This window comes from Manis pentadactyla, chromosome 14, assembly GCF_030020395.1.
Source record: "Manis pentadactyla isolate mManPen7 chromosome 14, mManPen7.hap1, whole genome shotgun sequence".
NCBI lineage: Eukaryota > Metazoa > Chordata > Mammalia > Pholidota > Manidae > Manis > Manis pentadactyla.
The window spans coordinates 25,161,416-25,444,106 of NC_080032.1; the positions used below are offsets into that span (position 1 = coordinate 25,161,416).

Genomic DNA, 282,691 nt, shown 5'->3' on the forward strand with positions numbered 1-282,691 from the left:
GAACAGAGATCATTAGATCATGGAGTTGGGTAAGGACTGGATGGGCTGCACCGATTCAGGTCTGGAAGAACCAACCAGCCTACCAGTGAGCAAATGTGGGCATTTGTGGCAGACCTCTGAGGTTCTGCATGGTTGTTACACAGCATAACTGAGGCAATAGACAATCAATCCAAAATCCCACAGAGGAGATAGGAAGCACCACAATATCCCCACAAGGTTGTGTGACAAGCCCATCAAACACTCAACACAAAGGGGCCTCCAAAGGGCCCCTATCAGACCCACAGCAAGCCACCTCCTCCCATTGGGGGCCATGATCCCCACCAGGCCAGTGAGCTCTGAGAACGAGCTGCTCCCCAAAGCCCTGAGGGTCTTGAAGCTGCAGAGATGACAGTTTCTGCAGTGCAGACGGCAAATCCCAGTGAGCAATTTCCTTTGATAAAGTTGTTAAGGAAATTACGTGTAGTACTGAAATTATATAACTGTTATTATGGCTTGTTTAAAAATTATTTGGATTTAATTCATCAATTAGATTAAATTATATAGTTTGAGTGCTGGCAAAGGCCCAGGCCGGAGCTCGCAGAATTTGACTAGCCCACGCGCCCGGCCCACAAGCCTTGAAGCCTTGAAGCCAGCACAGATTGTTTCTGTTTAATGAGGTTGTTACGGGTTGTTGCGCACGCTGAAATCACAGCCGTCTGTGAGTGGTGCCCGCTCCATGGGGCATTCCCAGGGCACTCTGGGTGCTGCACCCATCCCATTTCCCCACCTCCTGGGGCCTCTGCAGCAGACACCCACAATGGGGCCAGCTTTCTGCCTCAATACTCATGATGGGGAAACATACATGGGTGGCCTGGAGAGGACCGGATCCCTCAGAGGCACTGTGCCAGCCTGGACAGCTTCAGAGAGTCTCAGACATAGGACCCACATTGCAGGTCCCAGGGACCACCACCTGAAGCATTGTGGGTGTGTGTGGTGGGCTAATGGGTGTGCGGACTGTGTGAGCAGGGAGCAGGGGAGGCCGAGAGCCCACCTGCCTCTGTGCCAGATGCCACTTGGGCTATATCAAATCCATTGAGTGGTGGATGGGAATTGCTGCAGAAATGTTTTCTCTGTTAGGCCAAAAGAGCACTGATTTCTCCTAAAAACTGATTCATGGAGTTATAACAACAGTGTAGGATGCAGGTGTCCTCCAATGCCTGGGATGGTCCTGCCACCCCCACACCCTCTGTACTCTTCTCCGGCTCGCCCTTCTCTGATAACTCTCCATCCAACTGAGGTTTTGATTAAAGCCAACTGCCAGCTCACCTTGCCTTTTAGAAGCACACGGCCAGCATGGCTCCCCCCTTTCTGTATCTGTCCCAGAAAAACCGCTGGGAAGGGGGCATCGGGCTGTCCAGACATAAGCCCCACCCTCAGAACTAAGTCCCCAACCACTAATGGGGCCTTTGTTAGGGTCCCGCTTGACCCTGGGCTCCTTGAAAGGAGGGCTGGTCTGGGGGTCCTATCTTCCTCTGCCTCCAACCTCCACCCTCCACACAGGTGGTGTATGTCCTTGCCCACTGGCTTCTCCTCAGAAGCCTCACGTGGCTCATCTCCCCTTTGGACCCTGGAAATGGAAAGCAAGTATTTATGGGGTTTCCCCCAAGTGCTCAGAGTCTGAGCCGGAGACAAGACCCAGAAATGCAAACACCCCCAGACTCTACTGCACCCGATGATGGTGCTGGAGCCCCAGGTACTGCTCTTTTGTACTGATGGCCCCAAGGGACAATGGATAGAGGGACTGTGAGGGGCTCCGAGGGGAACAGGGCACCCATGGGGGCGATGACATCTGAGCCGGGGCTGAGGGGCCAGGAGGGGTGAGTGGTGTAAAGACTAGGTAAGGCACTCTGCAGATGAAGGACCCCGGAGACAAGACTCTGAAATGATTGGGAGCAGCTGGCAGAAGCAGTGTGCCCGCCCTTCCACTCTCCGTTCCAAACACTCGCTTGGCAAACGTTTTCTGTGCTGGGCAGAGGGATGAGTAAGGCTGATCTCTGCCCTGGAGGAGCTCAGGGCTGCACCCTTCATTCACTCAGCACACACTGGGGCCTGTGGGCTGGTGCTGGGAGACACCAGAGTATGAAATGACACCTACCCCAGCCCACCTGCCGGCCCGGCCCTCGGGTGGCTGACCATTCCCCTGGAGAGGAGAGGCTGGAGCTGGGCCGTGACAGCGCCTACCCATCCACCCGGAAGGTGTTCCAGAGCACCTGCTTCATGGGGAGCGTGTGAATGTGGTTTAGGAGTAGCTTGCTCCTGACACTAAATAAAACAAAAGAGTGCAGCAGGGATGTCTTGCCTGGGCACACTCGTGTGTACAGACTGTCATACATCTTTCTGGGTGGGGGCTTGCTCGGTGGCCCATCTTTGGGGAGTGCAGCCAGTAGCCAGAATGGGAGAGACAGCGGACGGTTTGCAGGTGGGGGCTGGCCTGCGTCCCACCCCATTCCCACTTCTCCTCTCAGTTCCCAAATGTCACTAACAGCGCAAGCCTTTCTGCCGCAGCTTGAAAAGATCTGTTTGTGATTCCTGGGGCAACCATTTCTTAGAACGAAGAGAACACTTGCTGGGACCTGCAGTTGAGTTTTATGTTAGTAAGGGAGGTGTTGGTGAGCAGCAGAGACCCAGCCCAGACAAGCTTAACCAACATGGGACTTGTATTGATTTATGTAACCAGGGCTTGTGTGCTGGATTTGGGATTGCAGGCATAGCTGTATCCAGAGGCAGAAATGGCCTCATCACAACCCACCTGTGTGTGTATGTTTGTGCACTATGATCATTATTCTCAGTAGTCATGCTCTATAAAGTCACTGCAAATACTGAACCATTGCTCCTGTGGAAAAACAGGATTAGGATTCTGTGAACTTCTGGTCACCTTTCATCAATTGATCAACCTTGTTTCATCTGTGTTTCTGTTCAAAGACACATTATTTAACCTTTGCAGGCATTTCCTATCCATCTAATCTTGTCTTGCCACAGATTGGACATAAATTGTATAATTTCTTCAGGCATTGATTGATCCAGGGGCCCAATCCCTGCTTCAGGGTATTAGCTCTTCCCGTTCCAAAGTTCTGGCTGCATCATCCACCCCTGAATTATTTCCCTGCAGGAGCCATTGCCTGCTCCAGGGTCACAGCCCCAAACCCCTCTGTCCCTGTCGCTCAAGTAGAAGTCATGGTTACTTCTGACCAGCTCCAACAGCCTGGTCAGAGTCTGCCTGTGGGTCATTCACAGTCACCAACCAGCGCAATGCAGCCTGGGCCCAGGGGCAGAACCGTGCCAAGCCCCTGGACTGAGGCTGAATGAGGATGGTTCCCCACAAAACAGACCAGAAGAAGGGGGTGGTGGGGTGGACAGCAAAATGACACCTGCTGGGGGCGGTTAACTGAGCGACTAGCCCCTCCACCCCACCCCACCCCCACCACGTGTGTGCATGTGCAATGGAATGTTACTCCATCTTAAAGGAGGGAAATCCTGTCGCCTGCAACAGCAGGGATGAACCTGCCGGGCATGATGCCCGGTAACATAAGCCAGACTCAGGAAGAGGGGGAAATTGAAAAAAGTCAAACCCATAGAAGCAGAGTAGAGTGGGGGTTGCCAGGGTCTGGGGGAGGGGGAAATGGGGGATGTTGGTCCGAGGTGACAGACTCCCAGTGATGAGAGAATAAGCAGCTCTGGGGCCCTGATGCACAGTGTAGATATGTCTCATGAGAGATCGTAATTGCACCACCACCCCCCGCTCCGAATGGCAGCCATGAGAGGTGGTGGGTGTGTAGCCACCCTTGTTGTGGGGATTGGCTCATGGTGTACGCATGTATCACATCACCACATTGCATGTCTTAAAGACCTATACCTCTTATTTGTCAACTTCTCCAATAAACCTGAAAAACCCGACCTTATCTTGTGGTTCTGTGGCTACCTCCTCCAGCTGTAGCCATGTCGTGGACGCCTCCCACGCCAGGTTAGAGTACAGAGCTGGCCCCAGGACAGCGGGCCCTCCCTGCATACCTGCCCCTCCTCTGACACCACATATCCCAGAGCATCGTGCAGTGCCAGCCATTCCCCCCAGCTCGGGATCTTACAGGCTGGACATTCGGCCTCGCAGGGCTGGTGCTGTGTGGGCCCACCATCGGCTTGTTCACCTGCGTCCATCCTCTTCTGGGAGCCTTGGCGATGATGCCCCATGACGGGCTGCCTGGACAGGAGGAGGGCTGGTCCCAGCCTCACAGTGGCTGCATGCTGGTTCTGCCGCAGAGCCATCCTGCCCTGCTGAGGTGTCATGCTGTGTCTGCTCCCCAAGGTCCCATGGAGACTGAGCGGCAGGTGCACTGGGAGCCACAGGTCCCTGGGAACTGTGCGGGGGTCATACTGGGGTACTGGCAAGCTCTCAGGGGCCCAAATGGGGGTGGGCTCGCAGCTCACATGGATGGAATGACAACCATGCTGAAGACCGTTTTCCTCTGATGGAAGGGGAAAGTCCAGTAGTGGCCTTTTCCAGCCAAAGTGCCCTCTGTGAGCTCTGAGCTGACCCTCCTCACAGCACAGAGGGAAACCAAAGTCCTCTCTGGACTGATGGTGGTTTTGTGTTCCTAATGTGCTGCTTCTCCTTCAAAGGTGTCTGGTTCTCTTTGGTGATGCCCAGACCCACGTCACATCACTTCTGATCTGGCAGCGCAGGCACCCCAAGCAAGGTGCTCTTCATCTTGTCCTCCCAGGCCTGGGACGCTGGACAGAGGTTCTCCGCATCTCACCCTGGCAATCAGACAGGGGCCCCTGGCCACGTGCCCTCCAGGGGAGGTGCAGGTGGCAGCCCCAGCCATGCACAGCTGAGGTCCCGCCCTGAAGATGACCTCCACCAAGGCAGAGCATGTGGCGGGTGCAGGGGCCTGGGTACCACAGCCCTCCTTCCATCCAGCCTCTCTGAACTTCTGTTTCCTTGTTGTCGCTTGGGGGTGAGCATAGCATTACTGGTGTCTGGAGATTCCTGGGTGAACTCAAGTGTGGGACAGGAGTACAGAGCAGGTGTTCAGGAAACAGCACAGTTTCCAGATTACGTGGCCCTGAGGGGTGCTGTGGAGTTGCAGGAGGGCACAGATGCCCTGAGGCCATGTGGGGAACAGACCTATCCTACAGGCAGCAGGGAGCCATGGCAGCATGAGAGGGAGAGCACCCTCATCAGAGCTGTGCTCAGACGGCATCCTATGCCACCTGACCACAGAACGGCTGGCGTCCAGAGGAAGCTGGATGAGGCCCTGCCCAGGGACAGGCAAGAAGGAACACCAGAGTGGGGAGAAAACAATCAAAGGAGCAGACAGCTGAACAGGGGGCCGGACAGGGCTTTGGCTGCAGGACCTGGGGGCGTTTGCCAACTGCCTCTCATTCTGCTGGAGTTTCTGCTTCTGAGACTTGGGTCCACAGGCCTCCCTCCAGAGGGCTACTTCAGGGAAACTAAGCTAAGCTGACTTGGGATGTTGAGATGGCATTGGGAGCAGGTGGGATGCGACTGCATGGGGCATGTAGTAGGGAACAAAGGGCCAGGATAGGTTGTGGCGCTGATGTGTACAGGTGTGGGGAGGACCAGTCCCCAGCAGAGCTGAGGAGACACAGTCGAAGAGGCCACAGGGAAGCCAAGGACGTGGTGTCACCCAGCTGGGAAGGGAGAGTGCCACAGTGTCTGTGCTGTGGGGCTGTGCCGGCTGGCGGGCTGACTGCTTACCTGGCACAACCATTCCACACACCTCTCCAGCCCTGTGCTCTGTGGTGATGCACTGTGGGCTTGAGGAGCCATGGTGGGAGCATGCATACCATGGAAATCAGCGAGCCCCATGGTCAGCATCCGACCCCCAGAGGGCTGGCAGTTCACCCTCCACCTGCACAACTCAAGGGTCACAGAGCCCAAGTGCCCTCACAGAAGCCCTTCTGGCCCAAAGTCTGGTGCATCTGGCAGGGTGAGTGGGGGTGGGGGTGAGCCAGGAAATGACCATGGCTGTCCTGGGAGACTGAGCTACAGGGGAGAGGGGCAGAGGACAAGGCAAGGGAGGCCCTGGTACTCCACAGAAGGCCAGAGTCCAGACCGCATGGACCTCAGCACTGCACGCTGTTGTGTATGGTGGTTTGGCCATGCTTTGAACACCCTGACAGGTTAGCAATGCACCAGCTCAAGCATCTGTGATGAAGGGACAGATAGCATCATGGGGTGGTAGGAAACAGGAGAGATTAGTCTTCCATGTGCAAAGAGGAAGAATACATTCTGGGTAGGTCACTGGCAGCAGAGGAGGCTCAGAGTGGAGCTTACAAGCTGACTCTAGAGCCTGCCAACCCAGGTTGAATCCCAGCTTCATCACCTATAGCTGTGTGGCTTCAGGCAAGTTAATAAACCTCTCTGTGCCTCTAGGTCTTCGTCAGTAAGATGCGTATACTGATTCCTCCCTGACAGATGGTTGCTATGAGGATGGAGTGAATGCATTTGTAAAGTACCTCAAGCAGTACATGGCAAATGCTCTTCAAGAATTTGGTAAACACGTTGAAAGTAAAAAGTGAAACCCTCCTAGAGGAGGTTTTTGTTCTAACTAACAGACCAGTGAGAAGCAGGCATTGAACCTGCTGACAGTCACTACCGGACTCAAGATGATGAGGTGCATATTAATTATGGAGCTGGGTCAGCTCAGGACCCAAGGGATAGATGCTGTTTAGGCAGTGAGGAAACTCAAAATTTATAACCGTTTTAGAATGTTTTGGGAAGAAAATGACACCCAGAGTCTTCCATTATGACTAACCACCCCCAGACTCTCCCCATCTTGTGCCCCCCCTCTCCTTGTCCTGGCAGGACCCCCTCCCCTCCGGACTCAGTGAAACTGCCTTTTCTGCTGGCGGGGCAGGTGCGGCTCGGCCTGCAGGCTGCAATGTCCCTGCTCTTCTTCAGGGAGGACGTCTGCCTGAGGACTGCCGTGCGCACTGGCAGGGTTAATGGCTGTGGACCCACCAACTGTCACATGGGGCATCCAAGGGTGGGATCCGCAGCTAATGAACCTACTCCTCAACATTTCTGCTGACTCTTCTGAGCCACTTAACATCAGATCGGTGGCCTAAGTTGGAGTCAGGGGAAGACAAATGGGACTCAGCACTCTGGGGTGTCCTCAGCCCCCACTTTGTCTCCAGAGTTGAGCTCGGCTGCTGATGGGTTTCTGGAGGTCAGTTTCTCAGCTAGAACTCCAGCTGAGACCCTCCAGGAGGAGAAAGGCAGCCACCATTCAGGAGCTCACCTTTCCATTCTCGGAGACCTTGGCTCAGGAAAGTGAAGCAGATGCTTGCAATTCTACCTCATCAACAAATCTGGTCTAACCCAAAATTCACCAGTCACTTGTTGCTCTAGTCTTTTCTTCTATAAAATAGTTGCATTAAACTCTGATTTAACAATATCATGCATTGCTCCCCTGGGGAGACTGGCATTTGAGAATCTGGGTGTATTTGGAATAAACTCTGGTTTCTGGAAGGCTGCTCTGTGGCCATGAGTACTGCTCGCCCTGCACCTCCAGTGATTTCCCCTCCTACCCCATGTTTGTGCTGGGGTGTCTGCATGGCAGTTCCCAGCCAGTAAGTCACAAGTGAAATCAAGTGCCACATCTGGGCTGGGCAGTCTGCGGCAGCATGAGGCTGCCCTCTGGGGCTCTTCTCTTCCCACAATAGCACCAGCAAACCCCTTGGCTGCTCCTGAAGACTGGGTCCCAAAGTGGCGGTCGGCAGAGTGCACTGTTGGCTGGGGTGTGCGGCAGTGTGAGAAATGGCCCTGCAATGTTTGAGCCATGGAGACTGGGGACTCATTTGCTATTGCAACATAACTCAGCTTATCCTGACTTACGTTTAGATGGCATGGCATACCATTGACCCAGGCTGGACCAGGAACAAGAAAGTCATTCTTTCCACAAAATAGGAAAGAACCAGTTTGTGACTCTTGAATTTCAGTTTGTGATACGAGGCAAGAGGAAATTGTGGCCCAACTAGAGCAGATTCTGCTCCGTCTGAGAGCTGTCTCAAGGCTAAACTATGAAAGAGTTTGACTTCCCTGCATGAAAGAACCCTGCATTTCCCTTGGCCTTTACTGCTCCATATCCCCTTGACCTATACCTCAGGCACCTGCCTGCCTCAAGATTTGACCACACAACCTCCCCAGAACCAGTGGATGCCTTCCCACATGACATCTGCCATACCAGTGAGGGGATTTCTTAGCCAACACAGTGACACTCTGGACCTCCGCACACACATGGCTTCCAGGGGCTGGCCTCTGAGGAAACCCCTGGGAAGCCTGGGCTTGTCAGAGGGAAGAAGGGTGCATGTGTGGACTGCACATGTAATTTCTTCAGCACTGGTGCCCCAGATGGGCTTGCTTCCCTTCTGTGGCCATTGCCTAGTGTCCGTATTATCACATCACACCTCACAACCCACAGGTGAGCATTCAGTATTTTTAAAGATCAAAATGAATACTGGTTTGCTGACTATTAGATACAGTCTCTCCCGGTAGAATACACCCAAATTTTCAATATGCTTGTATTTTGAATGAAATTTAGCCAAATATTGATGCCTACTTTGGATATATCATTTCCTACTAAATTTTAGCATGCACCAAAATGTATTTACATGAACAAAATAATGTTTTTTTGTGCAAAACTACTTTAACATCACTTTCAATAAACATATAATGAAAAATGCTTGATTTTTTTTCTTGAGTGACAGTGGCTAATAAATTTAATTCTGGAACCAAATTGTCTGGGCTTGGATCCCAGATCCATGCTTTGCATTGATGTGACCTTGACAGAGCCATTCACCCTTTTGCTGCCTCAGTTTCCTCATACATAAAACAGATAATAACAGTTTGTGCCAGAATGCCATTGCTATTAGTCTTAATCAGTTAACAGCCATAAAGGTCTTAGAATAGTGCCTGGCACGATCTTACCACTGCACAAAAGTTAGCTTTTTGTACTATTATTCTAAAAGCTTTCCTTATAAAACTGGGAAACATTTACAATCTGGCATTTTATAAACAGAAAAATATAGTATTTCCTAAGAAGAGACATGGGAGTGGCTATTTATCAAACTTGCTGCAACCTAAGACTCTCCTGGAGTGATGATTAAAAACAGGACTCCCAGGCTGCTCTCAGAACAAGCGATTTATATGACGAACAGCCTGTAGACAGCTGGTCTCAAGCCCAGTGGTTGGGTGCTTCCTGATGGGGGTCCTCTGAATTTCTTGAAACAAATATTCTGAGAAAGAAAAGAAAGTCTTAGTGAGGAAGAGGAGAAATGGGTCTTTTAGCTCATTCCAGAATCTACCAAGGGGCACGAAACTTCCCAGCTAGGTAGCCTGGCACATCTGAAGTCAAGAAATGCAGATTGGAGGAGAGAGTGCTGGGCTGGGAGCCAGAAGACCCTAATGTCCTCCCCTCCCCACACAGTGACACACACACAGTGGTGCACACATGGATACACATACTGACACACGTGTGCACATGCGGGTGCCCACACAGCCAAGAACTCCCTGAAGCCAAGGTCCTTGTCTTCTCACCTCTGTATATTGAAGGCTCAGCACAAAGTCAGCTCTTAATAAATGTTCCACCATTTACTCACTCAACACATTCACTGAGCACCAGGTGCTGTTTCAGACGCTGGGATACACCGTGAAGCAGGCAGGCAGGCAGAACCCTCCTCGTGGGCTCCCACAGTCTCACCTGATAGACTTGGGATTTGCTGAGTCTTTCTCTCCCTGGACCCCACTGTCTCATCTATAAGGTGCTGGTTTGGGGTTAGATTAAGGGATGGGGGTGGGGATGGGCAGTTGGGTGTGCTCTCCTCTGAGGTCTGAGGACCACGACCTAGGGAACCCAATGCCTGGGAGTCTACACCTTTCCCCTCTCCTGGGGGGTGTCTGGCTTTAGACTGGTGGCACCCCTGGCTCCCATTGAATCTCAAGCCTGCCCACCTGTCCTTGAACTCAGTTCTTCCCAGTCCTCAGCCCCTGGGAAGGGAAGCAGGGGGCCGGGAGTTGATTCCGTTCGGCTAGAAACATGGGGTGGCCACCAAGGTGGGTCTGGCCCCTCTGCAGGCCTCCTCCCAACAAAGCCTTGACCAGGCGCTCCCCCAGACCCCGATTCCTCGGGTCAACTTCGAATTCTTTCTGAGTCTGGGAGGGGGCGTGGGGAGGGAGAGCCAGCGCGCTCCGCCCCCGCCACGCCTGCCGGATGCCCTTGGTCGGGGTCGGGAGCTCGTGGTCCTGCCCCATCCGCAGGCCGCCAGGCTGGGCAATGGGAGCGCCCCCCTCCCCGAGCCAGGGGGCTGCAGGCGGGGTGGGGGCGGTCCCGGCGGCTGGCGGCGCGGAGGCCCGCGTGCATGCTGATGAGCTGGGCGCCGCGTCACTCCGCACCGGCGCCGTGGCTGCGGGGCGGGCAGAGCCGCGCGGACGCCCGAGCGCCCGCCGGCCAGCTCCCGCCGAGCTTCCGCCCCAGGCCCGCACGCCACCGTGGGACCCGACCGCGCCCCTTTGCGGAGGATGCGGGCTGCGCCCTGCGCCCCAGGGCAGCCCGTGCGCGCGGGAACCGCGGGCGGCTGAACGCGCGCCGGGGGTGCTGAAGGGACAGCTCCCTGGCCCGGCAGCCGAGCGCGCAGCCACCCCGCAGCGCCCGCCCCCGCCAGCCCGCAGACCCCAGCCGGCAGCGCCCACCCACCACCAGGCAGCGCCCTCACTACCCCCTCTCCGCTCCCGCCCGCAGACCCCCGCCGGCAGCGCCCTCACCACCACCCCGACCCTGCCCCCGCCCGCCCGCACACCCCAGCTGGCAGCACCCCACATACCCTTCCTGTCCGCCCCACCCCACAGACCCCGCCTGCAGACCCGCCCGCAGTCCCCGCCCCAGCCCAACCCGGCCCGTCCCAGCCCGCAGCCTACAGCCCGCAGCCCTCCCCCTGCAGCCCCCGTCCGCTGACTGTAGCCGGCAGCCCCCGCAGCCCCCTAGCACCCAGCCCGCGTGCCACAGCCGGGCTGGCTCATGGTGCCCCAAGCTGCCGGCCGCGCTGAGGCTTCTGCGGCCGCTGGGCCGACGGGAATGCCCCGCGGGTGAGGCAGTCCCCAGCTTCCAGCCGCGTTCATGGCGGTGGCCAGGAAGATCAAAACTTTGCTGACGGTCAACATCCTGGTGTTCGTGGGCATCATCCTGTTCTCCGTGTACTGCCGCCTGCAGGACCGCTCGGAGGGGCTGGTGCAGATAGTGCGCAGCGCCGAGCGCAGGGCACGCAGCCGGCACACCAAGGGGGGTGTGCTGGTGGAACGCGAAGCCATCCTACAGCGCCTGGACCACCTGGAGGAGGTGGTCTACAACCAGCTGAATGGTGAGCAGGCCAGCCGGGGCAGGACCGAGGGCCCTGGGAGGAGGATTGTCCCCAGTGATGGGGACACTGCTCTGTGTCCTGGGCATGGGAACCCACGCTGACTCCAGGGGCCTGAAGGCCGACAGGGGCTGGGCTGCAGCTCCCTCTGCTACTTGGGAGGGAGTGGGCAGCAGGCAGGAAGAGATAGCTACCTTTAGAAGAGGGTGCTGGCCTGGATGATCAGTTTTTATTCACTCACCCAAGGGACACTTGAGACCCCACCCCCACCCCATCCCACATGGTACCCCCAGCTTCCTCCTGGAGATGCCTTGAGAGAATTTCTGAAGAGATGCTAGGACCTGCTCTGAGAGTGGGCAGTGTTGAGGTCCAAGACTGAGAGCACGTGCTTTTCCAGGGTGTCAGGGATTAGCCTGGAGCCCCCGTCCGACTGTACCCTAAAGATGTGGAGCCAGGAAGGAGGGTGGTGCTGCCCTTCAGAGGTTCTGACATGGTGTTCTTTTCTGCCCCCCTGCGCCTGCTGGGTCTCTCCAGCCTCCTGCCCTGGGGATGCTTGGGGCTTGCTTCATAAAGTCATGTGGGACAGCATGAGGCCAAAAGCTGGTGACCCTGGGCAAACAGAGGGCTCTACCAGGGGTACAGCAGGTGTTAATTACCTAGATGGATGCTGGGCTGTGGGGGAATCCTTGGAAACTTCTACAGAAAAAACCCAGCGCCTGGTGATGGGTGCCCTGTTTCACCCCAAGCAGGTGTGGGTCACTCCCAAGAGTCAGCGTTGGTGTCAGGGCATATGGCCTCAGCTGGCAGAGACAAGTACTTTTCCGCTTGGGATTTAGATGAACAGAATAAATGACTGCTTCTCCCCCGCCTGCGTGCACCGCCTTTCAAGGAGGCGGGGGATGTGCTTGTTTCATTAGCGGGTCTCCCTTCTGCTCTGTGCTGCTCTGTTTCTGCATCAGCAGCCCAGCAAACCTCAGAAAGCACCAGGCACAGGCTCCGAGGGGAGGTGTCTGGGTTGGGGTTCCCTCAGCATGCCGCCTACCCTATGCAGGGTTGGTGGGGGTGTGGGGTCTTCTCGGGTTTCCCTCCAGAGGCCCACCTGCCTGTGAGCAGCAGCTCTAAACTTGGAGGCTTGGTGACCCTGGGATGAGGGAGCTGTCTGTGCCCGTTGCCCTCTGGTAGAGAGCAGAGTGGCCTCCCACATGCTCTGGCCACCCCTAGAACTCCTGGCTCTCCTCTGGAGGGGTTTCTGGTGAGCGCTGTGGCTTTCCTGGTCTCTCCTGAAGCCAGGAGGGGAGAAAAGTTTAGTTCAACTGCCACTTGGCCATTCTGCAGTGTGATTCATGGAAAGGCGGTGCACCCCGGGAACAGCACACGGCTTTATGGACGCGTGTTTGCCAGGGTGTTATGGCCTGTTTTATGGGGAGAACCGGAGAATCATATAAACACATTGGCAGCAGTTGGGTTGTGTGACATCATGACGGCTAGCCCAGCACCATGCATCGCCCCGGCTTCACCCTTCAAGGAGAGAAGCGGCCAGCTTCCAGATGGCAGGACAAGCCGGGGCCTTCCATGGACCTTCCTGATGCTGAGCAGAGGCAGTGAAGTGTTCTGGGAACCTCGACCACCGCATGCCCACCCAGCCTCTCCCTTTCCCCTCCCCAATTTCCCTCTTCTTAATTTTCTTTATCTCCCTCTTCCTCCAAACAACCCCCTCACTCCGTCTCTCTCCTCCTATCTCTGTGCCTCTCTGTCTCTCTTCTCTTTGTCTCTCCCTCTGTCTTTCTCTCCTTCCGTTTCTGTCTCCCACTCTCCCTCCCTCTGTCTCTGCCTCTCTCTCCCCATCTCTCTGTCTCTCTCTGTGTTCTCTCTCCCTCTCATCTCCCCCTGCCCCACCCTCTTCTGTTGGGCTCTTGAATCCTTCCCTTGGGCCATGTGCCCAGCATGGTGTCACACCCAGAAGTCAATCAATATTTGTTCCTGGAAGTGATGAGATCCCCAATCTAACATTCATCCCAGGTTGGTCTCTAAGGAGGGACAATACAAGAACAAGGTTGACATTTATTTGCAAGAAACCATTTGAAAACGGTGCTGTGCTGCCCAAATTGGTGTTGATTCCCTGTGTTAAAGGTTCTTTGTGTCAAAGAGCAGCAAAGAGTGCTTTCTGGAGGAGGAGGCCCATCCTTGCAGTTACTGCCTGCTCTGGTTTAGATCCAAGAAATGTGAAATTGATTCTTAGGAGTTTCCCTCCTGATACTAATTCAGCTGAGTGTAGAAAGGAGAGGGAGAAATCCAAAACAAGATCGATTTATCACTTATATTTCCTTATTTCCTCTACCTTGACTGGTTCCTGGAGATACCTCTCCGGGCTTGAAGGTGCTGGTGGGAAGGAGAGGGTGTCCCAGGGAGGAGGGCCCAGAAGCAGGACATTCTCCCCAAACCCTTCCTTTAACTGGTCCAGTGACCATTATTTGGGATATCTTACTGACCTCAGCAAAGACCTATCAAGTGGGGTGTATAGATTCAAATTCACAGGGCCCGGGAGGGACTATCTCTAAGGAAAAGCAGTGTGGCCACATCCTATATGTGCATGAGAGTTTGTATCTAATTTCAGTGCTCAAGGCAAGAGAAACTGTTTATAGTGAGGTATCACCCTTCCGAGTGTCGTAAATTGTACATAAAGCATCCATGATTCTGTGTGTGTAACCGAAAATGGTGCGTCTGAGAGCCTATAAGCTTCATCTGAAGGGACATGGAAAGAATGTCCCACTCAATTGGCTGGGTGTTCAAGCCTTACTGAAGAAAATGGCAAATCTGGGGGTGGGAAGGAAAGGGGCAGGGAGCTGAGCTCCTGGGCTTGCAGGGCTTCTGTGTCAGTACTGACCCAAAGTAAGCCTGAGCCTCTTCTCTTGACCTCGCAGCAGTAAACAGGTGGAGGCAACCGCTCTGGTGGCCTCACACACAGGAGGGGCTGGGCCACCTCAATTCAGAGAAAATCTGGCCACCGATGGGCCGCCCCATGACTTCGTGCCACTGGATATGTTCTTATGCCCCCTTAAGAGCCGTGAGTCTGCAGTGGGGCTGGGAGTGGGGATGGTGAGGTTCCAGTTTGCATTGGCTTCTTGCTTTTGAGGGAGTTAATTCCTAAAATTCAGAGCACACACATTAGTTCCCTCTAACTTGACCTACCCAGACAAAGTTGGTCCTGCACCTGGAACCATCCAAGGTCAAAGCTGTGCATCGGTCATACAGATGGAAAAGCTGAAAGCCTGTGAGACAGCATGGGTGCCTGCATTGTTTGCAAGTTAGTGGCAGCAGCTGCTGAGAGTGGCATGTGCCTCCGCGTGGCCCAGGCTTCTGTGTCACAGTAACGGAAGGCCCAGTGGGGGGCCCTGTCCCTCTCCCTCCTCCAGGGAGGGTTACCTGCCGACTGTGCCCTCTCTCAAACTTCAGAAATTCGTGTACGTCTGGCACCATTTGTACTGTTTTGTGCACACCTGTCCTGTTAGTTAAGGGTGGGGAATTGTGTCTGTTTTGTTCACGGCTCTAATGCCTAGGGTCTGGGGCGGACCCCACGTATAGTTAGTGCTCCGCAAATATTTGTTGAATCGGCAAGGGGTTGGATCTTTCAACAATGCACTGTTTTTGCTTGAAATAAATTAATTTCACGAGACAGCTGCAGATCACTACAGTACCCACAGGTAGGCTATTTAATCCCAGCAGGACCCTTGTCACCAGAGGCTCTGAGCCCTAGGCCTGCCCCCCAGCCGTTAACAGGGGGCTTCCCAGGTGGTAGCATGCGCAAGTGTGTCAGCATCAAACCCAGACTTTCTCTTAGATGAAATCTGGAGGCGGAGCTGGACTTTAGGGGGAGGTGTCTCATGCGGCAATGCCATGCTTTGGCTTGTCAGTTTTGGCCAGAACTCCTGTCCAGCTCTCTGGTCCTACCGGGATTCTTCTGCCATGGTGTTTGCATCACAGACAGGCAGATATCAGAGCTGAGAAGCTGATGCTGGGGACCGTGTACAAAGATCTCCCATCCCCATGCACAGCAGCCCTGCCTGGGGCTTCACATTTGCACGGGAACATAAGCCACATGAGGATGTGAGCATGTCCCATGCCCTCAGTGCACAGTAGACGCCCATCAACTCTGTTTGAATCATAAAGGGCTGAGTAAAACACACCTCCAGAAGCGTGTCATGGAGGGGGCTCGGGGGCTGGGAGGATCTGGCTGTTCCTGAGGGAATCTCCTTGTCTCCACAGGGTGCCTGCCAGGCCCACCCATTCCAGAGAAGGTGCAGGCTTCTCAGGAGGGGTCCCCACGCACCTGTTGTGAGGGCTTTGTGATGGGAAAGCCTGGGACACCCCACTTGTCAGGGATGGGGCTTCCTCCAGAAAGCATCCCCTTTTCACTGAGTGTTTTAATTCCAGAATTGGCTTCCCTCTGGTTCTGGGGACTTTTCCAGCTTGAGATGATTGATCGTCTCTGCTCCCCCAACCTGACTTGGCTGTATGAGTCACACCATCCTGAATTGCTGACCCCAGTCGTCAGAGTTGCTGAGGCCAGGAGAATAGCCCCAGTTACTGGTGACTGAAACACGGATCCTGGCAGGTCTTGCCTCAAAATGGCATTGGCATTAATGGATTGGCCATTTCCCCTGGGTCAGTGACTGGCTGGCCTCTCGCCCCACATGTTCCACAACTCTCCCCACTGATGTTGGTTTACTACAAAAACTCCCACCTGGAGCCCAACCCTGCACGGGCTTCAGGCGGTTCAGCAGGAGCTGCCTTCTCCACCATGTCCACCTGTGTGCACAGCACACAGAGCAGCCTGCCATTACGTCTCACTCACTCTTAGAAGATTAAGAGCCTTTGACTTTGGTTTTTGTTCTCTTCTTCACTTGCATTCTTCTGCCTGCTGGGCTGGCTCTGATCCCATCCAGCCACTGAGGAGTCAGAACAGCTGAGGCCACTCCCTGGACACAGAGGTCAGCTCTGGGCAGGCCTGGCCCTTAGCATTTGGGGCATGACACACAAGGACACTTCACCCTGCGACAAGCACCTCTCATGTTACTGCCTGTGGGCAGCGTGGACTTCACCAGGGTTGGCTCCATCCAGAGGTGTATGTCTGCAAACCTGCAGCCTGCACCTGTAGGAATAATTCATGTGGGCATTGGTCCCCGACTTGGGAGTGTGGTGCTAAGTGATTGCATTTACAATTCAGTTCAGCAATCTGCATATTTCAGAGGCTCGGCATATTTTCTGAAAGGACAGTTTATCCTTCATCATCTGGAAACTGTACATTCCATACCCAGCATCCCACTGAAGACATTCCAGGATGGCGTCCAAGTCCTAGGACCAGCTCAGTCAGCTTCTCGTTCTGCTCTCGAAAAGCAGATACCCTTCAAGGGAGCTGGCACTGAAAGGGGTGGCAAGCTGGGCCTTAGGACGCCACTGTGGCCAGGTCTCCCTTACCGGGATCCATCCAGGGTCACAAAGGCTAATATGGTATACCCAGCACTGAGCATTGTGCTGGCTGGTGGCCACAGAAGCTGATAACCCCTGGAGGTTCACAGAAGGGGACTTGTTTCCAGGTTGTTTTAAAGGCACTTGAGAGCTGCATTATCCTGGGGGTGGGGGCCCGGGGAGCTTGGCCCCCACCGTGGCTCTGACAGCAGCAGAGCAAAGGGCCTTTGTTTCCTAGCCTGTTCTTGGGCAGGCGGCCCTCACATCTGTTGCTGACCTACAAACCCTGAGTGCACCTCCTGGGGATGTCCTGATGTCTGCTTCACTCCAGGGCAGCAGAGAACACAGGGAGCAGGGTGACAGGCCTGCAGGGGATGAGGGGCTGCCTCTCCTGCACACAATCATCCGCCTGCCCCACGGCGATGTTACGGGCCCTTCCTGCTTGGAATTAGCTTTTGTGGGTCTGACCGCCACAATGTGGGGGTCTCCTCTCCTCAAATGAAGGCAAACGTCATTTTCTGTGGACTTGCTCATCCCCCACGTGCTTTGTGACCACCTGCTGTGTTTCCAATGCTGCCAGGATGCCTAAGTGAATGAGATGCAGCTGGGCTGGCACCCCAGCAAGGAAGACAGGTGATGAACAAGAACCATAAATGGGGCAATTTCAGATGGAGACAAACGCCATGAAAATAGTGCAGAGAGAGGATGGGAGCGTGACACCATCGCTGGTGTGCTGAGTGGAGCAGCATTCCCAAACAGGTCCACCCAGAAGTCTTTGCAGAAGTACTTGGTTAAGCTGAGGTCGTGCTAGAGTGGGTGGGCCCTAAAATCGGTGACTTATAAGGACAATGGTGTCCTTATAAGAGGAGCAAGGGCACAAACACAGAAAAGAGACAGAGGAGGCAGAGGCCGGGACCGTGCCTACCACCCAAGGACCCCAAGGATGCCGGCAACACCAGGAGCTGCAGAGGCAGTAGGGACCTTCCCTGGGGCCTTAGGTTTCCCAGATTTCATGTGACAGTTGGGGCACTGCCGGCTGCCTGTGTTTCTCCGGGTTCTCACCTGGGCTCCCTGCCCCGCCCTTCTTTGCTGTCGCCATGCAAACATTGCTGCTGCTCAGAGAACGTTCTCAGGGTGAGAGGCTGCTGTCCTCCTCCCCACACCCTGATCCCCTGCCCAGCCTTCATGGTTCTGAGCAGACCCCAGGACAAGCTCACTCAATGGCTGTGGGGGTAGAGCCCAGTCTGTCTGTGAATTGTAAATGCAATCACTGTCAAAAGGTTAGAACCTTTGCTGGGGCTATTTCATGCACACCTGTAACAAGGATCAAGGCAAATGCACCCCAGTGAGGGCGGGAACACAGCCATCCAAGAGGGAGGCCGTCGCTCCACCCCGTTTCACCTATGGAGACCAGGGGCAAGTGAGGTCAGACCACCGTGCAGGGGGGGCTTGAACCCAGAGCCCCTGCCCTGTGCCACCTGCCTGGACATAGGCTGAGAAGACATTGCTTAGTCCTTTGGTGGCCAGGGCATGGTGTGTCCAGCTTCTCACAGCAAAAGGAACTTTTTACTTTGAACAGAATAATTTCATCAGATCAGTGGTGTGTGCAGCCCCCGTTTGAAACCCAGCAAGCCTTGACTTCATTTCCGAGGACAGAAACAACAGAGAGCAGCTGGGCTAAGCAAGGGACCATCTCCTCACTGAGAAGGTTGTGGGACACGCCTGCTTACATCCCTGAGCCTGAGCACTTAGTGGTGGACACTGGAACAAACAGCCTTCCTTAACTGGTAGGAGCGGAGCGTCTTGGTGGGCTGCAGAGCCCGACCCCTGGGGCTGAGCTGGGTGCAGCCCCGCCCTGTGGCTGCGCTCATGTCCCTCCGTGTCCTGGCTGTGTCTGGAAGATGGGGTGAGGCAGTACTTACCTCCTGGCATCACCATGAGAACCAGGTGAGGGAACATGAAAGGCCCTGGGAGGCACGCCTAGTGTGTTGTTTCGCTCAGGATGGAGCCTGGCTCCCAGCAGGAGGGTTCCACATGGCAGCCCCTGAGGAGCCTGCCATTCACTCCTCGGCACTGCCTGTTGCTCAGCTCCCAGGAAATGTGGGCTGAAGTTCGGGAGACTGGAGCTGGTGCTGAGCCGGTTAAGGCTTGGGCTTTGGATGGGGTGAGTGTATTTGGCATGAAAGAAGGACTTGAATCTGGGGGCCCTGGAGTGGAAGACAGTGTGCCCCCCAAATTCCTGGGGTGCTTTGGGAGGTGGGGCCTCTGCAAGGTGATCAGGTTTGGATGGATCATGAGGGCGGCCCCCACACTGTGAAGAAGACAGGCCTCTGCTCCCATGAGGACAGACCATGTGGGCACATGGGGAGAAAGCGGCATCTGCAGGAGGGATCTCTGGCAGACTGGTGCCCTGACCTGCGCATCCAGCCTCCGGGACTGTGAGGACCAGATGCTGTGGTGTTCACTCGGCAGCTGAGACGGGACATGGCCCCATGTGCACTTTGCAATCAAGGTCAGCATGAAGTCCTGAGCTTGCCCACCATTCCTGGCCCGACGGTCACTCTGTGGCAGCCCCCGCGGCTCCAGTCTGTCTCCTTTGGTGGGGAGCCCACCAGTGTCCCTCCTCCCTCCCTCGGAAGTACTCACTGAGCACTGGCTGTGAACCAGGTCCTGGAGCTTTGGCAGTGAGCAGGGCCCGCAGCTCCTGCCCTCGGCTCAGCAGGCAAGCTAAGGGGGGCTGTGTCCTCTGTACTCACCCAGTGGGGGCTCCCAGACTCCCAGCTCTCTGGGGACTGGCCCTGCATCCCCACTTCAGTCCCCAGAGTGCAGGCTCTGGATCTCCTGACTATGACCCCCAGTGCTGGACTGGGCCCAGCACTTCCTGGGAGATTGTGCATTGGGTCTGAGCAGGGGACCAAGCCCGCTGGAACCAGGGCACATCCACCTTCAGAGGCTGGGCTTGGGCGGGGAGGGCTGGGGACCTGACCCCTTGGGGCCCCTGGGGCAGTGTCACTCAGAGCCAGGTGGTTGCTGAAGTGACAGGACACCGAAACGTCCCCACACCCACTTCCCAGCAGTAACTAGGCCCAAATCTGGGGCAGGTTGGCACTGTTACTGCACAGAGCCGGTGGTGTGACATCCCACATGCCTCACGAGCTTTACAAAGTGAAAGAAAGCCAGGAAATCCATTTTGCCAGATACCTCTACAGCCAGCCTTTATCTCCCATGCTTCGGCCCCATGAATATTCCTATTAGTTGAACACAAGTATTATGTATGGAGACTTATCAAGCACTATATGAGTCTCAGTGAGGATATATTTTACAGGTATTGCTGTGTCCTGCAAAATATTCATGAGTTCATATTTCAGAAGGGCAGTCAGTTGCTATTGACAATATGTTGTTAGTTCAGGCCCCCAGGGAAACCTAAAAGACCTGTCTGTAATGCAGTTAGCTGTCGTGTTTGGGCAGAGTGGTTGAAGCTGGGAGAAAGAGCGACATCGTCTACAAAGGCAAACCATGGTGTCGGCACTCTATCTCCACTCGGTAATCATCAGACTTATATATTAATAGCCAGGCACGTTAAATTGGCGTAAACCTTTATAGGGTGAAGAGAGAGGAGCTGGAGCTCGCAGGATGTTCTGCCATTTCCTCCCCACCCTGCCTCCACCCCACATGCTCTGCCAAGGTCACCCAGGAGGCCCTGCCTGGAACCTGGCAGATGATAGGTGATTTCTCCACTGCAAGCTGTGCAGTCCCAACTGCTAGGCAATGTTAGCAGGGGGTGACCGGTGACCATGCTCGGCGTGAGCGCCCACCACTCATGGCAGCACCGCGTCTGTCTGTCTCAGTCCCTGCTCGCGTCCCTCGGGCATGTGCCACACACTGGTCATCATCAGGAGCAATTTTTCCAGGCTGCACAGGATTGCAGCTGCCCCTCCAGGCTCCTGGGGGCTCCCTCCCACCTCATTCAAGGCTGGAGGGGCCCCCAGGCCACGTGCCCCATGTGCCACATGGGGTCCATTTGGCCCTCTGACCTCTTCTCACTTGAAATGTCGACTTTGCCACAGTGCTCAGATCAGAACCACTCTCCCACCCACCCCACCACCTGGCAGAAAGTGGATTGTAGATACCCTTGCCTCCCAGGTCCCCGTTTTCCTTCACACTTGTCTTAGTTGCTTCTTCCCGTCCTGTCAGATACTGCTTTTTAGCAATCGGTGGTGTTCTTGTTGAGTTAAACTGAACAATCTTAGTGGTTTTCAGGGTGTCCACAGGGGCAGCCCACCCACCTTGCAGAAGACGACAGTCTCCACATTTCCCAAAGGTGCCTTCGATCCTCCTGTTCCTCTTGGATTATCTTGTGACCAACAGCCTCTCCATTTGGGCTGTTTCCTCTCCGGGAATGTTGGCTCAAGTCACTGTGACAGATGGAAATCCATGACTCAAAGAGAAGCTGGGATCTTGAAAGCCACACTTCCTTCCAAGTTGAAAAATTGCAGCCGCCCACATATCCCAGGTATTCGGTGCCGGAAGGTGTGGGCTGGACAAGTGTGAAATGACTCTTCTGGGGAGAGAAGTTTGGAGACCCCTGGGGAGCTGGCAGCTACTTCTGCTCCCTGGAGGCTGTGCCAGCCACGTTGAGGTCTGGGAGGCACCACTGGGAAGCTTGCTGCAGTTACTCTGCATCCCAGCGGCTCACTCCCTTGCTCCTCAGCGTGAATTCAGCCCTTGACAAAGCCCCGACTAAGTGGCCAAACTGCAGAGTGATCTGTTTTTCTCTCATGGGACATTAACTCCAGAGGGCGAGTGGACTTGAAGAGCCCAGCTTCCTTTGAATTCTAGCTCCTTCCTTCCTCTGGTTTGGCATTTGACCTCATGGCTGCTGCAGTCCCAGGCATTGAGTCCCAGTACCAGGCAGGAGAAAGGGGGAAGGACTCTATTCCACTTACATCTTATGGACCAGATCTCATTCTTGGCCACCTAGCTGTTAGGTCAGCCCAGGCAGGCGAGTGTTTTAGCTGAACTCATTTCTATTCCGACAGATTGTTGTTCTACTAATAAAGAGGACGGAGAGGATAGAGGCTGGCCAAGTGGCCATGGTGCCTGCCACTCTTTGCTACTATGACAAGTGACCATTTAAACAGTGGGAATTTAAGACCTGCCCTAATCCAGGATGATCTCATCTCAAAGTCCTCACCTTAGCTCATCTGCAAAGACCTTATTTTCAATAAGGCTGTATTCACAAGTTCCAGCTGGACATAGGGTCACTCTCCAGCCCCCAGCCCCTCTCCATCCATCTAAGCCAGGGGCGCACCTCTGCACCTCCAGGGCCATCCCAGGTAAGTGGGTGCCACTCGGCTCCAGCCAGCTGCTGCCCTGTGGTGACGCAGCCCCATGCAGTCGGATTGCTGGCTCCTTCCAAAGGAGCTGGAAGTTCAGGCTCTCATGTGGGTCTATGGGTGGATTTGTACGAGCACCACATGGCACAAACACCTGTGGCCAGCAGGCAGGGAGGGCCCTGAGGCTTGGTCTAAGCCCCCAACTCCCTCCTAGTTCCTCTGCAATATCCAGACTGACCATATGAGCAGCTGCTGAGGGCCAGTGCTCCGTGAGTCCAGAGGCAGCTACGGCCCTTCCTCCCGCCCTGAAAGCGGGCATTTTGAGCCACCCCAGGTCCTGCCCAGGGTCCTTCCCAGTTGGGAGCAGAAGGGTCTGCTTCTTCCAGCCTTCTGGCCCCCAGGTTTGGGGAAGCTGCCTGCAAGGTCACAGTGCAGCTGTCGCCAGCCCTGGGATGAGGCAGTGTGGCTTAGTGGTTACACATGTAGCTCAGAAAGGCTGTAGCCAACCTCGGCTGTGGCCAGCACAAGCATGCAAGCCTGTTTCCTCACCTGCAGAATGGGATGCCATGGTGTCAACGGCAGGGCCACTGGCCCCACAGTCTCTACCTCCCTGTGGTCAGTGTTGGGGGGCAGTGTTGGCCCACCAGGGGGTGCAGGCACAGGCTGTCCAGGGTGTCAGGGCCTGGACTGGGAAGCACAGGGGGAAGCCTCTGGGAACACACACTCCCATTTGCATTTAGTGCTCAGCTCCTTGAATTAAACCGCCGCACACTTGGGATCCTCCTGCCCCCTCCAGTCTCTGGCGGCTGTGCCTTGATGTCCCCATCACCCTGGCTCTGCTTCCAGGTCTCATGCCTCCCTTCTGTCTGTGTGAAATTCCCCCAAAAAGGGCACCTGTGTTGGCGTGGAAGGCCCTCCTGGACGGGGACATCTCAGGGTACTTACCCCCATCCCGCTTCTTACCAAGTCAGGTGAAGGGGTGAGTCCACAGGCTCCAGACAGAACCTGATACCTTCGCCTTCAGTCATATGCCCATCATGGCTGTCTATCAGATGTAAACCCCACCTGCAAACTTAATGCTATTTTTTCCAAAGTACAGATGAGTCGCTGATATTTAGAGTTGGGTCTGTGTGGCTGCCTCTCCTGCAAGTCCAAGTGGTGTGGTGTCCTGACCACGTCTGGAGCAGTGGCCCTGAAGGTGGAGTGTGAGGTCCCACCACGCGCCACTCCCTGCTGCCCCAGATGCAGATGCTGAGGGACAGTCCTGTAAGCTTCCCATGGCATTTTCCTCAGGGTTCAGCTGGCAACAGTGTCTGGGAGTTGGTCTGGAGGTCCTGCTCCTGACCTACCCAAGAAAAGTCCTCCCAGTCACCTCCTGCAATTAGAAAAGTGCATCCCCTCAGCTCACCGGAGGAGTGTTCCATAAAAGCAGAATTGCTGTGGCACCTGTGGCCTTTCAAAACAGCGCAAGATCTCCAGTGCATTTGGGAGGGCAGGGGCCCCACTTAGCACCCCCCCAACAGGAAACTGCTGCTCTGGAATGTCAAATTGCTGCCTCTGGGGCCAGATGTGTTTCATCACAGGTGCAATCTGGGGCTCTGAGCTACAGCATCAGAGCAGAGAACACTCTGGAAGAAGGGGTGCTCCAGCTGGCACTCCATCAGCAGGGAATGGGGGGCTTTGGATTTGGGAAGGCTCCGTGAGCTGGGCCTGCATCCTCGAGCCTTCTTTCCACCCTGATCTTGACAACTTGCTCCCCACAGCCCAGAACTCACCTCCGCTCCCTCTACCTGGCCTCCCAGATATCTGGACACCTGGAGGAGCTTCATCCCCCAGGACTCTGTCATGGCCAAGCTCAGCTCGTGACCACCTGCCTATGGGACCAGGATGGGCACACCTGAGTGGGTTACCCACCTGGGCTGGGCCAGGCACACCTGAGCAGGTGGCCTCCTTTTTGACCCTGATAACCCTTAAACCCCTTGTCTTTGGTGATCAAAATATCAGAGGAGGGTGCTCTCTCCTGGTGATCAGTTAATCCAGTTGGGGCACATTGGCCAGGCACTGTGTCCGGGGGATGAAGTACCGGTTAGAGGAGGCAGGTCACGTGGGTGACAGCGACCAAGTGTGGGAGGGGGCTGGTTTCTGAAAGAACAGAGAGAGTCTGTTGAGTGGAAGATGGAGGCATGGAGGGAGGGAGAGGCAGAGAAAAAGGGAAACAGGTTGGGGAGAGATGGGGAGAGAAGGAGGGAGGGAACTGAGTCATCACTGTCCACTGCCACCAGGCTGTGACTCAGCACAGGCCCCTGGGTCCCACTCTCATGCCCCCCAAGCTCCCTGCTCCATGGCTACTGTGCCCCCACTACAGTGAGCCCCATTTCCTACAGGCTCAAACCTAACTCCCCTGGAAGCTCCAGGAAGCTGAAACTGACCCTCACCATCCCTGTGTGTGGAGTCAACTGCCCTGCGGCTGTTCCCATGACCCCTGGGCATGCATCGCTGACCCTGCACGAGTACACGCCTGTATGTGGACGTGACTGTACCCTGCCCCAGAGGACAGGCAGGCCCTGTGCCCCCTCCCCTGGGTACCTGCCCAGCACTTGGCATAGCTCCTGGCATTTAGGGGATGCTGCACACACAGGTGAAGAAGGAACAGATGCTCCAGCCACAAGGTAGAATTTCATGTTTGCAGCCACAAAAAGTTATATTTATGCAGAAGTTTTAGTGACACAGGAAAATGCTGACGACGTAGAGATACGAGAGCACAGACCTGTATATCGTCATACACATCTGCTGAACTAGTTGAGCCATCACATATAATCTTATACAGATAATATGGAATAGCAAAATACCGATACTGGTTTTCCCCAGGGAGTGAGACCCTGGCTGAGCTTGTGTGTGTGTATCTTCAGAATTCTCCACAGTAAGCATTTATGAACTTCTCAGTCAGAAGAAATGCACTTTCTAATTTAAAAAGCAAAAGCATGTATTGCTGCAATAATATAAAACAAATCTAAACCTTTTGGACAGGAAGTTAACACTGAGAGTCATAAAAATATCTATATTTGACCCCAGTTTTAATTTTTGAAATAAGGGAACAATCTTAAATATGTAAGATGAATAAATAAATGTCTAAGGATATTGGACCTGTTAAGCAAGCGTTCATACATCCACTTGGGAGAACACTACATGTTAGTCTAAAGTGATCATTGACTGTAATTATGGAGTCTCATCTGTATTGTGGTCCCACCTGCCATGAGGACCACCTTCCTATGGAAAGTGTCCAGCTCCCGGCCTCCTGAAGGGGGGATGGCCCAGAGCGGTTGAGAGGCAGTGGCGAAGACCAGCTGCCAGCACTAGTACCATAGTACCTGTGCACAGATGCTGGTTCTGGGCTGAGAGACCGTGGGACCTTGAGCGTGTTGACTGACCTTGGTAGGCCTCAGTTTCCTCATCGGAAGCATCGAGTGAATTACAGTGCCCACCCCAGGGTGGGGAACACATGGTGCACAAGTCTAAACTGCTCATGCTACATCAGGGTTGGTACCTGTTCGCTCCCAACAGCCACAAAGGAAGTCAGCTTCAGTTGTAGAGCAAATCAAAATCGGCATAATCTGGGAAATTCACAGTGTCTGGAGAACAATTGATATTGCCTTGATATTTGAAAATTCTTAAGTAGTATGCTTGAGTCACTGATGGGGTCCCTCCCTGGTCTTCATGGGTCACCTGATGCTTGGCTGACAGCCAATAATATTTACGTGAGCCATGTGGTAAATGTGGACTCATTTCTCATTTTGGGATCAGCCTACAGACAAACCCTGGGGAAGCTTGAGGGCAGTTACAGAGTGAAATGCAGACGTTATAGATGACCTTTGAGGGCGTGAAAGCCAAGGCCCAGCTTAGCAGGAGGTGCAGAGGGAAGCATGCTAATTCCTTTCCTTCTTTTTTTGGCAATTCAACATTAAAATTTTTTTTTAGTTTGGCAAGAACATGCAACATGAGATGTACCGCCTTAACAAATCTCCCCCACCCCATGAATGCACAATGCAGCATTGTTCACGCGGTTGTACGGCAGGCCCCTAAGCTGGTTCATGTATGTTTAGATACCTGTAAAACTGAAAAATGGCACGTAAGTGGGTAGCAACTCCTGGGAGGGTGCTAATTTTCCTCTAACCTGGTGGGATCCAATAGCTACTGGCTAACAATACTTCCAAAATAGAGCCACAAGTGTTCCTTATATGGTCACAAAAGTAACCACCGGATTAACTAAAAATAACAGCAGAGAAAACCAGGGCGAGGGAGGCGCAGGGTGGGGATGTGGCTGCCGAGAAACAGACCGGCTCCCTGTCTTTCAAGCCAAGAAGCCAAGGGAACTTGTCTCCAGCTGACAATGCAAGAACCAGACGCATGTGTGTGGTGGACAGAAGGAGGGACTAAAACCAGAGAATGTGTGCTGGAGAGAAAGGCTTGCTCCCTCTCGTTGTCCAGCTTTCTTGATTGGATTTCCCACGTGTGTGGATTTTACCTTTGCAAGCTAACAAGTGACATACGAGCCCAGGAGTTTCCAGGGCTGGCTGCCATACCGATGCCCCTCTCCGGTGGCCCACCCGGCTGGGGCAGAGCCCCCAGGGGCAGGAGGCTGCTGGCTCGCCAGGTGGGAAGCACATCTGCCTGTGGGAGACGGCTGTTTACAGACCTGTCAAAGTGGAGAACCCACGTGCAGAGCATTTAAAGAGCATGATTACGTAGATGTTCTGCAACATTAAAATAAGAACTGGAGGTGATTGCACGTAATGTAATTTTTCAATTTCAACTCCAGTATGTAGCCTTTGATCCCACCTAAATACCAACACTATTGGCCCATTTAAGATGGAATATTCCAGAAAATTTGGCAGTCCTGAGCCTAAGGGCCGAGACTCTAGTGAGCAGACTGCCCATGGGATGGGTGGGTGGGGGCAGAGATGGGCTCCCTGGGCACTAGCTGGGCCTGTTAAAAGGTAGATGCAGGCCTGTTGACCTGGGAATCATTATTTGAGCAGAAAACCTGTTTGAATGGCCAGTTGGGGCTGGTAGTACCCCCGGAGCCGGAGAGACTTCTGGTGAGCTAGGCAGCCAAAGCTGGGGCCTGGCCGTGTGTGACTGCCTGTCCATTTCCCAACCTGGAGGCACCTTCAGGCTTAGCCTTTGGCTTCCTAAGCACCTTGGTCCGGTGGCCTTCCTCTCTGGTTAATTAAACAAACTTAAGGGGCAATGGGCATTGCAGGAGGGGGCCCTCCTCCCTGCAAAGGGCTGCTAGTCATCGACATTACACATGCCCCAGACTATGCTCTTCCCTGGACTGGGGAGACTCCCTGATGCTCCCCGGTGCAGCTGGGACTGAGTCCATCTACTCTTTCTGGCTCACACCCCTGTGCCCTGGCCAATTCCAGATGCCCCTGATCACTGTTCCAGAGAGGCCAAGTGGTGTTGTCTTTGCCCCGCCAGCCCTGCTCTGGTTGCTGGTCCCTAAGAGCCGAGTTCCTCTACTGGCACAAGTGACCAGATGGAGGACCACGCCAGCAGAGCACTCCCCTGGCCTCGCCTTCCCAGGCACTGCTTGTATACAGGCCCTGGTGGCCCAGAAGTCCCACCCCCACACCAGGCCACCTGCCAGTTGGTCTGTGCCCCAGCCAGTGTGAAGAGCGCCCTCGGTGCACTTCTTCTTGTGTCCTTGGAAGCGTTTCATTCCATGTGGTGCTTCTGAGGTCTCTGCAGGTTACTGCATGTGTCAGCAGCTCCTTTTTGTCCCCGAAGTGTCCCATCATGTGGATGTGCAGTTAGCTTAAACTATAAAGATGACAAGATTAAAGGTTGGCAAGCACGTGGGCAACTCCTTGCATTGTTGAAATTTACTTTATTCTTAATTTTTAAAAATTAATAGGCCTTACTGTTCAGAGCAGTTTAAGCTTACAGAAAAACATAGTGGACAGTACAGACAGCTCCCAGATAGCCTGCCTCAGTTTCCCCCTTATTAACACATGCATTAGTGCATTTGTGATAGGGAAAAATTGATGAGGACAGCAGTCTAGTCCAGGTGGCTCCCCTCTGTCTCCCCCTCCTCAACACAAACAACAAAAACACTCCCTTGATTTCCCCCTCTGCCGAGCACCCGCTCCCTAGGTTCACTCCCTAAACTCCCTCCCCCTTGCCTGCTCGCTTGCTGTGCACATAGGAATGTTATAGATACAGAGGCAGAAAGATATATATTGCTCCCTTTGCCTTTGTTCAGGGCTCAGACTTTTGGGAGATGACTCCCCTCTGAGCCCACCGGTGTGAAAGCCTCAACACTCCAAGACCTCCGAGTGCCACTTGGTTCTTCCGTAAGTGATCCAGTCCAGGCTTTCCAGTATTTTCTGTAACATTTGTACTCCAATGTGCCGATATTGTTATGTGATTACAAACTACAGTCTGTGGTTTGCAAAAGGGTCACCCTTGGTGTCCACTCTGTGGGTTTAGATGAATGCACCCACTATTACAGTATCCCAGAGTCTTCTTGTGGCCCTGAAAACCCTCTGTGCTCACCTGTTCATCCCCCCCAGACCCCCAGCCCCTGGCAACCACAGGCCTGTGTTTCTGTAGTTTTGTCTTGTCCGGTGTCCTCAGCTGGAACCACTCAGGGTGTAAAGCATTTGCTGAGTTTGCACCTGCAAGTAAGAGTGGTTTAGGGGAGGCTGAGAGGGTCCTGGGACCACCTGACCCCTCTTCTCTCATTTCCACCAGGTTTGGCCAAGCCCATGGGCCTGGTGGAGGGGCCGGGGGGCCTGGGCCAGGGTGGCTTGGCGGCCAGCCTGCGTGATGACAGCCAGGAGGTGGAGGGCAAGTACGAGGAATATGGGTACAATGCGCAGCTCAGCGACCGCATCTCCCTGGACAGGACCATCCCTGACTACAGACCCAAAAAGTGAGTACACTGCTCCCGCTTCAGCCCATGTACAAGCCCAGTGCCCGGCAAGCCACATGACGTTCACAAACTGCAGCACAGGCAGAGGGAATGGCTGTGCTGGAACGTGTGGGGCCCTGAACATCCATGGTCTCCTCTTGGGTTTCTCTGCTTGCCGCTGCCGGCGTCCTCTCAGGGGCCTGGGGCTGCGCAGTCCCTTTCGATACAGATATTTGGAGGTGAGAAAAAGTTGCCACTGCTCACGGCACACAGATGACAGAATGATGGAATTGTGAAGCCACGGTGTGTGCCCCGCAGGTCTGTCCCATTTGCTTTTGGTTCAGGGATGGGTGAAGCTGTTTAAACGAGCATCGCTATGTCTATAACGTGTTTGCCGTTTGTCTGTGGGCCTGTAACCCCTGTCTGCACCACCCACACCACTGGAGTTGATGGATGCCCTGCAGGCTGTGGCCTCACCCTGTGGTTACTCAGGACCTAGGCTGTGAGTCTTGTGTCCTGTGTGAAAGCTCATCAGGTACCTTGGCAGATGTGACATTTGAACAAAATACAGAATAAACTGGATGTCATTACTTTAACAAAGTTCAGCCAAGTGCAGCATGTGCACCCTGGAAATGAATGGTGAGTTTAGCCACGCTCATTTCCAAAGCTCCGTCTGCAGAGCCCAGCCTGGAGCAGGGAACCTCAACAGGAAAGACACTGTCAGCAGTGCTAGCCTGGTGTAAGCCAGAGTTCAGGCTGTGCTGGGCTCAGCTGGGCTGTGCTGAGCTGTGCTGTGCTGTGCTGTACTATACTAGGTTGGGCTGTACTGAGCTGAGCTAGGCTGGCCTGGGCTGTGCCAGGCTGGACTGTGCTGTGCTGTGCTGTGCTGTGCTGGGCTGTACTGAGCTGAGCTGGGCTGTGCTAGGCCAGGCTGGGCTGTGCTGGGCCAGGATGTACTGAGCTGAGCTAGGCTGTGCTGTGCTGTGCTGTGTTCGGCAGCCACTGTTCATAGTTGCTGTGCTGGGTGGGTGACAGGTGGGGCCTGGGCCTCTGGAGCAAACTTCAAGGAAAGGTGAATGGATGCCCATTTTTAGCTTCTGTCTGGTTTGCCCCCTCCACATCCCCCAGCCTCTGTGGACCCTGAGACAAGGACTCTGGGGAAGTGATCCCAGAAGCCCTGGAGAGGGTGGGAGGGCCAACAGGTAAGGCAGGAAGCATGTGAAAGTGCATCATCTGTGTGGCTACAGGGTTGCAGAAGCTCAGCTTGCTTGAGGGCTGCTTTGGGGCATATTGCTGCCCTGCCCCCTGGCAAGCTGAGATGGGATGAGGTGCCTTGAATCAAGTCTTCAGAGTGGGCACTTGCTGGAGTGCCCATCACAGCAGCGATGGTGCATCTGCCCCCACTCTACCATATGGGCTCCGTACCCACCTCTTTGGGAACTGATGCCAGTTGCCACACATGCCCTAGATGATGTGGAGCCAGTTGGTGAGAGGCTGCTGCCTGGCTTCCTGCTTCCCTTGTGACTTGGTCCCAGAGAAACTCCCCTTCTGCCCAGTCACAGAGTGCAGAGGACTGGTTATAGACTCCATACACATGTAACATGTGGTTTTATTTTCATTGCATTTATTTTCTTGGTCACCATTGATTTAGCATGAGTAAGGGCAGCTTCCATTTGCATAATGAAATAAGGATTCCTTTTTGAATAAAAAATGCATTTAGGTGTAAAACAGACAATTGAAGCAGCACCCTGAGTAAATGGTAAGGCAGGTGGTGGCTATGCGACAACACTCACAGGCACAGGGAATGACTCGGGTTTGGGGAGCACCCAGTCTGTGCTCTAAGGGTGCACATGCATGGGTGTATGTGTGTGTGTGTGTGCAAGTGTGCACATGCATGTGCATGGTTTTGCACATGGGTGCATGTCCATGCGTGACTGTGTGAGCACACACATGTGGGTGCATTGTATAATGTGGGTGTTGCATGTGCACATGTGTGTGTACATGTATGTGCACACGTATTGTGTGTGCGTGTGAATATGTATACATGTGGGCACGTGTGGGTATGTGTATGTGTGAGAGTGTGCTCACATGTACAAGTGAGTGTGTGTTTGTGAGCATGCATGTGTGGGTATGTGCATGAGTGCATGTGGATGAACCTGTGTGGGGGTGTGTGCACACGTGTGCATGTGTGTGCCTGACTGTTTCAGAGTGCTCCCTGGTGTTGAGCTTGTTCTTAGCTCTGAGCTTCTGGGTTTGTGTTGTTTGGGGAGCCAAGACTGTATGGAGGCTCAGTAATTCATGAAAGGGCCCCTGGGGTCAGCTCAGCTGTTACACTCATGGTTTATTGTTAGGGAAGGACAGGCTGGCATCACAGAGGGCAGGGGCCAGGAGAGACCAGATGACAGAGTCTAGGGGCCAGCCTGCTGCTCCAGGAAGAGGAGGTTCTCCACTCTGGGCAAGTTCAGTACGAATTCCATGAGATGCAATAACGACAAGGGGATGTTAGGAATAAAAAGGGACTCAGACCCAGCTTTATTCTCACGGCAGTAGCTTGAGCACTAGATCCCCGTCTGCCGTCTCGGTTTCTGACTCCGGCTCCAGGCTCCGTTCCCCAGGCACTGCCTTCGCTGGTGGCTCCACCTCCACTTCCTTCTGCTCCCTGCACCGGGCTCCTTGCCTTCCCTCTCTGCTTCCTAGCACAGGGCTCCGTGGCTTCCCTCTGCCAGTCTCCACTCCGTCCTGCTTCCCAGCACGGGGCTTGGGCGCTTCTGCCTCCTGTTTCCCTCTGCCCTACCCCCCAGCCAATACTTAAGTTTGCTTGAAGCAGCTTTATCAGCTGGTAAACAGCTCACTGCCAACGGGCATGGAAGCAGGCTAAGTACGTATACAGTGGGTGATACTAGAATCAGGGGAGATGAGAATCCTGGGTTTTCCCTACATGGCCCTCCCAGGGTGCCATACAGATGGCACTAATTCTCTCGGTGAGGACACGTGATGGCAGCAAGGAAGTATTGCCAACCAGGGGCTCCCCAAGCCTTGGTGCTCAGGCTTGCACTGGCTGACTTAGCCTCCAGCCTCCAGAGGTCAAACTGATACCACATGGCAAGAGGCCCTACTGTAAATCCACTGCAGTGTGGACTACCGGGTGTGGCCCACGGACATGACAGGCTCATGGGGCAGGATGTCTCTGCCCCAAGGGCTCAGAGGTTACCTCCCAGGAGCTGGCAGTGTGGACAAGTTGAGTCTGCTGTGTTAACCCCTTGGTGTACACACACAGTAGTCGACTTGGCAGAGGTGGCACGCTGCATCTTTGTCCGTGGTACTTGTGGCCATGAGGGATGAATGCCAGCCTTGAGTGCCCAAGCCACCAGAGCCCAGAGGTTGGGCCACTCGCCAAGCAGCCCCATTGCCCTGGATGGGTGGGGCTCTCCAGCTGTCCTGCCACATCCCCAGATCAGAGCAGTGGCCTTTACAGAGCGGATGAGAGTGTATGTGCCACACACCTGTTGGTAGCCTCCCCAAGAACCAGTTTTTGTTTTCTGGGCATGAGTCCCCTTCCCATGTGGGAGCCCATGGGAACTTCCGTCCCAGCTGTGGTTGGGTCACACAACCCAGGACTAAGCCAGTCACCAGCCACAGTGGTTGGCTCAGGGCGTCACTTGGTCCAGTCCAGTCCAATCTGCGTGACTCTTGGAATTACCTGAGGCCACTGGGGAGAAATATCAGGCTTTTCTCTCCAAAGGAAAGCTTCAGGGATGGGAACCTGAGGAGCTGCACCATCTCATCATCATGAGGGGAAGGCCCGGAGCAGGGGAGGAGCCTGGTTCCACAATGTTAGTGGGAGCACCCAGATCTAGCTGTTCCTGAAGCTGGAAACAAGTTATAAATAGACTAAGTCCTCTAGGCTCTACAGTGACAGCACACACACACACCTTTTAAAAATATTTTGCTCAAGCAAATTTGGATTGGATTCTCTGCTTCTTAAAGATGAAAGTGCTCTGCCTGTTCTGTCTGGTGTGTGGCTGCCCATCCTCAGGACCATTTTACTCTGGAATTTTGCAGGAGTCCTCCCTGAAGGGACCTCAGCTGGCCAAAACAAAACTGAAGGGAGCAACCAGCACACATACAAAAGACATCAGGGCAAACTTTGAAAGACTTGATATTCACAACGCCGTACTGATAGAAGCTTGATTTACAGAAACTGCCCCTCTGAACTTGAGGGTATGGGTTGTGCTTATTTATGTGAATTTTTATTTATGTCGCTTTGATGCCAGCAACGTGCACAAACATGTAGACCATAAGCTAGGACTCAGAAAGAGGCTCCCCAGAAGATGGGGGCAGGGCTGGGTCTTCCTGGAGGCCAGCCCCCATCCAGGAGCCCACCCAGGGTCACCTTATCAGAACAAAAGCCAGGCACTGCCAAAGCCTTCAGGAGGTAAACACTCTGCCCATGCCCCCCATCACTCAGAAGATTCCAAGGTTTTAGGAGTTCAGCGCTCCCTCTTCCTGCCTGGGGCAGAGACTTCTCTGTATTCCCCATTGTTTCATAGGCCAGATGGTCCAGATGGTAAACATTTTAGTCTGTAGGGCCTGTCAAGAGCAGCCATTCAATACGTGCATGAATGGGTGTGGGTGTGGCCAGACAAAACCTCATTTACAAAACCAGGAGACTGCAGTATTGGGCCATGGTTTATGACCCCTGTTCTACACTATGCATGCCCCAGAGCATGCCTCCTTCACAGGACCAGTGTGGCAGATTGTGTTTTCCAAAGATGGATAAAAATCCCCATGAAGAGGTGGAGACCATGTCCCTCCCCTTGAAACTGGGTGGGATTCTGTGGCTGGTCATCCAGTGGCAGAGGGAGGAGGTGAGCGTGGGCTCCCAGGGCCCCGCCCCACGCTGGCCCACAGCCCCCAAGGAAGCAGGCCCATGTGCTGAAGCCGCAGAGTTGTGAGGAGGCATCCACAAGGACAGGCTGAGCCCCCCGGAGGACAAGGCAGGCAGTGCCAGCTGCTGCAGCCCTGTCTGAGCCCACAGGACAGTCCCTGACCTGGACCACCAGCCGAGGCCTTCCGGGACCCATGGCAGGAAACAAAGGATGGCTGCGTTGCTCAGATGAAGGCCAGCTTTGGTGGCTGGCACCATGGGGAGGATGCCTTGGGCTGGGCATGGCCGTGTCGGCATGGTTTGGGAAGTCAGTAGGGGGTTTCCATTCCACAAACAGCAGCTCCACCTTTTCACATGTTGGGGACCATGCCTGACACTTAGTAGGACTTCAGCAAATGTTAATGGATGATTAAATGAATAAACACATAAATGCTAGCTCAGTCTGTGCCCATTTGAAACTTTCAGGTTTGATTCCTTTATTGGCCTTCATCTCATGAAGCTGTCCCACCCAGTCATAAACTGCCTTGGGGACTGGCTTAGACACACGGGATGTAGGAGTGTGTGCGTGTGCATGTGTATGTGTGTTCACATGTGTGCGTGCACATTCCATCCACTCTCAAACCTAAGTTCTCACTAACTTTCTCCCATTAGATACATTATTGATTTCCCTTTGTCTAGAGGGGGATAGCTTTTCTAATTAAGCAGCAGCTTTAATTATGCCACAAAGCACATAACATAGATCTTGATTATTAAGACTGGCCCATGGGATAATCAAAGGAAGCCTGGCAAATCCAAATTAAACAGTATTGTTAAAACGAGCGGCCTTATCCTAGACCTGGGCTGCATTCCAGTGCAGTTAACGAACCCCTGCTATGCGTTCCTGAAGTCTTCGTGCATATTAATTGTCTGGGCTGCGAACAGCTTGGTGGACAAATCTCCTAAGTGCAGATTCAGTGAATGGCGGGTGCGAGGAGCTGGAATTAGGTACCCAGCGCCCAGTTCTGGGTCCTCCGATGTTCAGGGTCTGCAAGTGGAGGCTGTGTTGTCAGACAAGGAGGTGGCAGGAGTGTGGTGTAACCTGGAGATGCCCTGAGTGGTGTGTGACTGGCTCCAGAGGAAAGGCACCTGCTTTCTTTCCTTCAGAGAACAGAACCGCAGCTGTCAGAGCCACAGCCTGACCAGGTAGTCTTCCTGGCTAGACGACAGTGTCCCCTCTTCCTGCCAGCCCCCAACCCATCTCCAGGGGAGGAGAAGCCTGTGGGGAGGGCATCCCTCCTGCAGCAGTCCAGGGCTGCCTGCCCCATGCTCCCTCTCAGCTACAGAGGTGCTGGGAAGAGGGAAGAGCCCTCTGGGTGTAGGGCTGTTCTGTCAGCCAGTGGAGATAAAATACCTGGGGCTTCGTTTGTCCTTCCTCCTACCAGCGTCCACCCTAAGGGCTCACTGGGGCCACCGAAGCTGAGAGCCACAGGACCATGTCCGTGCTGACCTGCACCCTCGCCCAGTGACCCCAGGGACCCTCTGAAGAAGAGCCTGGAGGGCTGGAGGTCACGTGCACTAAAGATCGAGCACCATGTGTGTGCCTGTACATGTGTGTACACAACTATGTGTTCAGGGATTTGTGTGTGTGAATTGGCTCATGTGTGCACATATGTGTGTGTGCAAGTACATATATGTTTCTGGGAGGTCTTACAGCCACTGCCTGGATAGACAGATGGACCCAAGCTTGGAAAGAGGACCCAGAAGCAGGAGGCCCCAGCGTATCTCATTCTGTGTGTCGCCTTCCTGTGTTCCCAAGCAGTCCCTCCTACGCTGGGACCCTCTGCCTCTGTGCATCCAGAATCCTGTCTCAGGTTTCTCTGAGCCCCCTGCCAGCAGGAAGGGCCTGTCATTAAGGATTCTGACCTCGCACAGATGTTCCCGTGAGGGCAGGAGCATGTCACACGGCAGGCAAATGCCATTACCAGGAAGGCACCCACAGGGCATTGGAGGCCGAACAGGCCCCTGGTGATGCATTTTCAAGAGCCTCCTGGCAGCTCTTCCCAGAAACATCCATCTTGGCTCCCAAGGGCAGCTTTCTGGGTGTGTGCTAAGCCCAAACCCGTCTCCATCGGCAGGAGACAGAAGGGTGTCCTGCTGCCGTGAGGCGAAGCTCAGTTGCCCTGGGAGGGTGCTGCCACTTTGTTCCTTCTCCATCCTGCATTTATTTCTCCTGTAGCACAAAGGGAATCCCCGTAAATTTCCATTAGTGTCGCTAATTTCGCTGCCGTGGCCCTGTTTCCCGTGAGGCCAGCTGGGACACTGCCTGCTGTGTGTTCTAACCAAGACCTCGGAAGTGGCTTTCAAGAGCCCCATAAGGACTCCCGCTCCTCGGTGGGTTTATAAATCCTCCTGGAGACATGTTTGTGGTTGAGGACGTCCTGCTCCTCTGGCTCTGGGTCAGGATGTGAAGACCAAGGGAGATTTTGCTGCACAAAAGCCCAGGCCACACAACCAGCTGTGACCTGGCTAGCCCGTCTGCCCAGCTACAGGAAGCGCCACTGCATGCCCAGTGCTGCACACTGGGTGTCCACGGGAGAGATGCGCTCAGTCAGACTATTGCTGCTTGGCCAATCACTCTTCAGTTGGCTGTTAAACCACGTTTTAGGGGACTCAGAGGCTGGAATTCAGACGAGATCACAGGATGGCCTCTGAGCAGTCAGTCCTTCTGGGCCTCAGCTAGAGAGTGCAATGGTGGGGGGCGCTCAACAGCTAGAACCACGGGGTTCATCATGCACATGGGTGCCAGTTGCTGGCTGTCCACCAGAGCACCCACGCATGGCCTCTTCATTGGGCCTGGGCTGCCTCACAGCATGGCGGCCTGGGAGGGGTCATTTGCTTCTATGGCACCTTAGGGCTCCAAAAACAAAGCTCTCAGAACTACCTTTATAAAATAGATTGGCTTAAATTACACAGGGAGCTGGCCTAATCCAGCACAATGTATTTCTAGCCTGTTGGTGGGCAGAGCTGGGAAGACCAGGCCTATTTTGTCAGTTAGAAACCCAGACCTTTGGATCTTGTGGGCGGCACTGTGTCGCCCCTGCATCTACCCAGCATTTCAGGCCATGACCTTAGATGGAGACTGCGTTTAGGACAGCAGCCTCCCCCACATCTCGGACAGGGCTGTGCATTGGCACAGAGGGAGATACTGGTGAGGGTTTCAGGAGGCAGGGACTGAGCGGTGGGCCCATCCACTCATTAACGAGTGTTTATTAAGCACCTACTGTGTGCAGGCACGGCTTTGGGTTCTTGGGGTACAGCAGAGAAGGGCCTGCTCTTGGGGGCCTGCGTTCTGTTGGGAAGATATCAACCCTAAGGAGCACACCACTACGTGAAGATGCAGGGCCGCGAGCCACAGCAGAGGGCAGGATGGGGCGACCCAGGCTGGCCGCACAGTGTGACTGCGGCATGGCCCCCTCCCAGGCCTCCTGGGCCCCAGGGCCTCCAGAGTGTCCCCTTCCATGTTTCCATGTGTAGTCACTCTCAGGATGTATCCTTCCTCACGTTTTTTTTTTTCTTCTGTTTTACACATTTTGCAAGTTCATGAAAATTATTACACTAACTTCAGACTCGTTAGCAAATACATGTTATTTAACTATCATTTAAAAACAAGGCCTTGCTCCCCTTGGGCCCTCAGTTCTCAGCTACTCCAGTCCCTAACTGGGGGTCCCCTGGCCAACATTAGCCCCCAGCTGGTAGGAGCACCCACCATCCTGGGCTGCCGGCCACTGTCCATGTGGGCTTCACTTCAGGGAACAGCTCCTCAGGTGCAGCCGCCTGGCCACAGGACCCCAGGCACCCGTGGGGCTCACCCTGACGTGACCACCTTCCTTCACCTCTGGCCCACACTTCCATTCCAAAGGCTTTGCGGAAAAAGGCTCCCTGTGGTGCCAAGGGGAATTTTCACACCTGGCAACGCAAGCCCTTGCCTGCTGACCAGAATCTGCGGGCCAGAGGCAGAGTGTGGAGTGCGAGGGGTTCCACCAGGGTATGCAGAGTGTCCCCCCAGTGCTGGCTCCATTCTGCACCGCACCCACTCTTCCCTTGGTAGGAGGTTTGGAACACCGAGCTGGTTCCTTCGAAGCCTGGGCTCCCCCTGTCCCAGCTGACTGCATCCCCTGCAGGTGCCGACTGGCGGTCCCTGCCGACGGGCTGCCGCAGATCGCTGTGGTGTTCATCTTCGCCAATGAAGCCCTGTCTGTCATCCTGCGGTCGGTGCACAGCGTGGTCAACCACACGCCCTCCCGGCTCCTCAAGGAGATCGTCCTGGTAGACGACAACAGCGATAATGGTGAGTGGGGCCACCCGGCTGGCTGGCTGGGCGCGGGAGTCGGACAGGGCGGGCCAGGCCACGCCCCCTTGGAGGCTCCAGGAGGCTCCTCCGTCCTCTGCCAGCTTCTGCCTGTGGCCGCATGGCCCTGCCTCTGCTGTCATCACATGGCCCCTCCTCTCCTGGTAAGGACACTTGTCGCTGCATTTGGGGCCACTCTATGAGTCCAAGAGGATTTCATCTCAAGATCCTTAAATGGTAATCATTTCCAAATAAGGTCCCATTCTGAGGTTCTGGGTAGACAAATTTTGGGGGTAACCATTCCACCCCTTCAGCTGTCATCTGGAAAGGCCCGGCAGTGTCATTGTCCTCCATGCTGATCACCAAGACTCAGGGCTTCAAGGGGCATTTGCTGCTGGAGCTGGGCTGGTGCTCACAGCCGGGACCCCCAGGTCCCATGGGCCTCCCAGCATGGCCTGTGTCAGCCTCGGGCCCACGGGGGCGTGTCCTACACCACCAGGCACAGAGGGCTCAAACCCCAGCAAGGGTCTGGGGCTGCAGAAGCAGAACAAGAGGGGTCCGAGCCCCACTGTGGGCCTTGAAATCGGGGTCCCAGTGGGCTGAGCTGCACCCGCCCGACCACTGCTCCAGGATCTCTGGAATCACTTCCCGGAAGGGGAGGTGGCGGAATCAGGGAGACACCTTCCAAGGCTCCCAGGAAGGCCCGCGGTGCTGTGTTATAGGGAGAGCTTCAGGCCCAGTGTCTGGCCTGGGCATCAACGCTGTGAACAGCCCTGAGCTGACTGGGTGGTGGGGTCCGCGTCTGCTGGGAAAGGCAGCACAGCATACAGGAGGCTGCTCCCGGGAAGACAGCTGGCCTCCCAGGAAGGACTGGGCTCTCAGCAACAGGGCATTTACAAGTGGCCACTGGGCCTGAGGCACGTCAAGGGTCAGCAAACACCCAGAGGCGTGTTTGGGGTTCCAGTCCTCCTTGGGCCCCCCCTGCCCACCCCAACCCAGCCTCCCCATCCCAGAACAGGGCAAGCTGCCCGCTCCTTTCCCACACCATTATTGTCCGCACTGCTCCCAGCTGCCCTTTCTTCACACCCAGCTCAGGGCCCAAAGTCGCCTCCCAGACAGGTGCCCTGTCCAGCTGCCGGGAGGAGCCTGCTCCCCTCAGGCCCACGCCTCATGTCTTTTTCATACCAGCTCTAATCTGTACTATTAGACTTCGTTTTTGCCTGCACATCTGGCCACTGGGAGCTTCCTCAGGCTGACTCCTGCCTTTTATATATACCTTCATCAATTTTTAATAGCTTATTGAGCTGAAATTCTCATAGCATGAAATTAACTTTTAAAAAATGTAACTGTTCCGTTCAGGGGCATCGGGGGGTCCATGCTGTGGTGCAGCCTCCCCACCTCTGCCTTGGGGACTTGCTCATCCTCCCGTCTAAACTCCATCCCCACAAATCTCTAACCCGTCCCGCTCCCCCAGCCCCTGGCCCCCACCGTCCTGCTCCCTGTCTGTGAGTTTGATGACCTAGGGACCTCATGTAGGTAGTCATACAGGGTCTGCCCTTTGGGACTGGCTGATTTCACTGAGCCCCATGCCCTCCCGGTCCACCCACATAGCAGGTGTCGGGATTTCCTCCTCTTAAGGCTGAGTAATGTTTTACCCTGATGATGGCCACGTTTGCTTATCCACTCATCCTCCCATGGACTGTACTCCTGTTTAGGGCTCAGTAATTGAGTCCCATTTTCCCCTCATAACACTTGCCTCTGTCTGGACCGGCCCTGAATGCTCTCCTGTTTGCCGTCTCCCGCGGCAATGCCAGCTTCACGGTGCAGCAGCTGGGGCCCTGTCTCCCTGTGGTCTCCCAGCATCTTGGACCACCAGCCGCACTGGGTCCTCTTAAACGTGTGTGAAGTATGGATCCGGGGCACAGTGCCCCAGCCTATCCACACCGACCTTGGGTCTCCGGGACCTCAGGCCTCTCCTGAGATGTTGGCGGGCTGTGCTGAGATGCTCGCTTTCCTCCTTTGCAGTGGAACTCAAGTTCAACTTGGACCAGTACGTCAACAAGAGGTACCCAGGCCTCGTGAAGATTGTCCGCAACAGCCGGCGAGAAGGCCTGATCCGGGCGCGGCTGCAGGGTTGGAAGGTCGCCACCGCCCCTGTTGTTGGCTTCTTTGATGCCCATGTGGAATTCAGCACAGGCTGGTAAGGGCTGGCACCAGGTGGGCACAATAAGCAGGGATGGTCTCCTGTATGGGAGGCTGTTGGGGAGATCACAGCTCATGTAGGAATGGATTTAGGGAATCTGTGGCAGGACCCTGGCACAGAGGAGTAGCCTGGCAAGGCCAATGGGCAACTAAGCCCAGCCCTGCGGACTCTCTGTTCAGCTCCATGAACCCAGAAAGCATCTGTGAGGAATAAAATGAGGATGTTCCTGTGAACTCAGACCAGGGAAATGCCCACAGGGTCCCAAACAGGTACTAGACACCTGTGCCACTGGGCACACACCGGAAGAAACTTCTCATCCTCATGGAAAATTCTAGATCAAAGAGCCCACAGGTTCCATGTTAGCCCTTCCACACAGGGGACATGTCTGGTGGGGAGGCAGGGATGCCTATGGTGACTCAGAAACAGGTATGCAGATGACCCAGAGGTGGGACCCCCTAAAACAGGAAGGCTGGGCTCTGTCCTGGGCTTGCCCTTGCCTGCAGGTCCTCAAAACCCAGGCTAGCAGCATCAGTGGTCCCTGAGGCTGGCAGAGCTGCAGGTCTGTGCTACCCAGGGTCTCTAGAGTGGGACCCTGGGGTCTGTCCCCCACTGGGGTCCCTCAGGCCTGGACCACTTGGAGTCCTCTCCCAGCTCTAAGGAGCCCAGCGATTCCTTGAGAACCGAGTCACTTGTCCACAAGCAAGGGGGAGGCAGAAGGTCCCCACAGGTGCTGGACTCAGGGGAGGTTCTAGCGCTCTGTCCAGACCCTGCTCACCCAGGGCTGTGAGCACATGCTAGAGGATGTGTAGACAGAAGGCAGGATGTGCCTCCAAGTGTTCTGGAAAATGCTGTCCTTAATTTCCTCTCGGGCTGCAGGGAGGCACCCCCCGCCCTGAGCCCTGCTCACTAGAGGGCGGCAACCACAGAAGGCTCAGTGTACAGGAATCGTGCATGACGGTCAGACGCCCCATGAGGCGTGTGCAGGGAGAATGCGCTGTGTGGGGGACGGGCAGTGAGCCCCGCACCTCCATTTCCTCTTCTGCAGGGTGGCAGGGTTGGAGGCATGTGTCGGGGACTGCTGCCAGGGTTGGCCATGTGATGTTTGGGAAGCCCTCGATGGTGCCAGCCACACAGGTGTCAGAGAAGAACTTAACCCAGACTGCAAACCAGCACCCAGGGGATCACCTGTGTTGGAGGTGGTCTGGGAGTGATGGTCACTCTGGACAAACAAGTGTGGGCAGGGGAGGGCCGCTCAGGGTACCAGGGTCCTGCCTGCCTTGTCCAGCTTCTGGGGTCCAGGTGTTCCTTTTCCTAAGGCCCTGTCCCTGCTGTCTCTGCCTCTGAGGTCATGTGACCTCTCATCTGGGTCTTTAACTCCCTCTGCCTTTCTCTTAAAAGGACACCAGTCCTTGGACTTAGGGCCCCCCAAATCTGGGAGGATTTCCTCTTGACCTCTTTAACTTAATTATACTACGAACACTTTATTCCCAAATTAGGTCATACTCACAGGTTCTGCATGGACATCCTTTTGGGAGGGCCACCATCCAACCCTCTGCCAGCTTCTGTGGCCCCAGGTGACCTCAGCTTGTGACTATGTCCCTTCCGTCTCTGCCTCCATCCTCACACAACCTCTTCTCTTCTTTTATTAGGGTCTTTATCATTGGATTTAGGGCCCACTTGGTAGTCCAGGGTGACCCTCTCAAGGTCCTTAAATTAAATCCGCGAGGATGAGTCCACAGTGAACAGGGGGCTGCCTGCAGTACCTGTCAACTGAGCCACAGGGAAAAGGGCCCAGAGTGGCCAGTTCATCCCAACTCTTCCTTTCCCATGACATCTATCGCCTGCTATTATTAATTACATGTTATTGTCTGTCCCTACCAGGGTCACTCCATACAGGTATGCAAGTTGTGCACTGCACAACCATACTGGTAGCTGTTACATTCCACTGATATATCTTAAGCTCCTTGAGGCATTTGGAGGCTATTTGGGAGACCCATGAGTCTGTCACATTAAAATGCAATTTTAAACCGTGTAACTTTAATTTTCTCAACTGCCAGTTTTCCATTTGCAAATAGCCCTCCCCTCCCAAAATCGCCTCTACAAAGATCCTGCCTCATTAGCACATATGGCATTTGCAGAGAGCTTTTTATCTCCAAGGCACTTTGCTAACACTAATTAATTAATCCTCCTAGAGAAGCTGAAAGAGGTAAATACCAGCCTTTCATTCAGAAGGATGCAAAAGAAGACAGGCCACTCATAGCTCACCAGGTGGGGTCAGAAGACTTGCCTCCGACCCTACTTTGGGCCTTTCTGTCCCTCACTGCAGCTGTGTGGTCACTGCCTCAGCAGGCGGCTCATGACCGTAGCTGAACTCCAGTTCAAGGCCAGGCCTCTGGGCATCTCTTATCCTTGCAGTGGACAAGGTTGTCTCCAAGGGTGAAGTGGCACCTGCTTCCCTGGGGGCTCTTTGCACAGAGAAACTGCAACTCGTGCTGCAGACCGGGGAGGTCACAGGAGGAGCCCATGTCCTTGGTCCTCTCCCCTCTGGCTTCATCGCCAGCCCCATTTCTCCCCCTAGGCCCCTAGCCTGCTCCCCAGGTGCACCAGTGCATCCCAGGGCCTCAGCGTTGCTGTTACTTCTGCATGGAATGCCCACTTCCCCCACCCCCTCACTCTCTCCAACACCTTCAGGTCAGCACTAGTGCATCCTACACTGGACGCCGTGTATAAAACTGCAACTCCGAACCCTCTCCAGGTCCATAAGGTCTCCCTAACCTTGCTTTCTTTTCACTCCACAATAGCTATCACCTTCTAAAGTATTTTACTATTTACTTACAGGTTATTGTCTGGTCCCTCTGCAAGCCCAGTCAGGCAGGACCACTGCGTACTGTTGTGTAGGTGGCACACTGCACAACAGTTCCTGATAGTCTTTCCTGGTCCCTCCAATACATCATAAGCTCCCTGAGGCATGGGTTTTTCTCTTTTTCAGTTCATTAATGTACTCCAGTTTGTGCCATGGGGCATGGCACATAACTGGTCCTCAATGCTTATAAATGAATGTGCCGCCCACAGGTGTAGGAAAGGAAGGTCAGAAAGAGGGGCTCAGTGGAGGGAGAAGCTGAGCTATGAAGCAGGCCCACTGACACTCAGCCCACAGGAAACCCTGGAGCAAGGACAGCCCTTCAGAAATGTCAGGGGCTGGGCCAAAATCATTTCTGTAACCCTAGTGTCAATCTGGAAGGGCAAGCCCTGGTGAGCAGGGGCAGCAGGGCAGGTCTGCACCCCAGACTGCCTGGGGCATGCAGCTGGGAGGTGCTCAGACCCAGCACTCAGCAGGCAGGTGGTCGAGGGGCTATCAAACCCAGGTGCGGCCGCGTAGCCCAGGCTCCTGCCTGTGGGTGAGCTGCCCCCTCCTCGGGGCACAGGGTAGGGACCCAGAGTCCAGGCCTTCCTCATGGCCATGTGCTTCCCCACAGGGCCGAGCCTGCCCTCACGCGGATCCAGCAGGACCGCCGGCGCATTGTCCTGCCGGCCATTGACAACATCAAGTACGACACGTTCGAGGTGCAGCAATACGCCAGCGCAGCCCATGGCTACAACTGGGGCCTCTGGTGCATGTACATCATCCCGCCCCAGGACTGGCTGGACCGCGGAGACGAGGCGGCGCCCATCAGGTGAGCCAGCTGCCGTGAGGGGCTAGGGGCCGGGGGCCTGGACAACCTTCCCCTGGGAGAACTGTGGCAGGAGGCAGCAGGGAGGCGTTGGTCCAGGTGTGCAGGGGATCTGGTCGTGGGGAGACTGGGGAGCTGGCTCCGGTCTGTGACCTGAGGTGTGGCCAGGTCAGGTGTAGAGAGAAGGAGGGAGAGGGAAGGAGACAGACAGACACAGAGAAGGGTACGGGCAGCTGGGCCCAAGTTGCTGCTGGTCAGTCAGGGCAGCACACGGTCCCCTCCACTGCCGTCAGCCTTCCTCACCCGGCAGGGCCGGCAGCGGGAGGGCATTGAACATCACCTTGCCGCATGCTGGAGGATCTGTGCCCTTGACAGGAGGACAGGCCTGATCACCTTGAGGAAGGGTCCTCTGCATGGCCAAAATTTGTCCTCTTAGCCTTCTTGCCAGCCTCTGTGAAGGTCCACTGGACCGGTGGTGACTGACCAGGAATTAACAGAATCTGTGCTTTGGAAAAGGAAATTTCCCCAAAAGGGAGCTTTGGGGGCTGTTGGACATTGGCTGTGCCTGAATTCCTGGAGATCAGTGGCCCTGCCCTGAAGTCCTAGGAGGGCATGGAGTCCCTCAGGTTCCTCCCCCAGGTCTGGAATAACTGGGGCAGCAAGTAGGAGACACTCACCAAAGGAAAGATGTGGAGGCGTGGCCAGGGGAGAGCTCGTCAGCTGACCCGGGGGCAGAGCTGGTCAAGTGCCCCTGGGGGACACGGAGGCTTCTGGGCTCCCAGTAGCACGGAGTGCAGGCCAGCACTGGCAGTTCAGGTCCCCCACTGCCCTGCAGTTCTTTGCTGCAGCAGTTGTTGCACCCTTACCCAGGGGATGCCTCCAGGCTCCCCATGCCCGGGAAAGGGCTCTCCACAACCCCCAACAATGGCAGACATTCAGAGTGAGCCCTGTACCCAGTTCCCGGCATATGCTCTCTTGAAAACTCACTGTGCAGATCACAAGACCACCCCCAGCTGGGGAAATCACCTCCCCTAGACCTGTGTGGGCCCACAGCCCTGGAGGGAAGAGCGCTGACCTTCTCTTGAAGGACACGACTCGTACATCCCCATCTGAAGCCCATGCTGGAAGTTATTCAGCACTGGGAGAGACTGACGTCTGAAGATTTACCTTGAGAAATTTTTAGCCATTCATGATACTTGAAGCTCAAGGAAGAGAGAATGGAAGGCATCATTAAGGCTTGCACTCCAGGGAAGGTATTTCGGTGTTGGTGGGACAGAAAAGCACCCCCCCTGCGCCGGGGAGGCGGGGAGCAGGGGGTGCCCTGGGAAGGGCTACTGGCCCACGGGTCCACGCTGCCCTATGCTGAGGGTGTGAGATATTTTCAGGGTTGTGAACAAGGTCCCCTGAGACCCACACACAAGAGGCTTCCTGTTTCTGCCTGCATAGTGCTCCAAGCTCCTTAGTGGCAGGACCCCTCCCCACTGCACAAGGCCCCAGGGTCCTCCGGGGAGCAGCTGCAATGCCATGTGGCGCCCAGCAGCCTCTCCCTGCCCCCATGGAGCCTTGGCCAGGCTTGTACTCTGTCCCCAGGAGGAGTCAGATCCCAACCCAAGTGTCTGGTGGACTGTGGAGGGCCTGCGGGCGTTGGCAGCTTCTTACTGGGGCAAGAGGAGCCCCAAGGAGCAGCTTCCAGGAAGGGAGACCCCCACCTGGCACCCCACTCCTCCCTGTAGGACAAACCCTGTGGGACCAAGGCTTGGGTCACACCGGCTCACACACATACTCAGGAGTGCAGTGCCTCTGCTTTCTGACTTTTCCACTTAACACTTGAGAAGGTTTCTGGGTGCTGGGTGGTGTGATGACAGAGGGGCTTGGTGGCTAGGTGACATCCCATCAAAGGGATACTCAGAATGATCTCTCCGTTTACATGAATGGCCGCTAAGCTGATCCAGCTTTGTGCCACTCTAAGTCACACAGCAACGCCCAGCTGTGTGCGAGGAGCTTTCGAATCCGCCTCCCAGGATAAATGCCAGGGGTGGGATTAGGGAATGAAATAATCAGCAAATGGTCCCCAGGCTGCAGACTCTGCCAGCAGCTTGTGTTCATTGACAGTGTTCATCTGTACAGCAGGCCTCAGAAGGGGGTGCGGCCTGCTTCTCATATTCCCGGAGGAGAAACTGAGCACAGAGCAGCTGAGCGACTCTCTGAGGCCCCACAGCCTGGGCACAGGGCCAGGGTGGGCTCTCAAACCGACGCCCGTCACCACTGCACTAAACCCTCCCTCGAAGCGCAGTGGAATGATTTTGGTTCTCAATTCGTAGCTTCAAACTTTTCCAAGCAGTTGAACCAATTCACACCAGTTTTTCCACAAACTCCACCGCCGTGTGCTGCCCTCCATGTCTAGCATGGAATACATGCAAAATGGCTCCTCCTACCGCCAGTGCAACACACCCTCCCTGGGCTCACTAGTTGAGCACGTGAGTGTTTGGTAAGATGCCAAAAGCAAGTTGACTCACCCTGACCTTGTCAGCGCTGGAGGCTGAAGGACACATTCGGCATCTGCGTTTTATCAGCCCCCAGTTAGGGGGACTAGGGAGTGTGTGCTGTGTATCTGTGTGCCTTTGTGCAAGTGCTGCATGTATGTCTATGTGTATCTGTGTGTGTCTGCTGAGGGGGTATATCTGTGTTTATGTAGGGGGTACATATGTGTGTTTGTGTGTGTGTATTTGTGGGACCACGTGTGTGTGTATCTTTGTGTGTGTGTGTATCTTTGTGTGTCTGTGTGTGTATGATGCTGTGTGTGTACTTATGGGTGCGTGTGCCTATGTGTCACCTCAACCAGGCATGGGCCTTGGTGAGGGTCCTTTGCCATGTACCCCCATCTCTAGCAGGTGTAGAGCAGCCCAGAGGTGTGGATGCCCCCAGAACTGAGGACCCCCAGCTGAGGCTGTTTTCTGAAATCATAGCAAGGATTTCCCACACAAATACATCCAGTGCCAGCTGATTCTGCTCCTGCGGCCTTACAAGTTTAAGTTTATTTTGGGACTCTGAACAATAACAAAAGAATCATTACCAGCTATCATAGACTTGGCAGAGAATCTGGCACTTGAATTCATCAGAGATGACTGTGGGATTCTTCCCTGTTGTTGTTTAAAATGAGAGAAGTACGTGCTATACGCTGGTGAGCTGTACTTAACCACATGCTCGTTATTAAAAGTCAAATGCGGCATTAAAACTTCGTTACCATTAGATTTGTGACTGAAATCTAATGATAGAACAAATTGGATCTTTGCACAAATAAAGGGATAATCTATGTTTAATGCCTGTGTTATTCTTGGACATTTACTTCTGACTTCCTAGTCACCGGGAGCAGAAATACTTCTTTTAAATAAATTTTTAAAAGAGCAGAAATACTTCTTTGTGATGGAAAGCAATTTTTCACTGTAGTTTTCATTGCAGAGGGATTTAACACCTGTAGGAGCAGAGGGCGGGCATGAGGCAGACACAGAGGAGGGAGCAGCCTCAGCCTTCACCTTCGAGGGGCCACAAGAGCCTTCGGGACGAGGGGAAGTCTTGGCTGGCTGCTCCTGGGGCTCAGGGGAAACTAAGCCTAAGCCCTCAGCCTACAAGGGGATTGTCTTTGCTTTGACGCAAAATCTTTCATCAAAAGCTGAGAAGGTCCTGTTTTCTTACAACATATAGACTGTGCCCACTTCTTGCTGGAGAGACATTCTCCTTTCCTGTTTTCTGTCTCTTTTTATCCTTACCACCTAGCAGACACTCACTATATCCTTAAATCCATGTTGATGAGTGGATGTGCAATCCTGCCCACTTTTCCCCACTGTTCTGCCTCATTATGGCCTGCTCTGTCGTGCTCCAGGAGATCACTTCCCCGGGGACACACACCATTGGCAGAATTTTGTGCATACTAAAAAATATATAACTAGCACGTCGATGCATGATTTCACAGACACAATTGCTCCTGACACTTCTTAAATATGTAGATGTACATAGAATGATTACAGAAATAATAGTAGAGTTGGCTATCTGTGGCATATAGCTACACAGGCTGTGCACTATACAGCTTCAAGGTATGTCATTCAGAGTCTGATATCAATGAGGGAACTGCAGAGTTGAGCAGTGCACAACCCACACAACTGCCCATGGCAACCCCAACTACTGATACACAGATAGGACAAAATAATGGAGGAGGTAGGCAGGTGACTCAAGCTTGGGAAGTTAGGTTCACAGCAACGAAACAACTTGTCGGATACACTGAGTTTAACTCCCTACTCTGAGTTGCCTGAATTGAACACTGGTTTTTGTCACCAACTGATGTTCTTCAGAGAGTGTTTGGACTTGGTCTATGATGGGTGTTTGGTGGAACCCCAGGCTCTGAGGGATGCAAAGACAAGTGTTTTTCCTGGAGGCTGGAGAAGCAGCTGTCCTGAGCCCTGGACACAGTCACCAAGCAGAGATGAGAAACCCAGGGATGAGGGGTGAGGATGAGGAAGGACAGGTGGTGGACCCATATGGGCTCCCCTGCTGCTGGCCCAGTCTGTGCACTGTACCGTGGCAGGGGCTCAGGGTCAGAAGTGACAACCTGCTCACGTCACTGTCTGCTTCCTATCAGGACTCCAGCCATGATCGGCTGCTCATTCGTGGTGGACCGGGAGTATTTCGGGGACATTGGCCTGCTGGATCCAGGCATGGAGGTGTATGGTGGAGAGAACATTGAACTGGGCATGAGGGTGAGTGACGCTGGGCTGGGGACACCTAGACCTCCCAGGGAGCCCTACAGTGGAGGTCTATACACCTAGATCTCCCAGGGGGTACCCCACAGTGGGGGTCTGCAGTGGGAGTGTCTGCAGTGGAGAGTTGAGAGTGGGGAGTGGGTACCAACACAATGGGCTCTAGGCATGGAGGAGGGTATGGATGTCACTGTACATGGGCGTAGATGTGGAAAGACATCAGTACGGGTGCAGACATACATGCAGGAGATCTCTTCACATATAGTCACATGATGTACATAAAGCTTATAGATGAGTGTGCGCTTGTAGATGTATTTTTCATTTTTATGGTGGACCAGATTTAACTGCCAGAAACAGAAAAATTCTAGCAACGTAAAGTGAATTGTAAATAGTGAGGGAAGAAAGAAAAAATAAAAGGGAGGCAGACAGAGGCTGACACCAAACCCCCTGGGGTCTGCTGGGGTGCTGGGGGGTGTGTGGGGGGAACACCCAGCCTGAACTGCAGGCCGAGCAGCAGGCTAGTCTCATGTCCAAGATGGGGCCTCAGAAGGCTGAGGCCCATGCTCTGGGCCAGCAGCAGAAGGCGAGGGCCCTGAGGCCAGCACCTTGTCTGCGCCTGCCACCAGCCTACGTGCAGCTCAATCCCCCAGTGCAGAGCAGGGGCTCCCGCAAACCCATCAGCCCATGAACTAGAGAGTGGTGCATGGGGACGGAGCAGTGGGCTGGGCAGGGTAAGACTGGGCATGCCCGTGGCCAGCGAGCTGGGGGAGGGGCCTTCCCACCTCGGTTCTCAGGGAGCGGCTGTCCCAGGTCAGAGCGAGGCTGACAGACAGCACACTCCGCAAAAGCCTGCCACTGGCCAGGGGCCTCTGTCTCCCATGTTCTGGACCTGCAGGCTGCACACATGCTCAGGGCCTCTGGGCAAAGGCCCCTGGCTCCGGGCAACCTGCTCAATAATCTCTGGCTGCCCCCCCGGCCCACTGGCTCCCCTGGCCCTGCCACCCTGATCAGCCCTGAGCCTGTCCGCACCTGGAGTTTCTGCTACAGGGCATGTTGTCCCTGGAGGACCAGCCAAACCAAAGGCCTCCACCCACCTGACACAGTGAGGGGTAAAAGCCAACGGGGCTTAGGCCTGAAGCTCAGGACGGAGGCTGGGCCGGAAATCAGGCCTGAGAGGGGCCAACCAGGAAACTGAGTCCAAGCCAGGACTCATGGCACTCCCTGGGAAAGTGGAGGGGAGTCCACCCTCCTGCCCCCCAAGTCTTTGTCTCTCTGTCTCTGTCCTCCCGAGCCCACAGCTCAAGGCCATGTCAGACCCACACCCAGAGTGCTCCCACCCCAGGATGTGATCACCATCTGCCCCCAACAAGTGGCCCTGAGCTCTCTCGCCCTCTTGTGGCCTCTGGCAGAAGTGTCCCGGGGGCTCCAGGCCTTTGGACGCCCCTTTGGAGAGGACCTGGGCTGCGGGCGATAGCATACCATGCCGTCCACAGTGGCACCACGCCTCTCTGTGCTGGTGGTACAGTCACCTTCTTTTTGGTGGCAGGTGATGGTTTTGGAGGCAGGATGGGAGGTTGCCTCCCAAATTCCCGCGTTCAGTGTCTGAGGCAAGTGGGTGTGCTGTGTGCAGGTAGAAAGGCGCTCCTGCCCCGTTTCCAGTTCCCTCTGGTTTCTTCCACAGGGTGTGTGTCAGGTGGGCTTCTCAGAAAGAAATGAGCTACGGTCTGGAATCTGAAAATGAAGGTGGAAGGAAGGGCAGAGGTGAGGGGGGCAGGAGAGCCACAGACCGGTGGCATGGCAGCTGTCCCGAAAGATACTATGACGGTTTCACTGGTATTTCAGGAACCCCTCACCTGCCACAGGAGCCTGGGGAAGTGGTCTGGACAGTGGGGTGAGCTAAGGGGCACCCCCAGGGGAGCACAAGCAGGTACACACAGTTCTGTCGACACCAGGGCTACACTCATCTGAAAGCCTGGCTAGGTGGGGCACCCCCCATGGCCCCCAGGTGGCTGGTGGTGGCTGCTGACTGTCCTAAGGGTTCAGTGGGGCTTTCGACAAGAGCTGTGACCCCCACCTGCCAGCTGTGACTTGGGCACGCCCATAGCCTCCCCTGCCTCTGTTTATAAATCCAGATAGTGTGGTTTCATGAGGATTAAACCAACCAACACTTGTGGGGCCTTAAGCCCAGTATCTGGCACAGGAGGGGCCCTCTGAAACCCATTACTGCTACTCATGTCTTAGGTGGACATAGAGGGGAGCCCCACGGCTTTTGACCGGGAACTGGCCCTCTGCAGTGCCCAGGGGCCCCAGTGAGGCTGGACTGGCTGGGCGGATGTGGAGGCTGGGTTTCCCTTGGCCTCTGACCTAGTCACCTCCACTGGACACCCGTGCAAGTGTCCGCAGTGAGGGTTCTGCATTATGCGCGTGGCCATGTGCGCTTCCCGGACTGCTCCCACACACGTGAGCCTCACAGCCATGCTGTTGTTGATCTGTCATTAACACAGGTGGTCCACTGGCCCCTCTGATCGATTCAGGTAATTAGAGGAGTAATTCTGTGGTATCGGGGCCAATTTACATTTCTGTGATTGTAGTAATGCCAGCCGCTCATACCCTAGTGAGGAAAGTCCTAGAGCCAATTAGGGGAAAATGAATCTGTCACATCCATTAGGTTAATATAGGTCAAGACAAGATCAAGCAGCACGTGTCCTGGTTAGGACAGCCACCTGCAGCACGCAAGCAGGAAATCACTGGCTTCTCTGTCTATTCCTAAACTTTCACACTTGCTGCTCCAGGTGTCACAGGGAACCCTCAGCACTGAGAGAAGTCACTGAGCCCTCAAACCCGGGCCCTTTGAGGGGCTGTACTGACCTTAGAACATCTGGGTCCCAGGGTAGTGGGCTTTTCCTCATCCTCCCAAGAGTGGGTTTATACAAGCTCCTGTCTATACAAGCAGAGAAGTGGTATGTGGAGGGAGCAAGGGAAGAGTGCCCACGGTCCACACTTGGGAAAGAGGTCAGGCACCAGAGGAGTGCACAGTGTCCCCCAGGCTGGTCCTAGGCCTTCCTTAGTGAGCAGAAGGCAGACAGGGAGGGTGGGGAGCAGACTGCAGCCCTGGGGCGGCTCCTTTTAGGAAGGGCTTGCTCTAGTCACAGTGGGTCTGGCTGCCTGATAAGGTGAGAACACGTCCTTCCCAGCATCCCTCCCTGCTCCACCTGTACAGGTGAGCCAGTCCTGGGGGAGAAGCAAGTGCCCCTCAGGGAGGGAGTCTCTTTCCTCTTGAATGTCTTTGTGCCATCTTTGACTGCACGGGGTTCAGAAGACCCCTTGGCCCTGCCTTTGGAGCCCTCCCTGGCTGGCCTCTCTCTCAGCCTGTTTCCCCACCTGTCATGGAGGAGCGATAGGAATTGGCTCCAGAGCTGTGTGCAGAGTCAGTGCACTGGAAGCTCTTAGCACCTGAAATGTGACTAGTGCTCAGTGGACCTCCCCACTGCCACAGAGACAGCTCGTAAGAGCACTTCACTTTGCTTTATAAAAATAACTTTATTAGAAAAACGCTGGGGCCAGTCTGCCAGAACCAAATAAAAGCCACTGTGATTGTCCGCCAGGCTGAGATATGTATCCTTTCAGAGCAGGTTTGCAAACATCCAAACGTGATAGTGTGTGTGCACATACATGTAACACATACATGCATGGAATGTGTACTGTGTGTTATGTTTGCACATGTCTACATTTCCTAGCTGCATGATCCCAGAATCCTTTCTGTAGCCTGCTGCGCGAGTCACAAGGTGATAGCAGATGGATGGTGTGCCGATTCTTCCCAGCAGCAGCCATGCTGGTACAGAGCTGGCTCCACAGCGGGCTTCATGCCGTGCCTCAAGCCCCTTCCCATGTTGGCTACTTTGTGCAGCACTGAAGTCAGTGTACTTGTGTTGGAAACGAAATTGCTGGATCCAATGGATCACATTTATTTACACCTTTGGTACAACTTTTCAAATCCTCCTCCTTGCCCCCCCAACACTTGGTGTGTGTGTGTCTGTGTGTCCGTGTGAGTGTGTCTATGTGTATGTCTCTCTGTATGTCCATGTGTCTATGTGTTTCTATGTCTGAGTGTCTCTGTGTCTGTGTGAGAGTGTCTGTGTGTGTCTCTGTGTCTCTTTCTGTGTGTGCATGTCTGTGTCTCTGTGTGTGTCTCTGTGAGCGTGTGTCTGTTCTCACTACTGTGCGTCAGGGAGGCAGTTTCCCTGGCCTTGTAATACACAGGGTCTGATTATAACTTCTACTTTTTGCAAACATGACAGAGACAAAGGAAATGTCTTTATTGGCTTAACTTGCATTTCTTCAGTCACTAAAATGCCTGCTCACTTTTCACACATTTGTTGACCATGTGTTTTCCTTCCTCTGTCAATTTTTTCTCACAGCATTCCTCCTTTCCTAGTTGATTTTAGAGTCCCTTAGACACTGGGGAAATCAACCCTTTGCTGTGTGTTGCAGGTGTTTCCCTGCTCACCACTTTACAATATAGACTTTTATATGTAAAAGTATTTTAATGTAAGTTATCTATCTTATTTTTTTAATGGCCTGGCACTCGCCATCATTCTTAAGGAGACCTATTTGAAAGACTCTTTGACCATATCTCCTTCTGACACTTGTATAGTTATTTTTCCCAATTAAAAGGTTTAATCCATCTGGAATATATTTTTATATAAGTAAGGTTGTGGTCCTTTTTATTGCTTTAAAATGCTGGACTAACATTCTCACTCATTCATTTATATTCTATCGTTTACACAGATGGGAAGGAAGTCCTCCTTTACCATACCCTCGGTGCCATTAGACATACTTGTATTTATTTGGAACCTTGTGCTTTTAGCCATCACATCCTGCTTGATAGAATATGCTAATGTCCAGCAATTGAGTGTTTGTCCATTATTATTTTGGTGTTTTCTTGGCTGTTCTCTTGTTCTTCTTTCACATGAGCTTAGAAACATTTTATCAGATCTGTTCCATCCTTGCATAGGTTAGGTTTACAGAGTCTTAGGTAGCAGCACACAGCTGGAGATGGCTGGGAAGATGGTTGTGGGCCCCACATGCTCTGTGTGCAGTGGACTCTCCCTTGGTCCATATACATTGCCAACCCAGGGTGCAACTCTCTACAATCTGGGAGATGCTTACATTCCCAGTGGTAGGTCTCACCTGATCCAGAGATCCCACAGGGTCCCTCCTGGCCTCCTCAGTTCCCTCTGTTGTCTCCACCTTCTCCTCATTCTACCACATGTCCTGGGTAACTTCCTCAACTCTGTACTCCAATGAATAAGTTCTCTCTTCAACCATGTCAGATGGCTGCATGGGCACTTGCTTGGCTTTGATCTTTATTTAGTGACTACATTTCATGTTTGGAAGGCCTGTATCAACACGTTTGTGTCTGGTTGTTCTTTTCACAACAGTCTGTTTTGACTCTTGGCCTCCCATTTGTTTTTGATGAATGCTTTTCCCATATTCTTTCATCTCTGAAAATCTTAGTTTACATCCCATCCTTTTCAGTCAGTTTTTCTCCTTCCTGGGGTTTAAATTCACCCACTGGAGGGGCTGGCACCTCACCTGGAGCCGGGTCTCCTCGTGTGCCTAGTGAATTTCTGAGAGAGCTCATCTGTCATAGGGTCCATGTCCGCATTCACTTGTCCTTGAGCGAAGCTTCAGGTCCCCTGGTCCCCACACCCCCAGACCCATGGCTCGGGCTTAGGGTTTTTCCCCTGAGAACCACGCTTCCAAGGCTCCAGGTCCTCCTCTCATGACCTCTGGCTGCAGCCCCAGGGAGCAACCTGAGATTCTATGCACAGTGGGGCCCCAGGCTTCATGCATGGGTCCTGATCACTCATCTAGTCCCCAAGCCCATGAAGAGTTATAGCTTTGGCTCCACTCATGCTGGCTGGTTTCTGCTCCTTCTCAGTGATAGGGAATTTCATCTTGCTTTTCATTATATACTTTTAACACTTAAAATAATTTTATCTGTCATTTCTATATGTTTGGAGCAGACAGCAGATTCCCACACTGCTAATATTGACTGGATATCTCCTCCTTCAGTCATATTATCCAGCTATGGTGAGCCTGGTGCCACGAGGATCATGACCTGAAATAGCCTCACCTCCTTCTGAGGACAGAAAACACCCTTAAGCAGTGTTCCTGGGATGGGCTTCTGTGTCTCTGGTTCAGCAGGTCTAGAGCAGGGCCTGGGAATCTGAATTTCTAAGGACTTGCAGGCAATGCTACTGGTCTAGGGACCCCACTGTGAGATCCATTCATTTAGAAGGAAGAAAAGTATTATCTCTTTTCATTTGTTTGATATGTTCAAAGTGTTCAGTGAAACCCATGGGAGGAATTTGGGATGAAAGCCCAGCTCGGAAGTTTCTGGGTGTCTGGCACTGGGAACGGGAACATGGAAGCAGGTGTCTTCACAGCATGCATGTGTGTGTGTGTGTGTGTGTGTGTGTGTGTGTGTATCTCTGAGAACCCAGGAAGAGTTGTTTCCTTGTCAAAAATCTAAGAACTGAGCCCAGCTAGCTCTGGGAGATGGGGCTTGCCTCTCCAAAGCCAAGTCCAGTCAAATCCTGCCCCCGGAGGTGGATGGCTCCTGCAGAGCTGGAGTCTATGACACAAGAGGGGTCTCCGGCCTGTAACTGCACCACAGGAACTGTTATTTCAGTTCAGAATCTGGGCCTGGGCTGGAGACGAGCATTGAGCAGATTGTAAATCTTTTTAAAAAACTGGGTTCAGATGTGAACTCTCTAAAAATGATGCACACAGTTTTCTCCCGAGGGAGTATGACACTCTGGCTTTTTGTTAGAGAGGGAAATTCTATACCGCCAAAAAGGAAGGTGGTGGGCGGTACCTTCAGGGACAGGGTGCGTGGGCTCCTGCAGCTCCAGCCTGGACTCTGGTACATGCATCCATCTGCTTGGAAGCCTGGGACTGGAGTGCCAGGCTTGCTTCAGCTCCATTTGATTTCCTCATCTTACTAATACAGCTTTGCACAGAGCCTGGTGGGTCATGTTGGTTGTACAAGTGGATGATGGAAGGTAGGTGGGTGGGTTTATTGATAGCTGGATGAAAGGTCATTATCAGTTACTGGATCCATGGATTATCACAAAGCCAAAAATGGGTGAATGTTGCCCATAACTTGAGAGGTGAAGCCATCCTCAGAATTTTCAAGTTGAAAACCAGTTTTTATTAAGTTCAGTGGATGCCAGCCACAGGAGGGAAGCACATAGCTCCTTACCCCCAAAGCTGTGGGTCAAGAATGAACCCAGTTATCCCGAAATCATCCTCACCGACAGGCACAGGCTACCATCCTGAGACCCAGAAAGACGTGGTCTCATTTGCTGCCAGGGCACCAGAGCCGTCTTAATTCAGAGCAACACTCAGTAAAGATGTTCCCATTGGCCACAGCACTGTGGCTCTGTCCAGCCTTGCAGCGAGCTTCCCACTCACCAAAGAGAAAAGTGCACCTTGCCCACAGACCTGCCTCAGAGCCCCTTCCCAGAGCTGTGACAGGGGCTTGCCGATATCAGGGGGGAGGTGCCCAGGGATGCCAGGGAGGTGCTGAGGGGGATGCAGGAGTGGGTTCTGCAGGCCTGGGAACCCCTCCACCGCCATGTGCTATCTTCTTGCCCCAGAAAATGCCCTCTGCTCGGGGCACCAGGCTAGGCTCCTGTCCCGCCAGTGTCCAACTATCACCATTAGATGTGTCTCTCACTGAGACAGTTGAGTGGGGGGATGGGTGAGTGTTCCACCCAGAGACACAGCCAGTAAAGCCTTGCATGCTGTCCTGCACACCCTCCCTGTTAACCCACAAACGAATGTGGGAGAGGGAGCCCAGAGCCACCCGTGGAGGTGCAGGCCTGAAAGGCTGTGCCCCAGGGGCCCTGCCTATAAAGAGCCAGACGTTAGCCACTATGCTTGCCCCAGAGCCACGGCTGTCCTGCCAGATGGGCACAGGCCTTGGGCTCAGACACCAAACAGCCAGCTGGGCCCTAATGGTGGGCATGGGACCATGCCAGCCTCGCTCAACACCTCAGAATGCCCTGCATAAGTGGGCTTACCTCCCTGAGCTCACATCAGAGGTAGCAGGGACCACCAGGCCTTAATCTAGGCACAGAATGCACTCGGGGATGCAGCCCGCCCAGCATGAGGAGCTGTTTTTGTTACCAAAAGCCTCTGCTGTGTCACCTGCAAATCACACCAGGAAGAGGTGAGGATGGTGGCAGGTCACTGATGAAACCTAATTCCTTCTGTTCACCCAAAGTGGCTGAAAGGCACAGCCCCACCTGGTTCAGCCCTGCCCATCCCACAGCATCTGTACAGCATTTCTCCCCAAGGGCTGGACCCAAGGACAAGCCTGGGAATGCGAAGGCTCACCGAGGCCGCAGGGGGAAGCTGACCACCTCTTGACTCACAGCATCATCTGATTTTGCTGAGTGGCCAGAATCTTCCTCCAGCTCAGCCACAGTATGAGCACAGGGCCGGGCCTCCAGGAAGTGATCTGAGGCTCCCAGGTGAGCTGTTCTCTGTCTCTGGGACTTGGCGACCCTCCAGGGTCAGGATTCCCCAGAGCAAAGCATCAGGACACAAAATAAGTGACAAGGCTCTTATGCAGTCCCATGACCCTCCTCAGCCCTGACCTTCTGGTCCTTCGGAGGCTGCAGATGCCTCCCCGACCCTGGTCCAGATGATCCCAGGACCGGCCATCTGAAGGAGCTGTGTGGACACTTGCATGTGAGCACTCCAGAGTCACCCCCTTTCCAATGCCCCTGGGGGCCACCCTCCATCCTGAGTAACCCTGGTGGGTGGTGTGCCCCAGCCCTGGCGCACCCAGGCAGTGTCTGTGTGACTTGGGCCTGCCCACACCAGTGTGCTCCAGTTTCCCCGTAAGTTAAGTGAGTACAGACATTTGGGGAGGGCTCAGATCGCCCCCCATGTCCCCACATGTGTGTGCATGTGTGCGCCTGCCAACACAGACCTGGCCGCCCTTGGTGGTGACTTGCAAGCCTTCAGGCCTCGTGGGAAGACCCAGCTGGAAATTTGGCAGCAGACAGCAGAGGCCTCTGTGGCCAGCGTTAGCCAGACAGGACCCAGGGCTGCAGGCCGCTCCCTCCCGCTGCCCAGAGAGGCCCTGGACAGCAGGGTTCTCACCTAGAGTGCACGCTCGGGTCCCAAGGAGCACTGGGAACTCCTGCCCCTGGCCCACCAGCGGTTTGTGATGTAGCAGGCTGGGGCAAACCTGGGCCAAAGTGTTTTGAGCCCCTCCGGATTCTGGCAAAGAGCAGTTTGGGAGCTCTGAGAGCACGTGGACGCAACCCTGCAGAGAGTCCATTGTGTCCTCCAGCTGGGCACTTTAGGTGACAGCTTTGGTGACGTGAAGGTGCCTAGGGCTGGGGAGAAGCCCATGGCTGGGCAGGACCAGCACCACACTCCTGGCTGCAGGGAGGGTGCACACAACTAAATGAACTCAGGGTCCAGAAAAGAGTGTCATTAACCATGACGTAGGACACATCCTCCTCCCGCCTCTGGTGGATGAAAGATGAGCCTTGCTCCCAAGACCAGCCTCCCTCTCATCTAAAAACCTGCTGGCTTTCTAATAGCAGGGCCATTCCAGAGAAACATCACTTTGAGCATTCAGTGGTGTGAGGAAAGTCTGGAATGTGAGCCAGAGAAACAGCAACTTTCTTCCGAATGAACATCCTGATGGTGCCCATGATGGGCATAACCAGGCCAGAGCCAATCAGACCTGCTTTGCAGTGAATAAGCCATTTGCTGACAGTGTTACTTTGGGTCTTATCCGTGAGGCCAGGCAGCCGCTGCTGCTCTGGAATGTGCTTTTCAGTAGCCAGCTCGGATGTCTGAGGAGTTGAGGTCTGTTGGGGCCGAGAGGTGGGGGTCTCCCCTGTTCCCCGAGGAACTTCCCTCTGAGCAGCTGCATGCAGACCTCACACCTGGCCCTCCCACTCCCTGTGTTTGCTGTTTCTGTTTGGGTGGCAATTAAGTAAGTTGATTGATAATTAGTGGTTGAGACATAGGGTGGGTGTGACAGGCACATTTAGATCCTGTGAATCTGCTCCACAACACCTCAGCAGCTCTGGGTGAAGAAGCAATTTCAGAGGCTTCATGCCATAGTTGGGCTCTTGCCCCACCACAAACCAGCTGTGCCGCCTTGGATATGTTTCTTAACCTCTCTGTGCCTCAGTTCTTATTTTCATCTGTAATTAGGATGAATTTAATCCCCCACTCACCCCAACACAGGATTGTTGGGGTTTCTCTCCAACCCACTGTCACCTTACTAGTTAGGAATATAACAACAGAAAACCCCAGTAACCTAGGATTGCCGATAAAGATGAAGCACAGAGCTGATATGGCAGCTGCACAACAACCATAAGAACTCAGGCTCTTTCTAATTTGCTGTCTGCCATCCTTTTTGTGTAGCCCTTGAACCTCATGTTTGTGGCCTCCTGGTCACAAAATAGCTGCCACCCCTCCAGCCCTCACACCCATATTCCTAGCAGAAAGAAGGGGAAATGGGCAAAGGGCCCTGCCAGCTTGGTCTGTCCCTCTTTTTATCAGAATAAGCCCCAGCTTCCCCAAAAGCCCCATTCTGAGACTTCTGCTTATATCTCATTGTCCAGAACTGTGTCTCATTACTGCATCTAGCTGCAGGAGGGGTCGGAAAATCAGGGGTTTGTGACTTAAATCAGTGAATCAACATGGCCTGGACCCTTAGGAATGTCTCCAATGACCTTGCTTCACTTTTCCCCCCCACGATCTGTTCTCCACACAGAATGCAATGATGCCCCACACTCCCCTGGTAGAGTGCTATCCTTGAGCCTCATCTCAGCAATGCTCACACCTGGCTAGTTCCCACTCACCTCATGTGCACTGAGAGGTCACTGCCTCAGGGCAGTCCCCCACTGCACCCCGACTCCCTCCTGCCTCCCTGCCTCCCTCCCAGCCCAGGGCCCAGACATGTCCTGATAAAAGAAAGGCAGAGAGAGATCTGGGACACAAACCCAGCAGAGCCACTGGTGGCAACAGGAGGGACATGGCCTTGTGACAAGGATGCCTGGGCCCCCAGAGGCTAGACGAGGTAGGAAGGACCCTCCCTAGAGCCTCTGAAGGGAGCACAGCCCTATGACCCCTGACTCTTTACTTCTGACCCCAGAGCTGGGAGAAATTAAGTGTCTGTTGTTTTAAGCCACCAGCTTGTGTCAATGTTACCCAGGACCCGGGACAACCCTAGTGAGTGTGCACTGCCGCAGGCACCAAGTTCCATACCAATCCTGAGGCCGGGCCCCCTCCTCAAACCCCAATCTATCCACGTGCACCCAAAAGGTGGGTTCTGGGAATTAAGGAGGAGCCAAAGCAGCAAGGCCATTGTCGCACCACTGCTGGCATGGAGCAGGCATTAGCCAAGCCATAGGCCGTACGCTGGGCGTGAGCAAGGGCTTTCGGCATGAAGACCAGCCGAGGCCAAGAGGGGTCCATAGAGTGAAATCCAGGCCCCGAGATGGCCAGGCACTCTTACACTTGTCAGCAAGGCTGTAGCCTAAACACTGGGCCTGCTGAGGTCAGGTGAAGGTTTATCCTTGGATAAGCCCTAAATGTGTGCCGCAGCCTGGATGGTGAAGAAGCCACACAAGGAAGATCTAAATGTCTGATAACTGGGCAAAGGTGAAGTGAGTTAGGGCCTGTCCCCTCTGCAATCAGAAATGACAACTTTCGAGGATAAAGCATCAGTTCATGAACTGATGCTACGTCTCCACTTCAAAAGGTGAGTTTCAAGAAGACAGTGTCTTGTGGGGTAGGCTGGGCCAGGCTGGGGTGCTAGTCTGGGCTCTCCACGGGTTATGAGGAGAGGCTCTTTCAGAGGCTAAGAAGCTCCCCAGGGCAGATGGTGTTAGCCCTGCCTGGCTCTGAAGGCAGGAGGCCAATGTTCTGGCAAAGGACAGTCAGGCAGAGACCTCTGGGAACTAGATGGGGCCCATGCCGGTGGGGAGGGTGGTGTGCTTTCCTAGCCCCATTCAAAGGCTAAGCTTTCCCAGGAAAACCCAGAACAGTGCTGAACCAAACACGTGGCATCCGTGCCCCAGGCAGATGGACACATGAAGGTACCACCACCGATAGGATGGCATGGGATGAGGACAAGGGCAAGGACAGGGTGGGATGACAGAGCCCACACCCACCTGGGCTTGGCACCGTGCAGGGACAGTGGAGTGCAGGCACCCACACATGGACACCCTCGCTGCTGCATCTCCATCACGGGCCAGGCTCAGATGGGCTCTGGGGAGTTCTGTCTGCGGAGGAAGCTGCTGCCCACGTGTTCTGGCAACTGCAGCTGTCAGCTGGGTGCTTGGTGCAGAGTTTGTGTCTCACATGTGCTTGGGATGGAAGCACCTGGGGTGGCTGGGGGAGTGTTGGCGTGGCCGCAAGCTGTTTTAAATTAGATGACACGTTTGTTCCTCTGGCTGGGCCACTGCTGGATGGGGTGAGCCCCTCTTGGGCCAGGCCCCCTGTGTGGAACAAGCACTGGGTGGGGTGGGGTGGGGTGAGGCCTCGGTATGGGAAAATCATGAAATGGAATTTGGCAGGAAATCCACAAGGGGAGGCAGCCCTGGGTGAAGCACACAGGTGGCCAGGCCTCCAGTGCCCAGGGAAGGTGTGTCCTGTCAGTGAGCAGAGGGTGAGGGGTGCAAGATGATTTCCCGGAAGCCCTCGTCCCTCCGCGAGGCTGTCAGGAGCCAGGTCACGCAGAGACCCCGCACACCCCCTGCAGGTGTGGCAGTGTGGCGGCAGCATGGAGGTGCTGCCCTGCTCCCGCGTGGCCCACATCGAGCGCACCAGGAAGCCCTACAACAATGACATCGATTACTATGCCAAGCGCAATGCCCTCCGGGCTGCTGAGGTCTGGATGGATGGCTTCAAGTCCCATGTGTACATGGCCTGGAACATCCCCATGACCGTAAGAGGGGCCAGGGCGGGGAGGGGGCAGGGAGGGAGTCAACACTGGGCCAGTGTGGACGCCCACGCTGGGGACAGCCTCAGGCTGCCCTTCTGCAGTGCTGTCCGTGATGCTGGCCCAGCCTGTGAGGTCCCACCTGATGGTCTGGTAGATGCTTTTCCTAGATAGAGTAGCTGCCAATGGCTGGAAGTGAGGGTCTCCTGCCAGCCCCCTCACTACACATTGTGCTGACCACCATCCGCGGACCCGCCGGTCCACACAGAGAAACATGTGCACACATGTATTAGCAAGGCACACAGCCCAGCCATGTGCCCACTCCCTGAGCATTTAACACATTGTTTTAAACATGTAACATGCTGTTATACCACATCACTATGATCTAGTTCCCAACAAAGAGAAACCCCTGCCCCAGAAGCAGCCCCCACTTCCCTCTCCCCAGCCCCCCACAACCACTGATCTGCTTTCTGCCTGGATTTGCCTATTGTGGGCTTTTCCTGTAGATGGGATCCCTCCCTCACTGGGCGCCGTGTGTTCAGGTCCATTCACGCTGTAGCACGTGTAGGGCTTCCTCCTCTTCATGGCTGAGTGATGCTCCATCGTGCGGACAGACGACGGGGTGTTGTACCCCTTCATTTCTCCACAAACACTTCCTATTTGGTTTTGGTCCCTGCAGTTTTGACCCACATCAAGTTGGGGGCTGCTGTTTGTTTTTTAAAGTTGTGGTCAACTAATTGCCATAAATGGCCCATATTCTGGCTTTCCTTGAAAACAGGCGATCTGGCTGCCCCAGCCACCAGGAGCATAATGAAGGCAGGTACTAAGGAGAGGCCAGCCCTAGGGTGGGGCGATGTCCAGGCTGCTGGTTCTCCCCAGCCCCTGGCTCCAGAGCCAGCCCTTACTCCGTGGAGCTTCCCCAGCTGCGGGAGGTTCAGGTATCCAGGCCCTGGGGTGCACTGGTCCTGGAAACAGCTTTTCTTGACATCGACCCGCAGGAAGAGCTAGACCTTACACGTATGAATGAGCAGGTATTTATGCCAACAAACAGAGCTTCGTATACATAGCAGAAAAGCAGCAGAAACCCTTACTTTTATGCTGAGCAATATGTCATGACATTTAAAAATTCTCCCAGCCTCCCACCCAGCCTCTGAACCCTCCAGAAGCGCACACCCAGCCCCAGACAAGCTGCTGAGGCCCCGGGCTAGTATGTCTGCTTGCAGGACTTCCTGGGCCACTGAGGCCTAACCTCCTCGCCCAGGGTGCCTCCCCGAGGACAGACAGACAGACCACAAAGAACAGCCCTTGTTTGTGAGATGAGAACACAGCACCTCGTAAAGCTTTGCTCTCCATAAAGTGAACGGATCTGGACAATGTGCAACCTGGCAGTGGCCCATTAATACTTGAGAAGGATCTTAGCCTGGGGGCCGTGGGCAACACGTGGGGTTTACTGACCCCGAGCCCCACAGTGGCCTGCAAAGGCCTTGGTTCTTTCTCCAAGGCCCTCCAGGGCCCTTCATCCCCCAACTCTCCCATCCCGTATACAGGCTATAGGGGCTTCTGTTGCCATGACCCACTCCCTGCAGAAGAGGAAACCAAGGCACAGGGGTGGGAACATTTCCAGGGCCCTTCACACCAGGCTCGCCTGTCTTAGCTGACGTGTCTTAGCTGATCCGGGAGCCCTGGGTCTGGGGAAGGGGATTCCTCAAACCCACTCACATCTCCAAAGGGCCTGGGGCCTGTCACAGGTGCCAGGGCTCCCAAACCACCCTCAGGGTCCATGTCCAGCTAGAAGAACTCTGAACTCAGAACGGCTGTCATACTCAGGGTCAGGGTTCTTCCAGTGAAGGAGTGCACTGACCCAGGCAGCCCTGCAGCCTGAGCCTCATCCCCCAGCGGTGCCGTGCACAAAGCCAACCAGGGGTGCTCAGCCAAGCCTGGGTCCAGTTTGCACAGGGGTCACCCATGTCCACTCAGCTGACCTCCCACATGAGCCCTGCAGAAGTCACCTCGGCCACAATGGCCCACATTTGCATAGTCTGTCTGGCCTGGCCCAGATCCCACCCTTATCGGGCGGGATGGTTGAGGGCAGTCTTCCCTCTGGAGTGGGTGGGGTGGGGCTGGTCTCTAGCAGGACTGACTGCAAAGCAGGCAGGCTGGAGAGGCGGCCCCAGACCTCGCAGGGTGGTCACCCCCAGATAGGCTCAGAGCCAAGGGGCGGGTCTGCTCCACGGGCAGACCTGGGTCCGGGGACCTGGTATGCTCAAGCGCCCCTCCTGCCTGACTTCCCACCTTGCAGAACCCGGGCGTGGACTTCGGGGATGTGTCTGAGCGGATGGCCCTGCGCCAAAAGCTGAAATGCCGCAGTTTCAAGTGGTACCTGGAGAACGTGTACCCGGAGATGAGGACATACAACAACACGCTCACGTATGGAGAGGTACCACCTCCACCCACACTGCCCCTGCCCTGCCACCCCCACACCATACTCACACATGTGGTCATGGGCCTCGGGCAGCATAGTACACAGGCGCTGTCACGTACCATGGCACACACCAGTGTCAGCCCACACAAACACCCTTGTATCCCTGCACATGAGGGGACACACAAGTGGATAGAGATGTATACATGCACACATATGTTCATGTGCATGTATGTGAATCCATGTGAGCTTCTCAAAACATTACACACATATGTGTATGTGCACCCAGGCACCAGGTACACATTTGCACAGCTTTGCTCATGTGAACACAGCCACACATGCATCCACACCCATGTGCCAACCCGTCAGCAGCACCTGCCTATAACAGAGGCACAAGTACTTTCTGTCAGTTCAGGACATCCTGTGAACATGCACCTGCATGACCTCAGAGGGCTGAGTACTGATGCAGTCACACATGCGTGGCTACATTCCCGTGCGAAAGAGAGGGACAAACACACAGCACACACACAGCACTCCTTAACTCCTGGCCCCACCTGGGCTCTGCCCTGCTGAAGTCTTCAGCTGCTCGGGGAACCAGGCACCCACGACAGACAGTATGCATGAACCATGGCCTGGGGGCGTGGAGTGGCGTCACTGTGTCCTCCAGCCCCTTCTGGGCCTCTGCCCTGCCCATCATCAGAGTCCTGGGCTTGAGGCTCTAGCATTCCTGAGACAGCCACAGAGCAGGCCCCTCAGCCTCCAGAGTGGGCCCCAGGGCTGGGTAAAGTGCCCTCAAGCCTCACCTTAGCCTTTGGGACCCCCGCCCCCAACAGGGTTTCTCCTTTGGTTTCTGGTCACAGGTGAGAAACAGCAAAGCCAGTGGCTACTGCTTGGATCAGGGTGCAGAGGACGATGACCGGGCCATCCTCTACCCCTGCCATGGGATGTCCTCCCAGGTAGGAGCAGTGCCTGCCACTGTTGCACGGCCACAGCAGGGAGGTGGCACTGGAGGGGCAGGTGTGCAGCAGCCCTGCAGGCATCCTGATGCCACTGCTGCTGTAGCCAGGCCCTCATGGGTGGCATGGACCCCCCAGGAGACCCCCAGTCCGGGTGAACCAAGAGCAGGCCCTGGGCGCCAAAGAGCCTGGGCGAACAACCTCCCTGCCACCCGATGGGGCAGCGGTGCACTTGCTCCTTGGTGCTGTGGGAGTGTTGCTAGTCCCTGTTGGGAGCACACCCCATGCGACCTTCCATCATGTTCCAGTGCAGCACTCTTGACAGGCTCTAAGTCCCGGGTCCTGGTGCCTTAGAGGGACTTAGACAGGCAGGAGCAGGTGGTGTTGGGGCAGGCATGTGTTCATGGCCCCAAGATATGCTGGTGCCTGTGCTCCAGAACCCCCTGCAGCAAGACGGTGCGTGCTTCTTTTTAAAGGGGGCTGGCATTAAGCTCCAATGTGCTTTCCCCAAATGACCCTTGTCCCCCTCAAAGTGCTGTTGGAGTCTGAGCCACACTCAAGGGTGTCCCCCTGGAAGGAATCTGAGGTGACCTGTGCAGGTCCTAGATGCTCCTGCAAAGTCAGCATGCTCCCCAGATAAGGGGAGAGAACATAGACCCCCCAGCAGGAGGGCATCAGAGTCACAGTGGGGAGGTGTGTCACAGCGCACATCCCTGTGAGGTTGTGCTGGAATATACAGCCTCCTGTTATGAGAAACAGCACGTTCGGGCAGTGTGGGCTCATGCATGTGAGTGTGTCCATGAGTGTGCATGCAAGTGTATGCATGTGAGCTCATGTGCACATGTGTGCCTTGCTTGTGTGTATATGTGTGCATGCATGCATGTGACCATGAGGATAAAGAGAGGGAGGTGGGGGGAGGAGACACCTTCATGTTAGCAGCACCTGCCGGCTTATTGTTATTATTACTAAGCATGCCTGCTGGCATTTTAAATGTGTTCTGTGGAGTGCCCATAGGGCCCTCGGGGCATGTGAGGAAGGCACTGTGGTGATCTGACACTCACGAGGCATATGTGAATTTGGGCCATATTCCCTGTGAAGCCAACGTTCGCTGCAGCTTGAGGGCACACTCAGATGGGCCTGGATTCTCTGGGCTCAGACACTGGGCCCCTCGGGGAGGGGCAGGGCGAAGTTCTGGCCAGGTGTGTATGGCGCCGTGCTAGGAGGGGCAGGAAGGAGCCGGCCGGGGCAGTCCCCAGCAGGCTCGCATACCAGGTGCCCCTGCACCCCTGGGCTGAGCACGGCTCCTCCGGCCTGGCCTCCCCGGGACAGCCCCCCTGGCCCAGCCCCAGGCTCACAGGCCCTCTCCCCAGCTGGTGCGGTATAGTGCCGAGGGCTTGCTGCAGCTGGGACCCCTGGGCTCCACCGCCTTCCTGCCTGACTCCAAGTGCCTGGTGGACGATGGCAGGGGCCGCACACCTGCCCTGAAGAAGTGCGAGGACGTGGCACGGCCTGCACAGCGGCTATGGGACTTCACCCAGGTCAGCTGGGGTCTCCTGGCAGCCCGCAGGGTGGGAGTTGGGGCAGGAGGGGACAGCTTCAGGGCACAGGGGCCTGGGTCAGCTGCTCCCATGAGAGCTGGTTCCCAGTTAGGTGACTTGTCCAGGGCCTACTGGGGAGGGGCTCAGGTGGGAGGGGCAAAGTGTGTTGAGAAGCCTGGTCGTGGCCCTCTGGCTGCTGGCCTGCTGGCCTGCTGGGTGCGTACCACAAGCCTCAGGGATGAACATTTGGGTTCTGGTGAGTCAAAGGCAGCCTCCAGCCTGGGCTTCCTGCCCTCCTGACTGCTCCCTGAGGTCCGGAGCCTGGCAGCTGCCCACAGCCCCCTCCGCCCCTCACTGGAGTGTTGCCTGAGCAGGAACATCACACACGTTACCTAATCACATCTGCAGAGACCCTATTTCCAAAGAAGAGCACATTGCCGGGTCCTGGGGGTTAGGACGCAAGCATATCCAACCCGTTTTCCAGAACACTCTTGGCCCATGGCGCTCTGACTAAAGCTCTCCGGCAGCCTGCTGTCACAAGCAAGGTTACGCCCCACTCCTCCCCTCACCCACCCGCCCTTCCCCACCATCCCTCCCACGGAGCAGACCCTGTGGAGGGAGACGCACCACAGTAGGGAGGCCCCACTCTCCATGGTGGGGCCTGGGGGTGTCCAGCTACAGGAGAGGCTGCTGCAATGAGCTGTCCTGCCAGATCACAGGATAAGGGTCCGTTTGGAGGACAGCATGCAATTCTGGGTCCTCAGGCTCCAGCCCTTCATGTTTGGGAAGCCACAGGGCCTGTGGAGGTGACCAAGAGGCAAACTGGATGTACCAGGAATCAGGACAGCCCCACTGTCCTGGTCACTCAGTATTAAGGAATGTAGTTTCAGGGGAAGAGCATTCCCGGTCCAGGGAGGGAGGACGGACAGCCCTGAGTCTCAGGTGGCATGCAGTGACCACAGGAGCTCGCCATCACCCAAACTCCAGGAGGGGATCCCTGGGCACCCATGCTGACTCAGTTTCCCTCCCCACAGGGTGGCCCCATTATAAGCCGAGACACGGGCAGGTGCCTGGAGGTGGAGATGTCCAAGGATGCCAACTTTGGACTGCGGCTGGTGGTGCAGAGGTGCTCGGGACAGAAGTGGACTATCAGAAACTGGGTCAAGCACACACGGCCCTGACCCCAGCCCTGCCCTGTGCCCTCCTCAGAAGTGAGCTGCCAATCTGCTGGGTCCCTGCCCTGCTCCGCACCTTTTCCAGCTGGGACTTTGCCATGGCTGTGGCCCTCTTCCAGGACAGCAGGGCCTCCCTGTGCACTGGAGGCAGATGCCTGGGCATGGGCACCCACCAGGAGCGCAGTTCTGCCTGAGTGCATCAGCTGACAGCCAACTCCAGCTCCTAACCACGTGCCTTTTCTGCGGTATTCCTGTCCAGGCCGCTGGGACGGCCAGCCCTCTGCATGTGCTGAAGCCCTCTGTGCACCCCCACGCAGAAATACCCACTGTGAACTCAGAGACGCTGAGCTCATGACCTCTGCAGGCAGAGCCATGGCCTCCCTGGGCCCAGCTGCTGCTGCTTAATGGTTGTCTAAGCCAGAACTCAGACGAGCAGAGCTGCCTCCATGGCGGGAGGCCCTGGCCACAGTACTAAGGACAGCAGAGCAGTGCTGAGATGAGGGTGGTGTGGCTGCTTCAACCCAGCACAGAGGTGGAGAAGTCCACAGCTCAGACCTGATGTCCACTAGGGTCCGAGCCAGCCTGCTGCCTGGGGCAGGGGTGCCTGGTCCAGTGTCTCACCTGGGGCCAGGTGCCTCTTCTGGAGTTGCTCTGCTATCCTCAAGGCAGGGGTCAGCAAACCATGACCCGCAGCCCCCTGCCTGTTTTTATAAATAAAGCTTTATTGACACAGGCCACACCATCTGTTTATGTGTTGTCCATGGTGGTGGCTTCTGCACTCCAGGGCTGGAGGTGAGAAGCAACCCCTACCCACCCCCCAGGGTGTGCTGGGGCCTGCAGGGAAAACTGCAGGAGCCCAGAGAGAAACTGGGCACCAGGTTCTGCCTGTCCTCCCATCAGGCCCAGTGCCAGGCAACATGTGAGGCCAGCTGCCACTCCTGCCTTAGTGTCCCATGTGTGGGGCCCTCGGGCTGGTCTGGCCCACCCAGAAAGGGGAAGGGATGGCAGATGGGCTGCTAAGCTTCTGCAAACCAAACTGCCTGGCTCCTCCGTGCAGGGGTCCCCCAGGTGCAGACAGTGTGGGCGCCATCTTGACTTCCAAGCGTCTACCCATCCTACAGGGGAACCAGGATTCTTGACAACAGGGCTTCGGGCTGGGGGCTCACAGGTACTACCTCTGCTCACTGTGCTGCACCAACCCACCCTTCCTGAGGATGGGGAGTCTGCAGCCCTTCCAGGAAGCACACCCAGCCACTGCTCCCAGCAGCGTCTTTCTAGAGAGGAAAGGTCATTTCTGGCAGTGCCCAGGACCTCATCTCCTGTGGGGAGTCCCCCAAAGATCAGGAGGCCCCTGTTGTCCTCTGCTCCCTCAGCCCCTGGGGAAGGCAATGTTTTCACCTTGGGGAGAAGTTCCACCAGGTCCTCCCGGGGGTCCCCAATCCTTCCTGGCCCTATCCCTTGCCCTCTGCTCTGAAGCATCCTGGGTTCCCCATTGTCAGCAGAGAATTCCATCAGCTCCAACCCAAGTCCCAAAAAGGCCCTCTCTCTATTCCAGATCTTCCCTCATTTCAAGACGATAGTGGAGGCAAGAAGCTGGGGTGAGGGAGGCCTGCGAAGTCCGTCACTAGCCAAAGACTGGAGCCGGGTCCATGAGAGTCCAGAAGCTTCCCCAGGGAAGTTATGGTGCAGCAGCCACCTGCCACGGTTTAAAATAGGGGACATCAGAGTCTCAAACCCAGGAAACGCACCCATGTTCCAATCCATTAGGCAAATTGACAGTTGCCCCCACACAGGATCCAGGGAAAGCCTGGCACCTGGAAAACAGCTTCTCGATGTCATACATCCTCCCATTAGGAAGGTGGTACATTTGACAGCCTGCTCTGTCAGGGTCCCAGATGTGAGGGGTGGGCACAGCTGGGTCTAGGGGCAGTGGGTGGGGAAGGGACAGGGCAACCCAAGGTGGAGGTGCCATCTACACCCTCCCAGCATGAAGCTGTCGGTCAGTCGGTGGTCACCCAGGTGGGCAACTCGGCCCCTCGAGCAGTAGTCCCCAGCACATCTGTCTTTTCTGGAGGACCACCCAGACCCCTGTGGGACAGCTCCACCCAAAGACTCCCACCCCACACCCCACTGTCACCTCTGCTGCTGTTGCTTGTGGCCACAGGGAGGCCTGTGGGGGCCACTCCCAGCAAGGTTTGTGTCGACATGTGGCTGTGGCTGGTGGACACCCTGGTGGTAGACTCCTGCCCCCGTGGCAGGTGTGCCCCATGTGGGGGCCAAGCTCACAGGTGCTTCTGATTCCGATGATGTGCAGTTGCCCCCACCCCCTGCTTGGCCACAGTCCTAGGCTCAGAAGAGCCTCTACCATCTGTGGCCCATACTCTACCCCCTGAACTCTGACCCCTGGTTCACACTTACTTTGCCTCAAGGCACAATGTGTTTTCTTCATTTGTTTTTTAACCACTGGTCTGAGGTTGAGGCCACCCTGATTGCACCAGAGGGAATGGGATACAGGGAACAGGCCCCACAGGTTATGGAAGGGCCAAGACACTGGCAGGGTGATGAAGCAATCCAGGGACTCACCTCCCATCAGCTGGTCACAGGACAAGGCAGGGCTGTGGGAGCCTGGGGGCCAGGTCACTTGGGACTCAGATGACAGAGGGGGTTCTGGGAGCAGATGGTGTCCCCAAAATGCCCCTACAACTGAGATGGCGTAATGGGAGAGAAGCCCCCTCCAATTTTCCACCACTGTGGCTGAGCCAGCTGGATTTATAGGACAAGAAATCCTGGGGTACATGGCCCATTGTGTGGCCCCGGCAAGGGTGGGCAGGCTCCTCCCTGGGGCCAGCGCTATGTGGGGTCTGAGGAGCAGCACGGATGAAATCGGGCATGGTTCTGTCCCCACCTTGTGCCCACAAGCTGGACCACACCAGCTCACAAGAGCCAATTTTTAAATTTTCAGGAATTTTGTGAACCAGTTGGGAAACACAGCTATTACTAAAATTAAAGGGCACAAACCCATAATTAAACAAATTACATTAAAAACAAAGAAATACTCAAAACTCACTGCTTTCTAATGATTTACTCCATTTTATCCTAACCCATGCTTTGCACTTATCTTCATGTAGTGCTTCTGCACATGGGAACAACCATGCACCACTGTGCAGCTCCTCCACGCCACATCTGAGATGGCAGGTCAGTAGCTTGAAATTGTCCACGGTGGAGATGTTTGTAAGTGGAAATGGGCAGCGAGCAATGCAGGCATGTGGAGCCTTGCTGGACACTGACCAGTCCCCGGTCCACATTCTCCCAGGGATCCCCCAACAGTGGGTGTTCCCAGTGCAGGAACATGACAAACATCCACACGGTTCTTTTCAGATCAAAGAAGGTCTACTGCCATGCAATGTCCTGTCTCCACCTGCCTCCTGACAGTGCCAGTGACCTTTCTCATGATGGGGGACAGGGAAAAACATTTAAAATGCAAAATTTTAATTCCACAAAGTCTTGAAATCGCCCAAAGCAGTACTGGGAGCCCACTGCACAGATTGGGAGGCAGAAATTTGGAGCAGTGGGGCAAGTGGGCACGGACCATGCTCTGCACAAGCAGGTCTGGGGACTTGCTCAACTCAGCCTGACCCTGCCAAGCTGCCTAGTATTGTTTTTCTTTTTAAACAATAGTCATGTCTTAAAAAGCAGAGATACAAGCAAATAGGATTTAGTAAAGCCTAACAGCAGGTCCCTACTTTTGTTAATTCAATTATGAGGCACCTCTGCAGTGAATTTAGAGATATCCATGTTGTTTGTTTAAAACAGTTCATTTGTAACCAGACCTGACAGCCCGGCCTCTGGGGAAGGCTGCTAATAAGCAGAAGGTCCTGGTGAAAAGTGGGAAGCTCGCAGGGTCTTTCCTCTGCTCTTGATAGAGATGATGGGATCAGAATTTAATCTTGCCTGACAACAGTGTTGGGGCTCCGATAGCCCTCCCTTAGAGCTCACACCGTCTGAGCCGGTGGACCCTGTGGGAGCAGCAGGCAGTGGGATCTGGCTCAGGGAGCAGGGTCCCCCCAGAGAGGGTCAGGGTCTGACTGGGGCTGGCCAGGGGCCCACAGGCAGGGGGATGGAAGGCTTCAAGAGCCAGGGACAAGCTCTCATGCAGCCCAAAGGAGGGGCTGCCTCCGAGAGGAACCACATGAAGGGCCAAACCTTCCCTGTTCTGGGGACCACGGGCCCCTGAGGCCCCTGGCCCAACCACAGGCACAGAGAGGGGTGGGTGTGCAGGCTCGGCATCCCCTGGGCATCTGTGGGGTCAGGGCTGGGCCTGGGCCCATAAGGGTGCTGGGAGGGGTGAGAGGCCCCATGACAGGTGACCGGGGCTGTGACATGGGTTCCAAGGCCCCACCTGAGTGAGTGCTTGCCCACCTGGACAAGAAGCTTGGCCCCCTCACACCACAGTCCCTCCACCCTGCAGCCTCCTTCCCTAGCGTCTGAGGGGACATGCCTCTCTGGCTGTTCATGCATTTATTCTGAGTACACCAGCCATGAGTGGGTTGAGGGGAAGGCTATAGGGCTGTGGGAGCCCCCAGCCTTGTGGCAGGGCCCCCAGCTCTTGAGTTGGGGGAAGGGTGTGAAAGCTCCTTCACAGGGTCTTGGAGTGCATCTCAACAAGGCTGACCTAGAGCTTTGTTTAGACCTGAAGCTTGGAGCTCAGCTGCTCTGCCCGTGTACCCCATGCACAGCTGGGGGCAGGGGTGGGCCCCAGGGTCAGCTGGTAGGTACTGAGTTAGCACTTACTGCATACTGGCCTTGGGGGAATCTGGCCAGTCTGTGGACCCCCACATTTTAAACCCAAGGGGCTGCCATTGGCTGGAGTCATAGAAGTTTTCCTACTGGGTGTTAGGGTGCAGGATGCAATTGAGGGACCTGCCCTGGAGCTCGGGGACCTCAGAACAGAGATAAGAAGACAGTGGCCAAAGGGAGGGCTGGAGGCAGGGCCAGGGGATGTGAGCCCAGCACCCTGAAAGGCTGGGCTCACACGGAGGGGTCGTGGGCAATGCTGCTTCCCCAAATTGATAAGAACTGCCTCCCCCAGACAGCCCAGTTAACTAAACTAACAACTTTGACAGTTAATTGCTGGGAGAAAAATGATGAGAAGCCTGGTTTGTTACTTCTTGCTCTCTTAAGCACCCGAAAGTCATTTTTAAATCAAGCTAAGTGGCTTCTCAGCACTAATGCACAGCTGCCTGGCCAGCCCTCGGTGGTGGCAGAGTGAGGGCGGACAGGTCCACACCCTGCAAACGTCGGTCATGGCAGTGCGGCATGCTGACGCGATCTGCAGCACTGGGTCATGAATCTCAACCTGGGTTTGTTTCTACCCAAAAGTCACCGTGGAGTGGCTCCCAGTTTACCCCTGCTGACCCCAGAGCCCATCCCCAGGGTGTCCACTGTGCAGTTCTGAAGCCTCAGCAGCCAGATCCGATGCCGCTACATGGTCTGGGGACACCCCCCACCCTGGAGAGCCCCTGCCTAGATGGAAGCTGGAAATAGGGTGCAAGTTCAAGGGATGAAGCCACATCTCTTAGATGCCGAGTCAGGATGGAGACCACACATGTGGGAGGTGGTGGGTGGCTACAGCACATGCTTTGAGCTTCTGTTGTGTGGTTCTTACCACGCTCAGCTCTGCAGGTATTGACATTCAGTCTTCAAGCCTTTGAGGAAGATCTAGCTTAAGGCGATAGGTGCTAGACAAACAGACAAGCAGACGATGGGTATCAGAAAAGGTTGGTTATAGGACCTGGTTCCTAAGACCCACCATCAGTAAGCTGTGGACCCAGGAGAGCCATGGGCGTAATTTCACCTGAGTCCAAAGGCCTGGGGACCAGGGTGCCGATGTCAGGGCGGGAGAGGGTGTGCTTCCCAGCTTGAGCCAAAACAGCGAATTCCTCCTTCCTCCTCCTGTTTCTTCCCCTCAGGCCCTGGGTGGGTCAGACGATGCCACTGGCCCTGGGGGGCCCTCTGCTCTCCTCAGTCCACTTAGTGGATGCTGATCCCTTTCGGAAACATCCTGCAGACACACCGAGATGGGATGATCTGCAGCATCTGGGCCTCACTCCCGCGACAGTGAACAGCCAGGGTGAGGCCTGCCCCTGCTGGGCTCAGGACCACATCGAGTCCCCATGAAAAGGGACAGAAAGGACAGAAGACAGTAACCCCCAGCCAAAAGATGCTCCCCTTGAACCTCACAGGCCCTGGCTAGAGATGGGAGGGGCCTGGCACCACCCAGTCAAGGCACGACAGCCAAGGGCCACTCCCGAGGACGTGGGGTCCTGGGGGTGGGACACGCTCTGAGGCCTCCCTCCGGTTCTGGGGGCTTACAGCCTGCTGGGCAACAGCACCTCCCAGGGCGAATGCCCATGGTTTTCCCAAGCCCACAGCCTGCCTGGTCCTCTGAGACCCTCCCACTTTCCTGGTGCTTTCTGGGGGGTATGTCCTCCTGCAGGGGACACACTCACCACAGCCCTCCACACAACACACTTAGAACAGGCATGTTTGAGGCAGGCAGGGCTTGGCTTCTGAGGTTTTCCTGCCCAAACAGGGTAATCTGGACTTAGCTCTGGGAAGCCAGACTCATTTGAGGAGAGTTGGGCGGAACTGTGCCCAGAGGGCCCCGGGGTCTGGGATGACACAGACGTCAGGGCACCTGGGGGCCCCTGCGCAGGCCCTGGGGGTCAGCAGCATTGCTCTGCTGGGCGGGTGGAGTGCAGTCAGGAAGCTGGTGGAGGGGCCTGTTCTTGCCAGTCCAATTATTTCTAAATGAAAAAAAACAAACATTTTTCAAATGCACATTTTATTATATGCAAACTATACTTCAATGAGGAAAACATGTTTAAAAAGTGCAGAAAGTATAATTCTGCTCAATAAATAAAAATATGTGTCTGTATGTACATGAAAAAAGGTATCCAAACAAACACGCCCAGGGCCACAGTGATTATGCATCAGCTCCAAGTTTAAGGAGAGATTTCTCATGGCTTAGTTTTTTCTATAAAAAGAAATAATATTCCATCATTTTTCTGAAACTTAATTGTAGCTAGAGTTGGTATCTATAGTAATTATGTTAATATTTTTATTGTTAATATAAATCATTTAAATACATTAATAATGCATTGATATATAGTTATTGTAATAAAAAACTAATAATGGGAATATTTTAAATATATAGTTTTAACTCATCATTACATACAAATATTAACAGCTATATGTTATTCAAAATTATAAAATATAATTTCTATAGTTGTTCTGTATTAAGACAATATTGTATAACAAGAAATTATTGTTTTTTAAATCAGTAGAGTGGGGGCCTGGGAGTCTCTACTAGGCTGAAGAGACCCAAAAGGTCACCTCTGGGCCGGTCAGCAGCTGGACAGTCTGCTGTGCATCACCCAGCCTGCCTGGCAGGGAGGGGTCCAGGGCAGCCCTTCCTGGGTCTCTGACACAGCATGGCTCGCCTGGTCCCATGAAAGCCCAGGCCTGCAGCGTGAGTGGCAGCACCCTCTGGGTGAGCCACAACCTCCTCCACAGGGGAAAATGGGCAGCAGGACCCCCCAGGTCCATGACCCCACTTTGCTCCCAAAGGCTGACCGACCCTTCATGACAAGAGGAGAGCGGTCGTCCCAGCAAACAGGGGCCTTTGTGCCCCAACCCTCATGCCAGACAGTTGCTCCTCCAGCCCCTCCTGACACCCTCTAATTTAATTCCCTGTCCATCATCAGAAAATGAAGTGTAATTGTTTTTGGGAAATGTCCTTTCTTACAGGAAGAGTAAGTTGTATGCCAGCCCAACGTCAGCCATTAGGCAATGTGATGCCTCCTAACAATCCCCATGGAAGCTCCGGTGCCCATCCAGGCGCCGACCACAGACGTGAGGGATGCCCAGCAGTCCTGGGAGCCCAGGTTGCTGGCAGCAGGCAGCAGACCCCTGGGCCAGCCGGCCCGAGTCCCCAGCATGAAGGCCGGGTGATTTGAGATGGTGTGCCCACGTGGCCAGCCACACCACCCTCCCACACTTCCTCCATAAGAACCAGTCTCTTCAAAGCCCAGAAGGCCCAGGATGTGGAAACAGCCTTGGTCTGGGCAGATGCTGGGAATGAAGGGTAGGGCCCCTGTCCTCTATCCTTGACACAGAGCATGGCCATTGTGCTGGCCAAGCACGAAGAGCATTATTTACACACCAAGGACACAAGATGCTGGTCACACCAGAGGCTGGGAGAGGCAGAGGGGCAGGAAGGTGCCGTACAGCCCCAGAGGGAGCGCAGCCCTGCCTCCAGACCCGTGAGAGGGAAAATGTCCCTTGTTCTGAGATGTCATGCTTGTGGTCATTTGTTACAGCGGCCCCAGGACACTGATATGTACTATTTCACCTCTGGGGGTCATGAGGCTACCCTGTAGTTGCTCAGTATTCAGCACTGACCCAAATTCCCCTCCCAGTTCAGACAAATTTCACCCATGTCTTATTTTTGAGCATTTGGGGCCGGGGAGCCTGCTCCATGAGCAGCCAGGACTTTTCCTCCAAAACAACACGTTTGCCCCGAGATGAATTTTGATCATATTTTGTTTCCTAACATTTACATGAATGGCAGCACTCATGTTTTTGTTTTACATGCTCATTTCTTTCTGCATCTAAGCCATCACCCTGTTTGAAGAAATCAAAAAGGAAGCGTATGTCTACCTAGAGAGCCAAGCATTTGAATCAAACTGAGGAGACAGAACAGGGACAGCAAGAAGTTCTCTTTGTACAAAACTCTATCTTCTTAGTCATTTCCTTGTGGCTGAGAAGTCCAGTCCTTTCTGTGGGAGAGCAGAGGCATCACTACTGAGGTGAGCACCTGGGAGAGGGGCCAGCTGAGGACCCCCTTCAGCAGTGATTAGGAAATGCTGCAGACACATCTCAGAGGCTCCAGGAGACCAGAACCACGTGTCTGCCATCCCCTTAGCCTGTCCTGTTGGGCTCAAGACAGCTGCTGTGGCTCCAGCCATGTCCTCCTGGGCTGGCAGCCTCTCCAGTGGCATACTGGCACCTAGCTGCACCTACGTTCTCTGCCTCAGCCCAAGTGCCCTGCCCCTGGACCCAAGACAGCACTCCATAGACCGATGGAAATACGGATGGATGGCAGGGCCTCTACCAGGTGCTAGCTCTCAGCGTCTCCTCCCCGCCCCCAGCCCACCTTCTGCCCTCACTCACCCCAGGTTTTCCCTACAGGGCCGGCTCCTGCTGTTCCATGATTCTTCCCCCCATCCCCCATAGGCAGCCCCTCCTCGTGGTATTAGGTCCCCAGGCTTCCCCACCTGTGCCACCTCTCCACGGGCAGCACCTTCTCAGCATGACCTCCTCAGGTGTTTCTCCATCTCTCCTGCTTCTGTCTTCATGGAATGTCAGCCCCATTCGGGCAGGACCGGCACCCCCTGGCCCAGAGCAGACACTCCACAAATATATTAGTGCAATCACAGAACATAAGGACTGTCTCCAGGACCCCAGGCAACGTCCCCACCTCTGACCCAGCCTCTCTCCTCTCCGTTCAGGAAATTCTTTCAGGAGTCTTGGTCAGAGAGCCCAGGACTGCGCTGGTCCTGCAAAGAACCAACTCTGCCCAGAGACTTTCCACCTTTCAGTACTGAAAGCACCTGCCTAGTTAGCAGTGGGACAGCAATGGTGCCAACTCCCTCCTCTTGGGAGGGGAGGGGCTGGAGCCAACTGGCCAGCTCCAATGGGACTGGCAGGACCCTCCCATCTGCCCCCAGCGAGAGGCAGCCTCACCTAGGAGGGGCATGCAGGGTGGGTGAAGCCCAGCTCCACCACCTGCTGTCCCGCTAGCAGGTATTTGCTTATCAGTCCATTATGTCTGTGAAGTTGGTTGCATTTTTCATAATTTTGCCATAGGCTATATGGGTGTACTTTGTGGGCTGATGGGGGTGGGGGTGTGGGGGTGTGGGTGCAAAGAATTTACCCAGAGCAGAGAAACCCAAGAAAATAAATGTGTAATTAAGTATTTCTATAACCATCAAAGAGGCTCATTAATGGCCCTTTCGATAGTGCAGGAAGAGTTCAAATCCTTACAAAAAATTGGACCCCTAGTGCCATCAACTGAGCACAGACATGGCCACAGCACCTGGCTGGGATCCCGCCTCTGATTAGATCTTGTTCCGGGCGTTAACCAGGACTGAAGCAACAAATTTAATTGGAAATCAATTCCGGAGCAGTGGGATCAACTTCAGCTTTCTGTCCTCTTCCAGTGCCAAACTGGTCTGCCTGTTCTCCAGCCCCTCCCCACCAGGGTAAGGGTCCAAGCCTAAGAGACTCGGAGGCCCCTCTGCCGCTGCTCCTCTTTTGGCAGGAGACATGGGGGACAGGCAGGGACCCCCTCTCAGGAAGCCCATGGCCCCTCCCCAAGCCCCATCTGCAAGCCCAGGTTCCACTCAGTGAGGCTGCCACCCCCTGGATGCCCAGGGACACTAGGGACTCACATGTCAGAGGAGCCCTGCGGCAGACCAGCCTCCCTGCAGAAGTGCTGGTCGGGGTGCCATGACAGCCTGGACCCCTGACTGTGGGGAGTCTTGGCTCCATCTCAGTGCCCACCTCCCAGAGAGCTGATGGCAACTCCTCCTGAGAAACTGGGGTTCCCTGGGACAGTCACAGGGACCCTGTAGGTAGGAGCCCACCCACCTCACACAGGCCAAGGCTCAGAGCCCATGAGCAGTGAACAAAAAGCCTGGGCCACAGCCCACACCCTCCCCAACCCAGGCCAACAAGTCCACACCAGAGACACCCAGTGTACAGTCCTTGCCCGTCAGATGCTGGACCAGATGGCCTGCTCAGCCACCGGCCCCTGTGGGTCAGTTCTGCACAGCACCCCCATTTATTTAGTGAATTGTTGGCATTTAAAGCCAGGCAAGTCTTCAAATGTGTGTGGTGGGGAGCCCAGGAGCAACAGCAGTGTGACTGCAGTGGAGGTGCATGGATAGTGGATGAGTATGTCACATGCCAGCGATGCCTGCTCCACGTGGCCCGCCCAGACTACCTCCACCCAGGCAGCAGCACCTTGCACCAAGCAGGGGCACCCTGCTATCAACACCGTTAGAGCCCCAAACGGCCCTGCCCGAGGCAACTTAGTAAGTTCCAGGGAAAAGGAAATTTAAAGGCATCTGCCAGGAGGTGAATCTGCCAGCAAAGCCAGTTAGGGGTCCCCTTGCTGCTTGGGTATCAGAGAGAGGAGGGACAGAGGGAGGCCACCAAGCCGGGCCCCCCTGTCCTGCATCCAAGAGCCAGCTTGGTTAGAGCCAGGACACATGAGAGTTGATGCTGAGGTCCAGAAGGGATAGCAGCAAATGAGAGATGATTTCCTGCTCTTCTATGGCCCAGAGGGGAGGGTATCTGCGGAAGGGATTTCGAGCTACTTCAGAGGCTGAGACCTGGGGGCAGAACCCCTTGGGGTCCTTCACAGGCAGGGCCAGACCCGTGCAGCAGGGAGAGGTGGGGAGGGAAGCTGGGGAGGGTGGAAATTAGCCCCAAAGGCCTCCTAGCTTCCATTTCCAGCCACCAAGAGCAATTACCACCACTGCCTGGGAAGACGGCCACACCATTATTGAATTTTAAATGAAGCCCAAATTGACTGTGGAAGCTGGGGCAAGTATTTCATAACAGGGTCATTTTTCCTTGGAGGGCAGTTGCTACATCTAATAAACACAAACAGCTCAGGAAGCAGTTGGAAGTGCAGGGATGTCCTCCTGCCTGGATCCTGTCCCAAGGCACAAGCCGGGCCCAGCTCTCTGCCCCCTGGACAGACCCCTGGACTCCTCACGCACATGTGGCCCTGAGGCTTCCTAGCTCGGTGCCTCCCTAGTGGCTCTCCCCAGGGCTGCCCAAGCTTCCTGGTGACCAGGGGGAGGGACTGAGGGACACACAGTCACTTCTGCCATGCGTAATAGTGACCCAGCCCAGCCCTGGGCAGGGTGGGGTTGGGAGCTATGTTGAGGTGCTGGAGGCAGGGCTCCCGGGGGCCATTTGGAGGCTGGCCACACCCAGGAAATGGCTGTTATGTTAGACACTGCTAAGGTAATTAGCCAAGTAGGAGGGGAGACAGTAGATGAATATGGCACAAATTTAAAAAAGAAATAGCCTTGCTCAGCTGGTTGTTGTTCCAAGATCCAGACATGGCTTTTAACAGAACAGAACATCTATATTAATGGTGGAAAACAATTATTTTCTTATGCTCATCAAACTGTGGGTCAAGATCAGACACGACATGACATGGGGCTTCTACTAGGAAGTGGCCACGTGTCCGGAGAGTATCATCGAGATGCTTGTGCACACAGGTCCCTGGGAGGTGGCCCCTTACCCCTCACTGACAGCAGCCTTGTCCGAGGAGGGGCTCTGCAGACACAGAGACAGAACTGCCCTGCAACCAGACACCTTATCTCTTAATTGCTGTTCTCCTGACTGGTTTCCATTCTCTTCTGCACGGGACCTGAAGGATGCAGGATGGGCAGCCCTCTCCCCAGCGCCAGACCTGATCCACATGGCTCATGCCAGCCCAGTGGAGATGACTGTTCCCAGGCTGCATGACAGATCGGGGGTCAACACTGAGCAGGGGCCCCGCAGAGCCACCCTGCCCTGGCCAGGTCTGAGTGCATGGTGCTGGGGTTTTGGGGGTGCCCTGGACATCCACGTGGTCAATGCCCAGATTCAGGCACAGAAAGGAGCAGTGACTGTGTTGTCCTGAAGCCAGCCAGCTTGTTGCCACCTGCCCTGCCATCCACTTCCGAATGGAAGCCTGTATAAGCCACCTCTGGAGCAAAGGTAGTGGCAGATGTGATTAACGGTCGAGATGGGGGACTGTCCTGGATGATCCGTGGGCCCAGTGTCACCACAGGGGTCCTTACAGGAGGGAGGAACAGGGCAGTCAGATGTGGAGGACAGAGGTAGTGGCTGAAGTGACACCCCCACCCCAGCAAATCTACACGTGCCAACTTCCCCTCCCACGTGAATTAAAGCCCCACTGGTTTCCCACTGGTTCTCTGGGCCGAGTGGCCAGGGACCAGGCAGCCTGTCCAGTCCTATCCCTCCCACTTCAGTTGGGGCCCTCACTAGGGAGGCCCACCAGCTCCCTCCACACCTCCCTCACCTGGGGGCACAGGCTGACTCAGGGGCCTGTCTGGGAGGCCTGGGGGTGTGCAGCATGGGCGGGCTGGACAGCTCTCCGACCCAGGACCTGTGGACTCCTAGGAAGCTCATTGGCTAGGAGCCATTTTGAAATTGTAGCCCCAGCCTGATAATGCTTTTCTGATGTCTGGTCTGAGAAGTCAGTGGAAATGTACCTCAACCAGGTTTTCTATGGGGCTCAGATTGACAAATAAAGGCTGTCGGCCAGGGTCCCCCTTCCCCAGGGCTGGACGGTTGTCCAGGAGGGATGTGTGTGCGCCAGGGGTAAGTGGATTTTGACATGGGGAGCTGTCCACATAGTGAGCGGGAACTGAGGAGCCACATGGGGAGGGGGCCACTAAGAGACTGGCAACAGCACAAAGCTACCACCCCACAAGCAGATGGACAAAGGGGCAGAGGGAGGGGACAGGCTGGCCTGAGGGAGCTGCCCATCCAGCAGGGTTGCCTGTGAGGAGCCTGGAGTCCGGGCACTGAGTCAGCTCTGGGGACACATCCATGCACGAGGGGACGCTCCCCATAAACACACCCGTGATCTGGGACACTTCACACCACTGAGCCCTCACATACACCTCCCACCCGGGGCCTGCCATGCAGTTGATGAGTCTGTAGCACTGAAGACATTACCAAGCCTTAGCTTGAGTTAGTTTTTAAGCCATTTTTTTTACTTAAGATATACAATCAGTACCTTTTCAGTGAAAGTATACTGTGCGGTATTTGCAATACCACTAGCTTGAAAAAATTCAGGTGAAACCCACATAAAATTTCACCATTTTACAACACAATTCAGCAGCATTTGGTACACTGTAATGTGTGAACACTGCCTACGTCCAGTTCAGATCTTTCTGTCACCCCTGCATACCAGGGCCCCAGGCCACTGGAGAGGCTCCTTGGAGACCAAAATGGCCGACTGGCCCCTACTCATGGCACTGCTGTGAGATCTCTGCTTCCCCGGTGCCACAGCATGGCGGACTGGAGGCTGCGGGGCAGCTAGGGTCTCCCCCTTCTTGGCTGGAGGCCCCCCACTCCCGACATCTCCAACAGTCCCTACAAACCCACATAAGCTAGCATCACTCCTGCGACCCCTCTGCCCTGAAAGGACTTTAAAAGGAAATGGGGGCACTCCTCGCAGGCCAGCAGCTGCCCACACCTGCTCTGCGCAGGGGCACAGGAGGGGTAGACGACCTGGCCTCTAGCTGTAACTCCCTCTGATAGGGTGCACACCTCCCCCTGGGACTCAGCACCCTAATGCCCATGTGTACAGAGATGGAGGGTGGTTCCAGGGACAAAAGTGTCTTCTGCAGGCAGGCCTGGCAGGGATGAGTGTCTTATGCCTCTGCCTTGTGCTTCCACTGAGACAGAGCAGGACAGACAGCCTTCCAGTCACTCCTGGGACAGTCTAAATGCAGGAGGAAGGTCCCCGGATTGCCTCAGGGGAGGGTGTGGCCCTGCCCATCTGGGAGGCCGGGGGAGGGGGCCTGGGAATCCAGGGTGATGGGGGGCCTGCTGAGGCCACTGCGCTGCACACCTGTGGCCCTGTGGGGCTGGGGTCTTTCCTGCAGTCCTGCACCTTGACCCCTCACTCCAGGCTGCAGAAAAGAAGGCCCTGGGCAGCAAGGGAGGCCAGGTACACAGTGGGCATGGGCAGGTGGGGAGACGCCTCCAAACATGGCCAGCCCCACAGACCCCAGCCTGCGGGCACAGGCCCCACCCACCACATAAAGAGTTGCTCCCCTACATTAGCTGTTTATTTTGGGGGAAGGCAGTGCACAGATCAGCTGAGTGTGAAGTGCTGGGCGCAGAGGTCGTCCCACCGGCCCAGTAGGCCCTGGGCTGGGATGAACTCCAGTGGTACTGACTCCGGCCCCTTCTTCTTCAGGTCCTGCTCAAAGACCTGCAGGGGACAGGCGGCCAAATGGACAGGAGGCACTCTCATACTGTGGGGCCTGTGTCTGCCTGGCGCCTGGTGTCCCCACACCTCACCTCGAACGCAGTGAGCCCCAAGAGCGGTGCAATGCTGACCTCGGATGTGGACAGCGCCTGACTGATGACGCCAGCGGCCCTGGACACCTCTGGGTGGTAGTGCTGCTGCAGGGTCTGCAGGGGATGCGGGACGTCACCACCTTCTGCACAGGGACGGTGAGGTGGTGCGGTAGGTCCTGTGCAGCAGAGTGCCCCACCATCTTGACAGCCCGTGTTGGGGCTAGAGCTTAAGTCCAGGAAGAGGCGTCTCCCCTGCCACCCCCTCCGGGCAACCAGGGTGACAGGTGAGAAGGGTGGGGTGGGGGGTGGGCTGCAGGTTGGGGCATGAGAGAGAGGTGCCTGGGTGGGACCCGGGGGAGGTGTACCCACCTGCAGCTCCCACAAGGAGCTCTCCAGGGCTCGGCTCATGGCAGGGTCCTCTTCTTCAGGGTCATAGGGGTCGGCATCCAGCTCTGCCAACAAGACCCAGACCCTGGCTGCCACCTGCCCTGCACACCAGCCCCTCAGCCAGGCCTCACTGGGACCCCATGCGGCATTCACCTGGGCCCTGAGGGCGGTGCACAAGGATGTGGCAGGCCGGGTGTCTGCGCAGCAGGTTGCAGATGAAGGGCAAGACCATAAGCAGGGCCTCGGGAGGGGCCGTCAGGGCCAAGCGGGACAGGCGCTTGGCAAAGGCAGCCACCAGATAGGCAGGCAGGTGACTGGGCAGGGCAGTGGGTGTGAGACCCCATCCCTCTCCACACCAGCCCCCAGCCCCTCTTCCTGGCCCAAGGTTGCAGCACCGTGGGGCAGCTCAGGGTTGGGGGACAGGTGGCCTGCTGCCCCTGCCCTCCCTGGGCACTCACGAGGAGGACAGGAAGAGATCGGCCAGATGGAAGAAGCGGGCCCGATACTTGACATGAAAGATGGATGGGTCCAGGAGGCCATAGAGCTTCCGGTAGAAGTCAGGGTACTCCCTGGTGGGGGGTGGTTAGGGGGAAGGAGGGAGGGTAGGCACATGAGTGGGAACAGAACCATGGCGGGTGGAGAATAGGCCAGGGCCCCAGGGAGCCAGAGATGTCAAGGGCTCAGATCCCCCTGCCCACACTACTGGGAGACCGGAGAGCCCCAAAACCTGCTGAGCTCTGGGCAGAGCATGGACCGGGGCCTGGGGCAGGGAAGGGACACAGGAGGGAAAGGCATGCCTGGAAGGCACTCACAGGTTGTGCTCGTGAATCAGGATAAAGAGTCCATTCAAGGCCAAAAGACTGACAGCGCCCCCTGCAGACAAACATTGGCGGTGAAGCCCAGTACCACCTGCACCCCAACTGGGTATGAGCAGGGCAGAGATATGGGAGCCCCACACAGGCCACCCCATTTCGACCTAGCCACAAGAGGGAAAGAAGCTCCAGTACACACTCCTGGCCACAGCGCCACCAGCTACACAGCTCCAGGATCCCAAAAGCAGGACTCACCCCCCACCTGCTGGGCGTTCCCCACTTACCCATGTTGTAGGCATGGGTGAGGAAGTCGATCATGAGGCTTGGCTGGGCCAGGTGTGGCAGGATGGAGTCATGCATGATCACGAGCACCTTCTTGCAGAGGCTGAGCGGCAGCTGGGCAGAAGCAGTGGGTCAGGGTGCAGCCTGTCCCCTGCCACTGGAGAACAGCATGGGCTGGGGGCCCAGATGCGGGGTACCCACTACCCCCACCCACCCCTACCTTGTATTTGAGGAAGCTGAGCCACATCAGCTGGAAGGCCTTCTTGTGCTCCTGCAGGGTTGGGGGTGATGAGGCTACATGTACCTTCCCCCATCCCAGACCCCAGCCTCCTGCTGCACCTGGAACCCAAGGACTCCCAGTGAGACCAGAAGAAACATCCAGTCTCAATCAATGCCACAGAAGAACAGACAAAACCCTGAGGGGATGACTCAGCAACAAGCGGCCTTCTGAGGGGTCTGCGTAGGCCACCTCTGACCTCTGGGAGTGGGCACCTGCAGGCCTCCTCCCCCCGGGGCCTCATGAGTGACTCCTGTAGCTGTCTAATCCAGGCAGGAGGTAGCTGGCCTCTCCTCATGTCCCACACACTGCCTATGTCTGGGGCAGGCAGTGCCCCAGGATCGGGCTTTTCCGCAAGAAGCCACCTGCTGCCCTGGAGCATCTCACCTTCAGGTGAGCCACCTTCCACTTGTCCAACAGCTCTGCAAAGGAGGCCAAAGGTCACTTGAAGCATAGAAGGGAGGCAGCAGCCCATCTGGCTGAAAGGCTGTGGGCTTTGGGTGCCCTTGCCCACCAGGCCACTCGCCCAGGACGCTTACCAGCACGCTTCACATAGAAGTTGAGTGCTTCACTCTCCTGGTGGGGCAGACTCACAGCGGACAGCAGCGTGAAGGCATTGTTCCAGAATGTGAGAGGTACCTGCTGGAGGCCTGGCCTGAGCCCCTTGATGCCTGCCACCCACCCTTTCCCCCAGAGATGGGGCTCCCCCAGAGATGGGGCCTGGCCAGCTGACCTCAGGGTGTCCATTGGCGACCTGAACCACAACGTCTGTGGCCGCTTGCATCGTGTGGTAGCAGATGTCATCGTGTTCCAGATACTCCCGAAACTGGGAGAGGAGCAGCGAGTGGTCCTCCTCTGGAGAGAGCACGCCTTCCACCACAGACTGAGTGCAGGGCAGGGTGGTGAGGACCTCATCCATGCCCAGGACAGACCAGCCCTGGGACAGAGCTCACAGCAGAGTCCAGGCAGGCTATGAGAGTTCCCACTGAGCCCCATAACCAAGAGACTGCCCAGAAGAAGCATCAGACCCAAAGGCCCCCTCTGCAAGGCCCCTCCCAGCTCTGGCCAGTGTGGTCCTCTGCGCCCCCCACCTTGAAGAGCTGGCGGGGGAACAGATAGTTGCCTTCCCACTTGGGTTTCTCCAGAGGATGTGCTCCTTCCAGCTGCACGAACTTCATGAGTGTCCCGAGAGCCAGCTCCTGGAAAAAGTAGTTGAAAAGGTGGGGATCCCGAACCACACATAATCCCCCACTGCAGACAGGCCCACAGAGCTCCCACAGCATTTAGGCCTGGATGCTGATGAGATAACACTCCTGTGAGAATCAAAACACAGAGCGAAGCCATTTCTTAGAAGATTGGCTGAGAAAAGGAAGTAAGAATCCTGACCTAGACAGTGAGCATGGAAACAGGTGCCCACGGTCACAGCCCTGGCCTCTGCTGTGTGGTGAGCCTGGGAGAGCAGGAAAGGGGCAAAGACAAGGCACAGCCACTGACCCCAGGGCTTACCTGAACCTGAAAGGAGGGGTGAGCAAGGAGCTCTCCCAGGCGGTTGCAACAGCTGTGGTAACGGTGCCTCATCCACACCTTGTACTTCCTTGTGGCCCTCTGGGACCCTGCAGGCAAGGCAGGGTAGTCAGCCCACACAAACACCACACATTTTTTGGGCCCAGCCATCCCCCATCGCCCTCCACTATGCCAACCAGAGAAGTGAGTAAAAATGTGTCACCATGGCTCCAGACCTGGGGCTGGACCAGCGCATTCCCCTGACCAGAGAGAGCATTGCTTCCCCAGGGGCTGAGTCTCTGTCCCCTCACTTTACCCTAAGACCTAGACATATCAAGGACAAGGACACACAGCCACAGCTCCGTGTGATTTTGATGGTCAACATTAAACAGCCTCAAATCCCACAAGTGGTACAAAGTACAAAAGGAAAGCTCACGCTCTGCCCAACCTTCATTTACACTTAGCCATGGGGGTGTCTGTCCTACCCACCTCACCAAGCACAATCATCCGTTCCCACAGGGGGCTGGGTGTGATGGAGTTTTGGGGAGCTCATTCCATGTTGACAAGGTCTGCCTCCAACCTTGTGAGATGACGGCCTGGGCCCAAGAGCAGCCTGAGGCCCTCCAGGACACTCACCAGCCATGACCATCTTCTCAGAGGGCAGCTGGCCCACGAACAGCTCTCCCCGCTCCAGCAAGGCCCCAAAAAGGCGGCTGCATGCGCGCACTGCTTCCTGGATCTCCCCCTGGTCCTCAGACTGCGGGGAAAAACCAGTCTCATGGTGCACCGCTGGAAACTCATGACCCCTTTCCCCACCAGGACTCCAGCCCAAACGCACCACACCCTTGACCCGGGAGTGATCCTCCCACTCGGCCTCTGCCACACCTCCCACCGGACCCACCCATCTGGGAACCCTGCAAAATGGGAGAAGACCCCCGGTAGAATGCCGTATGCCGTTCTGCAACTGTCTCCCTGCATCCCAGCCCCGGCCCTACACTGCCCGAGCCTAACGAGATACCATTCCGGCCTCCAACCCCGGGACCCCGGCCGCGACCCCCGCCGCACCCCGCGTCCCCCCCCACCTGCAGCACCGCCAGGATGTCGAACACCGCGTTGGCCTCGCCGCGGTTCGCCAGCACTGCCTCCAGCAGGCGGCCCAGCGCCCGACGCGCGACCCCGGGGCCGAAGTCTCCCTCCATGCTGCTGCCGCCACCCCACGAGGAAGAGCCCGGACTTCCGCGCCGCCATCCGGCGCGCCCCTGGCTGCACCTATGGGCGCGCACCATGACGTAACCGCCCGGCGCCTAGTGACGTCACCGCAGCGCGCCTCTTTGTCATCGCAGCGGGCCGGGCGGAGAGGCGAGGGTCCGGGCGGCATGGCGCTCTTCCACGTAGCGCGGTACGCGGGCCCCGAGGCTGGAGGGGCGGAGGCCGAGGCGGACGGCAGGGCCCGCGCACTACTGGAGCGGCTGCAGTGCCAGGCCAGAGAACGTCAGAGGCAGAGGCAGTCGCAGCAGCCGGATCCCGCGGAGGCCACGCAGATCGCGGAGGCGGCGGGGAGGCGGCGGCGGCGGAGGCCGCGCAGGCCGCGAAGGCACGAGAGCGGGGAGGCGCCGGTGCGCAAGCGGCGGAGAGCGGACGGCGAGGACGCGGGTGCAGGTGGGGCCGGGCGGGGCGAGGGAGTGGCTCCGGGGCTCGGGACAGCGTGCGGCTGACGCGCCGCCCGGCCCCGCTTCTGCCCCCAGAGGACAGCGAGGAGGCGCCGGAGAAGAGCAACGTGGGTACCCGGGCCTCGGGGCCGCGGGAAGACCCAGGCGGACGCTCCCCCGAAGTGGTCTCCGGGCCCCCAGCCCACGCTCTGCTGCTCGGCGGCTTCAGGAGAAGTAAGGTGCCAAAGGTGAGCGGCCGGGGTCGGGCTGGCCGGCTGCTTGAGGAAGCCTTCCTCCTGCGCTTCAGGGCGGCTTTGGCGTGGGACGTCGCCTCTGGGCGTTAGGTGAAGACTGAGTGAGCGCCTTCACGGGCTAACAGGCCTCACCTCAGCTGACTGGCCTCTAGTGGTTTCCTTAGTAGTTTGCTGCAAACCTTAATATTTCCACCTTCAGTTTTAAGTTTTCCCTTGTCAACAAAAGAAAGGTAAAGCTGTAAAAGTTATTTGCATCTATTTGGGGTCTTAGGGATTACAGTCCGAGAGATATTGTGTTCCGAATTGCTTTAGGGTTTTTAAAAGTAAATGGCAGGAAGTTAGTTTACTTAAGTTGTTTTGAAGATTTTGTGATGGGAGGGGGCAGAGAGTTTGTATGTTATCCAGTTCTTGTTTGGTTGCTATGGCCAGAATCAGGCAAGCCTTTAAATCCATAGCAGATTGGTGGTCTTGAGAATGCGGTTGGCATTCCTCTGAGACAGGAGACTGCTAACAGTGCAGACCCATTTCCTTAATGGCCTCACGGATCCATTGTAACTTTCTTCTTGCCATGTTGATTTGTTTGTCCCTTTTTACACCTTCTGTAAATCAGCATATTAAGCTGGCTCCCGTGCTGCTATCAGAGATCTCTTTAAATGGCTTCACTTGCTTAGGGTTGTTAACCTTAAAGCTAAAACTGTCAGTTACTTTACCCCCAAAAATGGGTTTTCCTGGGAATAGCAGAGAATTGCAATTCAGGGCCTGCAAACTACTGGCAAACTGTAGGTGAGCCCAACAGAGGGGAGAAACATTACTTTTATGGTGAAAGGGGAAGTCCACTGGAGAATAGCACAAGTTCAGGGTGATGGTGGTTTCTCCTTGGCTAAGTTGCAAGGGTGGTCAAGTTTCTTGTAGGAGAGCAATGTGCATCCTTCCCTGTTGCAGCCTGCACTTGATTCTTTCCTGTGGAGGCATCTTCTGTTGGGTCTGTAACTGACCCTTTTTCCTGTGATTGCAGTGGGCACCCCTTCTGGCCTCTCTACTCCACTTAATTTTTATAGGGTGTGCCCATAGGAGCTTCCGCTGTGCACTCACTGATTTAGTGATCAAAATGGGAGATTCCACTAGGTTCCTGGGCTGGTGTTTATCTGAACAGGGCGGATTTTCAGTAAACAGACCTGTGAGCTACAGGGCTCCCAGATGACAGCTGCTGTGCTGGGAGCCATGAGCTTGCAGGGTGCCCAGAATGCCACTGTGGCAGGGCACATGTGAGGTCCATGAGGAAGGATTGGAAGACAGGCAACAGCCTGGTAAGGTGGAGGGCGGGGCAGGTGTGTGCCAGGCAGAGGGCAGGGTTGGGGCAAAGGCTCTGAGGCAGCAATGAGCTTGGTATGTAAGAACAGAGAGGTTTGTGTGGCTGGGCACAGCCAGTGATAGAAAATGAGGGCAGGCAGGTGAGTGCTAAGTTCTGGAAGGCAGGGTAGATGTGCTCAGAGTGTGTGTGTTGCACCAGGTGTGAGGAAACTGCAGGTGGTTTTGCTCAGGAGGGTGGCACCTTATCACAAGTGTGTATTTTATAACTCTTTTAAAGGCTGCATGGGAAGTGGGTTGTGGGGGCCTGCGGAGAAGCTGGGAGCCTGAATGGGAGGCTTGTCAGGCCTTCTGCCTGCGGCCTCCCCCAGGTGTCTTGAGTCTGTAGTTTCCCAGATACTGGCTTCCCCAGCAAGGTGGGCCTTGGAGTTCACCTGGCCTCTCTCTCACCTTGGATAGGCCCAGCCTTTCCTGCCATCATGGCTGGCTGAACCAAGCTGTGTTGGGAAGAATGTCACTGAAGACCTGGTGCCTGTTGAGGACATCCCTGAGGTCCACCCAGACCTGCAGAGGAAGCTACGGGCACATGGCATCTCATCCTACTTTCCAGGTGCCACAGCCCTGGGCAGGGGGCAGGGGGTTCCTTCTAGAGCTCACTTGAAGGCCCCAGCTCAGCAGTAGCCATGTGAGCAGCCCCACCCATGTCCAGCTTCAAGAGCGGGCTGGGTTGTGGCATCACGCCTGGGCCTGATGCTCCTGGAGGCTCTGGTGCTATCCTTGAGCAGTGCAGCCCAGCCTGGAGGTCACAGGAAGAGGCTGCATCCGTGATCTCGGGTACCCTGCGTGCACGTGACTTGCTCCTTATCCTGTTCCTCCAGTTCAGGCAGCAGTGATTCCCGCTGTCCTGGAGAGCTTGACCAACGGGTTTTTGGTGGGCAGAGGTGGCTATCAGCCCAGAGACCTCTGTGTCTCTGCCCCAACGGGCAGCGGGAAGACGCTGGCCTTCGTCATCCCTGTGGTACAGGTATGCACAAGGAACCCACCCTCTGAGTGGGCTCGGCAGGCAGGGAGCTGGCCCTGCTGACAAAGGTGGCTCTCCTCCAGGCCCTGCTGCATCGAGCTGTGTGCCAGGTCCGCGCCCTAGTTGTGTTGCCCACCAAGGAGCTGGCCCAGCAGGTATGTGGACTCAGAGTCCTGTGGCAGTGGTGTGGGGCTCAGGCCAGGCTGGTGATGGCTGCTTCTCCACCAGGTGAGCAAAGTGTTCAACATCTACACAGACGCCACTCCCCTGCGGGTCGCCTTGGTCACTGGACAGAAGCCACTGTCCAAGGAGCAGGAGAGCCTGGTCCAGAAGACGTAGGTCCTCTGCTGGGCTGTGGGCTCTTCAGGGAGGCAGACCCAGCTTGGGGAGCAGGGTCACTGCTATCGGCAGCTTCCCTGAGTTGGGGGGTTAGCCTGAGTGCCCTGCGTATTCACTCTCCTCCACAGAGTAGACGGCTTCCGCTGCCTGGCTGACATTGTGGTGGCCACCCCTGGTCGCCTGGTGGACCACACCGACCAGACTCCAGGATTCAGCCTCCAGCATCTCCGTTTCCTGGTATGTCACCTGGAGGGAGTCTTGGGCTCGAAGCTGACGTGACCTCAGCTGCCAGCCCCTGGGCCTCCTGCTTCCCTCAGGTCATCGACGAGGCCGACAGGATGATAGACAGCATGCACCAGTCTTGGCTGCCGCGGGTGGTGGCAGCAGCCTTCCCAAGTGAGGCTGTCAACGATCCCTTTGCTCTGCTCCAGAGAAGGCAGCCCCAAGCCGTGACTGCTGCCAGGTACCTGCATTGAGCACTGCTCTGCCTCAGTGGGGTCTCCCTGAGCTCACGCTCCTGTCCACAGTACTCATCTTGGAGACCCACTTTGCCCTGCCCCAGTCTGGTCTGGCCAGCATTGAGCCTGGACAGGGCTCAGGCAGGTAGGCAGGCTGGGCCATAGCTGCTTTCCCAGCACCTGCCCCTCTTTCAGCACCAGCTGTCCCCAGATGCCACTGCAGAAGCTGCTCTTCTCAGCCACCCTGACCCAGAACCCGGAAAAGCTGCAGCGGCTGGGCCTCTACCAGCCTCAGCTCTTCTCCACAGAGCTGGCGTGTAGGGGCTCCAGAGACATGAACACAAGTGTGGATGCAGACTTAGGTGGGAAGTACACCTTCCCCACAGGGCTCACGGTGAGTGGGATGCACAGGGATGGGAGAGGACCTCACCCAGGTGCTCAGGACCCAGCCAACCCCGTGCCGTCCCCCATAGCACCACTACGTGCGCTGCAGCCTCCGCTTCAAGCCACTGGCCATCCTGCATTTGATCCTCAAGATGAATTTCTCCAGGGTTCTCTGCTTCACCAACTCCCGTGAGACCTCGCACAGGTGAGGCCCATGGGCGGGCAGGTTTGGAGGCAGAGGCAGGAGGCTGGTTTGGGTCTGGCCAGCCCTGCTCTGGCTCTGCATTTTCCTGCCCAGGCTCTTCCTGCTAGTCCAGGCTTTTGGGGGTGTGTCTGTGGCTGAATTCTCCTCTCGCTACGGGCCTGGCCAGAGGAAGATGATCCTGAAGCAGTTTGAGCAGGGGAAGATTCAGCTGTGAGTACTTGGATGGGAGATGGTCCTGCTGGGGTTGCCCACCCCAAGGGTCAGCCTGCACCCCAGAAGCCTGCTCCCTATAGGAAGTCTTATCTCCTAACCCCATGGTGGCACCCCCGCAGGACCAGGGGCATGGGTCTCAGCTCCTGGCCTGGGGCAGGGTCCACATCCCCCCATCATGCACCTCCAGCCTCATCAGCACAGACGCTACAGCTCGAGGCATCGACGTGCAGGCTGTGCAGCTTGTGGTCAACTATGATGCCCCCCAGTACCTGCGGACCTATGTGCATCGGTGAGGGCTGGCCCTTGGTCTTGGGTGGGGGTCCTCAGAGAGAAACTGCTGTCCCCAGGCCCCTGGAGGGCTGGGGGCCGCACTGGAGGTGGCCTGCTTGTTTTCAGGGTAGGAAGGACAGCCCGTGCTGGAAAAACCGGACAGGCCTTCACACTGCTCCTCAAAGTGCAGGTCAGTCCTTGGGTGTCAGTGGGACTGGGGGCTCTACTGGGCACCCTCCAGGGAGAATGGGACCCCTCCTGCCTGTGTGCTTCCCTGCAGGAGAGGAGATTCCTCCAGATGCTGGCTGACGCTGGGGCACCTGAGCTGCAGCGGCATGACAGTCCAAGTGAGCTCCTGCAGCCGCTGGTCCCTCGGTATGAGGAAGCCCTGTCCCAGCTAGAGAGGGCTATCAAGGTAGGGCACAGCACTCCCCCTCTGCCACCCCATGGGGAGCCAGACCCGGGGTTTGCCCTTGTGCTAACTGGCTGGGGAAGGGGCTGGGCCAGGCCGCAGACTATGGAGGGGGGAACACCATGTGTGCTTCCTCTTCTCCTCCAGGAAGAGCGAAAGCAGAAGGCAACCTAGGCTGGGGGCTCTGGGGACAGCGGGAACTGAGCCTGCGGTGGAGCAGCAGTTCCCTCTTGCTGGAGTTAACTACCTTCTCTCTGGAAAATCCTTGAACACCTACTGCTGGATGTGTGAGCAAACAGTGGGACCTCTCGGGTGTCCAAGAAGGTGGCGGTGGGAGGGCCTTCCTCCCCAACCATACCCCGCCCCTTGCACCAGGCCCCTGGACGTGAAGCCCTTTCATCGCTGCCCCAGGCCCATGACCATCAAGGACACACAAGGTCAGCCTCTCATGGGGTGACCTTTCTGGAAATAGGACTTTAGTAGAACTGTTAAAATTACTTCAGAACTGACAGGGTGCCCTCTCATGTTCTTGGCTCAGAGCAGGGGTTTAACTTTGAGCCAATTTTAGGACTTTAGCTCTCCTGACATCAGTGTGCTCACAGTCCTGCATTGGAAAGGCTGCCCTGAATCCCTCTCAGGGTGAAGTGGCTGCGCTGGGCACAGGGGCTGGGAATGGTCCCCCAACATCTGTGCCATGTGTTTGAAAGTACACACCCCTCAGGGCATTGCCACAAAGCCACCACCCTCAAAACTGCCTCCTTTAGCCGTTCTGCAGTCCCCGAGGGCCACCCCCCCCATGGGCATTTTCACCCAGTCACCTCAGACCCAGTGGTCTGGCAGCTCTTTAATGGATCCCAGATCATGCTTTCCTGCAAGAGAAATGTGTTCAGAACTTGACCACAGGCTCTGTTTTAAAAATATTAATCTTCAGGATTGAGAAATTATTGGTACGAAAATAATCAAACATGAAGACAACATGTTATAAATTCCAGCAGGCAATGACTAAGTGTAACACTAAGGAGATGGACAGGGCATGCCTTGGCCCCAGCATTCTCATTCTTTAGGTAAAGATCAAAACACCAAGAAGATCCATTCCCGTAAGTAGCTGGAGGAGTTCTGTTGTAGAAATGTAGCTCAAGACTTGGTGCCCTTCTGAGCTACATGCAAACCCCACCTACCATTGTCAAGAACTGGTTGGATGCACCCAGCGGGCTACATGGTGGGCCTTCCTCCAGATCTTGGTGGAACACAAGGCCCGACGTGAAGCAGCTTGACAGCTAGCCCTTGAGTCACATTCTCTGCCTGGGACCAGGCTGAGCATGTCGGTGGTCTGCCCCTCATTGCCACCGAGCACTGTGGCCATGTGCTGGGGGGCCATTTTCTCCTCCATTTGCCACTTGAAGAATGTTTGCCTGCACTATTGTGTGCACCTGTGGTTTTATCTGTTCTGTGTAAATGGCAAAAAGTGAGATGTTAACAGAAACTGCCAAACTTTCCAGGGCTCTGTCACTTTGCATTCCCATCAACAAAGGACAGGTTTCTGTGTCTTTTAGGCATTGGGATGGATGGGTAGCAGCATCTCACAGTGGGTTTAGTTTGCATTTACCTAATGACAGTGATGAGTATCTTTGCATGTGCTTACTTGCCATGTATAGAGCTCTTTGTCCAAGTGTCTAAATCTTTCCCACGTTTAAAGATGGTTACTGTCTTATATATGTCTCTGCCCCTGACTCCTGACACAGAGTGCCCAAACCCTTGGAACCTCCTGAGTGACAGGGTGCCAAGAGCATCTTTTGTTCCAAGGAGAACAGACGATTCCGGGTGGGCTCCTGGATGGAGGTGATAACAGTAAAGGCTAAACTGTAATCAGAAGATGGAACCCCAGCCCAAATCCTATTCTCTGGGGAGCAGAGAGCAGGTGGGGATTGAGTTAATCATGCCCATGTAATGAAGCTTCCACAAAAACCCAAAAAAGAGAGGTTCAGGAGAGCTGGTTGGTGAGCCCAAGGCAATGCGGGAGAGTCGTGGACTCAGGGCTGGAAGCCTGGCACCCTTTCCCCACACCTTGCCCTACATGTCTCTTCCAGAGTCTCCCATCTTCCCATTCCTGAGTTGTATCCTATATCTTAAACCAGTAATCCACTGAGTAAACTTTTTCCCGAGTTCTGAGTCATCCTAGCAAAAGATGCAACCCAGGGACAGCTGTGGAATCCTCCCATTTACAGCTGGTTGGTCAGAGGGCAGGTGATAGCTTAGGACTTGGAATTGGAGTTTGAAGTAGGGGCCGTCAAGAGAGCTGAGCCCCTCACCTGTGGGGTCTGCACTAACACTGCAGTTGGTGTTGGGAATTAGTTTCAGCAGACAACCAATCTGTGGTGGCCAAGACCAGAGAATCACCTGTTGTAGAAGACTAAAGGGTGGTAAAAGATTTGTTAAACTAAAAACGGGCTTCCTAAATGCTTCCATAGGTAACGATCAATTACAACTGGCACTCCCCTTGGCTAGGGGCTTAGAAAGGCACCTGACCTGTTCCATTGTTGCAGAATGTGAGTATGCCAAGTGAGAACTAGGCAAGATGGTGGTGCAGGCCCAGCTTCAGATCCCAGCTAGATGATTCTGCATTGTGGGGCCATCCTGTGCATAGTAGGGTAGTCAGCACCAGCCCACGCTACTATCCACTGGATGCTGGGAGCAGCCCACCCCCAGTTGACAAAAGTGTCTCCAGACATTGCGTACTGTCCCCAGCGCCGAGACCTGGATCTCTGCAGGTCCCTGCGCTCCCCAGGGATTGGGGGCTAGGCCCAGACAGCCCTCCCACTTCCTCCAGGTGGAACCCCCCACCCCGGGATCTGTGTGTGCTACCAAGAGTGCACCTGCCACTTGAAGTAACTGTTGAGTGTCCCTCCCTCGTCAGCCCTGCACTGAGTGGTGCCAGCCAAGGGAATAGCACTACCGGTGACTAGAGGCTGCTCTTGTCTTAGGCTGTGTGCACATACATCCACTGCATATTTTCCTACGACACCACGACAGTGCAATAGGTCCATTAGAATGACAGTTACTAAAAAGATAGGAAATAATTGGTGAGGATGTGGGGAAACTGGGACTCATGCACAGCTGGTGGGAGTCTAAGATGGTGTGGCAGCCATGGGAGAGACTGGTGGCGCTCAAAAATTTAAACAAGGGATCCATATGGCCCAGTGACGTACCTCCTGGGTCTGCACCCAAAAGAACTGAAAGCAGGGACTTGAAAAGACGTGTACACCTGTTGTCAGAAGCAGGATTCACAGCAGCCGAAAGGTGGAAGCAGCCATCTGTCAATGGAGGATAGACCACTGGCCCTCACCTCGGGGTGGCTGTGTCCCCAGGGACAGCAGGCAATGTCTGGAGACATTTTTGTCAATGGGGTGGGCTGCTCCCAGCATCCAGGAGGAAGTAGCCTGGGCTGGTGCTGACTACCCTACTATGCACAGGATGGCCTCACGATGCAGAATCATCTGGCTGGGATCTGAAGCTGGGCCTGCACCACCATCTTGCCTAGTTCTGCTGCAGGACCCGCCCTTCCTGCCCAAACTGCACCCAGCACACATGAGCACAGCAGTACCTTGGAAAGGCCTTAACAGTCTGATTAGAACCATCATTCTCAACTTTGTTGATACTTGGGAGAATCTGGTGAAGGGTCAGACTATCTTGGCCCACATTTCCATCTTAAACCTACTAAGAAATCAAGACTGGAAGCAAATGCCCTCAAGCTGATAAAGAGCACCTACAGCTAACCTACACTAACTCTGGTATCGGATGGATGCTTTCCTTCTAAAATCAGGAGCAAGGCAAGGGTGTCCTCTGACAATGGAAACTAGCCAGTGCAACCAGCCAAGAGAAATAAAAAGCATACAGATCATAAAGGAAGAACTAAAACCCTTCAGACAAAGTAATCATAGGAAAATCCTAGAGGGTCCACAAAAAAAGACTACTAGAACTAAGAAATGAGCTTAGCACGATAGAAGCGCAATGTATAAAATTTGTATTTCTATAAAAAAATTTTAAAACTAATAGCATTAAAAAACATTATTCAAGGATAAATCTGAAAAGAGATGTTTAAGATATGTACACTAAAGCAACAAAATATTGCTAAAATTTTAAAAGATGTAGAAGAGTTAATGGGCCAGAAAACTCAATATCGTTGATATATCAGTTCTCCCAAAGTTGACCTAAAATTTTATTTAAAATTTTTTTTCCTTTTTAAATTGAAGTATAGTTGATATACAATATTCTATTGGTTTCAAGTGTACAACATTGATTAAATGCTCACCCCAACTAGCGTAGTTACTATCTGTCAATATAGATAGTACAGTACTGATTTTATTTTCTATGCTGTACTTTCATCCCCATAACTAAGTCATACTGAGATTTTGTGCCTCTCTCCCCGACCTAAAAATTTAATGCAGTGTAAATAAAAACCCCAAAAAGCTTGTACAGAAATTGAGAGAAGCTGATTCTAAAATCCATATAGAAATGCAAAAGGACCTAGGGATAGTCTCAAAAAAATAATGCTGAAACACCTGGACATCCATATGCAAAAAACCAACTTTGATCCACCTATTATATGACAGGAACACAAATTTTAAATGGATCATAGACATATATGTAAAACCTAAAACTAAAAAACCCCTAGATTTGTGAAAATTGTAGTTAATCTCTGTGAATTTTTCTCAAATCCTAAGTAGAGTTATACCTTAAAAAATAATAAATAAATAAATAGAATAAAATAAAATAACCCCTAGAAGGATAGAAAATCTTTGTGATCTTTATGACTTTGCATTAGGCAAAGATTTCTTAGCTACTAACACAAAAATCATGATTCATAGAGAAAATTTATAAATGGGACTTCATCAAAGTTAAGGCTTCTGCTCTTAAAAAGACACTATTAAGCTAATGAAAATATAAGCCACAGACTAGGAGAAAATATTTTCAAATCACACTATCTGATGTAGGACTTCTACCCAAAAGAAATCTCAAACTCAATTTGAAGAAAAAATCTTAAATGTGCAAAATATTTGAATAGACACTTCACCAAAAAGTATGGATTGGAAAGAGCACATGAAAAAGAAATTGGAACCCTCACACATTGCTGGTAAGTATGTAATAAAACTGTACCCAGTTTGAGAAACAGTTTGGCAGTTTCTTTAAAATTTAAACATACACATGATTGTGCCATTCCACTCCTAGGTTTTTACCCAAGAAAAAAAGCCTATGGCCATATGGACTTGTATGCAATGTTCACAATGATAAATTTACAAATATTTTGTATATATGGATATAATTTTTTTTTAACTAGTAGAGCCCAGCTCTATTCACTAATAGAGATAATACACTGTCCTCCAAGGAGAGGTAGGTGAAAAATATGAGTGTAATCAGAAAACTAACTTTATCATTAATTTTAAAGCTAAAAACCACTAGATGGCAAAATGATAGTTTATGAAATTAGCCATTCCTAAAAAAATATAATGCATATCAATGGAAACTACTTACACATATTTTTAAAAACTAGCTCCCAAAACTCAAGAGCAAATATATTAACATACGGAAACTAATTCCATTAAATTAGTAAAAGGAGTGCTATTACCACTTGTATTCAGCTCAACAGAGGTTTTAAAATGAACTAAATAGGGGAAATGAAGTTATTTTTATTTGTATACCATGATTGTATGCCTAGAAAACCTAAGAGACCAAAAATTAAAATAATTCGGTAAAGTGCTTGGAATCAAGATAAAAACACAAAACTCAGCTTTTTTTCTATATCAGCAATAACAATTGACACGGAAGTGGAAAAGGTATTGCATTCACAATGGCCACAGAAAGCATTAAAATACCAATCAATACCTTTAGCAAGAAAAGTAGAGCATAACCTGAAGAAAACTACAGTCTTATTTTTAGGACATAGAAGGACATGAATAAATGAAATAAGAGACATGTTCCTAAATGAGAAGATTTAATATAAAATACCACACCTTTGAAAATGAGCACACACCAGTAATGCGATTCCAACAGAATTACAATGTGTCTGGCTTTTGTTTTGCTTTAGAAATAGGCAAAAATCACTTTAACACTCATAGGAAGAATGCCTAGGGGTTCTTTACTTAAACAGTATTCATACTCCAGGCTCCAGTGATAGATCACTGTTGTCCCAGCACAGAAACAGACAATCCAAAAATATACAGCTAGTGGCATTTACTTTGAACAAAATAATGCTTTATTTAAGGAATTATGCTATCTACAGAAAAGAAAAAAACTAGTTCCCTATCCCACAACACTTCAGACAGCATGCAGAGCTAAATGTTACCTTACTCAGAAGGAAGAGGGAGAGAGAGACTATTACAATAACATTTGGGAAAAATTTCTATAATCCTGAGATAGCTAAAACATTCTTAATAAACACGGCAGAAAAACTAGATGCCACACAGGGAATAGGTAACTCTAGAAAGATGTGCTAAAGTAAAAAGGACAAAAAATGCTCGGGGAAAACATGAACACTTTATCTATGGCTGCAAAAGGTAAAAAATCCCTAATATAGGAAGAGGGCCTACAGGTTAGTAAAACACAACTTAGTAGGGAAATGGGGGACCCACAGGCGGCTCAGAGAAGCTGCCAGGCTCAGCAGACAGAAAGCCGGGTGCCCTGCCGGCTTTTCAGCCGCCTCACTGCAAATGCAGATGCGCAATGAAGAGTGCTGCCCTGAACGACTCAGGATTGTGAGCTGCTGACTTCCCCCGTACCTACTGCATGTCCTTTGACCCATTGTCCCAATTTAGTTCAATGGGGTTGGAGCCTATGGAAATGGCACCAGGGCCGGCGTGAGATTGCTAATCTCAGCAACGCCAGCGGGGCGAAACCCAGGGGAATGACCGAAGACATGCGGTATATCCTCAGGCCTGCTCAGCCGGCGGACTTGCATGGGCGTGGAGACGCAGCCAGTGAAAATGGGTTAGGCGTGGGCGGTGGTCACAGGGCTCAGGGCACAAAACAGCCGGGAATTCCGACTTTCCTGTGGCGTTTGGATTTCTACGAGAAGGTATTTTGTAATATTTAAAAACTAAGTTTACCTCATTCTAAGATACAAAGTCAGTTTTCCAAAGTATCTTGAGTCTCAAAGGAGTCCAAACGAGCCAGAAGCGCAGACGGAATCCCCCGAGGCGGTTGGAGAGCAACACTTGGGAAGGCTGCCCGGAGCGGGATTGGAACGCGCATCTTTGCACTGTCCCCCTCACGGTGGCGCCACAATCTAATGGGGGACCAAGACTCGCTTCAAGCCTTTGCTCTCAACCGAAACGGATGGGGCCCCATGGCTACTTGGGCGGCTTACAAACGTCCCTCAAAACAGGACCCTCCCAGCACCGCACCGGGGCCGCTCGCTCCATGACGATGAAAGCTACTGGTCGCTCATGTTCGGCGTCTAACATTGCCAGTCACCTCAGCTGGAGCCCACAGGCCCAGAAACATAGGTCACGCCACAGTTACCGGCCGCGTCTCAGCAAGCGCGTGTGCGACACCCTGCTCATCATCTTCGAGGAGGAGCAGCACCGGCTGGCGGAGGGCCGCCCGGCCCCGACCCCGGGCCCGGCCCCAGAGAGGCTCACCTCGGACGCCGGCCACTTCGCCAGGATCGCCAGGTCGTCCGCAGGCGGTGTAGCCTCGGGTGTGCGGCGTGGCCACCCTCTCCGGGTGCAAGGGGCGTTCGCGCAGCTCGGCGCCCCCGGCTGGCGGAGGCGCGCCGAGTCCCTGAGAGCACGGTGGGGGCAGGTCACCATCGACTGCAGGGCCTACGGGGTCCCTGCGGTGAGAGGAGGCGGCCCCGGGCGGGGTCACCATTTGAGGAAGTGCGGTCATCGCTGCGAAAGGGTAGGCTCGACCCCTCCAACCAAGCGAGCCTACAAACTGCCCGGCCCAGTGCGCAGGCGCATTCAATCGGAGCTGTGGGGCAGGGCAGCGCCTGCGCACTGAGCTTCCTGCCGCCCGCCCACCTGCTGCGCGAGGGCAGAGCTGCCGGGCTTTGTGTTATGGTTCGCAAACTGACGCCCCATCCGGCAGGCAAGTAGGGCAGCCGGCGCAATGCTGGGAGGAGAGCAGGCGTACGCCTATCTCCGCAGCCCCAATCACGTGCCCCCCGTCGGCGCCCGGATCCGCCCCTCTATCTACTTAGGGCATCCCGACCCCTCCTCAGGCTTCCGGCGTGGCAGTCTTTCCTGCCGAGCTAAGAGCACAGCTTCAAGACTGGACAGGAAGCTCCTGCGCATTATGCACCCAGCAAGTACACCAGTTACTGTCCACCCCACTCCCATTAGCTTTGATCCCACTGAATCGGGATAACAGAACCGAAGTGCAGCCGGGGAAATAAAACAACCACCGTCTAGTACAAAGTCCTGATGGAGAGCAAGACCATTACGGACAATGGGAATGAAAGGCCCACACTGCCGACGGGGCTGGTCCAAGGAAAAAACAAACAAACAACTGCAACAGGATTGGAACGAAGCCGTGCACGGCAAGTTGAGAATACGAACGCCATCCGGAGAGGACGGTCCTCTGGGACCTAGTGAGTCAAGGCAGCCGCTCGGGATCAGGCAAAGAAGCTGGAACCTGCCCCCATAAACAACAAAGATTCCTGGTGCGGGTGCAGGGTGAACAGGCTATTTTTAGGGCCTTTTTAAGAAAAAAAGTAATTCATGCGCCCGGCAAACTGTTTTAACCAATTAACGGTGCGGAGTAAGCACCCTTCATCCCTAAGCACCCCCAAACCGCCTCCCTCCCAGGAGACAGCTGCTGCCAACCCATTTCCAGGATATTCTATGCACATCAAGCATACACGGAGTTCCATTTTGGTAGCCCACCAGACAACCACTCTCCGCTTTCTTAGCACACCTTGGAGACCTTTCTAGTCCAGACCAGTTAGCACTTTCTAGTAGTGCTAACAGTCTATTCCAGGGCAATGGGACCTCTGGAAGAGGGGTTTGGAGTATGGATGATGCAGGCTGAGGACAGAGCAGGAAAGAGCTGCTGCCCAGAAACTGTGGCAAAGCCCCTGCTCCCCCGAAGGGCCTGGAGAGTGGGGAGGGCACTGGCAGGGCTGAAACAGGAGCTGAACACCTACCTGACAGGAGGTTACAGTCAAGGCAGACCTGAGTGAGACCTCCCAAGCTGGTCTAGGTTGTGCGGCCTGTAGGAGGGCCTACAGGGCACTTTATGTTAACGTAAACTTGGATGCCCCCATGCACTGGAGCTGGTGACTACTGGACTCGGGCACAGAGGTGCTACCCACTGTGGCCAGAAGGCAGAATCGCCTCTTTCGAATGGCCTCAGCCCTACTAGAATGCACACATAGCCTCTTGGCCAGGTAAGCCCACCCTCTCAGCCTATTTTCTTATGTACCATTGGCAAAAGGTGATCAGAGTCCCAGGATAGACTCATGGATCTGAAAACACACAATCTTATCCTCTGAGAAAAATCAGGACAAGAGAATCAACAATTGAGGGCAGGTGCCTGAGAGTGGATGCTTTCTGAATGTCACACCTGCCTCAGGAATGTGTGCAGAGGGGGAAACCGAGGCACTGAGGGCAATGTTGCTGGCCTGTATGTAGGTAGGTGGATTAGCACCCCATCCTCCAGCACCCGGTAGCCCTCAGCAGAAGGGCCTGAGCAAGGGCCCCAGATGCACGTGAGACTGAGCTCCTCGCTTGCCAGAGGGACGTGAAATGGGAGGCTGTGCCCCAATTCCTGTGGTCAAAGAGAAGAAGCCAAAACTAACCACAGATTTCTTGGGGCACTTTGAATAAAGTGCAGTTTTTATGAAAAGTAGGCATTTTTTGTAAACATAAGTTTTTCTTAAAAGTAGTCTAAAGGTGAAAGACCTATACCCTGAAAACTATAAGACACTCTTAAGAGAAATTAAAGAGGACACTAACAAATGGAAACTCATCCCATGCTCTTGGCTAGGAATAATTAATATCATCAAAATGGCCATCCTGCCCAAAGCAATATACAGATTTGATGCAATCCCTATGAAATTACCAACAGCATTCTTCAATGAACTGGAACAAATAGTCCAAAAATTTATATGGAAACACCAAAGACCCCGAATAGCCAAAGCAATCCTGAGAAGGAAGAATAAAGTGGGGGGGGGGGGAATCTCGCTCCCCAACTTCAAGCTCTACTACAAAGCCACAGTGATCAAGACAATTTAGCACCGGCACAAGAACAGCGCCACAGACCAGTGGAACAGAATAGAGACTCCAGACATTAGCCCAAACATATATGGTCAATTAATATACGATAAAGGAGCCATGGACATACAATGGGGAAATGACAGTCTCTTCAACAGATGGTGCTGGCAAAACTGGACAGTTACATGTAAGAGAATGAAACTGGATCACTGTCTAACCCCATACACAAAAGTAAATTCGAAATGGATCAAAGACCTGAATGTAAGTCATGAAACCATAAAACTCTTAGAAAAAAACATAGGCAAAAATCTCTTGGACATAAACATTAGCGACTTCTTCATGAACATATCTCCCCAGGCAAGGAAAACAAAAGTAAAACTGAACAAGTGGGACTACATCAATCTAAAAAGCTTCTATACAGCAAAGGACACCATCAATAGAACAAAAAGGTATCCAGCAGTATGGGAGAATATATTCATAAATGACAGATCTGATAAAGGCTTGACATCCAAAATATATAAAGAGCTCATGCACCTCAACAAACAAAAAGCAAATAATCCAATTAAAAAATGGACAGAGGAGCTGAATAGACAGTTCTCCAAAGAAGAAATTCAGATGGCCAACAGACACATGAAAAGATGCTCCACATCACTAGTTATCAGAGAAATTCAAATTAAAACCACAATCAGATATCACCTCACACCAGTAAGGATGGCTACCATCCAAAAGATAAACAACAAATGTTGGCAAGGTTGTGGAGAAAGGGGAGCCCTCCTACACTGCTGGTGGGAAAGTAAATTAGTTCAACCATTGTGGAAAGCAGTATGGAGGTTTCTCAAAATGCTTAAAATAGAAATACCATTTGACCCAGGAATTCCACTTTTAGGAATTTACCCTAAGAATGCAGTAGCCCAGTTTGAAAAAGACAGATGCACCCCTATGTTTACAGCAGCACTATTTACAATAGCCAAGAAATGGAAGCAACCTAAGTGTCCATCAGTAGATGAATGGATAAAGATGTGGTACATATACACAGCGGAATATTATCCAGCCATAAGAAAACAAATCCTACCATTCGCAACAACATGGATGGAGCTAGAGGGTGTTATGCTCAATGAAATAAGCCAGGTGGAGAAAGACAAATACCAAATGATTTCACTCATATGTGGAGTATAAGAACAAAGAAAAACTGAAGGAACAAAACAGCAGCAGAATCACAAAACCCAAGAATGGACTAACAGTTACCAAAGGGAAAGGGACTGGGGAGGATGGGAGGGAAGGGAGGCATAAGGGCGGGGAAGAAGAAAGGGAATATTACGATTAGCATGTATAATGTGGGGGGGCATGGGGAGGGCTGTGCAACACAGAGAAGACGAGTAGTGATTCTACAACATCTTACTACACTGATGGACAGTGACTGTAATGGGGTTTGTGGGGGGGACCTGGTGAAGGGGGAACCCTAGTAAACAATGTTCTTCATGTAATTGTAGATTAATGATAACAACAACAACAACAACAACAAGTAGCCTAAAGGTGAGAGAGAAGATACAGGAAAGCAGCTGCAGACCGCCTGGTTACTGGGGGTTGGGTGGAGTGCCTGAGCAGGGTTCCACTCCTGAACTACCCCACACCCGGCCCCAGACAGGGTGCCTGCAGGAGCAGGTCTCACAGGGCCTGGGCAGCAGCAGTGGCATCTACATGAACTAGGTCTTCCCGTGTGTCTGGCTTTGAAACATAACAGCCAGATGAGTGTGATCTCTGCAGAGGTGATTTTCACCAAAAACCTTGTGCATGCAGCATTCCTTCTAGCTCCTTCTACAGTTTTGGGGAGGGGCCAGAGAAAGTATCTGCCTTCAAACTGCTTCTATTTCTTTTTTTTTTTTCTTCACACAGTTAGCATCTTAATTTAACCTGAATACTAGTTTTCCATGAAAGACAAAATGAGAAAGCATATAAAAAGGTCATTTTATTATACCTTTTTTTAGTGGGATATCAGCGCCCCTTAAAACCCTACTATTAAAGTACAAATGATTATGTTTACAAAGTATTTACAATTCAGTCTTTTTCCTTTATATTTTAAAACACAACAGCTATCTGGTTATAATGTTAACAAAAAATCATAAAAATTGCAAAAAGGAAGCCTAGTCCTCATCAGGCACCAAATCTGAACCAGTGCTCAGATCCAACCTCCTGTTTCCCATGGGATGCTTTCAAAACAGCCTGGCCTTAATTAGAACAAATGCCTCTTAAGTAAAGAATAACTGGGTAACTGCTTTCCCTGGTGGCAGATTCAAGTTTGACAGTGTTTTGGCTGCTGTGTTTACATTTTGTGTTCTGAAGATTTCTTTCAATCCTGACATACTGTATTGGTAGGAACCCTGGTTCACAAGGTAATGCAGAATTCTGCTAACAGAACAAGCTGAGAAGGCCTGGATAATTTCCTACACTCACACTTCATTTTTAAATATGCAAAGTTTAACCTTTAAACAGAAGGCCAATAAAACTATATACTGGAAGGAGAGTTTTTACTTAAATGACTCTACTGAAGATTACTAGGTCAGTGGTGACATCTAGATGTTACTAAATTGAGTGATACAAGTGAAACTAGTTTCTTTCCATATTTTGCATTAGGGGATCGCTGAAAAAACACACTTTGGAGGCAAGAGACTCTCACTCACAGAAGACAGGGCAGGAGTTCCACACTGCAAGTGTGCAGACTGCCAGTGCTGCTCTCTCAGTAGCTCTTGAGAGAGGTTGCTAAGTTCTCTTCTAGTGTTCTAGACTAACAGAGGACTTCCACGCAGGCAGCTATGTCTAGAATGTTCTAAAATAAGTGCACTCAGCATCTGATCATCTAAAAGGAATCCACCAATACCCACAAAGGACAAGAGGAAACAAGAAGGTTGCATAAATTAAATAAGCTGAAAAGAGAGGGTTCCTATATATTTTATAGGAACTGTTCTCCACAGTTGAGGATAAACACAGTGGAACTTTCCTTGGGACCCAGATTCAAAGCTGGGGCAGAGAGCCTTCCTGCCCACCACACTCTCGTGACAGCCCATGCTAAGCTAGAAACAGACAAGTTGGGTTGTAAGGAAATGTAGTATTCTGTTTTGATATGTTCAATTAACTAGTTAAATCCCTTCCATGTTTTTAACACTTGATATTCACTTTTTTCCAGATTTTTTTGCCAAGAGTTCAAAATTGAGCAGCCCAGCTGGCTTCACTCCATACCACATGTCACTGTCCACATAAACCAATGGCAGAAAACACCAGGGGACAGAAGATGTTCTTCCATGTCATTTAAAGAGACAGAATGGGGAGGGAGCAGCTTAAATAAACTTACAGTTAAGATCTCGCAGTATGCCGTAACTGGTCCTTGGCACACACAGGCCCAATACAACCAATTTCCTGGACCAGGTCTTGTAAAAGAGGCCCAGACCCATGGCAGAGAGGGCATCCCCAGACATGCGCCTTTAACCTAGGTAACACTTCCAGGAAAGCAGATATTGGCCAATCAAGTGCACTGCAAATATTTCCATTATCTTGACATAGTAAGAAAATAAACACAGGAGCAAACATGGGGCCTCTTCTGTGCCCCTCAACAGCAGGTCTCCCCCAAGCAGCATGGATGGTTCTCTGTGCAGAACCGTGAGCAAGTGCATCTGTTCATGTATGACACCCTGGCACAGAAAGCTGATCCTACAAGTCAATAATGGAGAGTTTCCTACCCCATTTCTATGGGTAACACTTGTACATTCTTGAGTAAGCCACTGTGTAGGAGGGGGTTTCACATCTGCAGACTGTTCCTGGGCTGAGCAGGAAGGCAAGGAGGGCGAGGAGTGGCATCCCTGCTCTTATGCTTGCCAGCTCCTCAGGAGTCACATCTGTGACATAACAATGCTTGCACGGAACTCGGCCCCAAACCAGTCCGAGACAGGAGTCGTTTGATGGAGCTGCTTCAGTGCACAAAGTCCAAACACGAGCTTTATCCAAAAGCTGGAAAAATCCGTGGGTGTGCTGGGATGGAGAGCAGTCCCATAGGTTCTGTTTACATGGCAACAAGTCACATTGGGAAGAGGGTCTGGAGAGGCCTCAGTGGTGCTGTTTGGAATGAAAATTCAGTGACATTGTTTTCCTTTGACACGAGCTGGGGACAGGTCATGCATGTGCTTTGATGGGTGTCAGTACTAAATATTTCCTTTAAAAGTTCAAACAAGTCATATTTTAGGAGGGAAGGAAGAAACTACCTTGGCATTCTCTGATCTGAAATGATCTAACCTTAGTCTTTCTCCTGAGAACCACAATGTGCTTTCAGGTAGGTATAAAGAACCCAGCAGAAGCAGACGCTGTTAAAGACCTCTGCAAAGCCTATTTTAAGACTCACTGCACATCCCAAATGGCTATTGTGTGCACAAAATGCTGCACACTAACAGGGAAATTCTAAATGGCTTTCAAGGCTCAGCACTATTGGTCTACAGGAGAAACTACAAGGTGAATCTGCTGGTCACTTCACCATGTGATACAGAAAATGGGGCATCACTGAGGACCTGCTCCCACATGTAGGACACACTGTAATAAAATGGTTAGACTCCTTTGTGTCTATCATAGTTCTTCAGGTGCTGGACATGTCAATGACACTGTCCCAGGGTAGAATAAACAAAATCTACCTGATTGGCGAGATGGAGGAATGCCACCTGCTTTCCCGACTAGGGGCACGGAGGTTTGGTGGGTGTCTTTAACCTGACAGCAGGGACCCTCATTTGTAACTTGGGCTGCTGGCTTGGGCTGTCGGAGCTGGCTGGCACCTGTGCTGGGTTGGCAACACCAGGGTTCTGCAGCTGGGCAGCCGTTGTCACAACCTGCTGCTGCATTAGCTTCTGCTGGACCACCTGTGCAGTCGCAGTCACTGCTGGGATCATCTGGACCTGCTGCCCGGCTGCTGTTGCCTGCGTGAGGGTCACAGTCTGTGGGGAAGCCTGAACCGCAATAGCAGAAAATACACGTTGCCAAGAAAACGCACACCAAGTGACGTGGCAAATTAACATTCCTTGCTGGGAAAGGGGCTTTAGAAAGTTAGCATGAATACTGTTGTCAAATGTGAAAACTATGTGGCATGTCAAAATACAACCTCTGGTTTCTAACCAAACAAAAGCACACTATTGTTTTTAGGCTAAAACTGGGTATCTCTGGGAAATAGGCATCCAGGGCTGACGAGAGGGAATAGATAGTGGTGTTCAGCTTTTAATATGGTTTGGTTTTCTGGAAATCTACATCCCAGTGTGATTTTGAATAAAATACAGTTTTTTTAAAGCACTGCTTTTATATGTTACATTCTGTAGCAGCAAACAAAGTGGTAAGAGCCTGGTGGTTAGGCTCTATTAGGAGAGTAAGTCATTGCTGTCCCTACAGAACCTCTACTGCTAGGTCTCAATGTCACTACACCTGGATTTTGTTTTCTTTCTGGGCTTCCCTAAAGCTAAGGTATGGTGGCTTCAGCTCATAAGACACACCTAAGAGTACTGGCTGAAGGAGGGATTCCAGAAATGACCTCCTTCAGAACATCTGATGCTGAATTTGAACACATCTGTTCAGTTTTTCCTGCTAGTCTAAGGATATCAAGTGTTTTCCCCAGAGGTATTTTTTTTGCTCTACAGTGAAAATCAAAAGTGATTTTTTAATACTACTTCCACAGGATTAAAACCAAGAACTCTCTTAACCTGGGAAACTTGAGGTTTGCTAAAAAAGCCCTCATGGGGACTTCCAGAAGGCACATCAGGTCCTACCTGTTGTGAAGCGGAGGCAACCTGCTGGAGGCTGGCCACAGGTGTTTGCTGTTGGACAACTTGAGGGAGTTTAGCAACCTTTAACAAAACAAAGAAGACTCCAAGTATAGGTTCAAAACACTGTGCACAGATTCCCCAACTTTTCTTCTAGGTTCTTAATGCAAAAACACCAGTAGTCAGATGAACAAGGGAGCAAATCTTGGTGTGCACACCCGCAGCTCTGAGCAGCTACTTCCCCTCCCAGCAAATCGCCCCACCTCTTCTGCAATCATGTCATCTGGAGCTGATTTTTGGCCTCATGTTTAAAATGTTCTTTTATTAAGAATTGCCCCAAGTTTATATAAGAGAATTAAATTAAGAATGGAATGGAGTATTTCAGCATCTCCTGAGTTCTCAAGTGAGACCCTTCCACTCTGGGCAGGTAGCCCCGCTGAGAAGTGATCTGGTCCAACACCACAGTTCAGCTCATCTGGAGATGCACAACATTTCAAAGTGATTATTTTACCATTTTTTCTTAATCATGATTGAGATCTTCCTCTTATAAAACAAAACTTTGCACCCTATGGTTGCCTTTTGTAAACATTTCATCACATGCATGTCTTCCTGTGTAGATGTAGTAAGTCAATTTGCCCTCTTGTGCCTGCATGGGACTGTTGGGGCCTGGCTCAGAAGCGGCACAGCCTCCTGAGTGGGCAGCTATGGGGGGCTGTGACGCCCTGGTGCAGGTCTCTAACTTGTAGAACAGGGATGAAAACAAGTCTGGATCAAGGTGATTTTGGAGAAAATGTGAAATTGTATGATGTATTTGTAAATGACAAACCTCCGAGGACACATCAGTCCTCATCACCAAGAATAAATCAGAAACCATCTACTGGGGTATGTTAGCTTAACAAAACAGTTGCAAACAGGATCACTGAGATAAAAGCCCTTACAGAGCCTGTGCAGAGTGATGGGTACATAGGCCTGGTCGCAGCTCCGCCTGTGCACCTGGATCAGGATTTAGGTCAGCACAAACCCAAAATACTGGGATGAAAACTAGGATAGTATAGCAATAACCTCGCAGAAATTAAGGGACTCCCAGTTCCAGAACCTGACCAAGGTAGGAGCCCCAAGGGCGCTTGCTGCATGGGGAGAACTCTCACAGGTTCTCCACATTCGCCCAGGGAGTGGCAGTGTGAGAACAGGTCCAAACCCACTACCAGCAAGGAGCTCAGAGAGGCTGCACGCCACCACCCACAGAGTCAGGGAGGAAGTCACCGCCTTAGGCCTCAGTGCTAGAGGGTGGGGAAGAGACACCATTCAGAGATCAAACTGATGTTCCCTTGGAGACACCAAACCCTCAGGCCACAGGCTGATGCGGTGGCACCCACGAAAGCCCAGCAGGATCAAGAAGACTCCTCCACCCACCCAGGCCTCAAAGCGTTCCCAAGAACAACTTCCAGGAAAACTGGCTCACAAGAAAACAATTACTACAGAGACAAAGAAATACAGTTCCTGAAGCAAGAGCAGCAGAAACAAGTAAAATCAGATGCACCATGACTTCAAATAGAAGAATTATCAGACACACACTCTGTGCAGCCTGCAACCACAAAGACCAAGGAGATATGAGATTAAAGCACAGAACTTTCAGGCATAAAAAATACATAATAACCAAAATGAAAATTCCAGGACCAGATTAACAGCAGGTGGAACTCAACCAAGGGAAAAATGAGTGAGACGGGGATTGGGTGGGGAAACATAATTCAGAAGGCAGCAGAGAGAGACAATGAGGCAGAAAACACAGGACTGCAGGGTCAGGGAGGGCAGGAGGATGGGGTAGAGGTGATGTTCAAAGAGTAACAGTTGATAATTTCCTAAACTAGTAAGAGATCAGTGCCCAGATTCCAGGTCAACAAATCCCAAAGCACCACAGTGATACTGCGGAACTCCAGAGACAGAGAAGAGCTCTTAAGAGGAAATAGGAAGACACACTAGATGGACGTCAGCTTCTCATCAACAACAAAAAAGCCAGGGCCAGGGAATACTGCTAATGTACTGAGAAAATAAATGTTAATCTACAATTCCAAACCAAGCAGAGGTCTTTCAGGAGCAAGAGTGAAACACGTGCATTGTGAGACAAACAGAAAACAACAGTGGTCAGTCAGGTAAGGCTGAAGGTCAGGGAAACAGAATTGCTCTTCTGGAGTTGGAGGCTCAAGTGGGCACAGGTGAGGTCTGAAGTACCTGTGAGGTCATGACTCTGGGGAACTGTCCAAAGGTACTAGGATAAAGCCTCTGGAATGGGGACAGCTATGTGCTGCAGCCATGAACCTGACAGATGCAAGGCCTTGGGACTGAGGGGTTCCCAGGGGTGAGAGTGCAGACAGGTAGTTTTTAACATGACAGAACACTGCAACAAAAGGAAAAAACACATCCAGCAAACTCGATAAAGATGGGAAGTTTCTTACTCTAATGAAGGATGGTTTAAAAAGTCAGACTCTGAGCCTAGTAAACATAATATTCTTCATGTAAGTGTAGATTAAAGATAACAAAAAAAAAAAAAAAGAAAAGGGGGATTACTCCATGATAGGATAAAACTAACTGTAAATCAATGATTAATGCATGCTTTAAATATCCTTAACTTTGATCACTTAAAGGGTGTCAGATGATCGGCTATGGAGGTACACTTTTCTGATAATATTCTTTTATCTTAAAAAAAAAAAAAAAAAAAGCAGTTCCTGTGTGGTGACCTCCAATGAGTTCTACACAATGGTATAAAGGGCAGATCAAAGTGTGGGCAAAGGGTCTGTTTGTATTTATACAGATGATCAAAGCCTAATTTGGCTACCCAGAAAATGAACTAAGATACGATATGAAGAAGAACTTCCAACATCAGCACTCTCTGGAAGAGTCATACCAGAAGATGATCGTCAAAAAACCTCAACAAAGATCCAGGCGATGCTGCAGTTGTAGCTGCATTCATCCCACTGATTCCTGGACTTGCCATTGGAATGAAGAAGGAGATATCTAAGCTGGCCTGTGCATACAGTAAAACAACAAATTTGACTGGATCTACACTGTTGGAACTCAACCAAGAAGTAGGAGAAGTGCAAGTTGTAGCGCTCCAAAATCTTACAACTACAGACTATCTACTGTTAAAAGAACATATGGGATGTGAACAGTTCCCAGGAATGGGCTGTTTTAATTTGTCTGATTTCTCTCAGACTGTTCAAGTACAGTTGGACAATATTCATCATATCATAGACAAATTTTCACAAATGCATAGGGTGCCTAACTGGTTTTATTGGCCTCACTAGAGATGGCTAGTAATTATAGATCTGCTTTGGTTGTGTAACTGTATTCCTATTATGTTAATGTGTGTGTGCAATTTAATTAGTAGTTTAAAACCTATACATGCTTATATTACTCTACAAGAAGGTATCTCAAAGAAATAATCAATCTCCCCATGTTTTCTTCTGTCTGCTACCTCTATAGCTTTTCTTCTTCCTTCCTAATTACAACCCTTAAATAGAATTCGTGCCTCATATCGAATTTACCGAGTATCATAATTCCTCCAAGTGCTAAAGATACCTCAAGACAAATGCTGGGCATAGAAGCCACAGGGCATAAATCTGCATAGAAGTAAAAAGCTAACCTTTTCAAACAATATGGCTTGTCTCTCACTTACCAACTTTACATTTCCCTTTATGGCCCCGGAAGATGACTGGTTAGCCAGAGACGGGTAAGATTCCTCAAGGGAGGAACAACCTAAGACAGGCACAGTCGCAGGGGGGCCATCAGGTGAGAAATTGGGGATCAACAGAGGTGAGGCTTAGAACCTCACCCTCCCTGTTTTGAGAGAAATCTTCTGCATCCGTGGATGTTTTATTGCCCTTGTCTAGCTTGGATTAACACATAGTCTACAGGCACACACCTGATCATCTACATTTGCTCTCTTACAACACTAAACTAAGTTTTTTACCTTTATCTTACATCTACCTACCACTTCAGCATTTTATTAAAAATAATAATAATAATAATAAAGGGAGAAATATGGGATCCACATATAAATCAAGTATAAAAATCAAACGAATATTCATATTTGACCTGATTGTTTATGGTTCATAATGTGTGATCAAAACTGAAAGTTTCTGTGATGACTGCCCTTGCACTGTTCACCATGTAAGAACTTACTCACTATGTAAGAATTTGTTCACCATGTAAGAACTTGTTCATTATACTTTAGAAGATTGGAGACTGTTGAGAATTAGGCTTGGGGTTGATTAATGATTGTGCATTGAGTCCCCTATACAGAATTTTATTGTTGTTAACAACCATTTGATCAATAAATATAAGATATGCCCTCTCAAAAAAAAAAAATTTCTTTTATGGAAGTAACACATTTACATTATTTAAAAAATCATGTGATATTGCCAGATCTAAAATGAAAACTCAATCCCTTATCCAAATAATACTTTTCAAAAGCAAAAAAAAAAAAAAAAGTCAGACTCTGCAGAAGGGTCACATCAGCAGGTCTGCACACCTCTGTCACGGTGCACTAAGGCCTGAGCAGCAGAGCAAGGCAGGTAGAAGAAAGGGAGAGCAGGGCCGGGGGGCCGCCGCACCACCATTCCTGCCCGAGGAACAGGAACTGATCCAGACTGTAGACTCAGAACTCAAGGCACAAAGGGTATGGAACACACAGACCAAAGTGGGAACTTTTAAAACATGCTGTTCAGAAGAGCATCAGGAAACCCTAATTATTCAGGGATACAAACAACAATACCTATATGGAAAAATCAGAACTCGATTAAAGGGCATCAAAGGAGTTAAACAACAAAAGATGTGTCATGTTGGTGAATCTGAAGTCAAGAATGTAGGCTGTCAGTTTTCCTCCAAACTGACCTGAGTCAATGCAGTCTGCTCTGCTCCAATTTCAGTACCTACGCTGCAAGCAAGCACCACCCTGTGCAATTTTAGTAAAAACACTACAGTTTTGACTGTGGTGTATGAACCTAATAAGCTGACTCAAAATTAACATGAAGTGTGCAAGCAGCCCAGAGCAGCAGCTCCCCATGGAAGAGTTGGAGGGACTGCCTCCCAGATGCTAAGTCCCTCACGTAACCAAGCAATGAAGCTGAGCGAGGGCCCAGACAGAGTGCTGGGAAAAAGTCCCCGCAGAGCTACACAAAGCCTGCACCGAGGTGCACTAGGGTCAGAGGCAAAGAATGGACACCTAGTAAGTGCTGCTGAAAACAAACAGGCACTGCGGGAGAAAAATTGAACTCCTAGTTTAATATCATCTGGAAAAACCAATTCTAGGAAAGTTAAAGACCTAAATGTGAAAAATTATTAACTGTTAGGCGATGATAGGAGGAAAATAACATCATGAACTTTGGGAAAGACTTCTTAAGCAAGATGCTTAAAACACAGCTTTATTCAGAAATTAAAAGACTGATAATAAATTCCATACATTAAAATTAAGGACTTCTGTTTGTCCAAAGACTCCATAAAGTGAGAAAAGACAAGCCAGAGAAGACAGTGAGCATGGTGGCCAGCACCGTGCTGACACCAAGCCTGAAGGAGGGTCCTCCACAGGAGGGGGGAGATGGAGCCAGTCAGTGACTTATGGAAGACACAATGCGAAGGCCAAGTGCAGGACGAAGCTGAGTGACATACGCGGGAACCACTGCAGAAGAAGCTCAAGGGCAGCCATGCTGATGCTCAGACACTGACCCTGTCCATCACGTTTACCTCCTGTGGGTGGCACGGCCAGGGGCAGCAGAGTGGCGAAGCGTGTGGCTTCATGAAGTAGAAAGATGGCAGCTGACTCCTGGAGGAGCCCCAAACACTGTCGAGGGCGCCACCACAGTGAGACCTCAGCACAGCCTCAGGCCACACCGTGGCAATCCACTGTGGCAAAGCTAGCAAGTAATTTCAGGGGACCGGCCTCTGAGGAGCAGTGGTTGATGGGGGCCGCCTGGTTTTGTGCTCTGAATGCTGCACACTCCCCATGTGCCATCCCGACTGTGCGCTCCTCTGCAATCCAGCCCCGGGCTCACCCATGCTCACCTGGATCTGGGTTTGCACCTGCTGAGTCCCTGCCAGCTTCTGGGCCTGAGAGATGGGTGTGGTAAGGAACTGGGTTTTCAGGGCTGGCTGGGTAGCATAGGTGACCTTCTGTGCTTGGCCCTGAGCTGCAATTTGCTGTGCAGTGATCTGAAGGAAGAGAGATGCCTGAGGTGAGAGCCAGGTGGGGCCACCCCTTTGGCCCCACCTGCCCCGAACACCCAAAGCGTGGCCCTGAGCTATTCCATTTCTGCAGCTGCCCTTCCTGCCCATGCCTGGCCAAGGGGCAGCAAACCTGTAGGCAGTCTTTGCACATTTATCTAATTTCTAGTCTTCTCTGCCAGGAGAATCTAAATAGTGCTCAGGAAACTACGCATATATGTGGACCATTTGGTTTACAAAGCTGTCGCTACATACAAGTGTTTTTTAACATCTTGTAAGTTCCCTTTCAAATTACACTGATGTGCAGACCAGCACCTTAGGTGAAGCCCTTCTATCTCCCTTCCAGATGTAAGCTGAGCCGACATGATTATTCCAGCCCCACCTGCAGCATCTTCAGCCCTGTCACCAGGCCTCTCCATGTCCAGCCATGGCCAGCTCTGCCAGCTGCCCTGCACCCCGCTCCCACTCCTTGCAGAGCAAGCCCAGGGGGCTGCTGGGAAGGACTGATTGGAGAGGCGACTCTGCGTGGTGTTTCCTTCCCAAAACTGTTGACCACAGGAGAAGGTACTTTGCAGAGGTGGTGCAATGACCGCTCTTTACTCAGAAGAGACACACTCTTCCTCCGGCCATGGCTCTACTTCGTGAAGAGGACATCTAAAGGGCACGTGTCCAGTGTGGGCATGCTGATGCTGTCAGGACAGCTCTTTCCCAGAGGCCATTCTGCTTTCCTGCTGATGTCCCAGACACCTTGGTCCTTGCCTGCCCTGTCCATCTTCCTACTCAGTGCTGCCCCCAGCCTCGTGCCCTCTGGGTGCCCACTGCCTCTCCCAAGTTTGCTGAGTACACCCTACTTGCCCTGCCGTCCCCAGAGACCACAACGGTGTCAGCGATCTGTGCCACTGCAGCCCCACCAGAGCTCAGCATGGCTCCTGTGGGGGGGAGCAGTGACACTCAGCAAGAGCTGTCCCAATGCAGATGATCAGCATGGAATCTCGGATTCTGACTGTTTAGCTTGCTGACTCCAGTCTAGTCGCTTCATTTCTCTGAGCCTCAATTTCCTCACAGTAACCTGCAGCTGTGTTCTGAGCACCAGAGCCAGATGCCCACAGAGCTCTCAGCTCACAGGGAAAGAACACGGTGCATCACCTCACATCTCAGTGCCAGCTGCCCACTAGCAGACCGTGTGTTCTAGTGCCAGTTCAGAAAACAGTATGAATACTATAGCAACTCAAGTACCAAAATGTTATTGTCGGTACATTGGGCTTTCCACTATCAGAAGTAAACAAAGTACCTCGTCCTCCTCCTGCTCATCAACACAGTGCTTGTGTGCCTATGCCCCAGCATGGCCACTGAGGACATGGCTTTGGGGCCTGAATCAGTTCAGAGCTGCCTCCCAGACTTCCCTGAGGCAGTGAGAGGCTGACAGCACCTCCTCACCTCAGGCCCGTTCTTCCTTACTCTCCCCTCCTCCCACCCTCCAATCACACAGCGCAGCAGCATAATCCAGACCTGGCTCCTCACCTGAATACAAGCTTGGCTGTGGCCCCACTCTGGGTCTGCCTGTTTTATATACCAGGAGCCCAGTTATGCCACAGACTGTAAGCTACACCTGCTTCTCTGAATCCTTCTGGCCCCTACCCAGCTGTGCAATTCCCAGCCCGCATCCTCCCCACCTTGTAACCCACCCTCCTTCTAGGACCCTGGAGAAACTCCAACCCTCTCTGTGTAGCCCAACCACACGACCATGGGGTCTCCTGTGCGTGCTGCCAGGCAGTGAGGCAGAACCTATTCAGGACCCCCTCGTCCTCCTTGCTCCCTGTGCCTACTGGCAGGGCCCAACTCAGTGTAAAGACAAGATGACACAAAGATGCCACACAGGAACCCAGTACCTTCTGCTGGACAGCTGCCGGACTTGGGGCGGCCTGGGGCTGGATGGCTTTCTGCTGCTGGACGGCTTGCTGCTTGAGCTTTAGCAGCTGCTGAACATGCACAGGCTGGGCCACAACAGTCTGTCCTGCAAACACCAATCAAGTCTTTTACTTACAAGTGCTAAGTAGGGACAAGGGTCTCAGGGCTCACATGAGATTCCCTACACTTCCCTCAGTCGCTGAGTTGTTCAGACTCATTTCTGTACAGAAAATTATACACTGAAACTGATGAGACAACTAAAACCATCGTGCACACACACTTAAACTGCTTCTAGTTTCACAATGCCATTTGGATAAAGGTATGGGTTGTTCAGAATGTTAATGGTTACACCTAGAGCTAAACTTCTACTCAGGAAGCTCTGAGACACTTCTACTAAAATATACCACAGCACGACCCAAACAGGAGTCTGTCACAGTGACCAGCAGCCCAGCAGCCACTTCTAGAAAAGACTTGACAGCCCCACTGAGGCTCTAAGCAGAACAGTGATGAAGGGTGACAGGTACCTGTGGCTTTCTGTGGCTGCCCAATGGCCACACTGATCCCAGCAACGTTCATGGGCAGGGTCGTGACGCCCGGCGAGGAGACCACGGCTGCAGGCACAGACACCACTGGAGGCTTCGCCAAGGCCACCTGAGCTGGCTGGGGTGCCTGAGCCTGCATCTGCCCTTGAGCCTGCAGCTGTGAAGTGGGAACCCGGGTCTAAACAGGGAAAACAATGGGAGAGTCCAGAGAAATTCAGGATACTCTGTATCTTTGCAAACATTTCTCCACAAGAGGTCAAGCGGTGAGAAATTTACAAAGATTCACAAAGGTGAACAATGCCAGTCAACTAAAGGAAAAGTCACTGTAAGCTGACTTATGCTTCTTAACCCTTCATTGGCAGATGCAGGGAATGGGGTTGGCAAGACCTACAAGCTAATTAACCATGCTGACGTTCAGATGTTGATCCTATCTCCCTCCGTCTCCGGTACCTTAGACTCACTCACAGTGCTGTGTTTCCTACAGAATACCATTTCCTATTCCTTAGGCTACAAACTAAAGATTGGTGCACTGCCCCTTTCACCAAGACTGCTGCCACTGAAGCCCACCTATGGATGCCACTGCCTACCACTTGGTCATCACACTGCCACCAAGCACTTTTTTCCTTAAGTTACATCTTAAATAGATCCTTTTGTATATGTACAAAAACTCAGACTACCCAAGAAAATGTAAAAATCACTCATAACCCTAAAACTGCCCACATATGAATGTGAAAACCAGTATGTAGACTACCAGAACTTGTTCTTATCTATGTGGCTTGCTGGGAAAGTATGGAAAATGGATGAATTGCAGGTATTTCATGTTTGTCTTCCTTTTACAATCCTTTTCCAAAGTCACTTACTACTCCATTGTGTGTATGCTCTACAAGGTTTGTATATGGACTTCTTAGTTATGGACACCAGAGTTTCCTCTAACATTGTTGAAACAAACAAATTTGTCTATTCACCACTTCGTACTTGTTCTATTACTTCTTTGCAGTGTAAAAGGAACAGGATCATTGGGTAAAATGGTATGTGTGTTTTTTAACTCCATTAATAGAATCCCCTGCAGAGAGGGCGGTTCCTGTCTGACAGTCCTGTGTGAGGAACACGCCTTCCCATGCCCTGTCCACCATGGGATGACCATTCTTTTCATTCGAATTTTTATTTTTTTGTGAACACAGGTGAAATCTAACTTGCTTTCACAGTTTTTATTCACTTCTACCCCCTCTTGCAGACTGAAAATGGAGGTGAAGCACACACGAAGCAGAGCCTGAGCACCCAGACCCCCATATCCGAGTTTGAGTTGTAGATAGCTATGTGTAGGGTTTGGACAAGTTACTTAAGCTTTGTGCCTCAGTTCCTCCACCTGGAAGATGGACTTAACATCATGACACCCACTCCTGCCTTGGCTGCAGTCCATGAGCACTGAGCAGGTGACAGGTGTGAAGCCTGTGGCAGCTCCTGGCCCGGAGCAGGACCTCAAATGCTGGCTGTCAGCAGTGCCTGAAGTGGGCTCCCAAGCTTAGTGCTGGTTTGCCTGATGTGACAGTGTCTGACCCACAGGACACTCAGTCAACCCTTGTTGGTTGTAACTGATCTTCCCAGACACTATTTTCACCCTGATTATTCCTTTCCTCAGGAAATGCCCACAAAGCACTGTGACACCTAAGCTTTGCCCACTTCTGCCCATCCTCCTTCACCGGAACCTCTTTTCCAATCACGTGGTCTCATCCTTGCAGCTCTGCCCCAGCAGCACCAGGCCACCGCCTGCAGGCCATGTCTCACCCTCCTCCCCCGTCAACCCCAACATGAATCCTGCCTTCCATCCATGGTCCACTCCACTTCCCATCTCCCCCAACCGCCCACTGCAGGCTTTGTGACACGTGAGTTCTGGGAAGTACAATGATTTAAATGTTCCCCATGTGCTGTGTTTCATCCTCTCCAAGGAGAGGTAAGTTCCTAAGGGGAAGAGTATGTCTTCTACTTTATGTGTAAGGCCACCATAATACCTAACGTCCTGAGCAAGCAATCACAGTTCAATTAAAATGGAAAAGGACGCTGCTTTGGAAAAACTATCAACTGGAACTTACGAGCCGAGCCACCTGGAGGTTGGCCACGGTGGTGCCCGTGAGCAGGGCTCCGGGCCTCGGGGCCGTGACCGTGGTGAGCTGGGGGCTCTGCTGCGGCGCGGGCGGCGGGGGCTGCACCTGCACTTGTGCCGTCGGCGGCGGGGGCCCCGGTGGGGTCTGCGGCGGGGGGGTCTGCTGGGGCAGCTGCAGTTTCTGCTTTTGCATTTTGATTAGGTGCTCCTAAAACCCAGATAAAGGATCTTTTCATCAGTATTAACTGTATTCCACTTTTTATATATCTTGGTTTTAAGTTACTGTTGCACTAGCCATTAAATACCAAAGTAAGCAGTTGCTAATAAGCCGTATGGAAACCATCGTCCAGGGCCTTTTCATTTTAGAAATGTTTCTTCATTAAGAATTAGCATATTGTCGATGAAAAACTAGAAATAGTGAGCCTGATGAGATTAGTAAATTCATTCCAAGATTTTTAGGTTCTTATCACTCACAAACAAGTCCATTTAAATCTGTAGTACCATCAAAATTTTTTCAAGTCCTAAAATCATGGTCCCTCTTGAAATCTTAAAATTTGGGCATCAGCTCTCAATTTTCTATTCTGTCTGTCTCCAAATGAAGATTTAAATAATAAAAGAAGTCAAAACATCAAGATATCAAGATAGTTCAAAAATATTTTAAGGACCAAATATATTTTTAGAAAGTTTATACCGAGTGGTTTGTGACTCTCAGATCTCTTTCAACATGCTGAAAATAAAAACAACTTTGAGACTGATTCAGAGAAGGGAAGAGTAGAGAATAAATGAATCAGGCAGATAATCAATCAGGGATTGGGATCATGGTAATACTCGGAGGAACCTGAGGGAGGGGAAGGGAGGGAAGTAGGGTGGAGGAGGGCAGAGCTGGGCCTGGTCCCCAGGGGGTGCTGCTCCCCCTCCCCTTAGGGAGTACATGGGCTTCTGGGCTGCTGAAAGAGGGTAGGCTGGGGCATTTGAAGCCCGAATGTCAGAGAGAGCAGAGCATAAGCTGAGGACAGGACAGGGGTCCCTGTGGCTTCTCAGTGCCGACAACTCACTGACTCTGTAAGTTAGCAGTTACCTAACGGAGTACTGCTGAACAGAATTTTCTGCCATGATAGGCATGTTCTAGATCTGGGCAGTCCAGTACGGTGGCCCTGAAACCTCAGAATGTGGCTGAGCGCTTTCTTTGGCATGCTGTTTCTCTGGTGCTTGTTCTGGTGCCTCACGGGTGGAGCCCCAGCTCAGTGCTAGCTCACCCTCCAGCACACCCTCTCAGCCCTCCTGTAACCAAGAAGGGGCAAACCCGACAGCTGGTGGTAATCCTAAAATCCTGCCTTGTTTTTATTACACATCCTTCTAGTCTCTCTATGGAAGCATTAATACCTTCCCACCCACAGCAGGAATATACTATCTCCTTTGAAAATCAATGATTTACATAGAAAACAGCACAGATGGGAAAAATCAGGAACACCATATTCAGTGACTGGCTCTGAGAAACGCTACCACAAATGCCCTATTCCTAAAGAAGCCAAGTTCCTCACTGCCTCCTCTCTGAAACAGGATTCCTTCACACCAGCATTTTCTCTGGTTGGGAAGAGGACTGAGGCCTCCTAGTCCTCTCTGGAGCCTGAACTGTGTGCACAGTGCTAGAGTGTGGGTGGAAAGGCGCATCTGGAGAGGGAGGCAAGGCCCCTGGAGCGCTATGGAGCTGGCCATGGCCTCATGGGAGTAGCACTGGATGATGAGTGTTATAGACACACAAACACACTTCCACAAAGAGGACACCATGGCAGGCTTGCCAATACATTTCAAGTGGCGTGACACAACAAGACCCATCCCAGACAGCGTGTGTATGCTTTTCCAGAAGATGCTCACCGGGGTTAGCTTGCCCACAGCTTTGATCTGTGTGGGGGCCTGGGCCTGGGGCTGGGCCTGTGGCACCTGGGAGGGCGGTGGCGGGGGTGGCGGCTGCCGGAGGAGCTGGAAGTGTGCCGGTGTAATGGTCTTCCCAGGCAGCTGCACACCTGTAGCTGGGGAAGCCACACATTAGATGGCAGTCCATGCTCCCCCTTCCTCCCACAGCATGGAGCTCCAGCCCTGGCTAGCATTAGCAGCAGGGTGGGTCACACAGGAAACCGAGCCTGCCTTTACCTTGGGACACTTGAGTCACCAAAGACCGGGTCGGAGTCTGTACTGGGGTTAGGCTGGTAGTGACCACAGCTGAGGCTGTAACAGAGGTGACTGCTCTAACACCCTGAGTTGGTGGCAGGGTCACCAGGTCGGACGTGGCTGTGGCTGGGGATCCCACTGCTCGTGGCTGGGTATGGACCCCCTGGGCAGGAGCAGGGCCTCCGGAGGTCTGGAATGGCAGAAGGAGACCATGAGGTTACCCTGCACTCTTCTTCCAGGCTCTTCACAGCCATCGATGGAAAGAAAAGGGCACCAAACCCAAAGCCAGGAAATGCAGTGTGGCTCAGAGGCCAGGCCCAAGACACAGTGCTGAAGAAGCTTCACTGTAAACTCAAACCATGTGCCTTGGGTGCTGGCATGCACTGGCTGACTACAGAAAGAAGAGTACAGCTTCAGATGCCACACCCCTTCCAAAATGCTGCCTGTGCCTCTGTCCCGACTCATGGGGCCTTTGGGTCCCAAGGATCATTTCAACACTTCTGACCATCCTCTGGACAGGAGGCCCTATTGCACACATACATTACAGGTCACTGGTCACTGCTGCCTGTGGTGCCGACCCCCCAGCACTGTTCCCACTGAAGCCCCTCATATCCTTAGTGACAGGCAAAGGCTCTCTCTACTTATGGACCCAATCCTGCTCCATGGACTTTTATCAACACCACACTGTCTGGATTACTAGAGCAACACCTTTGTAGGAAGACACTGTCCCTAACACTAGAGGGACATCATCTCACCTGCCAAAGCACTGCTGACTCTGGAGCCACTTGTCATTCAGGGCACACGTTTCCTCTGGATGAACTAAACTAAGCTAGAGACGGGGTGGTAAATGTAAATTCCCCAGTCCCAGCTACTTATTTTTGTCTTTTGTGGCAAAACACCAAAGGCAAGGAGGTGGCTGGCTCCAGGCTGTGTCTCGGTGAGCATCCCACTCCTCTTGGCTATGTGCTTGGGGGTCTCACAGCTCCACATTGTCACCTCCACCCACGTTTGGCATCTGCTTGCTCCCCACGCTAGCGTTTGGACTCCACATAAGCTGAACACCCCCACCCCATGCCTTGCCTGGTCCTCCTGTGGAAACACATTCTCCCTTCCTGAGATGCCCCCGCCCCTGCAATGCCCCCAGGAACAGCCCTCTCTGCATCCCCATGCCCCAACCAGGCCAGTCTGCTACCATGACAGGCAGGCACCCCATCAGCCAACCTGCCACCCTCATACCCACGGCCTCCTCTCTGGAATGCTATGAGAGTTTCAACATGTGCCCTGGAGCATCATGAAGGCAGGGTCCCCCGAATGTCAGAATGTCCACTTATAACATTGAAACCAGACCAGTACTCTCTGAACTAATGGTATTGCTTTTAAAAAAGCAAACAACTTCCACAGAGTCTCAGGTCACACGTGTTGTCAACGTGCCCAGGAGCAGGGACAACTCACAGCCAAGGCTCCAGGTGCCACGGGTGAAGACAGGCGTTTGTTAATTGACTGGAAGGTGGCAGCAGGAACGCCCGCAATGGTGTTCACAATCACATTTCCGCTCACCGTGCCTGTAGGGAGAAAAGGTGTGAGGCAAGAGGCAGGAGGGATCCGTCTGCACCATAGCACCATAGCACCCCTGGCTGCTTACCCGCTGGCATGCTCGTCCCGGGGACTGAGGTTTTGATGGCTCCTGTCTGCTGGAGAGAGCACCGTCTGAGTCTCAGCTGAGCCCCCATAAGCCCTCCACAGCCTGTTTCATCAGAATCAGATCCCAACTCCTAACCAGGGTCACCTAGTCCCATGCCAACTCCAGCCCTTGCCTACCCTACTCCCATACCACTGTGTCCATCCCTCTGTCCCCAGGCTCCATCTCACTGGCCCTCCTGACCTCATGTGTACCAAGCCTGGGGCCTCTGCAGTCTGTTTCCTTTCTTTTCTGACCAAATCCCGTCACTCAGCCCACAGTCTAGGGACCAGCTCACACAGCATCCCTCCGTGGCCACCTGTCACTGTTCTCCTGGAGTCTTGCCTGGCTGGGCTGCCTGCCCCAGTGGAACATGACTCGATGGGAGCCAGAGGCAGGCCTCACACCAAATAGGTGCTTAGTGAGCACATTTTCTGATCGGATAATAAAGCTGCCCCAGCACACATAAAAATTCTGCTACAGCAAATATTACAAGGGGAGAAACGTCTACACAACAAAAACATCCCCATGCCTGGCTGACAGTGCAAAGAACTGGGGCTTCCCTCACAGGCAGGTGCTGGCCCACTGTGTGTTGTGCCTGTGTCACACAAGCCTGCACCCCAGGACACACGCAGGGTCAGAAGGAAAGTTTGCATGCTGGCACAAACTGCCTGCTCTATGTTTACAGGGAGGAAAGGAGAGACTCCTTATAGCTACGTTTCACAGACTCCTAACCCCAAGCTCTCCTGTCACTCTGTCAAGAGCTGCCTCAACCTCCCACATGGCCCCGGGCCAGAGCCGAGAAGAGACCCCCCAAAGGAGGGACTGCTCGTGAGCTGGCATCCTGTGGGACCTCAGCAGGGGTTCCCTTGACCTCAGGCACCACACTGGAGGGTGCCTCCTCACCAGTACAGCCGAGCCGCCCACCGTTGTGATTGCAGGAGGCACCTTCGGTGGGGGCTGTGGGGGCTGCACAGGCTGCGGCTGGGCCTGCGGCTGGACAGCGGTCGGCCCTGCAGGTTGCTGGCTCCCTGCCTGGGGCTGGGGCAGAGGTGGAGGTGGCTGCTGGGGCGGCGGTGGCTGCGGCTGCGGCGGGGGTGGCGGGGGCTGGGCCACGGGTGGCTGCTGCGCCTTCTGCTGATCAGCCAGCGCCTATAGAGTTGCAGAGAAAAGGAGCCATGTGGAGGAGCCTGGCCCTGCAGCCCGTGCCTGGCTGGCACCCTTTCCAGTCACACCCAGCCGCCCCTCTGTTGGGCGGCAGCTCGACAGTCCATACCTTTTTCTCTTTGGCAATTCGCTCCGCACGGAGGGACGCAACCTGGATCGGAGGCAGTGGTTTGTCGTAGTTGATTCCACTGAAAGACACAACCCTAAGAATCAAAAACAAACTAGCCAGTTCTAAAGTGCGTAATACTCTAGGAGCCCAAAGCCCTCGCTCAAGAGGCCAAGCACAGTGAGGCATTGCCATCAAGCCCCGAGGGCGGGTGTTGAGCAGATCAGCTGGGAGAGAGAAAGGCTGCCACAGTCTGCCAGAGACCATGGCTCCCACCCCCCTGCAGAGGTTTCAGATGGCAGCTGGCCCAGCAGCAGCTCTCAGTACGGAGCCCAGGAGATGGCTGCCTCAAAACACAGAAGGAAAGAGCCCTTCAGTGCCACACACCTCTTGTGAACCACCCAGCCTGCCAAACTGCCCACCTGCTCCAGGCTGGCCTACCCTTGGCCAAGCTTCAGTCTTGTCCAAGGTGCCGTGCCCAGGCCCTGCCCCATCTGCTAGACGCGACGCCATGTCCACGAGACCTGGGCATATGCATGCCCAGCCCCCTGTGGGTGACCCTCACAGACCAGTGCCACAAGAGCCACACAGTCTATATACCCTCATGGAACCCCCCCACTCCCGCAGAGACTGTCACTACCACCTCGATTCCTCTTGTCATGGCACCGACTGTGCTTAGGGAACACCTTCTCACCTGCATCAGCCCACTCGGTACCCCTGCCTCACTGTAAAGGCGACTACCCTGAATCATATGGTGAAGCTGCACCCACACAAGACCCAGTCAGCCTGCTCCAGGCAGCCCAAGCACCTCCACTGATGCAGGGAAAGCCGCCCACGCACTGCGTGCCCCTCAGCAGGCCATCGCCCCAGGACCAAGGCCTGGCTCTGCTCCTTACGCCTGCCCACCCATCCTTGGTAGTGGTGGCCTGGGAAGCCCCCAACCCCACCCTGCTGCTTCACCATCCCTCCTTGCTCTGCCTACCAGCACCTGGAGATGACCCCCCAAAACCCCTTACCTGAACTAAAGGCACAAGAACAGAACTTGTACCTTCAGTTCGGTTCAGATCCTAAGCCCCAAGACTCCCCAAGGTTGCACTCGCCTCATGGCCTCTCAGCGTCCTCCTGTTGGATGCGCACCACCCACCTTCCGTCTGCCCTCAGCCACCTCCCCACTGGCAGACCCCACCTTGGTGGCACCATCCCTGGCTGATGCCAAGAAACACCATTCATACAGAAATAAGCTGACCCCACTGGGCCTCAGAGACACACACTGAAGCCCCTTCAGCTCATGAGGCCTGAGCCACAGCCCCAGGTACCTCTCTGCCAGCACAGAGGCGTGCTTTGGATTCTTCTGGAAGGGATTCATGCCGAGCCTGCATAGAGAGGGCAGCAATTATGACAAGTCACAGAAACCACCTTCCCGCCACCAACTTGGGCATAACCAACAGGGCACAAGAACTCGGGAGGCGCACAGAGGTTTGATAGGGGGACTCCTCTTCCCAGCTGTCATCTTCATCAGGTCAAAGTGGCTTGTGTACAGCTGGGTGTGTGTAGCACTTTCATCCTGTGCGTACATCTGGCCCGTGCGCAGAGGACGGTTATTTTTACTCTGAAACAACATTGGCGGAGACATGTCAGAGTCAGGCAGGACCCTAAGAACGGGAGTCCCTGATTCAGAGGCCTGACCTTAACCCCGTTTAAACACAAAAGTTCCTTCTGAGACCACATACATGCTGCAGCAGTGACACCAGTGGCCACCATCTGCCAACCGCTGACACCACTCCTGGATCTATGCTAGGCCTTTCTGCACACTGCCTTGTTAAACTCATGATTAAGATGGGGAGAACACCCCCCCACACACATTGCTGAGGAAAGACAAAAGTTGGGCAAAGTACCCAAGGACACACAGCAAGTGATGGCAAGCCCATGAAAACCAAGTGGTACCGTTCTCCTTGTGGCCTCTGCCCAGAGCTGCCCAGAAAGGGGACAGACGCTTGGTGGAATCTGGCCTGCTCTTGGGTGCTTTGCACTATTTGTGCCTGGTGAGCTTGCCTTCCTAAATCCCACAGCTAAGCCAAGTGCCTGCATGCTCCCAAGACCTCTCAGCAACCTAAAGAACTTCACACCACTCCTCATGCCATGGAGAAAATTCTAGTCTTGCAATGCAGCATGCGCAAGGCCAGAGGGCTACTGCTTGCCTCAGAGCTAGGCCACGGGGCGTCTCGGACTGTCCTCTGTGTCTGCAAGCTCTGCCCATTCCCATAACTGGGAGTTATATACAGCATGCCCACATGAAAACCAAGACTCCGAGACTGACAGAACACAAGTCCCTTATGAGAGAGGGTTGGCGTGTACATACACATACACCTCCATGTGTCCTCTGTGCTAAATGAGTGCTTTAAACTTAGGAGGGCAATGCCCAAGGAGGATCAAATCTGTTAAGCCAATGTGTGAGGATGGACTGTGCATTCCTGGATGCTGGACCCAACACGCAAGTGCCCCCAAGTCATAATGAAGCTACACTAGAAAAATGGAGTGGACAGGCGGGGTAAGACCAGGTGCGAGCAACCAACGCCAGACAGCAAGCCCAGGTCAAGGTCGGCAGGACATCCAGACAGTGAAGGGGCTCCTGCTCTGTTTCTGCCTAAGTGTAAACTGCTTCACCTCACACACTGCCCCGACACGTGGAGCCAGTGGGTAGTGGGGAGGGACATATGCGGAGGGGTGCAGGACCTGTCAACACAGGCATCTGAACCACCAGCAACCACAGGACTACAGGGGATGGGGGCAGGCTAGAGCACGGGATGACCCCATCCTTCCAAGCAAAGCAGCAGGCGTGCTCCATACAGCAATGAAGGCAGGCAAGAACATTCTGGATTTCACATATCTGCTGGCTCTGAACCGTAGGCTAGCCTGAACCTCCCTGTACACTCTGCTGCACAGAGACCTACTCAAGGTTTCCTAATTTACTCAGTACCCGGTGAACACACCTCACACCGGATGAACACCTCTGCCTTTTTCATTAGATGAGCTTCATACGTGACTATGACAGAAGATAAAACCTTAGCTGTATGTTTCCTCATGTTAAAGTTACGGCTATCACTAGAAATGCTTCTAAAGCCAAAAAGCTTGACATACATTTCCAAAAGTCTTGTTGGTGAAGGCACACAAAACAGTGTTCTGAGGATAACTAGCGTTTTTCTTGTTTTTCAGCAAAAAAAACAAACACATGCCTTATTTTCAGACAAATGTTTTCAGGAAAATGAAAACTGAGATGACGCCAAGGGTGCTTACAGAAATAGTTTTCACAAATTCGAAATACAAGAGCAAATTTCATCAAGGTACAGAGTGTCTGCCTGTGCCATGTCAGCCCCACCAGTGACACACAGGTGTGACCATGTCTCCTGCTCTGATGGGACATCTATTAGTGGAAGTGAGGTCAACACCCCCAAAGGACATGTGCTTCCTATGTGGAGGCCAGGGACATGCCCCTGAGGAGATGAGCAGGGGAACAAATTCAAGTCAGGGGGCCTGCTGACCAACAGTGTGCACTCTGGGCCCAGGCCTTGAACCACCGGTAGCTTCCTGATGAGATGCCCATTCGTCGGCCTCTCTGCAATGCTCGCAGATGCCAGGAACGGGGTCTAGCACTTGGGCAGTCCCAGCAGTGGCTGCGGCACAGCAGACTTCTGTCCAAATGCACTAACAACAAAACAAATGCCCTTCTTTCCATCCAATGCTTTCAGAAAGGGGGCGGGGGGCAGTGAAGACAGGACCAGCCCTCAGCGGCTAACACAGAATATTCTGTATGGCTAGGCAGCATGGATACCCCCCAGTGGGTGAGGTCGCAAGCGCTGGACCACAGCCTGATAGAGGTGAGCAAGCTGGCTGCCTGTGAGACCCACACCAGGCTTGGGGCAACAGCACCCCCTCCCTCACTGAGGAGCTCTGCAAGGGCCTTCTGGGCTCGAGGAGCCCTGCCTCACCTTCCCCTCCTCTCTCGGAATGAGCACATTCTCGTAGCGGTTCCGGCACTGCTTGGAAGAGCGGTAGATCCGACTGCAGGAGTTGACCACATCGCTGACAAGGTCCCAGTTAGGTGTGTGAGCCGGGGACACGATCGTAAGGTTCAGAGGCAGCTCAAGAAGCTGCTTCACAGCCTGGAGGACCATGTTTCAGGGTCATTGAGACGATAAGCTGCCCCCTCAAAGGTCCCGATGGAGACGGGTACAACAGGAAGGGGCCCCGAGTCCATGCATAGAGGGCAGAGGGCTCACCTGCAGCAATGCCCAGTCCTCGCTGATGAGCCACTCAGGGTTGTCTGCAGCTGCCTCGGCTGCTGGCTTGGCAAATGCTGGCAAAGGCTTAGCGAACTGTGTCTGCTGCTTCAGCAGAACGCTCTTCTTCTCTTTGCCTTCTCGACGGATCCTCAACATGCCCGGCGTTGCCCGGTCAAACAGCGACCGGGGAGGAACGACGCCCTCCCCGTGGCGTTGCTTCTTCCTCCTGCCTGCGGCTGAGTAGAGGCGCTGGGTCAGTGAGGCTCCCTGGGCACCACCCAGGAAGCAGGTGCCCCACCCTACACTCAGGGCCAGACCACTGTGGGTAAAGGGAGGCACCTGAGGGGTCTGTCTTGTGCCGCCGGCGTTCCTTCCTCACAAACACAGGCGGCAGCTTGGACTCTGGGATGGGAGTGGTTTCATACGTGAGGCACATGACTGAGTCGATGTAGAGGTCATTGTCGTCCTGGGGTGGGGTGGGCGGGGTCCAGAGCTGCATGGAGAAGGGAGAAGGAGTGAGCTGCAGGTTGCCTAGAGATGGCAGCACGCGCAGGAAGCAGGCACTCACCGGCATGACTTCCACCTGCCCATCAGCACCCTCACAGACGAACTCCTGCAGGAAAGAGATGTTTTCAGTAGGACACAGCCTTGGGTTCATGCTGTAAGCCACCAATTACATGCCTTCCTACCCATTAAGTCTCCAAAGTGAGGGTGACAGATGTCACTGTTGATAAGACTATTTGTAAGATGTGCCTTAGTCACTACTGGCAATTCTCAGGAAAAAGCCTGCAGATGCCTATAAAGCTCTAGCTGCGCACAAATCCCACACTGGCTTTTGTGGGGTGCAGACAGGGCCTCTGCAGGGCCATACCGCACTGTAGGCATCCTCCCGCGTGTAGGTGAGCAACTGTTCCTGCTCATGCTCCTGCCGCGCCTGGGCCGCCCGCTCCCGCTGGCTTCGTGCATTCTGTGCCTCCCACTCAGTCACAGCGGTCAGCACGGCGTCCTGGCAGGCAGAGCATGGGAAAGCCCATCAGGTGCCATTTGTACCTCGGGAGTTCCCTGGTTACACCCGCCACCTCCCCTCCAGTGCAGTGGCCAAATGCAGACAGAGAAACTATGGGGTATCACCAGTGAGCCCCGCCCCATCTATGCTGACATTTCTGGACCCTAACACATAAGCCTCTATTGAGCTGTTTTGAATAAAAATTTCCCACTCAGGGTTTTCTGAGACTTCCCACTTTCAGTGGTTTCTGTACTGGTGGGTTTGGTTCCTATGAATTCTGGGCGAGTCACATTTGCTTCAAACCAAATTAACATGAAGGATTAGGACAGCCAGAAGCCCACTCTTACCTCATTGTTCCTCCCTCTGTCTGGATCAAGGGAGGTGTGGAACAATTCCAGGTAGTTCAGAGCATACTTCTCAATAGGTGTAAGCTGTTTCAAAACACACTTTCTGAATAGTGTTAAGAGCAGGTTAACACCTCCCACCAATACCTGAATCAAAAGTAACCATCTTGAAGGGGGTATTACGATTAATATGTATAATGTGCGGGGGAGGAATGGGGAGGGCTGTGCAACAGAGAAGACAAGTAGTGATTCTACAGCATCTTACTACGCTGATGGACAGTGACTGTAAATGGGGTTTGTGGGGGGGACTTGACGAAGGGGGACCCTAGTAAACACAATGATCTTCATGTAATTGTAGATTACTGATAACAAAATAAAAAAAAAACAAAAAAACAAAAAAATGAAACCAAGGAGAAAAAAAAAAAGTAACCATCTTGGTCAGAGTAAACATGAGCTATTTCCTAAAAGGGTCTAATGTCTCAAATATTAATGTATAAAGAAAAAAAAGTTGAGCACAAAAGAGCAAAAGCCCATACCTGCTCCATGAAGTCGGCTAATTCCTCACGCTGCGATGATGTCTCCTCCCACTGTAGATGGTCCATGCCTGGTGACCCTGGTGCAGCTTCCTCCACAGGTTTTTGTAGGTCCTCCTCCAGATACTCAATGCTCTTGAGGGCCTGAAAGATCACGTGTCCACAGTACCAGGGCATGTCTTTAGCAAGGGGGTTTGAATAGGGCTGTGCAAAAGAAGCTAACTGGATGACCCACTGCACACTAGCCCCAAGGGGACATGCCCATCCTCGGGTCACCTCCAACATGGAAAGCTGGCTCTGAGGGGTAGAGAATACCTAAGAAACTCACTGCCGTGAGAGACGGACGACCACAGCCACTTCACTGGCACACACAACAGAGGGCCCAGGCCCTGAGGACAGAGCAGTCCCTGCCAGCATGGCTAGTCTGAGTCTGACCAACGAGGGCAGTTCTCTGTGATGCAGGAGGCAGAGGCCACTGTCCACAGCACAGACAGGACCAGTGACCCATCACGGCGGCCAGAGCCATGCCCTCCGACAGCATGGTGCCTACAACCAGACAAGCAAGGCAGTCCGCGTGTCATCACAGCCTAAGAGAGGCAAGTTACGGCCAGGAGCACACACCTACCTGGCAGGAGCTGGAGGATGTGGAGACACACATTGAGGATAAAGAGTTTCTGGTTAGAGCTATCAACTATGCCCTGGTACAACTTCTTTCCAGGACAATTTGGCACAATTTGCAAAGTTTGAAACATACCCCTACCTCACACTACACGTAGAAATTATTTCCAAATAGACTATACATCTACCTATGAAGAACACAACACTGACATGTCCAGACAAGAATAAAGGAGAACATCCTGGCAGCAGTAGGGTACAGGGCGCCTCTCCTCAGCAGGGCACAAAGCACCAACCACATGATAAGGATGGCACAAGGATCAGAAGCTTCTTTCTGCTCACTGGCAGACAGCATTAAAAAGGCACACTGCAGGGTGGGAGAGACACTCCACACATGTCCAACAACATATGAAGAACGCCAACCAATAAGCCACTAAGACAGAGACAACCTGGAAAAAGCCAGAAAAGAACCACCATGGGCAGAGGTACCCACACTGAGTGTGGGTACGCAGAGGGGCAGATCCATCAGCCAAAGCCATATACAAATTAAACCTCACACTATCATGTGCCTGCCAGGCACTCTGGCACTGCCAGCACAGCCCCTTCAGAAAACTCTCTGGCAGCCTTGTTAAAAGCCAAACATGAGCTCACCTGATGCCTGGGACTCCAGCCCCAAGGCACAGGTTAGCACAAATAAACACGTGTCTACCCAGACACATGGACAAAACAGCTGCATGATCCCATCATGTCCACAGGCAGCGGCCCTGTAAAGAAACCGCGGCCACCCTACAGCAGCATGTCGCCAGGCGATGGGAACACATGACCGTAGGGAGGGATGCCAGGCCCACAGCAGACGCCACTCAGACCGCAAAGCCACAGCCACACTGCTGGGAGAGCAGCTCTTTGGGATGGGAGTGGTGAGAAGGGATGCGGTTCTGGTGGGCTGGTGACCTGGGGGCTTTTCCTCGGGGAAATCTATCAAGCTAATCTGCACAACGTGTATACTTTTCTGTGTGTTTTCATACTTCAACAAAATTCTTACTTAAGGTCATTTTTATGTACGAGTCCTCTGGTGGGCATGGCTGCACCAGCACCTTCAGCCAGAAGCTATGGATGCTAAGCAGGGACAACTTATGCCAGTGGGACCCCGGGGAGGCAGCCACCCTCAGTGGGGGCACACACATCCAGAGCCTCCAGCCCTTCTGGCTTTCAGCTATCTGCACTGCCCCGTGACTGCATGTGCCCCATGACAGTGTTACCGCCCCAGCCCATGAACTAGCTCTATCTTATCTCAGCACAGAGCCAGCAGGTGGTCGTTTCAAACAACATGCCCAGGTCAGGCCTTACCTATATGGACCCTGGGCCCCACCTGACCTCCTCTGACCCCATCTGTGCCACCCCCACCACAACACTCCCTGCTTGGGCAGCTGCACCAGGCCCGTCCCCACAAGGTGTGCACATTGGGCATGTGTTCGCTGACATGTGGCCTCTTCCCTCACAGAATCAAGCCTCCCAGAGGGTGAGATGTCTTTTTCAGTGCTGTATCCCTACTGCCTAGGACAGTGCCTGACACAGCGAGACACTTCCACAGGATGCATGTGCTGAGACACTGCGGCTCAAAAGAGAACAAAGCAAGCATCTACAGGCTGACATACGAGCACCTACAAGACGTGTTAAGAAAAACAGCAAGGCTCACACTCCTCACACACATGTGCACACACATCTTCATGCCACACCTCTTTTTTCCAGAATACATGTGAGATTGATGATAGTCACTGAGTGGTGACCTCTGGGACAGAATCTGTTTTCCCTACTATCCTTTTGTGCTATTTGAGTTTCCTTTTGAATCTCATGCACATAAAGCCTATTTTTTTTAAAAAACAAGGTAGATGCATCTATTCTTCCTGGTGCAAAAGCCATTAAGATATTCTCTGCAAGGATGTTACCCATAGAAACCTCCTGGGAAGAAATAAGAGCGTGTGGACAACGGCCTGTCTTTGATCAGGAAGCAAGGGTCTGGTGAGGGAGACGTGACGGCTCTGCCATGCATTTATCGCTTCCCAGTGACTGAACAGATAGATGGCAGTGAGTCCTCCTCACTGGAGGGCCCCCGCTGCAGCGAGGACAGGGGCATGGGTGGGGAGGGCCCCTCAGGGAACAAGGTGTTCAAGGACGGCAGGGGACAAGGCAGGGACACAGGGCCCCTCCCACGTCAAGAGCCCAGAAAGGAGGGCCGAGGAGGGGAAGAGACAGGCCACCACCCGGCTCTAGACAGGGTGAGCACTGAGGGGGCCCACAGGGCTGCAACATGTCTGTATAGCAGTGCCACCCAAAAGCAGCAGCATGGAAACCATGTGTGTGATCTAAAAGCCTGCGCCACAAATGAAAAAAGCAGAGTTTAATTTAACCCAATACATCCAAAACATTAGGATTTCAACACGTATAGATGAGGGAGTTGTTCCAGGCTGCCGCGTTGCACGTTTCACACTCATACAGGCTTCCACTCAGAGTGTGATGGTGTTAGCCATGCTGTGACAGAGGCTGAGACAGTTGACACGGGGACAGGCAGGCCTAGTGAGCATCAGGCTGTGGGGGGAAGCTGGGGATGGCCTCTGAGCTGGGCAGGGATCACCCGAAGCTCATGCAACCCTCTGTGCTCCCTAAACACCTTTACAGCTGGTAATCGTGAAATGGAAATGGGGGTGAGTGAGGCAGAGGGTGGACCAAGGGGCAGCTCTGGGCTGCTCTTACCTCTATAAAAGGTCTTGCAATTTTGGGTGCAATGGTTTCTGTGACAGAAGGTTCCTGAGAAAGGACAACAAACTCCTCTGCTTTCACTGGGAAGCCAGCATCGTCCATGGGAGAGTACACCTCAAACAGCTCCTGGATGGTCCGCTGAAAACAGAAACACCCTCACTCTACTGAAATGAAGCCCAGTTTTGTGCCCGACCTGAGCCTGAGCCCTCAGGACCAGGGAACTCAACATACCTGTGTCAGAAATGCCATGGAGTAGTCATTTCCCTGAGCGGCCACCTCTCGGATCAAGTCTTTGGTCCCATTTTTCAACAGTTTCTCTTCAATGGAGTTGCCACTCACAAGCCTACAAACAACACACAATGTAAGTGGAGTCCTGGGAACACAGCCACCCGAGCACGCCAGCACCTCACCGCTCCCGGTGCATTCGAAGCTCTGTCCCTGGCACTGCCCACTGGGTCCTTCTGCAGTGCATGATGGTCCCAGGCTCCTCAGGGGCCTCAGGCAAGCACACCTGCCCCCTTTTCCTCATCAGTTACCTTCTACTCCAAATGCACTTTAACACCCATCTATCCAACTGTGTGTACGTGCATGAGACACATACACTCTCACACCCATGATAAATTTTAATATCACTTGGGGACACATCCTATCTTTAAGACTGAGGTTTTCCTATCTAAGGACAGCACAGCTTCTGTGGTGGTGGCCCATCTCCCAGCCTGTCACCAGCTCATAGTGATTTTTATGCATCCTGCACCTTTACTGCTAGGACCACTCAGGAGTGTTTACAGACGGTGGCTACTGAGAATTAAATACTCTTCCTAGTTCTAGCTAGTAATCACTGAAGGATCAACAATAAGGAAGGAACTCCACAGGGAAACACTGTTCATTCAATATGAATTACGTGCCAAGCTCATATTTAGTAGTACAGAAATACACTAAGACACTGTTAAACACACTCCTAAGACACTGTCAAAAGGACCAGCCATGAGTCCTGGTAAACTAGAGAAGCATCTGAAAGGACATGGGGTCTATGGCAGCCACCTCTGCAGGATGCTTTTCTCCATGAGCTTTTCTCCTTTTATTTCAATGAAAAAGTAATGTATTTATAATCAGAAAAATAGTAATAAAGCTTCTGGACTGCTATGTCTTGATGAAAACAGGGTGGTCATGTGCACTGGCTGGGTCCTAGTCCCAGGTGGCAGGCTACGCGAGGAGGGCAAGGGTCGTGCTAGTAGATGAACACCCCTCTGTGCCCTCGGTGACATGTGCCTGGCCAGTTATAATTTTTGTGCTTGAAGATAATGAACACAGGTTTGAATTCTCCATAGCCATTTCACTAACAGGCAGCTTTATCTTTGATAATAGTTGAAACCTAAAATATGGGTCACCCTCCAAGCTTCAGGAGTTCCAGAAGGTAAATGTTTGTAAGACAGCAAGTATGTCTAGGCAACCCAACTCTATCATGACATCCACCAAACCAAGTTATGTCCCCAGCAGAGGTTAAGAGTAAGGAAAGGGCAGATAAGTCAGCAGGAACGTAAGTCCACATTAAGGAAAAATGCAGAAAACATGCAGAAACATCCACGTGGAGCAGCAGCCATCATTGCCCTCCATGCAGCATGCTGTGCCTGCACCCTGGTGCTCCTCACCTATATATGTGGACATCCTGGCGCCTCCCAATCCTGTCACACCACTCCTGTGCCTTGGCGTCCATCACGGGGTTCAGGTCGTTGTCATAGAACACCACTGCGTCTGCCTCTACCAGGCTCACGCCTGTAGCACGGCTGTGAGTCGAGAGAATGGCACAGAAAATCCGCCTGTCTCTGTTGAAACTCCTCATCAGTTCCTAAGGCAAAATTAAGCCCTTGAGTTGGTACTCCTAATAAATGCTGGGAAATCTCTGACTGTTCTGAAGCTTATTGGTTGGAAACCGAACTGCAATGTGTTTCCTTAGACAAGGCTGCATCCCAATGGCCTGGGATAGCATTTCACCTGGCTCTTCAGCACACTGCACCCTTTCACTTACTCACCTGAAACTATTTAAACAGCACAAGGGGATCAAGGTCGGGTCCCACCTTAGTCTGAAGGCCCCTCAAGAACAGTCTCACTGTCAGGGGAATGTGTTTACACATGTACCCCCAGGCAAGGCAGGGCGCTCCTCATCAGAAGCCCCTGAAATAGGCTGAGGGGGCAGGGAAACAAACCAGGCCCAGGCCCTCCCACAGCACAAGCACATGCAGGATGGCCTCATCTGAACACCCTCTTTGGCGACTGTCAGCACCAGAACAGCCCATTACAGGCAACCGACACTCTTCTTTCAAGAAGTTCTATATATATAATTTGTTACATGACCATCAGGAAAAGTTGTTAGAAAAGACAGAGTATCTCGTTCCAGGCCTTCTCTGTATGTGTACACAAGTGTGAGAAGTCCCATATGTGCTGCATAACGTGAAGTAGGAAACAGCACCTACAGCCCAGCAGCTTGCTGTTGCCCTTTGGGACATGCTGCCATGCAAGTTCTGCTCTGAGATGCTGCTGTTGACTGGTTATCCCACCTGTGGAATGCTGGGATGGTGTGTGCTGACCACATGGCCACACCCATGGCACACGGACAGCTCATTTACCCACTCTTGCCCTGGACATCCACTCCATTTCTGACTGGGGATTATGATAACATTTGTACAAAGAATCACCATGTATATAGGTCTCAAGAGTGGTGCTATTCAAGGTCAGTACAAGGTGAGCTGCCAAGTCATAAGTGCACCAGCTGCAAGCTCACAACCGTGCTGCCAGCCACCTCCTAGAAAGCTGTCCCAACTCACGAAATGGCACACGGTTTGAACAGCACATCGGCCTGGACCATCATGCCACATGGCACCTCCTGCAGTGCAACAACCCTGCCCGTGGTGGCTTTGGGTCATCAAATCTGATCCTGAAACTTCCAACTAGCCTCACATTTCCCGAATAACAAGACTTATGACAAAATACCGGAGACAGAGCTCAGCCTTGCTGAAGCCCAAGAACTCTCCCTTCATCTGTAAGGGTCATGGCAGCTCTGGGCTAACACAACACTGAGAAACCCAGGCAGACGCTGGCAGCGGGGCTCGCACACCAGGTCACAGGGGACAACACAGGTGATGCTGTCCTTACCTGTCGCTGTTCACGGTTGGCGTTCTCATCAATCCTCACATAGGTGAGATGGTGGAAGTCCAAGAACATCTCTAAAATGTCCAACATGAGCACCATCTGGGACAGAATCAGCACGCGGCGCCCTTCAGACCTCAGCTTCTGAAGTAAGATTGCCAAAGCTTCTAGCTTTCCTATGAAAGGAACATCAAAGAGCCCCTCGTAGCCCACAGCGCATGGGTCTGACCCCAAACTGTGCCAACGGGCCCCTCAGTACCTGAGTCAAACTGGACCAGCCGGGGCTCAGGGAACTGCAGGGAGCGTGGGGCGGCTGCCCGCTGAAGCTGATGTGCATAAGGTGCCGTGTGCTCCTCCAGGCGACGCCTAAAGGCCCTCATCCTGTGGCTGTAGAGGGATGGTGGCTTTGCCACCCACAAGCACGGGGGTGCAGCCACCACTGGAGGGATCACACACAGCACCCTGAGAAGCAGAAAGATACCCATCACATGGCACCCATGGTGTCCCCACCAGGCAGCCCTTGGCTGCTGGTGCCAAGGCTTGAGGGGTGTGGCAGAAGCCTCTGACAGCAACTCTCCAGAATGAATTCCAGTTACCATGGGGTGATGTGGTGGCTGGCCCACACTGTCTGTCACAGCAATCACTGGAGCAGGTGCCACCAGTCCTGGCCATCGAGGGCCACCCCAATGGAAAAGGGCAGCAAGGTCCACCAGGCCACAGGACAGGGTAGAGGCAGCCTGTTCCATATGAAACATGTCATCAGATGGGAATTTTGGGACCTGGGCGCTGTGTCTCCTGGATGGTTGGTGGGGAGACTGTGAACCCTGGAGCAGCTACAACCACTGTACTGCCAGGAGGGGAGAAGGCCTGGGAGGAGGGGCCTATGGCACGGCACGATGGTGGCTCAGGTGAGCCTCACCGCCAACCCAATGCCCACTCCAGGCCTCCAGACAGAGCCTGCACCAGAAAAGCCCTCACTCTGGACTTCAGCTCATACTGAGTTTACACGATGGGCTACCAACTGCACGTAAACTAAAAAGCCATCTATCACTAGAAGGCTGATGAACGAAACCTCAGAGAACCAGATAAGTGGAGAGACTCCACGTCCACAGAAAGGAAGACTAGACACTGTCAAGACATCAGTTCTTGCAAACTCGATCTAGAAATTCAACATAATCATAGCCCAAACCCCAGCTGGTTATTCTGAGATATCAACAATCTGACTCTAAAGTTTATTTGAAGAAGCAACTGACCAGAAGAACGAACATAATACTGAACAAGAACAAAGGAGGAGGGCTCACCTCTGAGCACAACTCACTGTAAAGCTAGTGATCAGGGCAGCAGCACACGTGAGGACAGAGCAGGGACCCCAGAGAGAGACCCCCACAAATGCAGTCTCCAGTGTCTGACAGGAGTCCAGGAAACACAGCCTCTTAACAAATGGGGCTAGAACAACTGGACATCCACATGCAGAACAAGGACCCGAGAGACAGCCAGGCATCATGCTTCCCAACACAGAACACACTACCACCTATTCTTGCAAAAAGCCAAATAGCAAGCCTGGGCTCAACCAAGTGTCTAGATCTAATAATTTACAGACAATACAGGGAACAATGTGTTTAAAGCCACATGTCAAATGACACCTTATGTGGGGATTCTGCAGGACAACCACGAGACTTCAACAAATAAGCTGCAAGGGAAAAAAAGGGAGAAACAGAAGCAAAACCCACAGATTGGAAGACACGTTAACTCCATCAACTGCTAGGTGTCTACTTCACTGCGATCTGATCTGAACAGTAAAAAATTGGAGACTGTCAAAAACTGGACAGCACTTGATGCCACCAAAGCACTGCTCATCTGTAGGTGTGACAACGCATCCTGACTACTTCAAGTCCGTATTTTTCAGAGCACAGTGAACTGTTAAAGGAAGCCATGTCAGTCCAAAATCTGTTCCCAAAGTGTTCTGTGCTCAAGGGAGTAATGGGGCCCAGAGGCAACAAGCAGCTGTCAGCCAGCAGCTGCAGGGAGTAGGCAACAGACATCCAAGACCACTGTGTGGGTCTACCTGGATCTAAGGCATGTACTTGAAAACCATCCATAATACAGGATTTTAAAAATGGAGGGGAACAAAAGGATCCAGTCACAGACCTATTCCTTTCACAAAAATTAACTCAAAAATGATCACAGATCTCAATATAAAATGCAAAACGATAAAACTCCTAGAATGTTAACAGGAGAAAACCTAAGTGGCCTTGGGTGTGGTGGTGGCTTTTCAGATACACCTACAAAAGCACAATTCATGAAAGAATTAGATAAAATTGCTATGGAAGACAGTGTCAAGAGAATGGGAAGACAAGCTACAAATTGGGAGAGATAGCTATAGAAGACATCTGATACAGTACTCTTACTCAAAATATACAAAATGCCCTTAAAACTTGACAGTAGGAAACAAAAACATGATTGAAATAATGGCCCAAGACCTGAACACCTCACAAAGATACAAAGCTGGCAAACAGACATTTGAAAAGGTGCTCAGCATCCTGTGCCACCAGGGAAATGCAGATTAAGTCAGCAAGGAGCCACTTCATGGGGTGGGACCAGCCAACTCCAGCCCTGCCCACACTGCACTGGTGAGGAGGCAGGCCCTGGTAGGGGCATTTCACTGCAGTGGGGATGCAAAGCAGAGCAGCCAACCTTGGCAGGCAGTTCTGGTGATTTACTACAAAAGTAAATATACTCCTACCATCCAGTCCAGTAACGGTACCCCTCGGTATTTATCCCAAGAAGATGAAAATTATATCCACACAAAACCTGCACACAGACGTTTATAGCAGCTTTGTGCATCATTGTTAAAACTCAAAAGCAACCAGAAAGTCCTTCAGTAGGTGGACGGGTAAACTGTGGTCTATCCAGACAATGGAATATTATTCAGCATTAAAAACAAATAGGCTACAAGCCTGAAGAGACATGGAGGAACTTTAAATGAGTATTACAAAGTAAAAGAAGCCATCTGAAAAGGCTTCATCCTGCCTTTTAGGGTTCCAACTCTACGACAGGTTGGAAAAGGCACAACGGTAGAGACAGTAAGCCAACCAGGGGCCACCAGGAGACGGTGGGGAGGGATGAGCTGGCAGAGCACAGGGGGTTTGAGGGCAGTGACCTACACTGTTTGATACGGTGGCGGTAGACAGGTATCATTACATGTTTGTCCAAACCCACAGAATGCTCAACACCAAGAGGGAACCCTAACACAAACCATGACTCTGGGTGATGACGACATGTCAATACTGGTTCATCAATTTTAACAGATGTGTCATCTGGTGGGGCCTGCTGATGGTGGGGGAGGGTGTGTGGGGTGATGAGGAGGTACATGGGAAATCTCTGTACCTTCCCCTCAATTTTGCTATGTATTAAAACTGCTATAAAAATAGTCTACTTTTTAAAACAGAGGAAGATAAGAAGGAAAGAGATCAGCATCTAAAGAGAGAACATAGTACCTGAGGCTGATGCCCTAACTACACAGCCTGGAGGGAAGAGGCCACATGCTCCCATGTGGGAACGATGCCTCATTTCCCTTTCCTCCCTTATTCCTTTCTCTGATCTGAGACCTAGAGTAGGTATATCCTGACAGTTGAGCCAGGCAGGCCACAGGAGTATGGCTGGGTTTCCTACTGTAAAGCTGGAGGAACTAGAAACAGCCACCTGGCAACACTAAGAGAACAGAGATGGGACGAAAAACATGTGGTCAGGGGAACCTAGAGGAAGGTCACAGCAGTGAATGAGCCACAGACGGGCGGAGGGTAAGCCAAGATCTGTGCCCACAGCACATGAGCTTCTGTCCCTTCTTGAAACTTATCTGAGGCCAACTCTTAAATACACACTTCTCATGGTGCAACGTTGTCATTCACATGATTTTTAATAAAATATTATTTTAAAAGAGCAGAATGGAGAAAACCATCCACAACTCAGTGGCCTGTCCCCATGCCCAAATGAGCAAGGCGCCAGCTAAGCATGCAGGCCTGCTGCACTCATCCAGAACTGTCCTGGGACAGGCAGCATCCAGGACAGCACAGGGAAGAACTATGCCCGTAGGGTAAATGTCCTCCCAACTCCCTGAAAGCTGTGGGTGCAGCTCAGCAGGGGAGTGAAGCATTGAAAGGGCACCAGTGCACGCCAGCTGCCTCACCTGTCAATGACATCCTGGAGGGATTCCTGGCGTTGAGTCCACGTCAAAACCAGGTCCCTTGGAGTCTCTGAGAGTGATGTGCAGCAGCTCGCTGGCCCAGCCTCTGGCCCAGGACTGCCATCCAAAGCTCCAAGCCTAGGGAGCCGTCCCCTGCTGGCCATGGAGCACACGCCCAGCAGGTCTCTACCATAGACCGGAGCACGGGCACAGCGCCGCTCATTAATGAAGTAAATCTGGTCCAGCCGCTCCTTCCAAAGTCTGGTCTTTTCCTCCTTTATCAAAAACGGTGATGAAAAAGGTTATTGAGAGCCACAGGCCAGGCACTGATCTGACACACACACCCAGCCATGGAGGTCTGGCTCTATGCAGGGAAAACAGACACACCTCCTTGCTCATGGGAAGCATTTCTCAAGACCCAGCAAGAAGGTCTGAAGCCTGACAAGGCTGGGAAAATAGTAAAAATGGGAGAGGGGACTTTGCCATCACATAGTCCCATCTCATCTTTTCAGGAAATCTGTTTTTAAAATCAAGGTTTTGAAAGTCAAAGAAACCATGTGTTTCTGGAGACATGAGTTGATGGTGCCTCACGGAAGCCATAAGATGCCACAAGCAGCCCCTATAACAAGCAGCTTCTGAAAAGCAGCATCTGAGCATGGGGGTGCAGCCCGCTGGCACCCCAAGCCATTCAGGGATGGCCCACAGTGTACCTGGGTTGGCCCGCCAACAGGAGAGGCTGGTTTAGAGGCCATTCCCAGTTCTCCTACAGCCAGAGGATTGACTGCCACTCGACCAGGTGCCCCAACTACAAATACAAAGTGAAGAGTTAGAAAATAAAGCTCCAGCATGGTCCCTGGGCACCACCCTCTTTAATCAACACGTTTCTGGAACATGTAAACCCTAATCTAAATGATTTACAACTCCAGCAAAGCATCCTGCTCTCTGGCCACCAGGAGCCAAGCCTTTTCCTTGGCTGAGGGCCCAGTGGGCTCAAAGGAAGGTGACTTGTGCTCATACCATGGTCACCCCCTGCCCCCATGGCAGGGCAACAGCCACATGGGCCCTGGGACAGCACTCGCCTCAGAGCTTCCCCTGCGGGCAAGGAGTCAGCTTTACACCAGCCAGGCTAACATGACCCAGCATCCCACTTGGGCTGCTGCCCCTGACAGAGACCTGTACACAAGCGTGCTCAAAAAGGCATCTGAGGACGGAGTGGGGCCACTTCAGGGGGCAAAGTGACCAGAACCTGGTGGCTGGGGCTGGTGCCAGCCATGGCAACCAGGGGCCCTGCAGGAAGGGGTGCTGGCATTGGTGCTAGGTTGGGAGAAATCTCAGCCAACAGGAGCACTACAGGTGCAGCCATATGCCCCAGCTGGGGTGCAGAGCGCCCCCACCTCTCCACTGCTGGCGGTGTCTGATAGGAGTGGGTGCAGAGGCCTGCCCCCTCAGCACAACAGAGCAGGCCAGGGGCTGAGTGCATCAGGAGGAGCCCTGCTGCTTCCACACACTAACCTGCTGGCCTGCCATGTCCTTGGCAGGTGCCACCTGAGACAAGACATGTCCAGGTTGAGCAGGAGGCTGGCTAGAAGCAGGTCGGACGAAAAAGCACCCAAGCCTGCCCTGGCACCTGCCTGGGGAGACTCCCACACCTTCTAAGCTATGATGCTAAGGAGCAAAATTTCTGATGACTTAAGTCTCATGAGAACAGAAACAGAACAAAAACCTAAAGTAAGTGGAGGCTGGTTACATCCAACCAATATATTGAGAGCAGAAAAGAAAATAAAGCTAGCACCAGTCCATCTATGGGAACCAGACACACCCGCAGTACACTCAAGCTTGGAGGCACTATGGTCAGAAAGCAGAAATGCCTCCCACGTAACATGGGACACAGGGGTCAGGAGGAAGCTTCCATCCAAGTCCTGCTCAGGGCAGTCTACCTGGTGGGGTCACGGGAGCAGGGCTGCCTGCCAGGGGCTTGCTTCCCAGCGCATTCAGGGCACCAGCTGGAGACATGGTCTGCATCACAACAGGGCCAGGGGGCCGCAGGTAGGACTGGCCCGGGGCAGAGACGATCTGCAGAACGCTGCCTGCAATCACATAAGGTTTTTGCAGTGGGGGTGTAAGTCACAGCCACACTCACTTCCAAATGCACAAAAATTAGGCAATAAACTGAAAACCCAAAATCAAATTTCCTGCTACAAAGCAACACAGAGTTCAGTTACCTAGAGAAAAATAGAAATAGTTCATCTACAATGAATGGAAACTCTAAGGAACAAAGTCATTTAGCTTAATGTCAAAAAGAAAAAAAGGTTGTCTATTCCCTGCAACTCCTGATTTCAGGCAACATAGGCACCCACTTGGCGTCTGTCCCGTGGGTGCTCAAAGTCTGGGGCAACCAGCCCCAAGACCACATGGCAGTGCTTGCCGACTGGATGAAGAAATACCTCAAAACCCAAATGCTGTGGCTCTACTGCTGCCATTTAAGGACCTTGCCATTTTCAACTTTCTGTGTGGTTAAGTCTTTCCAATGTCATTCGCTCTGGAGGAATCTCCCCATCATGCTCCACAAAAACTAGAGCCCACCAGAGACGTGAATGGGTGGCCTTGCCTCTTGGTCAAAAAAACAGAGAAATAAGCAAATAGATTGAATTAAATGGAGTCTCTGCTACAGGCCTTGGAGGCCTTCACTCTGCCACCCTGTTGGGACCCTCCAGCGTCCTCAGAGCTTCCCAGACTGGCTGCCAAGAGCCAAGAACAACAGGTGCCGGGAGATGGTCAGCCGGGGCTGCTACAGACCCCACCTCTGACCCCTAACCTACACTGAGAGGAGCTGAAAGGTTCACCTGCTACCACATCATCACCTAGGATCAGTTAACTGGCACTCAAATCACATCCCTCATCTTCCTCACCAAGAGTTACTGCATGGACATGTTGCTCTCAACTGAAGGCCTGGAAGTAAAAATGTAGAATTTGTATTTAGAAAAAGCATTAACTTCTCCTACATAAATTGCTTTGGTATTTTCGGGACAATGCACCTCACACTAAAACCTGAACGCAGCAAATATTTCTATTTTGATTTTAAAAATAGGGAGCTTTTCCCAAAGGGCAGATTTTATTTTTAAAATGACTATCATCTATTTAATATGTACCAAGGACCAATCAACTAGGTGGCTTAAGTGTCACCTCCTCTCAATGCCTACAGGCCAGACTCACGCAGAGGGTTGACAATGTGCCAGCCCCAGCTGCAGGGGAGAGGGTACCTGGGTGGCTCCAGGCTGTGGGCTCCACCACCCAGGGCCATGGATAAGCTCTGCATGGTCACCCAAGTTAGCGACCTGTTACCTTGGAGTTGCAGGGGCTGGCCAGCCGTGAGCTGCCGGAGCTGGCTGTGGGACAAGGTGAACTTGTTCCCCTGGAACTGCAGTGTCACTGGGGTCTCTGGCTGGGCCACTCGACTTGGTGGTCCCGCTAGGGAAGCCAGCTGGGCTATTTTGACCACCTCTCCACCTGCAGAAATGTGGGGGAAAGGGAATGAGAACTTCTGGGGAAGTTTGCAATTGTTACACTGTGATTATCTGTTGTACAGAATGACCATCTGTAACAGAGCACAGTGTCATACAGACACTTAGTAGGTAGGGTTTTCTAACAGTCATTTTAACAGAAAAAGAGAAAATAAAAATTAACAATGGACTTTCATGGTTAATGTATTAAGTCATAACTAGCAAAGACTTTAGGTATCAGATATTAATATAACTAACCAAACCATTAAACACTTTACTTTCTCCAACCAAAAGTAGCCAACTTTGAAAATGGCAGAGATCTACTTGTAATATACTTTGAAACTCTCATATCAATCGGAGAACTTTCAAAATGTGAAAAAGTCCATGCCCAATTTAGTTCACAAAGGTAAACAATATCAATACAGATACAAGAGTAGATAACCAGATTCAATTATATCCATAACCTCTTCAAAATCTAAGAATGTATTTAAGTACATAAATATATCACCTGAGACAAAGTTCCACATTAACTGGGACTAGGTCATATGATCCAAACTATGATATTCACTGTGATTAATACTGCTTACAACAGCTTTTTGAAAACATATAACTCAAATGACATCATATGCACCTGACTCAAAGAGGTACTACTGCCTTCAGGTTGTAACTGAGCAACAGGCTGAAAGCTTTCTATCCAATGGTTGATATTCAAGTCTAAATGCTCCTCCCAAGAAAATCCATGCCAGAATTAGTAATGATGCTATAAAGAGAATGGTTAGCCGAAGAGTAAGAAAATATCCCAGGATATCTTTTCCCCAGAAACTGTGTGGAGGAAGGGAACTTGAGAGGAGGAGACACAGAGGACTGAGTACAGTGGTCCAGCTCTCCTGCCAGTCTCCTCAGTCCTGCCAGGCACACCCGCACGCCTGCCCAGGTAATAAAAACATCACGGTGCAGGTGCTTTACTCCCTGGGCCATGAATGAGCACAGATGCATTATTTGCTGGCAGTGGAGCAGCCTGTATGAGCACCAGCCTGCACTCAGCCTGCTGAGATCAATTTCTCTCTCAGCATTGCAGGATGGCCTCAATGCACCTGTTACCCAGCAAATAACATGCCTGAAGTGGCATCTGAGAAATGATGGGCTCTTAAGGGCTTCAGTAAGGGTACTTTATGGCAGAATGTACAGGGGTATGTGTAGTGTTTGGAAATATGATAATCACTCTGGTCACAAATGTTCTAGGAAAACTTAGTAAGATTGTGATGCTCTAGGCATTGAATTTTTACAAAATGGCTCTGCTGAGCAATAATTCATTCCAGTTTCAGATCTGGTTAATAAGGGAGATCTGGAAATAACTAAAAAGAAGTCATGGTTTTTAGAAACCAAACACTAGTTCACATCACTGGCGGGGAGGTCATGTGCTTCCAGGTCACTACCACTTGCTCCCTCAGCAGACTGTGTGGCGGATGGAAGGACCCCTGGCTAAGGCTAAGGACAAGGGGGCAGCCAGCACACCAAGGCAGAGCATGAGAAAGGAAGCAGAGCTGGTGTAGGGACCAGGAGAAAGGACAGAGAAAGACAAGGCCCCACACGTTGGCCCTGAACAGGAATCTTCCCCTTGCAGAGTCAGGGCAGAAACAATAGCATGGCAGAAGGCAGCACTAGGCGTGGGGCCAGGGGAGGCAAAAGGAGTGGACAGCGGGCTCTTCCCACAAGGCTGATCTGAACATAACCTCGTCGCAGTGACGACGTGGCAGACCCGAGCGGTGAGGCCACTTACTCGGCAGGCGCGCGTGGGCCTGCGAGGTGAGCACCAGCCCCTGAGGCAGCGTGCTCTGCCCAGCTGGGTGCGAGGCCTGGGGTGGGGGCTGGGGTGGGCCCGGGGTGGAGGCCGGGGCACTGGTCTGAGCCCGCAGTTTCACAGGATGGGCTGGGCTAGGTGCCGCGCTGCAGGTCGAGGCAGGCTGGTGTCTCGGAGCACCGGTGGGAGCCTGAGAGGTCTGAAACGGGGCGGCTGCTGCTGCAATCAATAAGGTTCATTTGTGCAAAGCCGTTAGAGATTCTAACAAAGCAGTGCCTGAACCCAACTTCAAAGAAACAAGACAAATGTTACTGCACGCTGCCTCTCAAATGAGAGCCCTCTGGGGGGCGTGCCAGCCAATGAAGTCCACAGTGTGGGAAATACCATCCTCCACTCAGGGTTCACTTTGCTCTGAGATCTGTTTCTGGAGCCAAAGGGGCTGGAAGCCTGCCCACTCAGGGCCTGTGCCCGCAGCTCAGGAGCACGGGCAGCCTGCACCCAGCTGCAGTGCATTGTCAAGACTTCAGAGCACAGCAGACAAGGCTGTGCCCCGGGTCAGAGCCGGTTCTATCACCTTTCTGCCATTTAACTCCCCCTCCTCACAAAATCACTAGGTCACACTAAAGTGAGCATAAAACACAAGAGCCAGCCCCCAGAGTGTCCACAAACATCTCCATGCACTTGAAGGCTCTCCTAGCGCTACCACTACCATCCCATCAATAGTGGTATCTCACACAGGGACAGATCCTCTCGAGAACTGCACACAGTCTCTTCGGCAGAGCCAGAGCTGACATGCTGCCCCTGCTTGGAAGGGCCCGGGCAGCATGAGGGCCAGCCTCCACAAACCCCTACGGCGCCTGAGCCCCAGCACCCACCACCATGCACCATACCTTTTGCATCTGGATTTGCAGAGAATGTGGCAATTGGCGGCCGTCCCCGAACGTGGCCCTGAGGTGTGGCAGTGGCTGGAGCGGAGGTCGCAGTCCGGGGTGGGTGTGTGCTGGGGAAAGCCATAGTGCGACCCTCGGGCTTCTGGCCATACTGCACAGGCTGAAACAACCTAGGCACCCGTCATGCAGGAAGGAAGACACAATATTGCTGAGCAGACCAGGACACAGGACCGCCCAAGTGCAGCACAGCCCTGCACGCAGGTGCAGCTTAAAGATGGGTGGTACAGGCTCCCACACAGGGCACTCAGCAGCTTATCAAAGGCCCTAGGGATGTGCTGACAACACAGTACATAGTAGTGACCCTCACCACGCTGGTGACACTGGCTGAATGTGATTTTAATTTGCAAGATAAGTTGGGGTGGAAAACCACCACACACCACTGGGTAACAGGGTGGAAATGGGCAAGGCACTGGCAGGCTCAGCAGGGAGCCTGCAAAGGGCACTCCCATCCCCACCCCCAGCTGCTGTCCTCAGCCTCCTCATCACACAACGGGCTCTTCCTGTTCCTTTTATTCAGAAACTAAAATGGCAGGAATTGTTTACTTCCAAAGCCCCCAGGGAATAAGGCAGGTAGAGGCAGGCGAGACACTGCAGCCTGCTGCCCATGCACACTGGGCAGGGACGAGGGGATCAGGCAGGGTAGGGAGGGGCTCCAAGTCCCCAGGGAAGTCACTCCAGATTGGGGCAGCCAGAGTGGGGGGCCAGTCTGCTGAACTTTCTCCCTAAAACATCTTTTTCTAAAATATCTATTTTTCTTTTTCTTTCCTGATTTTAACCTGAGCATAGGATTTTGCATTTTTCTACCTCGCTGGATCCAATCTACTTTGAACCATTTGTCTGGATTTCATCATCTAGCACATTCTGCCCCTCCCAGCCTCAAGGCACCTTATAGTGGCAGCTTCAAATGCCCTCTGGATGTCCCTTATGCTGTAGCCAGGGGTAGAGCCCTCTGCCTGCCCATAGGGCCAACACGGCCCACCACAGTCCCTCTGCCCCTGCTGTGTGCTCACCTGGTCACGACAGCTGCCACCACACCACACACCTGACCTCCAACCCTGACCCCCTCCCCACTCAGATCCCTCCCAAAGCAAAATGCTGATGCAAAGAGCCATTCAGCCAATGAGTGGCCACAGAGCCTTGCCAGAGGTACAGGGCCTGCACCTGCCATTCATCATTAGCCACTAGAGGGTGTGTGAGCAATTTTCTTCCGCAAGCTGCAGCCCGGGCTCTTATTGCCCCAACCGTGTCCTCCCTGGTCTCCCTGAGGGGCGGTGGGTCCAGGGGCAAGGGAGACATCGACCAGACCCCATGGCGAGTCACAACCAGCCAAGACCCACCAGAGATGGGCAGGAGCAGTAAGCCCCACAGCACACACCTGCTAGGCTTCAGCCTGATGGCCACTGGCCTGCTCACCGGCGGCACCACACACAGCTCCTCCATGAGCTTCCGGGACACCTTCCTCCTGCTCAGCACATCTGCCTCGTGGCGAGCCATTTTACTTTCTAAGCCAATAAGGTCAAATATGGAAAGATCGGTGTCCTGCAGGAAGAGAACACAGCTTTGCTGTGTGAGGCAGCAGGAAAAGCACCAGAGAGTCAGAGTAAGACAGTTCCAAGCTGGGCAGATGGGCCCAGGAGGCAGCCATCTCCCAGAGGCACTCCTGCACACCGTCCCTTCACATCCAGTTGGGGTCTGTGCCCACTTGGGCTTGGCCAGGCCACCAGGCCTTGGTTTCCCCATCTTTAAGATGGGGGTGATGGCAGTGGGGATGGGGAAGGCAGAGGGGAGAGGCAGACTAGACTCAGCCAAGGAGACAGCAGGGAGTCGCAGGTCTGCCAAGCAAGGTTGACCCAAGTGCCGGCTGGGCCTAGGAGTATATTCCTCAGGCAGATGATTGAGCCCCTGGCTGGGGCAAACCCTCGCATGCCTGGCCCACCCTCTGTGCGCCCACCCTCTGTGCTTCTTGAGGATTAGGATGGACACACAGCCCAACTCCGTCAGGACATGCAGCAAGGGAGAACCCCCACCCCTCCATACCCAGGTAGGGACACAAAGGGGGCAGCCACCACTGTTCAAGTCTGGTGGGCCTCAGGCTGAATGTGGAGTCAACGTCTGACCCCACGACTCCACATCCCAACCTGTGCCCAAGTGAAATGAAGCACATGCACACCAAACCAGTCCACAGCAGCATGCTCCTAATAGCCAAGGGGTAGAAATTACCCCCATGTGGGTTGATGAGCAAATGAAGAGTAGACGTCACGTCCATCCACACACGGAATTTGATTCAGCCTCAAAACGGAAGGAAATGCTGATGCCAGCCACCACGTGGATGGCTCTGAAATACTATGCCAGTGAAGTAAGTAAGCCAGACACCCAGACCATGTCATATGATTCCATTTACATGAAACGTTCAGATCCACAGATGACAGAGTGGGGCTGCCCGGGGTAGGGAGCAGGCAGGGATGGGAAGTCACTAATGTGTGACTTTTCTCTCCAGAGCAATGAGGTATTCCAGCATTAGTGCAGAAGGTGGCACAACTCTGTGAACAACCTAAAACCAACCCACTGTATGCTTGAGAGGGGTTTTATGGTAATGAACGGTCTCAACATAGCTGTTTTCAAAATGGAAGCACCACATAAAAAGTACCACCTGTGAGATGCCCCTGACACCTTGAAGCAATCTGTCAGACTCTCCTATATCTCCCAGAGCTCCATTTTCTCTAACTCAACAACAGGTGGGTGGTGGGTGATGTGGCGTCTCACCCTGAGCTGACTCACTGCCCTGCTCGCCACCTGCCAAACCTCAGAACATCACATCCAACTGGTTCCCTCCTCCCAACCTCCCTCTGCACTGCACAGCCTACCCAAGACACAGAGAGGCTCCCAGTTCTTCACATTTGCGAGGCCCCAGGCCCTAGGAGCCAGCACCTACCCAGGAAGAGAGCAGGGATGAACACCACCTGCCCGCTGCCCAGTGGGCCTAGGCAAGCTCTGTGGCCTCCTGAGTACAAACCAAAGTTGGTGAGTCTTCCTCACAGAAGGGGAAAGAGGGCCCAAGAGAGCACAGCCCTAGTCCCACTGAGACCCAGTGAGCTTGGCATATGCCTGTTCAGTATCACTCAACCTAACCCAATTTTTTTTTTAAATGTTGGTTTTGTAAAAAATAACTTTCTTTACCAAAACATGCAAACAGAAATGTAAGTATTTTTTTGGTTAAAAAATAACCAAATTTCCATATAGACAGATATTCTACAAATAGATTACTAACATTTTAATAATCTTTCCACACACGTGAAAATTATGAGAATGGAGGTGTGTGGTGGGGGGCCAGAGAAACTGAGATTTGGCTGTCCTGTTCACTGCTATTCAGGGACTAGAAAAATGCCAGACACCAGGTGGCATACAGTACATACTCACTTTATGAGTGAAAACAACAAAAACCGAAAGTAACACGCACCAGACGCCTGGGTGCTGAGTACAGCCCAACCCTCTCCCAGCAGGCCTCTGGATCACTAGATCACACGCATTGCAGGGAAGGGGGGTGGCAGGGAAGGGGTGGCCCACCCAGGGGGGACCCACCCACAGCCCCAGTGTGTGGGAGGGACGAGGTCAAGTCTGGGCCATGGTCAGGCTGCATGCACACAGGAACAGACCTGCCCTGGCTCACCCCAGGCCCCCTCTGCCCACCCAGCACCGCAGGCCAGTTCTCACAATCCAAGGGCACATGTGGCGTGGTGTGAGGAAGACTTGTGCTCTTTGGCACTGTGTGCATGCTCCCATGTGGCTCCAGAGGTGGACTGTGTCAAGTGGCAGGCAGGGCACAGAAGTCATGAGGGGAAGGCGTGCAGGTGTGGACTTCCCAGAGCCGCCTGCAATGCTGGAGCAGGCCTCAGGCAGATGCCCTCCCAGACCCTCTCCTCACCTTCCAGGGGTCTCGATCAAGTGCCCTGAGGATGAGGGAGGCCAGGCAGTACTGCAGTGGCCCCGCTGCGTAGGACGATTCTGGCAGCCGGGGCTCTACCAGACCAGGGTGGTTGCAGATGCGCTGCAGCCGCAGGAGGATGCTCAGCACATCCACGAAGTGCCCACTCTTCAGGGCTTCTTGTGTCCTGCTCCAGGAAGACACCAGCACTGCCGTCAGTGCGTGAATGTGCCCAGGCCCCACTGAGCCCCTGCTGACTCTGCACACATGCCGCTAGCACCCCAGACTGGGTCAGTAAGCCAGTTCATGGGAACACCCAAGCCCAATTACCCTCCGCAGGCTACAGGTCTCAGACTCAGTGCCACAGCGAAGCAGGCAGGCAGCCAGAGCACCAGAGGTGAGGTCTGATAGGGTGCCACACCCATGCCCCCTCTCAGCAGGGAAGGTGACACCCAAAACAGCAGCAAGGATGTGCTTGAGCCCAACTGACTAGGGCATCCTCACAGCTGAGGGTGAGAAAGCAGGCAGCCTGGGGCAGTGCATACCCCGGCTGCAGAACGACGTCCTCATACAGGGCCTTCTGCCGGCTCGACAAGCGACACTTCAGCACATGCTCATACCTCCTCGCCAGCTGCTTCTCCACATCCCTCTTAGTCCTCCTCAAGATAAACGGCTGTGTCACCTGGAAAGAAGATGACCAGCCAAAGCAATGCTACCACGCCCTTGTGCCCAGACAGGCCCACTGCACAGCACGCACCCGGTGCAGACGTATGACCACTTTGTGGTAGTAGTCCTGGCTCTCCTCGCTTGGCGCCTTCAGGGGCAGGTGCAGGTATGGTCTGGACAGGCCTGGTATTAGGAAGTGCGCCATGGTCCACAGCTCCAAGAAGGTGTTGTGCAGGGGTGCATCAATCAGGAGCAGGCGCTGCTGACTGCATAGAACCAGAGGCCACATCTGAGATCCAAGTGCTTCGCGTCTCTGCCGCCCGCCGTGCTGGGAGAGGCACGGGGATGCCAGCAGAAAGGCCATCCTCTATGTGTGCAATCCCCTACATGTCTTCAAAAGAATGTTATGTGACAGCAGCAATACAGAACCAGGAGGGCAGGGGACTAACCTGTGCAGGGCGAACACAGCTCCCCAGTGCTTCTCTGTCATGCTCTTCACGCGCTGCATCTCATCGATGACCAGGCACTTCCAGCGCACGCGTGTGAAGGCAGCATGGCCCCTGAAGAACTGCTTGTAGGACGTGATGCACACATGGAAGCTGTTGGGTTCCATCCACCCCTGTGACACATGGGATGAGGCCTGTCTCCCCTTGTCCTTTGGGATTAATTAAACCTGGGGACACTTCTGAGTGTACTCACCCTGAGTTAACCTGCACCCACCCATAATCACTCCATTCACTTGCTCTTGATTTCATAGACAGCAGCTGGGTTTGTGGTTCTACAATTTTTCCCTCTAGGAGTCTACAGTACTTGTGCAGATGAAGTAAGAACTTGCTTTGGAGGCATTTGCACTGCTTCGGGAAGCAGGTTATATCACACAGCATCCTGGAGTGGGGTTGGCACTTACAGCTCGTAAACCAAGCAAGGGAAAACATGTCCTCAAGGTGGCAGGAAATGAGGGTCTGTGTTGCAAATGACTGCACTATAAGCTTTTTAAAAACAAATAACCAGAGGTAGTCAATAAAGAAGACACTACTCAACAGAGCAGAGTCTAGTGGCGAGCCAAACCTCTATGCTTAATGAGAAATTGTGACCATAATACCCTATACTAAGAATTGGTACTAGGAACTGTTGGGCAGGAAAAAGGTGTCCAAACCTGTTTCAGAAGCTTCCCTGTATATTAGAAACACTCCTGACACACACTACCATGGGCTTACCGTATGGGTTTATAATCAGAACTCTCAACACATTGCAACCTCCCGCTGGTGCCTGTTATAACCCCTGGTCTACAACTGAAGAAGAAGGCAGCATCTCCAGGGACTTCTGCCCGTGAAGTGGAGGCCAGCCCTGCAGGACACCACTCCCTGCCCTCCTTGCAGCAGAGACCCGTTTCTTGGGTGGAGTCTGTGCTTTCAGGAACTCCAAAGCCAGGAACAACTTGGAGGTCTGGTATCTCACAAATAAGGGGTTTACAACAATTACACTAATAAGCACATCTTGACATTTTGAAATTCATCTTCTACAGGAATTGAGAAGTTTCCTATTCAGTTTCATTTTGCATTTACAGTAAAATACCTGTCTCTTTGCTCTGAGCTCCCTATGGCTGCCAACATACAAGAGGGTCTTGAGCCCAGGACACCAGCGCTTTAGCTCGAGTTCCCACCTCAGAGTGCTGCAGCTCCTCACGATAACGAGATGGGGGCCCCAATTGCCTATGAGACAAAGACACAGAATTCTCTTTAGAAAACCACCCATCAGGCCCAGGCGTCTGGCACTGTGTGGATCAGCGCACTTTGGTGGGTATGTGTGGGAAGTCCCAGTGCACCACCAAAACCGACACCCAGATGGGACACATGGCATCCCCCCCACCACAGTCTGGGACAGGCTGCTGCTGCAGGACTCGAAGGTTGACACACGGGAGGCACGTAACTAAATTACTAACCACTGAGGGAAATGAGCACCCAAACCACAGTGAACCCCCGTGAGCATGGGGAAGAACCCACATCTCTGGGGATAGCACTTGGAAAGCAAAACAAGTGCATTGGGGTGTGCCCTCACTCAGCTAAGCCTGGGAACAGGCAGCCCACCACCAAGTTATGCACTTGACTCAGGCTCCTGCTCATCGAGGTCTCCAGCCTCTGGTCAGAATACCCCCAAACCATCCCAAAATGTATGGTTTCAGTTACATTCTTTTGAAAGTAAGGGCTTTTTCACATTATGAGAGTAACATGCATAACAAATTTTAACTGCTGTGCTATAAATAAAACATTAACTGAAAGACAGAAATGGCAAACTTGCAAAACAAGTTTGCAATATACACATCTACACTGTCACCACTCATGTAAAGAGTATGTCTACTAGTTCTGAAGAAGAACCACCAAGAGGAAAATGAACACTGATGTGAGCAGAAAGCTCAAAGAGAAAAAAATGCAAGTGGACAATGAACTGTTCACAAGGCACCACCTCACAAGTAGGAAAGTGAAAATCAACCCAGATGCCATTTTCCCCCCAAGGAGATACAAGGTTTTTTTAAAAACTAGTGTTTAGCACACTGCTGCATTTTTGGACAGGAACAAGGTGTTTATGTGTGTGTCTGCAAACACTGACGGGAGCCCAGGGACATAGGACAGGGTGGCAGGGGTGGGACTGACTATTGCTATCCAGCTGCTAAGCCCTTGCTGGACACCCAGGCTACCGAGGAACCAGAGCACTACCAGGAGAACAGCACTACCAGGCAAGCAGCATCCAACCAGAGAGACAGGAGAGCAAGTGTCACTACAGCATGAGGCAGGCTGCCACATGGCACCTGTCATGCTGTGCGGAGCGGCACAGAAACCGGGCCGCCTGCTCAGCTATCTACACACTGGTTGTAAGTGGGATACTGGCATCAACAAAGTCTTGGTCACAGCCTGGGGGATTCTGTATTTTTTTTTTGGTATCATTTATCTACAATTACATGAGGAACATGTTTACTAGGCTCCCCGCTTCACCAAGTCCCCCCCACATACCCCTTCACAGTCACTGTCCATCTGTGTAGTAAGATGCTGTAAAATCACTACTTGTCTTCTCTGTGTTGCACAGCCCTCCCTGTGCCCCCCACGCACTACACATGCTAATCGTAATGCCCTCTTTCTTTTTCCCCGCCCTTGTCCCTGCCTTCCCACCCATTCTCCCCAGTCCCTTTCCCTTTGGTAACTGTTAGTCCATTCCTGGGTTCTGTGATTCTGCTGCTGTTTTGTTCCTTCAGTTTTCCTTTGTTCTTATACTCCACATATGAGTGAAATAATTTGGTATTTGTCTTTCTCCGCCTGGCTTATTTCACTGAGCATAATACCCTCTAGCTCCATCCATGTTGTTGCGAATGGTAGGATCTGTTTTTTTCTTATGGCTGAGTAATATTCCATTGTGTATATGTACCACATCTTCTTTATCCATTCATCTACTGATGGACACTTAGGTTGCTTCCACATCTTGGCTACTGTAAATTGTGCAGCGATAAACATAGGGGTGCATCTGTCTTTTTCAAACTGGAGTGCTGCATTCTTAGGGTAAATTCCTAGAAGTGGAATTCCTGGGTCAAATGGTATTTCTATTTTGAGCTTTTTGAGGAACCTCCATACTGCTTTCCACAATGGTTGAACTAATTTACATTTTGGGGGATCCTGTATTATATTTATTTAAAATAACAGTGAAGGATTAAAGATGGCAGAATAGGAAGGCAAGATGGAAACTTCCTGCCAAAAATAACATAAAAGAGGAAAATACAGCAAATGCAACCAGGCCTGAAAACAACCTGAAGACTGCAGAACAGAACCCCTATACCTGAGGAGGAAGGAGGACCACATAGGAAAGGACCAGAAAGCACAGTAGAGACATCTAATAAAAAGGAAGAAACACAAAATCCGACAAAATAAGCAGGCAGAGGAATTTGATCCAAACAAAACTACAAGACAGAACCCCAGAAAGAGGGCTAAATGAAACAGAGATCACCAATCTTCTTGAATAAAGATTTCAAAATAAAAGTCATAAACATGCTCACGGATTTACAGAGAAGTATTCAAGATCTCAGGTAGGACTTCAACAAAAAGACAGAAAAGCTGAAAAAGCCACTCAGAGCTGAAGAACACAGTATCTGAAATGAAAGATAAAAGGGAGGGATTTACAAGTAAATTAAATCATACAGAAGAGATGGTAAATGAAATAGAAATTAGAGAAAAGGAAAACAAAGAAGCTGAGGAACAGAGAGAAAAAATGATCTTTAGGAATAAAAGAATAACAGAGCTATGTGACCAAATGAAACAATATTTGCATAATAGGGGTACCAGAAAGAGAAGAGAAAGACAAAGGGATAGAAAGTATCTTTAAGAAAGTAATTGTTGAAAACTTCCCCAATCTGGGGACGGAAATAGACACTCAAGTCATGGAAGCACAGAGATCCCCTAAAAAAAAGAACCCCAGGAAAACACCACCAAGACATATAATAAAAATGGCAATGATCAAGGATAAGAAGAGTGTGTTGAAAGCAGCCAGAGAGAAAAAGATTACTTATAAAGGAAATCCCACCAGGCTATCAGCAGACTTTTCAACAGAAACTCTTCAGGCCAGAAGGAAATGGAACGATATATTTCATGTACTGACAAAGAAGGACCTCCAACCAAGAACCCTCTACCGGACAAGATTATTATTTAAATTTGAAGCAGGTGTTAACTTCCAGATAAACAAAAGTTGAAGGAATTTGCCACCACTAAGCCAGTCTTACACAATATGTTAAAGAGATTGCTGCAGATGGAGATGATCCTAAGGCTAAATAGCTTTCACCAGTGAGAATAAACCCACAATAAAGGTAGTAACCAACTAATTACCAAGCAAGCATGAAATTAAAACAAGACAAAAGAAGCAAAATCAGTCAAGGGATACAAAAAGTACAGATTGAGAAATCTGGAGGAGGAAGAGGAAGGGGAAAAAAAGTACCTTTAGATTGTGTTTGAAATAGAGTAATCAGCAGTTAAGATAGACTACTATATAGTAAAGAAGCTATTCTTGAACCTTTGGTAACCACAAAACTAAAGCCTACAATAAAGACACACATACAAAACTAAATAAATTTTTTTTTAAAAAGAGAGAAATACAACACTAAAGAAAAACATCAATAACAAGAGAAGAGTATAAGAAAGAAAGGAACAGAGAGGAGCTATGAAAAAAACAGCCAAAAAACAATAAAATGGCAAAATAAAAGTGGGTTACTCAACCTAGTGTTAACTGTGAACATGGGTTTTCTTTGTTCATGCAAGTATCTCTGAAGCCCTATTCTCTCTGGCCCTGGACCAGAGAAAGGCCCTCCCTGTCCTCAGGCCAGATGCACTGCCTATGGGTCATCTTAGCCAATACACGCTGTTCAAAAAACAAGCTCTTACCTTCATTACAAGCAAGGTGAGCAAAAAAAGCAATCATCTGCACTGTTTTACCAAGCCCAGCTTCATCTGCCAATATGCCATTAAGGTTCTTCCGGTAGAGCTTGGCCAGCCAGTCCAGGCCAATCTTCTGATAATCTCTGAGTGCCCCATACAAAAGCGATGGGGTGCCCAACTTCACCTGCAGTGACAGACAAACAAGTAAGCAGCTCTCTCCTTGTAACCATCACAACTGTACCTCCAAAGCAGACACAGCCACCACACGATTAGCCTACTGAACATCACGAACATGGCCTACAGATAACAGGAAAAGAACACCGCTATTTGCTTTTCGTAACAATGTCTGCAATTGGGACAAAGAGTGTATGTGGAGCATGGAAGCCTTTCCCAGTCTCACCAAGGCACCACCCCCATGCGGAAGCACAGCGCCTCACCGCAGGGCTGATCCGCGCACTGCCCTTGGGCAGGACAGCCTCAGCCACAGCGGTCACTTCTGCGATGTCCTTTGTGTGAGGTTTCCCGAGAGTCACTCTCTCTGCAGCTTTAAACTGGTCCATAATGAACAGCGAGTCAATGAGCACCACATCCTTCCCACTCTCCCAGTCACCTGGGCAGTCTTCTGCCTCTGCGAGCGATGGACAAATGGGTTTTATGAGCCTACTTATCATTTAAAGAAAGGTGGCAGGTGGGGGGAGTTGACAGAATCCACATAGTTGAAGTACAGAATTAAGCAGTTTTTTAATTCTAATCTGATTTATGTACCTGACAATGCCACCCAGATGAACAGGTACAGACTTAGGAAACTCTCAAGAATGGGCCAACTCTGGAAAGCCCTCCAGGGAGAAGTGGAGAATGTCTCCGTAGCAAGTAGGAGCTAGTATCATCAATCGACTTACAGTCATCTGAGGGTTTAGTGACTACCCCTCCACCACCAAGATAGGAAGCAGTTCCAAATATGGGCAAGCAGGGACCCAATCCCTCTAAATCCTGTTGTAAACAGCACAGGTCCTGAACGCCCCTAGCCACCCCTCCCCTCCCCTCTCCCAGGCCATCTGTGTCTGATCATCAGTACAAGTGCAAAAAGAATAGGGGAAGTAGAGTCTTTGATGGCCTGTGTGTCTATTTGGAATGTCTAATAAAAGTAAAATAAACACCTTAAAATTGGTGTATTAAACAAACATAGCACAGCCTGAATAAATATATAAATTTAGATCCACAAAACAATAATTCATATAAATCTGGAGAAAAATATTTCTACATCATTCACAACTTGATCAAGTGCTCTGATAATGTGCCAAGTTCATAAATGAAAATAAAAAGCCTAAAATTCAGTGAAACTGTTCAATATAAAATTACATATTAAAAATATTTCCAACTTCTTCTTTCATCAGACTAGAAGAATGATGGTGATTCTTGAGCTCTGTCCCAAGCACCTTCTCTGGAGGCACATCCTGCTTTTGTCTTATGCTGAAATTTTCAAAGATGCCAAACAGACCTTCTTCCTCGCTTGTCTCCTCACTGGCAGGGTTAGGCTGGGGCCACTGGAAATTCGGCAGAAAGGCACCCTCATACAACTTCATCAGGTCAACTAAGGGCAGTTCAGCTGGAAAGGATTGCAGAAGAAAGTGGTTATTTTACACCAACACTGTGGGTGAGGGAGGAAAGCACACCTGGGAGGGTCAAGTGAAGGGAAAGGACCCTTACCACAGATGTGCCTTTTCCTGGCTTTAAATAGTTCCTTGGACAAAGTATATATTTTCTAAAAGCACATTTACATTTTCCAAAACTAATGATTGCCCACTACTGACACAAGGTCTAAGACATTTTCTTTATAAAGACAAGAATCTTCAAAATGAAATGAAAAAACTCTTTTACTCATAAAAGAAGATGTATTCTCAAATAATCTACTAAGTGTACAGGGAAATCCACAGACTAATAAACAAAAATATGAAAAATACTAATGGTGGAAAGTAATCAGTAGATATGATACTCAAAAATACAAAATATCAAATAAAAGTCAAACAAAAAATATTTTTAAATTATGGTAAAAGACTGTTAATGTTTTGTATAAAAAGCTCACCCTAATTGATTAAAAACCCACCACAGTAAAGTGCCAGTTGTAACAGGCAAAGGGTGTGGGGCTTTCTCACACACAAACCACACGGTCCAGGTTCAGGAGGGGCTCCTAACTGGGCATCTCTGCAAGTCATATGGTGCACAATTGGGCCTCTACTGAAGTGGCAACCCTCCTCAAAGTCATAACGTTGGAGGAGTATAATGAACCAGGCTCTCAAGCACTGCAGGCAAAGGCATAAACCAATTTCATGTTTCTGGAAACCAGTATGGAAAGCTGAAGACTCTAAAATCTTGCACCCTCTGACCTCCTTATTTCTATTTCCATGTGTCTGTCCAGCGCAGTAAGCAGACACTCAGACTCAGACTCATACTCAAGCAGTCCCACACAGTGCCACATACAAGCAGGAGAAGCATGTTAATGGAGCCGAATACTTGTGATATGTGGCTGCTCTGCATGTGTACTTTAGGTCAGTAACGTGTGGTCAAAGTAACAAATGCCATGTGGAAGGACCCCAAACGAGCAATACTAAAGACGCCTCTCATTTAAGACTAAAAAACAATCCAGTGATTTCATTTGTTTGTAATTTACATATTCATCATACCAAGAAAAATCAATTGTAGAGTCTAGGTGGTGGGTATATGGGTGTGCATAAGGTTCTTTCCACTTTTCTATAAATTTGAATGCTTTCATAATAGAATGCTGGAAAATGTACATATACATCATATAATGGCTAAGTAGGAAAAAACAGGAGTAACAACTAAAAAACAACTGCAACAAAATAATTCATTAAGGTGTCTTAGAACAAAATACACAGAAATTAACAGCCTTCACATACATACCTAGTTAGGAAGTATAATGGAGAATACTCCATATAGTCAGAGAGTTAAACACCGAAACTAAACTTGTCAGAAAGCACGAACAGGTTCCTGGGCAGTGTGAGAGGAGGCCTGACAGGGCACAGCCTTGACTGGTAAGACTCAGCACACCTCCCAGCGACACCATCCCCACCCACACGGGCCAGGGCTAACCTGGGTGACCTCCAGGTGGTGTGGCTTGCAAGGGTCAGCGGTGAGAACTGCCTCACTTGGAGATCACCTGCTCTGGGGAGGCCAGCCACCAGGCCACCATGTAATGAGGATGTGTCCCATGTGAGGGACTGCCAACAGCAAGCAAGCCTGTTGGGGGACGGGGTGGAGGCCCAGCCTTCTGATGGCCTTGCCCTTGTGAGGCTTGAGCAGAGACACAGCCCGCAGTGCCCAACTCCTGACCCCCAGGAACTGGTAAAGTGCTGAAGCACCAACTGAGCACAGAAGCTAACATGCCAAGGATGCATGTGGCCATGAGAAAGCCGGACTGAAAGCGTAAGTAAGAGAGGAGGGAAAATGAGCTCTGCGTTTGAACCATGCAAGTACAACTAACGCCCACTGCACTCGGCCTTTCTGGGTTAAGTATTCCCTCTCTGATCAAGGATAAACCACAGGCACCCACCACAGCACCCCTAGTTCTATGCTTCACTCCAAGGAAAAGTTGTCACTCTTCACAGATGAAGCGAGTGTACACACAGAATCATGCCAGAGTTCAGCAGGGGCAGTGGATTTAAGATTAACACACAAAAATCAGCTGCATTTCTGTATACCAGCAACACACTGAAAATGCAGACCTAAAAAATACAGCATTTGCTACAACTTCAAAAACAGTAATAATGCCTAGAAATAAATCTAATAAAAAGCATGTGATCATAAAATGTGACTAGAAGCCGCTGAAGAGGACATCAGACTGGGAGAGGCTGACTTCATAAAGACGCAACTCTCCAACCACCACTAACTGAACTGAGCTGACTCTAAGGTATTTCTGAAATGAGCCCAAATAGTCACGACTCTCCTAAAAAGAGCTCAGTAGAATTTACCTAACCAGACCTCAGGGGTTACCACAAGCCCAGAGGGATGAGGTATTGGTGCAGAGGGCACAGTAAGGGACAAAGGCCCCAGAAAGAGCCCACCCACCTTGTCAGGACACAGGCTACTGTCCCAGGCGGTGCTGAGGACCCATGAGGAAGATGGGCTTTCCCACAGCGCAGGGACCAGTTACCCACATGGGAGGAAAGGGCCCACACCCTCACCTCACAGCACAGGCAAAGCACTTCCAGACAACTGAAGACATCATCAGAGCCAAACAAAATTTTAGGTCATACAGAAGGACACCCTTATGAAGTTGAGGTAAAAAAGTCTTTTTACACAAAAATTATGAACAGCTGTTCGGGAAGAAGCGCCACCAGGAATTGGAGGAAGTTTCCGCAATAATACAATCAACCAAGACCCCAGGACACAAGAAGAACACCTGCTGTCAATACAGAAAAGAAAACCCAAAACCAAAGGACACCAACAGCAGAGGAACTAGTGGAAAGATGCTGCACCTCATCAGCTATCAGAACAGCAGAGCGCGAGCCACGAGATGCTGCCATTCCTCACCCACCAGACTTGAGGCGGGGAGCCAGGTACAAGCTCTGGGACCCACCCACGGCCGGCCTCACACAGCTGCCATCCCACGGAGCCATGCCCACCCAAGTACATGGGGAACATGGGCAGCCAGGACTGCGGGGAGCCCACCAGATGCCCACCCAGCGCACAGTGAGCAATCTGTGATGGGTCCACACGTGGAACACCACCTCGCAGTGAGACTTAGTGAATTCATAGCAAAATTCAACAATATGGATGGAACCCAGGAACAGAAGGGCTGAGCTGACTGAATAAAGCAAGTGCTGAGCCCATGGTGTGATCCTGAAGACACGAAGCTTGGACACCTGAAGCCAGCAGCATGTTCAGGAGTATCCAGGGAGGGGAGACCCAGCCCAGGGGTGACACCATGGTGGCCTCACCCAGGACATGGCTCCACAGCAGTGGAGTGCACCATGGGGCCTAGACCTGGCTCAGTCTGCTAGGGGTTCTCCTAGTAAGGTACGTGCAGCCTACCTTCTCGGGCCAAATTAGACAGCTCTGCCTGGTGGTCCACGGCCCCTTCATTGGCTTCCTCCTCCTCGATTGTCTCCTCCTCGTCATCCACTGAAATGGCCAAATGTCAATGAGACACCTGGCTGCCTCTTCCACTACTTATGAAACACTTCAGCTACAAGAGAATCAATACTCGCTTGTCTAGTTCCTCAGGTTCAATTTGGAAATGAAAGTTTACTGAGTGAGCAGGATACAGGCACCAGGCTTTGTCTTCCATCTTGTCTGAGGACTCAGCCTGGCTTTTAGGAACCCGTGGACCGCACAGGCTGACCTGGAGTGGTAGGCATGGTGCACCTGCCTGCAGAATTCTGCTGCAGGAAGACCCAGGGTGGATGGCTGCCTGAGCTACAAGAGACCTGTCATTGCCTATTCCAGCAAGACCCATCTCTCAGCTTGGCTCCTGTCCTGTGCACCTGCGCTCACTCCCAGCAGAAGCCCAGCCCATGGCGGAGAAGAGCCCCTGGAGCCCGCAGCCGGCTCTGTGTCCCTGAGCACCCCTCCATCCTAGCGAGAGTCCTGCCCTGGGGTCTTGCAGGCAGACAGCACCTTCTCTCCCACCAACCCCCATCCTCTCTCCCAGCAGCCAGCTCAACATTAGGCCTCTCCTAGCACACACAATCCTGCACTTCCCTCCCCCAAGCCAACTCCTCATTCCTCCTGTAAAACCCCCACCACCCGCCAAAGACACCATCACCAGCCCAGCAGACACTCTGGTCCAGGAGACACTCTAGCCCTGGCAGTGCTGAGTGGGCAGCACACCTTCAGACAGCCGTGCAGATGGCGCAGGCCACCAGCAGGACCAACCTTCCTCATCAGGTAAATATGTGCTGGCTTTCCTTTTCCTTCCAGACATCCCCAGACCCTGAAACAGAATAAATTGCATACATGAGACCTTAAAGCACAAGACGGGAACTGAAGCAGAGACGGGTATTCCATGTGCACCTAAGAGAGCAGTGGGGGCCCATGACAGGCATGCAGCTCCATCCAGCCCATCAAGGAAAGAAGGGTACTGGGCTCAGCTGCATCTTCCCAGGGTGCCAAGTTAACACCCACAGAGCCTAAAACTAGAATCAGTCTTTCCTCAACGTAGACTGATTCTACAATGAAAGGGAACGTGCATAGTCTACGATTTTCTCCAAAAATGACTAATCCTGCTTCCCCAAGCCCCATGTCTCATTTGCACTATCTCCCCTCTTTAACACAGTGCAGCAACAGTCTTCAACTTACCAGGAAATTTTCCGGTAATGCATCAAGTCCCTTGGGTCGAGACTCTTTTCCTAAAGAGACAGGGAACATGACTCATTTTCACTATAACTGTGGAGGTGATATCCTCTCTGCCTGTTGGGGCCATACCCTGGGGGCTCTTCTCCAAGAGGAAGGAACAGCAAAAATGAATCCCACCTTCTCCCTTCTGGTAACCAGGGCGACAACAGCACCCTTCCACCCACAAAGTGTGCTGGTGGCTCTGCAGAAACCCAGGCGTCTCCCATCCGGAGAGGGACAGAGGAGCTAAACAGCAGTTTCTTTTTCAGGATGTGTATACATAATTTATGCACTGCCGAGGCAGTGCACTGGCCAGGTACAGAGGGACCCCACAGGGCCAATGCCTCAGTGAGCTCACCTCACGGTTCAGGGACCAGCCTCATGGGCAGGTTCAGAGCCTCAATTCTGGGAGTGCCCCAAAACTGATCAACCTGGGGGTGCTGACTCATAATAGCAAATCTCAAGGACTGAAGTATACTGCTGGTACAGCCCCACATAGAGACACACGATGCTAAGCCATCCAGACATCCACACATGGCTCGTGCCCCCGTGAGCAGAAATTCGGAACAAAGTACAATTCCAAAAGGGTCAAGCCTTTTGCGTGTCATACCTCTCCTGGAAACTCTCTGTAAGTGGAAGGCCTTTTTCCTTTTTTCTTCCAATTCTACTTGTAGTTTTATTTCCACAACCTAAATACAAGGAGGCAAATAAATCTGTTATTAAGGATGGAAAGAACATTAGTCCTGTATAAGAAAATACACACTCTAAAAGCAGTTATGCCAACCTTGCTTCAAATTACTTCAAAAAGCAGCTTTCAGTTTGGTACCTTTCATTTCCTTTGTATCTTACTGCATCCTGCCCAAATTCTATCAGGCGGTGAAACGAGGGGGTGTTTTTGAGAAGGCAGCAAGAGACAGAGCAGCCATCTGAAATGAGCTGCCTTAATGATCTAAGCTAACCCCACAAAGGACTGCTCGGAGGGCAGCCATAACAGACAGGTGGGAAGAACCAGGTCATCCAGGGAGCCAGCATCCAGCACGCGCAGAGTGGCTCCGGCCCCCATGTGCACCTGGCCTCAGGCAGTGGCCAGCAGGCAGCCGGGCCAACCTGACTCAGCCTGGATTTTCAGGACAGCAGAAAAATTCCAGAATTACCTGCTCAATATTTGACCAGAAGCACTCTATCTCTCGCGCTGTGGAAGCAGCAATCCGTCTCAGGCGGTCCTGTGCCTCCCTCTTCCCCCGCTCCTCACGAGCCTTCTTTTCCTCATGGTGACGCACTACAGTTCTCACGAGCTGGTAATGACAGTTCAACAACTTTGGGTTGTCTGTGTTGTGCCATAAGACAGTTTCTTAGAAATCGCCTCAGCCTGTAAGCGTGCACAGTCCACAGAGATGCAAGCATACCCGGCTCAAGGGCACACTTGGGGCAACACCGGTGACAGCGAGACCACAACCAGCATTCTGCTCAACTCTTCTAGAAGCTGTTATTCCACTAAGTGCACATATTTTTCTCCAAAAAGGAAAACCACACTGTGTTACAATCCTTTCCCTATTTAATATATGATTAACATCTTCCCACGAATAAACATAGATCAACATCACTTTTAATGGGCATTGTTTCCATTGCATGAATGCAGAAAAATTTATTTGATCCCCAGGTATGAAAAAGGTTGAGTTGGGATAAGTCACATTTTTTAGGCTTTTGCTTTAAACTGCCAAACTGCTTTCCAGAATTCATGCTCCTAACTTCAAAAGGTGCCATAGAGTACCTCTGAATGAACATGAGCCCAGAGCACAGCACAGCTGCTGGCCAGATTATAGGCGAGACACATGCCAAGGCCAGGCCGCCTCCCTCCACAGCACCTGTGGGGCCTCACCTTGTTGGGTGCACACCCCTCATAGGAAGCCTCCTGCTCAGGCCTCTGCTCTGTCTCCCAGGTAGGAGGGCAGCGGCAGGCACAGCCAGGGCTCAGTGGCCCCCAGCCCTGCTCCTTAGCACTCACCTAATTCCTCCGCCCCATGTCCACGCACTCAGGACCATCTTCTTTGTGAAAAGGAAGCACACAAGCAGCAATCTGGGTTTCTCCTCAAGTACTGAGGAATCTGACTCACCCCCTAATCCAGACCCCAATATCCTTTACACTTAGACCCCACCAATCTCCTGTGGTCTTGGCCTTTCTCTACCAAACCTGAGCAGGGAAAGCAACAGGGAGAGGTCTGGGTAGGAGCTGGACAGGGTGGGGGCACACACAGGGTTCACCTCAGCCCCAAGAGGGTAGGAGATAAGGAGGAAGCATGTGGGCCCAAGGAGCAAAGGCGGGTAGCAGTGACAAGGGAGAAGCAGGCCCAAAGCAGTTCACACACACAGGAGGGCAGCTGCCCCACATCCGGGCCTGGGAGTCTGGATGGCAGTCACTTCCCACCTTTCTGGCATTGGCAGGGGCACCTCCTAGAGGGGTCTCCCTAGGGCTGGGTGCCTGCTTTGGGACAAGCAAGGTGGACACAGATTCTCGGCCAGAGCTGGAGAGAAAGTGGGCCAGATGACAGGCAGAGCAGGTGGCAGATAGCCTGGAGCCCCCTAGCCTCCCCAGGCCCAAGCCCAGCACCAGCCTGGATTGGGGCTGCAGGCATCCTCATTCTGGCTGCCAGGCAACAGGCAAGAATAGGAGCCTAAGAACACACCAAGCAGTGGCAGGGAAGACGCAGTGCCCAACCATGCCCATTGCAGCTGACGATGCCCCTTGAAGGCACAGTTACTTCCCCAGAAAGACAGCCTGCACATGCATTGGGGTCAAAGAGCCTTTGGAGAGCTTGTCCAAGACACCACCACTCACGGCACCACCCACTGCACACCAAGAGCCATGGCTGCCGCATCATCACTAACCTACCTTCTTGGCAGCAGCCACCTTCCACCGTCTCTCCTGGGCAAAGTCGGTGGCCATCCACTGCATCTCCTCTAGCAGGTAGTCCCAGTGAGATTTGGGGCGTGGGGCCTCCTGCAGCTTCGGGAGCCGTCTAAGGGACCACAGGCCTTCTTTCCGTAAATCTGCTATTCTCTGATGGATCTGGTTTTCCTACAAAGAGTATAGGGAGTGGGAGTTGTTCAGCAAGCAATTATTAAGTGACTTCCACTAATTCATGAGACCCTGTTACTACAAAGATAAGACTGGACTGGACAAAAAGGTCAGAGTGGCCCTACAAAAGGTCAGAGGACAAGCAATCCTTTCTGAGCAGCCTTAGAAAAAGCCGAAGCAACATTCCCACCCCATCTCAGAATCATGGCACAGAACTCACAAGCCACATGTACAGCAGAGTGTTCACAAGGAAATAAAGCCTGCCTGAGGTTTGTTCCAAAACCATCGGAAAGGGGAGGAAGAGGACACAAACCGGCCAGCACAATTACTGCTGGAGCTGGGCATTGGGAGCCCTACACTGCTACACTGATCCCCTAATAAAGCTGAGCAAGGCAACCCCTCAGTACCCCCAGAACACCAAGCACTAACTCAGTGCTGGGTTGTGCGCACCATCCTAGGAGCTCTGAGACCAGCGCTGATGCAGAGCCCCTTGGCCTGCACCCACAGCCTGCCACATGACCCGCACCTACAGCCTGCATGGAAAAGACTTTCCACATGTACCTACTGCTGCAGGACAGGTCAAACCATGAGGCTTGAATCATGGTTTCTACTGATCACAGACCATGTTCAATTGTCCTCTCTACTGGGTTCAGTGTTAAGCTCTCTCATCCTTAGGAATTAAAACCCAAAGCACTTTACAAATTGGGATCCACTGTATCATCATGAGCCCTAAAAAAATTTTCGGTGCACTTACCAGTGCTATTTGTTCGGCCAGCTTATCCTGAGAACTGTCTTGAGGCGGGGTAGCATTCTGAGCTGGGCTCTGTGGTTTTGGGGGAACTGACACAGCTGCCCCTGGAGACCGAGAGGTGACTGGAGACAGAGACTTGCTGGCTGCTGAGGAGGGTCTATTCACTGGGGAAGCCCGTGCAGGGGAGGGTCCCAGGCCCGAACTGCTCACAGGCACGATGGACGAGGTAGAGGAGGAAGGGGGTGGGGGCCGCTGACAGGGCTGAGCAGGGTCCACAGGAGGTCTCGATGACACAGTCTAGCAGGTAGAAAACAGTCAAGCAAGTGAAGACCAGACTTAAGTGCACCTCACGGAGCCCAAATGCCAAAGACAGCATCGCCAGGGACATGCACGCACCAATGCTTCCCTCCCCACAGCAACAGGAGCAAGTGAACCACATTTACAACCATGATAACATGCTAAACCCTGTCTGCAAAATATAGTAGTATGTCCTCTAGAAATGCGAATCCAAACCACAATGAGCTATCACCTCCCACCAGTCAGAATGGCCACTATACAAAAGACAAGAAATGGCAAGTGTTGGTGAAGATGTGGAGAAAAGGGAGCCCTCCTACACTGTTGTTGGGAATGTAAACTGGTGCAGCCACTGTGGAAAACATCATGGAGGGTCCAAAAAACTGAAAACAGAAATACTATGTGAACCAGTAATTCCACTTCTGGAAATTTACCCAAAGAAAACCAAATCACTGATTCAAAAAGATACATGCACCCCTATATTTAGCACATATGCAGCACTATATTCATCACAGCATTATTTACAATAGCCAAGATACGGAAGCAACCAAAGTGTCCATCTAGGTGAATGGATAAAGTTGTATATACATACATACATACAATGGAATGTTAGCTATAAAAAAGAATGAAATCCTGCCATTTGTGACTACATGGATGGTCCTAGAGGGCATTAACGCTAAGTGAAGAAAGCCAGAGAAAGACAAATACCATATGATGTCACTTATGTGTGTTATCTAAAAACAAAACACATTCGGGAACACAGACTGGTAGTTGTGACAGGGGAGGGGCTGGGGAATGGGAGAAAAAGGGGAAGGGGATAAAGAGGGACACACTTCAGTTATACGATAATTAATCACGGGGACCAAGGTCCAGTGTAGGGAATGGTCCACGATACTGCAGTATCTGGTGGAATGGTAACTACGCTTAGTGTGGTGGGCATTCAGTAGTGCGCCTGACTCTAAGGTCACTGTGCTGTGCTCTTGGAACCAATATACTGTGTGTCAGCTGTACTTCAAAAAGAAATAATAATAAAAGACCCTTTCATCCCGCAAAATCAGGCTGAGAACCCACATGCTTTCACACAGTGTCTCATCCCATGTCATGTTTTCCCTTTTTTCTGCCATTTCAGCTCTGTCTCCTCTGCATAATAACTAAGATTTCTAGGTATGTAAGCTTTTTAACTGAAAAACAACAATGCTTGTCTTGTGCTTTCCTCTGCAGGCACCCCCACACGGGCAGGCTGAAGGTGAAACACCCTGCTCTGCCACCCCAAGATCACATCTGGAAAAGCAGAAGACTGGCAAGGCCAGAGAGTCCCACCCACCTTCACAAAAGACAAGCTAAACCCATGTAGGAATCCTGTCAGGAGGCAGGGGGTGATCAGAGAGCAGGGAAAGTGAGGTACCGCAACACCGTAAGAGGCCTGAGGACACACATGTAACCTGGGAAGTGGACAAGGCACCCTCTTTATATCCAAGGAAATGTCTTTCAAGGCAAGTAGCTCTGAATCTGTATCTAAAGTAATTTCCTGCTACCTCAGGTCAGTCAACTACAGCTGGCCACACGCTTCTGGACAGAAAGCTCTGATGAGCCACTCGATGGCATGCTCTGGGGCTGCCTCTGTCCCCATGAGAAAAGCTGAGTGATTTGACAGCAACCGCACTGCCTGCAGCGCCTAGAGCCCTGCTGTGGCCCTTCACAGAGTAAGTCTGCCAGCCCCCACCCCACCTGGAAGTACAGGTTAGTGAGTTGGTAACAAGCTTCTTGGAAAAGGTCCTGTCAGCAATCAGGGCAGGTGGACAGAGCCAAGGAAAAGCCCTGTGCTGCTAGCAGAGCTCAGCTGTCCCAGCAGGAGGGCCTCCTCCTCAGGGTGGGTGTGCAAAAGGCTCCAGAACCAGCAAGGGTGCAAACACAGCCATGATCTTGCCAAGTTATTAGCCCCTCTGGCCTCAGTCCTCTCACGGGTGAAATGGAGAGTAGAAACCCTGCCTCACTGGGCTGGGGGCAGAGGAAATAAAGTTACAGCACCTGGCCTGCAGGAGTGGAGCATGCAAGGCAGCTATGATTGGGCGTTGCTATCTCATCCTCAGGTAAGAACAAACTCTACCACGAAGTAAATAACTAGGAAGAACCTGGACTGCAAGCGCCCCAAGAAATCAGTTGGTGGGTGAGGGGGACAGTGAGAGGAAGCAGCTCACTCATACCCTGCTACAGGAGCTTGCTGAAAGCACCTCCTGCTACCCCTTCAGGGCCCAAGTAGGCCCCAGCATGTACTCCAGGGACCCCCTTATTAGGACCGCAAGCAGTTTGCTGTAATCATTTCAAAAAGGCATCTGGGTAAGTGAATTCATGGAGAAGGTGGGGCATTATGAATACCTGAGTGTGTATCAAGCCAGGTAAGGGATGCCTCGTGCATGTTTGGCAGAGTATAGACTATCCAGATGGGGCAAGGTGCCCTTGGAGGTGGAGGGAACCTGGGGACAGTTAGGAGCTGGGCCAACCCCCGCTGGCAGGCTGGCTCCACAGGCCTAGAGAAGGCCTGCCATCCCCAAACCTCCAATCCCATGCTGGTAAGCTGGGCTCTGCCACCTGCCCATACTACTTGGCATATTGAGTGGGACAGGAACACAACATCCTTCACTCAGCTCCCTGTCCTGAGGGCAGCAATAAAAATTATGCAGTTCTCTGGTATTTTGATAATGATAACTATGATTACTGAGCCAAAACAATTACAACTACTGAATTACCAACTGCTGCAAAGCAGGAGGAGAAACCACTCAGAGAAAGCATGCCTGCAGTGTACACCCCACCCCGCCAGTGCACCTCTCCAGGCCCCACCAACAGACCGGGGCACAGAGTACCTGTGGCTGGGGCGCCAGCAGAGGGGCCTGCCCCTGTGTCCTCCCAGGCATCAGCGCGTGGGGGGCTGGCTGGGCGGGCTGCAGAGAAGTAGGAGCTCGGCTGGGCGGTGGTGTGTGCACTGGGGCATCTGGCTGTTGAGTCTTCGCGGGCATGTGGAGTGGCACCTGCGGCTCCACCACCTGTGGCTGAGGGAACTGCGGGGCCGGTGGCAGAGACACGGCAGAGAGGCCTGAGGAGGGCAGCCTGCCCGGTAGCTGCGGGGGCGGTGTGTGCAGGCTGGCAGCGTTCTGCACCGGGGGCCCCGTGGACGGATCATACTGCTGCTGGCTTTGCTTCTGCCCAGCCAGCTGGGTGGCCTGCGGGGCAGGGGGCATCCCTCCTGCAAGACAGGAACCCAGGATGCCTTCAGAGTCAGAAGCTCTCACCAAAGACCAGAGTTCCCACTTGGCACTCTCACAGAACTGCCACTCAGAGCTGTTACAGGACAAATGGGAGATTTAACTGGCAGAGGATGCGTGTTATACTGGCTCTCATGTTACAAATGAGCACAGAAAAAGCAAAGAAAGGGCTTGGCCTTTGCATGTTAGCACCAAGCAGGAAAGCTATCAAGTAACTATAGGGTGTCCCTACACGGCAGCAAGTAAGGAGACACAGGCATGAGCACCAGAAGCTCCAGGACAGCACAACATGCATCTCCAATGCAGAGACAAGAACTCATCTCCTGGGGTTTCTTCTCAGTGTACTATTGAGACTCAGAAAAACATCCCAATTTCAGAAACCACTTCAAATCTACCTTGGCTACGCACCATTTTAGTCTGACACTGGTCGTTAAGACCCTCATGCACTGGCTTGTTCTCAGCTGAAGGAGCTCGTTCTGGTGCAGGGTCTTACCTTGAGCAGTTGGCATTAGCTGCTGAAGAGGGACTCCCACACTCGCCCCTGGGTGCTGGAAAACTACGCCTTGGTGACCTACTTCAAGTCGAGGTCTCTTAGACTGCTCTAGAATAATTTTCAGAAAAGGTGAAGTTTGATGTAAAAATAAAGCCGCAAAAGTAATAGAAAAAAATGTGTAATACATATTTTTATACTCTTTGAACAGAGAGGCCATTCTACACATAAACCAAAGTCCAGAAAGCATAAAAGGTAAGGTTGATAAGTAAAATTTATTTTAGTTAAAAATTTGCAAATGTAAGAAAAAGCATCATAAAAGGCAAAGGATAAGCCACAACCTAAGAGACAATATTTGCGACACTCAAGGCACAGAAGGCTGGCTTACTCCACATTCAGAGAGCTGACACAGTAACATGAGCAGTGCCAGCAGCCAGACACACAACCTGGGCAGGAGTGTTTTTGGGCTCACAAATGGCGAAAAAGCAGGAGAGAACCTGTGCAACCTCACCATACTGAAGAAAACCACACCCAAAGAGCTAAAAGTCACCGACCACGGGGGCAAAGATGGAAAGACTGATCACACTTAGTGAGATGGCCAAAAGGTAAGAGAACCAGGAACTGCCAATGGGAGTATAAACAGACCCTATCGTTCTGAAGAATAGCACCACCAGTACTCAACTGTGCACACTTTGATCTAGCAATTTCGTTTCTAGTTTTTCCTTCAGACATATTGACAAATGTAGAAAACAATATGAGACCAGACATTCAATCCTATGTTGATAAGAACAAAGAAAAGGTGATGATACCAACAAACATTAACAAGGTCCTGACGAATAAAGGACCAGCCACTGCACAATGCAGTACCACACAGCCACCACAGAGGAGGAGCTCCGGACTAAGAGTCAATATCAGAGACATGGCAGTGTACATAGCCCAAAACCAGTTCTTCTGGAATCTCATACACAGAACGACACCCATATGTGCACAGAGGGTGGACATAACTAACGGCAGCTACTTCTGCAGTAGGGAGCAGAGAGAGTATCAAACCAGAGGTAGCCCTAAATTATACCCTGCAGAACTATCTGAATCTTTCATATAAAATGTGTATTAAGTTTATAATTTCAAGGAAAAATTTGGTTTGAGAAAATGAATAACATGAAGAAGCAGATGGCCTCAACTTTCACCATCAGGCACCCAGAAAACCCAGCCTACTCAAGGGCAGTAACACAAACACTCATGTAAATATTCCTGCAGCCAACAGTCACCAAAAGCTAACTTTCAAAGTAGAAAGAAACTAAGCACCACTGAGCTCCTTCGTGCTCACATGTAGAGACGTGGCCACTATGCTGTGAAAGAAGGCAGCTAATGGGCCCTGGACCCCGAGGCTTGCTCGGTAACATACCTGCCTGGGGTCCCGCCTGCTGCCGCTTAAAAGGGTCCGTCTCTATCGCACTTCCAGCCGCTGCCACCAGGGTCCCTGCAAGAGCTTGCTGCTGAAAAAGAAAGGGAAAAAATGAGATTTGATAATTTCAGTTCATTGCGAGAATGAAAATAAACTAAAACTATCATAACTGTTCCAAACACTGAACTAATTTCTTTTTAGTAAGAGAAATACTATCTATCCAATATATTTAAATACACATATACAATGTTCTAACTTACCTCTGAAGGAAAAAAAAGGACTTGTAAAAGATACATTACTCTGGTTTTAAGCAGAACTTCAGATCAGTGTATAGCTACAGTCCTTCAAAAGTAAACTGGCCTTGCACATGATGATAGCAAAGCACTAATGTTGGAAATGGCAGTCATCAATCTCAGACTCACCTTGAGCCCCCCTGACCAGTCAGTCACATTACCTGTGATCACTTAACTCCCAAAACACAAAAGCTGAATAATAAAAAGAAAGATTCAAGTTGTCTTCCTAATGGAAAATGATTCTTAAAGCCCCAATTAATAAGAATCTAATTGACTTGGATCTTCATATTTTTACAATTAGCACTCTACTTGGTATATACTGTGCAAAACACATATAGGTTATTTAAATTGTTCAAAGGAAAAGCTAATGGCACAGACAAAAACTGGCAGCATCGAGGCCCCTCCACCTTTCACATCACTTGCTTGCGGTGACAGTAGGAATACTGAGTGAGGATTTGCTTAACCATCAGTAGTTAAGAATCGTTTAAATGATCCAATTATATCCACTCTACTTCACAAGGCATTTTAAATGCAAAAGTTCCAGATGCCTACACAAAGTAGCTGCTCTGTGGGGAGCTGCTGAACCCTGCAGCCTGAGAAACGGACACAGGCCCTAGGACTGGCCATGCTGCAGGTCACTGCCCACACCCCACTGACATTTAATGAGGAAGGGAGAAAAGAAAAGGATGATTTGAACAGCATACGGTATGTGAAGTGATTATCACTGGGTATAGGGTAACAGGTGATTTACAATTTGTGTGTGTGTGTGTGTGTGTATGCACTTTTCTAAATTTTCCAGATGTTCTACAATGAACAAGTATTACATAATCAAAAGAATTTTTTTAAATAAAAGAAATTGATAAAAGGTTCTGCATCCAGTAATGGCCAAGTACTTCCTGTTGGACCAAACATACTCTAGATAAACAAACGCTAGATGAAATACTAAAAATATGAAAAGGTAGGCAGATAAAAGGTAGGCAGGATGAGACTCAGTACTTGCAAGAAGGGAATGGAACTAGGAGAGGGTTCTAGTTTCCAGCGTTTGGCATGCAAGCAGGCCCCAGTCTGTGCTACACGGACCAGCTCAGACCCAGAAATACACAGAGCCTTACTGGCTTGAAGACCACCAGGGAGAGCAGGAAGCCACACGGAGGTAAGTAACAGGGAATTGCCACAGGAGACAGCTGGAAACAGGAGTTCTCACCCTGATCTCCAGCTGCCTCCTAAACCACTCATACACAAAGACTGCAAGCACAGGCCAACATAACCACACTGAGATTTCAGGTGTGGTAACCCAGGAGACAGAATTTACAGTTTCAATCCAATTACATAAACTAACTGTGAAAGCATCAATACTCTTCAGAGGAATATAACAGAACTCAGAGTCTCTACAACCTATCATTCACAACACCTAAAACCCAATTCAAAATTATTCCAAACACAAAGAAACAAGAAAACAGGAGCCATACTCAGAAAACAATCAATGGACGCCAACCCACGCATGACCCACGTACTAGAATTAGCAACAAGGATTTTATAGTGACTTTAACAAATATACTCAAGGACATAAAGAAAACAGGTTGTAATGAAGGATGAAAGGAAATCCTAGCAGAAAAAAAGAAACTATTAAAAAAGAGAACCAAATGAAGATTCTAAAACTGAACAACAAAATATCTGAAATAAAAAAATTAATTGGCTAGGCTGAACAGCAGAGAGGGATGCAGAAATCAGTGCACTGAAACAGACTCCTGAGAAAACAGAGATGGACATCAGGACAGAGCGGGGCTGTGTAAAGATGGACAGGCAGAGACAACTATGCAGAGCCCAGGGGGCCCCACAGTCATAGTCATGTCGTCCCCTAAAGATCCAAAGTAGCACCAGGAAATTAACGGTCTTTTCAAGAAAACGGTGCTAGAAGACTGGATGCCCACATGAAATACTGATAAACGAAGATCATCAAGGGGTGAACGTCCTCCTGCTCAACCTCTGTTTCTAAGTTACTGATCACCCCTGACTTGGCTTTCAGAATGATTGCTTATACATCTTAATGAGTATTTTATTGGGGAAGATACTGCTGTCTTTAAAATACAAAGATTATTTTAATCAACAAGGATTTATCAGAACTCTTTTTAAACAAACAAAACAGAGAAAAGGGATATTTTTGATGGCAATTGAATTCTGGGTGTCCATTTTAAGAGAAACAAAGACAAAACAGACTATCTATGGGAGGCAATATAATTTACAGGGAGTCTAGAAACTACACCGAGAAAAAGAACAGCTGGAGGCACTAGGGGTGTAGCTCGCAGCAAAGATGATGCATAACATGTGACACCTGGAAGAAGAACAGACATGTGATTCCAGAGAAAGAAATTAAGACCCATGGTTGTAGTTGGTGGTTCCTAGGCGGTAAATTGCTGCCCAATTGAAACAAACACACTGTAAATAACTGGACCTGTGGCATCTATAAGGCTGGGCAGTCACTGGAAAGACAAAGGGGACAGAAAGAGGTAGTGACCTGAGGACCTTCAAAGGACGCCCTGTCCAAGTGGAGAGGGCTCTGGTCTCTCACTTCCAGATTCCAAAGAAGTCTCCCTAAGCTCCACCTTGAGCAACATCCACTGGAGGCAAGCACAGACATAGAAAAGCCTCTCAAGCTTTCTCTTTGAACACATGTCTGTTAAAGCTCACAAATTTTCAACTATACCCAGAACAGGGACACATGCAAGGATTAAAAAACAACAGTTGATAATACTGTTGTCAATTACCCTTCAATAAAAAAAAAAAAAAAAAACAGTTGGGGTAGGTTACAGAACTACAATTATTCATTTTCTGTAACATTATAATCTCAGAAAAATAATCTCCAACTAAGGTGGTTTTTTGCCATCTAAGTAACTAATGAAATGGTGGTGTTCTGTATACAACTGAATAATGGCTCCAGAGCACAGCCTCAAAGCCCTTGGGAAGTAGACCAAATAATGCATGCACACCAAGAATCTGAACTTTAATCACCAATAGACTAGTTTATTATGAAACCCTGTAAATGCTTGCAAAAAGTGGAATTCATCCTAAGAGTATGTCTTACAAACTTTTCAGAATGCTTAGCAGTGCTAGCAAGGCTATATACTAAAACTGGGGCCACAGAAAACACTAGCAGCACTTTTAGCTAAAAACAAATGACAGTATATGGCGAGCACCATAAAGACACTTAGGCTTGCTTGATTCACTAATGTTGCTGAAAATTATTCTAAATAGAATGTAAACTAAAAGTAGAAAAAGGGTTTCATGAATTACACTTCCTCAAAATGTGAGGTATCAGGAACTATTAAAATGAGAATTATTAAAGTGAAACAAACATAAGGCATACTTATTTATTAAACAAAATTTTTATAAAAAGTATAAATACACTGTGTCAGCTAGTATATACACAATCTAAGAAATGGTGTACACACGACATAAAATATATGTATGTGTGTGTGAGGATGATGGAATCATGGATAATTATTCATTTTCTCTAACAGGAACATCACTAAAAGATACTCTCTCCTTAGAATGTTTCTTTTTATAAATAAATGTGTATGTCTATATTAAATATTATTGTTTATACAACACCTCTGCATGCAATATTACTACCTCAGAACCTTCTGGAAGAAGACAGGAAGTAATACATATGTAATACAGAGAATTCTGAATTTTTCTCTAGAACTTCATTAGTCAATATAAAAATTCTACAACTTGTAAATAATAAAACTCATACCGAGATTTCTTTTCCCCAAAGAAAATAAAAGGTATGTTTTACACTTCACTCTTTTTTAACAGACTCTCTATTTTCCTATTTCCTTTGGACATCCGTTAGCATTTGCCTCAAAGATCTGTAATTCAAATTGGAGACTCGTTGGTTTTCCTTTTTTAGTCTCTTAAACTTTTTTTTAGTGAAATATATCATATATACAAAAGAAATTATAAAACATATGTATGTGATTCTAAAAACATAGTAAAATTAATCTTGAATTTAAACAGTGGGATATGGGTGTTCATGGAACATTTATTTAGCTTCTCTCTGAAATTTGTCATAATAAAGTGTTGAGAAGGAAAGTGGAAAAACTTACACATACACAGTTTAAAAGAGTAATTACAAAGAGTCACCACGCACTCACTGGTCACAAGGCTTAGGCAGTAAGTTGTCACTCGTGCCTTGGGGACCCCATGCAGGCATCTCCTCCCCAACTAAGGCACAGGCAACCTATACAGTGTGAGAACCTGCACAGGGGTAACAACTGTAGATTTAGCTCCACATGGTATTTGGTTTGGCTTTGCTTCCCAGTGTGTGCTACCTGAAGGAACTTGCACCTCCTACCTCCTGTGACCCCTTTTGCCCCACCCCTGCAGATGCAGGTGTGACTGCGGTTTGCTCATCTGCACTTCCAATCCCTCACTGGCATTCTCTGTACAAATGTACACCACCCACTGATTTGCTCTACTTCTGGTGGATGCTTCAGTTCTTTCCAGCTTGGGGCCACTATGCATAATGCCACTAGGAACTCTGCTGTGCATGCTTTCTGGCACACAAATACAAGGTTGTCCTTACAGAATGCTTGCTGGGTAAAGGGTCTACCCAGGATCACCTTTTCCAGGTCAGGCAGTGTCTCCAAATGTTCCCACAAAACACTCCCATCTGAAGCAATGAGAATCCCACTAATCCACATCAACAGACTCTGTCCAGTTTAACTTCTGGCAATCAGGTGAGTGTGACAGTAAATTAGAGTGGCAGGACTTGCATCACAGTGGAGATTGCACATCTTTTTCCTGTTTACAGGCACTCCTTGCCTTCCACTGTCCCACTGTTCTTATGCAAATAACTATCAATGTGGTCTACAAATACATTAGTGTGTTCCATTCCTCTAAGCATTAACAGGAAGGATGCCCCACTAATAAATTTTCTGACAATCTCCAATTTAAGAAATCCTGTCTTCAACTGTATCAAATTCATTACAAGAAGAACCTAAATATAAGATTCAAATTTATTCCCTACCAAAAGGAACCAGCTCCTTGGAGAAATGACTGATCCCTGGACTGGACCAAGGACTATGAAGGTGAACCCTGAACATTTTGTGCCAGAAAGTAAGCTTTGTGTCAACAGTAGACTAGAGCCAGCGTAAAGGGGCTCCAGTTGGTTAAATATGGTAATTTAGGCATCAAAATAAACAGTAACAGTACAGGAATGGTGCTGCAGATGGCTGGTGGTGGAGTAAGGACAGCCGATGCAGGTGCACATCTTGGCAAGGGTGGTGGTACCTGGCACCTGTCAAAACAGCAAACCACAACACCTAAGATCTGAGTATTCCCTGCTTATAAGTTATACCTCCACTATGACATAATTCACCATTTTTACAGACCAAAGAAGAAAAAATCACATGACATGTGAATAGATGCAGAAATAGCATTTGACTAAATTCAGCATCTGTTCATGATAGATACTAGGAATAAAGGCATTTCCTTAACCTGATAAATGACCTCACAAAACCTGTATCATACCTAATGCTTTCCCCCAATATCAGGATGGAGGTAAGGATCCCTGTTCTCACTGACCCATTCAGCATCCCACTGGAAGTCCTTGTCAGTGCAATAAGGCAAGAAAAATCAATAAAAGGTATACAGACAGATAAAACAAATCTTGCTTTCTTTGCAGACATGATTTTGCATGTAGAAAATCCCATGGAATCAAAAGGACTCCTAAAACTAATAAATGAGTTTAGTAAGGTTGCTAAATATAAGTTCAAATAATCAATTGTATTCCTACATACTTGCAAGGAACTAAAAAAAAAATTTCAAGTACCTTTTACAATACCATGGGAAACTGAATACTTGTGTATAACCCTAACAGCGTGCGTACAGAATCGGCATGCTGAAAACTTCAGGACACTAATGAAAGAAACAAAGAGGAGCAAAATAAATACAGACACACAGCATGTTTCTGAGCTAGAAAAGTCAGTATTGTCAAAATGCAACTTCTCCCCAAACTGGTCAACAGATTCAGTGAAATCCCAATCATCAAATTACAACCACCATACACATATCAGAAAGACTACATGAGAAAAGTAAGGACAAGTGTGGGGTGTAGGGGGATGCAAAACAGAAAGAACAGCCCTTACTGCAGTGGGAATGCCAGGTGGCATGGCCACTGGAGAAAGTTTGGCAGTTTCTTACAAAACTGAACACACACTAAACAACCCAGCAATCTGTCTCCTAGACATTTCCCCAAATGAAATGAAAGCCTGTGTTCACAAAAAGACTGTACATGAACATTCAGAGGAGAATCATTCATAAATGCCAAAAACTATAGAAATAACCCACATGTTCTTCAAAGATGAATGGATAAACAAACTAGGGAAATTCACACAATGGAATATCACTCAGCAAAAAAAGAAACAAACTACTGGTAAATGCAACAAGAGTGGATGAATTCCACATGCAGTGAAAGAAACCAGACAGGAAAGGCAGGATACTGTAAAAGGTGACATCACAGTAGTGAGGACAAGGCAGGAAGGGGGCAACAGGACTCCTCTGCTCCCTGACCATGGAGCTTTATGTGTCTGTCAACACTCAGAACTGGAGACCCAATAGAGTGAATTTCACTGAATTAAATACATTTAAATAAACAAATAATACTGTTAATAACACATTATTAAAATAAGAATCCATGTATAAATATATGAACAGAAGAAAAAAGAAAGCTCATTGTTACAGTAGAATGTCAACTCATAAATGGCGAAAGAATAATGACATTAGAAAATTCACTGTGTAGTCTTTAAGGTAGTAAATGATTCTGGCAAGATTCATCAATGAATACTAGAATTAGTGGTTCAAAGTTTAATAAGATATTTACGGAGTCTCAAAGTATCTTCCCCTAATTGCTCAACATTTACCAAGGGAGAGTTAAGAACTTCCACTGGAAAAGCCCAGTAATGCCATCCTCCTCACCATGGTCACAGTGGACCATCCTGGCCACCTGACATGGCACACATGGACACAGCATCATTCTGTGTGTGTTCCTCTCAAAAAGTCATGACCCAAATCAGACACCAGGGAACATCAGACAGTCCCATACCACAGCACAGTCTGCAAAACAACTGGCCTGTATGCCTCAAAAATGCAAAGGTCATCAAAGACTGAGGAGCAACCCAGCTTAAAGACCAAAGAGGCATTAAAGACCACCAACGAAACAGTAGGTGACCCCAAATGGCGATCACTGGGACACAGACACAGGTGCCCAAGAGCTGTGTCTAGTCCTGGTGCTCTCTCTCTGCAGACCTTCTTGATTCAACTCTGCTGTGGCCAGGCAAGACAATATTCTTACCTAATGCCTCCTGGCATCCTCAGATATAATAGCATATGACGTGATGTCTACACCCTCTCTTTAATAGCTCAGAGGAAAATGTGTGTGTGCACAGACAGAAACAGAGACCGAGAATAATACAAGTGGCCCAAAGCCAACAACTGGTGAATGTGGGTACAGCATATAAGAGGAGGTCTTTAAATCATTATTTCAACTTTTAAATATGCTTAAAATCAAATCAAAATTAAAAATAAAAAAATGTTTAAAACATCACCACAAAGATTAAACTGCTTCCAGAACCAAGCATAATCTCTTCCCAAACTACTAGAATCTGACCTGTACTTTTAGGTTCTTGGCATTATTAATGTAACATTGAGTGATTTAATTTTCAGAAAATCATTAAAAGTTTAAAATATTTTAAATATTTTACATTCAGTTAACATCCTACAATCCAGATGCTTTCAGAGGTGTTTCACTTCAGTGTTTCTTCCAGCTACAGAAAACATCAAGTTATCATCGGCTTCAAATCTTTTTTTTTAAATTTTTCTTTTTTGCACATTCTCAAAAATACAGATAGAAGACACAGGGAAGAGCAACATTTAAAACACAGCACACAAGGAATCCTGAGCACACATTCAACAGGACTGTAGTAAGTATTAGATGACAAGCATGCGAAAGCTACTACTGCATTACAGGTCAACACAAAAAAAGAATGCATTAAGATCTGTGTTGTCATTTAATCATGCAATTTAATTTTATAATTGTATATGCAGGAAGACTTTCTTATTTTTTAAAATAAGGAATGGGCTCTGGAAAAAAATGCTGAAGAGCAAATAGTAAATTGAAGGTTAAAATATCTGGATGAAGGAAAAGTTTGGGATGAGACTACATTTTAGAACCATCGAAAAGTACCTGAAATGGTTGCTGCTGGGATGAAAAAGCAGCAGAAACATTTGGAGGAAGCTGGGTTGCTATAGCAACAGGAGTACCAGTCTGCCCATCCTTTCCTGTCACAACCTTTACCTGAGAGGAGATATTTTGAGAAAAAAAGGCAACATAATTTTTAAGACTGCTCAAAATGTTGTTAGAATTTTATTGCTGATAGCTCACTGATGTTTGGGGTTTAAAAAAGAAGTATTTTTGCATCAAATCCTATGAAAAGACACTGCACTGATTTATGACAGATTTATAACATAACAACTTGACTCAGCTGCAAATCTTGCAGGAACTCCAATTTCAGTCACAAGTGCAGTATTTTTAGATTTTGTGTAACTTTTAATTTAAAAAAATGGAAATGGCAGACAGTCTACAAATTAACAAAGCCCTAACCTCATAGGCAGTTTGCACAGAGCCTCTCCATTCCCTACGACATGTGGGTCAGAATTACAAAGGTCTATCTCAGCAGGAAGTTATAAAAAGGGACTTATTTTCCTTCCTAAGCACAGATAAGGGGGACTGAGCCTACAGACATCATTGATATACAAACATAAAGAGAACTGAATTTCACTATTTCATGGCAATAGAGGTGAAATCCTCAAAATAATCATAAAAACCTTTTGGAAAATAAAAATGGTTCATCCTCAAAAGGGTGTTACGGAAAACACAGAATGGCAAAGCCACACAGATACATCCATAATTATCAATGAGGGCAGCTGGGCAAAGAGACCAGCTTTTGTTTGCCAAAGGCTGATTTCTTTGCAGGAGAAGAGCTGACAAAGAGTTCAAGTTATTTCAGCTACATCATCAAACAAAATAAGCTCCACCAACATAGTGTGCACCACACAACACACGGCACAGAGCACAGTGCGGGACGGCGCTCCTCACTCACGCCCACCGCTTTGATGAGCTGCTGTTTTAGGAAGTACAAATTAAAGGACTTTAGGAACTGCTATGGTGTTAAGAGATCTCAACTGGGTGATTTATTAAGTAACCAGCCCAGGAACCCCTAAGTGCTACTACCTAAAAAAGATTCTCCCTTAGATATTATTCAACAGATATTTACAAAAGTGTGAATTTAAAATATGACTTCAAATCTAAGACTACATCTAAAATATGAGAAAATTCTAATTTTTTGCCATAATAACTGTACTTTAATCATAAAGATGCCATACAATTGTACCTTCTGATTAATAATTATGACAGATATGCTATAAAAAGCTAGTGATTCAAATCTGTTGCTTAAAAACCACATTCATCGTTTTTTTAACAGGTGGACCTCTGTAAGTAAAATGTGAACCTGAAGCCCAGCCAGAAGGTATCCCCTTTGACCTCAGTGCTAGCTGACCCCCACAACCAGCAGTGGCAGGAGCCAGGTCAGGCCACACCAAGGGCCTCCAAACCTGGCCAACCCTCTTCTGAAAAGAGCACTTGGTTCTGAATTACCATCATCCACTGCGCCATTCTGCACCTTCTGCCCAATGGCTCAGACAGCCTTCCCTTCCATGGAGAGAAGGAAAATCACCTCTGGTTTACTCCTGGATCAAGTCCTTGTGAAACCACAGCTTAAAACCCCCAGCCTCACAGGTTAAATTTACAGCCGTCTGCACTCAAATCTGGCAGCGCCCACGGCCCAGCTACCACCCTGCCGTGCCTCACCTCGTCGTTGATGACCTCAGACTTCTCTTCCTCCTCCTCCTCCTCCTCCTCCTCTTCCTCCAGGTCCAAATCATTCTGCCTGAGATAAGCTTGCAACGGGGCATAATGCTTCTTCTTGAATGCTAAGAAGTCCATCATGTTCCCTTGGAGGTGTTGCAAGAAGAAGAGTTCGATCAGGCACTCCCTGAAGGCCTCCCTCAGCAACCCCATCTCCCGGTAGTGGTAGTCCAGGCACTGCTTCCGCATCTGGGCCAACTCCTGGGAGGCCGGGGGGATCTCCTCCAGCTTCTTGGGAGCCTTTCTCACCCCCATGCTGCCCGCAGATGTGAGAGGAAGGCCAGAGAGGCCAGGGGGCACTGTGGTCCTGGAAGGGCTGGTGGGTGGGGGTGGGGATGCCATCCCGAACGCCGAAGCCCCCCCAACCCCAACCCCGACCCCAGACAGCAGAGGTCTGCTCAGCGGTGGCCCCTGCAGCGCCTGCTGCTGGACCAGCTGCCCCTGGATGATGCTGCTGATCTGGGGTGGTAAGCTTGCTGTGGTGATGTGGCTGGGGCTAGCCAAGGGCTGCAGGCCTGCTCCGCCTGCAGCCGCAGGGCTCTGAGGTCCCAGGTGGTGGACAGTACCCCCAGACTGTGTGTGGGACTGTGACAGTCTCCGTTCCCGGACCGCGATGGGAGTCCCTGTATGCTGCATCTGCACCTGGGTTCCCTGTGCCACTTGGGTGAGGCCAGTGCCCTCCTGAAACACAAAGTGCCCACCACTGGATGGGCTCAAGCTGATCTGCCTCACCAGCACACTGGCGTCCACAAAGCCCCCGGTGGGACTGCCGCTGCAAAGGCCCAGGCTCGGGCCAGGAGCACCTGCCCGCACACTCTGCAGGCCTGGCCCTGGCCCCGGGCTGGGCTGGGTAGGGCTCTGAGTCTGCACCTGCTGGGACAGCGGTGAGGTGACCTGGATGTATGATGGAGACCCATGCTCAAAGCGCCTCTGCTGAGCACTGAACTGAAAACCTGGAGAGGCAGGGCTGGGCAGTGGCAGAGGTGCAAGCGTGATCTGAGGGCTCCCACCCACCACTGGTCCAACGCTCTGAAGGGCGAGGTTCACATTCTGCCCGGCTGCTGGGCTCCTGCTCATCAGCTGCTGGACTTGGTACCCAGGGGACTGGGGAGCAGACGGGCTCGCCGATGGCACAAAGGGAGTGGCAGGGGACTGAGGCGGGTTGGGCTGGGCCTGCTCCTCTCCCTCGCTGCCGGCGAAGGCCCTGGCCCTCTGCAGCTGGTGCTGGACGTTCTGAGGGCCGCTGCCATGGTGCATTATCGCCCCTTGCTACCCGCCTGACGTCCTCCTGGAAAGCCAAAGTTAAAGCAAGTTACTTAAAGGCAAGTAGGATAGTCTGACTGCCACACGTTGCCACTGGCAACACAGAGGGACACACCAAGGAGGCACTCAGAGGTGAAAGAGCCCTCTATCGAGCCATGCATTAGCTGGCTCTGGAGACAACCTCCTTCAGCACAGATGAGGGACAGGTCATCCTGGCTCACTGCTGATCCCAAGGAGCCAGCCACTGGGGAAGGTGGCTAGCATCACTTGCTCAGGTCAAGCAGGATCTGACTCGGCCCTGGCACTGGCGACCGGTACATTTCTTCCTGAAAGCCTTTTCTAGTCTAGTGGCCCTGCTCTATGTCTCACAAGCTGGAGGGCTGTCCACCTGCCTTTCCAGTTAAGGATCAGTGGCTTGCTTGCTTCTGCCTGGCATCCAGGCAGTCCGTAACTACTGCCAAGCACAAGTGTACATGTGGGCACAGGGTCATATGCCACAGTCGCTCCATCACCAAAATAGAACATCCAAATTGTTCACTTGTCAGCACACCACCACAGACAGCCCCATGAATCAAGTGCAGATACTCAGATACTCTGAGCCCTGTTAGGGGTCAGACCCTATGCTCCTGGGGGACAGCAACCAGGGCCGGGTGCCAATCACCTCATCATGGGAGGGGTACAGCCTGTCACAGGGGCTACAACGACACAGGGGGGCAACTCTACACCTCAGCAAAAAGAAAACCTCATAGGCAGATAAGGGGATCAGCCAGGACTCAGGCCTGCAGTCTGGGAGGGTCCCCAGGAGGGGTCTGCAACTCTTGCAGCTGGTATCAGGGCTTCACAGGGCCTTCATAGCCCCAAATCTGCCTAAAGAATGGACTGGAGGAAATGGAGGATGAGTAGCAGGGACTCGCCAGCAGGGCTACTTCCCATAGCAGCAGAAAGCAGAGGCCCAAGCAGGACGAGGCCAGTTCTGAGCTATGTCCAGGGAAACAACCCCTGTCCCCACCCCAACATGAGAATAGGACAATAGTGAAGCCCCACAGCTGCTCCCCACTGACATGGCTCAGGCACAGAAACTGCCTTCCACCATTTAAAATTCTCAAGCTATAACCAACACATCCAGCTCATTTCTTGACGTTCCCTCCACCCTCTCCCAGGACAGGCAGATGTGTTCTTTCACCTTGCGATCAGCGCTGCTTTCTCGCCGAGAACGTGGATGAGGGGTGGAAAGCGTTCTAAGCCAGAAGTCACAGAACTTACAGAGTAGAAACGGGTAGATAGGAATGCTCCACGGTCCCGGGGTCTGGGTTGAAAGGTGTGCATAAATGGAACCAAAGGCTACAGAATTTATGGTACACAAGTAAAGGTTGAGGAAACGTAAAAAGCAGCATCAGAGCAGCCAGTGGAATGGCACTTTCTGCTCAGATGGCTATTCCTGAACACAGTCTGGGGATCACGGGTAAGCTGCAGCAAACCTACTGAAGTGAGAAGGACCCAGCGAGGAACAGCCTTAACCAGCGACCCAGGGCCCAGGCTAGGGGCTCAGCAGAGGGACTGGGAGTGTGGGCCAGGGCTCTCAGGCACACTTACTGCATTCAAATCAAGATTTTGCTCCTGATCTTCTTAAGCATTATGAGGGAGATTAGTGGGGAATAGCACAAAAATAAACATATTTAGGATTACTTCCTCAGAACACATGCCCAGAATATCAAAGGTGATCAGCAGGAGAGAACAAGGCCAGAAAGAACTGTCTCACATATAATTCATAAGACCAGGGAGAGGTATTGGGGAGAAAAATGTTATGGCAATGGATTAACACACTGAGAAAAATCCCATCTAAATTCTCACCACAGATGAGTCACCAAAATAAATGAAGCATTTTTGTAAGCTAACATCACAAGTTTTTTACATAATATTTAAAAAAAAACAGGAAAATGTCAAGAGCAGTAAAGTGAATACTTACTGAAGGTCTGAAGGGGATTCGCTTTCCCGAAGGTCAGTGACACTGTGTCTGAAAGGTAGATGGGTTTGAAGACACACACTTTAAAACATTTAAAACTCAAAACTAAGTCATCAGAATCAAAACACAAGTATCTTGGGAGGAGCATCTGAAGTAGCAATTACAAGAGGACTATTCCAGCACTACAGAAAGACTCACACAAATGTTTAAAACACTGAGACGCCAGCAGAAAAAGAATTAAGGGCAAGAGACCATTCGCAAAAGGAGAGATTGTGCACTTGGTCAGCAGAGGTGGCGCCCAGCCTCAGGGCTAAAGCAGTAGCGCAGATGAGGGGAGCACCGCCAGAGCCACACAGCCCTGACACCCCACCACCTGGCTGGCATCCTGCTGTGGCTGGTGGGGCATGGGGACAGGGGCTCAAAGCACAGAACACACCAACAGGTGGCCCAGCAGAAGGGCCTATCTGACCCCATGACCCTCAACCCAGGAATCCTACCTCTGGAAATCTCTCCTAAGGAATTCACCTACCTGTTCTTTTAAAAACTGTGCATAAAAATATTCACTATAGAATAAAATGGTAAAAGTAAAAAGGAGTGTAACCAAAAATATCCAAAATTCAAGTTCCAGACAGAGACTACGCAATAAAAATGGAAAATGTTCCAGATATATTAAGTAAAAAAAGCAGGACACCAATTTTACATTATAAACATCAATCACTTGCTAAAAATTTAAATTAAAAAGCTATCCACTGAAACATATTAGAATATGAACACTGACCTTCCCCGGGGAGAAGGAACTAAACGGAGCAGCCTCGGCGAGGTGAGGGCCGAGCCATGGACACACCCACCGCACCAGGAGCGGCAGGATGCCAGGGAGCAGAGCCCTACTGCAGGATGGAGTGCAGCGGGTCACTCACACCACAGGACATCTGGAACAGGCAGAACCAAGGCACAGAGATTAGGCAGAACCTGCCGGCTGTGGTGGGGAGGTTGGCTCAAGAGAGGCAGGAGGGAGTCCGGGTGTGAGGCCATTTTTCCATTTGACTTATGAGGATGGCTACAAGAGTCAATGTCTACAAATAGTGTGCAGCGCCTTCAAGTGGGATCCCAGAGACAATATGGCAGTCAGCACCATGTCTCCTAGCACATCGGCATCTGGCAGCCCAGTAATCCGACTTCTAGATCAGCCGAAGAATAAACGAGAGCTGTGTTCCAGGACACGCAGGTGGCCATGGAAGTAATATTTACAGAAAAAAGGTGGCATGTCCAACAATAAATATCAATACATTTGATATAGCTACCCAAAATAAGTTAATGTTGTATATGTGATGGCACACTGAATTCTTCTATTATGGCTCTATGCTTTCCAGATTGCCCTTTGTTGTCACGTGCCCCAGTCACTAGTGTTGTGCACCAAACTCTCCCATTAAAATATTTTGAATTTTCATACCACAAAGGTATAAAACTAGAAATAAATTGTACAAAGAAAGCGAAAAGGTTCACAAACACATGGAGGCTTAACAACATGCTCCTAAATAATCAATGGATCAATGACCAAATTAAAATGGAGATCCAGCAATATATGGAAACAAATGACAACAACAACACAAAGTCCCAACTTCTGCGGGACACAGTGAAAGCAGTCTTAAAGAGGAAAGTATATAGCAATCCAGGCATATTTAAAGAAGGAAGAACAATCCCAAATGAATAGTCTAATGTCACAATTATCAAAATTGGAAAAAGAAGAACAAATGAGGCCTAAGGTCAGCAGAAGGAGGGACATAATAAAGATCAGAGAAGAAATAAATAAAATTGAGAAGAATAAAACAATAGAAAAAATCAATGAAACCAAGAGCTGGTTCTTCGATAAAATAAATAAAATAGATAAGCCTCTAGCCAGACTTAGTAAGAGAAAAAGAGAATCAACACACATCAACATTATCAGAAACGAGAAAGGAAAAATCATGACGGACCCCACAGAAATACAAAGAATTATTAGAGAATACTATGAAAGCCTATATGTTAACAAGCTGGAAAACCTAGGAGAAATGGACAACTTCCTAGAAAAATATAACCTTCCAAGACTGACCCAGAAAGAAACAGAAAATCTAAACAGACCAATTACCAGCAACAAAATTGAAGCAGTAATCAAAAAACTACCCAAGAACAAAATCCCCGGGCCAGATGGATTTACCTCAGAATTTTATCAGACATACAGAGAAGACATAATACCCACTCTCCTTAAAGTTTTCCAAAAAATAGAGGAGGAGGGAATACTCCCAAACTCATTCTATGAAGCCAACATCACCCTAATACCAAAACCAGGCAAAGACCCCACCAAAAAAGAAAACTACAGACCAATATCCCTGATGAACGTAGATGCAAAAATACTCAACAAAATATTAGCAAACCGAATTCAAAAATACATCAAAAGGATCATACACCATGACCAAGTAGGATTCATCCCAGGGATGCAAGGATAGTACAACATTAGAAAATTCATCAACATCATCCACCACATCAACAAAAAGGACAAAAAACCACATGATCATCTCCATAGATGTTGAAAAAGCATTCAACAAAATTCAACATCCATTCATGACAAAAACTCTCAACAAAATGAATATAGAGGGCAAGTACCGCAACATAATAAAGGTCATGTATAATAAACCCACAGCTAACATCATACTGAACAGCGAGAGGTTGAAAGCTTTTCTTCTGAGATCAGGAACAAGACAGGGATGCCCACTATCCCCACTGTTATTCAACATAGTACTGGAGGTCCTAGCCATGGCAATTAGACAAAACAAAGAAATATAAGGAATCCAGATTGGTAAAGAAGAAGTTAAACTGTCACTATTTGCAGATGACATGATACTGTACATAAAAAACCCTAAAGACTCCACTCCAAAACTACTAGAACTAATATCTGAATTCAGCAAAGTTGCAGGATACAAAATTAACACACAGAAATCTGTGGCTTTCCTATACACTAACAATGAACTAATAGAAAGAGAAATCAGGAAAACAATTCCATTCACAATAGCACCAAAAAGAATAAAATACCTAGGAATAAACCTAACCAAGGAAGTGAAAGACCTATACCCTGAAAACTACAAGACACTCTTAAGAAAAATTAAAGAGGACACTAACAAATGGAAACTCATCCCATGCTCCCAGCTGGGAAGAATTAATATCATCAAAATGGCCATCCTGCCCAAAGCAATATACAGATTCGAAGCAATCCCTATCAAATTACCAACAGCATTCTTCAATGAACTGGAACAAATAGTTCAAAAATTCATATGGAACCGCCAAAGACCCCAAATAGCCAAAGCAATCCTGAGAAGGAAGAATAAAGTGGGGCGGGAATCTCGCTCCCCAACTTCAAGCTCTACTACAAAGCCACAGTAATCAAGACAATTTGGTACTGGCACAAGAACAGAGCCACAGACCAGTGGAACAGAATAGAGACTCCAGACATTAACCCAAACATATATGGCCAATTAATAAATGATAAAGGAGCCATGAACATACAATGGGGAAAGGACGGTCTCTTCAACAGATGGTGCTGGCAAAACTGGACAGCTACATGTAAGAGAATGAAACTGGATCACTGTCTAACCCCATACACAAAAGTAAACTCCAAATGGATCAAAGACCTGAATGCAAGTCATGAAACCATAAAACTCTTAGAAAAAAACATAGGCAAAAATCTCATGGAAATAAACATGAGTGACTTCTTCATGAACATATCTCCCCGGGCAAGGGAAACAAAGGCAAAAATGAACAAGTGGGACTATATCAAGCTGAAAAGCTTCTGTACAGCAAAGGACACCATCAATAGAACAAAAATGTACCCTACAGTATGGGAGAATATATTCATAAATGACAGATCCGATAAAGGGCTGACATCCAAAATATATAAAGAGCTCACACACCTCAACAAACAAAAAGCAAATAATCCAATTTAAAAAATGGGCAGAGGAGCTGAATAGACAGTTCTCCAAAGAAGAAATTCAGATGGCCAACAGACACATGAAAAGATGCTCCACATCGCTTGTCATCAGAGAAGTGCAAATTAAAACCACAATGAGATATCACCTCACAACAGTAAGGATCGCCACCATCCAAAAGACAAACAACAAATGTCGGTGAGGTTGTGGAGAAAGGGGAACCCTCCTACACTGTTGGTGGGAATGTGAATTAGTTCAACCATTGTGGAAAGCAGTATGGAGGTTCCTCAAAATGCTTAAAATAGAAATACCATTTGACCCAGGAATTCCACTTCTAGGAATTTACCCTAAGAACGCAGCAGCCCAGTTTGAAAAAGACAGATGCACCCCTATGTTTATCGCAGCACTATTTACAATAGCCAAGAAATGGAAGCAACCTAAGTGTCCATCAGTAGATGAATGGATAAAGAAGATGTGGTACATATACACAATGGAATACTATTCAGCCATAAGAAGAAAACAAATCCTACCATTTGCAACAACATGGATGGAGCTGGAGGGTATTATGCTCAGTGAAATAAGCCAGGTGGAGAAAGACAAATACCAAATGATTTCACTCATATGTGGAGTATAAGAACAAAGAAAAACTGAAGGAACAAAACAGCAGCAGAATCACAGAACCCAAGAATGGACTAACAGTTACCAAAGGGAAAGGGACTGGGGATGATGGGTGAGAAGGGAGGGATAAGGGTGGGGAAAAAGAAAGGGGGCATTACGATTAGCATGTATAGTGTTGTTGGGGGGTACGGGGAGGGCTGTACAACACAGAGAAGACAGGTGGTGATTATACACCATCTTGCTACACTGATGGACAGTGACTGTAGTGGGGTGGGGGGTTGGTACTTGGTGAAGGGGGGAGCCTGGTAAACATAGTGTTCTTCATGTAATTGTAGATTAATGATAGCAAAAATAAAATAAAAATAAAAATAAAAATAAAAAAATAATAGTAACAGATTTTACTAAAAAAAATTACAATAAAAGTCAAAAAGACTGATAAAAAAATACTTGTGGAGCATGTGTGACAGACAAAAAGTTACCCATCCTTCACACAGCAAGAATTCTGACAAACCAGAGTCCAAACCCCAAAAAGAGAAGAGGGTATAAACCAGCAATTATGCAGGAAATACAAATGCAAATGAAAAACACTCACCTCATCACTAAGGAAGTGTGATATAAAGTGAGAAAGACATGCTGTCAGCAAAGGTCACAAAGACTGGTGCCATTTGAGAGAGGGCCCCACACACATGGGGGAAGCAAAGCCAGCAATACCTGAAAGGCATCAGCCATTACCTATTGCAATGCTAACACCTACTTATATTAAGGGGTCCCACTTCTGGGGATCTCTTCATGGAAACATGCAATTATCCAAGGATGGTCACTGGAACAATATTTATAATAACAAAAATTGCAAACAATGTTAATGTCCACCCATGGGGAACTTTTAACAAAATTTGGTGGGGTCACCACTTAGAGGCAGCCACTAAAATTGAGTAAGGAGTTTCCTATGTGCTGAAATTATGTATCTTGAGTAAAGTTGGACATCTATATAGCATATAAATACACATGTGTCCTGGAACATGCTTTTAAAATTCTGATGTGACTACATGTATATAGAGGTATGTATACTCCAAGTGTCTCTAAACACAGTAAGAGAATCACCTTTGGCCAAGCACAGCCAAGAGTAACAGGTAGGCTGCCTGACTGCGAGGGGATGAGCACTAGCACCCAGAGACACTCCTCAGGCTCTGGGGCAGGGATGGAGCAGGGGACAACAGATGGAGCAGAGAACAAGTGAGCGGAAGGTTGAGACTGAAGTGGCGGAGCAGTGAGGGCCAACTGCACTGCACAGGAGAGCACCTATCATTCAAAGGGGAATCTGGCAGTTCCAGGGGCCCTGCCAGACCCAGACTGAAGGCTTGGTCTGTTTAGGCCGTATGACACTGTCTCATGTTTGGATTTATTTCAATGAGTATTTTTAAATCAGGAGATTTCACAGGAAAACACAACCTGTTGGCTTCATTCATTAGAAAAATCCAAATTCTGGCCATACTCCCCACCAGCAACAAGCAGAAGGTCCAGGCCACCAGGCTCACTGCAGTCACCACCCAGGTAATGAAGCCTCCCCAGGCCAAAGCCAGGGCCAAGCACTGTCCATCATCAGCACTGCTACGTGGGGAAGCATTTCTCCACATAACATCATCACCACAGGAGACCTGTGTGTAGCACATGGTGTCTGGGTCAAAGGGCCCCCAGGAGGTGGAAACGGGGACGTCACAGACAGGGTCCTGCCTGTCAAACATAAGGACCAGTCTATGACTTCCACATGCCATCACCAGCATAATCCAAAACCCACACTGCCTTCTTGACCAAGACTGCAATCCATCAAAACACTCTAAGGATCTCTCTGCAAGGCCACTCACAAGTAACAAATGAAACGTTTGATTCAACTCACTCACTCCTAGCTTGTAGTTATGAAATGGGATTTCCTGTTACAAAAATCTGTTATATGAAGTGGAACTCTTAAGGCTTGAAGTTGAATTTTTCAAGCACAATGACTTGTAAATTCATCACTCATAATAAAAGAAATGAAAATTAAAACTAAGCTGAAATTTATCATCTATCACACTGACGAAAATTCAAAAAAGCCCATCAACACACTGGCAGTGACAGAGAACCAGGCGTTGCAATTCTGCTGTGGTATGCAGTCTAACTCCACAGAGGATCCTAACCCCTTAACAGAGGTATACACACTCATACCTTGGACACAGCAGTCCCACTATGAATTCCCTTTAAATACCCACCTCCAATTTGAAAATAGGTAAGCACAAAGTTTATTCACCATGGCCTTACTTGTAAATGCAAAATACTGGAAACAAACTCCATGTTCATTGTCAGAGACTGGCTGGCTATGTCCACTCACTGGAGCACTGTACAGCTGAACAGAAGCCTAAGGAACAGCTCCACGAACTGGTACTGAGCGATTTCCAGAACATACAGTTAGGTCAAATAAGCAAAGTGCAAAAGACAATATATGGTAAACTACCTTTGTATAATAAAGGGGAGGAGACGACAGTGGCATATCTTTACTATATTTTTCTAAAAACAAATAGGTATCTGTGTATATACATATTTTTTTCCCAAACAAGTTCACTAAAAGAGTCTAGAGTAAGTGACACCTTCTAAAAAAGGAACTCTGGAAGAATAAGGTGTAAGTAAATGAGGCTGGTAGCATTCCAGGGTGAGTGTGACAGCAGCAAGAGGGGAAGAGACAGACACTTCTAAGTATTCCGCCTTGTACCATTTTGACTCTTAGAATCAGGTTAAAGTGCCAGTCACTTTATCAAGAATCAGTCAAAAAATAAAATTAAATCAGTAAGGATGAACAAGTCTCTGAAACTGAATATAAACAGAAATAAACAAAGCTAACTCTGGGAAGGACAACATAATCACCAGTGGGGTGGGGAAGGAAGAACTCCAGGTGCTGGAGGAAAACTCAGAGTCAGTCAGCATCAGCTCATGGGCTTTTCTTTAGAACCCCTGTCCAAATTCTGACCAGTGAAATGGCCTGAAATTCATGGCATCCTAGCAGAGCAGAGGGACCTTGGGGCAGCAGACCACAGTGGGCAACAAGTGGAAACTCTACAGAACACGCAACTGTGCAGGCAGCCTGGGAGGTAAGGCAAGAGGGTAGGAGATTGTAGGACAGCAGTTCCCAGCTGCACTGACCTTCTCCATCTTTGAAGAAATAAAGTCATGTCCTCCTTATCATCATTTGAATTTCAAACTGAAGTCAATGTTGGGACCAAAGACAAATCAAGGGACTAAACCACATAAACCTTCTCCTTTCAATGTGGACTCTACACAGATGCCAATGACACACTCACACTCCAGAGCCAGCTACCTGGTAAGGCTGGCAGGCCTGGAAAATGGCTCCAGTGGGTGAGAAGGCAGGGTACGATGGAGCTCAGGGCCCCAAGGCAGCAGTGTGGCCAGCAGTCCATACAGCCCATGCATGGCTGCAGTGTGCCCCATGTTGGCCAGGTGGGCTGGAGGCCTGTGGACCCCCAGACACCACCATAGGTTTTGGTTTTGTGAGAAGCAGCTTAGGGAGAGTCAGACCAGGGTGAGGTGAACCCCATGAGCACAGTGGTGGCAGCTACACCACCAGGCCCTTCAACACCCCAAACACCCGATGTAATAGCCTTCTTTTCCCAAAAACACACTACGACCCTCCTGAACTTCCCTCTGCAGTGCTCTCTGCCCTCCATTCATGGGAAACCTGTGTTCAAGGCTTTTTATCAGCCATGCAGCATGCTTGCATTCCCTAAGAAATTGGGCAGACCAAGAACTGAACAACTGCCCTTGCCTAAGAGAGCTTAAAAAGAAAAAGGCCTAAAAATACTGAAACAAATACTTTCATTCACCTTGAAATGTTCCCCAAAATGTTTAAAAGATGAATCGAAGTGTGAAAGCAGGGAAGACTACAATGTCTAATAGAAAATGAGCAGTGAGTACAAAGGTGTTCACTGTCAAATTCTCTCAGCCTCTGTTCACTTTTGAAATTTTCATAGGTAAACGTTACAGGAAAAAATAATTTCTATGTAAGTGGTAATACCCAGATGTCACTTTACAAAAGACAACTTTAGCAAGAGTCTCATATACTAATAAGACAGTCCTTCTCCCACCTTAGAGTAGATTAGGAAGATTCCAAACTGGTACCTAAAATACAAAGATCCCAACTCAGAGCTAATCTGAGCTGTGAGACTGTTTGCTATTACGGAGACCACCTGAACTGCTGGGAGCTGAGGGCTGGACCAACACGTGACACACCTGCTGATGTAAGAGGCTGTGGTGCCGCGTGAAAAGTCGTGGCAGTGGTGGCAGGTCCTGGGCCTGTGGACCAGAGTCCCAGACCAGACCAAGTGAAATCTATCTCAGCTTGAGAGTAACATTCAAGACAAACTGAAGGAATGGTTCCTCAAACACCAAGAACGCAGCCACGGCCTCCTGGTGACTCGGCAACAGCTGCTCTGCTGCTCAGCCTCTTTCTCCACGGCTGCCCTAAGCTGCCTGTTTAGGCATCTCTCCCCTAATCATCCAAGGAGACTTTAGTACCACAGCTACATCGTATACTTGCTGAGGTACCGTGACCCCCTAGGGAGATCACAAACCACCGTTATACCTATCATGTTTTCACCCTCCTCCCAAGAACCAATTTTCACCCACCCGCTCGTGGGGGATATCACCCTGGTGGAGGATAGAGGCTCTGATGTACAGAAAGAAGCCCGGGAAAATGGGACAACCAAACCGGTTAGTCCTGGGGAGCAAGTCACAAACGAGAAAGAGCAAAGAGGGGCTGTGTGGCCTTCTGTGCTTCTGTACATCTGAACATCAGACCGAGAGGACAATTCATGCATTACTTGTATTAAAAGACTGGCAACAACCCAAATGTCCTTCAACCGGTGGATAGACAAGCTGTGTCCACCCACGCCACAAACACCCTCAGCAACAAAAAAACCAGCTCATGATACGTGCAGCACTGCATGAGTCTCAGACACCTTCTGCTCAGTGGAAGAAGTCAGACTCAAGAGGCCCCCGCTGTGGGCATTCCCTCACCTGACTCCCTGGAAAAGACTCCCAGGTGGAGATTGATGTTGCCAAGGGCTGGAGGGCTAGTAGTTTGAGGTGAATTAACTGTTTTGGATGCTCATTTCTATTGAAATTGCAGAACATTTGTCAAAACTCTCAGAATCCTACACCAAAAAAAGTGACTACTGTGTGTAAATTTGTAAAAAGCTAAGGGAAACGGCAAAGCAAGCACACGCACTTTCCCTTCCAGTGGGGATGTAATTTAAAGAATTTATTTCTACAGTATTAACAACATACAAGAACAAGATAACAGTTTTTGTTGTCCACAAATAAAGCAGGAACCATGGAGGGGCAGAGCTGAGGTCACAGACCCAAAGGATGTCCCCAGGAAAAACACCAAGGGCCAGGGCCTTGACTCCTGAAGGGTGGGCACATGGTACCCCCCCTCTGAGGCTGAGCAGCACAGCCAGACTCCCAGAGGAGGATGCTGCTCTTCCTGTGAGAAAGGTCGACTGCTCGCCCTTGGCAGAGGAAGGAGGAGGACCTTCCCAGTGCACAGTGCCACAGCACTGGGACTGCCAACCCTCAGGGAACACCAGCCCTATCCCAGCTGTGTACCCCAGAGCCTGAGCTGGCAACCCCAAACTCCCTGACAGGGAAGCAAAGGTTCCTTCCCATGCAAAACAAGCACTGAGACATAAAGGGGGTGGGGGGACAGACAGTGCCAAGAGAACTCCCTGCCAGAAAACAACAGCCAGACCAACTCTGGGAGGCTGCCACCGCGGGATGCCCAATCTCACACAGGGTTTCTGGAGGGCAAGGTCAGGTAGCTGAACCCTTCCTTGACCCTCTCAAATGCTCCCACCTGCAACTGACCACCCCATCTCCACCCACAGCAGACCTGAACCACTCTAAGAGCCAATCTCTAACTCACAGCACCCCTACGATTATTAATTACCTGTTTGCGTAGCTCCCTAAAAACTCGCCTGCTTTAGAAAGTAATCTGTTTGTGAACTCATTTACTCAGCATATACTTAGGACCCTCATCCCATCACACACCACTGAAGCACTGGCGTATGAAAGAAGAGAGCACAGTTCCTGCCTCCAAGAAGAGGGCAGCCAGGCGACAAGCAGCAGGGAGCACCAGGCAGCAAGGAATGGCAAAGCTCAGGCAGGCAGAGGGCTGGAGCCAGTGAGCCAGGCAGACAAGGTGCTGGGCTACTCAGGAGCCTCTGCAAAGAGGGACTTCTAGAAAGAAAACTCAGTGACAGACCCAAGGCATGCAGGACCTGAGGCTCTAGTGAGGCCCTGAGCCACGTGTGGCTGGAGCCTAGGGACAGGAAGTGGGTGCAGACCTGGTCACAAGGGGCTTCATAAACTGCCTTAAGGGCTTAGAGTAAAGTGCTCGATCTGACTTCTGTTCTAAGAAATCACCCGGCTGCTCTGATTTCTGCTAGGCAGTTCAGGTGAGCAGGGAGAGCAGCAAGAAGGTCATCAGAATAACCCAGGTGAGATGACATGGGGGGTTGAATGACAGCTGTAACCAAGAAGACAGTAGGGAGCACTTGGGCTTGAGATCCATTTTGAAAGTGCTAACAGATCAGATCTAAGACATGGAAGAAATGTGGAGACCACCCACAAGTTCTGACCCAAACAACTGGAAGAACAGACCTGCCCCCAACTGAGATGTAGCATGTAAGAGGCAGATGTCACACAAGGAAAAGTGGTGGTTTGGAGCAGAAAGATCCAGCCTGGAGATACACATTCAGAACATGCTGACATGTGACCTAACAGTCATAACACAATGAGATCACCTGGGTGTACAGACCACAGAGGAAGTCTGAGGACTGCAGGTAAAGGAACAAGCAAAGAGGCTGGGGGGCGGCAGCCAGCAAGGTAAACGAGAACCGAGAGTGGTATCTTGGTGCCCCGGGAGACGAGTCAAAATGTCCATGAGCAGCCCAACACTGCTGATGGGGACTCAGCAAAGTGGTGACACCCATAGCCCCAGAGACACTTGTTTCAGAGGAGAGGTAATACAAAAGCTTAAGGAAGTTGATTCAAGAGAATGAGAGGGCAAGATAATGGGGACAAAGAGTACATGATTCTAACTCTGTATAAAAGAAAGCTAGGACCTAGAAAGGGTCGCTGCAGGGACTGTATGTTGATGGGGATGCTTTGGAGAGAAGATAAACTGACAGGAGGACAAGCACAGGAGAGCCATGGCCTGGAGCGGGCAAGAAAAGGTGGGCCTGATAAAGGAGATGGTCCACAGATCCTACAGCACTATAGCAGTTACTGCATAGAACTTACCGACAGGATCACATAACTACCTTTTTTTAAAGCATATAAAATTACACTATACAATCCCGATTGTAAAAAAAAATTACAAAGAACAAGGGGCCATAAACAAACTGTAAATTGTGCTTATCTCTGGATGGTAGATGATTTAGAAATTTAAAATGCATTTTAACATTCAAAGAGCATATTTATTAGTTCCACTAAAAAGGTTACAAAAACCATTTTATTGTACATATCATGTAAAAAGTACAACAGAAAATACAAGTAAAAAATAACACTCATCTAAAATTCCAGGGTTGAGCACTATTAGCATTCTGCTATGCTTTCTATGATAAGGTCACATCTGGGCAGAGACCACAGAGCCACAGATCTCCATGGGCAAAGTTTCCGGGCGGCGGGGGGGGGCCAGGCAGCCGCGCAAGTGGGCAGGTAAGAGGCCTAGGTCATAAGCACCCGCCTAAGTCAAAGGCCCTGGGCTTGAATTTGCCCCTGGTGTCCCTCGCGGAGCGGTCTGACAAACCACCTTCCCACCGCATCTGTGTCCACAGCTACGCAGGAGGGGAGGTCCAGGCGGAGAGCCCGCTAGGGGTCGGAGGGGATCCCAGCCGCTGGAGGTGGGGGAGGTCTCGAGCCCGCTGAGGGAATCCTAGCCCGCTGGAGATGTATGTGGAAAGGGATCCCAGCCCACTGGATGTAAGGGGGGCGGGGTTCCTGTCCGCGGGATGTGTGTGGGGTGGGGGTGGATTCCAGCCCGCTAGATGTGTGGGAGGGGGTTCCAGCCCGCTTGAGAAGTCCGCGTCTGGATACCCAGCACCAAACACGGCGCCGCGCCCCCAGCTGACTTTCACGCCAAGAGCTGGAGGGCCACACCGTGCCCGACCCCCACCCCCGCCGCCCCGGTGACCCACAGCCCCCGCAGGCCCCGCAGCCTCCGCCGTCCCTCACGGCTCCACGCCCCCGGTAAACCCCGCGGCCGCGGCAGACGCGTCCAAGCGCCCAAGGGGGCGGGGCCTCAAAAGGGGGCCGCAGGACCACCACCCACACCCTTCGCCACACCCGCCACGCCCACCTACCCCGGGCCTGAGCCGCGTCCTGCTGGGGGTGCGGGTCGAGGCTGCGCCACTCCGCTCGACACATCCGGGGCCGTGGGCGCAGGAAGCGGCGGCGCGCCCGCTACGGCGAGCCGGAAGGGACGCGCACAGAGCTGGCAGCTGCGCGATGGCGACGGGTGTGACGTCGGCGGAGCGGGAGGTGACGAGACGGCCGGGAGGGCTAGAGAGGCCGAGCGAGGAGGGCGGGCCGATGGGCCGGCTACGGGCCCGGGCGCTGGGGCGCGGAGGCCGGCAGGGGGCGCGCAGCGGGCGCGGGCTGTGTGCCCGCAGAAGCTGCCCGCCCGGAGAAGTTGGGGGAGGAGGAGGAGTTCCCCGGGGAGGAGGGTACCGAGCGGCCCCACCCCTCCTCCTGCACGTTTAGGGGTGGACGAGGGGAGTCGCCGGGTTTGCACGCCCTGGGCCCCTCCGCAAGGTGCCGGACACCATGTCCACTTGTAAAGGAACGAAGTGGCCCCGGCCCCCGCCCACACGCAAGCGGACTCAAGGCGGATGCGGGTCTAAATGTGAGCGGGGATGGTAACAGCCTCAGGGCAGGACGCAGGTGTAAACCTCCGCTACCTTGGGTTACACAGTGGTTCTTAGGCATGACACCGAAAGTACAAGATCAAAAGAAAGACTACATACCCTGGACATCTTCAACACAAAAAACTTAATTGCTTCAAATGACACCATTAAGACAACCCACAGAATTGGAGAAAACACCCGATAAGGGACTTGTGTCAGGAAAATGTAAAGAACTTGCAATTCAACAATTAACCTCCAAAGAAGATGAATAAAAAACACACAAAAAGCTGTGCAGCGCATCAGGGATCATGGAAATGCACACCAAAACCACAATGAATACCACTTCACACACTAGGATGGCAAGAATCAAGCAGATAATAACAGGTGTTGAGGAGAAGGTGGAGAAATGGGAGCCCTCCTACACTGCTAGTGGGAATGTACAATGATGCAGCCACTTTGAAAAACAGCTTGGCAGTTCTTCAGAAAGTTAAACATGGAGTTAAGGTATGACCCAGAAATTCCACTTCTGAGTATAGGCCCAAGAGAATTAAACACAAGTATCTGAACAAAAACCTGTATACAAACATCCTGAGCATTATTCACAATAGCCAAGAAATGGAAACAACCCAAATCCCCTTCAGCTGACAAATGGGTAGATAAAATGTGGCATATCCACATAATGGAATACTACTCGGAAAAGAAAAGGAGGGTTGACCCATGTGACAACATGGATGAACCCTGAAAACATGGTGCTGAGTGAAAGAAGATGACACAAAGGCCACAAAGTGGATAATTCCTTTCATATAAAATGTATAGATCAGCAAATCCATAGAAATGGAAAGTAGATTATCATTAGACAGGAGGGTGGAGGACCACAGCCTTGGAGCAGCATTCAGGGGCCCGAGTGGGAAGTCCCGTTTCATGCCTTCTGTTTCCCATAAAATGAGAGTCAAGCCCATCTGCTGTGAAAGGCAATGGCCCACCCAAGGAGCAAGTGAAACAGTGAGGGAAGTGCCAAGGACCCACTCACAGAGGGCCCCCATGTCTGTGGGGCTGCAGTGCCTGGATATAGGCTAGGCTGAGCATGTGGTTCTCTTCCAACTCAGGGGCAAGCTTTCAGGTGGCCAGAGGCTGGAGGAAACGATGCTGGGGGCTATACCATACCAGGGCAACAATGTCAAGTAAGCAGAGTTCTCGAGATGCAGGACTGTGGAATCTAAGCTGGAGGGGCCAGGAGGAAGGATTGCAAGAGAAGAAAGGAGGGGTCAGTGGATGGGAGGTGGTGGTACCTGCCTTCACAGCAGCTCACAAATAACTGGGGGCATGCCGCCCCTGGTGGCAACACTGAGCATCATAACAAAGATGGGGGTTTCCCCTCCTGTTCAACTGACAAAAAATTACTGTAAATCCCCAAGTTACAATTTAATTCCCATACACTGGATACTGAGCTCATGTGAGATAATGGGTTTGATGAATCCTTTGCAGTGGCTGCTTTGATAAGAGCTTTTCATTTTGATGAAGAGCAATTTATCGAATTTTTCTTTTGTTTAGTGCTTGTTGCATCCTAGGAAATCTTTGCCTACCCTGGGCTTCATGGTTTCAGCTTTCATACTTAGGTCTATGACCCATCTGGAATTAACTGAACCATTTTTTTTTTTTTTGGATCTTTTGAATTTTATAGTTCTTTTTTGGTCTTTTTTTTTTTTTTTAATAATTATTTTTTATTGAAGGGTAGTTGACACACAGTATTACATTACATTAGTTTCAAGTGTACAACACAGTGGTAGAACATTTATATATATAATTCTAGGTTCCAGCTATCACCCTACCAAGCTGTTACAATATCTTGACTATATTCCTTATGCTATACATTACATCCCGGTTACTTATTTATTTTACCATTGGAAGTCTGTCCTTTTTTTTTTTTTTTTGTGAGGGCATCTCTCATATTTATTGATCAAATGGTTGTTAACGACAATAAAATTCTGTATAGGGGAGTCAATGCTCAATGCACAATCATTAATCCACCCCAAGCCTAATTTTCGTCAGTCTCCAATCTTCTGAGGCATAACAAACAAGTTCTTACATGTAGAACAAATTCTTACATAATGAATAAGTTACATGGTGAACAGTACAAGGGCAGTCATCACAGAAACTTTCGGTTTTGCTCATGCATTATGAACTCTAAACAGTCAGTTCAAATATGAATACTCATTTGGTTTTTATACTTGATTTATATGTGGATACCACATTTCTCTCTTTATTATTATTATTTTTAATAAAATGCTGAAGTGGTAGGTAGATACAAGATAAAGGTAGAAAACATAGTTTAGTGTTGTAAGAGAGCAAATGTAGATGATCAGGTGTGTGCCTGTAGACTATGTGTTAATCCAAGCTAGACCAGGGCAATAAAACATCCACATATGCAGAAGATTTCTCTCAGAACAGGGGGGGTGAGGTTCTAAGCCTCACCTCTGTTGATCCCCAATTTCTCACCTGATGGCCCCCCTGCGACTGTGCCTGTCTTAGGTTGTTCCTCCCTTGAGGAATCTTACCCGTCTCTGGCTAACCAGTCATCTTCCGGGGCCATACAGGGAAATGTGAAGTTGGTAAGTGAGAGGGAAGCCTTATTGTTTGAAAAGGTTAGCTTTTTACTTCTTTGCATATTTATGCCCTGTGGCTTCTATGCCCAGCATTTGTCTTGAGGTATCTTTACCACTTGGAAGAATTATGATACTCAGTAAATTTGATACGAAGCACGAATTCTATTTAAGGGTTGTAATTAGGAAGGAAGAAGAAAAGCTATAGAAGTAGCAGGCGGAAGAAAACATGGGAAGATTGATTATTTCTTTGACATATCTTCTTGTAGAGTAACTTTAGCATGAATAGGTTTTAAGCTACTACTTAAATTGCGCACACACATTAACATAATAGGAGTATAGTTACATAACCAAAGCATATCTGTAATTACCAGCCATCTCCAGTGAAACCAAGAAAACCAGTTAGGCACCTTAGGCATTTGTGAAAACTTATCTATGATATGGTGGATATTGTCCAACTGAACTTGAACAGTCTGAGAGAAATCAGACAAATTAAAACAACCCATTCCTGGGGACTGTTCACATGCCATATGTTCTTTTAACAGTAAATAGTCTGTAGTTGTAAGACTTTGGAGCGCTACAATTTGCACTTCTCCAAATTCTTGGTTGAGTTCCAACAGTATAGATCCAGTCAAATTTGTTGTTTTACTGTATGCACAGGCCAGCTTAGATATCTCCTTCCTCATTCCCATGGCAGGTCCAGGAACTGGTGGGATGAGTGCATCTACAGCTGTAGCAGTGCGTGGATCTTTGTTGGGGTTTTTTGATGATCATCTTCTGGCATGAGTCTTCCAGAGAGTGCAGATGTTGGAAGTTCTTTTTCATATCGTATCTTAGTTCATTTTCGGGGTAGCCCAATTAGGCTTTGATCCTCTGTATAAACACAAACAGACCCTTTGCCTACACTTTTATATGCCCTTTATACCCTTGTGTAGAACTCGTTGGAGGTTACCACACAGGAACTGCCCTTTTTTTTTTTTTTTGCTTTGTTTTTGGTATCACTAATCTACACTTACATGATGAATATTATGTTTACTAGGCTCTCCCCTATACCAGGTCTCCCCTATAAACCCCTTTACAGTCACTGTCCATCAGCATAGCAAAATGTTGTAGAGTCACTACTTGCCTTCTCTGTGTTGTACAGCCCTCCCTTTTCTCCTAGCCCCCCATGCATGTTAATCTTAATAGCCCCCTACTTCTCCCCCCTTATCCCTCCCTACCCACCCATCCTCCCCAGTCCCTTTCCCTTTGGTACCTGTTAGTCCATTCTTGAGTTCTGTGATTCTGCTGCTGTTTTGTTCCTTCAGTTTTTCCTTTGTTCTTATATTCCACAGATAAGTGAAATCATTTGGTATTTCTCTTTCTCCGCTTGGCTTGTTTCACTGAGCATAATACCCTCCAGCTCCATCCATGTTGCTGCAAATGATTGGATTTGCCCTTTTCTTATGGCTGAGTAGTATTCCATTGTGTATATGTACCACATCTTCTTTATCCATTCATCTATTGATGGACATTTAGGTTGCTTCCAATTCTTGGCTATTGTAAATAGTGCTGCAATAAACATAGGGGTGCATCTGTCTTTCTCAAACTTGATTGCTGCGTTCTTAGGGTAAATTCCTAGGAGTGGAATTCCTGGGTCAAATGGTAAGTCTGTTTTGAGCATTTTGATGTACCTCCATACTGCTTTCCACAATGGTTGAACTAACTTACATTCCCACCAGCAGTGTAGGAGGGTTCCCCTTTCTCCACAGCCTCGCCAACATTTGTTGTTGTTTGTCTTTTGGATGGCAGCCATCCTTACTGGTGTGAGGTGATACCTCATTGTAGTTTTAATTTGCATTTCTCTGATAATTAGCGATGTGGAGCATCTTTTCATGTGTCTGTTGGCCATCTGTATTTCTTTTTTGGAGAACCGTCTGTTCAGTTCCTCTGCCCATTTTTTAATTGGGTTATTTGTTTTTTGTTTGTTGAGGCGTGTGAGCTCCTTATATATTCTGGACGTCAAGCCTTTATCGGATGTGTCATTTTCAAATATATCCTCCCATACTGTAGGGATCCTTTTTGCTCTATTGATGGTGTCTTTTGCTGTACAGAAGCTTTTCAGCTTAATATAGTCCCACTTACTCATTTTTGCTGTTGTTTTCCTTGCCTGGGGAGATATGTTCAAGAAGAGGTCACTCATGTTTATGTCTAAGAGGTTTTTGCCTATGTTTTCTTCCAAGAGTTTAATGGTTTCATGGCTTACATTCAGGTCTTTGATCCATTTTGAGTTTACTTTTGTATATGGGGTTAGACAATGGTCCAGTTTCATTCTCCTACATGTAGCTGTCCAGTTTTGCCAGCACCACCTGTTGAAGAGACTGTCATTTTGCCATTGTATGTCCATGGCTCCTTTATCAAATATTAATTGACCATATATGTCTGGGTTAATGTCTGGATTCTCTAGTCTGTTCCATTGGTCTGTGGCTCTGCTCTTGTGCCAGTACCAAATTATCTTGATTACTATGGCTTTATAGTAGAGTTTGAAGTTGGGGAGTGAGATCCCCCCTACTTTATTCTTCTTTCTCAGGATTGCTTTGGCTATTCGGGGTCTTTGGTGTTTCCATATGAATTTTTGAATTATTTGTTCCAGTTCATTGAAGAATGTTGCTGGTAGTTTCATAGGGATTGCATCAAATCTGTATATTGCTTTGGGCAGGATGGCCATTTTGACGATATTAATTCTTCCTAGCCACGAGCATGGGATGAGTTTCCATCTGTTAGTGTCCCCTTTAATTTCTCTTAAGAGTGACTTGTAGTTTTCAGAGTATAAGTCTTTCACTTCTTTGGTTAGGTTTATTCCTAGGTATTTTATTTTTTTTGATGCAATTGTGAATGGAGTTGTTTTCCTGATTTCTCTTTCTGTTGGTTCATTGTTAGTATATAGGAAAGCCACAGATTTCTGTGTGTTGATTTTGTATCCTGCAACTTTGCTGTATTCCGATATCAGTTCTAGTAGTTTTGGGGTGGAGTCTTTAGGGTTTTTTATGTACAGTATCATGTCATCTGCAAATAGTGACAGTTTAACTTCTTCTTTACCAATCTGGATTCCTTGTATTTCTTTATTTTGTCTGATTGCCGTGGCTAGGACCTCCAGTACTATGTTAAATAACAGTGGAGAGAGTGGGCATCCCTGTCTAGTTCCCGATCTCAGAGGAAATGCTTTCAGCTTCTCGCTGTTCAATATAATGTTGGCTGTGGGTTTATCATAGATGGCCTTTATTATGTTGAGGTACTTGCCTTCTATTCCCATTTTGCTGAGAGTTTTTACCATGAATGGATGTTGAACTTTGTCAAATGCTTTTTCAGCATCTATGGAGATGATCATGTGGTTTTTGTCTTTCTTTTTGTTGATGTGGTGGATGATGTTGATGGACTTTCAAATGTTGTACCATCCTTGCATCCCTGGGATGAATCCCACTTGGTCATGGTGTATGATCCTTTTGATGTATTGTTGAATTCGGTTTGCTAATATTTTGTTGAGTATTTTTGCATCTACGTTCATCAGGGATATTGGTCTGTAGTTTTCTTTTTTGGTTGGGTCTTTGCCTGGTTTTGGTATTAGGGTGATGTTAGCTTCATAGAATGAGTTTGGGAGTATCCCCTCCTCCTCTATTTTTTGGAAAACTCTAAGGAGAATGGGTATTATGTCTTCCCTATATGTCTGATAGAATTCCGAGGTAAATCCATCTGTCCCGGGGGTTTTGTTCTTTGGTAGTTTTTTGATTACCGCTTCAATTTCGTTGCTGGTAATTGGTCTGTTTAGATTTTCTGTTTCTTCTTGGGTCAATCTTGGAAGGTTATATTTTTCTAGGAAGTTGTCCATTTCTCCTAGGTTTCCCAGCTTGTTAGCATATAGGTTTTCATAGTATTCTCCAATAATTCTTTGCATTTCCGTGGGGTCCGTCGTGATTTTTCCTTTCTCGTTTCTGATACTGTTGATTTGTGTTGACTCTCTTTTCTTCTTAATAAATCTGGCTAGAGGCTTATCTATTTTGTTTATTTTCTCGAAGAACCAGCTCTTGGTTTCATTGATTTTTGCTATTGTTTTATTCTTCTCAATTTTATTTATTTCTTCTCTGATCTTTATTATGTCCCTCCTTCTGCTGACCTTAGGCCTCATCTGTTCTTCTTTTTCCAATTTCGATAATTGTGACATTAGACCATTCATTTGGGTTTGCTCTTCCTTTTTTAAATATGCTTGGATTGCTATATACTTTCCTCTTAAGACTGCTTTTGCTGTGTCCCACAGAAGTTGGGGCTTAGTGTTGTTGTTGTCATTTGTTTCCATATATTGCTGGATCTCCATTTTGATTTGGTCATTGATCCATTGATTATTTAGGAGCGTGTGTTTGTGAGCCTCTTTGCTTTCTTTGTACAGTTTATTTCTAGTTTTATGCCTTTGTGGTCTGAAAAGTTGGTTGGTAGGATTTCAATCTTTTGGAATTTTCTGAGGCTCTTTTTGTGGCCTAGTATGTGGTCTATTCTGGAGAATGTTCCATGTGCACTTGAGAAGAATGTATATCCTGTTGCTTTTGGATGTAGAGTTCTATAGATGTCTATTAGGTCCATCTGCTCTACTGTGTTGTTCAGTGCTTCCGTGTCCTTACTTATTTTCTGCCCAGTGGATCTATCCTTTGGGGTGAGTGGTGTGTTGAAGTCTCCTAGAATGAATGCATTGCAGTCTATATCCCCCTTTAGTTCTGTTAGTATTTGTTTCACATATGCTGGTGCTCCTGTGTTGGGTGCATATATATTTAGAATGGTTATATCCTCTTGTTGGACTGAGCCCTTTATCATTATGTAGTGTCCTTCTTTATCTCTTGTTACTTTCTTTGTTTTGAAGTCTATTTTGTCTGATATCAGTACTGCAACCCCTGCTTTCTTCTCACTGTTGTTTGCTTGAAATATGTTTTTCCATCCCTTGACTTTTAGTCTGTACATGTCTTTGGGTTTGAGGTGAGTTTCTTGGAAGCAGCATATAGATGGGTCTTGCTTTTTTATCCATTCTGTTACTGTGTCTTTTGATTGGTGCATTCAACCCATTAACATTTAGGGTGACTATTGAAAGATATGTACTTATTGCCATTGCAGGCTTTAAATTCATGGTTACCAAAGGTTCAAGGTTAGCCTCTTTAGTATCTTACTGCCTAACTTAGCTCGCTTATTGAGCTGTTATATACACTGTCTGGAGATTCTTTTCTTCTCTCCCTTCTTGTTCCTCCTCCTCGATTCTTCATATGTTGGGTGTTTTGTGCTGTGCTCTTTCTAGGAGTGCTCCCATCTAGAGCAGTCCCTGTAAGATGTTCTGTAGAGGTGGTTTGTGGAAAGCAAATTCCCTCAGCTTTTGTTTGTCTGGGAATTGTTTAATCCCACCGTCATATTTGAATGATAGTCGTGCTGGATACAGTATCCTTGGTTCAAGGCCCTTCTGTTTCATTGTATTAAATATATCATGCCATTCTCTTCTGGCCTGTAGGGTTTCTGTTGAGAAATCTGACGTTAGCCTGATGGGTTTCCCTTTATAGGTGACCTTTTTCTCTCTAGCTGCCTTTAACACTCTTTCCTTGTCCTTGATCTTTGCCATTTTAATTATTATGTGTCTTGGTGTTGCCCTTCTTAGATCCTTTCTGTTGGGGGTTCTGTGTATTTCCGTGGTCTGTTCGATTACTTCCTCCCCCAGTGTGGGGAAGTTTTCAGCAATTATTTCTTCTAAGATACTTTCTATCTCTTTTCCTCTCTCTTCTTCTTCTGGGACCCCTATAATACGGATATTGTTCCTTTTGGATTGGTCACACAGTTCTCTTAATATTGTTTCATTCCTGGAGATCCTTTTGTCTCTCTCTATGTCAGCTTCTATGCGTTCCTGTTCTCTGATTTCAATTCCATCAATGGCCTCTTGCATTCTATCCATTCTGCTTATAAACCCTTCCAGAGTTTGTTTCATTTCTGCGATCTCCTTTCTGGCATCTGTGATCTCCTTCCGGACTTCATCCCATTTCTATTGCGTATTTCTCTGCAGCTCTGTCAGCATGTTTATGATTCTTATTTTGAATTCTTTTTCAGGAAGACTGGTTAGGTCTGTCTCCTTCTCTGGTGTTGTCTCTGTGATCTTTGTCTGCCTGTAGCTTTGCCTTTTCATGGTGATAGGAATAGTTTGCAGAGCTGGGACGAGTAATGGCTGGAAGGACTTCCTTTCTTGTTGGTTGGTGGCCCTCCTCTCCTGGGAGAACAGCGACCTCTAGTGGCTTGTGCTGGGCAGCTGCGCGCAGACAGGGTTTCTGCTTCCTGCCCGGTTGCTATGGAGTTAATCTCCGCTGTTGCTGTGGGTGTGGCCTAGCTCAGGCAGCTACTCCAAAGTGGTGGAGTCGCGTTGGAGCAGGAGCTGCTGGGAGGCTATTTATCTCCGTAAGGGGCCTCCCTGCTCCCTGCAGCCCAGGGGTTAGGGTGCCCAGATATCCCGGATTCCCTACCTCTGGATTAAGTGACCCGCCCTGCCCCTTTAAGACTTACAAAAAGCACCCGCCAAAACAAAACAACGACCACCAAAAAAAAAGAAAAAAAAATTTTAAATTAAAAAAAAAAAAAAAAAGTTTTTAATTAAAAAAAAAAAAAAAAAGGTGGTCGTTCGTTTTTCTTTATTCTCCGGTGCCAGCCTCAGGCCTCTGCTCACCGGTCTTTCTGCCCTGTTTCCCTAGTATTGGGGTCCCTATCCCTTTAAGACTTCCAAACAGCGCTCGCCAAAACAAAACAGCAGAAAAGCAAATAAAAAAAAAATGGTCGCGCGCTTTTCTTATATCCTCTGTCGCCCAGCCTCCAGTGCCTGCTCACTGTTCTTGCTGCCCTGTTTTCCTAGTATCGAGCGCCCTGCGCTCTGGCCCGGATGGCTGGGTCTGTGTGTTCTGCAGTCCTGGGCTCCGTCTCCCTCCCGCTCTGCCTGCTCTTCTCCCGCCGGGAGCTGGGGGGAGGGGCGCTCGGCTCCCGCGGGGCCGGGGCTTGTATCTTACCCCCTTCGCGAGGCACTGGGTTCTCTCAGGTGCGGATGTGGTCTGGATATTGTCCTGTGTCCTCTGGTCTTTATTCTAGGAAGGGTTGTCTTTGTTATATTTTCATAGATATATGTGGTTTTGGGAGGAGATTTCCGCTGCTCTACTCACGCCGCCATCTTCCGCCCCTGAACCATTTTTAAAAGAAACATTCTACCTCCAGTTGAATTGCCTGGGTGTTGATTGGCTCCTTCAGTCTTCATCCACGTCCTACTTGCTGACATTAGAGAGTTAAAAATTACACCTGCCAGACTCCCTCATGGCCAGAGTCCCAGTGAGATGAAGGCCCCTCTTTCTTGCCCCATTTGTTTGAGACAGAAGGTGCCCCCTTCTTCCTGCTGCTCCCAGCTGGCTTGATGCCTGCAAGCCAGGTGGATACATCCAAGTCTTTCCTGCAAGAGAGGTCCAGCGTAGGGTGGCCATCAACTCAGAGCCAAGGACAGTGGTGGCTCCTTGCCCTGAACCCCTCACCCTGGGCTGCAGCTCTTGGGTGTGTGGCCACAGTGGCGGCTCCAGGCCTTCTTAGGCTCCTGGCTCCACAGGCAACATCAGAAACAGGAGCTGCCTTGGTGGGTCCGTTCTGAATGGTCTTGGAGTCATTCCAGCAGTCCCAGTCCAAAACCAGATCCTTGAGGCACTCCTCCCTTCCCACCCAATCTATAAGCCACAAATTTCCTATAGAGAATGTCTACATCACTAAACATGCAGTTTGTTTTCAGGACCGGACCATGACGCTTGTCCTCTCAGACCTGCCTAACTGCAGTTTCCATACACAGACAATAGATTCTGAATGGCAGATTCACATGCATATCTTCCCCACTGACCAGTGTGGGAATCTGGCCAGGCAGCTCTGTGGCAGGCAGGGTGGCAGCCTCTGAGCTTCTTGCCCATCCAGGACAGGGAGCCCTAGTGGGAACCAACATGTGACTCAGGTTCTGCTTGCCCACTGTGCCCTTGGGATATACTACTTTCTATTTGAATCAGCTAGAGTTGGCATCAGCCCGATTGAGCAGAGCCTGATCCTGACTCTCTATTGCCTTCCACATTCAAAGAAGCATGAGACCCAATAAAAAGCTGGCCCCAAGACCAGGTGCTCCCTGGTGCTCTGGAGAGTGGGGATAAGTACTGTCATACAACATTGGCAGGGATCCAGGTCTGAACCTTGGCAGATGGCAAGAGCTACTGTTAGACAGCCATTAGAAAGCCATCAGGGATCTGACCCTGTGTCTAGGCACACTCACACGTGTGAACAAGGGTGTACAGGGTGGCCGTTTATAAAACCTGAAGGCTGGACAGATGCCTACCAGCAGGATGGGTAGTGCAGTCTACACAATGGGCTGCCTGTGTGGACAGCACAGGTTTTTGTGGCCACATGTATGCTGAGTTGAGAATGGTGAGTCCACATGTATTGTAAGCTGTCATCCTGGTGAAGAGAAGTGTCCACCAGGCTCTTCTATGCACAGAGCTCTCTGCAAGAAGCCTGAGAAAACTGCAAGACTAGGGGCCTCTGGAGAGATACTGGGATCTAAGAAGGCAAGTATCTTTTCTGTACTTTTTCTCCAAGTACATATCACGTTCCCATGGACCCTCCAAGGTGATTTAAACAGTCGCTCACATTACCTGGGTCATAACTGGGAGCTTCTAGAACAGTAGCCTGATTGGCCCTCCAACCAAGATGGTGGAGCCTGTCGTGGACAGAGCCCACAGTCCCAGCAGTCATTAGGTTCTGCCCTGGGCAGTGACTCAGTAGCCCTGGCTATCACAGGGAACATGAACATGCTGAAACCAGTACCTCTCCCCAAACCCACCCTCCCAATCTCCCCATGTTCATGGCTGCTCATCAACTCCTCAAACCCAAAGCCCAAGTCAGCCTTAAGCCCTCCCTCCTGTCCCCAGCCCACTACAACAGCAAGCCCCACTGCTTCTCTGGCCTCAGCCACCCACTCTGCCCACCACACCTCCCCAGGCCACCACCAGTGTCTTGCGGTCTTCCTGACCTACTCACCCAACCCCATTCTCCACATGGGAACAGTCCTTCAAAGATCCATGCCCAGCCCCATGGTGCACGCAGGTGCCCATGCACACCCACGTGCCCACGCCCATGTCACATATTAAGTACACAGGCACTCAAACCACCATACATGTCACATGAATACAGATACACACACCACATGCAAGCATGCACCCATGTGTGCACGTTACCCATGTACGCACACCTCCCTACTGCAGCAGAGTTGCCATTTGCTTGCCCATCACCAGATTCCCCCTTCCTTGCTAAGAGGTCGCTGCTGTTCCATGTACACTGGGAGCCACTTCATGAAAAGCATTTCCATCTCCCTTGCAGCTACAGGGGACTGCATGACTCGCCTCTCTGGCCAGTGAGGGAGGGAGATTGCTGGCAGATCTCCTGGGAGAGCACGCTCAGGTACACCCAATGATAGGCCCCTCCTCTTGCCCTCATCCTTCCCATGGGAGGGTGGGAACACTGGGGTGATTGGACCAGGACGAAGGCCATGTGCTGAGGCCAGGTGGACAGAGAGGAAAGCCCCCCACCAGCATCAGGACCACTGCACTGGGCCCAACCACCAGCCTGTTCTTGTCTGGGCCACTAGTTGGGCTTCTGGAAAGGCCTCTCACAGCTGGGCCTGCTCTGGCCTCAGCCTGCAAGAGCCAAGAAGTGTGTCCTCACCAGGCGCCCACACACTCGCTAGGCCACCTCATTGTGGCTTTTGCGGAGGGGGGCGGCACGGGGTGCATCTTCCATCTCTCCAGAAAAATGTGAACAAAGGAGCAACTATGCAAAGTTTGTACTTATTTAATAAGAAAATCGCTTCTTTAAAAAAATAGTGTCTTTACACACTGAGGTGTACATAGCTGACACAAGAGCTGAAAAGAGATTCACGCAGGTTCTCCTGGGGTGAGCACAAAATGATGCAGGTCTCAGGGTCCTGAGGTCTTGAGGCTACACTGAGGCTCTCCCATCTTGGGAAGAGCATGGCCAAGAGCAGCAATGGCATGCTGCAGGCCAACTCAATTCACCCCAGAGGGCGGCACTTCAGTCGCTGTCTCCGTCCCCTTCGCTGCCTTCCAGGGGGCTGGGGACCTGCAGAACGAGAGCAGACGAGGCGGCTGCGGGGGAGCATGCTGCCCCAAGAAGGGGGCTGTCCACATGGGCTCAGCAGCAGCAGCCTGCCCCATTGGCAACGAGGGGAAGCCTTTGTTCTCAGGCAGACTTCTTGGCTTTCAATCTGGGTCAAGGACCTGGCTTGAGCAGGGAAAGCCAGGGGGTGTTTAGTGGGTGTCTTCAAATCCCCAGGAATGCAATGTCCTCAGGGGAGGTAAAACTGGACAAGGGCAGGCTCCTCAGCAGTATGTAAAGATGACAGATGGTCAGAGCCTCTAATAGTAGGAATCAATGAGAGGGCAAAGGCTGGCCCCCAGTCACATATGCTCCATCTGCCATTATTACATATAACCACCAGCATTTAGAGTGGAAGACTTCACATAAAATTCTGGAATGCCAGTTTCTCTTAGAAAAATCTGAGCTCTGACAGCACTGGGCACATCTTTTTGGCCACCACTGACTGTTCTGAGCTACAGAAGCCTTTCAGGTGGAACCAGGGCTCTCCTGTTTGCCAGTCTGCCAATCCCGACTGCCTCCCTGACGCTGGCTGCCATTTATCACCCAACCTATGCTCCTGCTTTTCTTATACCTGGCTCGCTTCACTTGCTTACCTTACCTGTGTGCACCTGAGTTTACAACCCAGGGATGGAGTAAGGACAATGTTTTTCTGGATATCTAGCCAATAGGAAGAAATCTCCCAGAGCTCCACATGAGAATCTCACCCTTTGAAAACCTGCTAGGCCACCACAAGAGAACACGGGCTTTGGGGACATCCCTCACCCCCTAAAAAGAACTGAGAACTTCAAACTGCTATCAGCTCCACCGCCTCCAATCACCAATGCTCTGCTCCTAAAATACAGTTGGCAGGTAACTCATGGATGAGCTGCACTTCAGACAGCTAGCTCCTTGTGGACCTTTGACAGCAAGCCTAGCAGCCAAGTCTGTGCAGCAGGGCCAAGTGACAGCTGGGACCCAGGACCCAGACTGCCCTCCCTTGCAGATGGAGGGCACTGTGGCCTGGGGGGAAGCTGCCACAATGAATGAAGAGCATCCGGGCACCTCGCCTCAAGGAACCTCATGTTCTGGAGCAGGTTTAACAACAAACACTAAGGAAACAGCAGTGTCAGCCCAAGGGTGCCCCACTGTCCTCTCCCCCTCACAAACGGGAAGACAAGCTACTGAGCGTGTCCTTTGCCCAAGATCACCAAGTGCCGAGCAGAAAGCGAGTGCAAGGCAGTGTTTTGGGGTCACCAGCCACTCAGTCTAAGGCCCTGGCCAGCTCCTCCCTCTGCTGTGGAACCTTTAGGGTGGGGTGCACATTCTGAGCTTCAGCTTGTTCTTCTCTGCAATGGGCACCACAACGCCAGTGCAGAGTGGGTTAGCTCAGCCACAGACAGGGCAGATGCAGGCACGCACTTGGCCAAGCTCCTGGAAGGGCCCGTGCCAGCCCCCAGCCCCACCTTGGCATCGGGACCAGCTGCCGCATGAGCAGTGGCACTGAAGTCGTGCATGGGCAGGGTGCTCAGCCACAGGGCCATGGACCGCTCGTGGTGCTCGGTACTGATGATCGTGGGGTAGATGTGCTGCTCCTTGAAGGCGGTGACCTCTGCCTCCTCGCGTGCCCAGTCCAGAGGCTCATGCAACCCATCGCAGCCAAAGCGCTGGTTGTACTTCTCGAAGTGCACGCGCTCCAGGACGAGGCCCAGCCCTGGTGCCTTGGGTACATCTACTTTTGCCTCCCCCCAGCTGCGCTCCAGCACGCTCTCAGGTGCATAGCCCTTGATGATGGCTACCACCAGGCCAACCATCTTCCTGATCTGGTGCGTCATGAAACTCTGCCCCTTCACCTTGATCACTGCAAACTCCATGCCTTCACGCACGAAGGGCTCCTCACAAAACATGTCCAGGATGTAGCGCCGGGCACTGGGCTCCTGAGGCCCCTTCTGTGAGGTGAAGTTGTGGAAGTTGTGCGTGCCCTTATAGCAGGCAAGGAGCTGGTTCACGCGCTGCAGAGTCTCTGCACTCAGCCGGTATGTCTCATCCTGCAAATCCTGGTCCTTGTGGGCAAAGGCAAACGTGGGCAGCATGTAGAAGTAGGTCCTGGCGTCACATTTGTTCTTAGAGTTGAAGCCGCCTGTGACTCGCTTCACTCCTGCAGAGAGGCAGCAAATGAGGAGAAAGGCCTGTGAAGCCCACAGCACCCAGCCCAGGTCTGAGTGCTGGCACCACGCCTCCCAAACACGGGCAGGTCCTAGCGAGACCCACTCTTGGGCACTAAACCTTAAACCCCCCAGATGCTCCATCACAGAATTAAACAAACCCATACAACATAAACACCAACATTTGTTGAAACCCAAGGTTAGAGAAAGTAGAGGCAAACATATGCCTGCCCTGCAATGACCCTGGACGTGGATGGGCACAGCCATCTGTGGAGGAGCCTTGCTTCAGACCAGAGCCTAACTGTGGCCCGACCTGCTCATTAGCACTTATTCTACAGAGAGGCCACAGAGGCAGCAGTGTGTTCAACAGCCCTAAGTGGAAACTGAGTCCAGCGACAGAAAAGTAATGAGATACACTCTAGAATGTGCACAGGATGAGATGGCAAGTCTCCAGGCACCACAGTTCTCTCTCCTCTGAGAAACTGGGTGAGTTCAGGCTAACAGCAATGATATAATAATTATACTCAATAAACAGTGTACTAGGTCTTCTTCACAGGATAAACAACTACATGCAGGGGATTCCATTCATAAGAAACACGGGAACAAATGTGTACTGGGTACTGGTACAGGAAATTTCTGGCAGAATTGCAGGACTATTAGGGGGAAGGCTTCCAAGAAGCATACCTTCTGTCCCTGTACATCCTACACTGGCAAGTCTCGTTGGGCAGTGGGTGAGGTCCTGGCCAGGACAGCAGGTCCACCCATGCTACAAGGATTCAACCTCACAGGGAGTCTGACTTAGGGCCCAACTTTGGTTTCCTACTTATGAGGGTCCTGGGCCCTTGCAAGCAGCCAGGCATCTCCAGGCAGTGCCCATCCCGCCTGGGGTGGTGAGTCAAGGCCATGGTAATCTTGGGCGCATCTGCATTGAGCTCCTTGTTTTGCTTCTACCGTCATGTTTGATTTGGGGGTAATTTCATTAACACTGAGCATCACGCGTACGCTTTGTGTGCATCACCTCAGTTATGCCAACATCACAGCTACAGAAAAGCTGACAGGTGCTGGCAGTAGCCTTGCCACTGCCAGAAACGAGCTACTGTCCTGGTCACATGCCAGAAGTGGTGCTGACTTTGGAAATAATCGTCCGTGGGGTGTGCTGCTATCTCAGCAAAGCTGGAGAATAATCTGTGGGAACTAAAATATCTCCCTGGGAACAAATGGTAAGAGCCATCAGACAGGACTTGGAGAGGATTTAGTCAGGAGGGAATTTTCCTCATGAGGCAGAGGAAGACCACAGTCTAATAAAAATAAAACTATTACACTAAAAATAAACTCCATAGTGGGCTAAGTCATCAGCAAAGGCCACTGGCTTTGCATTAAGAATTTTACTCAAGACCTGTGCCAAGTGTTCATAGCAGCTTTATTTGTTATAGCCCCAAACTGGAAACACCCATGCCCCTCAGCAGGTAGACAGATAAACAATTTATGGTGTACCCATATAACAGGATACCATACAGCAATGAGGAGCAGACTGGAAACACAAGCAGTACAACTCAGTGAAAGAAGCCAGGCAGAGAAAAATATGCTCACATAAAACTCTGAAAATACAAACCAAGCAAGAAGCAGAAAGCAGACCAGTGGGGCCTGGTGAGGAAGGTGGGGTGGGTCACAACCTTCGGGGTGTGGGAGGGGCTCACTATCCTAACTGGGTGGCTTCACAGATGTACATGTGTAGCAGAACTTTGCAATTATATGCTTAAATATGCAGTTTATTATACATCAATTACACTTAATTTTTAAGAAGCTTTAAAGTATTTTAACTGGCTGTTTAAGAAAGAATAATAATGTAGTGTGAGTGTGGGGTCTGGAACCTAAGTTGATGTAAAGTGTATGTTCACCATACACCAAAGGCGAAGGGCGATGCGATATTTTACTATCTGGCTCTCCTCAGAAAAAGTGTGCCAACCTTGCTTTAAACCCCTAACTAAACTAACACAACTAAACAACCACAGCAAGTTACAGCTAACAAGGCAACCAAGGTGATAATTAAATGCAATTACAACAGCAGACAGGAAGGCCCATGCTGGCCACCAACTCCACGGCAGATACAACAGGATTAAAATAAGAAGACCTCGAAGCCCACTTATCAGGCCTGTCATAAAAGGCAGTGTTGCAGCCTTCACTTCACCAGACCTGGACTTTTGTATCCAGTGTTTGGTTAAGCCAAGGCCCGCAAAGCACCAGGGCACTGCAAGGAGGCTTTCCAGGCTGTGTGCCCAGTGGAGTCCCTCTGGGAAGAGGCAGGACCTCGGCCCACCTGGAAAAGATGGCCTGACCACCAGCCGCCAACCAGCCCCTCTGCGGCAAGAACATGGTGAGAGCCGGCCAGCGCATGCGAGCGCAGTCCCCACCTCTGGGCTGCCAGGCTTACCCAGTATCCGAATGTGAGATGGGAGGTGGCTGTTGATCTTTTCTAAAATGCCATCAATCAGCCACACCTTCAGGGACACCACCTGGCCAGCTGCAGACACGCCCTGCAAAGGAAGCAGAACAGGCGGGAGGGCCGGCTGGGCCTTGCTCTGCAAGCAGGTGTCGGCCAGGGAGCATGCAGCTGCCCAGCCCTTCACTAGGAATCTGCTTTAGAAAGGTATCTACAGTTGATGGCCAGCCCCAGAATGCTTTGGGTGAGCTGTGTGGTAAGTTACAGTGAGCATGGGGTGACCTGTAAAACATTACAAACGACGTCATACCCAACAGACAGACATAGGAATAGATGCATGATATTATGCAGACAAGAAGTCAAGTCCCACCTTGGATGTGACCCTCAGCAAATTGAGAAAAAAGAAAACGCCTCCCCAGATGCCGGAAGTCTGAGGCCAGCACAGGAGAGCATGGCAGACACCCGTGTTTGCAGTTTTGCTATCCACGGTTTGTTGTGCTTCCACCTTGCAATTGCCTGTCTTACTGGACATTTGTGTGCACCTTTCTGTGAACTACACAAATATAGAGAGCAAACCCTTCAAAGAAACACAACTTCGTTGCTGTTGAATCTATGTTGTTCACTCCCTTGTCCTGGGACTTCTGAAGGCCTGAAATTTTTCCAAATAAAAAATTGTAGAGTACAGAGGAAGACAGACAAAAAATAACTGGGAGAGATGTTACACAGGCCAAATCCACCACTCCCGAGACCTACACCCTTCTACAGAGGCATTGAGGGCGTCCAACAGGCTGTTTTGGAGCAAGGTGGAGCAAGGTTATGGAACGAGTTTCATAGTATAACCTAGACTTTTTTTTTAATAAAATAGGGTAAGAAATATGTTATTACTATTATTCATAGTAAAAGTTATCACAATAGCTGGTGAGGTTAGGCATTGTTCTCTTAAACTTGCTTTAAGTAGATACTCTGGGAAATACACAATGGATTGCAAAGATTTAGTGCAAAAAAAAGGAGCAGCACATCTACCCCATGATCATCAGTACCGAGCGCCACAAGCCGTCCATGGCCCTGAGGCTGAGCACCCTGCCCATGCACGACTTCAGTGCCACTGCTCATGCAGCAGCTGGCCCCGATGCCAAGGTGGGGCTGGGGGCTGGCACAACTGTGAAAACACTAGAATCCACTAAATTGTACGGTGTGGATACAACAGGCAAATTGTATGGGAGTGAATTATATCTCAACTAAATCTATTTTTTTTTTTTTAATAATCTGAAACAGAAACTAACATGTTATCATTTGTTTGTCTGAGGGGCTGAATGCATGGGTGCTGACCAGTGACCAAGCCAGGACACATGCGCAAGCCAGTCAGACAGGACTCAACCTGTGAGTCTGAGTGGACAGTGCTGGGCCACACCTAGCCACAGCTCCCGAGTCCACGAGATGCAGCTAGCTGTGGTGTGCTCAATGTGGCGCACACACTGGGTTTAAAGACACAGTACACACATGCAAAGAATGGGAAATATATCCCATGAGTCATTTTTTATATTTATTACATGCTGAAACAAGACAGTTTGGGGTATACTGAGTTAAATAAAGTTGATTACTAAAACCAGTTTCACCTGTTTCACTTTCCCCTTTGCAAAACTTAACATTTCAAGTGTGGCTTGCCATGGCGGCCTCGTGATCAGCGAGCCTGAGGTGGATGAACATAAAGCAGGAGATGCTGTGGCCACCATCCTACCTGTAGGGGCAACAGAGGAGAAAGTCCTACCAGCAGAGAGCACCTGGGCCCAGTCTTACCTGGGCTGGAAATGCTCTTGAACATCTTAGTTACACGAGGTAACAATGTTACCTTCCATCCACTTAGGCTGGTCTGATGTGTTCATCTATCATTTGTAACTAAGAGTCTTGACAAATAAAGACACTCAGGTGGACGTGGGACAAGGGCAGTCAGACACAAAGACCAGGAGGTTCAGGTGCGCCTCACACCTGCAGCTGGTGGAGGTGGCCCTACCTTGTCTGTCCGGGCGCACCTCTGGAAGGACATCTTCCTCATGTCTTCGCCATGATTCTCTGGAATACAGCCCGACCGCACCAGGGCGCACACCAGGTCATCTTCGATGGTCTTGAACTGTGAGGACCCAACATTCCTCTGAGGAAAAGAGAAGAAAACAACTGTTTTCACTCCACTGCTGCCCACCAGTGGGGGCCTGGGATCATGCTGCTGCCCCAGGGAGCCTACACCTGCAGCTGTGGGGACCCACTGCAGTGCTTCCCCTTCCAGGGCAAGTGGGAAAGCCAGCTGAGGGGCACCCACAGTCGAGAAGCTTCCCATCTGGGCAGCCAACAGCAGCTGTCACCTGAGACATCATTTCCTCCCACCTAGTCAAATCTGAACCCCTCCTATGGGTCGGTCCCATTGCCTCAGCAGGAACCCCCACATACTGCTAACAGGGACGGGTTTGGCATCCTGGCTTTTCCTGTAGCCTCCAGCCTATGAGCCCGGCCTGACCAGCCTCTCAGGATCGGTGCATACTGGGAGACTGGAACTTCTCTGGAACACCCTCCCCCCATGTGATCCCTCCTGGCTTCCCCTAACCGTGGTCCAGGGCCCACAGGACCCTGACCTCAGGGAGACCACCCTCCCGGCCATCCTCAACAGAAGCCTTTCCCACACAAGGGGCACAAGACTGGCAGCACCTCACCAAGACTCACTGCACCCAGCGCAGGGCCTGCCCTCAAGCCCCCATTCTCATTTGGGACAGTCATGTGGCTTCTTGAAGTGGCGGGGGTGGGGGGGGCACAGAAGGGGGCAGGGCTGGGCCAAGGGGCGGAGGCCACAAAGCAGCAGAGGCAATCTGTCTGACTCTGCCAGGACTTGGAGCTAAGAAGTGATGCAATGTTCCCCAACTGCTGTCATAATCTACCAGTGGTTATGGAACCAGTTTCATGGTATAAACTAGACTTTAAATAAAAATAAAATTGGATAAGAAGTATGTTATTACTATTACTCATAATAAAAGTTATCACAACACCTGGTGAGGTTAGGCATTGTTCTCTTAAACTTGCTTTAAGTAGATACTCTACACATCAGTGAGCATCTTACTGTGAGGCAAGAAGTCGTAAGAACTTGGAACCAAAGTTTAAGAGCCACAGAGTCGACTCGGAGAAGCAAGAATAAAGTCTACCTGCACTTGTGGGGCACTGAGGCCCTCTGCCTTTTGAAAAAGGACCAAGCTGGTGGGTAGGGTGGAGAAATCTGCCTTTCCACAGATGGAGGCTGTAAAGACCCTGGACACACAGTGAGCGGCCTCCTCTGAGCTTCCCAGCACTGTCCACTGTTCTTGGTGCACAGCTCCGGGAAACCTAGCAACCTTGCATGCCCTGCAGCTGGTGCTGTGGCCACCCCACCTTAAAAGGGTGCTTCCATTGCTTGCCCGGGGCCACATGCTGGACAGCAGCAGAGCCGGTGATGCGGGAGCCCCCGCACAGCATTGGGTGCCCCAAAGCAAGGCAGAGCTGCCTGGATTCCAATCTAAATCTTGCTTGATGCTGAGGTCCTGGTTTCTGGCCTCACTGGTTGATCGTCACTCCTAAATCCATCCCCAGAGTCGCACAGTGGTCTTAAGAAATCAGACCTGACTGAGATCAGGCCCCCAACACCCCAAGGGCCCCTCATCTGAACACGAGGCCCCCCACCTGCATGCCGTGGTAGCCCTTCCCGGAATAGGCCAGAAGCAACACAATCTTCCGCTTGGGCAGCTTCCTGTGCGGCTCCCCATCTGCGCTGCTCTTGAGCTTCTTCGCCTGCTGCTCTGGTTCCTCCCAGGCCCGAGCCCGGCCCTGCCAGCCGCTAGGGGCCTTCCTATCCTGCTCCTGCCTGGTGCCCATTGGCACAGGAGCCTTTCCATTCCCGGCCATGGGGGGCAAACTGAAAAGACAGGGCGGGGTGAACTGCGTGGAAGCGCAGGTGAAGGAATGAGGGGTGACTCTTTCGGGGCTGGGGAGTCACTGGAGTTGACCCCAGAGCTGATTCCAGCCCAGGGTTACTGAGATCTTGCCCACCAGAGACCTGCGCCAGGATCGCCAAGGAAGGAGCAGGCAGCACTGAGGGGGCAGACAGCACCTCCCGTGGGCAGAGGGCATCCTTGCAGGCAGGGGCACCCGAGTGGGCAGGCAGCACCTCCGGTGAGTAGGCCTGCGCTGCGCCACCACACGGGGCTAGGGGGCCGAGGGCAGGAGGTCATTACCAGAAGCGATACGGTCCCGGGCGCGGGATCCACGCTCCGCAGGCTTTCCTCAGGGCCCCAGCAGCCGCCCGCAGGCTGGGGAGCCCCATGCACCGCCCGGGGCGCGAGGGTCCCTGGAACCCCCGACCCTCCCTGCAGATCCTTGACTTACTCGGAATCCCACGCCCCGGCCCCAACCCGCCTGGACTTGGAGCTCCTGCCCCGCCCGCGGCTAACCTCCGACGTCCCCTGACCCCCGGGGTGACCTCTGACCTCCCCAGTCCCTCCTGCTGCCCCTCGTTCTCCCGCCCCGTCCTGCCGGCTTTCCCAGAGGAGTCAGGGAGACCCAACCACTCTGCCGGGACCAGAGGGGTGCGCCCCGGCCCGGCCCCACTCACGGCGCAGTAGACTGAGCGGACCTGGACCACGTGGGCGAAAACGGAAATGGAGCGCGCGACCAGACGGTGGCCGGGCGCGGACAGAAGTCCTTCTGGGCGGGGCGTAGCGGCGAGCGTGAGGCGGGGCGGGGCTTCTCGCAGCGCTCCTGACTGATTTGCAGGCTGTTCTACGCCGGCGCGTGCTCCCCGGCTCGTCCAGCCCCCGGGAGCTGGCCCTCGGAAACGGGTCCCAGCGCTCGGATTTGGCTTTGGCCCGCCGGCAGCCAGCGCCTCCCAGGCGTCCATGTCACAGGTCACAGGTCAGCAGAATTAAAGTGTATGTGCGAGCCGGGTCCTGCCGAGGCACTCCCCACGTCTTAGCCGAGTTAGTACCTTGGCCCTTGAGTGGGGTTCTGTCGCCCCCACTCTACACGTGGAACGCTGAGGCCCACAGAAAGAGAGCGCCGCGCGGCGCTAGTGATCCTGTGCCAGAACGTGTAGTAGTGGGCGCTGTCTAGGGACAGGGAGGGCAGGAAGTGGGGCTGAAGGGACAGGGATGGCTGGGGGCTGAAGGGACAGGGATGGGGGCTGGAGGGACACGGAGGGCAAGGACAGGAGCTGGAGGGACAAGGATGGGGGCACAAGCCAACAGGTCTTGGGGGAACACTAGACAAAACCCATCCAGAGTCAATGGGAAACTGTAAAGTAGTAAATGCCACGACATGAGTCAGAAGCCTGACACACGCCGCAACACGCATGAGCCTTGGCTTGGTGCTAGGTGAGAGAAGCCAGATGCAGGCTGCTCAGTGTGGTGGTGCTCCTGTGAGATGTCCAGGACTTATAAGTCCACCCAGAAAGAGGGTGACCAAGCTCCACTCTGGTCCTTGGGGCGCCAGTCAGGCCAGACTGAAAAAGGGCTCCTGCAGGTGGGAAGGGGCAGCTTGCCTGTGGCCCACCACAGCAAGTCAGCTCCCTGGCTGAGCAAGAACAAGGTTGGGTGGCACCTAGTGAGGCAGATGGCTCAGCAGCGCAAGCAAGCACCTACCTTCAGAGAGCACCACCCTTCCCTGCCCTCAACCCTGTCGTGGGACATGCCCTTTTCTGGTCCTGGGGACAGGACAGGCTGAGCGGCTAGACATGAAGGACAGAGCAAATGTGGCTGCCTTAGTGGGTGCAGTAACTAGGCATTGAGAGTCTGGCTCGACCGAGATCTTGGGGGTGCTCCTGGGAGCACAGTGCCAGTCTTCTCTGATGTGGACCTTAAGTTCTCAAGCCTAACAGTTCCAGGCCCAAAGCCCTATGCTGTACTAAGCCCAGCCCCTGATAGAGGCGACCCAGGGTCCTGGTGGGGGTCAGGTGGACAGGAGGTAAGCACCCTGACAAGACAAGAACTGCCCTGAGGAGAAAGGGCCAGCACACCCAGGAGGCTCCCTGCAACCCGCTGTGTGAGGCGGACACACCTGCTCTCTCAGACCCCACCTGCCACAGGGGTGCTCCTGCATCTATGAGGGTGAGCAGAGGCCTATGGGGTTAGGACACGTGTTAGGGAGCTGCTGAGGTGGCAGGTGCTTTCCTCCAATCCAGGGGTTGGGACACATGTCAGGGAGCTGCTAGTTGAGGTGGCAGGTGCATTCCCCCAATCCAGGGGTTGGGACACATGTCAGGGAACTGCTAGTTGAGGTGGCAGGTGCATTCCCCCAATCCAAGGCCTCCACAGGCCTGGGCCTGCCACGAAAATACCAGAATCCCCAGGGGAGTGTGAGGTCCTCAGACAGTAAGGTGGAAGCCAGCCCCTCCCACATGGTCACTGTACTCCCCACCCATTCCCTGGGCCTGCGACTTACCACTTGACTTCTGCAAAGGGACGATATTTATAGCAGCTTTATTCGTAACTGCAAAAGCTTGGAAACACCCAGATGTCCTCAGTAGGTGGATGGATAAACTGTGGCACATCCTGACAGTGACATACTATCCAGCACTGGAAATGAGCTGTCACACCATAAAAACGGAAAGGAATCTTAAATGCCTATTACTAAGTGAAAGAAGCCATCTAAAAAGGTTATAGGATTCCAGCTGTGGCGTTCTGCAAAAAGCAAAAGTATGGAGACAGAAGATCCGTGATTACCAGGAGTCAGGGGTGGGGGCTGAGCAAGTGAAGTAGGGGTTACAGTGCCAGAAAATTCTCTGTGGTACTGTGGTGGTGGATATGCATCAGACAAGAGTGAACCCTAGTGTAACCTCGGATTCTGGGTTAGTATAGGCTCATCAATTGCAGCCTCTGTGCTCCACCAACACAAGTTATTGATGGGAAACTGGAGGATGGCAGGGTAAGGGGAGGAAGGTGTATGGGAACTCTTTACTTTTTGCACGATTTTTCTGCAAACCTAAACCTGCTCTGAAAAGTGAAGTCTATCAATTTAGTAACAACAAAATGCCATGGACATTTTAGCATGTCCAGAGTGGACAGGGTGCCATCTCCCGACCAGCCTTCCTGTCTGCAAAGGAGCACATGCAATACAGGAAGCCAGGCCCCACCTTCTACTTCCTCCAATGCCACTCAAACTTTTGTGTAATATTGCGGTTAGTCTTAGGTAACAATGAGTTATTTTTAACTTACAAAAATAACATGTAGTTTTAAAAATATAAACTCTACAGCAACAATAAAATGAGAAACCACCCAATCCAAACATGGGCAAAAGACTGGGTGGACATCTCTCCAAAGGACTTAGAAATGACCAGCAAGCACGACACATGGCTTGAGGCCAGTAATCACAGGAACATGCACATGAGAACCACTGCAAGGACCCCTGCACCCACCAGAATGGTTAGACTCAAGCTGCAGGATGGTAAGAGCCAGGTGCAGAGAAGTGGGTGTCCTGCACTGTGGGCAGGACTGACGTGGTCCAGCTGCTGCAACCTGGTGCTGGTTCCTCCAAGAGATAGAGTGACCATGTCACCTGGGTTCCCTTTGGGAACAGATAGGTATTCCTGAGGGCCCCGGAGAACAGATTCCACTGGGACATGGGCCAGACCCAACTGTGCTGCAGGTGGAGGCACCCAGGCTGAGCCCACTGTGCGAGGGGTGGGGGTGGCAATGCCAACTCAACAATTCCAAAGGTTTATTTCCTTAAATCAGGATTACACAATAATGCAAATGGAGAGAAAATCACACAAAATTCCTTTTCAGGTATAACAAGGGTCAAGTGCAGTGTTGTGAAGAATGGGGTCAGCTGGTGGCTTGGGCACATGGCACCACAGAACGGGCATGGGAAGCTGCCCATGGCGCCAGCCTCCCGGCAGCCCTGGATTCCAGCCAACCATATGCAATAAACAGGAACACATTCCGTGTAGCAAGGAAAAAATAGTCACTAGGTGATGAGGAAAGAAACAGGTCCTGGGCAACTTCTAAGTCCAAGCACAGTGATAATACTCCAAATGTGACAGACATGTACAGATCTTCATGCCTGTGGTCTAAGACCCTGAACCCCTTACCAGGGATGCCTGGACTGGCCAGGGGCTTCTCCTGCACCTTGGGGACACGTTCAAGGGGCCAAGTCAGCGCTGGGTGGACAGGGAAGGCCCCTTGCACCTGGAAGGCTTGGCTCCCCACAGACCCCCTTGATGTTAGCTAGGACCTGCCTGGGACACCCACTGACATCCAAACCTACTGTGAATGCTGTGGGGGAGGCTTTTCCACAAATGCCCCCTCATCTGCCCGCCATCACCGGAGGTGGGGGGCAGCAGGGCAGGACTGCCCTAACAGCACCACCCGTCTCCCATGACAGCCTCCGAGGTGCTGAGGCCCCACCCTGTCCTGACCTGACCCAAATCAAAAGGCCCTGAACTCTGCAAGTTTTCTTCTTAAAAAAAAAAGAAGAAAGCTACAGATTCATAAGTGTGACAGGCTGCAACGTGTGCTTGGTTTACAAAGCTGCTTCCTACTGTCCATCCCTAGAAGACTTAAATAAGATGGCTGTGTCTCCCCAAGGTCTGGGGTGGCACGCACAGCACACACGCTCACACACGCTAGGACTATTTATATATGTATACATGTATATGATATGTACACGCCTTGTAGTGCAACAGCCGGGACTGAGCTGCGGCCCAGTCCACGTCTGCCTGCATAAAGTGCTTGGTGATTCACAAAGCTGGATGGGTGGTTTTGGGGAAGGGGAGCCAAAAGGCCACACTTTTTCCTGGTGGAGCCCCTGGGCAGGGCTGGCAGCTTTGGCTTGTGTGGGCACCCATCTCGGGGCCTCTGCTTGTCCTCAGCTCAACAGCAGGCAGCAAGGCTGACCTCGGTTCTGGCTGGGGTGGGGGATGCCCATGCGTCCCCACCTGCCATCCACTCAGCTGGGTGAGTTCTGCATGTCGGCTGGAATCTCTGACCCCAGCAACCTGGGGAACGAGCCCAGGTTGGGGTTCTGTTGGGGGACCCTCCGGTGCCCCGAAGTCTACTGCAGGAGCCCAGGAGGAGAAGCAGCTGGAGGCCTGGCTCTGGATGCTGGGTGGGAAGCTCAGTCCTTTCCTGGCACCAGAAGCAGTGCCAAGGCTGTGGGCTTGCCCCTGGGGGCCCGGCCAGCACACCACACCGCCCTTTTGGATTGGCAGGGAAGGGCTCAAGGGCCAGGGCTCTGAGAGGTTAGGCACCAATGCCGCTCAACAGGGCTGAGAGTCTCCGCTCGATGCACAGCTTGCCTGCAGCAATGAGAACACCCTGAGTGGGCCGCCCCACTGCCCCCTCCCTCACCCTCCCAACCTAGTGGGCACTCACATTTGGCAATGTTCTCCACATCTGCCTGGTCCGTAAGGATCTGCTGCAGCCCCTCCATGAGCAGCAGGGCTTTGTGGTAGCGCTGAACACAGTCCTCACGACGGTGGAACATCTCATCTAGAGCAGCCGACTGTACCTGCTCCAGTGAGGCAGAGGCTGGGCCCGGCTGCCCCCGCCACCACGGACAGGGAGCCCTGGGTCGACCACCCGCACATCTGCATGTGGCCCTCACACTGTGAGCGTAAGTGATGGTGCAGCACCATCAGGGGCCATTGGTGTCACTGGGGGTGTAAACAGAAGCTGGGGCCTTACAGGTCAACCAGCCAGCTCTAGCCCAGGACAGTCAGTGCCACCAGGCAGACTCCCGCCATCCCATCATCACTGTTAGTGAACGCCCAGCTCAACGGGCTCAGTCCTGGGAAGGGGAGGCAGACTCTTGTTCAGACCACGTGTGGTTTTACTAGACAAATGAACTTTCTCAGTAACAGGCACTGCCTCAGGAAAAATACTTTTTGGGCAGGAGGATTCCAAAGGAACAGAAGGCAGGGCACCAGGCAGGCCAGTCCCCTGAATGACGCCTCCTGCAAACTATGCATTCCACATGGGGCTGCCTGTGGTGGCTGCTTCTGGAGGCTGACTTGCCTACTGAGGGTCGTGGCAACAAGGTCTTCCATTTTATTTGTATTTTTTTGGCTGTTTCATTTTCTTGGCTTTCTTTTTAAAGTACAGCTAACACACAATATATTGGTTCCAGGTGCACGGCACAGTGAGCTGAGAGTTGGGTGCACTCACCACACTAAGCGTGGTTACCATACCACCAGATACTGCAGTACCGTGAACCATTCCCTACACTGGGCCTTGGTCCCCATGATTAAGTATCGTATAACTAAAGTGTGTCCCTCTTTGTCCTCTTTGTCCTCTTCCCCTCTTTCTCCCATCCCTCCAGTCCTTCCCGTGGCAGCCATCAGTCTATGTTTCTGAATCTGTTTCATTTTTTGATTCCACACATAAGTGAAATCATACAGTTTTGTCTTCCTCTCTTCAGTGAGTATAATGCCCTCTAGGACCATCCACATTGTTGTAAATGGCAGGATTTCATTCTTTATGGCTAATACTCCACTGTCTATATGATCCACCTCTTCTTTATCTGCTCACCTATAATGGAGGCTGCATGGGGAACCTGAGTTTCAGGGAGGGGTGTGGTAGGGATTCCTGGGCTGTGGAGCTGAATGTCAGGAGAGCTGCTGGGGTCCAGAAGAGCTCCCCATCTGTTGGGGATGGGCTTCTGGAGTACTTTTCCACCCCGCCCACCGGCATACCGTCTGCACTGCGTGGCTGAAGATGAGCTGCTCTGCAGTGGCATTCTGGATGCGGCCCAGCAGCCGCTGCTTGTCTAAGAGGAAGCGCTGCAGCCGCAGGCTCAGGCCCTGGCAGGACACCACACTGGCCTTGTACAGCTCATTTAACCGCCGCACCACTGTGGGGGTGTGGCCCATCAGTGCGGGTACCCCATAGGGCACCAGTGGGCAAAGCCCCCACCATAGGCCAGCCTCATCCAACCCCATGGGCTCCACTCCAACAACACATGCGGGCCTTCCCGCCCCACACCAGGGCCCCCTTGGAAAGGCCTCTGGCCACCGGACCCCAGTGGTTAGCTATCCCTCCCTGCCTTGAGCATCCTGGGACACCACTGAATCCCCCCTGGGTACAGCACACACCCTGCTTCACTGTGGACGACAGGCAGAGCTTGCCAGCCCGGATCTGGTTGATGGCAGTCTGCAAGCCTGAGGAGAGCAGCTCAGCCACCTTCAGGTAGAGCACCAGCTGCTCCGCGAAGCTGGGGGGGGTGGACTGTCAGGTGACTCGCAGCACCCCCTGGCCCGGCCCCCGCCCACCGTGCACACCCACCCCCACTCGCGGCTCAGCAGGCTGATCTGGTCGGCCACCACGCTCTCCTGCAGCAGGTACTCGGACCCCCCAGCTGTCTCACTGGCACTGCCCTTCAGGGCCACAATCTCCAGGATGTGCTGGACGAAGATGAGGGTGAAGCGCAGGCTATGCAGGATCTCTGTGTGCTCTTGCTGTGGAAAACTGGGTGTCTGAGTCGGCCCACCCTCCTCCCCCGAAGCTCACACCCCCATTTCTGGAGGTACGCAACTCCAGCCATGGAACCAAGATAACCTAGGCCTCAGGCATTCCCCCAGCCCAGCCCTCACCTCCATGAGGGTCTCCTCGGGAAGGTCAGGGGCCTCGAAGGTCACGGCTCCCTGCAGGTTGGCGGCAACGGGGTCGGCCAAGCTGCAGCAATGGCTCGGGGCTGGGACCTCTGGGGTGGCCTCACTGCAAGCCCCAGGTACCAGGTGGCGGGCAGAGGAGGAGCCAGCCGAGCTGAGAGAGCTTGAGGAGCCCACTGTGGAGGGGGCAGTGAGTAGAGGCCCCACAGCTGCCCCGACTTAGGGCATGCTGACAGCACTCCATACCCACATGACACAGACCCTCACCTCTCCCCTCCGGACTCCTCTCCCTCCAGGCCAGCTGTGCCTCAGTTTGCCTTCATTCCCTCCCACCCTGAGGAAAACCCAAAGTAGAGGCCTTGCCCCTCCAAACCCCCCACCCCCACAGGTGGGGACCCTCCAGTGGAGGTTGGGGCTGCAGAGGCCTGTCTGCATGGCTGTACTCAGCCTGGGGAGGCCTGAGCCTGGGACTCCTGTTGCTACAAGGATGGCCTGCCTTGCCAGGGTGGCTCCATGAGGCAGCCCCAGGCACAGTCCCTGTGATACTGTGACAACGGCAACCATGCCTCATGCTGCCTGACCGAGGCGCATGCATGCCTGCTCACTGCCACCTGGGGGGCACTGGACAGTCACCTGAGAACATCCTGGTTCTCAGGCCCTGGGGTGGTGTGGTCCCACTCGGGGGTGATCCCACGGTGAACACCACAGGTGACGGGCTGCTGGCCCTCCCTGCACAGGCTCCTGGGTGCAGGTTCCCTCCAAGGCCCGCAGAGGGCGCTGGAGGGAGAGAGGAGGGGCTCAGGGCCTTCCTGCAAGGCCCAGGGGCGCCTCCCAGGCCACCCACCCAGTCCCAGCTTACTGATCTCCATGGGCTTCTCCTGCAGGCTGTCTGTGCTGCCTGAGTCTGGGGCCTGTGTCCCAAATGCAGCCTTAAGGAGTAGATCAGTGAGACGGCCGGTACTGAGGGACCTGCAGGGAGAGCGTAAGGAGGCACCCTGGGACCCGGAGTACCAGGCCCCATCCTGCCACAGACACCCTATGTTCCCTACCATGGGCAGGGCCAGAACGGCCTCCTGGCCTGGTCAGAGGGCTCAGCCCAGCCCCGCCAGGCACACAGAGCACTTCATGTGGTCCTCTTGCCCAGCCCAGGGAACGTAATGAGGCTCCAGAGGGGTCCCACAGGGAGGGTGCAGGGTGTGCCCCCCATCACCACAGGATGTAGGCGGTGCTGGGCCTCACCGACCCTTGAGGGAGTGTGACAGGTCACACTGGGCAGTCCTTGCTGCTCACCTGCCAAAGGGGCCCTTGGTATCCTCAGTGGGCTGCAGACCAGGGCCCAGTTGCTGCCCCTGGAAAGGCCCTGCCTCTGAGAGGTCAGGCAGTGTCCGGTTCCGAGGTGGCGTCATGACCACACCCTGCCGGGCCAGTAGGGTCAGCAAGTTCTGGGAGCTGGGGGTCTTGGGGAAGTCGAAGGCAGGCATAGCCTAGGAGGGGCAGGTGGTGGCTGAGAATGGCCTCGATGCAATGCCAACAGGCCCACACCTGTATACGCAGGGCCCCAAACTTCCATACCCCAGGTCTTCACAAGTAAAGGCACCTGTGTCCATCTACACCCTCAGACACCACAAGGTAGCTCCAGATTCTCGTCCCGTTTCACACAGGAAAACTGAGGTTAAAGGTGACCTAAACAATTTGCCCAGGGTAGCAGCCTAGGCTTTCTGGAGCTGCGGCCTGTGGATCAGGGCTGAGACATTTCCCATCAAGGTCCTGAGAGCAGATGATTTGGCTTTGGGCAGCCAGTCTCGTGGGAATGTGGCTGCCCCACATGTAGACAGGGAGACTGGTGGAGCCAGCCACCAGCCAGTGCAGACCAGGGCCCTGACAGCAGGCACAGCTGTCCTGGAGCTTGTCACCTGCCCCTGGACCCCTGTGGCCCCTCACCTCCCACTGTCAGGCCCTGTGTCCTGGGGCAGTCCTGCCAGGCACACAGCCCAGCATCCGAGCAGGCAGTGGTTGGAAAGGGTCTGCAGTAGAGCCTCACTCTCTGGTCTTCCCAGGATGGCCACTCCCCTTGCCCTGAGCTCTGGAGCTGTTACCTTGGTGGGGGACCCCAGGATTGGGGGTAGGGGGGTCCGCTGCAGGAAGTCAGGCAACTTGGGCGAGCCACGCAGCGGCCGGAAGGACTGCAGCCCACGGGATGGCTGTGGGGGGCTGGCCTGTGGGAGGCCAAATGCTGTCCCCAGTGGGTCAGTGGGAGGCTTGGGCAGCTTGGGGTGGACGACATGCAGGTCAGACAGGTTGGGAGCGCTGTGCAGGCGGCAGCCAAGGCCAGTGGTGTGAGCAGAGTGCTCAGGCACAGAGGAGCCTGGACAGGACAGCACAAGTCTGGCTGCTGCCATCTGTGGTCTGTCGGCCCAGCCCATCCCACCACTACCCCTTTATCCTCACGGCCCCCTGTGCAGAGGTGTTCCCAAGCTACACTGTGCATCCAAGGATGTAGGCACAGAGGAGCCAATACCCGCACAAGGTAACACAGCGAGGACTGGGTGAGGACTTGAATCCCACAAACAGCCTCAACAACCTCAAGGCTGGAGTGGCTCAACACAGCCTCAGAATATCCAAGCTTCCTTCTACTTTTAAGAATTGCTGGCAGCGATAAGCCCAGGAAGAGGGCTCCTCCCTGGCAGGGGAGGCCAGGCCAGCCCAGCCCCTCCAGGCCCCCGAGCTATGTACTCACACCAGTTGGGTTGGGGCCGCACCTACCTGGGCGAGGGGACCGGCCACCCCGCATCTCAGCTCCCTGCAGGGAGGGCACTGCACTCCAGCCTGGCCGCTCAGGGATGGTTCCAACTGTGGGGAAAAGGGTCACTATTCACCCCTACCCCTGCGCAGACAGCCAGTCACATGCCACAGCTCACACGTGGGCTCACCTTGTGGAGACGGTGTGTGGGGCCGGCCCCCACCAAGGGAGAGCTTCCTGGCCAGAGCAGCTCCGTGCTCAGTGTGGGATGGGGGCGAAGGACTAGCCCGTGCAAAGCTCAGGGGGCTGGTGCTGCCTGACCTGCGGATGGCAGAAGACCTGGGGACAGGAGCAGGTACAAGGTGAGCCCAACACCGCCGCCCAACCATGCCCAGCAAGGGCCATGCCCATGCCAGATGGCTCACCACCTAGTTCACAGAATGAGCCGCACCAGGAAGGTCAGGCCCCTCAACCTCCTGCCTGGAGCAACAAGTAGGTGGGGAACCCGAGTGCTTCCCCCTGGGCACCCACAAGCCTTAGATCACAGTACCTGCCAGGACAACGAGCCTGCAGGTTACTTGTGTGAATCACAAAGAAGGTGTCCTCTCCTCCTACCATGCTTGTTCAAATATACAAAATCAATATTGATACTGGCAAACTCAAGACACTTGAATACTATCTACCAGAAACCTGTAATAGTAAACCTGAAATCACAGCATGTCCACAAAATGAATGGTGGCACTGAGAGTTACGCAGTGTGCAGTCTGCCTAGCTGTGTATGTGAGGCGGCCCTGCAACTCTCTAAGGAGACTATAGTGGGGCGCTTCTCACTATAGTCCTCTAGGACATGCCTGGCCACAAGGAGCCCCTGCACTCACAGGGGGTCTGGTATTGGGAAAAGGGCTGCACTCACCGTGGGGTCTGGAACTGGGTGGGTGACTGTAGGTTCTGCTCAATGCGCTGGTAGTTCTGCACCTGAGTGGGGACTGGGATGGGAACGGATACGCCACACCTGCTGCTGGAGAATGGGCCAGCCCGGCTGTGGTGGGCAGAGAAGCTGGGGGTCATTGGAGCTGGGGCACTGGGATGAGCACCATGCTCAGAACACCTTGGGGCAGAAACCACGAGACCACCTGCTTCCTGTCTCTGTACACTCCACAACACTGTCATCTGCACACCCACCCCATTCTCTGTGCCCCAGTGGCATCTGCTTGGACCAGCCTGGGAACATGAGTAAAAGGTCCGCCCCCGCCCTCCCAGCTCCAGGAACCTGAGCCCACCCTGCTGGCACAGGTGGTCCCTGGCAGCTATTGAACTGTGGCCCCTCTACCCTGGTGCCTTCTACTGGGCCACCCACGAGGACGACAGTGGCTTGCCAGGCGTGAATCAAGTCAGGGCTGCTGGACACCTTTGCTGCCCACCAGCTGACTTAGGACTGGGGGTGCCCTGGCTCTGGCCCACACCCTGCCTTTCCTTAGCCCCATGCCTCTGCTCACCCTGAGGGGCTGGGGGAGCTGCTGCAGGGCGGGGAAGGCGATGGTGTCCGGCCATGGCTCTCCAGGCCAGCTGAGGCCACCAGTGAGCTCCTAGTGGGATCAGAGAGGCAGGGCTGTACCTTCAGGTCACACTTGCACACAGACCCCAGCCCCTCCCTAGGACCCCATTCTATGCCAAGCAGAGCCAAGTTGGCCTTTCCTGTACCCTCACCCAGGTGGGGTAAAGGACAATCTTTATAGAGCAAGCACACCCCTTCCCAAAATGAGGACGGCTCAGGATGGGGGCTTACCCGCTGCACATCAGGCTGTCAACTGGGGGCTTGGCACCAGCTACCTCAGCCACCAAGTCACCTGCACATAGGGGACACGTAAGGCTGGACCTGGGCATCTCTTGCATTGGGACATGTCCACTCTGCCCTCTTGACCACCTCACCTGCCATGGCTCCCTGATGGAGCTACACCAAACTTGGGACAGAGTGGCTTTGAGACAAAAGTGCCTCATCCTGGAGGCAGCTGGGAACCAGGCCAGGCCTGGCCCAGCACCTGCCCCCTCTTCCATCAGGGGCATGAGAGTCCCCTTTGCCATCTGCATTTCAAGAGCTTGAGAGAGACCCTGGACACCCCCTGACTTCACCCAACTCCAGCCCAGCGTCCCAGCTCCCAGGCTGGGCCCGAGCCCTCCTCCAGGACCACAGAGCCTCATCTGCCCACTCGCAGCCCTCCCTGCCTGTCCTCCCTGCCGCTGACAGGCCCAGCACAGTCCATCGCTGCTCCCGGCAGACACCAAGGCCCACTGCAAACCAGTCCTGGCCCAGGAGTCTGGCACAAGACAGCCAGGGCAGTGTAAGGAAGTGCCAATGTCTAGAGTCATGAGGGGAACTGAGGACCCCAGGGCTTTGACAATTCCAGCTCAGTCACTGGGCCTGCAGGCTGAAGGAGGGTCTTTCACTACCCAGATGCCACATGTCTACAGGTCTTACGAGAACCCAGAACCCAGGCCAGGGTGGCATAGAGAGTACCTGCCTGGGGCCTAGGCCCAATGGCAGGACTTGGCTTTGCCTCTCTGGCCAAGCCCACCTGATGCACAAGCTCCCAAGGGGCACATTTTAGGGCCCGCAGGTAGAGACATGTTCATGCCATGTGCACGTGTCCCCGCAAAGCCCCCAGGCCCAGACCTGGAAACTGGGCTGGGACCATGACGAAGTCATCCGTGTCGCAGGACGAGTCCTTGCTGCTGCCACCGGACTCCCGGGAGCCCTGCAGGAAGCCGGCAGCATCGGCCGGGGAGGTCAGCGTCTTCTGGAGCTGCCGCTGCATGTCCCCCAGCGACTAGGGGTCAGAGGCAAGGCCACTGAGAGCCAGCCCAGGCCTGGGCAAGACAGGGCTGCTGGGGCCCAGAAGGGGCTCAGCTCTCCCTGCAGGCCACTCCTCCTCCTCTTGACTTTCTGAGATGCCACCCCCAGGCCAGCCTGAGTCCCATGGGGCTGTCCCACATGGGAGCCACCTGTGGCCCAGGGCAGAGGAAGTGCTTGGCTCCCACAGAGCTGAGGAGACACCACACCTCAGGTGACTCCCCACTTCCCCATCTGTCAGTGAGGCCGGTCCTCCACCCATCTGGGGACAGAGCAGAGAGGCTGCTACCCTCAGTATATGGCCCATGAAACACCTGCCTTTAGGCCTGAGCAAAAGTCCTACCCCCGCCAATGGCCCGGGACCCAGCCCCTGCCTGGAAGGAAGGATGGGCGGAGTTCACAGCCGTGCAGTGGGGTCCTCACCCCACCTATGCTGAGGTCTGGGGCACACCTACAGAGGGCCTCTCCTGGTCCTGGGCTCACGGGCTCCCTGCATGGTTTCTACCTATAGCCCCACAGCTGCCATGTGTGCCATCAAACACGGAGGTCTCAAGGACATGGCTTCTCGGCTGCTGGTGGCAGGACTCAAAAGTCTTGGCCGACACCTAACACTTAGTGTGATGCAAGCATGGGGGTGAAGGAGGTGCCCTGGCAGGAGTGAGAAGCCTGCCCCCCAAACCCGAGGGGGCCCGGCTCACCGGTGGGGAGGCCAGATGCGAGGTGGAGCTGCTGCTGGAACTGCTGCCAGAGCCCGAGCTCGGATAGGAGGGCACAGGCACCGGTGGGGCTGGCGGAGGACTAGGGTCAGTGCGGGCTCTGCCCTCTGGCCACTGCAGCCCCGTACCCACTCTACCCATGTGGCGGGCTCCCTGCCCCAACCTGGTAGAAGTCCTGGCTCCACCCCCAAACCTGCTGCACCAAGTCAGCTGAGCCCACGGTCACCCCAGGGTGAAGGAGGGCTGAGGAGCCCAACCCCAGGGGAATGAGGGGCGTGGGAGCTGGGACCCTCAGTGAACTCACACTTCTTCACCGTGGCGCTGGCATCAAGGAAAGGGTGATGGAAAAACTCATCTGCAGGGTTGGAGGCAGGGTGAATAAGGCCCCAGGAGGTCCAACTTCCAGGGACCCAGGGGGAGGGACCCACACCACCTCACCCTGGGGCCCAAGCAACAGCTGGCTTTGGCACCTATCCTGGTCGGCGTCACACCAGGTGTGGAGGGAGACAAAACCCCCACAGGCGGCTCTTAAACACTCCTGGACAAGCCCCGCCCAGGCCAGCTCCCAACCCTGCCCAGTGGTGGTTTCCCCGCAGCACATCCCATGGCACTGCCAGCGCCATTGGGAAAGGGCCTCGCAAGCCAGGAGTAAGCAGGATGCTGCTGGGAAGGCTGCTGCCCCAGCCGGTCCAGAGACCGCACTCACCAAAGTCCATGCGGTCTTTGTGGTTGCGCTGCAGCAGAGCCAGGAGGAGCTGTCTCAGTGGGGCTGAGGTCTCCCGGGGGATGCTGGGATGGGACCAGGAGATGACACTGACAGGGCAGCCCAGCTGCGGGGTGTGCGGGCCATGGGGGCCTCGGCTGGGGGAGGGGCACTTACGTGGGCACCAGTGTCTTGTTCCTCTCATAGAAGAGGCGGAGGTCCTGGGGGCTGCTGGCCTGTTAGGGAACAATGACCTGAGTGCCCTGCTGCCCTCAGACATGGCTCCCGCCAGAGCCTCTGACCCCTGCATGCAGCCACTCGGCCAGGCCTGGTACAGACACTGTACACCCCACAGGTTTCCAGGGGTGGGGGCTTCCCGTTCCCCCAACCTGACTCAAGCGTGGCCAGGCAGGCCAGAGGCAAGGTGGCCTGGGTGGGCACACTCCGGGTACCTGGTATGATTTGATTCTTTGAGTGGAAGAGTAGTCTGTGCACTCCACCCAAGAAAAGTGCCCTAGAACAAGCTCAGCCCTCCCAGTGGCACCCTACTCCATGGGGCACAAGGCTGGCACATGGGTTCATGCACTCGTCCACTCATGAGCACTGCTGTGTGTCAGGTATGGCTCCTGACACCAACAATAGCCAAGGCAAGGCAGCGCCCCGCCTTCTCGGGGCTGATGCACCGCGAGGGAGGCGAGCAGGGTAGAAAGGAGGCCTGGAAGGAACAAGGGGCCAGCCTAGGTCAGCGGGCAGGCAGAAAGGGATTTGAGTAAGCTGAGACAGCCAAGAGCCAAGCTGGGACCCACTCACCTGGAAGGGTGCCCTCCCAGTCAGGCACTGGTATACGATGGTGCCAATGCTCCACAGGTCCGCCTTCCCATCGTAGTGCTGGGACATGATGACTTCGGGGGCCTGCGGGGTTTCAGAGAGAGATGGGTTGGCAATGTGCTATGGCAGGAAGGTACACTGAGTATGTACACTGATCAAAGCCTGGTGCCAGCTGATGGAAACAAGACACCAGTCAGTTGTCACCCAATTGCCATAGATTTGGAGGGACAATGACTGCAGCCACACTGGCTGCCACCCTAAGTGAGGCCACGGGACAGGACTCAGCACCTAGGGAGGGGCCCACTGATGGTGGTCCTCACGTGGGGCTCAAGGTACTGGGGAGGCCCACCTACCATGTACATGGGGGATCCGCAGAGTGTGGCTGCCATCATGTTGCTCTGGAGGTACCGAGCGAAGCCGAAGTCAGCTGCGGGCAGGGGAAGTGTGAGGAGGGCACCTGCGCCCAAGCCCAGAGTCCCCACACGGTACCAAGCCACCCCACCTGTGCCTGCACCCCTGCACCCACGCCACCCCAGCCTTACCGATCTTGACACGGATGTTGTTGGGGTTGGCGCGGCGCCCACCAGGGTTGGACAGCAGAATGTTCTGAGGCTTCAGGTCACGGTGGATGATGCCCTTGCTGTGCAGCAGCCGCATGGCACCTGCAATCTGCTGCAGGAAGAGCCGGATGGTGTCCTCGCTCAGCGTCCGCATGTCTGTGGGGAGATGGGATTCACTCACCTGGGTGCTGGAGCAAGGGGCTGCGACACTGCCCAGCCCTCTGGCCCCTGTGACTGGGTGCAGCAATGCTCTGCTGCAGCCCATTCAGCAGCCTCCCCACCCTGCCAACTCCAACCACTCAGCTCTGCAGCCCCATACACCCTGGTCTCCTCAGCAATAATCATTCCTTGGCCTGCTCCTCCAAGCAAGCACTACAGACAGCAGCCCTGCAATCAGCCCCCAAGTGCTTGGTACTCCAGGAGCAGGCACTGAACAAACCACTGGGGGCAGTGAGCAGAGAAGGGGCTGTGTGCTTCAGGGACCTGGCAAGGCAGGCAGGGCCAGGTGGATGGCACACCCCAGCCACCCAAGAGGGGCCCCTCCACACAGGGTCTGCCCTGTGAGGCCATGCCTAATGGTTCAGGCACCAAGTGTGTCCCCCACAGAGCTCCTCCGCATCTTTCCCACAGGCACCAGGGTATGGAGTGTCCACCGGTGCCATCAGGCCAGGGAGCTGGTTCGGCTAGGCTACCCCACAGGCCAGATCAGGGTGAGCTGGGCACGTATGCCCGGCCATGAGGCATCAATCCACTCACTGTGCAGATAGTCAGCCAGGTCCCCGCCGTTACAGTACTGCAAAAGACAGCGACACCCTGGTCAGACCCTCCAGACCTCCCTGACCCTACACCTGGATGCCTGCTCTCTGGGCATTCAGGTGCCCTGTCCCACCGCAGGGCAGTCGTCTCCTGCAATCTGTACTTGAGGTGGTCAGCAGAGGCACTCTTCATCGCTTGGGACCTGCCATGGCTGCCAGGGCACTTGGTGTGGTGGCCCTAAGCCTACAGATGTATGGACAACTTCTAAATCCCAGGTGGCAAAGGCCCAAGAGCTGGGAGAGCCCGGCCTCCCTGTTCTCACAGCTGGGCCTGCAGGGACTCACCTCCATGACCAGGTAGACGGAATTGGCCATTTCCTGCAGGACACAGAAGAGGCAGTGAGAGGTGGAGGGGAGCATGCCATGCCCTGCCCTGCCCGCCCTCTGGGAAGTCTGAGCCTGTGTGACCTAGGCACTTGGCACCTGCAGGTGCCCCCACTTACCACCTGGGCTACTGCTGGGAGAGGCGAGTGGACATCGCTGGCCTCGAGAGCCCTGGGTCTACTGTGCCAGCCCTTAGCTGGTTGGCTAGTAGCCAGGAGATGAGAAATCTGACAGCCAAGTGGGCGTTTGTGTGTCATTTTGTTTTTGAGGCCATGGCATATGGGCTTGAATGACAGGAGCAACCGCTAATCCCATCATTACCTTGCCAAGTCTGGGGAAGGAGCTGAGTTCCTGGTAGGGGTGTCCAGAGTGAGGCATGAGCCCTGCCTCTGAAGGGGGGCCCTCAACTGCCCAGCTCCCCACCAAGGCCAAGGTTAGCCCTAGCCAAGGTTCTGACAGGGCTCAGCTTCCTGTTGTACGAGCGTTCAGTGCTGGCTGAGTGGACTACCCAGTTGGGGACCCAGGTCCCAAAGAAGGAACACAGCCAGGGTGTGAGGGGTCTTAACCATAGAAAGCACTTGGCTCTAGGCTCAGGAATCAAATACACCAAAGGAAGTTTGGGTCAGCGCTGCCAGCCCATTGCCAGGCAGCAGCCCAGGCCAGCTTCTGGCTTGGCTCTCAGCCATGCATGGCCTCAAGGTACCCCTGACATCCTCAGCTCAGTCCACCCCAGGACACTGAGGAGGCACCCCTGACACTGGAGGAGCTGAGGGAGCCCCACTCCTAACAACCAGTATTCACATGGCCCTGGGCCACCAGCAACTTCGCTGGGGGCAGGGCATCTCCATCAAGGCACCAGCAGGATGTGTCACTAAGATCCCCAGGTCAGGGGCGAGTGAACTGGGGACCGAGAAGCCAAGCCAAGCAGGCAGGTGGGTGGTAACCTCCCTGGCTCTCCCGCAGACAGGCCCCCCAATCCTGCCAGCCAGCACCTGTGGCAGAAGGCACAAAGCCCCCATCCCCGCTGCTGATCTGCTCCCAAGGCAGCTCCAACTCCTCACCCTTCAGTGCAAGGGTGGCCCCACAGCTCTCAAGGCATGGGGGGAGGGAGCCAAGAAGGGGTCCCAGGGAAGAGAAGGGCACCTGAGGCCAAGACACAGACCAGACCCCAGTGGCAGACTACTGCCTTCCACTCCTGTTCAGGTCCCAGGAAGCCCCCAACCCCCACCTGGTAGGACAGAGAACCCCTGCTCAACAACGCTGCCCCCAGGACAGGACCTGGGCTCAGACCCACACCCAGTGGGCTAGGAGCAGGGACACACAGCCACTGGTGACACCCCATGTTTAAATGTCAGCCCCCCAAAATAAGAGAAGGCCCCTGCATCCTTGGAGGACTGTGCATCCAGGGCAGGGCTGCCTTGGGGAGCAGGCTGGGGCGTACCATGAGCTTTCAGGGTGGCTCTGTCCAGAGAGGCAGGCCTCAGCCCGCCCCACCTGAGCCCTCACAGCAGCTGCCACAGAGCTGGGAGCTTGCGGTAGCCCCGGAACCAGCCTTCCAGGCCAGCTGCTGCGGAGAGATAAGTGCAGGTAGGAGAGTCCCCAGTCACAGGGGACCCATGGGAAGGGCCTGAGCCAGAGGAGGCGGAGGCTCTGACAGCCAGGACGGGAGCCAGAGGCCCTCAAATGAGGACCAAGCAGAGGGGGAGGAAGGTGCAGAGATAAGGACCCAGAAATAACGCAGAGCTTGTACACCAACTCCCTGTGCACACAGGCCACCTGCCTCCTCACCAGCCATCACCCTGACGGTGGCTACCTCTGCTGACATGAGTGTGTGAGTGTGCCCCCAGGTGCTCCTCGCCAGGGAGCCCCAGGTGCTATGAACGCTCTTGCCAGGAGTAGTCCAGAGAGGCTGAGTCCCTTGCTCTGGGCCACACAGCCAGAGGGGCAGAGAGGGGACTCAGGCCCAGGAAAGCCCCAGACTTACCCACAGAGCTAGGACAGAATGACCAGAGCAGGCAAATCAGCCAGCCACAGCATGCACCCCATGTGCACTTTGCACATGCTAAGTGTCCTCAGGGAGTGGCCCCCAAGGACTGGCAGGGACGGACACTTCTTCCCTGAAACCCAAGATAACCACCCTTAGGAAAAAGGTTCCCTTTGTGCTCCAGAACCCACAGGGCCCCCATGCAGGGCCTGGCCCAGCTCCACCCCCACCTTCACACACCAGCCAGGACAACCTTCCAAACGTGACAGAAGATACCCTCTCTTCAAAGACCCCATCCCACAGTCTGCAGGCCAGGCCCCTGCACACCCTTAGGTACCATCCTCCCATCCCCACTCACCCCTGCCCACAGGCTCACTATTCCTAGTGCTCTCCCAGGCCTTGCCCCTCCCCACAGGAGGTCACAGCACACTGTCACCTCTCCAAAGGCCCCCTTCCTGGTGACCCTGATGCCTTTGTAGTGACTCAGCCCCTCAAGAGGGCCGGGCCCTCAGAGCCACAGACCAGAGGCTCACCTGTGCATGGTTGGGGGTGTCCAGGCTCCTCCTCCCTCTCATCTTTGTCCCTCTGTCCCCCCCAAATAGGCCCACTCTGTGACAGACCACAGAGGGTCAGGGGGTGAATAAGGGCATAGCAGGCTGAGACCCAGGGGCTGGGAGGCCAAGCCTACCTGGCCTCAAGGCATTCAGGCCTGGGGAGACCCAGGGTCCCCCACCACCCTACAACACAGGACAGCTTCAGATAGGCCCCTTCTGTCTGCCCCTACCATAGGCTGGGCCTTTGGAGGCCCACCTCCAAGCTTGTTAGCCTTTGTGTGGGCTAACTCCACTGGCAGCAGGAGCAAGACCACATCCCGATGGGATCAGGAAACATGCCCAGGGCTGGGAGGCAGAGGATGGTTCAAGTATGTCCAGCCCCCCACCCCCATGCCTACACCAAGCCAGGTCCCAGGAGAGCCTGGCAGCACAGCCAGTAGCCATGGTAGGGACAAAAAGGTGGAGTTCAACCACAGGGCGCCTGGGTGGGGTTTTTCCAGGGAGGTTGCATGCCCTAGCCCTTCTCCAGGGCCTGGCCTCCCTACCCACCTGGGGCCATGCAGTCACTGCTGGGTGTCCCCCACCCCTCCCCGGGGAAGCCAGGACCCCCGGGGGAGGGAGAAGTCAGCACAGCCCCAGTGATCATGGCTGCCAGCTGACAGCTAATGTGCCCCAGCCCAGCCCAGGCCCCAGAATCTGGATAGCTTCAGGGTCCACCCCCACCAGCCTCCACATGGGCTAAATCTGGTGTTCACAAGCTCCCCAGGGAGCAAAAGGGGACCAAACCACCTCCCTGGGATCAATCTAGAGTCAGTCTAGACACTTGAAAGGACCAGGCCAGCTTGCTGGGGCTCCTACTGATTGCCTGATACCAAACCAGGCTCCCCATTTGAGGAAGAAATAGGAGCTACAGGTGGCTCTCCTTGAGCTTAGGCAGCAGGTTCTCAGGAGCACATTCTGCTACTGACATGTAAATACATATGTGAGGCCTGGCCCACCAGACCCCAGACCCCGCCCTCACTGCTCCCCAGTGCCAGCCTGACACCCTGCAACCCAAGGACTAGGCAGGTTCGACTAATTTGGAGCCTGTTGAAGAAAAAGAGTGGATCTGCAATTCGGCCTGTCACACAGTTGGCAAGGCAGGGGCAGGGCTGGGCTAGGAGTCCAGACTTCACCACTGTGCACACCCCAAGGAAGGGGGTGATGACCCACAACCTGGGCACTGGTCGTGTGGGACAAAGCAAAGCCTTTAGAAGGAGAATCAAACAGCCCTGTCCCTTTCTCAACAGCATGCCCATCAGTCCCACAGGCTGGCCTGGGGAACCGGCCCACAGGACACGCCAACAGAGGCGCTAAGGTGCTTTGCTAATAGGATCCGACTCCCAGGCAGGCAGGAAGGCAGTTGACCTCGTTAACTCCTCAGGAGCCAGCCACCTTAGCTTTAGAAAGTGGCAAAAGCCACAGCCAGGGAGAGGACAGAGCCTCCCACAGGAGCACAGCTGCTCCCCATCCTAGGCTGGGCTCTTGGGGACAGCTTCCAGAAAGGAAGGGACCTGGCCCCCACCAAGGAGGAAGGCCCACCCCCCTTCCTCAGGGAGCCTCCTCCAGCTGCCCATTGTGTGGCGGCTCCCCTAGGGCCAGCCCTCAGCTCCTGCTTCCCGCAGTGGGCCTGAGAGACCAGGAAATGCAGGGGACACTTCCAGGGCGTGTCGTGTGAGCTGGTGCGACCCCTCGGAAGACAGAATCTACACGTTCCTCCCAGAGACCCACCAAGCCCTAGTTGATGCGCACCCAAGTGACACTTCAGATTTGACACCCAGATGCCCATACCAGCTCTGTCCCAGAGCATCATCCAGGGAAGAGCCCGGATGGGATGCCATAGGGCAATGCAGAGATAGCCCCCACGGTGGGACGGTGTGACAACACACAACTAAGACAAACTGTGGGGGTCCAGAGCTCAGGCAGGTGGACCTGCAGGAAGTCCCCATGGACAGTAGGTTCCTCTAGTAGGTTCCCCATGCGTTCCTCTGGTGGGAAGGCACTTGGGGACCGGGCTTCTGGGACTAGTGGAATTCGATTTCTTACACTGCATTAGTCACACAAGTGCCCACTTTATTAAGCACTTTGTATTTGCATTGTGTACTGTCCAGTATGTACTGTACTTCCAAATTTTCAGTTAAAAAAAAAAACAGACAAAACAACAATAATAACACAACTTTGCAGTCAATTTCCAGAACTACCTGCATCCTCAGGCCTACCCATAGGCCAGTTTTGGAACCTAGTACCAAGGGGCTTCAGCACTGCCCACATCCCCTGCTGCTCAGGCCCAGCCTGCCAGCCCCTGCCCCTTTCAGGGAGAAAAAGCAAGACTGAGGATTGGCACTGTCCTGAAAGGCCCCAAAGGCAGGACACTCCCTTTGACCGAGGACTGCACCAGCCTCAAATCACAAGGAGCTGGCCTGGCTCTGCCAGGCCCAGGGTGACTTGAGTCACGTCCAGCTGTGGGAACCGCAGGCCTCAGGAGTGGAAGGGGTCACTGTCAGCAAGGCCCGTGGCCATCAGACCCACCTCCCTTGGCAACTGGGCAGGGCTGCTCTTGGACACACAGTCCTGCCCCAATCCCTGTGATAGCCGCTCTCCCTGGGCTGCAGACACCACACAGTACCCTATAGTGAGACCAAGAGCCCAGCCCCATAATCCTCAATGGAAGGCCAGGGTCTCCAGCCACCAGCCCATGGGTCTGGGGGCCTCAGAACAAAACACAATCCAAGAGGCCCACCTCCCAGGCACCCACATCAGTCTGACAAATGTCCCTCATCTGTATAGCCACACACAGAACAACCTCAACAGACAATAACAAACCTGAGAGGGGAAATTTGTAACTGATTGTGAAAGGGCTCTCCTTAACACATAAAGAGTTTCTACAAATCGGTATTTACACAGTACTTACTACATACAGGCACAGATCCATACACCTAACATACTGACTCAGGTGGTCGTCATGACCACCCTGCAACATAGGTGTACTGTCATGTTCTCCAACACTGAGGCACCAGGATCACACAAGTGAGAAAATGAGGGGGCTGAGCTCAGAAAGTATGGCTCCAGGCCCTTGCAATTAACCACAGTGCCATCAGCTTCAGGAAAAAAAGGGTACCAGGACCCACACCCAGGGCAGGGGTATGCCTAACATTCACATGTACATCTCATGAGAAACAAAGCCCTGAGAGACGCCATCTCCACCTCTTGGACGGGGCCAAGATGGAAGTCTGGTAACTAACCTCCTGGCAGGGACATGGGGAGACAGGCCTCCCTGTGTGCAGCACACTACATGTCCATGGTCCAGTCTCCATGGACCATATTTTAACATCTGCCCTCAAATAAAAGCAGACACCCCTCTTGCCCAGGAAGTCAACATCCAGGACTCTACCCTGCAGACATACACATGGCAAAAGTGAGTGCAAGGGTAGTCACCACCCCGCAACGTGTCAGAATCCCCAAATAACCTTGAATCCCATGAGTAGGGGATGGGCAGGCCAGCTCTGGGTATGGGTATGGAATCCCACATGGTGGCAGGTGACACCTGCAGCAGCTCACCCTCCACAGCTTTCACTGCAACTAGTGTCAACCAAATCCCAAGGTCTGCCTCACAAAGAGCAATGGAAGCACAGAGAGGTCAAACAAGTGCCCAAGGACACACAGCTAGTTTAAGTGGCAGACACCAGTCATCTAGCTTCAGACTCTGGGCTCTGAACCACTGTGCTCAGAGATGGTAACCTGGTGAAGAAATCTGGGGTGAATTTCCCTGGGAGGGGAGGGGTGTTATGTGGAGGAATATGGAACCACCTTCAAGACACATGCAAGTGAAAAAGCCATGGTGAAGAACAGTAGGTGGGGTGTGGCAAAAGCATACATGAGATTGTGTCCCTGTCCATGGAGAGGTGCAGAATGCCTGAAGGAGCTGTGGCACCTCTGGGGAACACAGGCTCCACTGGCAGGGGCAGAAGAGGTACCTTTTTGCCTCCCACTTCTGTAAATTTTTTTTTTTGCCCAATCACTGACTATCCAGCTTTAAAGCCTTTTTTCCTAATTCCCTGTCTCATACAGGAGTCCAAGGACTGGCTCTGAGCACTTCCTCTGCTGTGGAAGCCGCAGCCAGCCCAGGAGGAAGTGGTCTGCCCACAGCCAGGTGCTTGGAAGGAGGCAGAAGGAGGGAGGGGCACAGAGAAGGGAGCTGGAGGAAGCAGAGGGAGGAGGAGGAGCTAGGCGCTGCCCTCCCAGCCCCAGGACACAGTGTCTCTGTGCCGGGCTTCCAGGTACTTGCTTTCACACTGGACCTCTGCCCTCCCACGTCACCTCATGTCATGCCACAGCCCCCAAGGCCACAGCCCAGCTCTGAATGGGGAGAGAAGACGAGGGAGGAGGGATGAGGCCACCAAAACACATTCAGGCTGGGAACTTCCCCTCAGCCAGGGGCTGGTCCCGTGGCCTCAGTAAACAGGTTTTAAAACCATTAGTCAGCACTTTGGCCCTAAGCTCTGCTGCCTCAGGTTCTCAGTCCCCAAACTGGATATCCAGGGTACCAGACCCTTGCCGAGGATGGCCCTGCTGCCAGCCCAGGGGCCTGGAGCTGTGGGGGAACCCAGGTGTGGCCTCCTGGGCCGGCTAAGCCTGAAGTGGCCTCATCAGACAGGCCACTGCCTCCCTCCTACCTCCTGCCCCCAGTGGCAGGACCCAACAGCCAGCAAGAAGGAATCTCCCTCAGCCCCTCCCCTCCCCCAGTCTGACGCACGGAGAAGCCAGCCAATGCCAGGCTGCTGGAGCACTGTCAACAAACAATCACCCAGCCAGACAGGTGGGCCAGGCTGCTGGGATTGCCTGGGGCCTGCGCTGGGGACAACACTCACTCAGGTCAGGGCCACTGGGTCAGAGCACTCATCCTACCCATGGCCCACCACTGGCGCCTTTGTCAGTCTGCCAGCCGAGGAAGGTGGGGACTCTATGACATGCCCAGAGGAAGCCCAGACAGAGCCCTCTACATACAGGGGCACCCAGCTCTTTCCCCAACACAAGATGCTGGCCTAACACCATCCACTACGGACCAGGGTCTCCAGCGCCTGGCTGGCATGGGCTCTATCCTCTGGGGTCTGAAACTGTGCACAGACCAGCCTGGGAAAGTACCACACCCCCTCCCCACAGCGACCACAGCCCCAGCCTCACCTGGAAGTCATACAAAGCCACGATATTTTCATGTTTCAATTCCTAGGGCAGAAACCAAGTTTCTTATGAGCGAGGCGGGCTCACCCACCACTCCCCCTCCCGCTTCTAACGCCAGCTCACCTTGAGGATCTTGATCTCCTTCCCCAGCAGAGTCTGGGACTTGGCCAGGTTCTTTTTGTTAATACACTTTACCGCGACCTCCAGGTCGTGCTTCTGAAAACCAAGCAAGGACGTTCTTCATGGACTGGGAACCCTGGAACCCCTGGAAGGCCGCCCACAGGCCAGGTAAGCACCTGGCAGTGTAGGTGGTGGGGTCTCCCGGAGGTGTGGGGATGAGGGGCCCCTGAAAGATGTGGGAAAGGCATGAGAGGGCCTTGGGGCTCCCCAGGGATGTGGGGATAAGGGATGTGGTGGTGGAGGTCCCTAGGAGATGTAGGGGTCCCAGGGGATGTGGGAATTCGAGAATGTGGGGGGTGGGGGTCATTGGGGGTTGTGGAGATGAGAGGATGTAGGGATAAGGTCTCCAGGGGTGTGGGGTCGGGAGGGGGAGGTGGCGGGATAAAGGAATGGGGTTGGGGTTCCCCGGAGGTGTGGGGGTGAGCGGATGGGATGAAGGGCCCCCAGGAGCTGGGGTGAGGGTGGGGTCGTCCTCTCCGGGCCTCGCGGAGCCGCCGGCCCTCACCTCGCGGTGGCGCCCCTTGAAGACAACCGCGAAGGCCCCGTGTCCGATCAGGTCCTTGCGCGAGAATTCGAATTTGCCCACGGCCTCCAGGCCGCCGCGGCCGGGCTCCATGGCGGGCGGCGGGCGCGCTCAGGCGGCGGCACCGGCCGGGGGCGGCGGGCGGGGGCCGCGCCCCATTGGGCAGGCCGACCCGCTGCCTGCCCCACGGGCCACTCAGGGCGCTCCTGGCCCGGGCTGCTAATTCGAGACAACCCCGGCTCCGGCTGGGTCTACGGCACCGTGTCCAGCTCCGACTCCAGCCGGGAAACAAAAGAGCCGGGGCCACAGGGCCCGGAGCCTGAGACGCCAGCGCAGGCGCAGTCCGCGCAGGGAGAGGGGGGCGCGGGGGTGAACGGGGGGCGGGGCCCGGCGGGGACTGGGCTGCTCGGGGCGGAGCGGGGCTGCTCGGGGCGGGGCGAGGCCTGGAGGACAGAGGAGCTTAGTGGATCGTGAGGCTGGCGGCGGCGGGGGCCTGAGTGGGCGTGGCCTAGCGAGCGGACGCGCTGAGTGGGTGGTGGGACTGCTGGGGCGGGGCCGGGAGCGAGCCCGCCTCCTTGCCGGCGGAAGGGTAGACCAGGTATCCTGGGCGAGGGTGGCCTGTCTATGAATCCCAGAGGTGCATATTTTCTTGTCTTGCTGAGGCTACCATTAATATCTGAATGTGGCATGTGTATCCCAGGTCTAGGGACTCTATAGAAGAAATTGTTAGAGATGAGCTGCGTTAGACGTTACACACTGAAAATGCCTTCCTTAGTAACAAATTGTCCACCACACTGCACCAAAACCTCGGAAGTAGCCCACAAGTCCATCAGGGAGGAAAGGTTAGATAAATTATGGTGCATCCTTTCTATGGAATAAGGCACAGCAAATTCTCAGACACAGGGTTAAATATATGTAAGCAGCTCCAATGTAATTAAGTGAAAGCAAAATGCAGAAAGGAACTGAGGTAATATTTGTCATTTTAAAAAGTCACTAGAGCAAGGTGTGTATATACAATAACTACATGTGTTCACAGTTATATGTATGTATATTCATGTGTGTGGTACACAGTAGTATACTGAGTACGTATAGTATGCAATATAATTATAACAGCTAACCCACTGTTTACCAAATGCCAGGCAGTGGTCTTTCCACATATTAACTCATTTATTACTCACAATGATTCCATGAGATACTTGCTATTATATCCTCATTTTGGAGGTGAGAAAATTGAGGTGAGAGGTTAGGTAATGTGCCCAAAGTCACACAGCCAGCAAAAGGAGAAAGAGTCAGGATTCTCACGTGAGAAACTGTTAACAGTGGTTGCCTTGGTAAGGGTCAGCCCTTTCATAGTACATGTTGAGAACTAGTGTTGTTAGAGTAAGTAGATAACCAGACATGAGCAAGGAGGGGATTGGGGACTTTGGCCAGGGTTTATATCTGGCTAGATGCTTGTTTATATTCTAAACATTATGTATAAACTGTTCTCCTGGGATATGGGGAGTGAGGTTATAGATGACAGACCTGCTAAGACTAACTGGTTCCAACAAGGAGAAGTTGATCCTGACTTCACCTCAAAGTACATTATATGCTTATCAGCATACTAAAAACTACCCCCTTTAGCACCATGACAATTCCAAGGAAGACCATCTAAGGATAAAAGAGGGTGTCACCCTATTTCCCAGAAATCCCCTCCCTATTCTGCGAAAAACCTTATCTATCCTGATGAATATTCCACCCCCTGCTTAAACTCCAGCTATAAGACTACCCAACTGGAACCCCACCATGCTGCTCACCTCTGGAGCATGCCCGCTCTCCCTCCTTGAGTGTGTACTTTAACTTTATTAAACTACTCTTTACTTGTACCTGCTCCACCTGCTTGAGAAGTCTTTCTAGATCAAAGTCAAGAACCCTCTCCTAGGCCTCACCTAGCACACAGGGAAATCCCCCTGAATTGGATTGTCCAACTACAGAGTGTATTGTCCTTATCATATTCAAGTATTGCTTTCGCAAATGCAGAATTCTAAATGAACAGTCCTCTTCACTGCCTTCAGTGAAAGCCCGGATGGTTGCCCAGCCTGTGGAAACATGGTTCCAGTCCAACAGGTAGGCTCTCCAGCTAGGGTCCTCCACGCTGCCTTCATGGAGCTGCCCAGCTTCTCTCTGCCTGCTGCTCTGGGAGGAACCTTCGCAGGGTCTCCTGGAGGGCCTTCACCTGCACCCAGTCCCTCCTCCAGGACATGCTGCTCCCTACCGTACACTGGGGCCAGAGGCCATTAAGCTTGAAGGGACAAGGGGTCTTCTGGCCCACCAACCTTGTTTTCCAAGGAAGAGGTCTCCCAGTGTCACATGGTCAGCCACAGCATCCCTTGAGCCCTGGTGCATTCCCTCACTTACCTACAACACCCAGGTATCTGGAGTTGTCACAGGACAAAAAGAGAAAAAGAGAGTCCTTCCCTCAGAAGCTTCTGGGTTCCATGGTAGGGGATCAGGGAGGGGGAACAAGATGGGAAACAATGGAACAAATTGTCATAAAATTGCTCCTAAGAAAGAGCAGAAAACAGGCAGGACACGGGGAGAGGTGGGTTGCTAGAGGGAGCTTAATTCCCCTGGAGTTCCCTACAGGGTTCAGCCCACCCTGGGAAGGGCTTCTCTTTAAACTCATGGAATCACCAGCAGAAATTAGGAGGGATGATGGAGAGAGAATTTGCATTTGGAAAAGGTTTCTGGGCCATGAGGGAGGAATTGCTGGGAGGCTGAGCCCAATTTCCCCACCCAGCCCCATTTGGTCATCACACAGGCCTTGCCCCACTCTGCTTAAGCTGCAGTAGACCTCGGTATTCACATTGATATTTACTCACTAGATATTTTTAAACCCCCAAATCAGTACTCACAGGGTTTCTTGGGCAAAAAACTTGAGTCTCCTGAGGCATACATTCCCAGCTGAAGATGAGCCAATGGACCCTCTGCCTTCTTTCAGCTGCCCTACTATAAATGAAGACCTTGTGGGGTATTTAGTGCCATATTTTTTGCCATTTTGTGCTTTTTGCTGGTGATTTCACTGATTAAAAAAGCCCCCAAGGGTAGTGCTGAAGTGCCTGCAGTGTTCCTGAGTACAGGAAGGCTGCCATTTGCCAACTAAGAAAATGCACATGTTAGTTGAGTTTTATTCAGGCATGATTATGGTGCTGCTGGCTGTGAGTTCAATGCTAATGAACCAACAACATACAGTAAATGAGGTGTCTTTAAACACAAGCACACATAAAACACAGTTAAGTATTGGACAGCTGTAATGGCCAAAAGGTGTCAGGAACCAGACCCATATTTCCCTGGAGCAGTGGGTTCGTATCCACTAATTCCAAGCCCGTGGCAACACCTCAGAGCATCCATTCCATGAACAGAAGCGGCTGCCCTTGCCACGTGCAGGTAATGCTCTAAAGCAGTAGCTCATGCCCACATTGGTAGGAAGTGGGTGCCTACTGCCAATTCCCATTTAATGGGGGAAGAACCGAGGGCCAGCGAAGTGAAGTGACTTGCTAAAAGCCACCCACCTAAGAGGTGGCAGCTCCAGGATATAAACCAAGCTATTGGGTGCCACTGTAACCACTTGCTCCTCATCCTCCCCCTGGATTGCCATACCACCCAAGACAAGGACTGGGTCCTATTCCTCTCTGCCCACCAGCCAAGGCCCAGCAGGCAGTAATGAAACTTGTCAAAAGGTGATTGAATGAAAGGAAAGACCCCCCTCACTCAACATGCAAAACATACCACCTCCATGGGAATGCCACCAGCCCAGGTAGGGCCCCATGCTACTGTCACCTTCCACATAAGGAATGGCTAATGGGTGTCATTTCAAAGTGACTTGTGGCTACTGGGAGCTGAGAGCACTGAGGGTTCTGTGGTGAAGCAATAAGGTCTGTCGCAGGTGCTGGAGGTGTAGGCTGGTCAGTTGCCTTAAAACAGACGGAGGGCCACATTCTTGTTCTTCCTCAGTTCTCCCCCATTAAATGGGAGTAGGTGGTAGGCACCTACTTCCTACCGATGTGGGCATGAGCTACTGCTTTAAAGCACTGCCTGCACGTGGCAAGGGCAGCTGCTTCTGTTCATGGTACGGATGCTCTGCGATTTTGCCACAGGCTTGGAATTAGTGGACATGAACCCACTGCTCCAGGGAAATACGGGTCTGCTTCCTGACACCTTTTGGCCATTACAACTGCTCTTATGTCATTGTGGCTTCAATGGTGTCAAAAGTAGTTTTGAAAAAGTTGAAAACAAGCTCTCATACTAATATGGAAAAAACATGGGCTGGATGTTTATTTAACTCATTAATAAGGGAACCATCAGGATAGTAAAGACAGTTCCTGGGCAGAATTCGAGGAATAGGTTATTTACAAAGATTTGAAAAGAATAATATTAGTGTAAAACTGGTTATTATCCTCCAGGGCAAACCCTGAACTTCTGATAATCTTTTCTACCTTAGAGACATCTTGTTCTCTGCTTGACAAAAACCTGCACAATAATACCTCTGCATCAAAGATCAGACAACCTATGGTCTAGGGGCCAAATCCCACCCTCTGTTTGCTTTTTCTTTTCTTTTCTTTTCTTTTCTTTTTTAGTTGTGACAAAATACACATAACTTAAAGATTGCCATTGCAGCCACTTTAAGTGCAGAGTGCTGGGGCATAGCACATTCATGCTGTAGTGCTGTTGTCGGGCTGCTGCGTCTGAGGAGGTCTCTCCCTGGGCACTAGATGAAACTTCAACCTGGACAGGGGAGGGTTCTTGGCTCTAAACAAGAAAGAATTTTCGAGTAGGTCAGGTGAGTGTAGGTAAGGAAGGAATTCATTCAAAGGGAGAGTAGCAGAGAATGGCAGCAGCCATGCAGGGGGCAGAGAGCAAGGAAGAGCAGAGGGAGGAAAGGGAAGCTCATTGAACTCCTGCTCGGCATGGGGCAGATCCCTTGCCAACTCCTAAAGCCAGGGTCACCTGGCGTCCAGGGTCTGCTTGAATCTGCACTGCGTGGGAACTAAGTCCCTACCACCCCAGGATTTGGGGGAGCCACAGAACACTGGATGGAGTGAGATTATGTTCTGAGACCTTCTGAAAGCAAACAGATTTTCAGGCAGGCTATTAAACAGCATGATCATACAGCTGCAGCTCTGCTCAGGTCACCCAGGCGACAGGCACTTGCAAGTCTGAATCAGATCTCAGTAGTCCTTCCCTACTTGTCTGAAGTGGAACAGAGAGAGATAAGTCTTTTGCATAAGTCTAGGAAATTGAATGAAATAGTGAAGTAAAAAAGACTCTTGCCACTGGAAGAGCTCAGAGACAAAAGAGTAAGTTGAGCAGAGACAAGTCTTTATTTAAGGAAAAAAATATATACTCAGAGAAAGGGGAGTGTGGGCGACCTCAGAGAGGAGACACTCAAAGGCTTAGGATTCTGCCTTTTAAGGCTTTCAAGAATGGGGCAAAGAATGGGGGTGGGGAGCACTGGGAGGGCTTGTTGGGCATAGGCTTGACTTGTGGTCTCATGGTGTCTATCTCTGGTGAGAGATATTGTATCACCATCCACAATCTGTCCTCTACATGTTCTGTAAGATAAACTTAACACAAGAAATATCTTGATCCTGTTCTTCTCCAAGACAGTGGTTACCCTCAAGCAGCAGGGACTATCATTTAGAACTACTTTCCCTGCCTTAAGATAGGATTGGTTATTTGTTGATTACCATAAAATGTTAGGAATCTTACCTTCTAACTCCCTGGTTTTTTAAATGGAATCTTAGCCTTAAGATGGAGTCCCTCTTGTTCTTACTATACTGTTTATATCTAGGTATTTTTCATCATAGTTAATAGAATCTGGACCTTAATACCGCCTTTTGAATAAGCCCAGCCACCATCTCAGAGAGACCTAGGTGTCATCTTACCCAGGCTACAAGCATTCTCCAGAGGACACGTCAGCAAGCCATAGGCCCACCTTTCCCCTGACCCCTCCCCTCAAAGAGCCTGCCAAAAACCCTGGCCATAAAAAGCCTCTTGACCTGTTAGAGATCCCCTTTCCTTTGTTCTGCTGGCCAGGACAGAGGGGTCCCTCTCAGGTTCAGCAATAAACCTGCTTGGACTGTTGAGTTCGCATCCCCTCTCTTCTTTCAATAGTCAGGAAAAGTTCATCATGATGCTTGTTGCATGTCCGTGCCCTACCTCAGTGCAGCCTCCCCACCTCCATCTCTGGGACTTTCTCTTCTTCCCAAACTGAATCGTGTCACCATGAAACACTACCCATTCCCTCTCCCCCTCCTCTAGCCCCTGACCCCCACCACCTCTGGATGTGACTCCTCTAGGGACCTCCTATAAAGTGGAATCACACAGTATTTTCATTTGGTGTCTGGTGTATTTCCCTTAGAAAAAGTTCATCCAAGTTACAGCATGTGTCAGAATTCCCTTCATTTTTAAGGCTGAATAATATTCCATAGTAGGGATGGACCACATTTTGTTTATCTGCCCACCTATCCATGGACACTGGAGTTCCTTCCACATTCTCTCTGTTGTGAATCATGCTGCTATGAACATGGTGCACAAATATCTCTTTGAGATCCAACATCCAATTTTTTTGGCTATATATATAGCCAGAAGTGGAGTTGCTGGATGGCACAATGATTCTATTTTTAATTCTTAGAGGAACCACCGCGTTGCTTTCCACATCAGCCGCACCATTTCACATTCCTACCAGCAGTGCACAATTTCTCACCAACACTTGTTATTTTTTGCTGTTTTAAAATTAGCCATCCTAGGGTATGTGAGGTGGCTTCTCACTGTGTTTTTGATTCCAGTTTCCCTAATGATTAGTGACATCCAGCATCTTCTCATGTGCCTACAGGCCATTTCTTTATCCTCTTTGGAGAGATGTCTGTACAAGTCCTTTGACCAGTTTTTAATTGGATTGTTTGAGCTGTAGTTCTTTATATACCCCAATAGTAACTGCCTGTTTGAGCTATAGTTCTTTATATACCCCAATAGTTCTGCCTATGTTAGAACACTTTAATAAACCATTAAAAGTGCCTTCAGAGAACATGTAATGACATGGGAGAATGCTTATGGTGTACAATTAAGTGAAAATGGCCAAATATATAACCTAATATAGAATAATGTTAATTACATAGGAAGTTTATATACACAAATCAAGTTAATTGAAACCCAACCATGCCCACTGGCTTATTGTCTGTGGCTACTTTAGAGCCGCACCTGCAGAGCTGAGGTGTTTCAGTAGTGCTGTGGGGTCTGCAAAGCCCTGCACGCCAATCTGGCCCTTTACAAACAAGTTTGCTGACCCTGTCCTGAGTCATTAAGTAATCCTTGGGTGGGCCTAGTAACTGGTCCCCAACATGACAGTGAACAAGCATGCTGCCTTTGATATTTACAAGTGTGGGGTGAAATCTCCCACAGCAGTAGTGAATACAATCCAAAGCAAGGAGTTCCCTACCTGATTTACCCTGCACCACCCCAGCCCACAGCACCCGGAGACTGATCCACTTTTCACACAAGGGCCTGGGAGAGGCACACCTCCTGCAGACCTGACCCTTCCCCCCACCGTGGGTGAGAACTGTAACTGCCCAGGGTCCCCTCCAGGCTCCTGGGCGGTTCTCCCTGCCTGTCACCTCACCTGAAAAAGGGGAGAGGTCACAGAGGATTAAGTGGAACAATGTAGACGTGCCCAGTTTCCTGCAAAACAACGCTAAACCTCCTTGCCCTGGGGCCCAAACTAATACCAGCACCAGTACCAGAGCTGGCCCTCAGGGCGCTCTGGAGGGGCTTGCGTCTCCCTCTAGGGGCTTTGGACAAAGCTTCTTGAGGCCTCAGTTGTTTCAGCAAAGGCAGGGCAGCCCTTCTTTTGCCCTGTAGCCAGGATTGGCTGTAAACTGGGGTGAGAACTTGCTTCCTAGCTCTGGAAGGTTGGGATGTGGCAGCTAGGGGGTGGAAAGAGGCTCTAGGCCACCCACCGTGGGGCAGTGGAAACAGGTCCTTGTATATAGCAGGACATACCACCCAGCAGTCCTCCTAGGCTCCTCCACACAAGATCTCAGACTGGAAATTTTCACTAGGGCTTTATTCAGAAAGCCCAGAGCTGGAGACCTGTGTCCATCAATAGGTGAATGGAGAAACAGATCGTGGTGCATGCCCACACTGGAAAAGCAGCAATCAAAAGGACCCAACAAACGTCCTGTCCACACAGCAGCAGGGCTGAACCTCAAAACCTTTTGTTTATTTTATTTTATTTTATTTATTTATTTATTTTACATATCTATGTTAGAACACTTTAATAAACCATTAAAAATGCCTTCAGAGAACATGTAATGACATGGGAGAATGCTTATGGTGTACAATTAAGTGAAAATGGCCAAATATATAACCTAATATAGAATAATGTTAGTTACATAGGAAGTTTATATACACATAGAAATATTTATGGTTGGAAACAAATCCATATTAGTAATAGTTTTTCCTGGTTATGGAATCATGGGTGATTTAAATTTTCTTTAGACTTTTCTCTATTTTCCAAGGCTTTTTTTGTTGCTGCTATCTTACCTTATTATTATTTTTATTTTACCTGAGCCAGCAACATCTTTTTCAGCAGGAAATTAAAAAATAAATGAAGGTAAAGAATTTGAGTGATTATCTGTCCTGATAAGGGAATCAAACATATGCACCACAGACCCCTAAAAAATCAAAGAGGGGACTCTGGAAATACATGTGAACCAAGTATTATCTATAAACTTAATAATATATTTCACACTCATATGAACTACTATTTTTCAGATGTTCATAGATACACTGAAATTCAACTTTACAAATCTGTAGAACCTTTATTTCTCCCATTGACAGAAACTAAAAGTAAAACCACTAACATGCAAAACCTGTTCTTCCTATACTTATTATTGCTTTAATTAGAATTTCTTCTGCAACCATACCAGTATGTAGGAAGGGGCTAAACACAGTACTTGGCATTCTGTGTAATAAAAGTTCTATTACATGTTTCTATCTCTCTGCTGTAACATTTTAATTATATTCCAAATTCCCCTTTTTCTAAGCTAATATCAAATCTATGCTCTGGGCTTTCTTATACTGTTCAGATCCCAGAACATAATTTAAGTTGTAAAGGTAAATTAAAAATCAATACCAAAGTCAAAATGCTCTGTATCCAGAAGGTTTTTATAAAAGCTCTTTCAGTAAACAATGAGGCTTTCTGCAAATATAAAATTAAGATGACCAGATGTTTGATTCCTAGTTAAGTATGGCAGTACTAGTAGATGATTAGTCTTGCAGAAATCATTTAATGTCTGCTGAGATTTCTACATCTGTTTTGTAATAATCCTCTCAGAAATTAAAGTCAATAAACTATTATTATAAAATATACTACAAAAAGCAGAGCTATTAGTTGTAGTAAACTATTAGTTGTTTAAAGGTCATTCAATTTACCTCAAAGAATTATTCTCTGCTTTTTGTGTGCCAAGTTCACCTTCGGTATCCATTGCCTTTCTTTCTAGTGATTTCATTTCCTTTTCCACTGTGGTTATGGTTTCCTTCATCAAAGTCATATTTGACATTTGCTCCATACGTTCCTCATCAAAATTATGAACTGTACACTCCAGCTCTTCTATCCTTTGTTCCAAATCAGCCTTCTCATTAAATGCTGTCTCTTGGGCAATCTTCAGCCTTTCCCGCAGACTATCTCATTCTGAGGTCATTCTTCGTAAATCAGTGAAGGCCACATCTCTTTCAGTCTCTACCCTCCGGAGGATGGCGTGTGCTGTTGTTGATTTAGAAGACTTACAGGTTTTCATCATTTCTTGTCGAAGTTGGGCAATTTCCTCCTGTGCCTGCTCATAAAGAAGAAAGGTCTTGTCTCTTTCAGAGGTAAGAACCTTGACATTACCCTGAATTTCTGCCAAATGACGCTCATATTTTTCCAGCATGCATTTAAGTTCTTCACGATCTCTTGTTGTCTTCAAAAGCTCTACATCACAGTTCGTACCCCGGAATGATGGAGACGGGCATCTTGGACTTTTAGATCTACTTTTGATCATCTTTCTCAAATTTTGAGCTTCACTCTTATAGTAATCTGTCTGCTTCTAACGTCTTGACAAAGGAGTCAAGTAGATCTAAGCCTTTTTATTGTATCTTCCAGTACTATTATATTACTTTGCTGGCAAATGAGTTCAATCTTTGCTTCTTCAAGTTCCTTGTCGGCGGTATCCACCACAAAATTTTTCTCTTTTTCTAGTTGCTCTGCTAGTTGGTCAATTTTAATCAATTCTTTACAAAGATGCTCATTGTGGCTGGTTAAATCATCTACTTTACTGCTTACCACCTCTTTACTATCCAAGAGTTTCCTAACATATTCTTCCAAGCCATGGTTTGTCTGTTTGAGATCTTCAATATGACTAAGCTAAATATCAAATCCATCAGGTATTTGCTGACTAAAATGGAGGACCACAGCTTTCCTTCCCAGCCCACTATCAAATCATCAAAGGATGAAGAAAAGGGCCTTTTCTATCACAAAGGTATCCAAATGCCTGTAATTTCAGTGTAGAGATTAGTTTATCTTGATTTCTCACTTCTTGTTCTAGCTGGTGAGTATTCTGGTATTTTTCAGCTTCGGAAACTGGAGCCCCTAGAATATCATGTTCTTTGGTGGTAACCTGGTGCTCCAGGTCCCTCCCCGGGCTTTTCTGCCCGTCGTCCTCCCCGGAGATCATCCCAGAGGGTATAGAGTGGGCCCGACCTGGACCTCGATCTCCCTTTTGTTTATTTTTTAAATTAAAAACTTTTGGCTAAAAAAAAAATGATGTATAGTTGACATAGAATATCAGTTCCAGATGTAGAACCTCAAGACTCTATGCAAAGTGGAAGAAGCCAGGCACAACCATGCCCTACTGTGGCTTTCCATCCCCTGACAGCCTCACAAACAGGATCTTACTTGTTTGCTGGGGGTGGGGTTACTTTGAAAGGGTAGGAGGGGACTTGGCAGAGACAGAATGTTCTGTAGTCCTGAGGTGGTGGGTCTGTGGTTTTATACAGCTGTCAAAGCTCACTGAACTATACTCTGAAAATGTGTACACTTAATGTATGAGAATTATGTCTCAGTAAAGTCAGTTTTAGAAAGAAGTACTAACATAATGCTATAGTAGGATGAACCTAGAAAACTCAGTAAAGTGAAAGAAAACAGACTCAAAAGGCCTGTCTTGTGTGATTTTCACATGTGTGAAGTGCCCAGAACAGGCCAAGGCACAGACAGGAGCAAACTGGGGGTTGGCAGGGGCCGGGGAAGGAAGGGGCAGTGGCTGCCTACAGGTGTGGGGCCCATCCACCTGCCCATGGGTGCCGCGCTGGGGCTGGCGAGCATGGCCCTAAGAGACACATCTACGGGCAAGGAGGAAAGCCCCCCCTCCAGGACCTGCAGCAAGCAGGAGCCAGCCATTGTCAGGTCCATGGACCAAGCTTTGCCCAGAATCTTCCCAGCCCCAGATAGAATCAACCCAGGAACTTCAGCAGCTCCTGAGTGAGGCCCAACCTGGTGGGAGCCTGCAGAGAACAGACTGGTTCCTGAAGAAGTAATTAGCAGTGTGCCCCAAGGCCTTGCACCCTGCAGGGTGGGTGACTCAGCCTGACTTGGACAATAGCTACCCCACTGATAAGTCGACAGTCACCAACCTTGTAGGACATTCTGAAGGCTTGAAGACCCCTGCCAGGCTGTCACTACAGGGCCTGGGGACAGATCACGGCCTGGGGCCTCCTCAGAGTTCGCCTCCCTAACCCTGATCTGACCGTGTCCCAAACCCTGACCTTACCCCTGAACCTGACCCTGTCCTGTAGTCCCCATTCTTGGTCGAATTTCCTGCTCTCCTAACCTGGCAAACCTGTGTTCCCTCCAGTCCTGTTTCAGGTGACACCAAGGTGAGTCTCCTGATGACCCTGACCCTCTCTCCTGCCTGCCTACCCCCATCTGTTCTCTGCACCCTTCCCATCCCCCTCCAGTCAATAATTATATACATTACTAGATGCTTGCTATAGTAGGTGTAGTCACCCCATTACCACACTAAAGACACTGCAATATTGGTTATATTCTCTCTGTTGCATGTCCATTCCTATGACTAACGTATTTTACAGTTTGCGGTTTGTACCTCTTTATCACCTTCACCTATTTCACCAATCCCCACACCCACTCCCTATGGTAACCAACTGTATGTTGTTCATATTTATGGGTCTATTTCTTATTTGTTTGTTTTGTTTTTAGATTCCACATATAAGTGAAATCATATTTGTCTTTCTCCACCTGGTTTATCTCACTTTGCATAATACCCTCTAGACCATCCCTATTATCACAAATGACAAGATTTCCTTTTTTTAAATTTTATTATTATTTTTTAAATTATCAAATGTACATCACAGTGTTCAACAGTCTCCCTCCCCCTCTCCTGGCCCCATCCACTCCCCTCCCCCTTGGTAACAATTAGTCCTTTCTCAGTGTCTGTGAGTCTAATGCTGTTTTGTGGCTCATTTGTTTTTATACTCCACAAATGAGTGAAATCATATGGTGTTTGTCTTTCTCCACCTGGCTTATTTCAGTGAGCATAATACCTTCTAGCTCCATCCATGTTGTTGCAAATGGCAGGATTTCTTTTCTTTTTATGGCTGAATAATATTCCATTGTGTATAATGTGCCACGTCTTCTCTATCCAGTTATGTATTGATGGATGCTTAGGTTGCTTCCATATCTTGGCTATTGCAAACAGTGCCGCGATAAACCTAGGGATGCAGAACCCTTTTTGAATCAGGGATTTTGTTTTCTTCAGCTAAATTCCTAGGATTGGAATTCCTGGGTGAAATAGTATTTTTATTTTTAGGTTTTTGAGGAACCTCCATACTGCTTTCCACAGTGGTTGCACCAATTTGCAATCCCACCAACAGTGTAGGAGGGTTCCTATTTCTCCGCATCCATGCCAGCATTTGTTGTTTCTTGTTTTTTGGATAGTGGCCTTTCTAACTGGTGTGAGGTGATATCTCATTGCGGTTTTAATTTGCATCTCCCTGATTAGCAATGTGGAGCATCTTTTCATGTGCCTGTTGGCCGTTTGTATTTCTTCTTCGGAGAAGTGTCTGATCAGGTCCTCCACCCACTTTTTGATCGGGTTACTTGATTTTGGGTATTGAGGAGTATGAGTTCTTTATATATTTTGGATGTTAACCCCTTATCAGATGAGTCCTTTATGAATATATTCTCCCATACTGTAGGATACCTTTGTGTTCTGCTGATGGTGTCCTTTGCTGTACAGAAGCTTTTTAGTTTGATGTAGTCCCACTTGTTCATTTTTTATTTTGTTTCCCTTGCCCGAGGAGTTGTGCCCAGGAAAAAATTGCTCATGCTTATATTTAGGAGATTTTTGCCTATGTTTTCTTCTTAGAGGTTTATGGTTTCATGACTTACATTCAAGTTTTGATCCATTTCAAGTCTACTTTTGTGTGTGGAGTTAGACAATAATCCAGATTCATTCTCTTACATGTAGCTGTCCAGTTTTGCCAGCACCATCTGTTGAAGAGACCGTCCTTTCCCCATTGTATGTTCATGGCTCCTTATCATTTATTAATTGGCCATATATGTTTGGGTTAATGTCTGGAGTCTCTATTCTGTTCCACTGGTCTGTGGCTCTGTTCTTGTGCCAGTACCAAATTGTCTTGATTACTGTGGCTTTGTGGTAGAGCTTGAAGTCAGGGAGCATAATACCCCCAGCTTTGTTGTTCTTTCTCAGGATTGCTTTGGCAATTCGGGGTCTTTTGTGGTTCCATATGAATTTTAGAACTATTTGTTCTAGTTCATTGAAGAATGCCGTTGGTATTTTGATGGAGATTGCATTGAATCTGTAAATTGCTTTAGGCAGGATGGCCATTTTGACAATATTAATTCTTTCTATCCATGAGCACAGTATAGATTTCCATTTTTTGGTGTCTTCTTTAGTTTCTCTCATGAGTGTCTTGTAGTTTTCAAGGTATAGGTCTTTCACCTCCTTGGTAGGTTTATTCCTAGGTATTTTATTCTTTTTGATGCAATTGTAAATGGAGTTGTTTTCCTGATTTCTCTTTCTGCTAGTTTGTTGTTAGTATATAGGAATGCAACAGATTTTAGTGCATTAGTTTTGTATCCTGCAATTTTGCTGAATTCAGTTATTCTAGTAGTTTTTTGGTGGATTCTTTGGGGTGTTCTATGTATAATATTGTAACTCCAGGGAGATGAAATCCTGCTGCAAAATACCTCTAAAACCAAAATCAGTCAAAGGGAGAAATAAAGTTTAAAACCCATTTATTGCTTACAAACTGCAGTCTGGGGCCGTTTCTCTCTCCTGCTCCAGCAGAAGCCAACCAGCCCTCCCCTTAACCTCTCAGGTTCAGATAAGCCTTGGGTTCCCCAGGTAATTACCTGTTGATATGGAGATAAACCTCTATCCACCCCTGAGGAATGCCTATTGGTATGCAGATGCACTAAAGTCATACTTCTGTCCACCCCTAATGATGCACCTAAAGCTAGGTGAAATATTCTGGAAATATTACAATTTTACTCACAAATGTCATGTCATCTGCAAATTGTGAGAGTCTAACTTCTTCCTTACCAATCTGGATGGCTCTTATCTGTTTGTTTGTCTGATTGCCATGGCCAGGACTTCTGATACTATGTTGAATAAAAGTGGTTAGGGTGGACATCCTTGTCTTGTTCCTGATCTTAGAGGAAGTATGATGTTGACTGTGGGTTTGTCACATATGGCCTTTATTAAATTGAGGTAAGAGTTCCTTCTTTTTATGGCTGAGTAATATACTACTATGTACATGTACCACATCTTCTTTATCCATTCATCTTTCTATGAGCACTTAGGTTGCTTCCATATCTTGGCAATTATAAATAATGCTGCAATGAACATAGGGGTGTATATATCCTTTTGAATTAGCAGTTTTGTTTTCTTCAGGTAAATTTCCAGAAGTGGAATTGTCATATGTATGTATGTATGTATGGTATTTCCATTTTTAGTTTTTGGAGGAACTTCCATATTGTTTTCCACAGTGGCTGTACCAATTTACATTCCCATCAACAGTATAGGAAGGTTCCCACAACACTCTGTCTTGATGGCCCCTTGCAACCACTAATCTGTCTGTTTTTATGGATTTGCCTATTCTGAACATTTTGTATCAATGGAAACCATATGCTAAATGGCCTTATTTCACTCAGCATCATGCTTCCAAGATTTATCTGTGTCCTAGCCTATATCAGTACTTCACTCCTTTTTGAGCTGAATAATATTCCATCTATTTCGTGGCTGAAAAATAACCCACAATGTTTTTACTCATCAGTTGATGAACACTTGTTTTTTTCTGCCTTTAGTTATTACAACAAGTACTGCTGTGACCTATTTTCCATATTACGGATGAGGAGATCCCAGCCCCATTGGGAGAGGGTCACAGCACCCATGTGGACAGGAACTAGTGGAAAGGTGACCTAGGCTGCAGACCAGCAGGGTAGAGGCCCCCGAGCTCCTATTTGGGGAGGAGAAGGTCCAGGAGGGGAATGTATACTTCTTCTAGTTCCCGAGTTCCTGGGCTTCCTGCATCTCCAGGCCCTGCCTGCTGCTTTAGGGTGGGTCCCACTCCTAAGCATGGTGATTTCTGTCCCTAGGGGCTCTGAGCAGACAGTATGCTGGCATGGGGTGGGGGAGTGGGAAGCAGGGGTCTGTGCTGGGGCAGCCCCAGCCTGAGGGCACCTTGACTCCCTGTGGTGGTGTGGATGTTGTGGACAGGAGCTCTGTCACCTTTCCTGGATGCTTCCTCATCTCCATCCTTGTGCTACTCAGGCCAAAACCGTGCAGCAGCCTTGACTCACTCTCTCTGGCATGTCTGGAAAGCCTGTTGACTCTAAATGCCAAACAGACCCAGAATCTCGCCCTTTCTCACTACTTGTGGTAGTGTCCTGGGGCCACCATAACAAGTACCACAGACTATGGTGGCAGTGGGGGTTGCTTAAAACAACACAAATAGATGCTCTCACAGATTTGAGGCCAGAAGTCCCAAATCAAAATGTCAGCAGAGCCATGCTGGCTGGAGGCTGGGGGATGAGGTGGCTCAGAGGCCCTGAGTGAAGTTGGGGCTCAGACTCAGGCCTCGTCACCAAAAGCACAGCCTCCCCAGGAATTTGGGGAGATCCAGGCCAGAGAGCAAGCATCCAGAGGCAGATTCCAGACCTCTGAGACAGAAGGGCAAAACTCCAGTGCCCTGTGTCACCGGCAGGGCTCAGGCTCTCTGAGCAGCTACACCCACCACACCCATCCGTGCCCTCAGCCTCGTGCTGTGGCCAACTCCCTGCCTTTCCAATAACCAGGTGTGAAGCCCTGGGCAAATGACTTTTATCTTTTTTGAACTGGTTTTCCGCTCTGTTAAATGGAGCCATAATGCTTCTAGGGTATTTCCAGCTTCTCAGCTTCTGGGCACCCAGTGAGAACAAACTTGCTGCCCTTCTTGCAGTTAGAGCCCTGTGATCAGTGCTGGCAGATGAGTTGTCAGTAGAAGCTTCTGGAATGGAGCTCCAGCAGCTCCTCCTGATCTGTTTGCCCAGGCCTGCCAATGTCTGAGATGGCCAAATGTTCATGATTGGAGTCTGGAACCCCAACAACCTTGGACAGTCCTGCAGTGACCACATTGCAGGAATAAGTAATAGACCTGAATGGTTTTAAGTTTCTGAACTTGCTGGACCTGTCACTGCCCATGAGCCAGCCCATCCTGACTGGCAGTCAGGGAGTCATGGGGCTCTCTTGAGGATGGCATGAGCTGATGATATAAAACCCTTAGAACAACCACTCATATCAATAGACAGATGAACCAGACAGAAAAAAAATAAGGTCACAGAGGCACTAAACAACACATTAGATCAGATGGACTTAGCAGATATCTACAGAACACTCCATCCAAAAGCAGCAGGATACACATCTTTCTCAAGTGTACATGGAACATTCTCCAGATAGATCATATTTTAAGCCACAAGAAGAACTTAAACAAATTTAAAAAGATTGAAATTGTATCAAGCAGCTTCTCAGACCACAATGGTATGAAACTAGAAATAAATTACACAAAGAAAACAAAAAGACTTACAAGCACATGGAGGCTAAACAACATGCTTCTAAACAATCAATGGGTCAATGAACAAATTAACACAGAGATCAAGCAATACATGGAGACAAGTGAAAACAAAAACACAATAGCCCAAAATCTATGTAATGCAACAAAGGCAGTTCTAAGAGGAAAGTAGATAGACATACAGGCTTACCCAAGAAACAAGAACCATCCCAAATACTGTCTAAAATCACAATTAAAGAAACTAGAAAAAGAAGAACAAATGAAAGCCAAAGTTAGTAGAAGGAGGGACATAATAAAGATCAGAGCAGAAATAAATAAAATAGAGAAGAGTAAAACAATAGAAAAAAATCAATGAAACCAGGAGCTGGTTCTTTGAGAAAATAAACAAAATAGATAAACCCCTAGCCAGACTTATCAAGAAAAAAAGAGAGTGTACACACATAAACAGAATCAGAAACAAAGAAGGAATAATCAGAACAGATACTACAGAAATACAAAGAATTATTAGAGAATACTATGAAAAATTATATGCCAATAAATTGGACAACTTAGAAGAAATTGTCAACTTCCTAGAAAAATTCAACACTCCAAGACTAACCCAGGAAGAGAAAATCTGAACTCAACAATTACAGCAATGAAATTGAATTGGTAATCAATAAACTCCAAAACAAGATGCCAAGTCCAGACAGCTTCATAGTCAAATTCTGCCAAATATTTAAAAAAGAGCTCATACTCTTAATCCTTCTTAATGCATTCCAAAAAGTAGAAGAGGGAATACTTCCAAACTCATTCTATGAGGCCAGCATCACTCTAATACCAAAACCAGACAAAGATACCACAAAAAAAAGAAAATTACAGAACAGTATCTCTGATGAACATAGATGCAAAAATAGTCAACAAAATATTAGCAAACTGAATCCAAAAATACATCAAAATCATCCATCGTGAACAAGTGGGACTTATTCCAGGGATGCAAGGATGGTACAATATTCGTAAGTCCTCAATATCATTCACCACATTAACAAAAAGAAAGATAAAAACCACATGATCATCTCAATGGATGCTGAAAAACATTTGACAAAATTCAACAACCATTGATGATAAAAACTCTCAACAAAATGGGTATAGAGGCTATGTACCTCAACATAATAAAGGCCATATGTGACAAACCCACAGCCAACATCATACTTAACAGCAAAAAGCTGAAAGCTTTTCCTATAACATTGGAAACAAGGCAAGGACCCCCACTCTTAACCACTTTTATTCAACATAGTACTGGAAATCTTGGCCATGGCAATAAGACAACACAAAGAGATAGAAGGCATCCAGATTGGTAAGGAAGAAGTTAAACTCTGTTTGCAGGTAACATGATATTCTACATAGGCAATCCCAAAGAATCCACCAAAAAACTACTAGAATAACTGAATTCAGCAAAATTGCAGGATACAAAACTAATACACTGAAATCTGCTGCATTCCTATATACTAACAACAAACTAGCAGAAAGAGAAATCAGGAAAACAACTCCATTTACAATTGCATCAAAAAGAATAAAATACCTAGGAATAAACCTACCAAGGAGGTGAAAGACCTATACCTTGAAAACTACAAGACACTCATGAGAGAAACTAAAGAAGACACCAAAAAATGGAAATCTATACTGTGCTCATGGATAGAAAGAATTAATATTGTCAAAATGGCCATCCTGCCTAAAGCAATTTACAGATTCAGTGCAATCTCCATCAAAATACCAACGGCATTCTTCAATGAACTAGAACAAATAGTTCTAAAATTCATATGGAACCACAAAAGACCCCGAATTGCCAAAGCAATCCTGAGAAAGAACAACAAAGCTGGGGGTATTATGCTCCCTGACTTCAAGCTCTACCACAAAGCCACAGTAATCAAGACAATTTGGTACTGGCACAAGAACAGAGCCACAGACCAGTGGAACAGAATAGAGACTCCAGACATTAACCCAAACATATATGGCCAATTAATAAATGATAAAGGAGCCATGAACATACAATGGGGAAAGGACGGTCTCTTCAACAGATGGTGCTGGCAAAACTGGACAGCTACATGTAAGAGAATGAATCTGGATTATTGTCTAACTCCACACACAAAAGTAGACTTGAAATGGATCAAAACTTGAATGTAAGTCATGAAACCATAAACCTCTAAGAAGAAAACATAGGCAAAAATCTCCTAAATATAAGCATGAGCAATTTTTTCCTGGGCACATCTCCTCGGGCAAGGGAAACAAAATAAAAAATGAACAAGTGGGACTACATCAAACTAAAAAGCTTCTGTACAGCAAAGGACACCATCAGCAGAACACAAAGGTAAGGTATCCTACAGTATAGGAGAATATATTCACAAAGGACTCATCTGATAAGGGGTTAACATCCAAAATATATAAAGAACTCATATTCCTCAATATCCAAAATCAAGCAACCCAATCAAAAAGTGGGTGGAAGACCTGATCAGACACTTCTCCGAAGGAGAAATACAAACGGCCAACAGGCACATGAAAAGATGTTCCACATCGCTCATCATCATGGAAATGAAAATTAAAACCGCAATGAGATATCACCTCACACCAGTTAGAATAGTCACTATCCAAAAAACAAGAAAAAAACCAATGCTGGCATGGGTGCAGAGAAATAGGAACCCTCCTACACTGTTTGGTGGGACTGCAAATTGGTGCAACCACTGTGGAAAGCAGTATGGAGGTTCCTCAAAAAACTAAAAATGGAAATACCAACCAAGACAAGAAATACCCCCACATAGACATACACAGCTTGTATTACTGTCATATGATAATTATATTCAACTCTATTTACCAAAGTTTTAAAAACCCTTTCCACTCAAGCTGACAATATCTGAATCTATTGATCCATCCTCAGTCACAAAAGATACAACCAGCCGTTATATTTCCTGATCTGATGCAAACAAAGTACCTATGAAGACAACTATGAATATCTTCTTGCCAAAAAGTAACTAACTTGAATCTTAACAAGTCTCTATATGTAACCTAAGAACAAGTTAATCAATACCATGGGGTTGTAATCAGCAAAATCTAGATATAGGAAATTCTACAGGACAAAGACCTTTAACACATAACAGAGGATAAAAAAAGAGGAAATCTATATACTACAAGAAACTTAAGAATAAAGTCAACCAAATGCAATATGTGTACCTTATTTGGATCCTGATTCCAACAAAACACTTGTAAAAAATTCTATAATTTGACAAATTTGAATACTGTTAAGGTATTTGATGATATTATAGGATTACTATAATTTTAAGCTATAAAATGGCATCTGTGTTTATGCTTTTTTAAAAGGCTCTTTTAAAAACTGAAGTATCATTTATACACAATCTTATGTTGGTTTCAAATAAACAACACAGTGGCTCAACATTTACCCATATTATTAAATCCTCAACCCCCTCCAGGGCAGTCACCATTTAAAGCCCTTTCTTATAGATAGATATAACCATACAGTGTTTACAGATAAAAAATGATACTTGTGTGAATAGGAGTGAAGGGTGGGGTGTGGAGGATATTACAGACGAAATAATATTGGTCATGTGTTGATAGTTGTTGAAGATGGGTGATAACATACATGAGGATTCATTTTAGTATTCTATTTTTGTATATGCTTAAAATGTCAATAATTAAAAGTTAAATAAATAAATAAATAACACTTCCCCATTAAAAAAAAAAAAAAAGAAATACCACTTGACCCAGTAATTCCACTCCTAGGAATTTGCCTGAAGAAAACAAAATCCCTGATTCAAAACGATATATGCATCCCTATGTTTATCACCTCGCTGTTCTATTCACAATAGTTAGGATATGGAAGCAACCTAAGTGTCAATTGTCTTGCCAATGGGTTTCAGCCCCAGGCAAGTTCACTATGGATTCAATATGACCAAAGAAATTGACAGCAAAATGTTCTTGGGGTGAAAGGGTTAACCCAACTTTATTTCCAGGTGGCAGGTCAGTCACTAAAGTCCTGCTCACTCAGAGCGAGTCTGCAGGCAGCAAGCGGGTCTCTGCCTCTGGGCCCCTCTGTCCGCACAGCCATCCCTCACAGCTGTTCTCTGTACCTCTCTGCACAGTCATCCTGTACAGCCATCCTCCGGGCCTCTCTGCAGAGTCATCCCACACAGCCGTCCTCTGGGCCTCTGTCCTCGGCGCTGCCACCGCTCCAGCCTCTGCTTTGCTCTCCTGCAGCCTTGCAGCCCTGCCACTGTGTCCTGTGTCCAGAGCACTGGGCAGAGCTCTTCATATAGTGTCAACAGCCATGTATTGCCCACAGGTGTGCAGTGAGCTAGCCAGCCAGGGCCAGGTGAGAATCCTGGCCACAGGAACTCTCATTTTATCCACACCATCAATAGATGGCTGGATAAAGAAGATATGGTACATTATATACAATGGAATATTATTCAGCCATAAAAAGAAAAGAAATCCTGTCATTTGCAACAACATGGACGGAGCTAGAAGGTATTATGCTCAGTGAAATAAGCCAGGTGGAGAAAGACAAGTACCATATGATTTTACTCATTTGTGGAGTATAAAAACAAAGCAAAACAGAAGGAACAAAACAGCAGCAGACTCACAGACTGAGAAGGGACTAGTGGTTACCAAGAGGGAGGGGGGTGGATGGGGGCGGGAGAGTGGGAGGGAGACTGTTGAACACTGTGCTGTATATTTGATAATAAAGAAACAAAACAAAGAAGGACCACTTAGAACAGTGCCCAGTAAGCAGCATGCACCTGACAAGGGATTCTTCACCCAAGGCAGTCTTCTGGCCTGAATGTTTGCGCCTGCTGGTCATTCATCCATTCAGCTCAGTGGTGGCCTGGCTTCTGCTGGTTTCTCTGACTCCGCTTCCAACCCACCCACACTGTCCCCCACACTCCTGCAGGGCACACGCTGCCCCTGGAATTTTTATGGCTGGTTCTTCGGTGCCTCTTCAATTCAGCCCAGATGTCCCTTCCCCCAAGAGCCGTTCCTGATCACTTAAACCAAAGCCTTGCCCCTTGCCAGCCGTTCCCCATCATGTTACCGTGGCCTAGTTTATTTAAAGTACCTGTCAGGGAACAACTGGTCCCAGCTGTGCATCAAGTTAAAGGCAAGGGGAAACAATGGGCTGTTGTGGACTGAAGAGATTTCCTAATGGAACATGTTGCTCTGCCTCGGGTCCTTGATTGACAATCCACTGCACAGACATCGTAGCGGGTGAGGGGACCAATTTGAATACAGAAGGTATGAAGAGGCATCAGGGCATTATTGTTAATTCTGTAAAGTGCCATAGTTATGTTGCTGTACTGTAGGAAAATATCCTTGTTCTTAAGTTGAGATATAATTGGCATATTAAAATGTCCTTTTTAATTAAAAAAGAATGTCCTTTTTCTGAGAGATAAGCAAAGCACTGTATTTCACTCTAAATTACTTCAGCAAAGACAAACATAGATGAAGCAATATGGAAAAAATTGTTTAACAACAATTAAATTTAGGTTCTGTGTGAATTTTATTGTTGTTAACAACCATTTGATCAATAAATATGAGAGATGCCCTCTCAAAAAAAAAAAAAAGAGGGTTTCCAGGCAAAAAAAAAAAAATTTAGGTTCTGTGTACGTGACTGCTCATGAAACTATAAGCTCAAAAATTTTCACAGCAGGGGAAAAGGAAATACTGTATAAGAGAAATAAAAAAGTGCTTAGTTATTGGACATTCCTATTTGTTTACTTTTAAAATCCTCTTTATTACTATTCAATACATACATAATATGTGAAGCAAAGGTAGAAGATTTAATTAGATAACAAACAACCTCAAAACCACCATGGAACAAGAAAACCACCACATTCACAGTAAGTCCCATTCCTATCTGTTTTCCTTCCCATTCTGTCCTCTCAGCCACTCAGAGGTTGCCAGTGCCTGAATTTTGTGTTCAACATCCCTTTGCTTTACTTTGAATTGAGGTATAACTTACACACAGTGTGCACCAATCTTAAGTATCTGGTGATTCATTTTTACAAACATGTGTAACCTGCTCAGCTCAAGATGCAGGACTTCCCAGGACCCCAGAAGGTTCTGGGTCCCCCCATCCCTCCTGACAATAGAACAACTGTCCTGGCCTCTTTCTCCACAGATCAATGTTGCCTGTCCTTGAACTTCATAAAAATGGGTCAGAGTTTGCCTTTGGTGACTGGCTTCTTGTAGGAAGCATTACGTCCCAAAGATTCACCCACGAGACTGTGTCATTCCCTTGCTTTTGCAAAACAGTCTTGACGTATATATAATATGTGTATGTACGTTTTTGTGTGTGTGTATATATATGGATAGACATTGTATATTTCCATTTTGATTGTTTTTGAGCTTCATCAAACTGGCATCATTTTGTAGAGGAAACAGCACAAGAGCATAAGAAAGTATGAAACTGGGTGGTAAAGGTGAATGTAGAGAAGAATACATAATACTATGTCAGTGTCATGATGGTGTCATCTCACTTTTAATTCTAGTATAAAAGTTAGAAGATAAAAGTATTAAAAAGTAATTGTACCTAGTAAACATGTTAAAAGATACACAATATTAACAAAGTGTGAAAACACCACCATAAAATGTGTGCAGAGAGCTAAAGTGTAGGGAGGGGCTTTGTATGCAACTGAACACAGCTTAAAATAGGTTTTGATAACTATGAGGTATTTTATGTACATCCCAAGGTAACCACAAAAAATACAGATAAAGTTCCACCAAAAAGAAAGAGAATCAAAGTACATTATATTTAACTAACAAGCACAAGGAAGACAGCAAGAGGGGAAAAGAGAGTAACAGTAACAAAGCTCAATGAGTAAAATGGCAATCATGAACCTGCCTGCCAGTAATTATTTCCTGTAGTTCTTACAGTGACAGAGATCAAATACATAATGTAAATAAATGGAGAAGCTCCCCAGTGAAAAATCAGAGAGTGGCTGAATGGACAAAAACTCGGACCTGACTATCTGCTGCCTGCTAGAAACTCCCTTTAGGCTGAAGGACACACAATCTGAGGGTGAAGGGCTTTAGGCATCTCGTCCTGGCTTCCATGGCCTCTGAGCTTCAACTCCATCAGGTGTAGATAACTGAGTCACAAATTCTGTCTTATCTGCAGACATTCAATTATCTTCCCTTTACCCCCAAAGAAACCCAGATTTTCTCCATTTACATATTTGTTTCAACATTCCTTATCTACAAAGGTTTTTTTTTAAATTTTATTTTGAATTTTCTAACATCTGCCAGGTTCCTTCCTGGAGCAAAATCTTTAAACACTTCTCATTTGTAAAGCCAGTGAGTCATGATTTTTCCTTTTTTGACAATCTTTTAACAATGGCATATGCAGTCTTTTGCGCCTGCTTTCCTCGGTGAACTTGGTCTCAGTCCATTCTGAGTTGTGGCTACAGCGCCTCGCTGCTGCCTGATACTGCTCTTGAGATCTACATGGAATTCTCTATTCATTTTTCCAATGATGGATGTTTTTTTCGAGATTTCTGCTGTTAGGAAGAGACTGCTACAAAAATTTTCATTCATGTCTCTTACTGCCCCTTTTTCTGGGGCATACATCTAGGAGTGCAATTGCAGCGTAGCAAAGTATGCCAAGGTCCAACTTTACAAAATCAGGCCAATTTCCATTTCAGGGGATTGCAGAGAGTCACTAGCCCACCAGAGCTCCCTGGCCCCATGTGCTGCCCCCAGCACTAGCCTGTGGAAGCATTTGATACTGGGCAGTGTTGATTCCAAATGGGCACCTCTGTTGCTTCAACCCTTTTGTCCTGGGACCTGCTCTGGGGCGGTGAGGGGGTTTCTAAGAGCCCAGGACTGCCTGGGCATCATTAAATGCCACTTCTGATTCACAAAGTACTTCCTCCATGGATTTTTGCAACACTGGTGCAGCTGAGCTACGTGACACTTCTGCATTCTGTCAAATCTAGACACCATCAGCAGTAAGACCCCCATGAACTTACGTGCCACCAGAAAGAGTGCTGCAGGCTGAACTCTGACCCTCCATCAGTTCTAGGATGCCTCCTGATTCTACGTGAAAAACTGCTCATCGAGGCTTCAGTGCTACTCAGTCATGACCTGGCACTTCCTCATATTGCACCGGGGCTGACTGGGCCCTACGCCTGGTGGTGTGCCAGGGCAGGTTTGCTCATCCCCAGGCACAGACAGGCAGTTGAGTGATGTGTCTGAGTCACAGTGCTAAGGAGGAGAACAGATACAAATGGGCCCACCTAGGGAGCCCACGCCCTCCAAGAGCATGCAGCGCCTGGCTCCTTCAGGCCTGCAGCATCCTTTTGAGAGGTGGGACTGGGAGGCTCAGAGATGGGAAGCGGCTTGCCCAGTGCCACACAGCTATACGTGGTAGAAATGGGCGAAAGCCCCGAGCACTTTTAACTGGAGCCTGGGAGGAGGGGGCAGCAGGAGGCTGGAGTCTCAGGGGTGTGGACAGGAGGGACAGAGTCCAGGCTGAGCAGGGCAACCATGATGCAAGACAGCAGGGGATTGCGCCAGGGCCCCCTGCGGAGGCCTGGGGCTCTCACTGTCCTGCCCAGGGGCCCCAGACAGCCTCAGTGCTGCCGCCCCATCGCATCTCTTGCTTCTTTCCCCACGACCTACAGCCGCCTGACTTCCCACATTCACCCTTCTGATGTTTACTTGCTGGTTTGTGGCTGTGCTCGGCAATTGGGTATATAATGAATATGTACTGCTGTGGCACCTGCCTCAGGCTTCTGAGGGCAGGTGGTCAATGCTTTCTGCTCTGTGGCATCCGGCCTCTGTGGCAAGTCCTCTACTTTGCAGAGAGCAGCCACATGGTATTGGCATTATTTGTGTATTCTTACAGGAACAAGCGGGTGGGCTGTATTCCAAGGAAGTTGTGTTAACAAAACAGGCTAGGGGGTGGCCACTGGTCCTCTGAGCCCTGTGCCGGCCTGTCCTGCTGTCTCTGAGGGCCACTACCTGGCTTTCTGCATGTCAACTCTGTGGCTCTCCCACTAACTGACTGTAAGGGGGCTTGACTTCTCTCCACCAAAATCAACACCAGGATGGACAAACACCATCCCGCCAGGGACCTCCCAGAGCAGTGGGGTTGGGACCTGGGGGCGGCCCTGGGCACAGATCTTGTTTGCATCCCAGGGGATCTAATGTGTAGTCAAGGGCAGAACACCCAGCCCGGCCAACAGCAAGGGGCCCTTGCCCAGTTCCACCCAACAGTCCTGATTTTCATCCACTGTCCTGGCAAAACCATCCGCACTACCTTTCCCTCTCAAAAGTGTCCTGGTCTGGATGATAAATTAAATGGCCACCATCCCTAAAGCCAGTTCAGGGGCCAGGTGAAGGAAGGGACTCTGGGGTGGGCACAGGGAGGAAGGCCTGGACCAGGCGCCAGCGTGAAGCCAGAGTCTACCCGGCACACACCTTCGTAAGCAGACCCTACTCTAGGCGCTGGGGCTACGGCGCTGAGCAGAGGGGCCAGGTTGTCATGTTCTGGTGGGGAGGAGAGACCGCCTCCAGGCTGAGTGGACACATTGACACAAGGCAAACAGGATATAGGAAGTGCCCTGGAGAGAAACACAGGAGGTGAGGGGGTTTGGGTGAGTTTGTGGGGAGGGAGGGCTGTTTGCAACTTTGGGCAAGGGGTCCAAGAGGCAGTGCTGCGAAGGGGACACCTTGGAGGCAGACCAGGTAGAGATCTGCGCAGGTGCAGAGTGCCCGGAGCAGCGTGCTTGCTGATGCGGCAGGCAGCTGGGTCCCTTGTGGCTGGAGGCAGGACAGGGGAGGGGGTTGTGAGGGGAGGGGGCAGGATAGAGGGCAGGGTCAGTTTGAGTCCACAGGCAGGCCCGGGAGCTGAGGGAGGACCTAACAGGGCTTTGCACAAGGTCCTGGTCTGCAGCTGCCTCCCCAGGAGACCGGCCAGGGGGGAGTCTGCTGGAATATTCCAGGCAGCAGGTGGCAGCTTGGACAGGGTGAGGAGCACATTCTGGAGGTGGAGGCACTGTGTGCAGGGTGCCTGGGTGAGTTTAGGAGAAAGCAGGGTGAGGTCTCCACCCTAGGAGGAAAGGGCCCGCTGTCTGCCCCAGGGCATAGGTCTGGGGCCCTCAGGGCTTTTCTTTGGCTTCTCCCATGAGGTTGGAGCTGCATGGCTGGTTGGATTTTCCAAGGTGGACACAAGACCTTCATAAGGGTTCTCTGAGAACGTGGACCACACATCACTCACGGAGAGGTGGGTCTGGCGCCTCCCACTTCTGAGACAGCTGAGACTTGGGCAGCAGTGTGGACAGGTGACCTCTGGGACGAGGTCAGCTTGTGGGTGTGGCTTCTGCTGGTGTCTCCTGGGACTCACCCTGGCACCCAGCCACGAGGGCAGCCCAGGCCATTGGAGGCTTCAGCCATGCAGGTGGGGAGGACGGGTCTGGCCACCACCTGGCCTGCAAGATCACAAAGGCCCCCAGTGACAGTCACTGGGCAAGCCTGGTGGCAAACGCCTGGTCCACCTCAGTTTGCTCATTTTTCCAGATGCACCAGGGTCCCAGGGCTGGCCACCCTTAGTGGGCTCAGGGATGGTTGGGTGCAGAGCCAGCAGGGGCCCGATTCCCAACTGGGGATGGAGGTTCACAGGCACGAGCAGGCCAGATGCCCTGGGAGCCGGCAGACACTGGCCCAGCCCAGGCCCTGGCTCCAGCCATGAGTGTGGGTTCTAGCCCTATCCCTGGGGCCCTGGAGGAACACTTGCTCCCTGGCATCCCAGTGGGGTGGGTCCAGCAGCTGCCACCCCATCATCACATCCCCTGGGCACAGCGAAGCCACCCCAGCGTGAGCCGGCCTTTGGAGTCTGAGCACGTGGTCCTACTCCCGGCTCCCTGACCCGCCAAATGCCTGGTCTGAGGCCACACTCCTTCATTCTGGCAGATTCCAACAGGACTGTATTGGTAAACCATATTCCCGTGATAATTCTTTGGGGTGATGGGGGCCCCCAGAGCCCCCCCAGGAAAGGTGTCGGGAGGGGTGAGGTGTGGCTGGGATCTGAGTCTGGCCCGGTCCTGTGATGGTGCCTTTGTGCCATGGCCCACCCTTCTCTAACACAATGGCAGGATTTGGGTCCCCAGTTTGTGGGGGGATGCCCTGCTCCCAGTGAGATGGCACCTGGAGGTGGGGCTTTTGGGAGGTGGCTAAATTTAGGTGAGCTCAAGAGGGTGGGTCCCCTGATGGGACAAGTGCCCCAGTGAGAGACCAGAGCTGCTCTCTGCCTTGGGAACACACAGCAAAGGGTGGCCTTTGTAGCTGGGATGCAGCTCCCGCCAGCAACCAGACCCATGTCACCTTGATGTTGGACTCCCAGCCTCCAGGACCTGGAGAAGGGAGAAGTGTTTTTTCACCTCATCTGTAGTACTTCATTATGGCAGCCTGAGAGGAGACCAGTGCCTCAGTTTCCCCACCTGCAATATGGAAGCTAGAGCAGAATGTTCTGGCCCTTGAGGTTACCTGTGTAGATGTTTTGTAAATACAACACCCACGCACACGGGGATGCAAGTTTGCTCACAAGGCCGAGTCACACTGAGGTCAGCCAGCACCTGGGTCCAGCTGTGTGGCACCTACAGTTGACACTGCCTGGGTTCCCTGCCCTGGAGGGCGTGGCCCAAGTGAGTCCTCTGACCTCCTTCTCAGGGGTGTCCCTGGGTCTGTTACCATGGCTGCAGGCCTCCAGGGGGCACGGTGCAGGGCACAGCTTCTCCCAAGTGGAGCTAGCACAACCAGGGATGAAAACAGAGACTTTGAAAATCCAGAATTTTACATGAAATCACCAGGTGTTTCATTGGTGACTTACCTAAAATTGAAAGATTCTTGTACAGCATCATCCTGTGACATTCCTGCTGAAGATACACAACTGGAATGTAACTGGGGGGACACTTCAGGCCCCAATACTGAGCGGTAGCCTACAGCACAGCCAGCCTGCAACCTTCATGAGCCCCAAGGTTGTGGAGGTCTGGGAAGACCAGGGGCTGGGTCGGGTCCCCTTGAGGAAGAGTGCTGTCAGGACTAGTGCAGAGCCCCAGCACAGGCTGCTGTGTCTCCTTATTCTGATTTGACCTTGAGAGAAAGTAAGAGTTTACAGGAAAATACACAGAATAGTGCCTGGGGGTGGTCAATGTGCTCCCAAATGACTTAGGTAAAAACGGGTTGTGTACTCTATCTGCAACTTCTCTGTAAATATGAGGTTATTTCAATATTTTAAAATGTAAATGTACATAAATGGGATCAAGCAGAGTATTTCTGTGGGTTTGTTCAGATGCCCAGACCCCTAGTGGGAGTTGCTATTACTGCTAATTTGTTCCATGTGAACACCGAGAGATTCACTATGTCTGTGCCTGCTGTTTACTTGTTCACAGGAGCAGATTAGGGAAGAGATCATAAAAAAGTGAGTGGCTTTAACACAACAGTAAGCTCCCTGCCCCTGCACCGTGAGAGAGCCTGGTTCCCACATACCTGGTCCACCTGGGTGGGCCCTGCCCTATGGTGTGCCGAGTGGACCTGGGGACCCTCTCTGGGCTATTTCCCAAACTGGACAGGGGCCTCTGGGGCATGCTGGATGAGCGGGAGGCAGCCTGCTCCCCCGGAGAGGGGTCCCAGCCCATCTAGTCTGATCTGATAAGCAGTGAACCCTCCCAGCTTCAGGGACCAGATGGCGGACAGACGGTCGTGGGATGTGGCCCAGCTTGGCTCAGTGAGCACAGGGTCTGGCCTGGAGCCTGCCTGCCAGGCAGAGGCAGTCAGGCATCTTGGACAGGCCCTGAGCCTGGCAGGGTTTCTGGTCCCGCCTCTGCTGCCCAGCCTTGGTGGGGTGGGGCCGTGCAGCCATGGAGCCCATGCCATCTCTGAGAAACAGAGAATTTATGCAGCCAGCTCCTGCCTTACAGTAGGATGCAAGTCCCTGTGGCTGGCCCTGCCCTCTTGGCTCCCTGAAGTCCTCCTTGCCTATCCCACCCCAGGACGTTTGCACCTGCTGTCCCCACCCCTCGGATCTTCTCTCTTGGTTACCTTGAACCCACTCAGAGTTGCCTTCATGGACCCCCTGGCCATGGTTCACATGCTTTCCCATCACAGTTTGGGGGCTAGAGTAGCCAGCCAGCTGTCACCAGGGCTGTGGGTGGTCAATGTGCTCCCAAATGACTTAGGTAAAAATGGGTTGTGTACTCTATCTGCAACTTCTCTGTAAATATGAGGTTATTTCGATATTTTAAAATGTAAATGTACATAAATGGGATCAAGCAGAGTATTTCTGTGTGGATAGCTGCAGAGTTGGCAGCACTGGCCGGCTGGCTGGAAAGAGGTCCAGTCGGCCCTGCCCCTCGGCCCATCAGGTAATACTCTGCTTGATCCCATTTAGGGAAGGCCGGAGCACCTGGCTCTGCCGAGCCCCACCTTATGTCCTGTTGCTCACCACCCCACTTCCCTCCCTACCTCAACCCTACTTTTCCTCCAAGTGTTTAGAAGGCCCCTTCCCAGCCCCGGGGTCTCGACCCAGGTGGCCCCCCAGGGTCATCTGTGGCTGCCACAGATGGGCAAGGAGTGCTCCCTCCCCAGGAGAAACACTGAAATGTCCCTGCCTGTGAGGGCAGGCAGGGAGATAGGCTTCAGGGAGAAGCATGTTCCCATTAAGGGTATAGTGCACCCACTTTCTGCCTCCAGGGTGGGAGGGTGGTGCCGCCATCCTGAACTCAGAGCCAGAGCAGAGGGATGTTGGCCAGCTGCCTGCCTGTACTTCCTGCCGGGCAGCACCAGTGTGGGGCAGATGGCTCCAGTGCCTCCCCAGGGAAGGGAAGTGTCCTGCTCTGACGTCCCGGCATGTCCCCGTGGGAGCAGCACTCCCATGCAAGGTGCCCCACCCGGGAGCCCTGGGCGGATGTGGCCTGACCCAGCTGACCTCTCTGTGGGCAGGAGCCCCACTTCCCATGTTGGGTCAGCCACCAGCCATAAAATGGGTGTGACAACCCCGGGGCATGCAGAGTCCAGGAGGACAGACAGGAAAAGGGCTGGCGGACATGAGAGGAAACTCCCAGCATGCAGGCCTTCCCGGAAGCCCCCAGATCCCAAGGCCCAGGCCTGGTGGGTGTCAGGGAGCCCAGGCTGAGCAGTCATGGAGCAGGGAAAGGTCATGTTTGTCCGAAACTTGTCACAAGGGGAAACAGGCTGTGGCCCCGGCTCGGGGCTGGTCTGTGTGTTGGGGGCTGCCCTGAGCTAGGCAAGCAGCAGGCCCACTGGGACAGAGTAGAAGCACCAGGGGTGGCTGTGTGGACAGCGACAGTGTTGGCAGCACTGGCCGGCTGGCTGGAAAGAGGTCCAGTTGGCCCTGCCCCTCGGCCCATCAGGTAAGTACTGCGTGGTGCAGTCACTTGCTTGCTGAGGGGACAGCTCCCTGCCCCCTACCCAAGGCTTGACAGTCTCCCTGACTCACAGCTGAGCAGGCAGTGGCAGAAAGGGCGGGTGTCTGCTCCTTGTGTCCAGCAGCCAGCCGCTGCCCACCGCGTCTAAGGAGCAGCGCCCTCTGCTGGCCTCTTCCCAGCCCAGACAGACTGGACCAGGGGGCCTTTGCCCAGGGGCTGGCAGCAACCAGTCCTTGTCTGCAGGGCTGGGTCCCCAAGGCACTGTGGCCATGTGGTGCTCCAGGAACTCTTGTTTTGGGTGCTGGAGGAGTGGGGGAACTCATCCTTGCCCTTCGTGGCCCGGGCTTTAGACCTGTCTGTCCTCTTAAAGGCCATGCCGGCTGTCAGAGCACCAGGGCCTGAGCCGCTGTCCATAGCATGCTCAGCAGCAGCAGCAGCAGCAGTGTGGTGGCCAGCAGTGGGTCAGAGGTCCCTGGGGCAGGGGCAGCGAGGGAGGTGCAGGAGCAGACCTCATAGCCATCCTCTGAGCGGCTCTGGTCATGCTGTCCTGATTGGGGGTGGGCCCCAGCCTCTCCGTCCATGCCTGTGGCCTCGGAGTCTGCTTGCAGGTCTTTGCAGACCAGCCAGTCCCGGGCCGTGGACTGTGGGTACTCAGGCGCCGCCACCAGCTCACTGTCCAGCACCTTCCAGTACTCCTTGCCGCGGAAGAAGTAGGCAGCCCCTGGGGAGAAGAGGGGATGCAGGCTGAGCTTGGGCCATCTGCAGCGTGTGCGATGTGGGAGACACAGCAGGAGGATGGGGCTGGCCGGGAATGCAGAGAGAGTCTTGGGCAAGGGTCACAGTCTTTGCCTTGGCCCCGGTGGCCCATCTGTGGGCACCCAGAGTCCTGGGAGCTTGTGGGGAGCTACTGGAGCAGGGAGTAGAGGAGATGATCTCTCAGTTTCTTTACCTACTGCATATTTATTGAGGGCCTACTATGTGCCAGGCCACCCTGGGTGTTGGGGATGCAGCTTTGAAGATGGAATAGAAGGAGCTGCTCCTATACCTGCAGGGTAGGCGGGGCTGCAAGGCCCTTTGGGTGGGGGCCTGAGGCAGGTGAGAAGGGGCTGTGTGGGTGTCTCGGCAGTGTTCCCAGAAGGTGCAGGGCAGGTGCAAAGGCCCTGGAGTGTGTGGGAACAACAGCCTGAGGCTGGTAGGGCTGGAGGAGTGGGCGACGCAGGGGTCCAGGGAGGGGAGCAAGTGTGGCAGCGCGGGGACCCTTGCAGTCACACGTACTGGCTGGTGATCCTCCCAAGAGCCCTACCGCAACCCCATTCTAGGGGGTAGAACGAGGCCTCCACCCGGCTCACCGTCGGACCAGTGCATAGCATCATCGAGTGTGCTGGGGATGCCCCTCCATGGGGGGCTCGGGGCGGGGTGGCCAGGGTCCATGCGCCGCATGTGCTCATCGTAGCGCCAGTACAGCTGGTCCTTAAAGAAATAAGTCTTGTCATTGTGGGCCCAGGAGAAGGCAGCGTCGACACCACCCGGCGGGAGGCCGAAGTCTGAGATGGGCCGTGGGTATCCTTCCTCTACGTTAGTGTCCTTAAATACCCAGTATCTGTCTCCTGGGGGCAAGAGAAAGAGCATGGGCCAGGGCTCAGCTGCCCCGAGGGCTGGGGGCTCCAGCCCTGCTTCTCCCCGGCCACCGCCCCAGGCAACTGCCCAGGCACTGCACTCCCAGAGGCCTCACGGGCATTTACTGAGCACCTACTGTGTGCCTGGCATGGGGTGGGCTCAAGTGGTGGCAGCTGAGGACCTGAGTTCTGAGGAGGCACCTTCTTTATAGGCCAGAGCCTTGGGATGGGGCTGGGCCCCTGCAGGCAGAGACAAGAAAGTCCTCAGACTTGGCCTAACCAGACGCATGTGCACCCTTGTCATCCCATACAGAAGCAAAAACACTTAGCTGTCACTAGAACTTCAAATCCATGTGGTAAACTTTCAAAAACTGGTTTGACTAAGATGCTTTTTGGGTGTCTCCTTGCCTTTGTGCTCAGCACCACTGTTGTTCTGAGGTGGCGGAAAAAGGGTGGTAGTGTGAGCAGTGACTTCAGGTGGGTGTCCTCATGTCCCCGCTGGCCTAGCCTTAGCAACCCTATTATTTAAAAAAGAAAAGAAGCAAAACGCTTAAAAATCCTTTGCCAGGCAAAGTGCTTGAACAGACGTTTCTCCAACAAAGGGAGATATTCAGATGTCAACACACCTACAAAAAGATGTTCAATCACTAATCATGGGGAAATGCAAATCAAGACCACAAGGAGATACCACCTCACACCCATAAGGATGGCCACTGTCAAAGAGCAGAGAACAGCAGGTGCTGGCGAGGATGTAGGAAACAGGACCCTTGTCTGCGGCTGGTGGGAATGCAAAATGGTACAGGTGCTGTGGAGACCAGTGCGGCGGCTCCTCAAAAAAACTAAGCGAGGCATCCCCATATGGTCCAGCAATGTCCCTCCTGGGTCTACACCCAAAGAACTGAAAGCAGGGACTCAAGATTTTTGCACACTTGTGTTCTCAGCAGCAGGATTCACAACAGCCATGAGGTGGGAGCCACCCAAGAGTTCACTGACCCATGAGTGGATAAACAAATGTGTCCATGCAGTCAGTGGGAAATTATTCAGCCGTAAAAGGAGGAAATCCCGAGAGCTGCTATGTGGGTGGACTGGGAGGGCATGGGGCTCAGTGAAATCAGCCAGTCCCCAAAGGGCAGACCCTGTATGACTACCTACATGAGGTCCCTAGGTCATCAAACTCATTGATGGAGCAGGACGGTGGGGGCCAGGGGCTGGGGGATTCACAGGGATGGAATTCAGTTTGAGAAAATCCTGGAATCGGACGTGGGGAGGCTCCACTACAGCATGAATGTGCTAATGCCCCAACAATGTGCACTTAAAGTGGCTAGATGGCAAATTTTATGCCCTTTATTTTTTAACAATTAAAAATAAAATCAATAAAAAAAATTCCTTTGCCAGGGACAGAAGCAGCCTAACTGCCCGAGGGGGCTGAGAGAAACAGCCACACACCTGCAGCGCCCACCCCCCTGCCCCACCAGGAGGGACCTGGGAAAACACACCCACAGAAGGAAGGACAGGAGGCGCCATGCCTGCTCACAATGCCGGCACGTGGTGGCCTTGTAATGGAGGACCTGGCGCACACATCTGCTCCTGTGAGCACAGTGAATGTGCCCAGAGAGCTGCCTCGAACAGCTTGGACACACCCCTGATGTCCCTGCAAATGCACAGACTGAAGTGGCCAGAGGGGCCCCGGGGTGACCCGGTGAGGTGCCTGGTCCGCCTGTTGCCATTGTGCCCAGGTGGGAGCCGATGCTGCATGGACAGTCCTGATGTCTGCAGCCCCCTCCAAACTGCTTCAGAAGAACCAGGCATGGAAGCAT

The 282,691-nt window shown here is 51.3% G+C and overlaps 7 protein-coding genes and 1 non-coding gene across 55 annotated transcripts in view; 2 read left to right on the forward strand and 6 right to left on the reverse strand.

Annotated features, from left to right (window-relative positions):
* The first annotated feature begins 10,970 nt into the window (after window positions 1-10,970).
* GALNT9 (polypeptide N-acetylgalactosaminyltransferase 9) lies at window positions 10,971-68,781 on the forward strand. Of its 4 annotated transcripts, none has more exons than XR_005032094.2 (11): window positions 10,974-11,415; window positions 28,971-29,151; window positions 38,179-38,345; window positions 40,371-40,545; window positions 44,025-44,222; window positions 48,853-48,970; window positions 61,785-61,970; window positions 64,264-64,401; window positions 65,244-65,339; window positions 66,669-66,877; window positions 67,912-68,046. XR_005032094.2 is itself a non-coding variant. In XM_036921890.2 (11 exons), the coding sequence occupies exons 1-11, from the start codon at window positions 11,175-11,177 to the stop codon at window positions 68,056-68,058; spliced, it is 1,815 nt and encodes a 604-aa protein (XP_036777785.1). In that variant the 5' UTR covers window positions 10,980-11,174; the 3' UTR covers window positions 68,059-68,781. The 4 variants fall into 4 exon arrangements, 2 of the variants coding, with proteins under 2 accessions (XP_036777788.1, XP_036777785.1); XM_036921890.2 differs by having other exon boundaries at window positions 10,980-11,415; window positions 66,710-66,877; window positions 67,912-68,781; XR_005032096.2 differs by lacking the exon at window positions 64,264-64,401 and having other exon boundaries at window positions 10,971-11,415.
* A 14,207-nt stretch (window positions 68,782-82,988) lies between these two features.
* On the reverse strand, window positions 82,989-87,780 carry NOC4L (nucleolar complex associated 4 homolog). Of its 6 annotated transcripts, none has more exons than XM_036921897.2 (15): window positions 87,585-87,775; window positions 87,139-87,259; window positions 86,506-86,612; window positions 86,091-86,198; window positions 85,733-85,882; window positions 85,539-85,638; window positions 85,387-85,421; window positions 84,943-84,993; window positions 84,725-84,836; window positions 84,441-84,501; window positions 84,087-84,197; window positions 83,782-83,942; window positions 83,611-83,693; window positions 83,242-83,355; window positions 82,989-83,152 (listed from the first exon to the last, which is right to left on the reverse strand). In XM_036921897.2, the coding sequence occupies exons 1-15, from the start codon at window positions 87,699-87,701 to the stop codon at window positions 83,033-83,035; spliced, it is 1,551 nt and encodes a 516-aa protein (XP_036777792.2). In that variant the 5' UTR covers window positions 87,702-87,775; the 3' UTR covers window positions 82,989-83,032. The 6 variants fall into 6 exon arrangements, with proteins under 6 accessions (XP_036777792.2, XP_036777791.2, XP_057347818.1 ...); XM_036921896.2 differs by having other exon boundaries at window positions 85,539-85,641; XM_057491835.1 differs by lacking the exon at window positions 85,387-85,421 and having other exon boundaries at window positions 83,782-83,825; window positions 84,943-85,061; window positions 85,539-85,641; window positions 87,585-87,780.
* Window positions 87,781-87,805: 25 nt separating this feature from the next.
* On the forward strand, window positions 87,806-93,526 carry DDX51 (DEAD-box helicase 51). Of its 2 annotated transcripts, XM_036921889.2 has the most exons (15): window positions 87,809-88,161; window positions 88,248-88,399; window positions 90,173-90,323; window positions 90,592-90,737; window positions 90,818-90,889; window positions 90,963-91,069; window positions 91,202-91,310; window positions 91,391-91,536; window positions 91,727-91,925; window positions 92,005-92,120; window positions 92,214-92,330; window positions 92,521-92,622; window positions 92,730-92,793; window positions 92,884-93,018; window positions 93,163-93,526. In XM_036921889.2, the coding sequence occupies exons 1-15, from the start codon at window positions 87,879-87,881 to the stop codon at window positions 93,187-93,189; spliced, it is 1,926 nt and encodes a 641-aa protein (XP_036777784.1). In that variant the 5' UTR covers window positions 87,809-87,878; the 3' UTR covers window positions 93,190-93,526. The 2 variants fall into 2 exon arrangements, 1 of the variants encoding a protein (XP_036777784.1); XR_005032091.2 differs by lacking the exon at window positions 93,163-93,526 and having other exon boundaries at window positions 87,806-88,161; window positions 92,453-92,622; window positions 92,884-93,022.
* Window positions 93,527-98,987: 5,461 nt separating this feature from the next.
* Window positions 98,988-200,213, reverse strand: EP400 (E1A binding protein p400). 32 transcript variants are annotated; one of them, XR_008993741.1, is made up of 57 exons: window positions 200,113-200,213; window positions 187,912-188,062; window positions 187,137-187,184; window positions 183,851-185,195; window positions 182,168-182,278; window positions 173,630-173,720; window positions 172,228-172,335; window positions 171,336-171,715; window positions 168,184-168,477; window positions 167,244-167,429; window positions 165,508-165,648; window positions 164,964-165,042; window positions 164,318-164,367; window positions 163,850-163,952; window positions 163,052-163,141; window positions 159,501-159,608; window positions 158,440-158,630; window positions 158,009-158,186; window positions 154,170-154,306; window positions 153,044-153,213; window positions 152,686-152,860; window positions 152,474-152,610; window positions 151,929-152,115; window positions 149,382-149,545; window positions 147,947-148,116; window positions 147,036-147,275; window positions 145,098-145,262; window positions 143,693-143,842; window positions 142,466-142,560; window positions 141,759-142,030; window positions 137,832-138,034; window positions 137,579-137,748; window positions 136,078-136,274; window positions 134,660-134,771; window positions 134,423-134,566; window positions 131,060-131,200; window positions 130,527-130,610; window positions 130,045-130,179; window positions 129,742-129,786; window positions 129,513-129,666; window positions 129,171-129,409; window positions 128,880-129,053; window positions 126,366-126,502; window positions 126,210-126,266; window positions 124,897-124,975; window positions 124,527-124,772; window positions 123,585-123,633; window positions 123,395-123,504; window positions 121,925-122,132; window positions 121,649-121,803; window positions 119,763-119,981; window positions 117,655-117,850; window positions 117,112-117,236; window positions 115,064-115,210; window positions 109,013-109,090; window positions 100,650-108,205; window positions 98,988-100,294 (listed from the first exon to the last, which is right to left on the reverse strand). XR_008993741.1 is itself a non-coding variant. In XM_036921860.2 (57 exons), exons 4-56 carry the CDS (start codon window positions 185,162-185,164, stop codon window positions 107,936-107,938), a joined length of 9,360 nt encoding a protein of 3,119 aa, XP_036777755.2. In that variant the 5' UTR covers window positions 185,165-185,195; window positions 187,137-187,184; window positions 187,912-188,062; window positions 200,113-200,213; the 3' UTR covers window positions 98,988-107,330; window positions 107,897-107,935. The 32 variants fall into 32 exon arrangements, 31 of the variants coding, with proteins under 31 accessions (XP_036777755.2, XP_036777754.2, XP_036777759.2 ...); XM_036921860.2 differs by having other exon boundaries at window positions 98,988-107,330; window positions 107,897-108,205; XM_036921859.2 differs by having other exon boundaries at window positions 98,988-107,427; window positions 107,897-108,205.
* LOC118930559 (small nucleolar RNA SNORA49) lies at window positions 136,496-136,619 on the reverse strand. The gene has a single exon (XR_005032116.1). It is a non-coding gene; the product is annotated as a small nucleolar RNA SNORA49 (small nucleolar RNA).
* Window positions 200,214-213,139: 12,926 nt separating the features above from the next.
* PUS1 (pseudouridine synthase 1) lies at window positions 213,140-222,767 on the reverse strand. Of its 3 annotated transcripts, none has more exons than XM_036921856.2 (6): window positions 222,688-222,767; window positions 221,760-221,991; window positions 220,075-220,212; window positions 218,055-218,157; window positions 214,925-215,616; window positions 213,140-213,443 (listed from the first exon to the last, which is right to left on the reverse strand). In XM_036921856.2, the coding sequence occupies exons 2-6, from the start codon at window positions 221,979-221,981 to the stop codon at window positions 213,396-213,398; spliced, it is 1,203 nt and encodes a 400-aa protein (XP_036777751.2). In that variant the 5' UTR covers window positions 221,982-221,991; window positions 222,688-222,767; the 3' UTR covers window positions 213,140-213,395. The 3 variants fall into 3 exon arrangements, with proteins under 3 accessions (XP_036777751.2, XP_036777750.2, XP_036777752.2); XM_036921855.2 differs by lacking the exon at window positions 222,688-222,767 and adding an exon at window positions 222,311-222,556; XM_036921857.2 differs by lacking the exon at window positions 222,688-222,767 and adding an exon at window positions 222,462-222,480.
* A 3,003-nt stretch (window positions 222,768-225,770) lies between these two features.
* ULK1 (unc-51 like autophagy activating kinase 1) lies at window positions 225,771-248,002 on the reverse strand. Of its 5 annotated transcripts, none has more exons than XR_008993857.1 (28): window positions 247,649-248,002; window positions 247,087-247,179; window positions 246,967-247,008; window positions 239,170-239,202; window positions 238,826-238,862; window positions 238,052-238,225; window positions 237,863-237,936; window positions 237,492-237,593; window positions 236,859-236,917; window positions 236,685-236,767; window positions 236,283-236,333; window positions 235,961-236,049; window positions 235,086-235,239; window positions 234,201-234,261; window positions 233,911-234,000; window positions 233,328-233,522; window positions 232,605-232,753; window positions 232,438-232,524; window positions 231,771-232,039; window positions 230,965-231,158; window positions 230,534-230,643; window positions 230,308-230,451; window positions 229,657-229,850; window positions 229,349-229,521; window positions 229,159-229,277; window positions 228,760-228,917; window positions 227,441-227,673; window positions 225,771-227,364 (listed from the first exon to the last, which is right to left on the reverse strand). XR_008993857.1 is itself a non-coding variant. In XM_057492248.1 (28 exons), exons 1-28 carry the CDS (start codon window positions 247,757-247,759, stop codon window positions 227,309-227,311), a joined length of 3,237 nt encoding a protein of 1,078 aa, XP_057348231.1. In that variant the 5' UTR covers window positions 247,760-248,001; the 3' UTR covers window positions 225,771-227,308. The 5 variants fall into 5 exon arrangements, 4 of the variants coding, with proteins under 4 accessions (XP_057348231.1, XP_036777744.1, XP_057348232.1 ...); XM_057492248.1 differs by having other exon boundaries at window positions 227,441-227,576; window positions 247,649-248,001; XM_036921849.2 differs by having other exon boundaries at window positions 227,441-227,576; window positions 233,328-233,453; window positions 247,649-247,999.
* A 28,645-nt stretch (window positions 248,003-276,647) lies between these two features.
* MMP17 (matrix metallopeptidase 17) overlaps window positions 276,648-282,691 on the reverse strand; it is a 21,134-nt gene continuing 15,090 nt past the window's right edge. For both annotated transcript variants that reach the window (XM_036921853.2, XM_036921854.2), the window contains 2 exons: window positions 280,608-280,865; window positions 276,648-279,979 (listed from right to left, as the gene is read on the reverse strand). In XM_036921853.2, the coding sequence (XP_036777748.2) occupies window positions 279,642-279,979; window positions 280,608-280,865 (596 nt within the window). In that variant the 3' untranslated portion in view covers window positions 276,648-279,641. The remainder of the gene's footprint in view (window positions 279,980-280,607; window positions 280,866-282,691) is intronic.

Coding starts and splice junctions, on each gene's coding strand:
- GALNT9 (XM_036921890.2), top strand. CDS start 11,175: ATGGCGGTGGCCAGGAAGATCAAAACTTTGCTGACGGTCAACATCCTG. Junction 61,971..64,263: donor CCTGGAACATCCCCATGACC/GTAAGAGGGGCC, acceptor CCCACCTTGCAG/AACCCGGGCGTGGACTTCGG. Junction 64,402..65,243: donor ACACGCTCACGTATGGAGAG/GTACCACCTCCA, acceptor TTCTGGTCACAG/GTGAGAAACAGCAAAGCCAG.
- NOC4L (XM_036921894.2), bottom strand. CDS start 87,701: ATGGAGGGAGACTTCGGCCCCGGGGTCGCGCGTCGGGCGCTGGGCCGC. Junction 85,883..86,090: donor TCCCCCGCCAGCTCTTCAAG/GTGGGGGGCGCA, acceptor CCCTGCACTCAG/TCTGTGGTGGAAGGCGTGCT. Junction 83,153..83,241: donor TGGGGCTCACTGCGTTCGAG/GTGAGGTGTGGG, acceptor TGTCCCCTGCAG/GTCTTTGAGCAGGACCTGAA.
- DDX51 (XM_036921889.2), top strand. CDS start 87,879: ATGGCGCTCTTCCACGTAGCGCGGTACGCGGGCCCCGAGGCTGGAGGG. Junction 90,324..90,591: donor CATCTCATCCTACTTTCCAG/GTGCCACAGCCC, acceptor CTGTTCCTCCAG/TTCAGGCAGCAGTGATTCCC. Junction 91,537..91,726: donor CAAGCCGTGACTGCTGCCAG/GTACCTGCATTG, acceptor CCCCTCTTTCAG/CACCAGCTGTCCCCAGATGC.
- EP400 (XM_036921860.2), bottom strand. CDS start 185,164: ATGCACCATGGCAGCGGCCCTCAGAACGTCCAGCACCAGCTGCAGAGG. Junction 159,609..163,051: donor GTCTAATTTGGCCCGAGAAG/GTAGGCTGCACG, acceptor AATCCTTTCCAG/CTGAACTGCCCTTAGTTGAC. Junction 142,561..143,692: donor TGCTCCCGTGACCCCACCAG/GTAGACTGCCCT, acceptor TTGTATTTGTAG/TTGGGGCACCTGGTCGAGTG.
- PUS1 (XM_036921855.2), bottom strand. CDS start 222,399: ATGGGGCTCCCCAGCCTGCGGGCGGCTGCTGGGGCCCTGAGGAAAGCC. Junction 220,213..221,759: donor AGGGCTACCACGGCATGCAG/GTGGGGGGCCTC, acceptor TCTTTTCCTCAG/AGGAATGTTGGGTCCTCACA. Junction 218,158..220,074: donor GGTGCGCCCGGACAGACAAG/GTAGGGCCACCT, acceptor CTTCCTTTGCAG/GGCGTGTCTGCAGCTGGCCA.
- ULK1 (XM_057492248.1), bottom strand. CDS start 247,759: ATGGAGCCCGGCCGCGGCGGCCTGGAGGCCGTGGGCAAATTCGAATTC. Junction 239,203..246,966: donor TGGCTTTGTATGACTTCCAG/GTGAGGCTGGGG, acceptor TGTGTCCTGCAG/GAAATGGCCAATTCCGTCTA. Junction 231,159..231,770: donor TCCTGGGGTCCCCCACCAAG/GTAACAGCTCCA, acceptor TGCCCCTCCTAG/GCTATGCCTGCCTTCGACTT.